General features: G+C 49.5%; 3 protein-coding genes and 1 long non-coding RNA gene across 7 annotated transcripts; 2 read left to right on the top strand and 2 right to left on the bottom strand.

Annotated features, from left to right (window-relative positions):
• Window positions 1-20,997: 20,997 nt before the first annotated feature.
• On the bottom strand, window positions 20,998-51,021 carry LOC309682926. The gene is made up of 3 exons (XR_014270169.1): window positions 50,965-51,021; window positions 49,975-50,182; window positions 20,998-21,049 (listed from the first exon to the last, which is right to left on the bottom strand). It is a non-coding gene; the product is annotated as an uncharacterized lncRNA (long non-coding RNA).
• An 18,763-nt stretch (window positions 51,022-69,784) lies between these two features.
• Window positions 69,785-87,898, bottom strand: TXNL1 (thioredoxin like 1). Of its 4 annotated transcripts, none has more exons than XR_014270205.1 (9): window positions 87,681-87,898; window positions 85,315-85,411; window positions 84,049-84,222; window positions 80,443-80,565; window positions 80,002-80,071; window positions 79,201-79,373; window positions 76,307-76,411; window positions 70,447-72,828; window positions 69,785-69,959 (listed from the first exon to the last, which is right to left on the bottom strand). XR_014270205.1 is itself a non-coding variant. In XM_082497679.1 (8 exons), the coding sequence occupies exons 1-8, from the start codon at window positions 87,776-87,778 to the stop codon at window positions 69,930-69,932; spliced, it is 870 nt and encodes a 289-aa protein (XP_082353805.1). In that variant the 5' UTR covers window positions 87,779-87,898; the 3' UTR covers window positions 69,785-69,929. The 4 variants fall into 4 exon arrangements, 2 of the variants coding, with proteins under 2 accessions (XP_082353805.1, XP_082353806.1); XR_014270206.1 differs by lacking the exon at window positions 70,447-72,828 and adding an exon at window positions 74,079-74,132; XM_082497679.1 differs by lacking the exon at window positions 70,447-72,828.
• Window positions 87,899-89,720: 1,822 nt separating this feature from the next.
• WDR7 (WD repeat domain 7) lies at window positions 89,721-219,091 on the top strand. Its single transcript, XM_082496973.1, has 29 exons — window positions 89,721-89,782; window positions 102,002-102,173; window positions 103,302-103,408; window positions 106,582-106,660; window positions 107,194-107,368; window positions 109,344-109,420; window positions 112,529-112,648; window positions 112,832-112,977; window positions 114,039-114,141; window positions 115,174-115,315; window positions 115,850-116,098; window positions 117,632-117,852; window positions 118,590-118,785; window positions 119,940-120,154; window positions 125,944-126,713; window positions 127,297-127,385; window positions 131,122-131,211; window positions 133,154-133,272; window positions 134,184-134,307; window positions 139,607-139,720; window positions 159,201-159,422; window positions 175,405-175,591; window positions 183,960-184,077; window positions 185,015-185,164; window positions 185,830-185,912; window positions 191,174-191,273; window positions 214,179-214,283; window positions 216,358-216,562; window positions 216,733-219,091. Exons 2-28 carry the CDS (start codon window positions 102,015-102,017, stop codon window positions 216,559-216,561), a joined length of 4,464 nt encoding a protein of 1,487 aa, XP_082353099.1. The 5' UTR covers window positions 89,721-89,782; window positions 102,002-102,014; the 3' UTR covers window position 216,562; window positions 216,733-219,091.
• A 52,678-nt stretch (window positions 219,092-271,769) lies between these two features.
• Window positions 271,770-276,178, top strand: ST8SIA3 (ST8 alpha-N-acetyl-neuraminide alpha-2,8-sialyltransferase 3; the record flags this gene model as incomplete). The annotated part of the gene is made up of 4 exons (XM_082497599.1): window positions 271,770-271,948; window positions 272,876-272,998; window positions 275,152-275,709; window positions 275,896-276,178. 4 exons carry the CDS (start codon window positions 271,770-271,772, stop codon window positions 276,176-276,178), a joined length of 1,143 nt encoding a protein of 380 aa, XP_082353725.1.
• Window positions 276,179-285,528: the final 9,350 nt, after the last annotated feature.

Raw genomic sequence — 285,528 nt, forward strand, 5'->3', positions numbered from 1 at the left:
AATGAATGTAATTCTCTGTCTCAGTCTGACTTATGGAAGCAATATTTTAGGATCTTTAGGAAAGCTGTGATAATTGGACACGATTTTGCGTTCCTTGTGTGTGAGCCTGAATGTTTCCTTGCTTTCATGCCTTCTCGTAGCCTCCACCATTACCTATGGCATGCAGGGGGAGATGTGAAGGAAAAGAAATTTTACTTTTGCTATTTCATTTTTAGGCAGAGAACAAGGCTAAAGGGGCAACCCCCACCCCAGGTAATAGCAGGATGTTAGGTGCTATGTGGAGTGATTCACTAACGGGGAAAAATTTGGGGAAGACTGGCATACAGGAGAAATCTTCAGAGTTCCCCAAGGAATTGCAAGCAATTCCAAAGCCTTTATTTGGCCAATAAATATTTGTAGAAGTATTTCGGGTGTGTAAGCACTGTGTTCAGACTTGATGTCCTTAATAACAAAGAGAAACTCCTTTTGCCTGTATTGTTGCTGGAGGAGATCCCGGGCCGCTTCTCCCACATGGTAAGTCACCCCTGAAACGCCATGTTACCTCCTTTTCTTCTTCAGCGTCAAGTCCGTCCCCAGATACTGCCACGAGACATATAAAAAATGAGCCAAACAAAAGTAAAGAGATCACATGCAAACAAAACATCCCAAATAATCCTGATATTTTAGATTAAATAAAGCCAGCTGCTCCCACACACGGCAAGCCAACGAAGCATCGATTTGCTGTCGTTACCTTCACACCAACTGCTGTGCAAAAGCAAAGGCAGAGACGGTACCTGCTCTTAAACTCGCGATCCAAGGTCCTGCTTCCCCGGCCGGCTGTGTATAAGCAGACCCTGCCCTCAGAGGGACGCCCGGAGGCACCAAAAGGCAGCTGTTGGATGGGAGCTCGGTTACAGAACTCCAGCTCACGTGGCGACGGTTCTGGTAAGCGCTGTGGTGAGTTCCACCGCAGTACGGCCATCATGCTTTAGGGCTTGTTTCTTCCTCTAGGAGGAAAGGTCGTCCACTGTACTTGAGCTATAATCACTAACTGAGCCATATTTTAACATCTGAAAACCTTATTTGAAGAACTTGGTGTCAGAATCAAAGCAGGCTTAGGGTGATGGTTTTGAACTAAATATGGAGAGGAAACGGAAAAATACAGGTCGCTCTGTTGACTTCAGCTCTGATTCCTCACACAAAGTAATTCCGCTGAGACGCGTACGATACAGCCCTGGTCTGCTTTCCTTCACCACCTTCTCCTGTTTCTCTGCTGCGTTTTTGCCCCATGTCACAGCTGGGGAAGAGGAGCTCCTGGAGGAGCGAAAGGAGCGGTTAGGTGGCCCGATGCTGAGATGCACGCTGAACTGCACGGGCGCTCTTCTGCTGCCTTGGGACAACACTTCCTAGGTAATTTTTTACTGTGTCAAGGACACCCGACACACAGACAGGCGCGAGGTTTTAGCAGCTGCCAAAGGCCCAGTGTACAAAACGGTAACATTAGTGCACTGGAAGAGACAGGTCATTACTGCGATCTTGGTAACGCTCAGTGTTTGATTCCAAAAAACCACCGGCCAGGAGATGAAGAAATGCTCTTTGAAGGTCTCAGATGTAGCCCACACTGCGTAACACGCGGACGTCTCTCAGATGCGCTGTCGCGTTGGCACCTGGAGACGGCAGGCGGAGAAGCAGGCCGTGCCCGGGCTCGCCGCCTCCTCCAGCGGCTGCTTCTGAGGAGGCGGCCCGGCAGGACCCGCCATCGCCGCTTACGGGTGTTTCAAAGCACATCCACAACTCGCCACTGGCGGAAAAACTGGGGGGCGACTTCTTTGATGGGTGGTTCTCCGCGTCTCGTCTGAGAGGAGGGGAAGGAGGGGAGGGTTGTTTGCAGGTTTTTACTCCCAGGAAACGTTTTGTAGTGTTTCGCGCTTCCCACGAGGCTCAAGGACTTCTCATTTACCTGCTGAAATCGTAGGTTCTCACGAAATACCCGGGGTGCAGAAGCCGGGGCTTTAAGAACAGCGCCTAACATCGTGAGACTTGCAACCAACTTGGAAGAGTTGGAAACGCTTATGCTCTATAAATAAATCCTCCGTAGAGCCCATATGCAGCTACTGTATTTTAAACCTCAGGAGACACAGCGGAGGCAGCCCCGGGAAGCGTGAGCTGCTCATTAGTGCGGGAGCTGAGGGGAATGATAATTTCTGTGTCCTCTCCCCGCCGAGCCGCCCCCAGCCCGCCCCGGCGGGGACCCGGCGCGCAGCAGAGAGCCCCGACACCGCCCCTGGGGAAACGCAACACCTTCTCCCCGCTTCCTGCGTTTAACGTGAAGAAAACACTCCGAAACGCTTTGCAAAGCCAAAGGAGAAAGGTGGGATCCTTTGATCGCTCCCGACATAAGTTGTCCCTTATCCTTATTTGCCCTCAACGGGAATTTTCTTAACAAACATTTTTTCCTCAGAAAATAGCAACTGAATTGCATAACGCAGATGGGAGCATATGAGCGACTAGCGGTGTAAGTCGGCTCCCTTCGGGTCAAAGCATAAATAGCTGTCACTGGAGCTGCAGCAGAGATATCAGCCGGATTCGGAGGCAGTTATCCCCTTGTGGACAAACAACGAGAAGAAAATACGGCAAAAAGGCTGCATAATGCTTTTGTTCTGGTTGAGATGTGGGTAACATCATTCCCATACGTATCTCAAAAACTCTTCTTCCGTTTGGAAGCTGCTTTGAGACCCTTTGGGAGAGACGCCTCCGGAGATACGTACCAGCAAAGATAACCCCGTGTTCCATAAACCGCTCTGAGCTGACCTATAAATTATTATTAGTGAAGAACACATATTCCGCTTCCTCGCGCGTGGGGTTACACTGCACTCTTACTCATAATACAGTGCAACAAATAGAGAAACAAATAATGGGGAAGTTAACGTTGGTCCTTTAAAAGTCAATTTCTGTGTGCATTTAACCATAAAAGCAACATCTGCTCTGCTAAATACAGGTGTTTTATATCCTTGTCATTAATTGGAGGGGACATTATGTCATCATACATCAACAGTTAAAGTTGGTTAAAGTGCCACTTATCTCAGGTGCTATCATTAATCAGATCCCTTTCATCGGGGCGCCCACGCTGCCTCGATTAGTGGCTCCGGTACACCCTCCGAATGTTTTCCTTCTCTTTTTCCTGCTGGGTTTGAATCAACGGCTGGGAAGTCAGACACGCACCACGCTCGTGGAGGGCTGCGCTCCTTACTCGGGCAGAAGCCCCGCCGAACCCCAGTCCTCCCGCATAAGGCTTGCGGGACCAGACCGGGAACTGCCCAGGCGTCGCTTGCCAGCCGGCGGTGCCCTGCCGCGGCGTCCAGCAGCCCGAGACCCCGACTGGCCCCACCTTCGCGCCCCCCCGGCTGCCTCCCGCGAAGCCTCTGCTGCCCCGGCACGTGCCGCTGCGGGTCGGCGGGGGAACGCGGGGCTGCGCCGCCCTCCACCAGCAGCCTGGCGCTGGAGACGCCGGGGCGGCGGCAGCGGGGCGGTGGGGGCAGCAGCAGCGGCGCCGCCTGCATCCCCTCCCTCCCGCCCGCGGGCAGCAGCACGGCTGGCGCTGCGCAAAGCAGGGGGAGAATTATAGCCCGGCCCTCTACCCGTGGCATCTTCGATGGTCACGAGAAGCGCATGTGGCAAACAGCCCATTAGCAAGCCTTAACTGCCAGAGAATTGTAAGTAAAACAAATTGAGTGTGACATAAAAAAAGTAAAGTATCGAATGGATTTTCTTCCCGAGAATTACACGAAGTCAAGTATCTTATTAAGTTCAAGAGAATTACATTTTACATGCTTCAGCAAGAGACATGTACCCTTTAGAAAATAATAATGAACTGCCTTTTTTTTTTTTTTGCGTTCATTTACATACCTTTGATAAATTACTGTAACCAGATTAGGGAGATAAAATAACTAGTCTATTAATTACAATGATTATTATTTAACAGAAAATGGGATTCCGGGCAACGTGTATGGTAAAAGGAAAGCTTAGCAATGCATTATATGGATGTGGTATTTTATCTTAAAGAGTAAGATAAGTGTCCGGCTCTTTCTGCAATCTAAAGAATATGTTCATTACCTGTGCAAGATTTATAAGTATAATTGAGTGTAATATTTTAAAACTATTTGCCTTATTTCGTCGTACATGGAGGACGAGGCAGAGCTGCTTCTTTAATTAAACTGTGTAAATTCCTTCATGAAGTTATCTAACAAGGCTTCCATTTGTAAGGAAATTACTTTTTTATTTTAAAAGTTTGTGAGATGATATAATTGCAGTCCTGCCTGAATGTCGGCGGGTGTCTGCCAGTGTAGTTATCTACGTGTGCCTGTTCATTTTAGGTGTCTTAAGTAAATCCCGTTACATCTAATGCGTGTGTGTGTGTACATACACCCATATTAAATCCATAGATACATATATACGCACACGTACACATGCATGTACTAACTGCCCAGCACCGCCAGAGGTGCGGGCTGGGCTCCGCCTTGGTCCTGGCCCACGCGAGCCCACACCTCGCTTGTGGGCTGTCCCGGTAGTCCCGCACAGGCACGGCGCCAGCGAGCCTAAAGGCATGGCCATGGATAGCGTCAGTCCCTCGTTAGCCGGCCGGCACGAGGAGCGCTCTGGCGTCCGTGAGCTGCACGTACCTCCTTCCTCCCGCTCCAAAACCACAGCTGCACCCAGAAAACTTAAAAAAAGGAATTACTGACTTAATTGAAAAAAAAGGAGGTAAGAGGCTCTTGTCCCAAATTAGGGGAATGCAGTTTTTCTTCTTACTTAAAGAGGTTCTCAGGACAGAAGTTTTGGAGGCAGCTTCCCTTCCGCATCGCTTACCTGCTCCCAGCGCCAGTGCAGCCGGCTGGGCTGGGGCTGGCCACACCGGTCCCTGCCCGCTCCGGCCACCTCGCCTGCCGCCGCACCGGTCCCTGCCCGCTCCGGCCACCTCGCCTGCCGCCGCACCGGTCCCTGCCCGCTCCGGCCACCTCGCCTGCCGCCGCACGGGGCTGCCGGCTCTCCCGCTCGCAGGAGCTCACGGGGCGTGAAATGCACCGGTTTGCCTCTCCCTTACCGGGGTGTAAAGGAGAAGCCGCTCACCTGAGGTGAATACAAAGCTGGTTCAGAGATGACAGTGCCCCCCCCAAGTACACAAACCATGCCAAAAGCTGCTTCTGAGCAGCATCTCTCAGCAGGTAACACACACCTTTAGTAGGGTACACTTATTTAAGTGAACTTCCTAAAATAAGATTTTTTTTTTTTTTTTTTCAAGCAAAAAGGAAAAAAATAGAATAAGGAGGAGGCAGAAGCACTACTCCCCGAGTGGAGCCAGACCCCACTGCCCTTCGGTGGGTGAACATCGGGACCCCCGTGGGGCACAGCCATGGCCGGGGGGTGGGAAGGGTCCCATTCCCCCCCCGCCCCCCATCAGCCAGCACCGTACCTGCCAGTTCGAAAGGAGATGAAAGGTAAAAGCTAACATCTGCGACCGCACAGGCAGCGGTGGCAGGGGAGGCCAAATGCTAAGTAGAGCAAGAGACGTGTCTGGCAGAGCCACCTAGGCATGAAACGCCCCCCCCGCGCTGCCCCGGCGGCCGTGCCCACTCCCTCCCGCGGCCACCCGGCCTGCGGCTCGGCCCCACGGCGGCCACGGGGCTGCCCCAGGGCTGGAGGGACGCACCGCTCCGGTCCCCGCGCCGGGGCCGTGGGCTCCGCACGCCCACGGCAAAACTTGGGCTTTTACATTTTCCCTTCTCCTGCTTTGCGCGGGTCTCTCCCCGTCTCATCTGACGCCGGAGCTATTGCCACCTTTCCCGGAGACGGTCTCGTGTCTCACATCTTCTGTTCACACTCGCAGCATCTATCATCTGCAGCCTTCCTGCCATAACTTCTTTTGGCATATGTCAGGTCACCATTTATTTCTACATTTCTTTTTTTTTTTTTTTAAACAGAACATCCCACATGCTGCGCTCGGTACCGCTGATTTATAAACCCCCTGCACCCTCTCTGGAGCTATTTTTCTAAGCAGGTCAGGAAGCAGAGCTGGAGCTACCCCTGCCCCTCCGCAGCCGAACAGGGGCTGCTTTCCCCGGCCCCTGGGTGAGCTGACATGCAGTTGTTCTTCGCTTATCTGTCACATCTGGTTTTATTCACACATCTGGCAAAAGGCAGCCATTACATATATTTTCCAGTTCTCCTAAGTGTTTCTGCCTTGCATCCAGACGGAGGAGGGGTGAGGTCACGCAGGAACATCGCTCTGACAGCTCCTTGATGGCTCTATGCCCGGAGGTGCCGGTCTCAGGCATGCTCCTCTTCGGGGTGCTCCTATACTTAAGGAAATAAATCATAATTGTTACTAATTAACTCTCTGGCATCTTTGCCCTACAGCCTGCGCTGGCACGCCGCAGCCAGGCACAGCGACCAGAGCGCGGTGATGCCGCCAGCACCGCAACACCTCCACCTCCGGATGGCAGAGCCGGCACCGCTCGCTGCCCCCCGCCATGGGGCTGGTCCTCACCAGTGATGCCGGGGCACGCCGAGCCCCCAGCCCGGCTGCTCCGAGGCGCGATGGCGGTTTGGAGGGCCACCAGGAGCCCTGGAGCAGGAGCCCATCTCCTCCCAGGCTGGCAGCCCCAGCTCTGCCCTTAAAAGCTCTGGGGGCGGCTGGAGAGAGTCAGGTTTGCAGGCTAATAACAACCACCTGTCAGGTCTTATTACTCAGATATTTCACACCAGAGATTCGTTATATTAAAGGGCACTGAAATTACTTATGTCAGGTAACTGAATTATAATTAAATGCTATGTAGATTATTAAAATACTCTTATGGCAATGGGGAAACATAAATGATAACGCAAGACAGCCCCATTACGGAATGAGCTTACTAGCAGAGTTTCGCTTTGATTTGTCGTTAACCGGGATAACGACCCTCTCTCCAGCACCCGCCTCCTCTCCCTCTGCCCTCTGTCCACGCTCCGGCCGGGCACTCGCCGCCGCCGGCTCTGGCAGGCAGCAGCCACAAACATCACAGCGCCGCACAGCTTCCACCAGCAAGCCCGGAACTCGGCGTCTCTCCCGGGTGTCACACAGCCACGCCAACCCCGCCGGGCGAGCCTTACGTGCAGCCACGGGGAGCAGCGCCCACCCCGAGCCCCGCGGCGCCGCAGCACCAGCAACCGGGAGGGCGCTGCGAGAAGGGAAGGGAGATGGCAGGATGGGGCTTCTGTTGCTCGCCTTTTAGCCCGGGAAAATCCCACATTTTGTTATATGTTCTTATCTGAAGAAACACAGAAATGGTGTACACGGACCAAATCAGCTATGGGTCTGCAGAATTATTTTCCCTTTCTTAATCATTCTACATACGTGGAGGAGACAGTCATGACGATAAACTGTAAAACCATACGATCAACAGCAGAATAGTCCCTAAGCCAGCTAGGATTTAATAAGGACGAGTTTAATACGTGTAATAGGGTTCTGCAGTATCTGTCCTGAACCCCTACAATACTGCACCCTCAGACCAAATTGGGGAGCCCCGGCCTCTCGCAGGGCCCCCGGCCCCCGGGTGCGTGACCGTGTCCCCGCTGCCTCCCCCATTGCTGCCCCGTGGCCGAGTTCCCACGGGAGGGAGGGGAAGAGCCCCACGGCACCGCGGGTCACCTGCGACAAAACCGGCTGTCATCCGTTCTGGCTGCCCACGTCCCCGACAGCGGGTCCTTCTCCTCCCGGCGGGCGCCGGCTGAACACCAGCCGCGGCCTTCGGGATGGGCGAAACCCGGGGTTTGCGCGGGGAGATCGGGCTCCGGAGCGGGGCTTGGACGTCTCCAGCTGACGCTTGCCTGGCTCCCCGGTCTCGGGCCTGGCCTAGTTTTCTTTCCCCCTAACAAACACGTATTTTACAAGCAACTTACACCCCCAGAAATTTCTTCAAGGAATTGCTAATCGGCAAGATGCGACAAGAAATAAAAAAGTAGCGGTGGTTAATAATAAACCAGTGCGGAAAGAACAGATTGCACTCGATATTACTGTCTTCCCCTAGATCTGGGGGTTTGGTGGGGGCTCTTTTGGGTTTGTCGGTGGTGTTTTTAGCTGATAGTTCTCAGCTGGGACTATACATGCATCTGTGCGTGCAGCTATTTTCCTGCTTGTCCGTGCACCCGTTGGGATGCTTTATCAGAAAACAGAGACACTTTCCACTGCACAGTGCGCGCCCACATCACGTCCTGGAAAGAAACTTGGTTGGGACCCTGCATGTACGTTACGGTGAGTTTCTCCATTAGGAGAGTTACACCGGGACAGACAAACTTTGGGAGCTGCTGCTTGTTCACAACCAGGTTAGAGCAGCCGCGGGAGAACCACGCGGCAGCTCCCTTTCCACCCTGTTTTCCTGCCGGCCTCTGCGCCGGCCGCTCACCCCACGGCCGCACCACAACAGCGGAAAAGAGGACTTGGAAATTCCCTGCGAAACTGTGGTGTGCCTACAGCAGATCCACTTCGGCACATGAAACAGGACTTGTCTCTGATCTTCACTGGTTATCCAACACTCCCAGCTGGATCTACTCAGGGGAGCAGGGCGGGCGGCGGGGACATGCCACCGATGCCCGGGGACGGAGCACGGGCACCTGCGCGGGAGCTGCCAGGCGGCAGCAATACACCTCCTCTCCTCCCCTTTCCGAGGAGGTTCGCGCCGAGCAGCAGGCAGGAGCGGGAGGTTGGGCAGCCGGGGCGGCAGCGGCGCTCCCCGCGTGCCCCCTCGCCTCAGCCACCCTCTGGGATCTCCATCCCACAGGGACAGACAAAACCGCCAGTTCCAGCATTCCCGGGGAGGCGGCAGTGGGGTTCTCCTCACGGGCACGTGATGTAGAAACAGGCAGGTACCGGCCATCATCCGCATTTGGAAATAAATAGCCGGGAAATTCCTTCCTGCTGGCTCCGTAGGGTGGAAATATAGAGTGAAACTGTTGGGCGAGGAGCATGCATATGTGTGCGTCTGTGTGTTAGTTTATATAACACTTTAACTAACAAGCTATGATCTTCTCCAGAACAGTAGATAAAATGGCAAATGAAATATAGGGCAATAATTCTGACACTAAGGCGAAGTTGCCGGTTTTAATATATGCCTCTCTGCAAGCAGATAGGCCATAACATGACAATAATGAAATATAAATGACCTACATAAAAAAAAGATAAAATCAGGTAATTACTGAAGCGTCAGTTCTTTACAAAATAATTGGTAATGACCTTTGATAAAGAAATCACTTTTGTGATATTGCTGACAGTACAATTTTCAACTCTGAGGAAACATAGCAGCTGGCTCTAAATCAGGGCCGGCGCTGCCGGGGCTCACCGCCGCCGCCGCCGCCGCGGGAGAAACGTGCTCCTCTTGGCGGTGCCGAGGGGGCGGCTGGGCGCCGGGGGGTGGCGGGACAAACCCGTTTTGCAGGCACTGTCCTGGCGAATGGAGCTGTTGGAGCGGGGCCAGAGGAGGCCCCGGAGATGCTGGGAGGGCTGGAGCCCCTCTGCTGGGAGGGCAGGCGGGGAGAGGTGGGGGGGGTCAGCCTGGAGAAGAGAAGGCTCCGGGGAGACCTTATTGTGGCCTTTCAGTCCCTAAAGGGGCTCCAGGAGAGCTGGGGAGGGACTCCGGATCAGGGAGGGGAGCCATGGGATGAGGGGAATGGCTTCAAACTGGAAGAGGGGAGATTTAGATGAGATCTCAGGAAGAAATTTTTCTCTCTGAGGGCGGTGAGCCCCTGGCGCAGGGTGCCCCGAGAAGCTGTGGCTGCCCCATCCCTGGAGGGGTTCAAGGCCGGGTTGGACGGGGCTGGGAGCAACCTGGGCTGGGGGGAGGTGTCCCTGCCCAGGGCAGGGGGTGGGAAGTGGATGGTCTTCAACGTCCCTTCCATCCCAAACCATTCTGTGATTCTATGAATGCAGTGGTACCCAACCCCATCAGGTCCTGCAGCTTGTGGGTAGAGCCTGGAGCTGATGCTCAGCACCCTGTGCTGCTGCAGGGGTGGTGGGATGATGGGAGCGTGGCAGTGTCCCACCGAGGACCCAGAGGTGCCACCCCCTCCAACCGGAGCCACCTGCTGTGGTGTTGACATTAGCCCCCTTAGAGCAGGAGCTGGACCGGGGACCTCCGGCTGTCCCTTGCGACCTACATAACATCACTGCTTCCAGGACAAAGCCGGGCCAGCTCGAACCCCTCTGTCCCCACTGCCAGGGGATGCCCTAAGCCGGCCCTGCCCTCCCAAGGACCAGGTCAAGGCGTGAGATGGCATTTGCCGCTTCTCCTCTGCCCTCCTGTGCCGAGGGCCAGTGTGCGGCGCGACCCGTTTGCCCGCAGGAGCTCCTGCGCGACCCCCGGCTCGCTGCCGGCAGGCTGGAGGACGAGCGTCAGATGGAAATGACTTTTGATTGCTTCCAATCTGGCTGAGATTGCAAACAAAAGGCTGCAAATGTCACATCCGATCTCTCCCAGCGGACGCTCCCCCTGGAAAAACTTCCGAGAAGTCCAAGCGAGGGAAGGAGAAGATGGCAGGAGTGTCTCAGAGGAGCGCGTAACATGGAGCAGTGACAGTGACCTGCCGCAGTCAACCCTCTCGTAAGTGCACCATCGCGGTTGCAGAGCTGTTCCTCCGGCTTTCGGGTTTTCTGCTGATCGTGTCAACCGGAAATTAGGTGAATGACTGATGTTTTTAAGAGGATTCAATACGCCTCCACCTCACTGAGAAGGAAGAGTCAGTATGAGCCACGGAGGTGCCACGGTTCCTTTCGTAATCGGCGGTGTCAAAGCAATGGCACACCACGAGCGCAGCCTGGGGCGACCATCAGCGGCGGGGGGCAGGGGCAGTGAAGAGAGCCGGCGGTCCGCGCGTCCCTGCGGGGCTGGCTCCGTCTGCCCGTGGGCTCCCGCGGCCCTCCCGCCTGCTCCGCGCCTTCCCGGCTGCTTGGGGTTGGAGCAGGCAGCCGGCGCAGCGCGGGGACCACATCCAGCGCGGGAGGCGGGATGTACAGCAGTACAGCAGTACAATGTACACGTACATCAGAAAAATGCTGCTCAAACCGTTCTGATCCCACGAGCAAACCCATGTGGATATTTATCATTTGCCCAGATTGGGAAACCAACCGAAAGTGACGTTGCGAAGATGCACGGACCGGTTTGCACTGAGGGTCTCTTAACTTGTTTCGCCCACCCTGCGCCTCCTGCGAGGACACGTGGGGGCCCGGGGGCACAGAGCTCTGGTCCCCACTCCGGGGACAAAGCCAGCCAGCACGGGGGGTTGTCTTTCAGGCTGGATGTGTTCGATGACAAGGAGGAGAGGGAGGATCACCCACCCGGGTCTGCGCGGCCCCAAAAGCCTTCTGCGGTTTGCCCAGCGTGCCCAGGGGGCTCCGGTGCTCGGGGGGGTAAGGGGACCAGGCTGGGGTGCTGTGGCTCCCGCTCCCCGCCGGGATTCCCAGCAGCGAGGGTTTACGAAATGCAAAGGTGCCACAAGGTCTAATGACAGCTGCTGACCAAATAGGTGCGACAAGATCAGCAGACTTCCTGAGACGTGGCAGAGCACAAAAAAAAAAAAAAGAAAAAAAAAATAATAGCCCAAACTCTACTGAAGCCATATTCACAGCCACCAAATCTCTCAGCTTTATGTGACAAACCTCGCAGCACACCCACTCCCCTTCCCTTCCCCCACCCCAAGGAGAAAAAAAAAAAGATCTTCACACTTTTTTCTAATACCAGCTGGTTCATTTATATTGCAGAAGTTTCACGAGACAGTTACTGACAGTGATATACTAAACACAGGTTAAACCCGCCATGATCTGCCTCTGTGTGCGCAGCGAGGAAATTAGAACATTTGCATAAAACGATAAGAATGGCACCCGCTTCCTAATGCGACCGCGGAGACCACGTTTGTGGGCCACCCGGCCAGGGGCCACCAGCCCCCCGCAGAGGCGGAAGGGGTTCCTCCCCCGGCGCTGAGCTCCGCCTTTCCAGCAATTTTGCTTCTGAAAACGTAGGGACGTTTCCCGACGTACGGAGCGGCCCCCGGGCTGCGCCCGGGACAGCCCAGACCCCCGGGTCCCCGGGTGCCCCGGGAAAAAATGAATGTTTTTTTTTCATTTTTAAAGGCTGTTTCACAATATCACCGTTCTTCTCAGAGTTTTCTAAAAGCTGTGATGTATGAAGACGTGGGCAACGGGGCCTGTAACGATTTGATTAGAGCAATCTGTAATAATATAGCCCGCGATACCAACAGCATACAAGCATAATCCCGCCAAATGGGTGGCTGCGACTCCTTTCAAACTCCCCGAAGCCCCATTCCACCCTAAAACCTTCCTCCAGTGAGAAAGAATGAGGATGGCAAGTGCCGGCGCCAATAAACGGAGACACGCCAGGAGGAGCCGCGCTGGGAAGGGGCAGCAGAAGCCCAGGCTGGTGCCCGGGCAGCGGCTCCCGGCCCCCCCGTGCGCTGACCGTGGCAGCCCGGGGACCCCCGAAGGGCTCTTCCGCCCCTCAGAGCCTTAACCGGACGCCCGGTGTACCACCTGCAGCCAGACGGGCCCAATTTTGTGACAGCCGCGGGCATTTTGGCACCTTATCCCCGCACTCTCCGTCCACACCAATGACTCCTGCAGACGTCTCTGCCGGCCCGTGGGGCTGCCGGGGGCCCGCAGCCGCCTGCCAGCGGCCTGGGGGGGTCCAGCCTTCCCTCGCCATTTCCGCCCCCACCCGGAGTTCAGCCTCTAACACCCAGGCAAGCGCAGCCCACGGATGACCGCGACGAGGGGCAGTTTAGGGAAAAGGCAATCCCGTCTGCGGCACCGCAGCGAAGGGGGCGCGCAGGGCAGGGTGGCACCGCGCGTGACCCCCCCGCGGGGCCCTGGGCAGAGACCGACGGCTTCGGTGGGGAAAAAAAAATAAATCTGATGCCAAAAAAAATTGGGGAAAAAAGATCTCTTTCTTTCTGGGGAGGGAAGGCATAAGCTGCCTTTCGGCCCTGCAGCTCCGGTGGCTGCGGAGGGCCCCCGCCGGGAGCGTACCGTGCCTCCTCCGTGTCCGCAGCCCGCGGCTTCCACACCAAGGGGTGAAAAAGTTCCAGGAAAATCAGGTTTGCAGATGTGTGCTCTTCGTTTGTACTCGGAGATGCTCCCGGTTCTCCGCTTACATGCCGTCTACAGGTTAAAGAGAGGGAATGCTTAGCCGTTCCAGCAGGCTTTTTTCTTTTAACGACCCGTGTTTATTAATTCACAAGCTTTACATACGGACCCGTTCCGTATTGCCGCAATTTGCATGTTAATATAGAAGTGGGTATAGCTTGTGCGCGGCTGCAGCTGGCGCGGGGGGTGTGAGTACCGAAATGGCACTCTGCGGCTCGGCGGGGCTCTGTCACAGAGCAGCTCCGGCTTTTGTCGGCGCTGGAAACCGCGGCGCGGCGACGTGGGCACGGGCACCGGCCGGGGAGGCTCTGGTGAAGACGAGCGTCATCGGCAGAGAGCCCTCTTCATCACGTTTCAAATGGCTTTCCCCTAAGCGCCGGCAAGCCTGCCCACCCCTCGCAAACCCAGCTGGTTAGCGCTACGTGCTAATTGCTTTTGCACACACGCCTGCCGGTGCCGGGGTAGGACCTGCCACCGCCTTCGCCCCGCGCGGCGCCGGGCGCCTTCCCCCGGGCTGGCACTGAGCCCCGCTCCGCGCCTCGGGCACCGCCGCCCGCACACCGGCAGTCAGGGCTGACGGCTCCTCCGGCACCAACGGGGTCCCGAGAGGGGCTGCGGGCGGCTGCGGTGGGCACTGCACCCGGGGCTGCCGGGTCCCGCAGCACGGCGAGGGCTGCCGGGGCGCTGCGGCTGCGCGGCCGTCGTCTCAGACGCTGCCTTTTCGCCCGGCAAAAGGAGAAGAGCAGCTGCGTCCTGCACCGGCAGAGAATTGGCAAACTGGCGACACACAAAAGTACACATTGACAAAATACCCCTTTTTTCGCACGGTCTCAGGATTTGGTATTTTAATGATTTGGGAACACTCTGGAGTAGCACTTCTGAAAACACACACCACCTCCAATCACCTCCAGGGGTGGTGCGTCAATCACCTCCAAACAATCCACCACCAGAGGTATTAAACGTTCCTGCCCATTTTCGCCATCTAAAGAAATAACTTCTAATACTTCTCCAATTCCGGGCATGTTTTGAAGCCTCAGGTGCTTGTATTCCACCTCCTACCCCCAGCTCTGCCTGGAAATTAGGAAGCTCATGAACTTTGTGATCCTCCGCTTTGAGCGCAGCCGCCTCGTTCCCCAAGACAGCGAAGAGGAGGCAGGATGGTTCACGGTTCCTTTTCAAAGGGGGGGAAAAGGAAAAGAAAAACAGGTGCTTTAAGATTTTCAAGGTGCAAACTAAATTACAAGATGCCCAGGAGTGTGCAATAGCATTTCATTGTTTGAGTTTGGAATAAAAGACAGATAATTAGGAAATTGGGAGTCTATTAATTTTCCAAATTTACTCATGCAAGAAGCACTGAGCTATGGTGATATTTGCTTACCTCGTCATTATGCAAAAATATATTAGCTAATTATTTTGACTAATGCAATTAAGATATGCATATTTAGCATAAACTATACAATAGAAATGTTACAGTCAGCAATTGCCGGGTTGCACTCATGGGCAGCAGAGAGGCAAAAGTCTCAGCACACTCTCTGATGGTAAACCATAATATTGCTCCTATTCTGCCCCAACTGTTATTATTAGTTCTGTTGCAGTAATTAATTTACTTTACAGCATGACTAGGTGGCACAGTTAGCAGCGGTATTAATTTTTGTTATGAGCCACCTGAAGATGTCAGCTTTTGAGCAGCAGAGACTGTGCCTTTAATTGCCTAAATCAGTGGCAGCGCAGTAACTCTTCTTGTCTCCAATTAGCGCACTCGTAGCTCCTTTCTTGGCCTTTCTTTGGTCTGAGGCCACCTCTGTACCGACACCGGGCTGCGTGGCCGTGCGTGTCCTCCCCTGCCCGTCTCCTACAGATGTAGGACTTGTCACTGGCCCCGCCGTCCCCAGGCGCTGCCACCCAGGCGCTGGCGCTGAGGAGGGACGGTGGTGCCGCTGCCGGCATGGGTCACAGCCCCGTTTGCTCCGCCGTGGTCCGGAGGAACCGCGGGAGGCTTTGCCACGGCACGGCTCGTTCCCTCCTTCCCCACTGCGCAGGTTTGTAACGCGGGGAGGGAAACTGCTTGGGATGCTCCGCGTTGCATCCCGGCTTCCCCTGGAGAAAGGCCTTGTGCCGGGGACGTGTTCCTTTTGGGGAGAGATGTGCAATTCCAACCCTCCACTCACCTCTCCCCACCCCGTAACAAAACCCTACCAGGAGCTGAAAATGGAAGCATTTCAGGCAAAGCTGAAAAATGTAGTGTTTTGTTACTGTCATACGTTGCCCGTGATAAGACCTCTTCTAGTGCGCGGGCAACACGCTAGCAGAGGTGGGGACCGCCGGTAGCCCCTGGTTTTGTTGGTTCCCGACATCCCTCTGCTGCCTGCGCCCCCTGCCCGGGGCTCAGCCCTTCGCTCGGGGTCTCTGCCCGCTCCTGCCCTCCCTCGGGCTCCCCGTTCCTCGCCGCATCGGGCGGGCGGCAGAGCTGGACCCACAGCCCCCCCAGACCAGCCCCGCACACCCCTTTTGCTGCAGCTCGGCGGGCAAAGGCGGGAACAGGCAGGATTGGAACGCATCGGCTATTCAGGTCCCAGCAAGGAGTGCCAGCTTCCCGCTCACAGAACCCCCAGTCTCCCACCCCAACCAGTTTCCCAGGGCGGTGCCATATGCCGAGCAGTGGGTAAGAGAGCCCCAGGCTGCGCGCGGGGGGCCGGGAGGGCGAGGGCGCGCGGGCGGCCCGGGCAATGAAAGGGCTCCTCTTACACACATCGCGCGATGCGTAAGTCGCTTTTGGAGGACGGGAGGGAGCAGAGCCTGGGGGAGGTACCCCTTTGCGGCTGAGGTTTCCTCTCCCTCTTCCAGCTCCGCCGACCTCGCCAGAGACTGGAGCAGAAGTCCGGGGGGGTACCCGGTACGTTTGAGTGGTCCAGATGGGATCAGTGCAACTCGGGAGCGAGTCTCAGCAGTGCTTTCACTTAGAGGCGCCCCAAACGCCCAAGGCACTGGGGAAGAGCCACGCTAGGTCGGAGAGAAGGACGAGGGATGAGCGAAGAGCACGAGCCTTGTAGGGGATCTCTGCAGGTTTGGGCGCCTTCCCCCAGCTGCATCCCCAGCTTTGCTCAGCACTGGCTGTGCTTCCAGGGGAGTCATTTTGGCTAATTTTGCACCAACCATGTGGACTGTCAAATGGCTTCTGCTGTATTTTGTTGCCCTTTCAAATATTTCTCAAAGAGTAGGCTGTACCATCTGGTGGACAATCTGCCTGTGTGTGCAACAGCAATATACCTAGCGCAGCGCCGGCGGGCCCCCGGCACCCAGCGGCAGCCGTGCGGGCAGGCGGTGGCCCCGCAGCTCCCGGGGCTGCTCCGCGCCGGGGCGAGGAACGGTCCCGCACCCAGAGCCGGGCTGGGCTCTCATCCCCCCCCGAGCAGGTCCTGCTCAGGGCACTGAGCGCTGCCCCCCGCAGCCCTCCGTTCCGGCCCGTGGGCGCTGCCGAGGGACAGCCCTCTCCGCAGGGTAAGGGAGTTCAAACTGGCAGAGGGGAGATTTAGAGGAGATATTGGGAAGAAATTCTTCCCTGTGCGGGCGGTGAGCCCCCGGCGCAGGGTGCCCCGAGAAGCTGTGGCTGCCCCATCCCTGGAGGGGTTCAAGGCCGGGTTGGACGGGGCTGGGAGCGACCTGGGCTGGGGGGAGGTGGCCCTGCCCAGGGCAGGGGGTGGAACGAGATGGTTTTTAAGGTCCCTCCCACCCCAAACCATTCTATGATTCTATGAAACCATCCTGGGCACGGGGCTGCTGCAGCCTTCAGATATTCAGTAGGTTCCTCCTTCCTCAGCGTGCGTACGAAAGACAGAGGCGGGGTTCCCCTAGTTGAGGACTACTCTTCTGCAGCCACATCATCAAGTTTTAAACTTCTTTCCTTTCCTTTTTATTGATTTATTTTTACATATTGCACATTCCCAGTTACTGCTGACTCCGCACACTGCTCCCTTTTCGCAGCACGCGCTGACAGAAGTTGCCAGACAGGTTAGAGAAGGCGGATTATACATTGCTGACGGTATATATAAATCCTCATTTATATATTACCACAGAAAGAACAGGATGGTCTTAGGAAAATCACTCCTTGTGGAAGATAATTCCTTGTGGACTGGTCTGCATTTTGTTATCAAAAGTGAAAGGCTCAAAGATCCGAAGTGGAAACCAATAATATCAACATTCATCTCGGAATACACATATCAGCTAGGCGTGCAGGATGACAATGTTAAAGTAATCACCTTAATCTTCTCCCTCTGTGTATCACACTCCCACACAACTGCATAATGTAGATGTCTGTATATAACGCCCGCAATACCCGTAACACCCATACACAGGTTAGTTAGAAGCCACCAAGGAATAACAAAGGTAGCAGGTAAAGATTAAGTCTCCTCGCTGAGTTGCTTTTAAACGGCGCTGTCCTCCGAAGGCTCTGCCCTTTCATGTCCCAGAGTTTGTTCTTTCTCCGAGAGACTCAAATGCATCGATGGCACAATAGGTTTAGTTTAAGTTTTACTGCCTGGGTACGAGTTGAACACACATGATGGCTCTGTAAGAGCATTCTGCGGGTCTATTTATTTCTCTTGCGTGCTCTAGGAGTTTTCAAAACCACAAGATGTGCAATTTGGGGAATATGGAATACTGGGACAATCTTTCTTAGCTAGACGGTAAGGAATTAGGCACTAGAGGCGGCGTTTCCACTGCAGCAGTAGGGAACTCAGCTCTGAAACTGGAGGGCGCAATTACTAGTTGTAAGAGCCGTAACGGCCCAGCGGCTGCAGGGGTTTGCCCCTGCCGGGTCCCCTGGGGAGGAGGTGTCCCGCTGCCACCGGAGCCGGCAGGGCACGGTGGCCGTGTCGGGGCAGCGGCACGGGGCGACGCGGGCGTTGGGGCGCAGCCTGCTGGGGCACCAGCCCTAAGGACAGTCAGATTTTAGTCCTATGGGGATTTACAGAAGTTTAGCGCCATGGTGATATAAAAATTCTCGAAACTAAAGAGTTTTCTTTAGTAATATCGGGGTATGTTCCGGTGAGCCCAGAGACGCCGATGCGGTGACGGGAGCTGCCCTGGGACGAACGCAGAGCTGTTGCACAAACCTTCGAGGACGACTGCACTTCTCTTTCTACGTAGAAAAAACTAAGCCTTGTTCGCCCTTGAAGTATCTTTCGGTACCACATGTCCACATTAATTGGTCAACAGACCCACAAAGTCGCCTGCTGCCGATAACCTCCCTGGTGCTGGCTCCTCCCCGCAGCCCCGCCGGGCCAGGGGGACCCGGCAGAGCCCCGGCACCGAGCACGGCGACACGCGGGCTGCAGCACAGCCCCAGCCGCAGCCGGGCAGCATCACGCCTCCACAGGCAACGATTTTATCCCACCCCCCCAGTAATTTGTCTTTATTCCTTATTATTTTATGTACGCTTAATATGTATGATCTTAACAGCTTTGGGGGCCAGGTTATTTTAGCAATTGCTGGTATGCAAATCCCATTAGGTTCACCAGGAGTTCTGCCACACATCTGACAAGGCTATCTGGCAGCAACTCGCACTCCTGCTCGCGCTCCTATAAGAGCTCTCTGCTCCCCTGGAAGCCGGAGTGAAACTTAATAGGGAATTACACAACATGAATACACACTAAGGAGAGACCGGACTTTTAAAATCATACTGGCATCCAAAGGCCGTTAATCTTCTTAGGTAATGATGAAAAATGCAGCGGAGCTGATGATGTAACTCACCAAGGGGAACAAGGAGCTCTAGTGAATGGATGGCTTGAGTAAAACTTCTGCTGTTCTTCTGTTTATCCCATTCTCCACTTAATTACCGCTCCCAAATATTTTTTGAAACACGCCCCTGTAAACAGCCTTTTCGGTGGTGAAAAGAGAAAAGCAGCTCACACCAGCCGGCAGGGAATGCCTTTTCCTTCCCTTTTTTTTTGATTTAATTAATTCCACAAGGAGAGGGGAGGAGAAGGAAACCTTGGGACCACTGAGACGGGGCAGCAGGTGGATTGTGTCAAATCGCACCGGCCGCAGGAGTGCTATTAGGAGATCCCGGCGCTGCTGCGGCTGGAGGAGGGACCGGCGTTTCCCGCGGGGGCTGGCGGGTCTCCGGCGCAGGTCGGCACCCGGCGGGCCCACAGCGGCAGCAGCCCGCCCCTGCCCCCTCGCCACCCCTCCCCGGGACCCGTCACCTCGGTGGTGCTAATGTTCACTTTCCTCAGTTTGCCCACAGAACCTCCGGAGAAACCTCCGGCTCCTTGAGGACAAACCCACAATTTTCCATTGTTTTTTAATTATTTGTGTGTGTGTGTAAATTCCCACGCATAGACAGGGGGGCGAGGTCCCTGCGAGAGCTCGCTTTCCATACTGCTCTATATGCTGTACTAAACTCGCCCCCGGCGCACGCCGGCTCGCGGCCTGGCACGGCCGGGCTGGGGGCCACGGGCCACGGGCCAGTGCCAGCCTCCGGGCTTCGGCTGGGCCCCTCCAGGGCCCAGCTCCCTGCGGGGCCCAGCTCGGGCAGGGCAGGAGCCCATCTCCGGAACAACTCCCCTTCTGCCGCAGGGAAAGCCGAGGAGGCGGCTGGAGGAGGCCTGGGGCGCCCTGGCCGGTCCCTCGGGAGGCGGAGGGGAGCGGAGCCCCCCAGGCCGGGCAGGGCCCCCTGTTCCCAGCCCCCGCGAGGAGGAGCGCACAGTGCTCCTCATGAGAGCGGCGCTGGTTTCACAGACCCCCGGAGCCCCCTCACCGACCGCAGTCTCCTCCCTACTTTCCGAGCAGAACCGTGTAAGCACAAGCACGCAGAAGGAGCTGCCGGGACCATCCCCGCCACGGCTCTCTACGACTATTTTATTTCTTTGCCGCAATGGAGCGCGGATGCACCAGAGGGCAATTTCCCGCTGGCGTTGTAGCGGAGCAGCGGCCGCGGCTGGAGGCTTCGTGCATGACGGTGGCGCGGCCAGGCCCGATGGGCACAGGGGGCTGCCCCCGCTGGAAGGCGCCCGCGCGCCCTGGGCAGCCCCCGCCGGCGAGTCCCTCCCGCCCCTGGCGCTTGCACACCGCAAGTCACGCCGAGAAATATTTATTGTAAAGAGAATGGGCTCCGTAATTAAAACTTTCTGCTATTAGGGAGTTTATGATCTCATGATGCGATAGGAAGCGGAGTTTATGGTCACTGAATCAGTACTCGATTCGGAGAGTGCAATTAACAAATCACAGAAACAGTGTATCAAAGTGCGTCGTTAGAGCCGGAGTTGCCCTCCTCTAATGAAATGCTAGCTTTGGTAGTATAATTATTAAGATCACCATTTCACTATTATAGTAATAACTGTAGATAATTGCACAATATTATCTTTCACAGAATCATCTTCTCAGCATAAATTAAAAGGTTCAAAATGTAATTCACAGGGCAAAACCCTCCCAGGAAATCCATGGGGAAGATCAGAAATAAACGGCAGAAGTGATGACTTGCCTTGAATGCGGCAAAGACATGTGGCTTCATCATGTGTTGCTTTCATAAGGTGGTATCTCTGCCTAATTGGCCTACAGGGACAGAGCGGTACTAGGGAAGAATAAATTGTTTGGCTGCGTGACCAGAGGTACGGAGAGTCCAATAGAGTTAAATCGTGGTTACAAACAAAAGTAACGGTTACATGACATCTCTGGATCTATTTTTAATTAACTACCAATAAAGCTGTGCAGTAATTATCGGTCGCCCTCAGTCCCTACCATCCATGACGTAGAGCTGTTGTTGTTATTACTGTTGGTGCCGTCCTTATTCCATCTTCTACCGAGGATTTCAAGGAGAACGCAGACGCTGGTCGGGACCTCGTGTCAACGAAGGCTTTACTGAGCTGGGGATGCTGCAGCTTTCCTCAGTACCTGCATGGCAAAAATATAGCAAAAACCAAAAAGGCGTTACGTCTTTGCACGTGCACAGAAAAAAAAAAATCCACTCTTATGAACTTTGAGAACTTTTCTACTAAAACCTGAGCTGCCGGCAGACTTCAGGGATGGGATTTAGCAGCCTACAGCATCCCGGCTCATCTCATCCCAAAGCAGACATCAAACCACGGCAGATAAAATGTGCCTCAGAAGTACTTATTTCTTCTCCACTGATTCGAAATCAAGCTTAGATGCCTACCGCATTCGTAGATAGCGAAAGCGAGGGGAAATGCCTCCCGTCCTGGTTGCCTAAGGGATTAAGCAGGTTCCTTGGGGACTGCGCTCGAACGTGCTCCAACCGCGTCTCTGGCCAAAGCTGGGCCAGGAACGCCCTTCTCCTGGGCCTGGGCGCAAGCCCCTCTATTTCCATGCGGTATTGTTTATTGCATGTGTAAAGAAAACACCGTTCGTCGCCTCTGCTGCATGAAATACCGCAGGCTGCACAGGGGGGAGGGAGAGGGGGGCTCAGCGCCTCAACTGCTGCGGTTAAACGCAACCGCAGCCAGCGGGCCGTCCGCCTCTCCTGCCCTGCCCAAACGTCCATTCCCGAGCCGAGCTCTACCCATTAAAATGGACTTGAACTTAAAAAAAAAAAACTGTATTAGAAAGATTTATTAGCACTGAAATTGCATTCTTGCCTGGAACAGGGAATTCTTTCGATACAGGATAATTACTTTCTGTCTAAAACCTGGAAATTCAGAAAGCCTTTCAAAATGCCTTAGCGTTGTCCAAATAATAAGTTAATTGAGATGTTAACAAATGTGACTTCCTGAAAAAGTGGGACAAAACAAGCAACACGCAAGGTTGGATCTGTAGCAAATGTTAAAAGGGGTCGTTCTTTACCCTCCTGTAACTTCTTCCCCATAAAAAGTAAAACTTCAATGTTTTTGGCCTTCAACCTGCAAAAATAGGAGCCCGTGCGTCGAGGAACAGCATGTGACAATGGCGAAGGAGCCATAGGTGCCGCATCCTTTACAGCACGGGCTGTCATTTGCTGCTAATAATTATGCTGCAAACAGATTTAGCTGCACCCATCTTACAAACGGGAAAACCGAAAACAGCTACATCTGCTTGGCAGCTGTGTCAGCCTGAGATAGGCACAGAAATCCCAGTTTCCACATTTATTTTTAGCCAGATGAGATAGAATCGATACGAGAAGCCCAGTGAAATAAATACGAGAAAAAGGCCGTGGCTCCGACGGTGAGGAATGCAAAGTGTACTGTGCCGAAGATCGTCTCTGTGCAATATTAACGATTATGGATGACGGGGAAAAATATTAAGCACGGAAAGAAAAGAAAAAGAAAACTTCAGATGTGCCTCACTGGGGAACTCGAAAGGACACAGCTTCAAGTAACGATTATTTTTATTTAGGAAAACATTATACAAGGGACTCTTTCCAAGGAAAGCAATCTGGGTTGTGTCTGGGCTGAGTACACAATGTCATCCTGTTGCAAAAAAAGCAAACATCGTACCAGGATGTATAAACACGAGAGTCATGTGTAAGACACATGAAGTAATCCTCCGCTCCAGGCAGCGCTGGGAAGGTCTCGGCGGGAGAAGTGCCTCTGGTCGGGGCAGAGCCCCTGGAGGAAGCCGGGACCAGCTGGAGGCAGCCCAGGGGGACCAGCGGGAACCACCAGAGGCCGAAAAAAAATGACCCGAGAGGAAAGTTCGAAAGAGTTGGGCTTCTTTAGTCTGGGGAAGAGACGGGTGAAGGAAGGCGTGCAAAACCTCCTCAAGTATACGCTGGAGGCTGCTGCAGAGAGGAAGGTGCTGGGCTCCTCCCGCTGCCCACCAAACACAGGTCGTGTCCGTACCGGCCGCCCTGCCCTCGCCAGGGAACGCCTCCGACCCGGGGCCCCCAGCACCGGTCCCCCATCCGCCTCTGCTCCCGGCTCCAGCGGAAACCCCCGTGCCGAGCTGCGCTCCCGGGAGCTGCCGCCGTGGCGCGCGTCCGCGTGGCATTTCCTCCGGGGCCCGGGGCAGGGATAGCCCATGCGGCACTGGGGTAGGAAATGGCGCTGGTCAGGGGGGCATCACCCCTTTCGTTCATCCCAAGGGAGGAAGGGGAACTGCTGCGGATACAAGAACGTGTCTGCTCAGCGGTTGCCTACGCTCTTGTCCCGTCTGCAGTCATCTCTGCGCGGTTTGCAGGAAGACCCTTCAGACCCTTTGAGCTGTATCACTCCTACCACCGCCGAGCGAAAATTAGAGATACTGCAAACTAATCAAATGGATCTCGTATCCAAAAAAGAAGCAGCACAGTTTCCTGTTATTTTTCCCTTTTTCTTTTATCCCCACGACAGAGCACCGGCGTCAGCAGAGCATATTGGGCTGAAGTTCAGCGTGGAGGCGGCTAATCTCTCCTTCGTGCTTCTGCACTTGTAAAAAACCGCGCAAGCGAGCAGAAACGCAGCGCCTTTCAGATATCCTGTGAAAGGTTGTATCCCAGGACGGTTGCCCCTTGGGGAGGAAGAAATTTGTGACCTTGTTTAGCTGAGCAAGCACATCAGCTGCCGGAGCAGAGACGCTGTAAGCATTTCCAGCCCAGCTGGAAGGGAGGTCACGTTGCAGGCGGGCTACCTGCCGCGCCGGGGGCTCGCCACGCGCGCCGCGCGGCCGCCTGCGAGAGCCGCAGAGGCCGGGGCGAGCCGAAGGGAGGCAAGGCACTTAGGGGACTTCACAACAGAGCGAGGAGAGCCGCGCACAGCCACTCGCAAAGCTGGGAAATATGGTGCACGGGCAATAGTCCTGCTTTATCTCGAAGCCAACGGTGCCAGCGGCACCCTACAACCGCCCGCGGGCAGGAACGTCACGCGCCCCGGCGCCGGGAGAGGACTCGGCGTGACAAAGGGGTGAGCGGGCAAGATCCGCTCTGCTGCGAGCAAAAAGTTCACCTCGCCGAAAGGACGCAGCAAGGAGAGTCGGGGTTTTGCGAGACCGCTTTTCATTAGGGTCTACATCGCAATTTTTGCCTAATTAGCCTCCAATAATTAATGCTGTGAGTGTAACAGAGACGTAATCAGACAAAATGCTGGTAAATAAACCCCATGGAAGCCATACATCTTTTGATAGTAATGATTATGTTCTTTTTTATTATTAAGGATCCCATTAGAAAGAATTTATGATTTTTCCCCTTTGTGAGAGAAATAATAAACATTACATTGGATGCTCTTATTTTTGGTATTGAGCAGCCGAGTATATGTAATTAGCTACAGTTAAAAAGAAATTTTGCCTGAATGGCTTTTGGGGAACATTACATCCAAATTACAGCCCTGTAGATTTTTTCATGTGAAAATACACTATCAATAAATAACTCAAATGCAGTTTCTCTGAAAAAAACATTTAGAACACGAGGAAAGCTAGCAGGAAAGGAAAATGAGGGTGCTCAGGACCTGAAAACGCACCGGAGAGAGGACTGCACCGGTGGTCGGTACCAGCGTGAGTGCCTCCTGCTCGCTTTTCCAGGGGATTTCTTTGCTTCCCGGGAATTTACCCGTGCCCAGCAGCACCCCGCTGAGGTGCGCTCTGCCGTGGGATCATCTGTTGGACCTTCTCCCCGGCTGCAGCCGGCTCCTCTCCCAGCGGCGTCGGGCTGGATGCTCGCAAACACGCTGAACTGTCTCCACCGCGGTGAAGCCCCAGTCCAAGACAACTCCTTCAGGCCGAAGAAGTCGGATGTGCAGCTTTGTCCCAGTCAGAAGCACGTCGACGCCGCAAAACGCCGAAGGGCCTGACTAGGTGCAAGAGATGCAGCGCTTCATCCTGCGGGTTTCACAGGGACGCAGCAAGCAGATACTGGGTTCGCTAATGGCTCTCTTGGATGTTTGAGCCCAGCTCAGCATCTGGCAATAAGGTGTCACACAACGCAGCAGCCAGCGAGGGAGGAAATGCAATGGGAACAGCTAAAAGTGCCGAATGTTTGTCCTTTGCTTTTCGCTGCAGAGGAAGCCCCGGGGTGCTGATAGCATCCTGCAGAACGACGCGTTAACCCCGGCGTGTTGCGTGCTTCCCTCTCTCCCACCGCAGCTTGGGAGGGACAACTTGTGCTGTGGCAATTTATGGAAAAAAAATCCCCCCTGGGGTATGAGAGAGGCCATCAAAAATTCCTCCCCAGGGTATAAAGGATGCCCCTACAGCTGGAGGGACTCTGGTCAACTGGGAGGAAGGCAGACGGGACAGGGGGAGGGAGGCCATGAGGACGAGGAAGGCGCTGGGAGGTCTTCCACGCCTGGAGGCTGCCAGTGCTCGGCGCATCTGTTCTAACGAAACTAAGAGAGAAGGGTGGGATTTGTCCCCAGCGATGTATCAGAGGTGAGAACAGGAAGCGAGACGGGGCGATAATTCGGAAAGCAAGGATGCTCAGAGCTGAGAGGCAGGCATGCGGCTCTGTGGAAGCTGAACCGGGACGCCCATTCAGCCGGTACAATCAAAGTGCGCCCACCTGCGCAGTTCAGAGGCGAGCTCAGGGACCACGACGTCCCAAGCGCAACCAGAGCTCACACCGTTACGGGGTCTGCGGCTCAGCAGCTGCATTTCAAACGCGGCAGTCACCAGGCTGCTTTGTGAGCACGAGAAATCGCACGGCGACGCGCCGCAGCCAGAGAAATCTCCAGCCAGCTTCAGCCAAGGGGCTCCTGCCTTCTGGACAAGCTCCAGGGCGGGAGAGGACAGGGACTGCTCCCACGGCGAGGCGAGTGCCTGGCTGAACCGGCAGGCACGCGGGAATAGTCACATCGAGGAACTCTCCACGGATAAAAACCAGAAGTGGTTCAAAACTCCCGTCCTGTCAGTAATGGGAAACAGGAAGAAGGAACAACTTTGTGATAACGGTGACCTCTCTCAGAGCAAGAAGAGCTGCATTCCCAGGGTGGAGAGGCGATGTTCCAGCAGATGGCAAAGCCAGTGACTTCTGGGCATTTCCAGATACCACGAAACAACCAATCTAACGCCGCACCGTGCCTTCCCCGAAGAGGGCAGAGCCTACACCGTTCCTGCGTCTTGTCTCAGGGGGATGTTGGGAGACGTTCCTTCATGCCATAGAGCATCTAACTGACACACACACCATGAGAAGGCCAGCAGCAGTGGGCAGCCAGCGGCACAGCTCTGGAGCTTCCGTGAGAGAGCAAAAGAGAGAGCGTGAGCCCTATCGAATGGCCGGAGACTGGCAGAGGCTGCGACCCAACCCGTGATAGCCGATGGTGGAAGAACTGAGCATCAGGCAACAGCTGATGAGAAGTTTCTCTGTGCATGGCGTATCGGGAAAATATTGAACGGAAGCATTTTGCAGCTCTAAGGTGGGTTTTACAACGAAGCTGACATCCGAGACCAACCTTGGAGCGAGTACCCTCACCAGAGCCAGCTGGAGCCAGCCTTCAGGGCTGTGCTCAGCCTGGGCCAGCGCTGGCGCTTGACCCCCGGTCTGCAGCACTCGCTGGGAGCACATCAGGCAGAGAAGGAAGAAGTCAGGACCGCAGACTCCGCGCCTCCTCCACCAGGCTGCCTCTGTGACACAGAGTTGGTATTTCGCAAGCACGTTGTCAACCGTTCCAGCTTTGTCCAGATATAAATAGCAGATTTTAATGGGACAGGGGCGGTTTCCCCCCCGCAGGAGCGTGCTCTTCCAGCTCAAGGGGCACCTTCGTTCCTTCCACGGGTGCCATTTCTGCAGCTGCACTCGGAAGTGCGTCTGGTGGAGAGGCATAACAAGAGGCAGTCATTTTAGGATCATTCACGTGCTGGGAAATTTTGTTTCAGTAGACGTTTAATGCAAATTGCAGTCAGTACCCGCACCGAAGCCTTTGCTCGTTGAGAGTTGATAAATTTAAATGGCGCTTGCCTCAAGTGAAAAGATCTGAGTTTTATACTGTAGTATTCGCTGTGGAGCTTAAAAACAATGCGTGCACAACTTACAGTTAATGTATGAATTCATTTTTTACTTTCAAAAAACACAGACACTTTTTAAAGTGATGTGCAGCCATGAATTTGGCAGCGCGCTTAATTCCGTATACAGTAAGGATGTAGCAGGGAGCCTTTTCCGTTTTGAATCAAATGGAATTTGCGATTTGCATGCACCTTTTGAGTCAAAATCAAACATTTGCCCTGGATTGGCCCTAGTTTAATTAAAATGATGAGAATGTGTGATATGCTTTTGGTCTAAGGCAAAAAGGATGCACAGCACTGAAATTTGGAACAAACATAAAAAAATTGAGAAATGCATGGTTGGAAGTGATAAGAAATGCCAAGACTACGTATTACATGGGATCACGGGATGAAAATAGAAAATATCCTAAAAAAATTCTGGCGTACTGTGAAACTGTTGTCGGAAGGTTTGGATAGGATTACATGCTTTATGGATAATGTCCCTGTAACTAGCACTGTCGAGGTTTGTAATCTTTTCCGTGGTCTTCCTGTAGCGCTGGTGGGGATGCTCATCGGCGCCAGCAGATTTTCCCCTCTCGGTTTGGTGTAACGGATGGGGATGGCGATTTTGTCTTGGACTTGGGCGGGAAGGACTGGTGAGTATCTTAACATTCGCATCGGTATATTTGTGTATACATATCCGTTTCTTTATGTGGCAGGGGGCATGTCTCTCCTAAATGCAAGTTTGAGAAAACAGTCGCTCATTTCTAGTGAGTGTCATCCGCTTAGGTAAACAGGGGTTCTCTCTCCGTTATTCCTATCACTTACTACGCCTTTGTGCAGTGCAGGAGTCAGGAACTTCGGGTATCAATCTTTCAAGACGTTGGTAAACCGGCTTTTGAAAACCTTTAAGCATGAACTTCCCTTGGGCCTTTCAAACCGCAGTGCCCAGAACTGAGGGCCACGGGCATGTCCCCCCACCCCAGCCTGCGGTGGCTCGCCCGCGAGGAGGAGGCGCGCGTTGTGAATCGCTCCGCAGAGCCCCATTTCAGTGTGTGAATTAGAGGACGAATCCCACTTCCCGATCGTCGCTTTCCTATAACTACGTCTGCTCCATCCAGCCCACCTGCACTTGCTTTCCACTGTCCCATCATCTCGAGCCACCACTCAGGCTGAAGATAACCAAAAGCAGGAAGTGGGGGGGGTGCAATGTTTTAAGAACACATTTTCCCCCCAAAACGTTATTTAAAAAATGTAATTTCAAAAGGCTGTTAAAAAGAGATGATAGAAATAGATTTTGTTTTCACAGGGAAAAATTGCCAGTTGAACCGCTGAGTTATTTACAGTCTCCGAGCTTTTCACTTTTAAGTTGCTCGTTTGATACCAATAAAGAAAAGAACAAAGGAGGACTTCATCTGACCTAATTTTAGCCACCCCAAAGCTGGTCTCTGGCTTAGCCTGGTCACTTGGGCTGCTTTTGCAGCCATCAGAAAGACCTGGCTCCTCCACAGGACGTTTCACCCCGCCTGCCCCGGACACGTACCGCGGTCGCGTGCGCCGGCGGTGCCTCCGGCGGGGGTGGGAGACGAGGCGACGCTCCCTCCGCCGCGCGCCGGCTGCCGTGCCCAGGCACGAGCTGCCCCGCAGCGCTGACTTCGCCGCAGTAGCTCTTCAGCTGCTCACCTGAACACGAAAGAAAGCAAAGTGAAGATACTATAATGCTGATATTGGTTTAAGGGGTCGTTTTGATAACCGCCGATGAAATTTAGTGTCGGCTGCATGCAGCAATTTCATATGACAAAATTCCTTCCCGTATTCATTTTCCCCTTTTATGAAGAAACCCACATTGGGTCTCCATCAGCCCATCCCATTTCCTACAGTACCATGAGAGCCGACTTTATTTTAATTTGTAAATACTTTGATGTCTGTGGACTTGGCTCTTGTACAGTCCTAAACTACCAGCAGGAGGTAATAGTTTCCAGGACTTAACTTTACTTGATTTCCCACTATTCTTCAGGCTCCCTGACTTGCATTCATCTTAAGGGGGAACTATTCATTTCCAAGCTGCATCTTCTTCTGCTACGGGGATGCTGCTATTCCAGGAGTCACGCAAGGCTCCGCTCTTGCAAACCAACCCCTACATATGGTTTGAGAAGAATGGGTGGAAACGGGAATAGAAGGGGCCAAGCAGCAAGACTCCAGATGATTTGGGAAGGGGAGCGAAGCAAGGAGAGAGATGCAGTGCCTAAGCACCGGGCTTGGAGAAAATGGTGAGGGTTTGTCCGCTGTCGCTCAGCCTCCCCCTCGTGCAGCATCTGACTGGAGAGGACGGTGTAAGGAAACTTCCATTTTCCCCCTACATCTCCAGCAATGTTTCCAGGGGACCCGTCTTCTCACCCTAAAAGCCACATAACGCACTGAAGTTAAATCTGAGCAACCAGCTAACGAGGTTAAACCCTGCGTGAGGACAGAGCCCAGCTCAGCCCTGGCTCGCCACATACAGCAAAATGCCCGGGAACTAGAGGAACACGAGGAATCGGTGACCGAGAGGTGTTCCTGCCCCCCGCGGGCATCTTCAACCGGGGCAGGAGGGAAACTGGGCAAAGCAGCTCTGTGCGTGAGCGCCTTGGGCCCCAAAACAGTGAGTTCGGTGCCCCCCACGGGTATCAAGCACCCTTTTAAACCCATAAAAATATCAGCCGGCGTTGCTGTCGTCCTGCCGTGCACAGGCCTCGCAGCTTTGAGGGCGGTCAGGAGTGTCCCTGTCCCTTGAGGAGAGGTCGACCAGGCGTCCGAGGGTGCCCAGGGCAAAAGCAGCCTTAAGGTAGGCGCAGCTTATTGCCACGGGCCAGATGGAGGGAGAGACGCATAAACATCCCACCTTGGGGAAAGATGCCTTCTGCGGCCTCCAGGCTACTCAGCGTACCCTGAAGGACTGCGCTCTCTGCACAGAGGAGAGGCAACCCCAGGACTTAATGCGATTTTAGAAGAGATGTCGCACTCCCCCTCCCTCACACTCTTTTGGTTTGGTGCCCAGAACATCTGGTCACCCTATAGCCTTTTTTTTTTTTTTAAATCCAATAGATACATTTTCTCAGCACATTGCCGCCTGCCAACAGATGAGCTGCAACTGCTGGCACCGGGGCGCCAGCGAGACGTGAGCGTGCACGGCGTCCCGGCAGGCAGCCCCCTCCCACGCCGCGCCGGGGGCTCCGCCGCTCCCGGCCCCACACCGACGCACGCCCCAAGTAAACGTACCCTCTGGCGCAGGGCGCGCTGGTTTCCACTGCAAACGCGAGAGTCCGCCCCAGCTGAAGGACAGGGGGTGCGCTCTGCTTTGAGAATGGGCTTTGGGGTTGGGGTCTGGGGGAGACGCAGCAGCCGGGCTGGGAGGGGACGGGGACGGGGCTGGCAGCTGCCGCCGCTGAAACGGGTGTGCAGCCCCGGGCTGCTTTAGGTCTGAAATTGTCATTATTACATTTCTTATACAAACAGAAATGTATTTCCAAGACTTCTACCGTGAGCCGTTTGGAAGTAAGGAACCCTTCTCCTCTCCCAGCAGCGGTGGGACCTCAGCCTGTGCCGGTGAGGGCGATAATAACCCATCGTGGCCCCTGCCCGCATCTAGAGCTCTGCAGAAGCAGAAGTGTCTCCCACCCGCTGCTCGGATCGGGCCAGCGTGGCCCCAGGTGGCACAAGCACCCACCCCCTGCCCGTGCCGGGGAGCGTCGCTTCGCAAGGTGACGTCCCCAGGGGACGAAAACCGCCCGCGAGACCCAACCACGAGCAGCTCAGGGTGGGAACGAATGCTGGCAGTGGCCTCGCTGGGACACACACGCAGGGGGTGCGCAGAAGCCCTCCGGGGTGGGAGGGCACCGGGGACCCTCAGGACCTCCAGCAGAGCCCGCGGGGACTCCGGAGGACCACCGTGAAGTGGCAAATGTCTGCTGAGGACCAGGCTGAGCCCAGGGCCCATGAGCGAGGGGCCTCGGGGTGCCCGCGGCAGCTCTGGAGACCCTCTGCGCTGGCTGCCAGTGATGGGGGGGCACGGGGACACCCCAAAGCCGTTCCCTTTCCTGCGCGTATCACACATGCTGTGCACCTCACAGCACTTTGGGGAAGAAATTCGTGACGTGAGAGGTTTCTCCAGGCAGGGCAGCCAGGTCCAGCCTTGCCGCTAAGCGTCTGCCGGCTGGAGGGGTGCGGGGCGCGCTGCCCTGCTGCCTTATTAACAGGTAAGAGCCCAGAGCTCACCACTGGCTCAGTCTGGGGCTCCTCTGGCACCTGCCGCCACAAAAGCCTCACTGCACGCAGTCAGATGGCTTCGGCACGCGCTACGGCAACCTGACTTTTTCTCTCTCTTGTGTATTCCCCTACAAATTCATTTAAAATGTTGCTATAATGTCAAAAGAGACCCTTAGGATCACCAGATTTCCGAGGTCTAACTTAGAAAAAAAAAAAAAAAAAAAAAAAGCCCAAGGACCTCAGCAAGACGCGTTAGAGCCCAGAATAAATAAACCAGCTCTCTGGCACAGCACCACCCCCCTTCTGCCATCCACTCTGGGGTGCGCGCACCCAGCCAGGAGCACCCCGGTGCCCTCCGCCAGGCCGGGGAGAACGGGGGACCGAGCGCCGCCGTGGCCACCCCCGGGGAGCATCACCCCCGGGGGAACCCCGGGGCAAGGACCGGCCGTGCTGTGCGGGAACAGCCGTCCTGGACCGGTGTCCTGCAAAAAAGCTCAGACCCCGTCCCCTGCCACGGCCTCCGCGCTCCTTCCCCACTCGTTTCTGCCTTGGTTTGGGTTGATATAGCACTTGTTTTTTGGGAAGAGGAAAGAAGGAGGTGAAGCACGGCCCCGTGGATGGCGGGGGTCGCTGTGCGATGGGGCTTCCAGCCCGGGTCGCATCCTGCTGCCCAGCGCGGGGTGCGGGCGCCGCGCGGCCCCGGGTCCCCGCGGGGAAGGAGAGGTGCCGGTTCGCTGAGCGGCACGGGGAAAAGCACAGCTGAGCGCGGCGCTGTTTGGGTTAGCAATCCGCTAATATTAGTATCAATCATAACATTTAAAAAAGTGTAACAAAATAAGCGAGTGTTTTTTTCAAAACCTTACCTCAGTCATGACATAAGTATTTCAAGATGTTCACCAAAGTATTACAAATCACAGTGTGGGCTATCAATCTGTCAATGAATAGCACAAGCTTTGGTATTTTCGAGTGATATTTGAAATCCTAACCCCATAAGAAAATTAAGTCAGGCAATAACATCCTGTTTTCCGCGGAGAGCGTTCAGCTTCCCCAGCAGTGGGAAAAGGCTGCCGTAGCTGCGCTCCTCATTCCTTAGCAAGGCATGTAATGCAAAGCACCGAGCATTAAGCCCTTCTGTTTTACACTGCACACTGATTTGGAAGCAAATATTTTTCCAACAACATCACCAAATTGAAAGCATTTTGCAAATCTGAAACCTTCTCACAATATTGTTTTGGGAAAGGAAAAAAAAACAACCAACCAACAAAAAAACCCTGCCTGAGCGAGCGTGGAGCTGTCAGTGACAGAAGCCACCGCTGACACCTGAGCGGGGAAGCGCTAACCCCCCGTGTCACACAGCCCTGCCCCCCCCGCCGCCCCGCGGGGATCCGCGCCCCCCGGCCTGGCTGCAGGGGAGCCCGGCTTTTTTGGGGGTGAAATCTGGAAAAAAAAAAAAACAAAACGCGTCTCCCACACGGTGGCACTCTCCCGTCTGCTTTTCCCCTCGCGAAGGGCTGGAACTGTGGCGCAGCGCAGCGGCTTCTCCGTCTCCCTCCCGGCAGGAGCGATGCCCTGGCACCGCCGCTGTGCCCGCTACTCCCCTTTCACCATTTTACGGTTTTAGTAGAATATTTTACTGAATGGGCGTAGAGTGTTACAAATGCAAAAGTGAAAGCCGGAGGCAAAGCCGTTGCTGAAAATAGACTACAGAAATACAAAATTTGGGGGCACGATCGTGTTGTGACCATGTGATGCACGGTCAACACAAGCAGAAGGGTGGTGGAGCACCGGCAGAGGCTGCCCAGGGCACTGGTGGAGTCGCCACCCCTGGAGGCGTTTAAAAGCCGGGCAGAGGTGGTGCTGAGGGACGTGGGCTAGCGGTGGTGTTGGCAGTGTTGGGTTCATGGTTGGGCTCAGTGATCTTAAGGGCCTTTTCCAACCGAAACCATCCTGGGGCTCAATGATCTTAAGGGTCTTTTCCAACCAACACCATTCTGTGATTCGACGATGTCACTGCACAGATACAACGCCTGTGCCGGTGGTGCCCCCCGAGCACCCCTCCCGAAATGGGCACCCGGCCGCGGGTCCCGCCTGGCCGGGCAGGGGTGGCCAAGGGACCGCCAGGGGCTCTGCGGGAGAAGTCTTCGCCTCTTTGCTCTCCGCCTGGGGTGGGCACGGGCTGCGAGGCCGCGTCGTGCCATGGGCGGCGGGAGACGTTGCCTTTCAGCAGACAAAGGGAAGGAGAAGCAAAAAGCACCGCAGCAAGCAGCGATTCCGCCTTGCCAAACCAGCCAGGCAGACTGGTTCTTTTTTTAGATGTTTTGCGACTGAAGGAACTTCCAAGAAAAGAAAGAAGGAAGAAAAAAAAAAAAAAATTCCAACATTGTGATTGGGATTAGCAGTCAGTGACAACCGTTTAAGGGCCGGGGGTGTAGCCCCAAAGGGTTGCGAGAGGCTGGGGGCAGGGATTAAATCTAAACCTAGACGATTCACGATAAGTAATAAAAATTATTTAAAAAAAAGAGAAAAGCGTAAAATTGCAGACAGGCAGAGCAGGACGGGCCAAGCAGCAGGAAGGGGGCCCGCCCGACGCCGAGCCCGTGTGCCCAACTCCTGCCACGCGCGATCTGCCAACAACCGGGTTGCCCCGGGGCTGGGTCCCAAAGGCGTACCTGGGGGGGCTGCCGCTCGCCCCCCCGGCGCCAGGGGAGGGGAGCATTGGCCCTCCGAGACGGGAATGAAATATATGACAGATGGTTTTAAAAAAAAGCAATTATCAAAGGGGAAGATTTTGGAACATATCCTTTGAAATAAAAATTTGTTTAGCATTTTTAGCAGCTGAAATAATTTTCAGAACATCTGATGAGAGATTTAAGTGCTTCATTTCCTCCTCTCACTCGCCAAGCCATCCGTTTGAAGATTGTCTGTGGCACATCTCGTTCTCTGTTTTATTGCTATTGGTATTTTTCATTGGATAATGGTAGAATTAGAGATCAATGGGAGAGAGGTATGATCCACAATATTCCCGTCCGTTTGAATGTGCGGGTGCTTTTGAAATGCTCCGTGGCTTTGCAGAAGAAGATGGAAGGAACGTATTCTGTGATTCTTTAAATACAACTACATGAAAGTATGTCTTATTACATCTTTCCTTTCTTCCCCGCTTTTCTCTGTTCTTCTGTTCTTCCTCAACAGAAGAAAAAAAAAAAAAAGAAAGGAAAGGGAATTAGCCGTCTACCTTGTCTGTTATCCATAGGAAGTGCCAGATCACTGGCAAAATTAATAAGATCACGTACCTGAAGGTGCGAATGTACCCTTATATCATAGGCTGCAGACAGCAGCCCAGCAATGCAATGTATCTTCTCTTTGAGCTCTAAGATGTGATCTTCATTTAAAGGCAAGAGAAGAAAAACTGCCACTTCGTTATCCAAACGTTAAGGACAGATCACAGTTAAAAATTTGCGATTTCTTTCTAGCTCGAGTGTGGTAATTTCCAGTTTCAAAATTTCCAGCCCTTTTCTTGACGGGCTCCTGTAGGAGCCAGAGCCACGCTGGTCCTGCCGCCTTGCCAGCCGGCACTTCCCCCACTGGATGTGAATCCACACTGAATTCACCAGCACTGCCGGACGCTGCCCCTCAAGATGATGAGCAGCCGGAGATGAGCGCAATAAGCATTTCTGTGTTCGGAAGATGCTTCCTAAGAAGAGCGAGGATTTTGTACGGAATGCTTGCTAGTTCTTAAGGGCGAAGGTAAAGAGAAGTGAGGCTGTACGCTGCACGTGCCCAAGGCTGATTTTCAGCGTTTTCAGAAACTCAGGACTAATTGCTCAAGTGTCCTGATGGTTGATAACCGCTCCAAAATGTTTCAGCCGGCACGAGGAACTTGGATCGTAAAGAGCGAGTTGGAGGATGGCCTCGAAGAGTTTCCATCAAAGCAGAACTTGAGTCATGGAGAGGTCTTCCAGCCTACCCACAAAACCCGGCCGCAGGCAAGGCTCAGCTTAGCCGCTACAACTTCTGCACTCAGAGCACAAGTAACATTCACCCTAAAATCGTCACTAAGAACAACCATGCAGCCGCGGCAGGCGCTCCTCCCTACATTCACATTCAGTCTCTCTGCAAAGAAAAGCACCAAAATTCAAGACGAGGCCCCAGCGGCTGTGGATTTTCCTCCCGTCGACGGTGGCCACCTTCCCCAGGGCAGCCCCTGAGCCCCCGCACGGCGGGTGCTGCCCCTCGGGGCAGCCTGGAGGTGGTGTCGGCCGCGGGCCCCCGGGCTCCGAGGGCAGATGGCTGCGGCGGGGGCGGCCCGTGCGGGCAGAGCGCAGCCCGCTCCTCCCGGGCGCTCAGCCTCCCCGGCGGGGGTCTGCGGGAAACGTCTGGAGGGGCTTCGCGTTCGATGGGATGAGTCTCGGAAAAGAGGATAACAAGGCCCCGTGAACGAGATTAAAGAAGTTCGCCGCTTCTGGTGCGAATTTGGAGGAGAAATGCACTCTAATCTTCCACCGACGGGGAGATTCAAGGCCTTTAAGTCTCTTAAGCCGTGTTCGTTAGGGCTCAGCCGCGAACCTCCCTCCAGCGCTGCGGCTCCTGCCCGCGGAGGGGGCGAGGGGAGGGGGGGACAGCGGGGGGTCGGTGCCAGGGGACCCCTGCCAGGGCTGGGGCGTCCCGCAGGACAGCCCCCAGGAGGGTACCGGGATGCTCCGGCTTCTCGCCGCTCCCATCCTCGCCACCGCCTCCACGGCACAGCGACCACAGGCGGTGCCCAGGAAATGACCGCCTAAGAAAGGTAAGGCCGAAGGCACGGAACCACAGTCCCTGGGGCTCCCGGGGGAACCGAGTGGTCCGACGTGGCCGGCTGCAAAAGCTTCTCTTTTTGCGGGAAGAAGAAGGATAAGTCGCCTTACAGCTGAACACAACTGATGAGAGACCAAGAATATGCATTTTGAATTTTCAGTGTGGGTAGATCTAGGTTGAAGGAATTTTTTTTTTTTAAATTGTTATTTTTTGCAGCATAGAGCTGCGTAGAAAAAATCCCAAATGTCGGCGGGTGCGTCTAAGCACTGAGGAAATCAAAGCAGAATCCCAGAGGATCACAAACTCGCAGTTTTGGGGGGCTTTTGTGAGCAGTACTGCACGGGAACCAGGCAGGCTGGGTGAGACGGCGCGCGGGGTCTCCCGGGGTTTGCTCTGGGGGGTGCAGAGGTGCTGCCGGTGGCTGCGGCCGCCCTCGCCACGAGGAATCTGTCATGCTGCTCGTGCTGACCCTCCGGAGGAAATCGCACCGAGAGCTCCTGGCTCCCGGCTACAGCACATGTGATAGGAATTCATCCCCCCCCCCCCCCGGCATGAGAAAAACAGTTTTTTCCTGCGATCCTGCCGCATCCCCGGGCGGGGGGAAGGGGCCGAGCGGCGGGGCAGGATGCGGGGGAGCCCGCAGGAAGCCGGTTCCCGGGCTGGCGGCCGGCGCGGGGAAACGTGCGAGAGGAGCGAAGCAAGTGCTTTCAGGGGAAAAGGGAGGAAACGCCGCGCTGGAGCCGGAGGGACGGTTTAGCAATCGCTGAAACGCAGCCATGGGGAGCGGGGGCTGTGGGATGGGTTCGGTTCTCCTGCTCCCGAAGAAAGGTGCTCATTTTCCCCGGGCGGACGTGTCTTGGGGCTTTGCGAGGGCTTGGGGTCAGCACAGCGACAAACAGGCACGCGGCAGGAAGGGGCTGCTGCAAAAAAAGGGATTTTTGGTTTTTTTTCCCCTGATTTCAGTTAGCTGAGAGTCAGCGCCAGGGTCGCGAGGAGCTGTACGGCGCAGAAGAAGCCGGTGCACTGGCTTTGCTTAAAGGACTCGCTCGGTCTTGCCGCCGGGGCCCCCCGGAGCAGGACCCAGCAGGCACGGGGCAGTCCCGGCCGCAGAGCGTGACACCGTCCGCGCGTGCCCGCACGCCGCATCCGACCCAGGCGAGCGAGCCAGCCCCGTGCTTGGGACCACATCGGCCCCAGGAAAAACTTCCCACAGTCTCGGGGCGAGGTCCTAGGTCTGGGACTTCGCTTTTTTAAATTCTGTTAGGACTCTGATGTAGGCAAATCTGTGGTTCCCTAGGACTGAGATAAACTAAAATAAACACGATTTAATCAAGGAGATTCAGTCATGAAAGATGAGCGCGAAGGGGGGTCGTGTTTGGGAGTACACTAAATCTTTATGGATTTTGCTGCGCAGCTACAGGGGGACCAAAACACTCAGAGATGTGAATCACTCCAGGGGCATGAGGTTCTCATTTAAAGTTTTCATGCCTGTCGTCTTTCCCTTTAAATTTTTTATTTTATTTATTTTTTGTCTGCAATAAAGACTGGAGTGACTGTCTTCATCTATTTCAATCATAGATTTTTCTGATTAGACCCCCAAGGAAAATGAAAAATGCATTGGGCATCTAAGTGTGACTCGCGTTTCCTTAACCAGAGCGCTGCAGATGTGCGCGTCGGGCAGACCCTCCGTACGGAACCAGGCTGGCCTGGAAAAACGCCTCTGCCATCTGGCTAAGGAGGCTGCCCATCCTTTTACAGGACCTTCCTGGGAAGTTTCAAGGTTCAGGACCCGGTTTTGTTTTACCTGACATTCCCGGTGAGTTGGAGTAGGAGAGTGCATTTGGTGAGCGGAGCAGCAGCAGCCGCAGGCACTACGCTTGGGAAAGAAGGAGCTTGGCACCGCGCCTGTGCCGGGGCTGGCCGAGGGCCCTCGGGGGGCCGGCGGGCGCGAGGGGCTGCACCCGCCCCTCCCCAGCACCCAGCTGTAGCCGGGGCTCCTTTCCTTCCTTCGGCGGCTTTCCGTCCTCCAGAACCTGCCAGACGGTGCGCATCACTCAAAGACCCCCCCCGGTTCTCACCCGGCTGCAGGGGACGCAGTGGGGCCACAGCTCCTAAATGAGCTTTTAAGCTCTTTTTTTAATACTCGGTACCGATTTCTTCACTATTTTCTTGGCATATTTCTTATTTGTAGCTATCGGGGAGGTATCTGTTTCTCAGCCAGGGCAACGCCAGTCCTTTCAAGAAGCCCTCACCCTCAAAAGCCCGTGGTGCCGGCGCAGCCGGCGCTGACACAGGGCAGTGCCGCCAGGCTCAGAGGGGCTGCTCATGGCGCCCTGCTGCAGGAAGCATTCCCAGGCTCGGGCTCAATATGACAGTCGAATATTGAAGATAGAATAATATAAGATATTATTAAAAAAGCAAAAAGTATGCCTTTAATGGCAGTGGAGGACTATCTCCTGGAAACGGTGGCAGACACCCCATGATAGGTGGCACAGGGCTGGGCACACGCCTCCGACTCGAGCGGCAAGGGACATTAACCGCCCCCTTTTCATAGAACGGGTTTGCAGAGGTTTACTGGTTTCTGATGTCTGTCTTGTCCACAACGCTCAGAGCTTTGAATTAAAAATGGAAATGCTGTTAAGCAGAGAAGTAGCACAGTTGCGCGTTAGTTTGTTTGTTGGTAGGAGAGAATCTGTAAAATTTCCTTCGTTGCTGCGTGGCGCAGGACAGCACGTGCCTCTGCCCGGGGTTTGAAGGGACTTCATGTGCCATTGAGACGGAGGGACGGGAGGCCCAGTGCTCTCCCAGGCAAACGGCGTGTGTTGGACCCTCTTGCTGGAAATGCTCAGGGGCCGGGCTGGGCTACGGCCACCCCGGCGCAGCCCTTCTGGCCCGGCCAGCCCGTAACGCACGGTTTAAAGCTGCCGGAGGAATTAACGCACTCCCCTTGCCGGGAGCTCGCAGAAAGCCCCCCGTATCGCCGCGGTCCCACCAACACCCCTCGAACCACGCGGCGAGCATCGAGGCGGGACGGGGTGGGCTCCCCCTCTCGAGAGGTCTTACCCCCATTTCGTGTGTCCGGCGGGGTGACGCACGCGACCCCCCTGCCACGAGGCACTGCCAGGTTTGCTGGCGGTGGAACAGGCATCCCCACACCGCTTTGCCAAGAGCTTCCCGCTGGGGCACGGCTGCCCTCCGGCACCGCAGTGGGGGACCGTACCGGCAGGATCAGGCAGCAGTGACTGTCTCCGCCATTGCCGTCTCCCAGCGCCAGACCTGGTCTGCTGGTCCCGCAGCCTCCCCAGGGACAGCCGGCGCAGTCCCGGTGGGAAGCGGCCAGCGTCTCCAGCCAGGACAACGTCGGCCTGACGGAGCCAACCGTGCCCAGAGAACAGGCGCAAAACCCAAGCCCGCGTAAGAGGAACCATCAGGCTGAAAATTGGGGCACCTGGTGCGAAAGCGGACAGGCACTGCCCGGCGTGGGCGTCCCTCTCCGCAAATAGTACATTATGCTAAAAATTAAAAGAGTCTACGAAGAAAACTCATCGAGTTGAGCCAATACCAGCGATTCAGGATAAGTGAGTCCAAGGAGATGAAGCATGTTTAATGTAATTACACATCCACTTCTTGTGATGTACGAGCACGCGAAGCATTACTAATCCCCAAACAGATACCTGCAGGGAGGACGATCAGGAACAGCTGTTTGGACAACAAGAAATGAACCACACGAACTCCCGGTTCCGCAGGCTTTCCGCAGAGACGCTCGGGAGTCAGAGCTTGTCCAGTAACTGCGAGATTTACACGGAATTAAACAGTGCTCCGTAAGAAAGTACATTAGTTTCTTATATAAATCGCACTGCCAACTCATTTATTATTGTAATAACCTTCAGCATTTCCATTATTGGAGAGGACTTCTCCTGAAATGAAAAATGACTTTCCTAACTCACCGCATGGAGCTCGCCGTCATACCCGGTTTGCCTCCCTATTTCAGATGGCACGGAAGAAGACATAAAGCCTTACGCCCAAAGAGCGCTATTGATTGCAGACTAATGCGTTGTGTGAGTTTATTGTGTACTTGGGAGTTAATAAATAAGAGAGAGAATAATGCAAAGAGTATCTCTCCTCTTGGCTGGCCCAAGAAAGCTCCTACCTGGTGGCTGCTGAGGACAGCTAAGCCGCCAGCACCATCGTTTACGTGTAGCCCGTTTAATTACAAGAACCTATAAGCTCTTTACCATCACATTACAGTGCTTTAATAACCTATATTTTATTTACAGCTAGTTTCTGAGTTGATTACACTCATTATCAAGCATTCACTTAAGTGAATGATTAGAATGATGGAAGTTGTGCGTTTTGGGGGCTGGCAGCGTGCTAACCGGGCGGGAGCAGCCCGCCAGGCGCGGGAAGGCGGGACGGGAGGGCTGGACGCGCTGACTGCTGCGGGGGCTTCTCACAGCCCCGAGGGAAACCCCTCTGTCGTTAAGGGCTGCCCACAAATGAGGGGGGCCGTCCATCAGCGCGCTCTGAAGGCGTGGGTCAAGGTACCGTCCCGTGCCCCAGGACCTGACCCTTGGGGTGGCCGCCCGCGCTTCCCAGGAGGGAAAGAGAAGCAGAGGGAAGTATCTGCGCCCGTCTGCCAACCCAGCTGTCAGGGCCCTGGGGACTGAGGCCGGCGGCACTGCGCTCCGAGCGTCACACACAGTCTCACCCAAACGTGTGGCAGGTTCTTTCACGACTATGTATGACACACCTCCCAGGAGCCCGTTTCCGAAGGCGCAGCCGCGTGCAGGAGAGGCGCAGGCGACGCAGAGCGGTTTCTCTCCTGCACCGAGCGCAATGCAACGCGAGGCTGTGCCCTGCCGCCCGGGTCTACCTCTCTGACGCTTCTGGACGCGTGCATCGGGCTGGCTTTGTATCCACGGTTGGGAAACGGAAGTCTGAAGTCCTCAGACGATGAGGGCGTAACCGTTCAATCATTTCTGGCATTATTAACGTGGGTTCGGAGCATATGAACCGCAGACACTAAGTGGGTGGCGCTCTGAGACACGGATGTATCGGGTTTGGCACATACTCCTCCGGGATACTCTTGCCGCAGCACACGCGTCTCTGCGGCTAGGAGGATTTGCTGTAGGGGACCTTCAATGCCTGGACCTGTTCAAAATGCAGGAGTTGACCACCAGCTTGAAAAAAAGCCGTTATTATAACCGTTTTGCATTCTCATGACAGGAACGTGTTCCTCCACTGCAGCCAGCTGGCCGTGACCCAGCCCCGCCGCGCGCCGAAGCTCGTGAAGCGACCGAGCCCCCAAGCGGGGGGATGCCCAGGGCGGGTACGGGCACCCCGGGCACCGCTCCGCCGAGCGTACGGCCCTCCGTCACTGTCACCTCCACCTGACGCCGCATTCCGGCGCTGCTAACAAAAGCGCACCCGTACCTGAGCCCAATTCTGCCCGAAGCCTGCGCAGACGGGCAGCAGCATTTTTTCCACCATTACTGCCGGCGCACGCTGTAAGCGGTAGATATAGGTCAGGGAACCATTAGACCGGATAGAAATCAGAATTGCGATTGGTTTTCAAGACAGATCTGATCAGTTCAGATAAAAACAAAATCTAGCCATGTTTGTATAAACAACTCAGACGTAATTATTTTTAAACTATTGGCCAACGTACACCATGCCATGTGTGTCCTGCTTTCAGGAATTAATGTCTTTTACTCATAAGCCACCTACTGCTGTTTACTTTATTAATGACATTCTGGTCATCTCTCCTGAGGGCAGTAAATGAAAGCTAAATTTGGCTCACTGTCTTCATTTCAATGATTTAGTCTATCAGGCACTGACTTTTTATAAAGCTGCACTAAACGCGGACAAATATAAAGAGAATTATTGTTTGCTGCTAATGAGCAATCATGTGGCAACAGCTCTGTTTTGCTGCAGAAATGAAGAGAATTTTCCATTGTTCTTTCCCAAAGACAGCGCTGGTGTTATACGTGTCTGATGGCTCTTAGTCACGACCTCCGGTAACCACCGCAGAGAGCAGCCGTCACCCCACACATGTTGCAAAACACCCAGAACCACCCATCGAGATGTTTTGGGGAGGCTGGATAGCTTCACTGCGAGCAAAAATGAAGGAGTCTTCCTAAAAGAAAACATATTGACATCGGCTAAACAGGTCGCTGCTACACTAGACGTGATAATACGTTTCTTAAGCTATGCATTTTCTCCGGTCCTTTAGATGTTCGATAACGCGTGGACCACCCAAGTTAATTTAATGCAAATGTAATTTAACAGATTCCTCGTGTACATCTTCGAAACGTCCCCTGCTTCCTGCAATGCATCCAGCTAAAGAGGAACAGGAATTTATGCTAGCTCGAGACTTTAAAGACAGGGCAAAGCAGAAACCTATTATATACCCACACCCCCGCATCCTAAGGGTGAGATGTTGGATCCTCCTTCCCACCACTGCTGCACGAGCATCCCTGCCCGGGGACAGCGATGCGGCTCCAGGGTGGGAGGGTGACAGGGACCCACACGGGTCCCCCCAACGAGAGACGAACAGTCGGGGCGGCGAGAAAAGGCAGCACGGGTACCACCTTCCATCAGCATCGCCCATCGGGAAGCATCAGGCAAATGACAAGCAACTTTTTTGCTTTCCGCAGTGGGAACCAACTCGACTCACCAGACCAAACGTTTACAGCTCAAATAATGATTCCCATTAAAGAAACGACAGCCCCGCCTTACAAGGCGTAGCGTAGCAAGGAAGGCATTTATAGTATGGGAAACTAATTGGTTTAGGAATCAAATTTGAAAAATGCAACATCTTCATACAGCAGTGGGAGTGCAAACACTCCTATTTTAATGAGCCTCCTCTAAAGGAGGCTAATGTGTAATATTTCTCTGTATGAGTTTGCATTAGAAATCTGCTGAGATGGGAATACTCATTACCTGCTACTGTCTGAGCTTTGCACAAAAATACTGCCTTCTCCCGAGTAACCCGACGTGATTAGCAATGGCTTGGGGACGGCACCGTGTCATCGAGGCCTCAAACAACCGTCGGGATATGATACGCAGGTGTGCGGCGCAATTTTTGCGAAGACGGGACGACTTCTCAGAAACTACGCGCGCTGAATATTAAACGAATCTGGGAAACTCGTAGTCCTGATGCCTCAGATCAGCCCCATCTCTTCCACTTGCTTTTCTAATGACTCTCATTTATACCGTTGCAAACCCATTTTCCTCGTTATTCCTCTGTAATTCCGGAGTACGTGCGCCAGCTTCGCTAGGGCTGAGAAACTCCCGCGCACGGGCGAGGGGCGGCTGTGCTGCCCACCACCGGGCTCGTGGCCCCGCGCGCCGGTGGCCGGCCGAGCCTTCGGCTGCAGCGGGGAAGGGAGCCGGGGCTGGGTGCTGCGGGTCGCCGTGCCTGCAAGAGGCGGGACGGAACATGCCTTTACATGTGAGAATAGATGTCTTTAGGGACCGCGCCTACGGGTTATTCGCTCTTATCCTCCCCTGTAGAAACCCCCGTGAAGGCAGTTTAGACGGAGCGATGCCGACCTTAGAAAAGCAGAGCTGTAACGCTCAACCAACGAGACCCTCGCAGCCGTAGCCCGGCGACAGCATCCACGGCGCCACCGGCGCTTGCGGCACCCGGTGGGGTCGGCGCCCCCGCGCCTCGCCACGCGCTGGCACCCCCTCGGCCGGCTGCCGGCCCGGCGTCAGCCCGGAGAAGGGGTTCCCCCTCCGCCTGCTTTTGCGTGGGGCTGCCGGGCCATTCCAGGAGCGGCGCTTGCCGGTGTCAGAGGCACCGCTGGGAAACGACCAAACCCTTTCTGCACCCAACAGCTCTTTTCAAGTCGCTGAATTTTTGAATTTCATTTCTGAAAAGTAACCCTTCCACAACCAAACACGGCCACCCGCTGCGTGCCGGCAAAACGGTTTAAGGCTGAGGAGATGAGCACAAAGAGTCCGCTGTAATTGAGACGTTCATTGCACGCAGAAAACACCGTATAAAAGGAAGTTTTAATATTTCTGCTGGCCCCTTACCTGGGAGTTCGTTGACAAGTATTGCAACGAGAAACACGAGCCCCTGCCCTTCTGAAGCAGTAGACCAAAGCGGTGTGAAATGAGGAGAACCCCAGCCAGGCATGGCACGCGGGTCCGCAGGCGCCACGGCTCTGCCCTCGGCCACCCCGGGACACCCCCGACCCCCATGGCTCCCCCCGCCGGGGCCGGCGCCGTGCTGCACCCGCAGCCCTTCGTGCACAAAGCAAAGGAAAGGGAACGTGACACCCCACTTCACACGGACCACAGATCCACCGAGAAGCAAAAGGCGCAGGGATTTTGCCGGCAGGAGAGTGTATGAGGCTGGACCAGGTTGGTTGTTTCTAGTGGGGTGGTTTTTCTTTTATAATTTGGTTTTATACGAGGATGAACGCCGGCGTCCATCCCAACACCCGAGCAGACCAGAAGAGCCGCACAACGCAGCGCCCGCTCCACGGGGCTGCGGCTCCTCCTGCGGCAGAAAAGGCGATGTCTGTGCCAACAGGGCTTTATATACATTAATACTCCTTGTTATTTAAGATTAAAATCCCTTTCGTGGTGATGGTATACATTTCCGCAAGTAAAGCTAAAGAACTTTTTCCTCACCTTATCTTCAAAAGCTGTAGCCAGAACTGTTACCGAATATGCTACTATGCTTATTAGAGTTGTTGTTTGTTTGCATTTAGCTAAAATAAATTTGAAGAAAGGCTTGCCAGATGCTTTTTTAAAAACAGTGGTAGAAAAAAAACCCCACTCGAGCATGGGTGTTTTGGAAAGAATTTTGTTTGCGTGTCTTTATTTACTTCCATTTCCAGCTTGCTTTTACCAATGTTGAAAACCTCAGAGAAATCCGACTTGGCTGGGGCTCCTTCCCCAACAAGCGACACCGAGCGGAGCGGTACGTAACACCGCGGGCTTTACGGGTCACCGTGAGAGCTATTTATAAACCACAATAAACAGCGCATTTATAAGGAATGCTTGAGCTGGGAAAGCATGGGCTTGCACCCCTGCAGGCCCCCACCGTGGCAATGGCACCAGGGTCTTCACTAGCCAGCGCTGCTGGAAGGTGGCCTGGCTCCTTTCAGCCACATCTAGAGCTGGGAACCGAGGGGCACCTGCCTGCCCGCTCCCACTGGCCCCCCAGCTTCTGCTCCTTGGACCACTGGTGGTCCACAGACAACAGCATGGCAACCTGCCTTGAAGGCTTGAACCACCCAGAGCGGACGTTAGGAAGACTTTCTTTACTGAGAGGGTGGTTAAACCCTGGAAAAGGCTTCTTGGAGAGGTGGTCAATGCCCCCCCTGTTTGCGAGGCATTTGGGCAATGCCCTTAATAACATGCTTTAACTTTCGGTGAGCCCTGAAGTGGTCGGGCAGTTGGACTAGACGATCCTTGTAGGTCCCTTCCAGCCGGAATTATTCTGTTCTACTCTATTCCTGTTGGTGGCCGTGTCCACAAAAGGCAAGGGAGCATCTGCCAGAAGCCTCAGCAAGAGCTGATAGTGGCTGTGGTGCCCACACGGCCGCTTGTTTCAGCGGCTGCTGCTTCTTCCTCTCCTTCTCTGATCAGGGAGATGGGGGAGGCGGCAGGAGCTTCATCTCCTGAACAAAGTGAGGACATCCGTCCCTCTTGGGCGACCAGGCAGCCTCGCAGATGCAGGGCTTAGAAGAGCGATTGGAAAGGTCAGGAGCATACATTAAACCTGCCTCCTGGCCGCCTCGACATATGCTGGTGGGTCTTCTGTGGCTGGTAACCTCGGGCAAAACTGACCTGGCAGCCGGGACCTGCCGCGTCCCCTCGACTCGTCCCCCACCTGCCTGCGGAGCGATGCCGAGAGGGAAACTGGAGCGTCAGCTTTGTCGGGCAAAGGCAAAAACTGGCATTTTCCTGAGTGGGTGTTGGGAAAAGAGATGGGAAAGAACAGCGACAGACAGGACAGTCAGTCCTGACTGACGGTGACGGTTGATTGTTTGATAGTACCCAGACACGATGCTGCCTATGAGACTTATCAAACTGCTAGGTCGGCACATAAGCACCTAAAGGAAGAGACTAAATCGAGTTATCGCTTGATAGAGACGGTTCTGACGGGAGAAGCGCGAGCAGCGCCACGTTGCAGTCCAGCAGTGGCAGGCAGGGCAGCGCCTGCAGACGTGGGGACCCCCGCCGGCCCCGCGCAGCCTGCCCCCTTGGGAGAGGATTTATTTTTTAAGGATTGTCATCTTGGTGGTTGAGCCTCTGTGGCTCAGCCCCACAAGTGCTGCTGCCCATCCCCGAGCACGTGTCCTCCCACGCTCAGGAGGGCACCATGCCCTGCCGCTGCCCACACTGCCCCCCCCCCCCCCAAAAAAAAAAGAACCGGCAGCCAGAGGAGGGGGCAGAGACCCCTCTGGGACACCCCAGTTCTGCCTCGCGGCGGAGCCAGCGGTGGCACTTACCAGCAGAGAAAGCCCATGTCACACAACTGCCACCACCGTGAAGGGAGAAGCAAAACTATAATGCCCATCAAGAATGGCAGCCTGGGGCGGGGGGGGACAGGAAGGCAGCTCTGAAATGGAAAAATATTCATTTAACAAGAAATAAGAGCTCTAGATGCTGCTGCCAGCTATAATTGTGCAGCCTCGCTGAACTCACCGAGGTTGCAAGGGTTAAGGGAGAGCAGAATTTGGCCAGTGGCTGAAATAGATAAGCCATATGTCTGCGCTCTCCTGAATGTGGAACAGAAATAATTATGTGATATTCCCGCTGATAATAAACCTACTATATTATCACCAGAAATTAGTTTTTCACAATATTTATGTTTTCAATAAAACACGTTGCAAGAAAATTGATATTACGCTGAAGTTTTTGTTTCATAAGGCAAATGCAAATAAATCGCCATCGCCAACGTTCCCGGGCTTTGGGGACGGCTGAACCGGGCGGCGTGGTGAGCTCTCTGCGGACGTTCCTGCGTCAGGTCGGAGCCAGATGGTGGGAGAGAAGGGCTCCAGGGAGGGGGATTGTCCCCCGAAAGGTGGCCGTGGCCAGCACTGCCTGATCCCGCAGAGCCCAGCGGGGCCGGGAGGGGAGCGGTGGGTGGGTGGGTGCCCGGGTTTCGGCAGAGCAGGGGCCACCCAGAGCCCGCACCCGGCCCCTGCGTGCCGCTCAGGCCGGCACCGCGCGGCGGCTCTTTGTGCGCCACCACCAGCTATACGTGTTTACATTCCTTCTGCTTAATATTTCTGTAATCTTCTCTGGCATCATACACTAGTAATTTTTCTCCTCCTACTTCACACTTTTGATAAGCCTTCTGGTCCCGCAGCAGATGCATTGTGAATCTTCTCCTTCTAAGTATCTTGCATATGTTTCATTAAAAGTGTTTGTTTCTTTGATCAGCTTGAAGTTCTGACGTGAAAAAAAAACAGTAAAAAAAAAATAACTTTTGGACTTTGCTTGGCAGCACCCGGCCCCGCGATGAATAGTGGCGTCTCGGTACAGGCAGTCACTGGGGGTCCTAATGTCAGTCATTTACTCTTTGCCAATGGCTGTGCCTGTCCTCCCGGCGACGGCTACAATGTGCACTGGCACCCAAAGATAGAAAACGGGCTTTTCATCCGCTACACTGTGCGACTGCACATGAAAGAACATGGTGGGAGGTGCCAAATGGGAGCAGCAGCAAGCGGGCTATATTTCACCCGCCGTTGCTTAGCGATGGGGAGCGCGGGCAGGCTGGCATCGCCCGCCGCGGGGGCACCAGCTCCCGCGCTCCCACCGCGGCGGGCCAGCCCCAGGCACGGGGACAGGGTGGCCACGGTGGCCTGGTGCCTGCGGGGCCTCAAGGAGCTCCAGGGTAGGCGTGAAGGACTGGGACGGTCAGGTTGCATCTGACGTGGGAAGAGATGCGAGAGCAGCACGCACCCAGCCGTGATCGGGAGGGCGCAGCTTGCAGAGGGCAGCCCTGGTCCCGCATCACCACCGCCACTGCCACCACCAATGCCACCACAACCACCACCGCCACTGTTTCCGAGCGCCGGTGCAGGACCCGGGCAGAGCCCAGAAGTCAGCCCATCCCTTTTGGGTTTTGGGCTGTTCCCATCCCCGCTGGGTTCTGGGCTGCGCTGGCAGGCGCCCACCCCGCAGCACTTTATCCGAGCCCCTCGCAGGTACGACGCCAAAGCCCTCACTGCCCGCCCTGCAGTGTGCCACCGTCCCTGGGCTGCACCGCGCTCCGGCAGAGCCGCAGCGAGCAAGGGACGCACGAGTAGCCAGCAAGGGCCCTCTCCTGCCGCGGGTCTGGGGGCTCGCAGGGAGGCAGCCCCATGCCAAGGGGGACGGGGGCTCGCCGGCCCCGCTGCACGCTGCAGCAGAGCATCGCTGCCAGCGCTCCCGGGAGCGGCCACATGGCCCTCGCCCGCTGCCAGCATCCGCGCCGGTGTTGTGGGTGCTCATCTTGGCACCACCATCCCGGCACGGGAAAGGCTGCCGGCACGGCGGTGGTGCTGGAGGATGGGGCAGCACGGCCCCCCAGGGCACGGCGGGGACACCCACAGACCCTCTCCCCATCCCCTCCTGCAGCTTTTTGGGGACTCCTGCCCTGTCCCCTGGCTGTGCCAGCAGCCAGGCTGGGGGTGTCGCGCGGGACAGGGTCGGCAGTGCCGGGGCCACCCTCTCCCCCCATGGAGGGGCACAGAAACTCACCCCCCCAGCAGGTTTCCAAATGCACCGTGGAGCCACCACCTGGGGCTTCACACCTCCGCGCCCCAGCAGGAAACGGGAGCAATAATTACAATAATAACAGCAACAACAATAACAATAATATTTTCTTTCATGCTTGTACCTAACTAGACTAACGAGCGTGGCGCATGCAGGTGCAACAGCCACACTGCTATTAGCCTTAATATCCCTGCCTGCTACTCGCCCCACGTGATTTATTTATTGCCGTTTGTATTGCCATCCCTTTCGCAGGGCGCAGACGTAAGTCATTTCCAACATAAACTAACTGTAAAAATCAGCTCTTCCAATTATTGCTAAAAAAGGCTGCAATTTAAAGGTAGAAAAGGGTGAGCATCTTTTTTTTTTTTTTCTCCCCGCCTCGCTGGCAGCGACCAGTGTCTCCCATAGTTTCAGCCAGGAGGAGACAAAACCCTTTCACCAGCCTCCCCCCCGCAGCGGGAGGCCAGATGATCCCACGGCTTTCTGCGAGGATGCTGTCCAGCTAACGCACCCGGAGAACATCTCCCCAGAATACCCCCGGCGTGTGCTGCGGGGAGAGCGCGGCGGAGCAGGGGCTCGGGCGGCCGGGGCGACGCAGGCGCGGGCAGCGCGAGCGCCCGGGGCTTCAACTCCGCTCCAGACACCCCGCGCAGCGCCAGCAAAATTCCTGCCTGGATTAATAGCACCGTGCACGTATTTTTATTGAATCGCTCTTGACACAGCTGCCATTCATAAAATACCTAAGCCTGTACTTTTATTCCTCTTGGAAAATGTATTTAGTTACGATTCCTACCACTGTGTGGATGTTAAAAATAACATAGTACCCCGCAAGCCCTAACACATATGGTATTTTAACTTCCACTAAATCAAGTAAGAGTATCCTGGACTATCTGATTCCGCGCCCCTTTATAAAAGCAGTATTGCGCTGCATTTCAGGGGGCATTAGCCCCGGCTGAGGCGGTGGCCCAGCCGCAGAGCCGGGGCTGGCGACGGGCAGCTTTGGGTGGGAACGCGTGTTTTTCCCAACTTAAATCTGGAACTGCGCCTGGCAAAGCCCTGCCCTGCACCCGGTCCCTACCAAACCAGCCGGCCACGATTTTTGGCAGGCGTTGTGCCCAGCCATGACGCACCACAGCTCTCTTTGGGGCGGAGCGGGGTCTCCGCTCCCCTCCCCAGGGGGGCAGCCCCGCCAGCGGCCGGCACCGCGGCCACCGCGTACGTCGCGCCAGTCCCACCTTTGGCTTCCAGGCGGCAGGGAGTTCGGAGGAGGGAGCTCTGTCCTTGGCAGTCCATCACCGCGGCGCTGGCGGGGAGGAACAGATGCTGCTCGCGGCTCACGCTGTCCTGGAGGTTGCTGAACAATTTGGGCGTGATGGATGCGGCGCTCTGAGCTGATTTCCAGCTCCGGCGGGGTCTGCCCCATCCCCTTCCCGGCTCCACCATCTATTGGAAATAACCATTTTCCCATAAGGAAAAATAACCCAGTATTAAAAGTAACCCATATGTACTTACAATATTAAGACCCAATGCCATACTCAAGCTTAAATTTAATTAACTGCAATTATTTGCGCAGAAGTCAACTATTCTGTTCCCGCCCCTGACCGTGCGATGTGTTCAGGCAGTGAGACGTCCCCTGCCTGTAGCTGCCCCGTTTGCCCCCGGGACGGGGTGTTAACGAAGCGCCGTGCCCGTGCTGCCCCGCGCGCAACAAAAACGGCCCAATGGCCGAGAAGGGGCCAGAACAATTTGTTCTACCCGCTCCCTGGTAATAAATAAGTTCTATCTATTTTTGCGACTGTTCAAATGCCTTTGAAATCCAACTGTTCCTGTTCAAGGTGAACCGACTTACGATATATACAATTTGTCACCCTATAGCACTCAAACCTGTTAAGCGTGATTCCTCCTCCTGCCCATTTTCCTGCCAGATTGGTGCGGGGACACAGAAAGAGGGAAATAAAAGCGGATAAAAGTCTAACTTGAGTTTGCTTGTACAATATATGCGTACATATATTCTCCCGGAGCAGGAGAAGCAGAGGGAAAGTGCGGGCACCCACGTTAAAACATATAACCCCCCAGCTTAAAAAGGCAGGATAGCGCAGTGTGTCCCACACCGCCTGGCTCGGATGGAGTCCTCCCCGTCACTGAAAGTCACCGTGCCCCCAACTGTTCAGAAGTTTCACGTTCAATTTTTCTGATGTCTTTCATGAAAAATGATATTTCCTTACCCATCACGGACGCTATTTTCCCCGGCAGGTATGCTGTCGAACATGTTGCATTCACAACATGACACAAAGCCTAAAAATCACAGAGAGACTAATTACTGGAGGAAAATTACACCAAAAGACCAATTTCCGCGTGATGGAGATGACAGCCCGGCGCCCGGCCTCCCCCCCCCAGCCGGTTTGGGCAGCTCGCCGGCGAGACGCCGTCACCCCCCGCGGTCCCTGTGCCGCCGCTGCCCCCCACCACCGTTCCCCTTGGGGCAGGGGGGGCACAGCGGCGTGGCCCCCGCGCCACCACGCACTTTGCACGTTCTTGTGTAGCGACGCGGGTAAATTAATGCCGCAACAGTTACAAATACGGTCAAATAGCCCGGCAACTGTAAGGCTTCAAATACAAGCAAAACCGCCGCAAAGATGTGTTGGATGGAGGCTGAGGTATGGTTGATGAATTAGTTCCTATTTACCCAGATTATGTATAATAAATGTAATGTATATCATTTATATCTATATAGTTCTAATTTAGTTGGAATCGGAAAATAATGCAACATGAATTCACATAAAATCCATTTTGTACGGGAAAATTAAAATGGTAGAGCATATTGTTTTATATGAAATATTGAGCTGCGCAATCGTATTTGTTATATGCTTTAAGCAGACTTCAGTTGGAAAAACATATTTGTTCCCTTTGGAGCTTCTTTATAAGTGTATAAAAGCTTTCATTTCATATGGTCATAAACGGGTGGAATTTCACAAAAATGCCATCAACATTTTTCTCCCTTTTCCCATCAACATTATAATGTGATAAACAGGGACTCAGAAACGCGCACCACCTCCAGCCTTGTTTCTTCTGCGTTAAGCTACTCAGGGAGCTACTCTCGCTCCGTGATACAAAATAAGAGAGAGGTCCCAACAAGGACCTTCGCCCTTCTTAACCAGATCTTCTCAGGGGGTTTTTAGCTACCTAAATTTAAGCAAACACATCTTCCCGTCCTTTACACCTACTATTCCACTGCTTCACTCCACGAGACGACTGTTGGCCGTGACACCCCTGCGGAAGACCCTGTGCCCCTCGCAAGCCTCAGCAGATGCTTCTGAGGGCAACAACTGCCCTGGCCGTATGGAGGAGCTGCTGGTCACCACCCGCCGCCTCGTGCTGCGGGGGCACCACCAGACACCAGAAAGAGCCCACCGAGCTCTGGAAAATTTCAGGAGAATCATAGAATGGTTTAGGTTGGAAGGGACCTTGAAGATCATCGAGTTCCAGCCCCCTGCCCCGGGCAGGGACACCTCCCACCAGCCCAGGTTGCTCCAAGCTCCCGTATCTGAGACAAGGAATGACTTTCGGTACAGTGTAAAAAAATACTGGAAGGAGAGAGGTAAAGCAAACTGCAGACCAAAACACCACCAAACCCTAACGAGACCCAGCAACTAGGCTTCTCCATCACACACACTCCCAGTCAGCCCTTGGTCTGCCTCTGCCCGGTGCGCTTTTCTCAGGTCTCGGAGGTACCTGCGCCCCTCCGCTCATCACTGGGGCACCGCGGGGTCCCCGGGCACCCAGGACAATGCCGTCCCTGCCCCCGGGGTGTGAGAGGCACCAGGGGGAGAGGAGGAAACCACTGGCTTCTGCCAGACTTTCACGTAGTCTGGGTGACGTGGCGTTTAAGGGGGGGGAGGGGGGCTGGTGTCACTGTTACAGCTTGCGCCGTGTGCCAAGCTGCCAGGATGCTGCCAAAGACAACGGAGCCTTTAAGATGTCTATTACAGCCCCTGGTGCTCTGAGATGCAGAAGAACTAGCCTTGTGCAGAGGTGGAAAGCTAATCGTGCAATTCTTATGTAAAATACGCAAGCTTATTTTCAGGGAACAATGCACGGCCTTAAAATGACGTCTCGATTTCTTCCCATCCTGCAGTACGCCGGAGATGTCTCACTCTTCCAGCTCTCCAGGGCTAGAGCTGGCTTTTTCCACCACTGAAAACCAGAGCCAGGAGAACTTGTCAGAGGAAGAGGAAAAAAAAAAAAAAAAAAATTCTTAGATCAAATAAATATTTAAGCAACCTGCCTATCCGTGTGCAGCGCATCCGGCTGATCCGAACGCGGGCACGCGCACATCACGCACGTAAGAAAGGCAAACTTGAAAAAGTCGTTCCATACAAAAAAAAAAAAAGCATTAAAACAGCTGAAGTGTTGGACACCGAAACAGCGCCGAGTTCGGAGGCGCCACGGCCGAGGTCCCCCCTGCGGCAGCGCGGGCGCTGTGGCTGCTGCGGGAAGAGGCGCGAGGGCTGTTCTGCGTTAATTAGCCAGCGCCCCCGTTGGCGGAGGGACCCACGTGCCGTTCACCACGCTTGACTCCTCGTGTCCAGGCTGTGAAGGAACCCCGGCCACCGCAACAGCCCCCACGCTCACAGCCCGGATTTGTTCTGCTGAGCCCACACTGGAGCCACTGGAGTGAACCCTTCTGCTGGGTCGTGGCCTCCGCCAGGACACCACCACACACCCCCTCCATCCCTTCGCACCTCTCCCAGGGCACTGGCTCCCAACGCGCTCCCAACACGCGTTTGCTCCTCTCCGCCCTCCGGGCTGCTGCTGGAGACACTGGTAGTGCCTTCCCCGAGGTAGGGTTGGGAGGACACAGGGTAGCGCCACGTTCACGTTTTCAAGCCCTTGAGGAGCAGCGTCAGACAGGTCGATAGCTCCCTAACGCTGTCTGGTGGGGTGATGTAACGTACATCTCACTGCGGAAATATGTGCCGAACCTGCCCTGGGAGCTCTCGGAGAATGTGTATTCCCAAGCCATCGCTCGTTATTTTAGACTAAATAACATATCACCTGATTGCGAAGAGCGTAGTGTAGCACAAGGCACCGGCTAGAGTCGCAGTCAACCGAAATGATATATGAAATGTGTTTCACCGGGAGTTGTAATACAGATTACTTACAGTTGCAAGCAAGGTCCAGCTCTTCAGAAAAATGGACTGATAAAATACATATTTTAGACCCCCAAATAGATCTTGCCAGCTCTCCAAGTAGTCCACAAATTAACCCCGCAATTATGAATCCCCCCTTTTCTTTGATTTAGCACCATCCCCTTCAGGAAAAAGCTTCCCCAGGTTAAAGCACTTCAGAACATATTCCACATATGTGCTCACACGTAATTATTTTTTGCTCTCTCCAGTCCCTCCTTCATCCGCTCAAGTTCTCCTCACCTCTCCAGGTTAAGTGCTTTCCCCTGTCAAACATCCCTTTGAAATCCACTTCACCTGAAACGCCACCAGCTTTCAGCCAAGTAATAAGGGAAGGGCCGGAGGGGGAGCACCGGTGCAGCGCACCCAGGCCAGGCTCGGCGGGTAAGGTGCCGTGGGTGGCCCGGCCATGCCACCAGCCGGCGCGGTCCTGCACCCAAGTCAACCAAGGTCTGCAGAGAGACCTCGCAGCCGTGCAGAGCAAACCCCGCTGCGAGCAGGGACAGGAGAGGGGGGGTGGAGTCCCACGTTGGGACATCGGTGGCCACGGTCCACTCAACCCCTTCAGGACCTGTCCCATCAGCACATCTTGGCAGGCTGCGGTGCCACCAAGGGGTACCCAGCGACTAGGGCAGATGGTCGAGGAAGGGTAAATAGAGCAAACCCACTAGTTTTCTATTAAGAAAATTAACAAAATTCACAGGCATTAATTTTAAAAACAGTTACTAGCTGCTTTCACGTTAAAAGTCAGCTACTCGGTTAAAAACCCTACACTATTCCTCTGCTACACCGTCTCCTCCTCTCGCTATAAGCCAGTTGTAAGAAGTTTTCTCTTGTTCCTTCTGTAGCTGCCACTGCTCACGATTCTGCAAGGAGAGAACAACCCTTATCGTTTCTTGATAGTGTAAAGACCGAATATAACCAAGAATTACTTCCACCTGCCTCGTAAGTGAAGCAGTGCCAAAATAGCCATAATTGCAATACCCTCCACCAAAGCGTATTTCTTTTCTGAATAGAGCAGGACGAACACTTCCCATTAAAACTTCAATTTGTCAATTGCAAACCATCCTCTTCCAAAACCACTTGGTTTTGTTTTCTCTCGCAGATAAGTTTTTAGTCTCCGGGTTTCCTTATGGTTAAAGTCACACGTCCCTTCCCAGCCCTAGGACAGAAACTCTTTGTCCATCAGTGGGACTGTCTCGCTTCCGTTTATGGACCTTTTCTGGCTCCAGACGCAGCCCAGAGACATTCGACTTTTGTCATCATCAATTTTGCACCTAAGAGCGAACTGCTCTTAAGGCAGAAGAGCCCAGCGGGCGAGGTGGGCCGGGGCGGAGGGGCGGGCTGGACAACCAGGCACGCGGTTGGGTCGACCCTGCGTGCGTTTGGCTATCTAAACTGCCCTTTTCGCAGGGCACAGGGCCTGTCCGAGTTTCGGTGACCTGAGCAATGGGCAGACGATCCTGCCATGCCTGCGCTTACCGTGATACCTAGATCACCGTACAGGACTTTGGACTCACCAAGGTATAAACCACAAAAAATGAAAGAGCAAGAGATTAAAAACGTGGGAATGAACAAATTAATATTTCCTGAGAGTTCACTTCAGAAAAAAAAAAAAAAAAAAAGGCATTTTGCCAGTGAACGGTGTACTTGTAATCTCTCGGTTTCACTGCCTGAGCCCGCGGTGGGGAGAGGCAGTGGTCTCGGTGAGTAAAATACACGTTACAAAGGTTAGAAAAAGTCACCGAGCAATTCTGATTGTCTGGGTTTTTGTCAAGATGCTGAAAGTTGAAAATTTCCCCCAGTGTTAATAATACGGTATTAGTTACACATGACTGCTTTACTGGAGTTAAACCAACACGACTCTTGCTCGCTCCGACCCGGATTTCTCCGGCGGCCGGCTATTTCAGAAAACAACAGCCCCCATAATTCGCAATACGGGTCAGTACTTGGCACGGCAGGAGCCTTAAGGCAGACCAAGCGCTATTTTGAACTCGGAGCCTTTGCAAAACATACCACAGGAATATCTGCTCCGAGGGGAAAATTTGGGAAATCGTGGGACTGGGTAATTCCAAAATCCTAAAGAGTTCCCACTTGAAAACAAACCGCGTCCGGCTGTCCGGCTGCTATCTTAATGCGCAGACACTCCTCTATAAACCCACACAGCTCAGATGGGTCCGGATCATTCGTTTTGATGATTTGGGGGTTCACGAGTGAAAAATCTACTGCTGAGAGTTTCCAAGAAAACCGGACTCTCGCAAGCAAAGGGCTTTCCCGAGGCAGGGCGGGCAGGGCCGGCGGCGCTCGGCACGCGGCCAGCAGCGGGTCCCCTCGCTTTGCAGGACGAGGCAGGCGGGTTTCCCTGGCAGCCCCCACCATGACACCTACCCCTCTGCAAAGCCAGGGCTGCCGGGCAAGTTCGCATCAGGTTATCGTCGCCACGGGAACCGAAGAAACTCAGTCTCCCTCGGCACCAGGCGCTAAACATTTCCCACGTTCTGTGTTTGGCTACACCGGTGCATTTGACGAGAAAGGCCCAGTAGATTTAACGAAAGAAATTAGAAACACCTCCAGCAGAAATGAGCTTTAACTTCAGCATTTTCATGCTCTTCAGCAGACACAGCACTATTATTTTCATGAGCACCAGCAAGCTCCGTGGCTAATACTCACGGAAGATGGAAGAGCTGCTGGAAGGTCTTCCCCATCCTTCCACGCGCTGCGGCAGCGTTCGCATAGCGAGCGGTCCTTGGGCTGAGGCGCCGCGCCGGCACCTCCCCTGGCTCTACCCCCGCTGCCATCGCGCCAGGCAGAGCTCTTCTCCCTTCCTCCGTGCGGTGGCCCGGGTCCCGCCTGGGAGAGCTGGCGGGGGCTCACCGCGGCAGGCAGCGCAGCCCCCAGCCGCTCGCTCGCTCTCCCCAGCGGGACGGGGGAGGACCAGACAGGCAACAGCGTGAAGACCGGTGGGTTGAGGTAAAGGCCGTTTAACGGGTAAAGCACCAGCTGCGCGTGCACGCAAAGCAACAGGAGGGATTCCTTCTCTCCTTCCCATCGCAGGCAGGCGTTCGGCCCCCCCAGGACAGCAGGGCTCCGTCACGCCTGGCGGTGACTGGGGAAGACGAAGGCCATCGCTCCCAATGTCCCCTCCCTCCTCCTCCCCCAGCCGTTACTGGTGCGCGTGATGCCCTGTGGTCTGGGATACCCCTCACTCAGCGGGGCCGGCTGTCCCGGCTGGGCCCCCCCCAGCCCGTCGCTGGTGGGGCAGGGTGAGGAGCAGAGAAGACCCTGACACTGTGCAAGCGCTGCGCAGCAAAAGTTAACGCACCCCCGTGTTATCAGCACTGCTCTGGGCACAGACCCGAACACAGCACCACACCAGCTGGAGAACACCCTCTGTCCCAGCCCAAGCCAGCGCAACCGCAGGCGAAATCACACGCAGGGTGTCCTCTGCTCTTTCAGGAACGGCACTACCAAAACCAGCCACTCCTCCGAGGAATACGGGCTCAACGGCACACGGATCGCCCCGCCGTGGTGCGGATAGGCAGCCCCGCGCCAGTTCAGCCCAGGTGATGCCACCTCGCCTACACAGAAACAGGGTCGGGAGCTGTACTCTGAACGACTCTGGAGCTCCGCTTCACCCAGCCCGGGATTTGGGAGCATGTACGGACAAGAAGCGGGAGCTTTGACGCTCAGAAGTCATCCGTTTCCGCCCCTTTCACCATATACCAGCGTTCGCATCCGGCACAACTTTAAAAACACATTTGCTCATCATTAGCCCTGCTATTCCGCGTGGAATCCCATAAATTACAGCTGCTGCTAGAAAATTAAGATGTATATAGGGAAATCACTCACAAACCCTGTATCTGTTGCATCTGGAAGTTCTGGAGTGTTGATTAGTTAAATACATAATTATGAGATAGCCTTAAAGGCAAAAACTGTGAGCAGTGACTTTTGCTAAGGAGTCTCCTGTTGGTCTTATCATACAAAATATAAAATGCTGCGAGTCTAAATAAGAAATTTATCTGGAAGAAAAAAGTTGAAAGACTTGTGCTGAAGATACGACTTCTTCAGAACATTTCTTCACAAGTTAGATAATAATTAAATACAAATTAATTACTCCCACAAAGCATGTCATGTAGGCAAAAGCCTGTGTTTCTGAGGAACGTTAGCATCTTGTTCCGCAATTGCACAGCTTGCGAGCATCCAGTTCCGTTTCTCTTTTCGTACTATTGCTTCTAGACTCTATGCATTCACGCCGATTTCAACAGAAGCCATCCACTTCCACACGTAACGCGTCACTCGTGCAGATAACACGTTGGCACGAGCCACACCGAGAGGGACCGAAAACCGGCCATGCTGTAGGAGCAGCGAGGGGCGCCCCGGAGCGCCAGCGGCGCGACGGAACCCGAGGGAAGCCCGGCCCAGGGAGGGAGCCCCGCCGAGGGCAGCCGGACCACGGGCCAGCCTGACCTTACCTCCTACACACTCCCCTGGGCACGAACCCGAACCCGCAATAGCAGTTGTTTTCAATCTTTCCTAATTTTTTTAAATAGAAACCATAGTGGCAAGGCAGATTTTCTCTTCTTGCCGAGAGCACCGGCGGAGCGGGGCTCAGGGACCTTCAGAGCACCCAGCCAAGACTCACCCAACGCCTGGACGCAGGGTGGGGGGCATCCAGATCATTAAGTGCATCCAGAAAAGTGACATTTTTGCCTTCAGAGAAATCCCTCCGTGACAAAATGTGGCTTTGTGTTGCATCAGGCAAATCCAAATGCTAAAAATATTTGTGTCGTGGAAACTCCCAAATATCTCAGTTTGAAAATATCAACATGACCTTATGGAAATGAAACATTTTGACCATTATACGTTATTTTAGACAGTAGAAAATGCAACCCTAAAATCAATTGGAAAGGTAATTTTCCATTTTGTTTGTGATTCCTTTCAAAATTCTTCCACTGAAAATATTGTACTTTTCATAACATTCCCATAAACATTTTCAGTTTCATCAAAAGTATATTTTCCAATGAAAAATTGTTCAATTTTTTTTTTTCTGCCAGCTTTAACTGCTCTGACTTGTTGAAAAAAGCTCTGGGAATTTCTTGGGGATAATTGTTTTAACCATTCAGCCTCACAGCTCATTATCATGAGTTCTTTATCTGGAGGAAAATCTCTGCTAACATGAGGAGTCACTGGCAACTCTCAGGTGCTTTGTGCCTCTGAAAAAAATCAAGCTGTTTGATTGAATTTCTGAACGTAGCTTTTTTTCCCCCCCCCTCTACCTCCTGTACTGCGAGCAGAATTATATTAAATTACATCATATGATAATTTATAGTTTATGTGTGATATTGGAAGTGCTGATTGAATATCTGAAGTATGACATTTGAAATCACAATGAAATAAAGATACTTCATTCCAGAGCAATAAAGGACTACCGTACCCCGACGTATTTACCGCCTCCAACGGAGGAGTCGGGTATGTCCCAGGTAACTGTCTACCGGCGCAACCCACAGCCCCTGAGAATGACAAGACAGAAGCACATTTGAATACAAAGCGCGACCGTGTCTCGCCCTCCGCAAACCGCCTCTGCCTCTACCTCCCCGCAGGCACCGGGGGGGACGCGGCCGCTCTCCAGCCTCCGGCAACAGCCCTCCGCTCAGCCCGCACCTCCCGCCCACAGCATTCACCGTGCCGCAGAGGAGCACGTCTCCGTCGCATCAAGAGCTGTAAAGAGTAGACAGAAGCAGGAGATTCTTGCCAAAAAAATTGAAAGTCGTTGCAAAATGCTTATTCATTTAACTGAAAGATTCACAAAATAGAAGTAGTTTCCCATCTGTATTTTTTTTTTTTCTTTCAGGGAAACCTGATTGTTTCAGCTTTTTCAAACCAACAGCTTTTTAAGACATATTTAGTTATAATTCCCTCCCAACCTCCCCCCCAAAAGAAAAAGTAAACATTCAAATTAAGTGCTACAGAGCTCATAGAGGAACACTTTGATAGCTTTAAATGCTTTTTTTTTCCTTCAGTTTGTCAATTCATAGGAAGTCTGGGCAGCTTTTGCCCCAATTTGGACTAACAGCATCGTTGCAACCTAGAAACTGTGGTGGGACCAGAGTGTGCTAAAGAAGTTGAGGGCTGAGAGCTGCAGAGAGAGCGGCGCTGAAGGCGCTGGCAGGAAGACACCAGCACCGCGTGGAGAGGAGGGACGACACGTGCACAGCAATGGGGTTCCCCAGCTGACGCGGGGCGGTGATGTCCCCCATCCCCGGGGCGCGAGGGGGGCTGAGCCCGGCCGTCCCGCGTCCCCTGCCGCTCCCTGCCCCCCACGGGGCCGGCCGGGCAGCGGACGTGAAGCTTCGGTGGGCAAGGGCACGCTCCTGCAGCGCTTGACATGCACGCGGATGCGAAGAATTCGATGAAGTGCTAGATTAGGGCTTTAAAATAATTGTGATAAATGATAGCATCTGCACGCGCTAATTTCCCTCAAGATGTGTTAGATTAATTTTATGAAATTAACATCCAGAATAGCAAACGTTAGCCATTTGCGTGACCAATGCCTTGAATGCATTTGAGCTCGCGCATTTTGACTGCCGGGAACAGCCCAGGCTCGGGGGGAACCCAGGGAGGGAGCTGAGGGTTACGTGGGTAACGCGATGACTTGGGCAGTTCAGCGCCTGGTGGAGCTGAACCAAGCATCTAACCAGGACATTATCCCGGTGCATCGGCACAGCCCGCTCGCACGCCAGGCTGCTCGCGCCGCAGGGTGAGGGACCCCGCTCGCGCCGCAGGGTGAGGGATCCTTTAATCCCATCTGAGCGACTCACAGCTGCGGACGGAGCCCACCGGGACCTGACCCGGGCTCTTCAACACCGTGTCTATTACTTATTCCCACGCAGGACACAGCTGAAGGGGACGGTTTGCTACCAATGCACTTTCCTTTTGACAGACTGCAGGGAACAGAAGGGGATTTTTACTGTCCAGAGAGGTGTGAAGCGCTGCAGTCCCCTGCCCCTCCTCCTTCCCAAGATCTGGGACTGAATCTCCAGTGCCACCAAGTTGACACGGGTGTTTGAATACACCCCGTCTTCTCATCTGGTTCGACGAGCTTCATCACAAGGAACGAGATGTCTGTGAGATACGAGCATCTGGAGGAAGAAAGCTGAGCTGAAACTCAGCCCAGAGGAAATGGAAGTTGGAAGAAATATGGTAACACTTCGCAGAGCAAGCCAAGACCACGACTCTCTCCTCTGCTGAGGGAATCCGCACTCCCACTGCCAAAACCTGGTTACGGCAGGCAGCCTACTCTGCTGGTGGAGCTGGACTGTCAAGAAACTAGGAGATGATCCATGTCCTGACCCCATCTCTTCCAGACCTACCCACCCCAGCAACCCACGCAACATCTACGGGATGAACTCCGGCCGGTCCTTCTACCTGAAGATCGAACCCAGCAGACCGTGGCTGAACGGCGAGCGCAAGGGCAGCACAGCAGGTGTGGTAACTTCATCACGGAGGGGACCAAGGCCTCTCCTGCTGTCCCGCTTCTGGGCCCCACCGCATCCTTTTAGACCCCTCCGAGCGAGGAGGCTTTTTAACACAGGGAGACCCCCGGGACCGGGACAAGGAGGGGCTGCAGAGCAGCCACCGTCAGGGCTTCCCCTTGGGCCCACGGGGAAACGCAGCGCCTTGAGCAAGGGATAAAAAAGGGGGTTCTACAGAGAATGCAAAACGGACCCTGCTACTCTTTGAAGCGCAGCTGTACCGATGTGTTTTGGCACTCGGGTTCAACCCGGCATCACCAGGAGGTCACCCGCACAGCCCGAACGGCCGCTGGCTCTGCAGGTGGGTCAGCACGACGTTATGCCCCACAGCAAACCTCCTCACCACCATTGCCACCCAAGGCTTCCAGAACCAAGGGCACAGAAAACTTAGAGGAAAGGAAAAGAGAGAAAAACGAGAACAGACACATTCGCCCGCCAAGACAAAAGATACACAATGGCCTCAACTACGTACTGCAGACGTACCTACACCTGGAGAGGGGCAGGAGAGGAATCCCAAAACCAGACCGCAGGGGCAGTTTTGCACTACCCGGGCGGATAGGCGGAGGATGCCGGGAGGAGGGAAAGCTGCAGGTTATAGGATTAATCTTCAGCTTTTGGGACGCTTGTGAGTTTTCTAACAGAATACGTATTTTGTTGAAGCACCTACGACTGTGGCTACACGTGGACAAGGACAGGAGCTGCACAGTCAGAATTTGGAGCACCCTGACCAGAGGGGCAGAAGGACGAAGGTTTCGCAGGAGCAGCAGCCTGAGTGCATCGGAGCAGCCTCCTCTGTCTGGTTTTTTAAAAGCACCTGCGCAGGTCGCCGCAGCAGAGCCCATGCGCTGCGCTGCGGGAGGCACACGAGTGCAGCATCAGTCACGCGCGGCTGCAGAGTTGAGTATTTGGTGGCCCTCTACAGCCCCAACTCCTCACATCGAGTCACCTTTAACATCTGCCCACGGCCCAAAGAGAAAACCCTCAGAAACAGAAGCTTGTTCTACCTTGCGAGACAGGGCCAAATACAGCAGTGCACGTATGGGGTTTCCCACCATTACCTATTGTTTAATCAACCGACTGCCTTCCAGGGAGTACCTCTAACTCCGTTTCTGAATGCTGGGAGCAGCCATACCGCAACAGAGAGTTTTGCTGCTTGGCCAAGGCGAGGAACAACTTTCCCTTCTCCGATGCAGTGACAAAGCTGACACCAGCAGCATCCCTCCGATGGCCTCAGGCACCCCGGCACGCAGCGCTGGGGGTGGGCAGGTGCTGGTGGGAGCGCGGGGAGACTTCCCCACCCCGCCAGGGGTACCAGAGCACAGGGCGAGTTAGGTACCCGCTGTCAGAGGGCAGAGCCCACCGAGCACGGGGGCAGTGAGCCGGAGACCCCGCTGTGCAGGCGGTCACCCTTCGGAGGACCGTGCCAGGATTAAGCCGTCAGTCTGACGGGGGCCTGTTCAACCCAGAGATGCCAGCGGGGAAACAAAAGCCGACGGGCAGGCTGGAGGGGATGGGCAGAGAGCTGCTCTGCACGGCTACCTGTGCAGGTACGGCAACAAAAAGGAAGTTATTCCCCCCCACACCTCTCACCAGAAGTCCTGCAGCAGCAGCCGGGTTTGGGGCAATCCATCTACGCGCAGATTCACAGCGGTCTGAACTAGGAAAAACAATTAGAGGATCTGTGAGAGCGCCTAGTGGAGATACATAGTTCAGATACCTCTGAAATTTAGGTGGATTAACTTAAAACAACACTGATGCGCAAAACCATACAAGTTAAATTTTTAACCAGGTACATACGACTTCCTCTCCTTTTCATGTCTCCGCACAGACAGGAAATTTCCAGGTCAAATGAAGCTGCTATGGCACGGCCGAACGGAAACACCGGGGTAACAGAGCCAGGACTATTCAACACCCGCCCGCTGAGAGCAGCCCTCAGGGCGCTGCAGTTTTGAGGACTTCCACAGATTTACCTGCGTCTCCCACTGTTTCCAGCCCTGGGCAGAACGCAGGCCCTGCGGAAAGCATCTCCGCCGCCTCCCCCTCCTAACCCAGGTCCTTGCTCTGTCGCAACGGCAGCGGCAGTGGCAGCCCCTTCTGCCCACTCAGAGTACCCGCAACCTTCAAAACGAAAAATAACATTTTCCCAGTGCAGAGGGACGGTGGCGACACCACCGGCTCAGTGCTGGCGTGTGCCATCCATCCCATCCCCGGCAGCGGCGAGAGCCCGGTGCACGATTACGAGCAGGGCAATTGCATCTCCGCACTGGTTTCAATTAAAGGCTTTTTCGCATGTGACACACCAAGGGAAAAACAACACTTAGAGTTAGAACTAAGGTACTCCTGGAGACAAATATGATTAATGGGGTAATCTCGTAGATTACAATAGTTAGAGGCAGTTCCTGCCATTTCCCACTCTCCAAGGACTGGTTCCGCTCACATCCAACACAGACAGCTGCAGATTCCTCAGCACCATCGCTATCCAATGTAGCACTACGTTTGACTCAGGACTCCTGTACTGTGCATCCTCTACAACCACGCACCGGCTCTTACAAATTCAATCTTAAATAGCGCAGTTTTTGACTGGGGGAACTTTTGCAGAGCTAGTTGTGTACATGCTCGTCTTTGCATAAATATACACGCGCACACAGCCACGGCAGATAATACCCCGCAGTTACTCACGTCCTGATCAAACAATGACCACGTCCTATCGCTAAGCCCACTGGCACTGGGAAGAGACGTACGCGATGGGGAAGAGCAGCGACGGCTCCTGACTTCCACCTGCCTCCCCGCTCCAGCTGCGAACACGCGGCGGGAGGCACGGCCGGCACCTCGGGGCAGGTTGCTTCGGCTGTACGAGTCGCCGTGACGGGAAGGATTAATTGCAATAGCTTCTGTTGGGTTAAAACTCAGCTTTCTACCAAATTAAATACGGCCAAACCCCACGGATACCAAATTCAGGTTATTCTTATCCGGCCCTTCACATTCTGCAGCACTCTGAAAATTAATGACAAGAGACAGAGCACGTTTTATCAGGGAAAAAAAATCACTTTGGCAAATATCTGGCTGACCACCAATTACAGATTCCGGCATACGAATAGAAGATTAACATCTCCAGTAAGGTGACCAGCAGGAACAATCTCTCCGCACCCACTGGCACGGCCGTTACCGGCGCTGGGCTTCAGCGAGGGGCAGCGTGCCGGGGGGCAGCCCCGCACCCGCTTCAGCGGTTTGTTTCCGACCCGCTCGCCGCAACTCCGGCGGCATCGCCCACGCGCCGGTGCTTTTTGGGATGGTTTGGGGGCTTTTTTTTTTTTTTTTTGTTAAAGCATTCGCATCCAGCCACGGGAGGCGGTGGGAAAGGAAAGGAAAGGACAAAACCAGTGCGAAACGCAACCCAACGCAGGAGACAAACCGCACAGCAAATTTCACACCCGCGAGGCCCCACAGCGCAAACACGGCGGGGCGGGGCGGGGCGGGGCGGGGCCGCGCGCTCCCGGGGGCCACAACTCACTGAACCTGGACGCCGGACAAGCCCGAGGGCACGCGCCGTGCCGCGCGTACACTTCAATCTGACAACCGGGTGCTCGTTTTGAACTTTTTTTTTTTTTTTTTTTTTTCGTAATTTTATCATCTCGCAAAAACTACTTACTACGGTTCGTCCCCCGCCCGCGGCCGCCGCACACGCAGCTCCTTCCGCGGGGCGCGCTCACCCCCGCGCCCTCCGCCGGGCCGGCAGCGCCCCCTGCTGGCGGCAGCGCCCAGCGGCGCCTCTGTCGGCGGCACGGCCCGCGGGGCGCGGCGGCACCCGGAGGGCCCCGGACAGGCCGGAGAGGTGGGCCTGCGCGAACCTCGAAGTTGACCAAGGCCAAGTGCAGGGCCCTGCACGGGGGTCGGGGCAATCCCCAGCACAACTCCAGGCGGGGCGCGGAACGGCCGGAGAGCAGCCCTGAGGAGAAGGACTCGGGGTGTTGGTGGGCGAGAAGCTCACCATGAGCCAACAGTGTGCGCTGGAGCCCAGAAAGCCCCCCGCACCCCGGGCTATGTCCCCCGCAGCGTGGCCAGCAGGGCGAGGGGGGCACTGTGCCCCTCTGCTGCGCTCTGCTCTGGGGAGACCCCCCCGCAGTGCTGCCTCCGGCTCGGGGGGTGCCCACAGCAGAAGGCCACGGAGCTGTTGGAGCGGGGCCAGAGGAGGGCGACAAAGATGCTGGGAGGGCTGGAGCCCCTCTGCTGGGAGGACAGGCTGGGAGAGGTGGGGGGGTCAGCCTGGGGAAGAGAAGGCTCTGGGGGGACCTCAGAGCCCCTTCCAGTGCCTAAAGGGGCTCCAGGAGAGCTGGGGGGCGGACTCTGGATCAGGGAGGGGAGCCGTGGGACGAGGGGGAACGGTTTGACACTGACAGAGGGGAGATTTAAATATTAGGAAGAAATTCTTTCCTGTGAGGGTGCTGAGCCCCTGGCGCAGGGTGCCCCGAGAAGCTGTGGCTGCCCCATCCCTGGAGGTGTTGAAGGCCAGGTTGGACGGGGCTGGGAGCGACCTGGACTGGGGGGAGGTGACCACTACTGAGGTTGGACTAGATGGCCTACAAGTTCCCTTCCAACCCAAACTGTTCTATGATTCTATATATTTCACCACTTTGCACTTAAGGTGCCTGGTGGCTGCTGTGCATGTGGTTTGGGTATTGTGAACAACAAGGCTTGAGCAGAGGTGCCGACAGCAGGGCCAGGACCAGCAGGTACCGCACCGCAGGGGCAGGTGGGTGAGCAGGACACCAAGGCACAAGGCTACCAGCAAAGTTGCCCACAACTGCTGTAAAGAAGCAAAGGTGCCGTTTGCTTCTTTGTGTGGAATAATCTGTTCCTTCAAACAGATTTCCAAGAATGAAAAAAAAAAACTCTTAATGTTTAAATAAGGTCAGCCATTATAAGAAAGCTGTAGCCACTTAAACTTAGAAAAACAGTATACACCCAGAATTATGCATGAACAAATAAGATGTCAATTAAGCCAGCCACAGACATTAGATAGCTGCGTTCAAGCAACATTCCATCAACACATAAATTAAAACAGTGCTCTGATGCATTATCTGTGCACCCTCACTAGGTTTGTCTCAGTAATACCCTGCATCTCAATGAAGAAAAACCAAGAAGTGAAAAACTTTCAAAATTCTGCCAATATTCAAGGCCAATTAAGTAGAGGTTGCTTTGACATCAGTCCTGAGGCAAAAAAACAAAAAAAAAAAACACAAAAAAAAAAAAACAAACCACAGCCAAAAAAACCCTGAAAACAACAGAAGTTTGAAGATTACCAAAAGATAAAAAAGAGGCAGGAGTACCGTCAATGCCAGTCAACACAGCCTTATGAAAAATACCACCTTATCACGCAAACTAATTTGTCAAGCCTGGGGTCAGCCCTGATGGCAGCAGCATCCAGGGAACAAAAGGCAGCACAAGAAAAGCGCCCCCCGTTTTAAGAGGACGTGTCACATTAGCTCTCCTGTTGCCTACAAAACCTCACAGCGTCTCCAACCAACCGAGGTGACGAGAGAAGTAGGAAATGTGGTATTTGGAAGGAATTAGGCAGATTAAAGATGAACCCCCTTGACCACAAGCACTTTTTCCGTCTTTAGCTTCTAACCATCACTACTTCTTATACTTTCTCCGTTCATTTAGAAGCCAAATGATATTTAGAGGTTCATCTTCTAATACCTCAAACTCTTATCAGAAATAAAAACATTGAGGACTATAAACATGAAAATAACTAGCTTCCCTAGTGCTGTATTTGCTCTCTCTAGCACTCATTAGGTCAAGTCCAGCCGCCCTCTGGTAATACATTTATTAATCTCAATGCATAAGTAACATAAAGGATGAAGACAAGACAAGCCTGCACCCAGGGCTCCCGGTGCCCAGTACCTGCTAGAACTCAAATTTCCCAGCTCAGCCTTTTCAGTGCACCCACGGAGGAACAGATTACATGGCGATACTCTAATTAAGGCATCACACTGCAGATTAATTCTGTTGCGCAGTCCCCAACCTGATACCCTGTCCAACATGCTCAGGCCTGGGGAACCTCATGATGAAAGAGCCTTTTGGCACGTAAAGCCAGCAAGCAAACCTCACGACCAGCTCGCCAACCCCGACAGACACCAGAGAACGTTCTATTCCCTAAGCTGCCAGTTCAACTGGACATCATTAAAATACCTGTGCACCCACCGCTTCTCAGCACCCTTTCAGTATTTCACCAAAAGTTCAACAGCTCGACCTTTGCTAGCCACAAGGCAGCCAGGGGAGGGACGGTGAAGGTGCCAAGGGGACAGGAGCACTCTCAAAGCTGGGCCGGACCGTCCTTCTGCATCAAACCACCCCAGTGATTTTGCACACACAAGGCTCAGTGAGACTTCTGAACACCACAACAGCTTCTTTACCCACCTGTCCCAAACAAACACCGGCCTTAGCATGCATAAAAAGTAGCAAACCGAGCAGAGAACCGATTTAACCCAACGACAGTGAACGCTCGTCATCTGCAGCTTGGACCAGCAACACATTTCAGCTACCACAGCCTCTGCATCACTGCAACACCAGCAGCACTATGGCCCGTTTAGGCCTCCTGCTCAGTTACGGCACAGATCCACTTCTCAGCGTGACTTTCCCCATCAAGAACAAGATTCAAAAGCCCCGGGCCAAGCAGCTGCATTGCAAGTACACATCCCGCGGGACACACCTGCGCCCGGGACCACCACCGCAGGTAATGCCGCTTCAGAGACAGCACAACATCGTAACTTCGGGTTGGTGATTTTTAGCTCCTCATGCATAATTCTACCCTGTTTTCCATGAAGTGAAACATGTGACGGTTACCTCTAAACATTTATTGAGATCTATGTACACAGTATCATTATGGAAGGTATGCATCATGCAACCAAGGAAATCACAGAAGAGTCTCATAAACAATATAAATTTGACTGATCTTTTACAAAGATGAGAATCACCAGGTTATCAAATCTCTCAGGTATAAATATTATGAGGTAAGCAATACTTAAGATGAGGCACTTAAACAATAACCCAAAAGGTAATTAGTGTACAAAATTATAAACAGGGACAGTTATTCATATTGCCCTCAATTATATTTAAAAATGATTTATATTCTATATACAGTGTGTTACATGCCTTACACCCCCCACTCCAGCAAAACATGAAGCATGAAAGAAATTAAGTTGTCATCATCACGGCACGCCACTGATTGTGACACAGGCAGAGGAGCATCCCAGGGTCCACAGTCATACAGGGACAAAAACAACCATCGCTTTTCTAGGTAATTCCCAGTTTTCTGTTTGGAGAAAACATCTATGTGAACAGAAAGTTAACTCAGTATTAACACACACGTCAGCCACGCCAGGAAAGAACCACACTACCGCGTTCAAGGAACGAATGCCAATTAGGACAGGATTTAAGCCTTAGTGGGATTTACAGTAATTAGAAATGTAACAAATTTAACTTTACAAAGAAATTAATTATGCCAATTAAAACACTTAGCAAGTTTTACTGGGAATTTATGCAGTATTATATGTATATGGTGCTGATCAAGGCCCGATTTATTAAGATTACTTAGGGCAGACTTCCAAGAAAATTCAAAGTAGTATAGGAATTCCAGCTAAGATGTAAATTTTGTATTTGCAATAAACATTTCCTTATCGAGATCCAAAGAGAGGAAAAACACTCAATAAAAGAAATAGGGAATTTCTGCTCAGGTGGGTACACAAACATCGGAATCCCCCTAACTGCACAGCCCCCTAGAGCCTGCCTGGGAAACAAGGTCATTATTTGCTAATAATATTTAAAACACCAAACACTTTCAAAAGACTCAAGAATTCTCAGTGCCGAACCGCTTGCATCAGCATGCCGTTTGTGACAAATCCACAAGTTAACCCGATGGTAACTTAAAATACAATTCCTCCTCCCGTGCTTTTTGAGGTGAGGAGGGAAATGGAAGTTTCCACAACAGGTGAAGTTATTCCTATCTGAGAAATATCTGTATTTTGTCCAACAAATGATCTTAAGTTCACTCAGTCTTAAAACAAAATAGCTCGGATTTTGTTTTTAGATGGCTTCTGAAGGCCATCTATGTTTTACTTGTATTTGACATTTCAAACCCTGAAGAAATACAAGCTACATTATGTTTTCTGTTTCTAAAGACAAGCCAGTCGAGTTTTGAAGTTTAAACAGAACGTGGGAAGAGCCACAGTTACTGGAATAACAAAATTAAACTTGGCAAAAGTAATGAATTTTATTTACAAATACATGTACGAGGATTACAACAGAAACACGCTAGGGAAACTCCATCTCAACAAAAGCAATGATTTATTGGTAATGGCATTAAATGAAACAGATTGACAGTCTCTGGTTATGGTCAAGCAATTATCCAGGAGTTGTAGATAAAAGTGAAGATCTGTGATTGCGATAAGGCCTTCCAGTGTCTTTTGCGTCCTAGTGGCTCTCTCCTTTTTTGCCAACTACCTGATAAGAGAAAAACACAGAAATAACTTTTACCCCAAAGAAGTCCTGCCAAGTATTTTTTAGAATAAATCTCAAAATAAACAAGTGCAACTGAATTTTCAACTAAATTGATGCATTTTGGCATGCAATATTGTAGCACTTGCAGAAGCCGTGAATCCCTCTAAATGGCTAAGAGGGCTGCAAGACACACAAGAAATCTTATCTTTAGTATTCATACAGACAGCAAAGCGTCAGTCTCATTTTGAGTTAGAAGACAGTAACCGCAACAGAACAGACCACACTTAAAAATGTATGTGTTATATACACCAAGCACTCAACCTTAATCCACTATATAACATATTATAGTGGGAAGAGAACCACTAGGTGCTCAAATATAAGTTTGTTCATTTCCCTTGGCATCCTTGCCATGTACCTCCTCACTGACAACATCTCCCTTATAATACAGCTCAAACCTATAAAGAAATCCTGATTTTCAGTTATTCCTTACCAAGTCTCCTTCCAATCTCCACTTCTGCAAACTCCACCTGGAATCAGAGTCAGCTTAGTGCTTCCCTTTTCAGGAAAGATCACCACTGCCACCAGACTTTGGCGAGTTGATTTGCCAGCCAACAGCGAGTGCAACTCCAGCACTCTAGACACTGCTATGCAGGTTTAAAGTTAGCGTAGCTCACTGCAGAAGGGTATCCAGTCCCCTTCGTTAAGATAACTGAGCACAAAATCCTGAGAGTAGAGAACGATGCGATTTTAGTCACTTTTCTGAAAAGATTCAAACATAATCCTAGTGCCCTTACAGGCCCTTGAAAAAAAAATATCTGTTTATAAGCCAAACCAAAATAAAATAAGTCTTAAAGTTTAAGGCTTCAGGAGGGACCTTGGGCGTGGTACTGATACCCAATTGATTCCCATCTAACTTGAGCGCAGCACTTACAGCTCTGGCAAGGTGTAGCCAGAACTCACATGAACAGAGATTTGACGATTACGCTAACGGAGCACAGAATTTCCCATTACTAATCATAATAATGCTGAAAACAAAGGAGTAAAACCTTTCTTGTATTTTAACCAATTGACTGCTACAGCAAATGGATTAATTACCTCTGCAGGCAAGTGACAATATACCACACAAGATTCATACAGTCAATCGTGAAATATAGAACTATGGGGGAAAATAAACAAAAAAAAAACCAAACGCCCACAGCCCTGAATTAGGGAAGGCTCATGGACCCACTGGAAGTACTCTTTTCTTCCCGATCCTTCCTCTTTTTGCATTTCTTATCAAACTTCAAGAGGGAGAATTTTTCACTATCCAGCTGCTTTTGGTCAGCTGAGTTATCACCATCAGAAAGTAATTGAGATCTACTGATGAAAAAGACTTTTAAAGACCATTTTCACCTCCAAGGAACCCCTGACCAGGAGCATTTCACCAAGCTGTAAATTCAACCTAATGCTTAAGGTCAGGAAAATCCCAATCCGACAATGTGAAGAAAGAAAAAAAAAATAATCAGAAACCCAATCACTTGCATTAAGTTCCAATTAATCAAGTTAAAAAAAAAATAGTTAAATGTGTCAAGAAGCAATATTTATTCTTTGTGTGTTTCCAAAGCACCAAATTGTGTTCACACACACATTAAGAGGAAAAAAAAAAAACAAAAAAAAACACAGTTAAAAGATTAAAGATTAGATGTTAGCAAGTGGGGATCAATAATGAAATATTGCTATACCAGTCTGAGGCAGAAATTGACAACTCGCCCATGTGTATTATCTGTGAAAATCAATCACACTGATATGGATATTTTGTCATCACAGGGTCAAAGAAACCCGTTTTCTGACCATCCCACTCCACCTTCCCAAAAGGAAAGGGGCTATTTAAACTTAAACCAAACAAATGTCATTATTCTTTTCTTGGAAGTAGACCCATTTTCCTTCCTTTTACAGAAACAACTGCCATCTAGTGCATTCTAAGGTAGTGGTTATGCCCTGTAGTTCCCACACAAAAGGTGACAGTTTTGGAGCAAGCTTTTTTCCAATCGTTTTGCTTTTTCCCCAAGCATCAGTCCAGAGCCTGACAGTCACAACACCACAACCGACTCTATGGTTCATTACTAAGAGCAGGACTGGAAACACTATTACTGAACCTTCTGGAACACCGTTGGGTTTATTTGGGGGGGTTCCTTTTCTTTTTTTTAAAGGGGTCAAGCAAGTAAAATTAGTAGGATACTGCTGGAGAACCCTAATAAGGCCACATATGTACAAACACTCACCAACTCCTTACTGTGTCTTCCCTGAGCAGGTGCCCAGTGCCACAATAGAGTAGTATTTTACTCTAGACAATAGACAATAGAGTAGTATTTTGCAGCCCATTCTGGCTTGCCTACTACATACTGAAGGGACACAACAAAGAACACTAAGCTCCACTAAGGTATTAAAAAAAAAGTCAGGTGTTGGTAGAGCATTTCACAAGTTGCATCTCAAACAGCTTTACAAAATTCAATACAGGCTGAAAAATTAGTTACAGAAAATATTGTGTAAAAGTACTGTATGGTATGCCTTAAAAATGTAAAGTTCAGGGTAACAGTGCGACAGCACTTTGGTAAGACTGAAAGCTAAAGAGAAGTGTTTAAGGTAAGATTTGGAGTGGGGAGTGGAGGGGAAAGATGAGTTGATGAGTCAGAAGGTAGAGAAGGCTTTTCCTGATGGTAGAAGGTGCAGAGAAGGTGCCTCTTGCATCAGTGCTGAGATTGTGGAAAGGGTGAAAGAGATGCTAGATGAGCAGAGGGAGCAAGGGAGGGAGTAGTGCAAGACCACTTCAATCTTATTATATTACTTTTTAATTTCTTCTGCCTTTTTAGTTCTTTAGAAATGGGATGTTAAGCTGAAAAACAAACAAACAAAATGTTACAAGAAAAAAAAGCAGCAGCATGTAGTGCAAATAAGCAGTTCTGAGTAGAAAGCAAGCCTTCATTCAGGAGGGGACAGAAAAAATATCCCACAACCTGTCGCTATTCATCTATGCCCCAACCTCAAAACTGAGCAGCAGTATCTTTTTTCATTAATACCAGAAATAAACAAGAACTATAGGGGGCATCAACAGTTCCACGTCCTTCCACAAACAAAAGCCCATTTACAAGTTCACAGGATTCACCAGAACCTACCTAATACTAAGCTTTCAGTTGGCTGTAAGAAACCCAGAACTTGCACCTTTATTCTCCACTTTTAGCCATCTGCCCAACAAAGTAGTCCCACTACAAAATGTCTTCGTGCATTGGAAGCAAATCTCAAATACAGTCTATGGTAGTAGCTCGCATGATCAGTTATACCTTAAGTCAGACCTTGTGTGGCCGAGAAACATTTCTGTCCCCCTCCTTCAGTCACTCTGAAGACTTCCCTCCTCCCCAGATGTTGAAAATAAAGTTGTGCAAGGAGCAGGATACACACAACGTATTAAAACAAGTTTGAAAGCAGCTTTTATAAACTACTCACTCAACCCAGCAATACCAACTACATGCAACAGAATGAAAGAAATTTTTTACAGGGAGACCAGTCAATCACTGGAACAACCTCTGCAGGGACATGGCAGAGTCCCCATTGCTGGAGGTTTTGAAGATGCGACTGGACAAGGTGCTAGATGTTCTCATCTAGGCTCCCTTTCCCATGGCAGGTTGGACCAGGCGATCTTTGGAGATCCCTTCCAACCTGGGCTGTTCTGTGATTCTATGTATGTCCAAACTACCTTGAGGCTAAAATCACTAATGAAGGACTGATTTACCTACACCTGCTTGGTACTTCAGTTATTTTTCAGCATAGGTAAATTTTAGCTTTGCTTTTGATGCGATCAATCATAAAAAAGCAACTGGAGTCACATTCATGTCCACTTCTTAATTCAAGCCCTTCAAATAAGATATTTAACAGATTCTTACAAACACTTCTCAAATGCTCAGGGGAAAAAAAAGCATTCCCCCATCTTGTTAATCATATCGCCATACTATTTCTATCATAATTAGAAGAGAACACAGTAGAGACAGACTGAGATGAGGGAGTGAGACAGATAAAAGCAGCAAGTAGTGTGGGTAACTACTCAAGGAGATGAAAAGAAAAACAAGGTTTCCCAGTTAATCTACAAACCTAAATATAATTAATGCCCAACGCTATATTAAGGTTTCATAATTGACAGGATCACTGGAAGAGAGGAAACAAAAGTTAAAATTCTTAAGAGCACTGCAACTCTGCCAGACTACACATCCCATTTGTTATGATGAAATATTTTAACAGCCTAATATTAAAACTACATGTTCAGGAAGCAAAGCAGGAATATTACATATAGCATTGATGAGTATCTGAATTGAGACAGGATTAGCCACTTCATAACCCAGTAATGCCTGCTCTTCTATTTAATGCCGTTCTGACCACTTCCTTAACATCTTGACATTACCAGTACCGTGCTAACACCAGGGGACTGATTGGTGTACACGTGTAGGTTTGTGTCACCTCCCCTTCCATTCAAATGGATGTCATGAGACACAAAGGCACACTCCTTGATGGTGTCAAGACATTCACTTGCAAACTTTTAGGAAACCAAAATTGTTAATTGACAACTGGTATTCACCAGGCCATACAGCAGCTTCCAAGCATCCACACTGCATCTAGAACAGAGATCTGTAAATCCCCTCTCACTACAGTAGAGGGCCAAGCTGCCTGGAGACCCATGGTATTTTTAATGCCTTTGTAGGGCTGTGTGAGGGCAGGTGTGAATTAAAAACCCCACTCCCCACACAAACACTAACTGGAGCTCAAGATTGCTACAGCAGGCAGTTTCAGGCTAAGGCAGTACTTCAGTACTGTGTCCACCAAACTAACATTTTGTCCATGCAACTGTAAAATACATGTTGTGCAGGCTCAACACCAGTCTCAAACCCATTTAACATTCTACAAAAAAAAAAACACACAAAAACCTGAAATGCTTTACTAAGTGCACCTCAATCAGGATTATCAATTTAAAAAAAAAAAATCACTACTTTAACAATCAGAACATCAGGTTTAAAGAGTGCGCCTGTTGAAAAGAAACTTTCAGTACTTTTGAAAGCAAAACTAATTTACAGAGTTTACAGAGAACTGGAAGCGAGACGGAGATCAAATACCGAGTCAGAGTCCCATACCACTCACAATACCAGAAAGTACTGCAGATTAATGATATTAAAGTAGTAATTGCGCAACTCATTGCAAGGGATGCCCTAATACTGTAAGTACTGACAGAAAAGCTGTATAAACCAAGAAATGTAAGCAGATTGTAAATCGATTAACGTATTTCTAGTTTTGGGAGAATTGGAAAAGCTGTATTAGGAAAGTCTCAGATTGATATCCAGTTAATTTTAGTACATTAGAAAAACTTCAATAACTTCAAGTTTCATTGAAAGGCAGCAAAACCTGTTAAACTTCTATTTATTAACTTAATTATTACCCATAAAGATATTGAGTTTTACATGTAGAAGTTAAGATCAAGTTTTGACGTTAAAAATTCCAAGTACGTGACATGTTGCGAGTGTTAGTGGTTTTAACCTTCTGAAGTTACAGGTAATTTGTGTAATACATTCTGTAGTGCTTTTCATATTACTGGTCACCTACACAGTAGTTTGTAGGCAGGTGTCGCAGCTCTATTGGCCCTTTTACAAAGGCTACTAACTTTTAAAGCAGTTTATTTTAAAAAGACTTACTACGTTTTGAAAACGTAAGTAGCCTCACAGTTTCAACCCTTTCAAACCCATTTCACATTCTCAAAAAAAAAAAAAAAAATCAATCAAGAATTGAGTGTGCCTTACTGTTCTGCATTAGAGTGTCTAAAGTCATACTGTAACAAGTTGTTTGCTTCTCCATTTCCTCTTTGTAAAGCAGATATGTTTAATATAAGACACATCGTGACCAAATATTTTTCAGATCTCAAGCTTAATGTTGCCCAGTGAATAAAATCCTTCAAAACAGAAGCCAATCACAAGGAGTCTGTGTAACTTGTACACGCAATTGCTTCTCTACTTCCTGAACACCATCAGAAAGCAAGTTTCAAAATCAAGACTAAATCTCACAGCTGACAAAAACCCAACATTGCCTATAGTGTACATAACTTGGCAGTACTTCAGGTTTTCATATATACATTCTTACCAGTTATTTTCACAAAGTTGATGAACAAAAACTCGTAAGCAAGACCAAAGATCTGCAAAATAAAGCTACACATTTTCCTTTGGATGCCAAAAGTACCTTAAGTTGTGGAACTGCAGTAATAACCAAGTGTATTTGTTCCATCAACCCATTTTTGAGTTGGTTTAAAACATTCAAAAGTGCTTTTAAGAAAGAGGACTCACTCGCTTGAAGTCATTCATATTTGTTGCTTGGACTGGAGTTCCAATAAATGTGAAGTATGTAATTCTTGTTGTCTCTTCATCACCATGATTGGATTGAACAAACAACTAAAAAAACCCAAACATAAGAGTTAAGGTTAACAGTCCATCCCTGAATTAACACATAAAACATCAGGCACCCAAGATTTTTGAACTAACCAAATTAACACTTTTTCCAATTAAATAATGATTAAATAGAATGCTGTTATTTTCCTGGTAGTTTGTTAAAAACCCCCAAAGCTTGGATTTTCCCAGCTTCTACTTCTGAACCGAGATCACATTTAGCAAGCAAAACAGGATCTAAGAAGTCAAAATTCACTATTCACTGGAATCTGACTTGAAGTTAAATACCAGTTTAACCATGCTTGCTGAAGCTTATAAGACTATTCATGTGTAGTTTACTACTGCAGCTTGCATAATTATGCGTCTTACAGCATGAATACCAGATCTATGAAGTTATTTTAGGGCTTCAAACAAATATCAAACTTGTAAAATATAAACTACAGAATTATTGCTGGAACCACTACACTTTGTAAAGTGGACAAATGAAAGAACAACTTTTTGCATTAAGTAGTATTAGTAAGGAACTTGAAGTCAGAAGAACAATTAAGTGTTTGTGGGTCTTTCCACACTTTATTGTGAGCATGAAGACAGGAGGAATGAGAAGGAAAGCAAGTAAGCAGTGGCATCAGGAGCAGAGGAAAAAATAGGAGAGGGAGGACAACAGGTGGACAAGGGACAAGACGCATCACACCCTTTCCACGAGCCATAGCCAGTATCTATGAAGACGCCCTTTCTGCCTCAGAAATTGCCTGTGCCACAGACCACCAAATGCTGCAGGGTACGCATCATTATAAGCTTGCCTTATACTTAATTTTTTTACAACACCACCAGATGCTTGCAAGTGTGTAATAAGCAAGACGGATTGCCAATCTAAACCAGTACAGACATTCACCTCTCCGAGCAGCTTCACTGTAGTTGGAAGACCATGTATTTTCCAATACAAAGATGTATGGAAAGCGAGGGTTGAAATGCTGAGAAAAATACTCTTCAGACAAACAGAAACAGAAGAACATGTCAAGAACCAACTTTTGTCAAACAGAGGTGAACTGCAATGCGTTCAGAGATTCTGGCTCGGTAATGATACGAAAAGTTCAACAAGTACAGGGAAAAACAAATGCCACTGAAGTAGCAGTAATGAAGAGAAGCACACAAGAAAAGGGGAAAACCAGCATTAGATATCAATTGTATGGATTAGAAACTACAAGGGATAGAATTACAAATTAAAAAAACAGGTAAGTTAACTAACAAACCTAGCAGGAATAGATATATGTGAAGTATAAACTTGCTAATACTGACATGGAAATGTTCGATATGTATTTCTGATTATACATGGCAGAAAAGCAGAGCAATTTGTGTATATGTCAACTATGCCTCCTCCAGTTCATTAGAAACCACATGGAAGATTTTTATCCATAGGAGACTGTAAGCAAGCAGAACTTCGTCACCCACCCACTGAAAAGCCAGGTGGTGGACAAGACAACTGGCCATCTCATTTTTAGGAGATCTTAGAGAATCCAGGTTTAGCTAGGAAACTAGGGGAATGCTACTGCAGCACCCACGTGCAAAGAGCGCCAACAAATGGTACATCTGTTTGATCACCTTATCACTTGTCTGGTGTTTGCACATCATCCTGCCTAAAGCTGACACAGGGTTTTATTAAAGAACAAATACGTAACTCATACTTGTCAGCACAGCTTTGTGGAATATAGGCCTATGTGACCGATCTCCATTTCATTTGAGGAAGGATGAAGTTGGTTCATCCAACAGTAACTCCATAAAAATAACAGACATAAAAAGGAGTCACTTTAGGTTCGCCTGCCGTTATATTTAAAATAATTGTGAGTAAAACATCACTAAACATGAAAGTAGCAAACTGATCTAAAATGCAGCCCACAAATAGTAATTTAGAAATTTACCAGAAACCTTTTTACAGAAGAAAAAGTGTGATTACGAGATTGAGGGTGGATCAATGTTTTGGAGTTACATGTAACTCAATCTGACAATTTCTGTGGCCAGCCCCCTAAAATATAGTTTAATTCAATCAACTATAAGTCCATACATTTGCAAATGCGTAATTCAGGCCACGAAAAGCATTTCCACAGAAAAGAATTCCAGGGTCATACTGGAAAGGCAGTTCTACACAGTACTGCAGGAAACAAGGCTAGCACAGTACTAGGATGATGGCAAACATAAAGCAAGTCCAGCATCAATTTAGTCACCACACACATTGCACTAGAACCTGTATTTTTAAAATGGGAGAGGAGCGCACCTGCGCTTAAGAGTCAGAAACCCGATGTGAAATCTGTGGAAAGTCTCTCACAGGAAGAGAATGAGAGAGCTCATTAAAACACAAAGGTGCTTTGATTACAGCATTTAAGAACGCTCACAGAGAGCAGGTACTGAGTTTAAAGATGTCAAAAGTACTACAATTGATTCTCAAAGAAATCTGTCATTTCTGCAATCAGATTACTGAGAAACTGGATTTCTTGTCCCTTCAACTCTTCAAATTAAGACAAGATGCCTTTCAAGAAGGTATGTTAGTAAAAACGCAAGGTGTGTTAAACAGCACACCAGCTCATGAAGAGATGAAAGTGAACCTTATGTCAGAAGAGGCATTGCATGCACCTGGCCTCGTCTCACCTTAGATTCCCAAAATACTTTTAGCATAAACACAGAGTTATGCAATCAGCAGAGAGAAACTAAAAATATTTGCAATTAAATCAAACATGCACACTGCTTTAAAAGCCTATGAAGTTTTGAGCCTGCACAGCCCTCAGAACAGAAGCTTTACTTACAGTTACACTGTTAACATTCTGAAACTTTACATAGCGAAGCTGGACAATACCATCTTCTTTAATATCATCTGGTGTCAGCTCCAGGGCTTGAGTTGGTTCGCTTCTTTCTGCTTCTTCAAAATCCATAGATCGAGGAAGGTTGATAAAGATTTTTATGTACTTCGGACCTTGCCCTGTGTTAAAATATAGAAGTGGTATTGCCTTGTTTAAATATATTTTCAAAACACTGCTTGAGAAGCCCTCGCTTACCACTGTCTCTAGATCCCAGTCAAGGAAGGCATGAGCTTCTACAGTTCTAGTAGCTTCTCTGCCAATCCTACATCACCACCCTGCATACTGAAGGACATCCAAAGCTGCACTACTCAGCTACATGTCAGGGACAGAATTCCGCAAAAAAAAAAAATCTAACAAAAAGTCTAAAAATAGTAGTTTTGCTGTGTCATAACACCTGAACATTTTATGTCATTTTATAATGTAAACTGAGTTACTGTAAAAACTAAGCTATGCCTTTCCATAGCTCGCACATTCATTCTTGAATTCAATATAACTTTCTCTTTGCAGCATATCAAACTGTCGTAAATACTTACAGTTGCGTCACACCAAATACCCATGCACGAGGTCAGTGAAAAATGAATGAAATCATCTGTTATGAAACTCATTTACAAGAAATCTACTAAAGCTGCTGTGGGATTCTCAGAAGGTAAAAGGTTCCAGGGACAACAGTGCCATTTTTAGAAAATTCAGCTAAACATGGGCAAAGTTTTGGTTTCAAAGATATGATTAAACAGGTGCATCACTCACCATTATCTGGCCCCTGAAGTTTCATAGAATAAAGCTTGACAGGTTGACTAAAAGCTACAGTAATAAGCAGCTGTAGAGAAAAAAGTTGCTGTTAAATAGTTTTCTTCATTCTTAAAAGCAAACATAGCACAATAATTAAATAGAAGTAAATCTGAGCTTTAAAATAAAATTAAGTACTTACCTTCACTATATTCCTGTCACTTTAAAACATCAGCAAATGCTACTCTGCTTGGAATTTTTTCAATATATAAAGGGGTGTGAAACTGGAAATGCTATGACAACCTTTGTATACTAATTTTACATACATCCTACTACCATTTCCCACTCTTACTTATGCTACCATAAAAATATAAAAAAGGCAAGTTCTTAAAAAAAAAAAATAAATAAATGCTTGCAGACCAGACCATCACTGAAAATATCTCACTTAAATATCTACTGTACCTGCTCGTCACAGTCTGATTCCAAGTATGTAGAGTCTTTACGTAAACAATTATCAAATCCGTGCTCATCACTCTCATTAAGACATTCACAGCCAGCCTTATTGATAAATGGCATTAAATCCATCTGAAAGTAAAAGCAAGAGCATTGCTGAGTGCATGATAAGTGCACCATGAACTCATCTGGGATTAGTAAGCATTGGAATGAATGAAATTCTTCATTCAACAGATTAAAAGAACAAGACACACAGAAAACCTCAGAGGTTTATATCAAAAGACATTATAAACAAAAACTACGAATACTACAGTACTCAGATGCGTCCTGTTCATAACCGAACGACATTCTTCCTCTCCATGCAAAATCCCACACCCCTGGAACATGGGCTTGTCATTCTGAGAATAAGAAATTGGGCACAAGGAGAATTTTCATATATACTTTTGATAAACAAGACTACAGCACCACAACAAGTCACACCACAACATCGACAAATTGACATTAGGCTGGAGATATTACTAACGGGGTGGGGGGGGGAAGAGACAAACAGAAACAAGCCTCCCCAAAAATATACTATATATTGCAGAACAAATTAGAAGACCACCACTATAGTTCTTACCAGGCTTTCTATGCAAAGCTAGTCTTATTTCACTTCTTTTGCTCAACTCTTTTCTAAAGGGTCCAGCTAAAAGCTTTAACATATACACATTCTCAGGCTAAAGCAGACCACTATCCATGGTCCAAGCCTCAACCATTTAAAAAGTGGTATTACTGCAGAGGCAAAATAATCTGTATCAACTTCCAGACAATCTGAATTATTTGCCTTCAACTAAAGTGAACCAAGTCCAACGGAAGCACAGTAAGCCAGGCTAAAAATCGAGTATTTCCTATCTTACAGCCTGAAGACACAGTATCAACATCTCACACAGTAACAGTACAAATTTGAGATCAGTGTACAGTCATAGAACAGTCCAGACAAAAAACTAAATGAACTTTTAGGATGACAACCCAAAATACCCCTTTTAAAAGGCATATATTAGGTCCCAAACAATAATATACCACTCCTGGGGGAAAAGAAAAAAAAAAAAAAAAAAACACACACACACACCACACTAGCTCAAAAATTACTGCATACTACAACTCCAGCTACAGTTTCATGGTACAAACAGAATCCAAAACCAAGCTGCTGAGAGAATACAACCCACTTCCCCTATCCCGCTTCCCTTAGCTCTTGCAACTAGGTTATTCTGGGCAAAAAAATACTTATTCCCCTCCCAACATGCAAACGAAGGCTTAGCTTGCAACTCACACTCAGTAGAGATATAAGGTAAGAAAAGAGAAGGAATGCACAGCTGTGCAAGAGGATGAGGATGCTTTCCTGGAGCCGACAGTGGTCCAGTCTGGGTCAAGCATATCCTAAAATAGCATTTCAGCCTACCACTTACAGGTCAAATGGAATCTCTGCTTGGCTCACACAGCCCTGAGCATACTCAGGATGTGATTTGTAGCAATAAAACACCACCTCCTACAAGATTAACTTTTAATAGAAGATGGTGCATTCATCTCAAAACCAATCCAACTGAGCAGACCTGCACTTGCTACCTGAATGACTTTCACTGTGTTTAGGGCTCCAAAGCTAAAAAGCTGAACCTTTGTCTTTTGTTATTCCCATAATTGCACAAAGGATCTCACAATAATTATAAATGGGAGGACTCAAATATAAAGTGAAGTGTTACACATGCCATGGAACAGCTAGCAAGTAGCTGAACTGCTAGAAATTCAAGCGACCTGCGCCCCTGCAATTTATTTAAATGAGAAATATTCAGCTGGATTCGCACCCTGCTTACATTTGCCTGATAGGATATGGCTACCTACGAAGTTAAAATACTTAGGCTACCTACGAAGTTAAAATACTTAACCTCCAAAAAACCTGGCTGTGCATTTAATAACGTAATTTTGGGTTCTATAGATACTCAACACAGCTAAGTTAAACATATTAGATTTGCTAATGCAAAGTAACATGCGCACTATAGCAACTAGCTAAGCACTGAACTGTGACATACGATTTAGGGGAAACATAATACACCACATAACTGTGTTTATACTTTGGGTAGAACAATAGACAATCTCATTTAAGGAGTAATATTACACCAAGGATTGCTTGGAGAATACCACCTGAGAGGACAGCTCTAGGAAAGTGTTTTGTCACATTAGAGTTCTCATTTACATGTGTTTGTTAGTACAGCTGTCAGACAGGCTTATGATTCGTAACGCACAATTGCCTTGAGGTAACATGAAAACATGCAGAACATGGTGAAAATAATTTCCTGAGCACCAATATTTCCAAGCGGATTGCTCCCTTATTGAAATTTTGGCCAAAAATTCAAGTATCCCTGCAAAGTTTTGATTTACCTAGAAGACGTGGGCAAATCATGCAATGATAAAGAGAAAAAAAAAAAAAATCTGTTCATGAATATGATTTCTAAATTCTTTGAAAAAGTTTTAAAATCAAATTTTAGTTATGAGAGATTTTGATGCAAGTTTTAAAAGCCATTCAGTCTGCAAACATATATTTAGAAGTGATTGCTTTTCTTTTTTACAAATTACTAAAAAGTTACAAGTTATTTACTTAGATTATTTGTGAATGCCTGATTAGCGATTAATGCAGTGATATGCAGTATCCCTACTGAAGCAAAATGATACACATTAAGCATTAAATTGAAAGCAAATTCACAGTCAGCAAGTAATTCTTGTATGCCGCTCAGACCAGGCACATCATCTTTTCCAGTTATTCCTGTGACATTTTTTACTTTACCTATTTTTATATCCTCACCATTCTTTCACAGCAAGAAGCAATCTAAAGAAAACACTTTGTAGTACCATCCACTTTTGTAAACATTAGGAATTAGGTAAAAGAAAGATAAATGATTCTCATGATATATTAACAATACCAAAATACCCTCTGAAAAGCATCCGATTTTCAGGGCAAGCTGCTATAGAGGAAGATGGAGCTGAACTATTATGAAGGTTAATTCCTTTGGCAACAGAATCTCTCCCTCTCTCTCTTTTTTTTTATTTTTTTTTAAAAAGAGATGAAATAAAGAGGATTAAAGAAATGGTAGGGAGCAAGCAAAAAAAAAAAAAAAAAAGGAAAAGCTAAATGAACCTACCACTACAAAAATAAAAGAGGATTTCTTAAGGAAAACCAGAGCAACTTTTCAATGTTTTTGACAGCCATGTCTGACAATGTGTTTTCCCATGGACATTTTTACACTAAAAAGCATTTTGGGGAGACAGATTGGGACGTCTGAGAAGAGGAAAGAAGCAGAATAAGCAGCTGCAGCAAGAAGTTCATCATAAAACATGAAATTCATTATTTTCATGACTAAGGGCTATGTGTGGAGATTTTTCTTAAAACATTTTACAATTCCGAAACTATCCTTACTAAATATGTACATGTTAACCCAGACAAGAGATCCTCTCAAAGCCACAGGAACTTGCAGTTTTGACTTAAGTAGTATTATTTGACTTAGGGTATGTTTAAAATGCAAGGTATATTTTTTTAAATTTTCAAGTTATGCAAACAAAACAAACAAAACATCTTGAGATGCATACATATCCTTTTGGGATATCTGTATCTTCACTGTTTCCAGGATCGTTCTCCAGGTGCTGTTTAATTTTCTCTTCTAAACCTACAGCATCTGCTCCTTGATATTGGTCAATTCGCACTTTGTTTCGGAAAAACAGAAACGTTGGTGTTGCTGATATATTATTGGTAGCAGCTGTTCCCTAGAATGCATAAATTAGTTACAAGTGTTACCTAACAGAGTATTACCAATATAAGACAGAAACATTAGCTTGCTTCACCTAGATAAGAATGCACACACAAGATATTAAGCTACATCACAAACAATATTTGTTATTTTATAAACAGCTTTAACTCAGACAATTCTAAATTCATTTAAATTCTTCAGATCCTCCTAAACCTTTACACATTTGGGCATTCTGTGAATGGACTTCACATTGTCAGTAGATTTGTTGGTAGACCATAAAAATCCTATCACTCACTTGCTTTTAAGAGTGGAGGACAGCTTAATTTAATGCTTTTATTTTACAAGCTTTCTTTACACCTGCAGTCCTTCCTCTCCCAAGCCACATTCATGAGCACCCAGGAATTGCAGCCTGCTGCTGTGAAAGGTGAATTCCATTTGATTTCTACCTGTACTCATACCTGTTATGCACCCATAGTAGTTTTCCCCAAAACTTTCCATAATTTACTGCGATTTGCAAACATTGTTACCACTTTTATATTCCTCTCTCTCCATTATAATTTGTAGTAATTCAAGACACTTCCTTTCAACATACCATTGTTAATTTTTGTTAACGACTCTTAAGTCAATCAATAGCTCATCTGCAACACTGTTGTCTGTTAAAAACAGCTGAGTAGTACTTGAGAGGAATCTCGTCCCACTAATCATACCAGTTTATTGCATTTTTCATTTTGCTCAATAATTATGCCAATATTTGCTTGGAAAGACTTACTCTTTTTTATTCATACTGGTGCTATGTTCTACCTTCAACAGTATTATCTAAAAAGTACAGGCAGCCGGAACTGTTAAACTGTCTGTACACTGCTTAAATAAAGGACATCACAACTGCAAGAATACTTTTTGAAATAAAAGTGTTGTTTGTTTACATCTTCGTGCATATCCTAATCTTGAGAATTTCACGATACAGCTATTTGTAATTCACTCAACATGTGACTAGCCACAGGATACTACTCTTAGTACACTCTCTGAACAGTTTTTCTTCAAGTTTCCCATTCATTACATTATCTGCTCTTTTTCTTTACAATTGAATATATATGTTTTGAATACCAACCTGGCACTGATGTACATCTACTTCCAAAAAAGTTGCCTGGGGATATTTGTTACTCAGAGCATTGAAAGCTGGAGCTATCCTTAAACAAGGGCCACATCTGTGAAAACAAAGAACAGTTTAACTTAATCTTTTTTTGAAAAATGTCTGCCCCAAATAGAATTAGCACATTTATCTTCTTACTGATATCCTTGGTACACGTAAAAATAACCTTCCTACCTGGCTGACAGATGGCAAGCAATCCTGGTGATACAATTAAGAATGACATTTGGAAACACATTATGAAGTGTTAATTCCCACTTCCTCAGACAGCTTCAATGTCACATGATTAGCTTCACCTATTAATTAATAGTAACTTCATATTTTCATCTAATGGGTTTAGCTCCTGCATCTTTTACCGCAAGCCAAAGTCCTGCTAACCAAAGTGACATAAGGGAGAGCAAAGAGTTGCCTGCTCTTCCTTAAACAGCAAAGAATACTTTTAACAGAAAATTAGTACTAGCACTCCACGTTACCGCCTGTGTAAAAACAGTATCTGTGGTAAAATCTCTGCATGCGACTTTAAATACTTAACTGTAATAATGTATCAAACCTTTAGCAGGAATCATAAAATTCTTCCTATGTTAAATCTCACTACAACTGTAACCAATTACTACCATACTCATTCGATCCTGGTAGTACAGACCTGACTTCTGCTGACATAACTGTATCACCTTGACTGAAAATATCTATTTGTTTATTATTATACCTTTGCTGGCATATATGAAGTGTACAGACAGAACCATTCCTGCAAAGGAATATTCTCACAACTCATCATACTGTGAAAGAAGCAATTTAAAAGCAAAACAGGAAAAAAACCCAATGGAAATTCCCTCCAACAGCAAATCCACACAGGCCGTATCTAAACCGGAAAGCTCTGTCAACATGTATAGCTGTAAAACAGCACAGACGAGATCCGCTCCACCTTTCCTAGTCTCTCAACAGCGAGGGCATGGATCCATAGCAGCGTAGCAAGGCAAACTCACAGATATTTATATGCTAAGACATCAAGCCATTAATCTAAACGGAACCTAACACATTGGGTTGTCTGTGACCACAACATTTTCCTGGGCACAGGTGTACGCAGTATTACTGAGCTCACCAACACCTCTACAGTCATGGCTCAAGCCGACTTACCTAAAAAACCAAAACAACCCCGTAACTAAGAAGCAGCACTCGGACATCAGACACCTGTATATCTATGCTTTTTTCAGTACCGCTCAGGAGCGCAGCTAGCGATTCTTGTGGCCTCTACTACCCAAACACAACACCTTCCACCGGCTCTTTCACCACATCAGCCCTGAATTCTTTCAAGCCCCCAACAGCTACTGGGAGTGGAATGGTTCAACCGTACACATAAATAAGAGGAGGAAAGATGAGGAAAAAGTATAGGCAGTAAAACCTAGGACTTCAACAATACTGAGGTGCACTCTGAAGCCCAGGACCCCCAAGACTATCGCTATTCTCCCTAATTCCACAGATTACTGTGGATAACTGAATTGTCAAGATTTCCTTTGGTCATCCAGATTACACCACAGCTGTGTTTCAAATATCTGCTGAGTCAGGGAAAAAGAACATCTGCTTGTCCTGAACAAGAAGGATGATGACCCAGCTTAGTTTTATGAAGGTGGAAGATGTTTTTAACAGAAAGCAAGCAAGATGCAGGTGCTCATGCCCTCTGTTAACAGTGGCTGCCTGACCTGCAAGCGGATTTGAGGGCAGTGCCTGATCTCCTCAGAGCACCTGCAGAGTGACAGGTCCCAGGGGCAGGGGAAGTCGGCTCAGCTGCAAAAAAAAGGTGATTTTTAACACCAGAAATAGGAAATACCATTCTGATGCTGTGAGTATATCCATACCCTACAGATAAGGAGTGTCGCTAACGCTCAAAAAAAAAACCCAGTTAATTCGCAACTCTTACCCGCAGCAGCTGGCCAGTGCCCAAAATGAGACAGCATTTTGCCACCTAACTGCACTTCTCAAGTTCGAAGCCTAACCTCACAAAATAAATAAATAAATAAAAACGCTAACAGCCCCCCCCCCCCCCCTTCGAGTCTCCCAGCGGTTCTCTCGGTTCTGCCCGGGAATCTCCTCAGCCCCAACCGGGGGGGGCGGGAGCGGCAAGGCCGGCTGATGGGGCGGCGAAGAGACGCCTCCCGGTGGGTCAGGCCCGGCTCCCGCTCTCCGCCGCCTCAGCGAGAACGAGGCCGAGATGGCGGGCAGGGGCGGCGCGGGGAGCGCCCCGGGGCGGCGGCCGCCGCCCCGGGGCGCTCCCCGCGCCGCCCCTGCCCAACGTGAAGGGAACCGGGAGGCCCTATCCCGCCCTCACTCACCCCCGCATGGTGAACTTCACCACAGCCAGGCGGGAGCCGGCAGCGCTGAGCTCAGGCTGGAACTCAGTGTCGTTGGCGATCACCTTCACGCCCACCATCCTCACCGGGCGGCGGGGCCCGCGCTGAGGATGAGAAGAAGGAGGAAGAGGAGGGGCGGCGGCAGCGGTAACGGCGGCAGAGCCGGCCCGGTATCTGCAGCGTCACGGCGGGAAGGTGGCGCCCGGCATGCACCGCAAGGCGCAGGCGCGCCCGCTGCAGGAGCGGACATCTTGAGGGCGGAGCGAGGTGGGGCGTGGTGAGCGGGCGCCGCCATTTTGGGAGAGGGCAGCGGGCGGAAGGGTGGGGCCACCGCCCCTTCGTCAGCCATTTTAGTTAGGGGCACGCGAGGGGAATTGTGGGATGTGCGCCATCTTGGTCTGGCGCAGTAGGGCTAATAAGGAGGATGAGGACAAGAAGGAGAAGAGCAGCTGAAACTCGGTCGGCAGGAGAAGGGGTGGGAAGTGTGGCTGGGAGCAGCTGTGGAGTGTAGTAAGGGGTTGGGTGCCATTCCCCTCCTCAGGAACAGGGAGGAGAACCTGCCGTTGGCCTTCCTGTTCATGCTACTGCTTTGGCCGGAACTGGTTCTAGAAATGTAGGAATTAAAAATGAGCCATGTCTTATTCTGCAGGTTTTCTGTTAACAAGGGTTGAAACAGAGGAGACTCAATCTCATAGCTCTGCTGTAATTTTTGAGGGTGAGTGGAGCAGCACTGACAAAGGTTAGCTGCTGAAGCTGCCTCTCAGACTGCTAGTGCCAGATGTATGAAATTAGCAAAACAATTCACTTGGCTGTCAAAATACCAGCCCCTTGGCAGGCATGCTCTGAAGCTCGTTAAGGTGTCTTGCATGCTATAGCAATGTAGAACTGAGGAGCTGCTGCTGCTGGAAGGTACCTGGGAGACTGCTGGTGCCCAGGCAGTTCCCAGCATCTCCACAGATGGAGATTTGGAGACCTCTCTGGGAGACCTGGCCTAGGCTTTGACCACCCTCAAGGTAAAGAAGGTCCCCCTGAGCCTTCTCATTAGTGGGTACATTGGTGACATAGATAGTAAATAAGTACAAAAGGAAAGTGTTTAACACTTTTATTAGCACCTTATTTTAAGAAAATGCTTTTTGTAACTTAAAAAATATGCTTGAGCAGCTAGTTTAAAACAGTTTCTCTGAGAGCAAGAAACAAAAATAGCTACCTCTGTTGCAATATAATGCTCCATGTCTTCGACCTACATTGGCTTCAGGAATTTATTATTATAGGACAAGTGGAGAACCTCCATTCTCCCAGCTGAAAGCAATTAACACGCTAACTAGGCTGCTGTTCCAGGCAGGCAGCTGTTTTTCTTGGATGACTGAGTATCCATACATGCTGGCTGTATGGAATTCCTCTATGCAGGTATATTGATTTATCTCAGTATTACTTTAATAATCAAAAAATATACCAACATAATAAAGTTTATCTGTACTTTTATATTCCACGAGTGAACTGAAATCACTTACTAATGCAACAGCAATAAAAATTTGGAGTTGCTTTGTCTTTTGGGAACTGCTGGTATAGAACATACCTGACACCAGGTCCCCAAGTAGGTAATGTGTTATTTGCCAACATACAGTAAAGCAGGTTGTGAACCGATTTCGCTATTTTAATTACTTCTGGCCAAGAGAAAACGTTCTCTCTGCACAAATAACTTTCCCTTTCTGTCCTTAACAGCTGTGCTGTGTTGATGTTAACGAGCTGACCGGAAGAAAGGAGTCCACCACCGAACTACCGTTGGCATCAGCACCTTCGGTGAGCTGTGAGTAGCTATAACCCCTCATTCCCACGACACTTCCCTTTTGCAGTCAGAAATTAGATTTTTTTTAGGGTTTTTTTCCCCTTCGGGAGCGCCTGTGTCCGCCCGGTTTCCATGGCGACGCTGGTTGCCGCCGCCTGCCGTCAGTCACGACGGCCGGGGGCTTTGCGACAGCGGTGGTAAGGAGTCACGGCAGCCGGCCGTGTGTCAGCTGGTCGCCGCACCGGGCGAGGGAGCGCGGCGCCCGGGCACCCTCCCCACCGCCCCGGCGGGGACAAAGGTGAGTGGCCGCCGGTTGCCGGTAACCTTCTCCCCGCCGCCGGTCACGGCGGACGGGGGCCGCCATGTTGTGCGGGAGGGGGCGGCGGCGGCACCTGCCTGGGGGCGATGGCAGCGGCCCGCAGCCCCGGCCCTGCCCGCCGCAGCCGCACCGGCGGCTCCCCTGCGGCAGGGGGCTGGGGTGGCTTCGCCTGCCTGGGCGGTGCTGGCTACCGGCGCTCCGCCGCACGGCTTGCGGGGCTCGGGCTTGTCCTTTTAATAAGTTTCAGCCCAAAATGCACCAACCGTCCTCCTGGGCTTGCGCTTTTTCGTAATGCCTCGGATGTGTCACAGGAGTCAGTAGTAAGCGGCCGATTATTAATGGGATGGAGAGCTCTTTATCTGGTAACGGGAAGTTATCCGAGGAGTGACTCTTCGTACAGAAATAATCCTTTGTGGGAACTCGATTTTCTCTTAATGCCAAATTTTCATTATGTCGTGGCCTCTCTAATCTATTTCCTTTTTTCTGTGCCAGCCATGATATTATTGGCAGCTGGGGATATGATTTAGAGTTTACTTTGCAACTGCTTTGGGTAACTGTCCTTCATGTGATCATGACAGTTTTAAACAGGAAAAATATATGCGGATTCAATGTGTCATCAAAGTGAGTGCCAGAAAAACCTGCAAATGGCTTTCCAAGGCATCTGTTAAGGATAATGAAGGATTTAGTAGTCCCAGATTATTATTTCCTCTTCTTTCTTGTTTTATAACCTTCTGCATATACAGGGAGTGGGTTTTTTTTGTTGAGGGTATCATGATAATCGGTCTTACCTTTGTATACTTTCAAATCGGCCTTTTGCAGTCATTCCCTTAGCTGGGGCAGGCAATAATCTTTCATTGGATTGTTGCTGTTATTGCCAACTAAAAGGTTAAGGAAGAGCTTGTGTCTTAACTCGTTACTTCTCAATTTCTATTTTGCATTTGTTGAATTTAATTTTGACCTTCAGTTTATTGGGGAGGTTTGACAGTAGCATTTACGATCTTTTTATTTAGATTACTGTAATACCTAATGGCCAATTCAAGACATAGTGCCCTGTGTCAAGTATTGTCTCAGGGTGCCTGAAATACAGATATACAATGTAGCACTGCAGTTTGGAGATAGCTATTACGTATAAATTGACTTGTGGGAACATAGAGGTATTGGCTGCACAATGTTATGGGAAAGCTCCCAATTTGGGGCAAAAGCAGAGAAGGCTTGAGGTGATGAATTTTGAATCAACAGAGTACATGGAGATAAAAGAAGCCAGGTGCCCATAATCTTTTAATCCTTGATCAGCATAATGAGAAGGCCAGTCTGGTTTGCTAGTCATTATTACCTGGATTGAAATCACCTTTTCATTTCACATAAATTTCCACGTAGCCTAACGGTTTTAACCAGGTTCACTAGTAGTTTAGTTCCCTCCTGCAGATATGCTTAGTTCTGTTTTAATGAGTAGGGTTAGCAAGAGCAGTGTGAATATTCATAGTAGTAAAATTAAGTGCTGTGTTTATGAAAGCGGGGCCTTTGAGAAGTCCATGCACCTCGTGGTTGTGCAGGGATACGCCAGTTCTCATTGATAGCTCTTGGGGGCTTTTCTGTGTGTATTGAAACATGTAAAATTGAGTATTAAAATGAATGTAGTTGCCAGTTTAACTCCCCAGCTGCTGTGCCATTTTGTGTGTGTATTTGTGTGTGCATGCATGCATGCGTGCCTGTGTGCATGGGGGTAGCACTAAAACTGCTGGTTTACCTATCTTTTTGCTAAGCTAGTTTCTTGACTTTGCTGTCATCATGAGCAAATTGTTTCTTGATTGTACAGCTAACAAAATTGTGTTCTTCACCTGTTTCCTCATAATACTCTCTTAGTGAAAAAATACATTTTAAATACTTTTTATAAGTAGTTTTTAGTATAGTGTTGCAATAATCTTTTTGTAGCTGCAAATCAGAAAGGTGTGTTGTTAACTGGATAAAGTATGAAGGTATAGTTATTGTTTGCTAAGTTTTGTATTCAGTGCTTATCAGATGCAAGCTGAAATGATAATGATTTGCTACATGTGTCAAAGTGTAAGACCTGACCTGATAAATTGTTTTATAGTGTCTTGCATACTGCAGATATGGTCCAAAATTTCTTTTTGCTAGAAAAATAATAAAAAAATCAGGGATTTATTTGCTGAAAAAGAAATACCTTTTTAAAAGCTTTCTCGGACTTCTCAGTTGGCATGGATTTCCAACGGGCAAGTTGTGCGTAACCAACTGATAGCCTCCCACGATGAGATGACTGACTTGGTGGAGGAGGGAGAGCAGCGAGTGGTGTTTATCTTGACTGCAGTAAGGCTTTGACACCGATTCCCATAAGATCTTTACAGACAAGCTGATGATGTGTGGGTCTGGATAAGTTGACAGTGAAGTGGACTGAAAACCCACGGAATGGTGAGGCTCAAAGGGCTGCTGCTGGCAGCATGAAGACCAGCTGGAGGGTAGCTGAGCACTGGAAGAGGTTGCACAGGGTGAGGTTGGGGAGTCTTCATCCTTGGAGATACCCAGAACTCAACCAGACGCTGTCCTGGCTTTCACAGGGGGTTGGAGGGTGTGATCTCCCGAGGTGCCTGCCTACCTGAGCTGTTGAGTCATTCAAACTCATTTTGTTATATTAACGATAGCTTAAGAAAGCAAAAATATTTTGCATTTGATCGCTCTGTAGTGAGTCTAAACTAATTCCGAAAGACTGAAAACTGCTGACAGACCTTCAGAAACAAGCGGACTTAATTGACATAGCAAACTTTACTCACCATTTGTATTAAAGAACAAAATTATTTGTTTATTCGCAATCTATTTAAAGAAAGGTGTGATTATATAAATGTGTGGGTTCTGATAGTGAAAGATTTCTGCAACTCTGGGTAAAGTACTTAATTTTCTTTTCCCTAGCTCATTAATCCTTTTTCTCCATCCCCAAGTGTTAAATGGAAAAGATCATTTGTAATTAAATTTAAAATCATCAGATTTTTATAAAATGCATTGGATTATTCAAATGGAAGCCACGATGTAACAGAAATGAGCCTTTACCATAAATGTATGATTGTCTTTATGTAAATGGTTTAGGAGGTGTGTTACAATGCTTAACTAATGTCTTTGTGAATGAAAGATTCTGCATGTGTGAAAAATATTAGGCATAAAAATTGCTGTTGGCTTGAAAATATGCAATCCACTTAGAAGGTTTGTCCTGATGTCATGGATGGCAGCCATCTCTGTACTTACTGGTAGCAAATCTGAATAATAATGCAATTTTAATTCTGCTGAAAATACAGAAAAATGGCATTAACATGTGGTAAACATTGATAGGGAAAGGAATGCTTTATTCTTAACCTTTCTGAGTAGCTTTGAACATAAGCACAGTTACGTTTATTTAAAAGCAGATGTTCATTTGGCAGTCTTTACTGGTTCATTTTGGAGCTGTTACATACTGAGAGCATAACGATAAGAAACAGACAATTCATAGATGTATTTTTTGGGGGGAGATGCTTTTAGTGGCCACATATATCCAAAGATTAATTCTTTATGCATGTGCTTTAATTGAACTAAGTGTTTGGAAAGAGCTCTCTTTGGCTTTTGCTGTGCTCTGTTAAGGTAAAGGTGTATTTACTTATCTTTTTACTTCCTTCCCCGAAGAATTGTTCCTTTCTCTTGGCTTGCCTCAAATGCTTCCTGTGCACCTGGTTTACCTAGATCCATCTCCCCTGGGAGACAGGCTCCCACGCAGCATGGGGCTCGTTGAGCTCCGTCTGGGCAGTGTCATGCCACAGTGCCGTAATGGGACATGAAAGTGCTGAAGTATTGCACGCACCTGGCTGGTGTATGCATGTCTCTGTTTGGGAGGCACCACTGTGACTTGCTCCAGACCGGAGCAATCCATAGCACTTAGGCATGCAGTGCTTCCGAAAGCACCCAGGTAACTGTGAATTCCAGTGAGGACACACGTAGCAGATCAGCAGCGTGCTTAAGTGTTCATGTACATAGACTAAACCCAAATCAGGTTTCTTTGTGGTGACGGAACTGAAATTACTGTCCTGGTTTTGTAGTTCTGGCAGTGTTACTGGTGTTCTAAAGTCGTGTGTGCGAACTGTTAGAGCTCAGTGCTGTAATAAAGTGAAAAATTTGTGTGCTCCTGCCTGTCTGTGCTTTGAAAGTCATAGAGTCATGGAATTGTCTAGGTTGGAAGGGACCTTGAAGATCATCAAGTCCAACCATCAACCTAACGTTGCCAAACCCACCACTAAACCATGTCCCTCAGCACCCCATCTGCCTGTGTTTTTAATACCTCCAGGGATGGTGACTCCAACAGTTCCCTGGGCAGCCTGTTCCAGTGCTTGACAACCCTTCTGGTGAAGAACTTTTTCCTAATATCCAATTTAAACCTACCCTGGTGTAACTTGAGGCCATTTCGTCTTGTCCTAAAGGTCATCAGCAGATCAAACGAGTTTGGTAGTGCGTGTGGTTGAAGGACTTCATCTGAAGGACAACAGTAATTGTACCTTCTGATTATCTCTGCAGGAGATATCCCCAATCCCATGTACCGTTCTCCTCTCCTATAACTTTGTTTCTACTTGTGCAGTCTGCAACATCATTATCCCTGCTTTTTTTTAAACCTTTCCTCATATGTCTATGCCCTGAAATATGACAGCAAGGAAATCTACATACGCATGAGATGCTGTACTGGCTGCAACTGTTTTTCCGTCCCTGCACACAGGGCATGGAAGTACTACCAGCTGGAGGATTATATCCACTTGCTAGTGACAGGCGCAAAAGGAAACTGGTTTCATTGTCCCAGGGCAATGCAGAGGGGAAAGTCACTCTCACTAGCTGCTGGGCTTCCTACGGTAAATTGGTTTTGTTAAGGTGCTTTTTCTGGCTGTAAAAATTCTAATTGTGGATGCTGTTGCAGGGTAAATAACTTGAGGCTTACAAGGTTTAATGAGGTCTTGAGACTTCCCATCATGAGTGAAAGTTGTGGGAAAACTTGAGGAAATTGCAAATAAGATATTCCTGTTTCAGGAACGGTTTGTATACAGGTGGAGAAAGGCTTGCGGGCTTTTTTGCCTGTCTTGCTGTCACTTGGAGAGATAAAAGCATGTACAAAAACTGGATGGACAGGAATGCTAATAATTTTCTAAAATACTGGAATTAGTTTCCAAGTGTGAGTTGTGGTGGAAAGTAATAACCCCTATGATAAAGGCTTTGAATCCTGCTGTGGTTTTTATGCGGAATCTTTTTGTTTAGGTGTTATTCTGATTTGCTGTATATTAGGTTTAATTTGTAGGACAGATGAGGCAGAGGACCAGAAAAATTAGATGACTCAACCTTTAATCTGTTACAGAAACAACTGTTATAAAGCTCTCTGACCGTGCATCTGACCTTTGTCTTTACACCCGTGGCTGTCCTACCTGCTCAGTCCCCTGATTATATTGACCAGTGACCTACTGTTAACTTTAAAATTTTCTGTGCATCTGCCTTGGAACTTCATCATCAGACTTTGATTTAAAGTTACTGTTATGTTTTGTGATTGTGGTTTGGTTCAATAAGTTAGCTGTGAATAGTTTACTGTAGCTTACTAGTCCTGGAAGTGATAGTTAGCACTTAGAGGACTGTGGCATGATAAAGATGTTTATGTGAGTCTTTTCATTCAGTTTCTAATACATTGTACTTAGTAAAGCTATTAAACTGGTTTCTTGAAATAGAAATTTATTCCAGATGATATTTGCCTAAATACCAGCCTTAAGCAGGACAATTGAAAGATTTACTTAACTGTTCTACCAGACTAGCATATTATTTTTATTTTTTTTTGGATTATCTGCTAATCTAAAAAATTGTTCTCTATTTCAATGTGAAGAACATAATTGAGATGTTGGTGTATATAACTCTAACTGGATTATATTTTGATGATGCAGTGGACCTAGTAACAAAAGCATGAAAAAGGCTGACGTACTGAGTGCCATTTTTGCCTTGGTTTATGGGGAAAACAAAAATGCGTAGGACCAGCCAGTGTGTAATGTGGCTGTGACACTGCTCTCTATGGTTGGAAGGTCATGGTGATGGGGGGACATTCCCGATGGCAGCGGAAGGTCCTGCATGCGACCTGGCACACAGGCTGGGGGAAGGCCAAGAAGAGGAGCTGGGTGTCCTGGTAGGTAAGCAGCTGTGTCTGCCTTTGGCCGTGGAGCTGCCCGCTGGGCTGCCCGAGCAAGACTGTAGCCCGCAGGTTAAGAAGAGGAGTGGAAGGATTCTGAGGCTGCACTGCTGTATCGTGTGTGCTCTGGAGCTTCCTGGTGCAAGGAGACGTTGAATGTCGTCAGAGGGATGCAGTGGAGGGCTATCGAGGTGGTTCAGTGTTTGTCTGCAATTAGGGGAAGATACAGTAGCAGAGAAATGGACATCTAACATACTTTAGGTTGAATGAAAAAAAAACACATCTTTGTTTTATATTTTTGTAGTGATTGTGTCCGGTGAAAGATGCCCCACTACTCTGGAGTACTCGGGCACATCCTCAGAGAGGTGGGGACTTACGGGTACAAGTAAGAATTACCTACCATAGGTGACGAGCAGAAGAGCTGGCTTTAGTTAGAGGAATATGAGACTGCGTGGGTTTGGGATACTAACTGGCATCTACCAGGGTTGTGCGAAGGGACTGAAGAAGAGAGGCTTTGGGACTCCAGAGGCACGAGTGGCAGTAGCTTCCTAAGGCAGTGCAAGTGCTGGTGATGCGGTGTTTCACATCGCAGCTCTCGCCTTAGGAAAAGCTAATATGAGCGAGAGAAGAGATCCTTTGTTGTGGGGCAGAGAATGAAAAAGAGAGCCTCCATTTCTGCCCAGTCTTTTCCCACATCCCTGCATCTCTGTATTTAGTGTCTCTTTGAGAGAGGTAATTTGAAAGCGAAGCAAAATAAATAGAAGTATGCTTTTGTACGTATACACCACCACCCCCCCATCCACGCAATAACACAGTCTCATTCTTTTATTGCCTGTTTGGGGAAGGAAACTGGGGGTCTGGCACTTGTGAAGTTTTTGTCTTATCACTTCCACAATCCCAATGAAGACAGAGGGGTATTAATTGGAAAGAGTTCTACTCGGTTTGATGACTTCATTTTCCAGTTCAAAGTTCCAGTTCCCTCTTCTGCAAAAATAGTTTATTCTAGAGAGGTATAAATAACTGTGGGATTAATATATATTAATATGTGGGATATAAATAATAAGCGTGGGATTTCATTTGTAATGATTCAGTGCATGCTTTTTGACTCTTTGTCAATGGTACAGTGTTTATTTGCTGCTGTAGTTTGTCATCACTGATGTAAAAAAAAAATATTGATTGTTTACAGACAATAAGTGAGTTTTGCTTTTTGCAGGGGCTGTATTTGGTGTTAGCCAGTGATAGAGAAGGGCTGTTCTTTGTAGACCGAATTCTTCAGCTGTTAAAATGAGCTTGTGGTGCTTTCTGAAAATGAAGTTTTTAATGAAGGCATTGCGGTACCATAATAAAAAACTAGAAGGAAAGAGGTAGATTTTCTTTTTGCTCTCTCTCCCAACAGTTGATATGAAATAATTCTAAGAATTCTGTTTCTCTTGGATAGAAGCTGTGAAATGTGACTATCTGTAGGTCTTTAGAAAGTATTTTGCTGTTAATGTTTTCAGTGCTTTCTCTCACTTCTGCATGGAAATATGAAATAGATTAGGTTACTTGTATTTGCTAGTACTCTTGTATGTTGTAATATACTTTGCATTTGTTTTGAAAATTCAATTTAAGTGGATATTTATAGTGCTGTCAATTTTAAAGTTTTTATAAGTAGTTTGGGTGGAAGAACATTAAACTGACTGCTACATTTTGAGAAACACTTTTGTGCCCTGGTAGGAGAGCTTCGGTGTTTGTCCAAAATTGCAGCCGTTAGCATCGCTGAAAGCAGTGAGGTGACATGGAAACGCTGTGACTTGGTCCCTGACCTGTGAGCAATAGCAAATGAAGGCAATGAGAGGAGATTTTCATGTTGCTTGCCAGCGTTTTTACTCCTAGGTTTTTAAGCTCTGAAATTGTTGGTGGATTGCTATATTATCTGTTAAAACTTTAATTTGTAGATTACACTGCTGATCAAACAGCATTTACAGTCCGGACCCCCCCTTGGAGGAAGTGGGGTCAAACAGGTACTTTGGAGCTCGCCGCTAGCTGGCGTGGTGGCGGTGTGCGTCCCCGGCGGGGGCTGCACTTGTGGCATCTTTGGGGTTCATTCGGGCAGTTTTGCATGTGTGGTCACCAGCAGGAGCTTCTTGCAGGTCGCAAGGGAAGAACACTTTGTAAAGAATGTTGTACCCTGGTTGGTACTCAGGCGCTTTAATATATGTAAAGGAAAGAAATTTCCATCTCTCCCCGCCTCTCACAGTGTGTCTTTCATTTTATCTCACTACAAAAAGCGGGTGATGAAAGAGTGAAATGGGTATTTTTGTTAGGTTTTGTGAATAACTTTTTTGTTTGATTGCATTTTTTATTACATCTAGACATTTTGGTTTTCACTGTATTTTTATGACTAGTTCACTATAAATCAAGTATTTTTAGAATTGTAGCTCTTTAGTAAGGTCTCTGTATTCTTTAAACTTTTGTAACTTTGCAGTTGTGTATTGTGATCATCCAGACAGAACAATTGATCTGCCATTGCATAACAACTAACACTGCATTTACGGGCATGTTTTACACATACTAATTCCACGGGAGCTTGTAGTCTGTTGCGGTAGACTAAATGTTTGATTGTTGGTCTTTATTTATACTTGTTCATTAAATAATCTTAATAAAATAAATAGTTGTTAATGAAGATAGTCCAAATGGATGCAAGATATGAGTTGGGATAAAATGACAGTTAATAGGAAGTGATACTACTGTTTTGCTGATATAGATTTTGTGAAAAGCCATAACGCGTCTCTTAACTTTTCCGAAGTTTGAGGGGCCCTGTGAGCTGCTTTGGTCTGTAATACTTAGCTATGCATTATTCTGCCCTCGCTGCCTTCCCTTCCCCCATTTTTCCATGTCCATTACCATGTTCGATTTCTCTGCCTGCAGAGGTTGTTTGCTCTGGGAGCATAAGCAGTATTTGTCAAAATTAATAAAAAAGTACTTTCTTGAAGAAATCACATTGTGATTTTTATATAGATGAGAGATGACATTAATTTACGTTGAACTCTGTAGAATCATTGAGGTCAGGCGTATAGTAAAAAACAGCATTTTGAAATAGAAGGTATTTTTGATGCAGAAAGCACTTATTTAAGTGTGGGAGTCGCTACTGGGAACGGCCAGGGTAACGTAAGATCAAAAAGTCAAGTTTGTGGCTGGTGCGAGCAAGTTTTCTGTGCTGCCTCTGCTTATATGGAATCTGAGTTAGTGTCCAAGGCAAGGACTAAGGCTTGCGTGATAGTTTTGGGTGGAAGTTAAGATTATAGAATGAAATTCCGACAGAAATGCATAGCTGGTGCCTGTGCTTGCGTTGGGATGGTGGGCAGGGGGGAGCGTGGTGGCGTGGCGCTGGGCAGCGCTGGCGGTGGGGCAGCGGCGCTCCTCTCGTCTCCTGCTTGGTTCCCCTTCGCCATCGCTGGTAGCTGACCACAGCATCACGGGGATGCAGAGGGGAACTGTGCCTATCGCAGGGGAAACTGGAGCTGTAGCAAGCCTGGCTTACAGTCAGGATGACCTTTAGTTGTGGTTTGGGTTTTTTTCTTTTGTCGTAATTCAGAATTTTTTCCCCTCTCTTGAAATGCTCTAATGGCTTACATATCTGTGAACAAATGCAAATATTGCTGGATCACGCAACCTGGAAGAGTATGTGTGTACCTATAGAAAGACAGGAAATTATGCATTTTTAAAAAAATATTTCTTGAGTGAATCCTGCCTGTGTTTGGTGTGTTTAAACTTCTCTAAATCAGAAATTCTGCTCTGGTTGGAGCTGTAGGAAGTACAGAACATAAACCTCTACGAGATAGTACGTAGGGAGCATTTCTTTTATTTATTTAGCACAACCATTTTGCCCGCTCTTTTATCACAAAATGCTCCAAGCAGTAACTTCCCATAACTCAAACTTGAGAGAACTGACAATCCATTGCCACGCTCAGCATAAGCAAACTGGGATTCAAGGTTCCTATGTTATAAAAGCACTGAAGTGGTTGGCAAACTCAGAATGTTGCTAACAAAAACAGTGGTTTGTTTTGGTGTTTAAATCTTGTGCTAATCCTCCTAACTGTTTTTTATTACCACAACTTCAGTTTCTACGATGTTTTCTTTCTGTCTGAAGTTATGACTTAAACATGTTTTTTGTTCTATACTTCCCAGTCACCCAGAACACTTTGGCTTGCTGACAGATAATTTCTTGGTGTTGTTTGTGTCAACGTATTTTATATGATACTAAATGTTGCTACGAAGATAGTGTTGCATCTATTTTTGTTGGATAGAGGCCAGAATCTAGTTCATATGGCAAAACATGGTGATCCAAACTACCTTCAGCTACTAAATAAGCCTATCTAGTGCTACTGTAGCTCCTCAGCAGGCTTCTGTTAGACTAGCTGGCTGGTCAATTATTGCTTTTTATTTCAATACAAATTGACTTTTAAAAGAAATAAAAGAAAAATTTAAAAAAAGGAGGGGGGGGGGAAGGTGTTTTAGGTCCACAGATGAACTTCCCAAAGCTTGTCAAATCTGCTGGGTCAGCAAGTTTGCCTGAAGTCATACTGCAGTGCCACTGAGTTTTAGTTGCAGGGCTTTTTTCTTGTCTTGGGTTTCAGCGGCGTAGCAGAGCTCACCCAAGAGGATGCTCACTGCCCGTCCTCACGCTGTGCCGCACTTCCCTCGTGGGAGCTGGGGTCCGTGGGAGGAAAGCCCACCGCAGCTTGAAGCTGGCTGGGGCACAGGGTCTTGTGGGACCTGGGCACTTGTCACAAAATCTTCAGCATCCAAATGGTTGGGTTGCATGAGACCCTCAGCATTTATGCAGAATAAGTAAAAAATGCAACCTGTATTGAATAAAAGGTGATGCTGTGGATCCTGCAGGGGCCTGGGGCCCTTCAGCTCTGGGTTGGGGTCCAGCCTGCTGCTGGAGCAGTGGGGAAATGAGGGAGTGTAAGAAGCAGACTGCACTTGCTGTGTTTATTCCGTTCGTAGTTTTCTTTGGTTCTAAATAGGGCTGATAATGCTAGAGAGAATTTTTTCCCCTCAAACCCCATCTTTTGACATTGCGTGTTCCGATTGCTTTTCCATCACCCTGCGTACATGCTCTCGCTTGGCCATGGCCCTGCGAGAAAGGAATCTTGAGCCACTGACATTAGAGAGGTGATACTTTGGAAACTTGGGCTTAGAAACCAGAAACGGAAAAGTCCAAAACTAACATGTATTTTTAATTAGGCTATTTCTGTTTCTAATTACCTTTTGTTTGTTTAGTTAGCCTCTCTAGCTGCATGTGTGAGGTGGAATGAACTATCGGAGTAAGAGTATGAATTAAGGAATGGCATTAACCTTGAAAATTATTTCTACCACTCATTTCCCCTAATGCAGGATACTATGTATTCCAACATAAATACCCATTTGAAAAAGCTATGTCAGCGTGACACTGGTCTAACAAAACAGTAGGTTTGAAAAGTGCATAGGCATCTGTAGAAATCTCCAGAGCCTATTTTTTGACTAAAAGTTGTTGCATTTGCAAATGGGGATGAACTCTACTGTTGGGCATATCGTAGCTGCCGCAGCCCTGGGACTTAAAGCATTTGCTACTTAAATTATTGTGAAAGGAATGATTTTGGTAAAAGTACCTGTGGGCGTAGGGAAATGCTTTTCGGTAAAAGTGTCTGTACATGTAGGGAAATGCTCCTTTGAAAAGTGTCTTTTGCAAAATGTGTAAGAAATCGAAGTTGTGAAGTTACAATACTACCACAGTTCACTGTATTTTTCAAGTGACTGTTAATGTTATTTAACCCATATATGAAAATAATGCATTCATTGATGAGAAGTGATAGTACACTGTGTTATATTTGAAGAATGGCATATATAGTGACTGTGTTTCTTTTGTATAAAATGTATTTGAAGTCACTTCAGACTACTATTTTAAGTTTTTCTGAGGATAAGAACATTCTAAGGGTGGGAATGGCGTACCTGCTGAGACATAATATTTCTTATCTTGATTAATTTGACAGGCGTGAAAGCAAAATGGCAGGAAACAGCCTTGTTCTGCCCATCGTGCTGTGGGGCCGCAAAGCCCCCACGCACTGCATATCCACCCTGCTGCTCATGGATGACGCATCGATGATCGTCACGGGGTGCCACGATGGACAAATATGTCTCTGGGACCTTTCTGTGGATTTAGAGGTAAGGCTAAAGTTGGTATAATCTTGATTGTGTTTAAAGGGCGTATTGTTGTTGCCAGTGTGATTTTATTCTTGAGTATTACAATATCCATTCTGGTCTGCAGTTCTTTCTGTGCCCTGTTCACTTGTCCTTTCTTCCCCCGCTCATGAGACCTGGATAGACATTTAGGAAGAGACAGTTTTGCTCTTGAACTTTGCTGCTGCTCCTGCAGTCATTTTTTGGAGTAATTACTACTTCTTTTCAGGAGCTGTTCTAAACTAGTTGTTACTTTCAAGTTTAGCTGATGATATTACTTCGTGAAAATGGATTCCAATCATCAGAGGACTGTAGTTAGAGAACTTTTTAAGGTTATTATTTTATTCGACTGTTTTTTTTTCCATGAAAACCGAAAGAGGAAAAAAGCTAGTAGCAGAGATGAAGGTTGATGATTAATTGTTTTGTGCCAGTGGCTGCCCTAGAGTTGAAATCAGAAATGTCTATTTTGAATATAATCTTGTAGTTTGCCTTGGTACAAAGGGCTTTAAACTCTTGGAATAGAATAGCAAGACAATCATTTCCTGTAAAAAAAGCAGCATGCTTCCGGAAAAGTTCATACCTAAAAATCTCAATGTCTGTGAGTTACCTGCATAAATTATGTTCATGTCTGGTATATTTAAAAAGAAAAAGTGACTAGTTATTTCTAGAAAGGACAAATAAAGGGCAGTTTTATTTTTTTACCTTTATATAAAGCCCATGCGTAAATTAAACTTATTTATGAATATATCAGGTTGTCATCTATACTTGATTGGGGGAGAACTGTTGTTGCAGTAGTACAAATTTTTTCGTTCAAGTTGGGCCAAATTCAGCGTGTGATTTAAAATTATTGATAGCATGAGTTTGCAAAATGCAATTTTGCATTACAGTATTAGCTAGAAACCCTTTTTTTCTCCCCATATACTATAGCAGCATTCTGTGCAAACTCTTGCCAATTATCTATCTGCTGCTGTGCTAATTAAATGTGTGTGTGTATATATATTAACACAAATATATTGATATAATACATAAAATGGAAATCTGGAATATGTATATTCTGGTTAAGTAATAGTGCCTATGTTATTTTTACTTCACATTTTATTTCCCTGATTCTAGATTAATCCCAGAGCTCTGTTGTTTGGTCATACAGCCTCAATTACTTGTTTATCAAAGGCCTCTGCTTCCAGTGAAAAGCAGTATATAGTGAGTGCATCAGAAAGCGGGTGAGTTTCCTCAGGATTTATTAATATGCAGATCTGTTAAATAATGGAAAGTGAGGGTAGAGGAGAGATCAGGTTGTTTACATGCACCATATTTTTTTTACTTAATCTTATGTCTATAAATATTCCAAATGATGGGACTCCTCCACTGTAGAACCTGAGTGTGATGGGAATTTTGGATTGGTGGCCTGAAAGGAGCGTAGGGAAGTGCCCGAGGTGCTGGAGCGCTTCCTCCGGTGCTTGTTGTGCTCTGGGAGTCAGTGGCAGCACGCTGCACAGTTGTGTGTAGAGCAGCATGTGGAGCACTGGATGTGATCTCGGTTCGGATGAGCAATGAGACGTGTGACAGTGTTCCCTTCAGTCATGGCACTTCTGTGCTCTCTGTCATCTCTTCGCTTCTGCGAGTTTGGATCTACCATCAACTGAACTGACATATTTTGCTGCTTTTCCTCTGCTCATCCAAGATGTGTTTCTTGAGCAAGCTTGAGATGTGTTTCAAGCAAGCTTGAGCTGTAGTGTAGCTTCTTGGCGGGAAGTTGTGCCTAATACATGTTTTAAAACTTTGAAACCTGTCACACAATTTATCTATCTGTTGCAGTTTTTGATTTCTATCCTTAAGAAAAAACACATCAGCAAATACATATTATTTTTTAAGAGGTTTTCTTTACTGATGAGAGTAGCTGTTCGGGGGGTGAAAGGGGGAAGGATTTCTCATGCCATTGACATTAACGGGGATTGCGGTCAGGTAATTTAAAGGGGGGGGAAAAAGTCATACTCTGCACCTTTTAAATAAAAAATACTTTGTACACTCATGTTTTGGCCTAAATTTTGGGCTAATTATTGAAAAGATACATAATTTGATAAATTACAGGTCAAAGCTTTGGGGCCAACTTGTTTTGTCATTGATAACTCAGATGCATTATTTCCTTATTCCTCCTTATCCTCCCCCTTCTCCTTCCCATCCTCTGCCTCAGACTGAGTACAGGATCTTTAGTAACTGACTGTCCTCTACTGGGGGAGCACTTCCAGCTGGCTAAAAAACTTGTTCTGCTGCGGTTTCATGCTGTAGCTTTTGCCATCTGAACTGTGTTCCCCTCCCGCTACGGAGAGGGTTTCCTTGTGCCCCTGGGCGGTAGTGGCCGTCACAGCCAGTGCCGCCAGGCTGGCAGCACAGCTAGGGCAGGGGGGAGAGCACACAGCTCAAACAGCCCTGCCCAGATGGGTAGCCCCTGCCGAGATGCCTTCCAGAACTTTCTCAAGAGCTCTCAAGCCAGGCAAGAGACTTAACCAAAGCTGGCCATGAGGCCAGGCCAGCCCCCTCCAGCAGGCAGGATGCATTCCCCATGTCCTTCCATCTACACCCCTACCCTGCTGGCTCCGTGAAAACAAGCCCTCATTGCTGGCAAGCAGCTTCTAGGAAACGCACCATGGTTGTCATCTTCTCATAGAGTCATTCTGGAAGGCAGGAGCTTTTTTTCCCCAAACAGGAGCCTAGTTTTGCCTCGGGGAGTTGGAGTAACTACTCTTGTTATCAGGAGTCTAGAATAGCTTTTGAGTTTCTAAGTAGAGATGCCAGCAGTTTGCTTACACAGAAATCGTCTTCCTCCATGGACTTCCATTGAACAAGATGGGTTGCCCTTCACTTCTCTCCGATGGCAAGCCATCTCATCATACGTCTGATTTTTAGCATCTCTCTACATATTGGGGTACAGTATAGGCTTAAAATGGTCTATGTCTCTTTGTAGAGACTTATTCTGGAATAAAAGTTCCTTTGGAAAGAAGTTGTAATTACACATTATTATATTCCTTCTTAAACTAGTGGAGACTCTGAACACTCTTAGATTTAATGTGGTTTTAAAGTAGGACTTGCCTTTTCAAAGTTTGCTTTGAAAAGCTAGTGTTTCCCACTCAGTTATCTTTCACCGGGCAAAATATATGACCTGGAAGTATTCGCAAAGGTATTCCTTCCCGGAGCATCAGTCTGTTCTCAAGAGTTGCTTTTTCATTCACCTGCAGAACCTACTGTTTGAATGGCAGATTTTTCTGTTATGCAAAACAAGCTTAAAAAAAGGAAAAAGAAGCTTGTGAGTCTGGGTTGGTAGCTTTTTTTTGCTGGTTTGTTGGTTGTTTTTTTTTTGTTGTTTGGTTATTTGCTTTGTCTTTAAAAGGCTGTTTACCAAAAGGTGGACCTCCAGGCTGAGGCTGATCTGATCAACTCTGGTCGAGGAAGAAATTCCTTAACCTCTGCCTATATAAATGTAGCTGGCCAGGTATAGGTTATGTAGCCAAATAAAATAAAGGTTTCTATCTGGAAAAGGCAGGGAACTATATGACTGAATAACCTTTTAGCATCGAAGTTGAGAGTAGAATGCGTCAAAACTTCGTATTTCCACTTTGCATTGATTTCAGTACTAAGTAATCTTTTCCTTTGGATTTAGAACCAAAATATGTTTTTATTGTGAAATTATATATCTGATATAAAAGGGAAAAAAAGGTGAGAAGCAGCTGACAGATTCTATTCTGATGAAATTTTAATATAAAATTTTAAAAGTATTCTTTTTAAATACTGTAAATAGAGGGAATGGCTGCTAATTTGAATGAATTCATGGTGGTAACTGTGATCTTTGCTCATAAAGCAAGTCAGAAAAGTATCAGTGCTAGTACTATTTATAACTTGTTCAGTGCTTTCAGTTTGGTCTTAGAAGGTGAGGCTTCCACCTCTGGAGAGCCTGGCCTGGAGAGGAACCCGCGGGGTTCCTGCTGCCCGGCACGGTTCTGCCTTCTGGTGTGCTGCTGCCCTCCCCGCAGCCATGGGGGAGCCAGGCTCGGCTTCGGGCCACTTATGGGGTGCGGCAGAAGTATAGAATGACTTGAAACATTTGTGAGAGAAGTGAGAAATTCTCAGTGACATACTTGTGTTTACTTACTACTGATTGTTTCTGATGAACCTTGGCATTTCACTTCTTCCCTCTCTGTAGGGAAGAATGGGTTGGGTAGATTCAGATAGAAAGACTAGAAATTCAAGTTGATTTTGATTTTCCTTTTTCTAAGTACAACTCACTTAGTCACTAACACATGGTTCAGATGGTTAAGTTTCTCCCGACGTAAATGATTCTTAAACCCTTGTAAGATTGAAGTATTTTCCACGTAGTTTTAATCTGCCTTTTATATTTTAGGGAGATGTGTCTGTGGGACGTGAATGATGGGAGATGCATAGAGTTTACTAAACTAGCCTGTACACACACCGGCATACAGGTTAGTGCTTTGTCTGTGTTTCACAGGTCCCATTCTATAGTGCAAAGCATGAATAACTATAGATCAGTTATCAAAGCCAGGCTGGTTTGTTTCTTTTTAAGCTTAATAATGACAATATATGCATACTGCAGTGTCTCGTGATTTATACTGTATCATTAAATGTTGGAAATATGTGCCATGCTTCAGCATTTGGAAAAAAAAAAAAGTATCATAATTAATGAGAGAGAGTGGAAAGAAAGGAGAACGTTTTTGGAGGAGTACTGCTGTAGGAGGTGGGAGGGTGAGGATGGTGTTAGCAGGGAGGGCTGGGCAGGCTCTGCCAGCTGGGGGAGTGGGGTGTATGGCATGGGGGCTGCCTGGGGAAGGTAACGGGAGAAGGGGGACCTCTGCAAAAACCTCCCCTCAGCAGTGCAGACTAGTAATTTTTAAACATACAGGCATTAGAATATACTTACGAAAATACAGTTTTGATGAAAAATGATCATTGTCTCACATGGAGTATTACCTTCTCTATTTTGTTACTATCCATTTAGTTCTATCAGTTTACAGTTGGGACTCAGCGTGAAGGGAGACTGTTGTGCCATGGACATTATCCAGAAATTCTTGTTGTGGATGCTACCAGCCTTGAAGTTCTTTATTCTTTGTTATCGAAGATATCTCCTGACTGGATCAGCTCCATGACTATCATTCGATCCAATAGAACACAAGGTAATTACTTTTGTTACTTTTGTTAGGGCTTTGCCTCCCTGTAAGAGAAATGCTATTTTCAACTTTTTCAAGAACCTTGGGAGGAACAAGAACATTGCCTCTTGTGATCTTGGGCAACACCCAGCAAGCACTAACTGTTCCAAAAAACAGAGTGTATATAGTTGTTCCTAGTCCCTGAAAAAGGGGCTGGGTTAATATCTGTGCAGTATTGTTCCATCAAATGGGAGTGCTGGCTCTGGCTAAAATGTAACTGCGTTCTCATGAACAGAACCTAAAATCTTGCCAAATCGCTCTGTGTGTGCTCGGCAGGCTCCAGGCTCACCTAGTAAATAGATTCTCTTCTGTCATCTTGAGCGTGTGCTTGTGCTGAAACCTGAAGGACAAGGAACCTTCCCACAGGAAGAGTGATTTAGGTTTTTATGTTGAATAAAAGCACATTCCATTAGGGTGATAACCTGTTTTCTCTTTGAGAACTGAGAAAGGGTTCTGGAGAGCACTCTGACAGCGAGAGCTGGGAAACCAGCACAAGACTGGAGGAAGAGGTGCAAGCACACTAAATGCTAAGGCTGTCATCTGCGTTACTAATGTGCCACGTAGTATATATCGAGATCATTTGGCAAGCTATACATTGTAACTTTTGACAAGATATATGTGTATCGTGAGTATTTCTTGTGATTAGTAGCTTGGTAAAAAGCACTGTCATAACATTTTCAAAGCTATTATTGCAGGGAAAGTGTTTAAAGAATGTGCTGATTGAAGTACACAATAGGGTTAAAAACCCTGAAAGCTGTAGAGGGAGGAAGATCTAAAAGTGATGACAGCCAGTTTAGTGGAGAGAGATGTGAGTAGGCTCATGTTTGGGGCTGGATTAGTTGACACGGTTTGAAGTGATCCCTGTCCACACGTGTGTTGCTGTGCTGGTGTGTGTTGCTGTGCTAGGCTTTGCGTCCTGCCAGCTGAGAAGTGTCTCCCTCAGGGTTTCCTCTTGTGGACACTGTAATTCTCGGAGGTTTGGGGAACACTGAGGAAGAAGATCCTGACAAAAGGAGAGACTTTTATCTTGAGTTAGGGCTGACAGCAGTTGTAAATGGAGTGCTCCCGAAGTCCTGGAGTTGGAAAGCTCAAATGCTATCCCCACAACATCAAAATTGCTGGAATAACTGGAAGTAAAATCTGGTATTAAGTATTTCCTGATACTGCATTGAATTTTATTTCTTTTTTGTAATTGTTTTTATGTGAGCACCCTGGTCTAGTGGGAGGTGTCCCTGCCCATGGCAGGAGGGTTGGAACTCGATGAACGTTAAGTTCCCTTCCAAGCCAAACCATTCCATGATTCTGTAGTGAAATCTAGAAAGATTTTGGTCCCCTGGGATTTTGGTCTTACACCAGACTGCTCTGGTAGAAACAGAACTGTCTAGAAAGGTTGACTGGCACTTGAGATGCTTTATTTTTTGTGAAGGTAATGACTTTAACGGAGTAATTTTGCAGAGGTGCCCTTTGGGAACCCGCAGGTGCAAGGTGCTGGGGCAGCTGTACAACTTGTGGGTGTTTCGTGTTACACCCCGGTGTCCTCACAGGCTGCTGCAGGCAGGCAGCTGGGCATGAGCAGGACACCTCTGCCGGGGAGAGCAACCCCTTGCCTTTGGGGACAACGATGGGACAGCCCACGATGTCTAATAGCAGTACTAGCAACAACCATGCCTTCCCTTCCCCCCATTTAATTTGAGGTCTATTATTAAAGAGAGACGGGAATGAGACTATAAACACAAACCTATGCTTGTGCATGTGCCTATGTGCTTCTGGAATACTACTTTGCAAATAAACATTTGATTTTGAAGCAAACACTTCAGGAATGTTTTGATAAACTTTTAATGTTGAGGTACTCTCAGTATATTTTTGTACTCGGATATGCACAAGTGTGCAACAAAATGAAGACGTCCTTGTGCTTATCAGCCTAATGTTTGTTTTTCCCCAGAGGACACTGTTGTAGCAGTTTCGGTGACTGGCATCCTGAAAGTATGGATAATAACCTCTGAAGTTAGTCGGATGCAGGTAAACAAAGGCTTCTGAATTAATGATATTTCCTGTTGTGATGAAGGGAGAACTTCTATTAATGCTCTTTCCTGTTCTATCAGCTACCTAATGATATTAGTTTTTTCCTCTTTGCCATCTGAAAATCAACTTCCTTGATTTTGTTTTACTGATTTTTCAAGTTACCAGCAGAACTCCTAATCTTTCTCACATTTTGACTCGGAGGACTTCATTTAAATTAAGAGTAGGATGATCTCCCAATTTCTACAAATCTTTTCTTTGTTTTTTACTTGTATTGTGTAATGATTTGTACTAATATACAAATATTCATGTTAATATACAAATATTGTTCTTTTAATTTTTTCCCCTTTAAAAGTCCTTTTCTTTAGTTAAGTCATCTTGTACTACATTTCACAGGAGTTTTGAGTTCCAAAGGGAATTTAATAACAAAGATTCTTACGGTAATGTTTAACCTTCCAAACTGATATGAACACTGTACTGCATCCATAACTTCATTCAGTACAAGCAAAACTTTTATATGCATGAGCTTGCAGTATAAGTACTCATTAGTGGAAAGAGATGATGCTAACAGTTGCGTGTTTATTCTGTATAGTACAGGTAGAAGAAGTAAGGCAGAGTTAAAGCTTGCCCTGTACTGTATAGGAATTGTGTGCCTTAATATGGTGGTGACGTTGTAGAAGTGACTTAATCTTAAAAAAATAAAGTAAAGTATTGCGATAAAGTTCTCCAGCTGCATTTCTTATGCTCCTAAATATATCTGTACTTATTTTTTACATTTTTTCATTATAGTTTTATTACATCATACTATATTACTATTATTATTAAATGTAGTGTTTTCTTTGAGAAAGATAAGGAGTGTGACGTGGTGATGCCTGAAGGGCTTGCTGAGCAGGGAATACAGTTTTTAGGAATATTCATTATTAGGGATTATCTCCAGCTCTTTGTCATTTGGCAGTTCCTGCCTTCCTGCGTGAATAAATGAATAAAAGTCTTAAAGGGGATTTGCTACACGTCTCATAGACCTCTGGCAAATTAGCTATTCACAGAAACCTCTTGTAAAAGATACACCTTACTATAGATGGAAAAACAACCTTATGATATATAAATGAATTCTTTTTTTTATGAAGTTATTTGTTTCCAGAATATTTATAATGCAAAAGCAACACAGTTTGCACTAGCCTGGGAGACCACTATAATGGATTCCTTGCTTTTGACCCCATCAGGGGACAGAGGTGGTATTCATGTTTTTTTGTTTCATAGTTTCAAATTTGATTTAAGTATGTTTACGGTAAGAGCGTTTTCTGGAAACCCTTGTCATGCAGCTGGTTGTGTTTTAGGTATTCTCACATTTAGCAGTCACACCTTAGGCGGCAGCTGTGAGCAGTGAGGAGTATTGGCTATTAAGAAAGTACAGAACACAAAGACATAACTAAAGAGGCGCTTATCACAGTCCAGTGTTTGGGATATGGGGAACCTTGAAAGGAGGAAAAGTGAGCTGAATGTGCTTAGTTTCAGCTGGCTATCTGGATGCGAGGTAATTCATCGACAGTGACCATACTAAATAGGCACTGCTAATCCCTGCATCTGGGGAATTTGTTGGACTTAAGTGACAAAAGAGGATACCACATGCTCTTGCAGATCATCTTCTGAGGAATAATAGAATAAGAACTAAGGAAAAAACACACACTCGTAGTAGAAGTTGGCCATCTGGCATCTTATGAAACAGCATAGTCCTGTTTCCATCCCACAGTCTCTGTCATGTTCCTAAGTTCAATTTGAACAAGAAGAAAAATCAGCTGGGTATTTGCTTGTTAGCTGAGTTCCACGTGTGTGTTGCTCTCTGTAGAGACTGTTTCAGACGCTGGTTGCTGTCACAGTGTCTGAGTGCTTAGATGGTTTCTGTGTGGGACAGAATGCTTACTGCCCATCTTAAGATGAGGAAATAATATTTCAGAAAAATAGCGTCTTGCCACAGAGGTCTGTAACAGAGTAAGGAGTTGTGATCTAGGACATCCGAGTCCCCGCATCTGCCTTAATTGCCTGGCTGTCCTGCTGTTCTCTGCCCTGTCTCGATAAATAAGTTTGTTTTCTCTGAAGGTGAGGAGCCCTGGGAAAACAGTTACAGCGAGGAGCATCGCAGACAGGTCTTTCTGTGAGTCTCCTGTTCATCCCTGCAGCAGGGGTCTGCAGCCTTCTCTTCTTTCAGCCGGGTTTTTGTAACTGTAAGCCAAACTTTTCAGACTACGAATGCACGGCTGTCCCTCCTTCTGTGCAGGTGTCCAAGTCGGAGTGAAGCTGGGCAGTCAGGCAGAGTGGGGATTGGCTTGGGAGCTAGTTCGTGGGTGTTCTGGGTCTGGGCAGGTGAGCAGCGACCACCCTCAGTACAACCGCAAGAGAAAGTTTTGCTTAGAGGTGGGCCCAGATTAATCAAGGTCCCACACTGATGTGATAGAGCAGTCTGGTACTCGGACTCCGCAGAGGGTGTTAGGCCAAATGGTCAAGATCCTGCACTAGACTGAATCTCAGAAGAACATAGTCAGTGGTGACTGGAGCTTAACCTTGGGCTGAGGGCAGTCTGCAGCTGAGACCGCTGAGACGTGATCATGGTAGTGGGCATGAGGAGGGGAACAACGGGCTGGTGTATTCAGCAGTTCAGCTCTCCAGCTCGGCTGGCGTGCTGGTCAGTACTGCGCCCGATTATGGCTATATACATACACTGTTTAAATGGAAGTGATAACCTCCTGTTGGTGTCATTTTTGTCAGTCTCTACAAGCTAATTTCTTACCTATCACTTCTTCAGTTCTGCTTTCCTGCACATTTTCTACTCACGTACTTGTGACAGAGTTTGCAGACTTGACTATCACAGGAAAATTGGTATTCAAGATACAATATACCCACAGGAGTGTCAAAATAAAACTCAAGTGTTTATTTCAGTTAAAATTTACAGAAACATTGACGAGCTCATGACTTGAGCAAATTTAAAACCATCAGAAATGCCTTTTTTGAAGATGATGTTATTACAGAAGGTAATATGGCTCTTTCATTTCAGATTTGTAATTTTAAATAAAACGCAGCTAACTTAAGGTTGTGTTTTTTGTTTGTTTTTAGGATACAACACCAGTATTTGAAGAGGAGTCAAAACCTATTTATTGTCAGAACTGTCAAAGCATTTCTTTCTGTGCGTTTACGCAGCGGTCGCTGTTGGTGGTATGCTCCAAATACTGGAGGGTAAGGCGAGCTAGCTGGGCAGCACCTGCCTGCTTCCCGCTCTTTAATTAATGTCCCAGTAAGACATGATCAGGATGCTCTAAGTCCTTTTAATGTGGCTATAGTGAAACTGAAATTAGCTGCTGTCTGGGCATTTTAATCTGTTATCGGTTAATGACAACAGACTCTTCTGTTTCTTTTCAGGTTTTTGATGCTGGAGATTATTCCCTCTTATGTTCAGTCCCTAGTGAAAACGATCAGACCTGGACTGGTGGCGACTTTGTGTCAGCTGATAAAGTGATTGTATGGACGGAAGATGGACAAAGTTTCATATATAAATTGCCAGCCAGGTAATCAATGGTTAAATACTCCATGTATTTTTTTGAGATAAAAATATGAGCAACTTTGAAGAAATATTGAGTATCTTCTGGCTTTTATAATGTTACAAAATCATATGGATATTGCAGAAGCTAGTATTCCATGAGCATATTTTAAAGTGTGTCCCCTAAACGCATAGTGTTGAAGCAACGCTCAGAAATTTAGATTGCTTCACTATTTTCTGATATTAAACTAACTCTTTTTCAGTTCCTAGTGGAGCTGTGTGATGGGAAGAGGTGCCTTTTGCTGTTGAACCAGTGTCAGAAATTAAAACAAAATATAATTTAAATTTCCTTAACCGGGTCCAAATAAGGAAGAAATAAGATTTTACTATATGGAGTAGAATGTAAATGATGATTGTATTATTGTAGCAGAGTACTCTTTCAGTCCATTAAGGGAAGCCATGAACAGCTGAGTTTGCATGTCAATATGAAAATATAAAGTTAATTTAAAATAAGATATTAAAGAGGTTAACTAAATGTAGAACAACAAAAGTAAAATAAAAAAACTATTCTAGTTTTCTTCTGGCATTTTCATGACATGTAAACGTCTCTGTTCTGGGTAGAGATAGTTTCACCTTGGACATCCCTGAATATTCTCACATAAATCAGGCAAGGACGCCTTTCTCACCCTCTTATGCCATCAGAGCATGAGGGTGTGAGCAGATTTCTCTGGTGATCTGTCGGAGGAATCCTTGGGTTTGGTGTGTTTTGGTCCCGAGTCAGAGACCAGATGTGTTGAAGTCCAAAGCAGATCTAGCGCCAGGCTTCCTTTGTTCTTTTTTCCTTCAGTTCCGAATGTGGGGGGGGGAACTGAGCTGGACACGTTTGGAGCAGCTATTAATTGATGAAGCATACCTTGTACATTAAAATTAGGCTAATGAGCTGCTATATGCTGTATTAACAATTGAAAAAGATAACGTTTAAGGGCTTGGGGTCTGGTTTTGGTTAGTATTATTTAGTTAGCTAGTGATGTAGTAATAGCTTTCTAGTAATATAAAGCTTTTTGTTTCTTTCTTTGTTCTTAAACCCAGCTGTCTGCCAGCTAGCGATTCATTTCGCAGAGACGTGGGGAAAGCAGTAGAGAATTTAATCCCACCTTTATTGTACAGTGTGTTGGATAGAGCAGATAAACAGGTAAAATCTTTGGGGTTTCTTTTACGGACTGCATTTCTCTTTTAGAAAGTTGAAACACACATACATCATGACCAGTTCTTCTCTTTCAAAGTAGACCTGTAGGATTTCTTCTTTTCCTGAAGAAGGTAGACAGCTGCAATTTCCCTGCTGTTTGCTTTGGTTCTTGTTGGCTTTCAAATAAGTGCAGAGGTTAGTCTGGTCAAATGAATCTTCAGTATCTTATACTCACAGTTTATCACTCATCAGTGCCTGGAGAATTAGAAGTCAAGTTGTGATGTGCATGACGATTAGGCAATAACTGAGCAAGAGCTTCTAGAATTTGAAAGCTTAAATCCTTGCAAAGTAAAGAAAATCCAATTTTGTAGGCAAAAGTCCTCTTTGGGCTATACTTTATTTTATATGGCTCTGTGAACTACATCTGCTATAAATTAATGTGTCTAAGACTGCTGAACGATGTATCTAGTACTTATACCTATAATACAAGGTATAAGTAACTGTCTGATTTACAAATGCTGTAATTACAAGACTATCATAGGAATCCTTTTTTATTATCTTAACCTTCTAATCTGTTGCCATATTTGGACACTGAAACATTTCTGTATTTGATTTTTTTTTTTTTCTGTGTGTTGTCAATGAATATTAAAACTCCCTTCCTTCTGTTGTGGACCTTGTTCCTTACTGAGTAGTGTATCTTCGGCTCACCATTGTAGTTAGAATGTTAACAATTTTAGAATGCGCGCACACATATATAAAATATTCTAAATAATGAGAACAAAACCATATATATATAAAAAAAAAATCTTTTTTCCTCTCCCCTAAACCTGTGGTTTGTTTTTGTAACTAAGCCACAACTTCTGCTGATTCTTACTGCTATGTTTATTCTTTCTCCTGTAAGAAAGATAAAGCATAAAGTAGCTAGTTTTTGTCCTGCTTTTAAAAGCTACAGTGGATTATGTAGGAAAAGTAAATTTTGTGGTTAGTGCGTGGTTTGCATGTGTTCTGAAGTTGTTTGTTTTTTTTTTTTTTTAACAGCTACTAATATGTCCACCAGTTACTCGATTTTTCTATGGACATAGGGAGTTTTCCTATAAATTGTTAATCCAAGGAGACTCTTCAGGGAGACTGTGTATTTGGAGCGTGCCTGATACTCTTGAACAACAAGACAGTGCAAAAGGTATACCTAATTAACAGTCTGGTTGCCAAGTTTTTTAATAGGCATCTCTATTTTTTTGTGTGTGTTTTGTCGCAGGATATAAAGCACTACTGCTTTTCCTACCAATCCTTGAAGCTGTTTTGTTTTTTTAATTGTTAGCTTCTTGTACAAGTTACAGTAACTTATTTTTTTCCTACATGATCGAAGTCTTAATTTACTAATAATATTTTTCAGGTATTAAGTTTTAACTGCTATTTCCCAAATCCTAGCTGTGGTCATTGCTCTCTGCCTGTGTAACTTCATCTTGTAGCTTCAATCACATACTTTTCCAGTTGTCTCTTATGTTGTTTCCTTGTTATGTAGTCAGTAAATTAATCTCCAGTATGTACCTTTTACTTTGTTCAAAGTGTTGTAACATGGTGTGGTTAAACTTTGAGATCTTCTCAGGAAAGCATTACTAATTTCTATTCTTGATTATTTTTTTTTTTTTAATCCTCCTCTGGCCTCACCCTTTTTTTTTTTTTTTTTTTTTTTTTTTTTTTTCTTTTTAAACAGGACTGCCAACAACAACTTCAATATCCCTCCAGGAAGCTTTTGATAAACTTACTCCTCACCCTGCTGGGATTATAGACCAACTGAGCTTAATACCAAACATCAATGAACCACTTAAAGTTACAGCCAGTGTGTATATCCCGGCACATGGGCGTTTGGTCTGTGGCCGTGAAGACGGAAGCATTGTGATTGTGCCGGCAACACAGACTGCTATAGTTCAGCTGCTGCAGGGAGAGCACATGCTTAGAAGAGGTATGCAAAGAAACTTCTGCAAAGCACGGCTGGATTACAGCCTGCGCCTCTCACTCACAAGATAGGTTTAAGAAACAATTTCACAAAGCGAGCTTTAAGTCACTCTGCAGGTAGAAATCATGTAACTGTTTACTTAACAATTCTGATGTTCTATTATGTAGTGAGAAACCTAAGTAAAATTAACTGTCACCAGCTGGCATCAATTTGGGGGGGGTCCCCTCACTGGCAAGCCTTGGATGTTTCTCCTGGGATTTTGAGATGCAGGAGCAAAGATGTGGTGGGGGACATCTCCTGTCCCTCTTCCAGAGAGGTTGTGGGCACTGCGTTCAGCTGGGGTATCAGTGTGCCTCTGAAGATCTTGGAAAATAACATGTCTAACAGAGCTCCTCTCTGGGTATTGTGTAGTTAGTTGAGTGTTGTATATTGGCCTGCTGTTGTATATTTTGGTTCCAGATAATGTTAATTTAATGCTTTTGTGATCATGGTTTCAGAACAAATATTTGGGGTTTGATTCTTACAAATGCTGACAAATAAGAAAGACATGTAAATATTTTTGTGTAAATATAGGTATGAGATTGTCAGTTTTATACAAGGCTGTTGGTTGTACTGTTTCCTTTATATAACTGATTTACTTTATGTGTAACTTTATACAAAAATGATTTTTTTTCTTAATGTGAAGTTGGATTGCCTCAAAGTTGCCACATTATTCCACAAATAAGCATTGGTGATTCATAAGCTCATAAAAATACAGAAGTGCCTGGTGTATTCTACATAAGGTATGCTGCACTTGCTAGAAAGTATAACCACAGAGAGGAAAAAAGTTCAGCTATGTCTTGCAGGTGTTGCATGGAGTACTTGATTCTGGTATTTAACTTACTGGGCCCATTTTGTCAAACTCGCCATCTAAAAAGACAGTTTTTCAAGCATCTTTTGCAATAGTTAAAAAGCTAAACTGAGAATGATTTAACTAATGTATTTGATCTCAGTGAAGAGAAGACTCAACGTTCTTGCTGTGAGGTCACAAAAATGATTTTCCTTTTTAAATTTAAACTTGATGTCATTAACCTATTCTGCACAAGCAGCAGATATGCATGCTGCTGTTGTGGCCGGTGCAGAGTAAGATTATGCATTTTTCCTGCTGCTGGTCCTTTTGGTTATAACCTTGCATAAATTAATGTTTGACTGGGAAGGGAATTTATTTTTTTGCATCTTGGTGGCCTTTTTATTTTATTCTTTTCTGGGCTATTTTTAGGGGGGAGAAAACTATTTTAAGACAGTTGAATTACTTTAAAGTGAGATTATATGGCAAGACAACAGGAATTATTTAGCCCATGTCATGTATTTAAAAAAAAAAAAATTAAGAGGGGACTGATTCTATAAGAACTTCTGTCAAATTTCAGTATGTAATTTTTTTTATCAAGAACAGTGTTTTGGGTTGTGAAATGTTCTATTGAATTATATTTTCTCTCTCCTCTTTTTTTTTTTTTTTTTTTTTTTTTCCCCTCCCCTTTCACCCCTCTCCCAATTTCTCAGGTTGGCCACCTCACCGGACTCTCCGAGGCCATCGAAACAAAATTACGTGTTTACTGTATCCTCATCAAGTTTCTGCTCGTTATGATCAGCGGTATTTGATCTCAGGTGGTGTGGATTTCTCAGTCATCATATGGGATATATTTTCTGGAGAGATGAAGCATATCTTCTGTGTACACGGTGGAGAAATTACACAGCTTCTAGTTCCACCTGAAAACTGTAGTGTAAGTTTTACATAACATATCTGATAAGCTGTCTCACGTGTCCCATAAATGGTGCAGCTCCTCAAATCCTGCTGGAGAACGTGCACATAATGGGAAACACTGAAGGTTTAGCACTGACCCGATGAATAACTCTTGCAGGCACCTAGAGAGTTTAATTTTTCTATTAATCTTGGGTTTGTTCATGTCATGTTTTAGCTATGTAAAGGATTAAAAATAGTGGGAAAACTGGATGTTAAAACCTAGCTAGCTAAGGCTAATGCTTTGCCTTTTATGGTATAGAGCATTAACAGTGGAAGAGGAGTTCCATGGCACAGAGCAGGCTTTCCCCGGAAGGTGTGTGTGAATGTGAGAGGCAGGCGTTCCCCACCAGGTAGCCTACAGGTTTCAAAGGCAGTTTTGTCTTTCGTAACTTAGATGAGTGGGTAGAATCTAACGAAGAAAATGACATGGGTTGACTTGAAAAAACATGGTCTCTCTTTTTGTCTCAACAAAATGGGTTCTGATACCTGTTTGCTCTTTGTGATGTGCAAGAGATGGAATTCAAGAGAACTTCTGCAAGTGAGATTCTGTTTCTAGTGACCTCAGTGAGGTTCAGCTGTGGACTTACGTGCCTGGTTTTCATTTATAAAATAGGTTGTTGATCACCATGCTTGGTCCAGTGAAGAAGAGATTATTAAATACAAACTGTCTGCATTACAATTAAGATTCTTTCTTTTTTTTTTTTTTCCTTTTATTAGGCAAGAGTCCAGCACTGCGTTTGCTCTGTTGCCAGTGATCACTCCGTAGGTCTTCTGAGTCTGCGGGAGAAAAAATGCATCATGCTGGCGTCCCGGCACCTTTTCCCTATTCAAGTAATAAAGTGGAGGCCTTCTGATGACTATCTAGTGGTGGGATGTTCAGATGGCTCCGTGTATGTCTGGCAAATGGATACTGGTAAGGTTAACTTCAAAGAAGTTGATTAAACAGTTTTTTTAATAGATATATGTATGTATTTGGTTATAGTTCTGTATAACTTGCATCTGAGAGAAGACTTAAATTTTTTTGCACATTTACATTTAGAAATTTAGCACTCCACATATACCCAAAACTTGTAGATTATGTAAGCTTTTGTTAAATACATAGTTTGGTATTTGGAAAAACGCATTTAGTTTTGGAGTTGTATAGCTTGCTGTGGCTATCTGCACCCTCCGTGTTTTGCTGGTTGTCTTTATAGACACTAGTCACGATGTTGGCTGCATGTGTAGCATCCTCTCAGTTTATTAGTGCCCGTGCTCCCTCAGCAATTGTCTTGAAAGCTTGGTGTAAAAGTGCAGCACCTTGAATCTACAATACTTTCTTCATCTGCAGAATGAAGAAAGTGTTTGGTCTTTTGTATTGTTTGTTTTGTTGGTTGGTGTGGTGGTTGTTGTTGTGTGTTTTTTTTTTTAAAAAAAGGGACTAATGCTTAGTTTAGAAAAACTAAAAATGAGCCTTAACAGAATGAGCAATGAGGCATGAAATAAAAACAGCTTATTTGTAGAAATTTTTGTGATATCTGAAAGGGAGAAAGTGAGGACAAAAGGCATCTAAATATATTCAGTATGTAACTACCTCTCAACTTCTTAACTCGCTTAAGAGAAAAACCACAAACCTGCAACAATGCCTGAATATTATTATGATCTTATTGTGAAACCTAGATGAGAATTGTTTTTTATTGAAGCTCTAGGAAGCAAAGAGGAACTTGAGATCCATCGTGGAAAATTTAGTCTACACAGGTAGTTGGGTGGGAGACTGAAAGCTGCCTTCCACTAAAAACGTGGAGCAACTGCAGCCATCACACTCTGGTCAGTACAGAATCATACTGTGGGCTTTTTAAAGTTGTCTTGATTTTTGTTAATGTGTTTTCCTTACACACTTCAAATTCATGGAGATTTAGGAAAATCCCATCCCTTTAGGAATTTTAGTTCTAAAAATAGCTGTTAACACAAGGGAAACTTTTATGCGTTGCATCCTGTGGTGTAAATTATTTTCACCCATAGTTTTACTTGTGATGTTTTGGACATTCTGAGTTGTTTCTGCTGAAACTCATGCTCTTCAAATATTTGCAGGTGCGCTGGACAGGTGTGTGATGGGAATAACGGCAGTGGAGATCCTGAATGCCTGTGACGAGGCAGTCCCAGCGGCTGTGGATTCCCTGAGCCATCCCGCCGTCAACCTGAAGCAGGCCATGACAAGGCGGAGCCTGGCTGCTCTGAAAAACGTGGCGCATCAGAAACTGCAGACTCTGGCCACTAACCTGCTTGCTTCTGAAGCCTCTGACAAGGTAAGCTGTCTTTCAGTTTGTCGGTTTTTAATGCAGTACCCGAAACCTTTATTTCCATAAATAATTGAAGAAAATATGGGAAGAAAATAATATATCTTTATACAACAACAAAGGCTTATCCAACTCTCTGAAACTGACAGAAAGACCTAAACTAGCTTTACCTGGCCTTGGGTCAGTCCTAGGGGTTCACTTTCCTTGAACAAATAGCAGCATCCTTCTTCACCGTCATTGTGCAATTTCCAATGCAGGTGGTGTTAAGTAGAGTTACATTTCACTTAGGTTTTTTCTATTTTGTGCTCTCAGTGGTAGTGGCTTTCTTGCTGGAGTCCAGTGCTCTTACACTTCCTCTTCACTCTCTATACTCTGTACTGCTTTCGCTGTCATCTTCTCTAGGTTCAGTAAGAACAGAGGTTATGCACCAAATAAACTTCTCTTTCTAGATGGGTAGTAATATAGAATCATAGGGTTGGAAGGGACCTCTGGAGATCATCTACAACCCCCAACCCCCCTGCCAGAGCAGGGACACCTTAGAGCAGGTTGCACAAGAACGCATCCAGGCGGGTTTTGAATGTCTCCAGAGATGGAGACTCCACCACCTCCCTGGTAATATATTATATATTACTCCCTGGAGTAATATATTTTTAATATCAACCAACAGAATCCCTTCCGCATATCTCTGGATGCTGTTCCCCAGTTTAGGTTACTGTTCATGATGCCACCTCCCACTTCGTTGTGCATTCTACTGGGGTTTTTTTGAGGTTGAGTTTATGTAAAATCTGGATTTAGCAGCGTTTGGTAGAATCTGGAATATTTGCGCAATTCTATATGTTCTGTTAATTTGAAGTATTGATGGGTATACAAGGAGCCAGGCTGTGATCCAGGTTCGTCATAAGCAGGTCTGGCCCTTTTTGTTTTGTGCTAACTTTGAAGAATGGAACCAGCATTGATCTGTTTTTTTCCCCTTTTTCCCCCCCATATTGAACATGTGCAAGAATGTATGAAACATCTTGCTAAAGGTGGAGCTAGAGGTTCATTTTTTTTTTTATTTTGGTAATTATTGCTGTGTGACAGTTCAGAGAAAGTATTACTGAAGTATATGTGCAAATAGATATAAACGGACCCAAAGTAACTTAAATTCTGGAAACTATGGTTTGAGAAATCTTTCAAGTGTTTAATGCTGGAAGGTATTAACGGGCTTAGTTGATTCCTACGTATTTCAGCGCTTGATGTTTAAGGGCTTTTTAAATCGTGTTTTATGATTTAAGTGATGAATTCAAATGGAACTGTCTGTAGTAACTTGTTAAAAGCATTCAATAACTGTTCCTGAGCGCTGTGTGTGTATGTATAGAGAGAGCGCATCAGCCACACCATGTTTACCTGTGCTCGTTTAGACACAAAACTTCACAATTTATGTGGATGTTACTGAGTACCACAACAGGCTGCTTGCCAATCCAAGCAATGAGTAAATGCTCGTATTAAGATCTCTGGTAAGCAAACCTCTCTGATATTGTCATCGTGGTCAGAGTTGTTCAGATATTAGAGCAGTAGTGGGACGGTGAGCCTGCACGTTAGTCTCTGGAGTCAGAGGGTGATCTTTCTCCATTCTGGTGGTTATTGCACAAGCTGGAAGCACCTTAAATATCTGGAGATGAGGGGAAGTTCCTTTTTAACAACTAATGAGTTCTTTTTCCAAATTAATTATCTCACAATAAGAAATAAGTTGGGTTTCAAATTGTATAAAGAGTAATTTTTACATTTCAGCATTAATTTTATTCTGAAGAGCAGATAGAGTACAATATAGCACGTATCCTAAGAAAAGCTAGTACAGTGTAAAAAAAACTTTAAGGAACTTCGTGTGGAGGACAGAACCGTACAAGAATCTGTCCTGAATATTCTGTGAATTTTAATGTGCTTAATTACTATTCGGTCTAATGGATTTGGACTGCCCATTTTGAAAAGTAACAGGCAGCTAGCAGTGTCACGTTGCAGAGATGGAACAAAAAAGCAAACAGTAAATTTTAGAAGTAGGCTTAGCCATCGACAGTGGTTTAGCTGGTGGGCTCAATAGCACGTCAGTGCGGATCACCAGCGGAGAGCTTGAAGGAAGAGCTCTCCCTTGGGCTCTGCATCATCCGTTTTTGGTTTGGCCGAATATAGAGAAGTCCTGAACTTGTGAGGGTTTTATGAACTTTGTCACTGGAAGAATATGGCCCTTGACTTTTACACTTTTATCTTTCTGCTGAAGATTAATAGACAGAGGTGCAAAATTCTCTTGAAGGAAACTAGGGAAGAATATCCTTAGAGTCACGTATTGGAGAAATATGTAAGAGGCTTTGCGTGCGCTGAGCAACGTGCTGCAGTGCATGGCGCTTGGAGGGCGGCCACCCTTGGCGATGCTGTGACCGCCGGGCTGGCGATGCCAGTCCTCTGCCGCTCATCGTGACTTGTTCCCTAATAAAGGGCTGTCAGAGCAGGCAGGTATGAAATCCGCGGAGTCTGTCAGTGCCGCTGAGGAGCGGGACGCTCTGCGCCCTTGCGTGGAGGCCTGGCCGGCAGAGAGCAGCAGAGCCCTGCGCCAGTGCCGCCTGCGCTTCTCCTCCAGCGCCCCTGCTCCCTTTGGGGAGCAAATCTCACTTGGAGAGAGCCTTCCTTGGAACAACACCATCCTCTTCCTGCAAATACCCGTGTGTCCTGCTGCTCCTGCTGCACCCCTCAGTATGAATGTTGCACGTGTACGTGTTTTATGTGCGGGTTCCTCACAGCTAACGAAGGTATTGCTGCCTACAAAGGCATGATACATCACTCAGCAAAAGGTGTTCTGTACCACCAGTCAATGGTGATTAATAGCTAAAATATTTTAGTTATATTGTTGCTTTTAACTTTATCATTGTGACCATTACCAGAGACTAGTTAACAAAAAGTTACCTATGTTACATTCTGAGAAAATAACTAATTTTTTTTCTAATAAATAAGGAATATATCAGTAAATCAGTGCATTGCAGAACATAATTTGCAGCTATTATTTTGTGATGTTTAATTATTTCTATTCTGGTTTCAGTGGTCCATTATTTGCTTCTCATGGCAAATTTATTTAATAAGCACAGTTTATTTCTTCTGAGTTGAGCACGGGAAGAGGAGGAGCAGAGTTTTTGGCTATCTGCTCTAGCGCTGATTGCGCTTGGCTTTGGCTGTTTGTCTGGCACGGTGAGCTAGCCTGCACTGCAGCTCCTCCGGGAAATCTAAGAACAGGCAGTGAGAAGGATGGTCTCTCTTTAATTTTCCTTCATATTCCTTGTGACCAAATGTGAATTTTCCTTCTGGTAGTACCTTGACTGGGTTACATAAGTGAAATGTATTTTAATTTGAGGAGAGACAGAAATAAATTATTTGATTCCAGTGGAATAGCAGGTGGTATTGCAGATTTTGCAGGTCTGCATGTTGTTTTTGGAGAGGCTTCTTGATATATTTTGAAGATTGCACTGTCCGTGTGCTTTTTGGTAGCTGGCTTGCTTGTTTGTTACAAAACGAGTGCATTGGAATAATGCAAAATATTTATGTGTATTTGTCGAGTCGTCCCCTGAAAGCAAGCAAGAACTAGTGAGTGCAGTCAGCAAACCGATAATTGTTCTTACTCTTCTCCAGTTCACCACCGTACAGTGAAACATAGGTGGGTATTCACTCTGAGTAAGCAAAACAGTAGCAGCCTTCGCTTAAGAGTCTGCAAATGAAATAAGGTGTTAGTGTGGTAGAAAAGTGAAGATTACGATATCAGATAAGACTAAGATAGTGGCTTGCTTTAGATAAATACGCTTTCTGCGTGTTATGTTTAGGCAGGATGAAAGGAGTTGTTTTGTCCCCGGGCTCCTGCTGTGGCACAGCCGAGGTGAGAGGGTTCGCCGGAGTTACTGCGAAGAAGCTGTGGCTGGATCATCAGCTGCTCGTGACGGCGGGTCGAGGTACCGCAGCCCTTTTTGAACAGATAGGTTTCCAAATATAAAGTTAGTGTAAAACTTTGGAGAGGTCAGTTTTTCCCCAGAAAATTTTTTTACGGTCAAAAGCAATCTTACACTCTTCAGGGGTGCATGGTGACAGGGAGAGAAAAGAAATGGGACGTATGCATGTCCAGTTTTCCAATTATGTTAAGTAGAATATACGTTTGTTTCTGTGATTCATAGTGATAAATGTATTTGTTAGTGTTCAGAAGTAGAATGAAAAGGGTTGAAAATGCAAGATAATAGGTGTTGGTAGAAATCATGTCGGTTTACAGCTCAGCAGATTTCAGTGGTGACCGCTCCCGTGGCCCCCGGGTATTGAAGGCTTTGTAAGATGTGCACGTTGCTTCATGTCCATGAACAAAGGAAGCAATATATCAGGATGTGTACAGGATAGGGTAAAAACCTATTACAAATTAGTGTATATATACAGAATGGTGACATTTTTGCATGATATGCAGAGTGTGTGTTAGTTATTTGCATAGTCTGTATATATTTATAGTGTACGTGTGTATACCTATGCATACCTATTTGTAAATGTATATATACAGTGTATATATAAAAACTGCAAGCCTTGTTCATCTCTAAATAACTATCCTGCTCTAAAATGTGCTTTTGTGGTTTAAAAAAAGACCACAGAGAATGGAAAATTTTAGACACTACCAAACATAGAGTTTATTTTAACATTAAGGCTGTTGAGTTATAGATGAAAAAACACATAGGAGCCTTGACTGTATTGCTTTTATGGGTGATATCTTAAGAATTTATGGGTTAATTCTAATTTCAGTAAAGGTTGGTGTTTTCTGAAGAAACCGTTCAACCTATACCAGTTGTGGATAAAATACCATTTTTCCCGCAGCCATTCTTAGGCTGGTGTAGGGTGATGGGTTTTGTGTGTTCCCTTAGACTTAGCTGTCAGTTGAGCACAGGGTTGGACTAATCCAAGCATCAGGAATGTTCTTCGGCACTGAACCGAGACACTGCTTCCCCTCTGGCTCTCTCTTCCCCTGACTTTGTCATTGCCTGCATCAAACCTGAGTATGTGATGTTTATGTCTTTCAAGCTGTTAATTGAATTGTAAAAGAGGAGAAACAATATTTTACTTACATTTGAACAGGGTTTATTTCTGTTAAAACATTCTTTTCCATTTGTTTGAGGAAACTAAGTACTTGGACTATAGTTTTGTGTTGGTTGTGGAGAGAATAAAGTTCCCACAATACTTTAAAAACATGTTAATATTATTTTGTCCAGTTTCCTGACTTCCCCCCCCCCCCTTTGGGAGGAAGGGAAGGAGGAAGAAGGTGGACTTGTAGTGGAGTGAACAAGTGACACACTAATTGCATATCTAGACAAATTTATTAGTAGCTTGTTTTCCAGTGGCATAAGCTGGTGCCATACTTCCATATCCAAATGTGAAATATTTAATGTGTGTTAAGCTTAATAACAAAATAATGAAATTTTATTGTTCCTTGGTGCATAACTGCTATCTTTCAGAATTCACAAGAAAGAAATGTGAACTTCTGTCTTTTTAGAGAGCTCTATTTATCTGATAAACTCCTGTACGTGAAACTTCTGTATTTTAGGGGTGTAACGCTTGATCACAAGTCTGACACTCCTGACATTGTGAAAAATGCTGTAAAATTCTTCACTGATGTTTTCATAATGTTTATCATAACATGTTTTATACCTGTGTGAGTTTTCAAACTTCAAGCTTCCTTAATTTGTGAATTAACTTTGTGAAAAGTGTTAAGAAAGGAGTCCCAACTGAAATTTCAATTTTTTTTTTCTTTTTTCCAGGGGAATTTACCTAAATATTCACACAACTCCCTGATGGTTCAAGCTATAAAGACTAACTTAACAGATCCGGATATACACGTGCTGTTCTTCGATGTGGAAGCCCTGATTATTCAGCTGCTGACCGAGGAGGCCGCCAGACCCAACACTGCGCTCATTTCTCCTGAGAATTTACAGAAAGCCTCTGGCGGGTCTGACAAAGGAGGCTCCTTTTTGACTGGTAAACGAGCAGCCGTCCTCTTCCAGCAGGTCAAGGAAACAATCAAAGAGAATATAAAAGAGCATCTTCTTGATGATGAAGATGAGGATGAAGAATCGCTAAGACAGAGAAGAGAAGACGGTGACCCAGAATACCGCTCTAGCAAATCTAAACCATTAACTTTATTAGAATATAATCTAACCATGGATACAGCAAAGCTCTTTATGTCCTGTCTTCATGCCTGGGGCCTGAATTCTGTTCTAGATGAGCTTTGCCTTGATCGTCTTGGGATGCTTAAGCCACACTGTTCAGTGTCCTTTGGCCTCCTGTCTAGAGGTGGCCACATGTCTCTGATGCTTCCTGGCTATAATCAGCCTGTAGGCAAACCGCCGTATGATAGCGTGGAGTTCGGAAGGAAGATGTCCATTACAGAAGGACTGGGAAGGGGGACGTACGGCGTGTCACGTGCCGTCACCACTCAGCATCTCCTGTCTGTTATCTCCCTGGCCAACACGCTGATGAGTATGACCAATGCAACTTTCATTGGAGACCACATGAAGAAAGGTCCGACCAGGTACGGCAAATATCCCCTTGAACTTGGGATAACTTTCTTTCAGAGTCTCTAATTCAATGCAGCATTTTATTTTGTTAAATTTTCCTGTGGGTTTTGATGTATCAAATGGCTATGAAAACCTTTGGTACCTAGATGGAACGGAGTGTATTTCTCCTTTCTTGAACGTAGTATGTTTTTATGCCAACATAACTATATTGCTTTGAATGGAGTTAGGTAACTTACAACGCTAATAGAACAGGGAATTGCGTTAACATATGCACCAGTAGGTCTGAGAGGCTATTTTTGTCCTCCTTTTTAGTGCTTATTGATTTTTAAAGAGTTTTTATAATGAATAAGCCAAATTCTAAATAAATCAAAATGTACAAATGTTTTATCACCAAAAAGTAAGTTTACCTAGGAATTGTGAATGAGAGACTTTTTTTTTTTTCTCCTGTCAAACCAACTGTTTTTAACAGTGTTGCTTTTCAAACTTTGTTTAGTCACAGTATCTTTTGCAAATAATCTTTCTTTTGTTTTTCCCTTTTTTCTTTTTTTTATCTCCCCTTATCCTCCTCCTCCCCCTTCATGTACATTTTGTGTTTAGGCCACCTAGGCCAGGCACTCCGGAGATGTCAAAAGTGAAGGCACCCCCCTCAATTTCGAGTCATGCAGCCCAAGGACAAATTAAACAAGGTAAAAATCACTTGCTTTGGAACAATTTGATATGTCATTTCAGCTCTTGATGCTGAAGTGATTACCTTACGATCAAGTGATAAAATATTGCTGGCTTCTACGTGGGAGTAAAGAGTAGTATAATATTCTGTATTAAAACTTTAATGACCAAGACCTGTCTAAGAATCAATATAAGATGCAGATACTGTCATGAAGTTATTCCCTGACAATGGATTTCTTGCATATTTATGTGCTCCCAAATATTCTGGTGTTGAGGTGATAGTAATAGGTTTAAAGTCTGTAACTAAGGGCTATACGGACTAATGCAAAAATGATTATGTATGTTACAAACTAAAGCATAAAGGTAAACACATCTAAGTAGTATGTATACACTCGCTCTCCTTTTGATGGAGGAGGAAATTTATTTTATTTTAACAGTAGTTCTACTGCTGCTGCTATTTTCATCCCTTGCAGTTACGACAGGTGGCAGTGGGTGACACTGAAGGATCCTTTAACAGTCTGCAGTGTATCTTTCAGGAGTATAATGGTTAAGTACAAGGTGTAGAACATGGGATGTAAGAGAAGGATGTGCACAAGATGAGACATGAATTTTGTGCTGGAGTAGAGTGGAGCAGGGACTAGAGCTTCCTCCAGGTGGTAGGAGCCCATGGGAGCAGTCCTGCTGGGACTGGGGAGATGGAAGAGGAAGAGGAGGCACCCCCCTGCTCGCTCTCTAAATTAGAGCTGCTCTTTGATGGGGCAAGTGGGCTGCTACTCTTAACGCCAAAAGTAAAGTCAGTGTAAACCATAGAATCATAGAATGGTTTGGGTTGGAAGGGACCTTGAAGACCATCTAGTTCCAACCCCCCTGCCCTGGGCAGGGACACCTCCCCCCCAGCCCAGGTTGCTCAAAGCCCCATCCAGCCTGGCCTTGAACACCTCCAGGGATGGAAACCACCATGATGTGGCCAGTTCTGACTTAAGCTCAAAACTAAGGAGCCAGGGAACTGTTGGGAAGGGCATGGGGCGACTCCTGGGAAGGCAGCAGTGCAGGCTGGTGGGGAGCAAAGGCAGCATTGGGTGCCTGCGGTGCCCAAAGGAGGAGTGGCGGTACCTACCTGCTGGGTAACGGGAATGACATCTGCGTGGGACCATTGGAAGGTTTTTAATGGCTTGAGGAGAACGTACATGTGTAACCTTTGTCATACATGTTTTGCTGTATGGTAAAACGAAGAGGGAAGGTGTACACATCATTGCTCTTTTTACACTTATGTGGGATTTTTGTAGCTGTGAGCCCAGCTGCGTGCCTATACTGTAGATCAGAAGAGGAAAGGCTTTTCTTTTTCTTTTCTATAATGTGTTTGGGGTTTTTTTTTTCAATTAATGTATAAAGCAGATATGCTTCAGGACTTATTTGAAATTTCCTTTGAAAATTGCAATTATCTTTTATTTTTATCTTTTAACTACTAAAACTTTGTCTCTTCAAGCTATACTAATACAGAGAAATTTGCAATTTGTAAAATGATTGCATTTTGCGGAATACAAATACTTTCACTGTGGTATTTACAATGTATAATCTTTAAAGATGTACATTAAAGTTATGCGTATGCCTTTAAACATATCTTTAAACTATGGAACTGCTCTTGTATTAGAGAGCTTGTAAGCACAACAGGGGACTTATGCATCAACTCTGCGATTTTCTTCACCCCTACAAAAAAGGGAGATGTTTATATCTGAGGAGGAAACTTGCCCATCAGCAACATTTGTGTGTATTCTTTTCCTAAATATAAATATTAATTTACCGTGATCTTTGGTTGCAAAGGGAAAATCAGTTTCGGGAGTGGTATGTGTCAAGTTTTTTTTGTGATCAAGGGTGCTCCGTAAACAGAGAAGTAGCAGTCAGTATCAAAAAACTGAAATAAAAAAAAATAAATCAGAGCTCTTGTCCCAGCATGTGGGGCTGTTTTGCTTTTGGTTTTCTGTTTTCCTTTGTTTTTTGCAGCCATTTACTCTTCCTTCTTGAAAGATAATTATTTCAAAGGTCAGGATTTCTCAGAGATGGTGCCTACATGGCAAATTCAATGTGAGAAATTCATCACAGAGAGAGTCTGTGTCTGTGTTTTGTTTTTAAAGATGTAGTTCCATTATGCTTTTTCTTTCCCGAATGACAACTATGTAATTTTTCTTTGAAATAGCTTTGCTAATGTTGAGGGTAGCCGTACTTCAGTTACCCCAGTGGAAATATTTATAACTTTGTGAGAAACAATTGATAAAAATGAAATTCTATGTTCGGTGAAAAATACTTCTAGTCTGAAACTGTGATCTTTTTCAATGTCTGGTGGTATGTCTCGCGCACTTCTAGTGATGTTGTTCCTAAAAATCAATTAGAGATCCAATATATGCATTTTGACGTGCTTGGTGTCCATCAATTTGAGCTGTTTGTGGTGAGAGGAGCACAGCCCAGTGCTGCTCGGGCGCTGGGCCAGCTGCTCCCGCTGCAGCGACTGCTGCAATTGCTGACCTGGGGAGAGAGCTGCCCACCACAGCAGGAGAGGCAAAAAAGAAACTGCAGAGTTAAACTTGAGTTCTGGTATGGGGTGGGTTTGTGTTTTTACAAACGCTTTTTTGTAAAATAAATAGCTTTTTTTTTATACATCTACTGAAAGTAGGTTTTGCTGTCCTGAAGTGCTTTACGCCGGTCGCCCTGTCACTGTACACGTGCCATGGAGATGCAGTTGTGTGGAAAGTGTGGAAAAAGTAGTTTTGATGCAGATGTCCCACAGGGACAAAAGAAGTTCACCGCATGAAAAGCAAACAGACCATTCAGAAGACAATGCTTAATCGGTTCGGGAGCTTGAACCCATTGTTGTTCTGCAACGGAATAAAAGAGGGGGATTAATTTGAAGATGCTTGTGCATGACATATGGTAATTTCTCTATAGGAAGGAAGTGTCAGATAGTGACCTCTAAATCCCCGCGTTGACCTTGGGTTGTAGCATGTGTATGCCATAAGGTCTGCACATCTTTTCATGTGATAATATTAAGTCATGAAGCATTAGTGGAAGTATAATGTTTAGAACTGCTTTTAAACTACATTTGCACTGAGAAATGCTGCAGTTTACGAAATAAATGTGAGGTATACTGCTTTGAGTAACGGGCTGGAACTGCGCTTGCCCGTAGTGTGCTTTGGATGCTTCTGCTGTAGAGTCTTAGTCCTTTCTTTGGTATAGGTTTAAAATTATTTGAATGGGGATATGTGTAAAATGAACCTGTGTTAAAACTAGCCATTAGCAACACATTCTGTGGCATTTTAGAGTGACAGATGGGGCAGCCCAGCTTTAAAAGGGGTTATTTCTGGGGTAATTAATGAGTAGTGCAAATTCCAGGTCTGTCTAAATATAGGAAAAGCACAAGAAGAAGCAGCAAAACTCCTGTTTTTAAAATTCATAGTCAACTGTGCTGTCAAACCAAATCGAGCTATAAAGGTACATTATTAATGGCTTTACTTACAGGTACTTTTGTCTCTTCAAAACGTGCAAGTTTGTGTTAGCGTATCTGTGTTCCTCTGCAGTTGCATGTCTTCCTCTCACTGGCATTGCACTTCTCGTAAAGCCTAGAGTTTTTTTTAAGTTTAATATTATCACAATTTCCTCCAATTTTGTTTTTCATTCTTCAGTGATACTAATCTGTTTTTCAGAAGCTGCTCTCCTCACTTTCCTATTTTTTTTCTCTTTCTTTCTTCTTCTTTCCTCTGCAAGTTGCTCCTGCTGTTTCTTCTAGCGCTGAAGCTGGTCACTCTGGCTCTGACACTGCTCCTGCTTTACATACCTGTTTCTTAGTCAATGAAGGTATTCTTTCCTCACTTTTCTATTTGTCTTTTACTTTTGACTAGTGTCCCTTATCATTGTTACGACTTTAATTTGATCTATGTAGGAATTTTTCTTTGCACGAAAGGGAGGCCCTGCGGGGGTTTTGTACACGTCGCCATTAACGGTGGTAGAGGGTGAGCAGATGCAGTTTGCGTGTCTCGGACTGTCTGTAAAGTCAGTTCTCAACTGACCTATCAAAAGTGACGTTTCACATCTTGTTTGGGTTTGCTGTCGTCTTTTGACGAAAAATCTGAGCCCCGTGTAAGCAGGGAGAGGGCCCGTGCCTTTCCCCGCGGGGAGTGCGTGCGGAGACAGGCTGTGCGTCCCAGCCCGCGCCCGCGGGTGCCGCTCCTCGGGACGGGGGCCCTGCGGCAGACCCGCTGGCACAAGCGCGGGATGGGTCTTCCTCCTGAGGGGAGAGAGCACCAGTGCTCTGTACGCCACGTTACAAACTGGAAGACTGAAAACTTAACGCTCCTTTTAAAATGAAACAAACAAGATCAGTTACTTGGCCCTTAAATTTTATTTTTGGTGCTTACGAAAGTGTAGTGTTTATTTAAACTACTTGAGTTTTCTGTTGGGGATGATTTTTTTCAATAAATGCTAATCTACGTTATGAAGAATGTTTTCTGCCAAAAAGATGGGCACAAACAAACAAAACCCCTTTGTATCCCTGTCAGCAAGTAGCTTTACATCAGAATTTTTATGTTGTATTACTAAGCTATAAATTCTTGCTTTCATGCATTTCAAGCAGTAGAAATGCACTCTCTTAAATTGGAAATTTCTCGTTTTAATCCACTTTTCTTTAAGGAAAATTGACATAATGATTTATTTTCTTGTAGCACCATGAAGAGCTTTATTAGTTAAAATATTTGGATTTTTATGCTCAGTATTGCTGACAATCTAAAAACGTGGATCTATATGCTCACCTGAAGTGTTTCTGCAGTTTCTCAAGTCAATGTAGAGCATACTACTGGAAGTATTCATTTGCGTAGAGTATTTTACAAGCATTTTTACAAGCCGTGTCGTTTGCGCTTGATACGCTTATCTTTACTGGTTTTAACTACCCAATATGGCAGGTTTGTGGTGTGAATGCACACAAGGTAAGCGTGCTGCAGGAAGATTTAGAGGGAAAGATAAGGGTAGCAGACAAACACGCCTCCTACGTATTTACATACCTTTTAAAAGGGGAGAGAAAATTTCATGTAATCCTTCCAGTGGCAATTCGTATGCAAAGTTTTCTGTAATTGAATTGTATCACACTTGCATGTAGGGCATTAAATATCACAATAAGTGATGCTAATTATGGTTTGAACAGGGCTTCTAAATCTTGAACTCAGAACCATGGCTTGTGCTTTTGCAAAAAATTGGCCATAATGCTTTAAGGACTTTTTTGTATTTAGCATATACTTAGAGTATATATTTAAGCTTAAAATGCAAGCACGTGGCTAGACACCGAAATCTTTCGGAGAGGGACTGGGGAGGAAGAGGGATTTTTGTGTTTCATCGGGACTGATTTGAGGCTGTCTTCTACTGATGGCGCGTTTGACCCGTGCGTGTGTGGCAGAGCTCTGACCAGCTCCTTCACCGCGCGCGATCTGTGCCTGGACGAGCTCGTTCCCGTCCCACGCTGAAGGCACGGGCACTGTACAGCCTGCCCCGAGGGCAGCTGGAATCAGCGCAGACGGGGTGCAGCCCGTGGCGCGGGGAGCCCCGCGTGCCCACGGCAGAACAAACAGTTCTTTGTTCTGCTGCAAAATTGGTTCTTTTTTCTTTTCTCTCCCTCTTTGTCCTGCCTTCTCCTGAAGATCTACTGTGTAGCAGGCCAGTGGCCAATGTAAATGTGCTCGATAGCATTTTCAACTGAAAATTGCTTTGGTGTTTATGATGTTTATCTTCCTGCTGTGGTGTGTTTTCACAGGGTGGAGCCAGCTCGCCGCTATGCACTGCGTGATGCTCCCCGACCTGCTGGGACTGGATAAATTCAGACCTCCTCTTCTGGAGATGCTGGCTCGCAGGTGGCAGGATCGATGCTTGGAGGTGACTTCAGTAGTAGTTTTGTACTGCTCGGGTTTGGGGGGTTTATGTTGTCTCTTACTGATCACATTTTCCCTTAACATAGGGGGGGGAAAAAATCATTTTTTTCCAACACATGTTCCTGCACTTTGTATTTCAGATTTAGTAAGTTAATTTTCCTGTTAACCTGTCAAAATGTTGAAAAAGTTGTCATGTCTAAATATGTGTATATATATATATTTTTTTTTTTACGTTCTGGATGCTGCACTTTAAAAAAAAAAAAAAATTGGATTAAAAACTTCCATGATTCCATTAAGAACCTTATTAAGATTAAAAAAACCTACCCTGTATTTTTCAAGAGACTGCTGAGTTGCTGTATTTCTTGGAGCATGTATAGAGTAGCCAGTAAATGGTTTGTCACCCAATTGTTTGATAAATGACTAGTGGGCCTTAAGACTACACCTGTGCTGTTCTGGCAAAAATAAAAAAACAAGTGTTGAGTGTGCAGCTTTCCAAGTGGGAGAGTAGTAAGAGAGCTGGGTTGTGGACTATAGGTCCTTAGCGGTCCTGGAACGTCATTGGCAATATGGTTTTGGGTACCTGTTCACCTGTTCTTTTGCTAGATAGGATATACTGTGAGATGGTTTCCTGGGAGGGTAATTACTTTGAAACTCATTAAAAATTGTAAGGAACAGAAGGGCTGCACGTTGTTGCGGTGTCCTGTTGAGAGTTGTCACAGCTGGGGCATGTCCTCTTCAGGGTTATTTTGCTCCTGTGCTGGAGGTGGAGAGGGGTGGGAAAAAATGGAGGTCTTCTAAAAGCTTGGTTTAGTTTTCTGTAGAATTTTTTTCTTTTGTTCTTGCTAAGTTATATTGAAAGCATACCGGTAGATATTTGATGTTTGAGTTTGTATGACATTCCTGTTGGCTGTACAGGTAAGAGAAGCTGCCCAGGCCTTGCTGCTAGCAGAACTGAGAAGAATCGAGCAGGCAGGTCGGAAAGAAACCATTGATGCATGGGCTCCTTATTTACCACAGTACATTGACAGTGTTATATCACGTAAGTAATGCTGTGTTAAACCTCAAAATGACTTGGTTGCGAGATAAAAGAAAAAAAGGCATTTTGTACACAGATTTACGAGCAGCACTACGATCTAGGGGAAAATTCTGGGGGGAAAATAATCTAGGGTTATATAGAAAAGTTTCTTGAAATTTTCAAAGTAATTTCACAATCATGAAATCACTTAGGCTCATTAATGTTGGGTAGGTAAATCAAACACTCCAGTACGTATCACTGGGACTGGAGTGTGTTCCGCAGAAGCTATCCCTGCCGTTGAGGGGCTAGGCTGGAGGCGAGAGGGAGGTTTCAGGGTGGCAACCTGCTATGGAAAGGTACTGGTGGTGAAACACTGGTGTTCCTTTTCAAGGAATGTATAATTAGATTATGGAAATTCTTATAAAGAGATCCTTTGGCATCCCAGGAGTATAAAAGGATTCTGAGAAGAGCTAATGCCGCGTGTTGCAGTATACCTCCGTCAGAGTCTGTTAAGCGTTTGATGCAACACCCGCACAGTTGGGCGTTCAAAGCCGTTGCTTGCCAAGCGCTGCAAGGAGATACTGGGTAAAGATTATTCTCCAAATAAGTTAACTAGCTACTCACTGCTATTTAATATGTTGTATTTTTCTCCAAAATAGCTATTTTGATCTTACTGGTTGTTATTAAAGCAGAGGTTGTACAGACTCTACGAGTATGTTCTTTGAAGCCCTGTCAGTGTCAGGAGATACCCCATTCAATTACCCAGCTGGAAACTTCCCTTATAGAATAATGTCCAAAAGCATCTGCCTTATGGAACAAACCAGTAAAAATGTCTATTTTCATGAATAAGAATGTTTGCTTTTCAGTTGTAGGTGTTCATCTTTGTTAAAATGAGATTCTTTTTCCACTGAAGACTGTAGTTTCTGTTCAGAGAAAGATCTCTATTAAATACCAATTGATTTTTGAGAGAAGTGTGATAATCTTATTAAATCTAAATTGAATGCATAAATTACATGGAACATGGTACTTTAAAGTGATGTTGAGAATTTGTTGGTAAGTCTAAGCTGCTGTTAATTACAGCCTTTAGCCATGTAGCGTTTGCCTTATTACGGGGATGTTGTAGCCCCGTTCGATGTGCAGCCAAGCAGTGAGCAATACGTGAAAGTACGTTCTATATACGTGCCAAAGAGCCTTGATTCAGCTTGGTAGTTGTGCCAGGCTGTATATTAGGATGTATTTTTTGATTGATCTTCTCCAGAGGTTGGTTATAGTCAGTTTGTAGAATACAGCTGTAGTTGCCCCTTACTCTCAGGAATAGCTGCTATAGCAACTGTTGATGGTTACTAATTTCTTTTCTCTGGAGTGATGCTGACTGACCTTGTTGGGTGCAAGGTTATGGACGTAATTGTGTTTGCAAAGTGTACATAAACCACTCTGCCATGCCTGCTTTAGCCAGCTGACTGTTTCCAAAAAAGGAACTTATTTTTAAGATACTGGAAAACAACTGGTAATTCATTTTAGTGCCAATAGCTTGCGGTTTCTGGTACTCCTCACTACTTAATTACTTTTGGAAGTTTTAGAGTAGAGAATTAAGGTTACAGAGTTTGTGGTTCTCCTGAATGACAGGACTGAGAAGGCATTTAATAGTGCTATTGTCTGTATGAATGTACACAAAGATGCTGATGATCTTCTGAAGAAGAACAGTAATTATGTATCAGAAAGGCGAAACAAAATAAGGAGCTACAAATCTTACGGTTGTGGGTAAAGAGAAAATATACATTAGTTATGTTGGAAGACATGACTAAAAAATTACATTTTTTTTTTTTTAAAGTTCTGGGGAGGAATTGAGAGGGATAAGAATTCTTTAGGATGGCCAAAATAGATGCAATGGACTTCTGGAAAATACAGTTTTATGCCAGGAAGGTAAGGAGAAGTGTGAAAGATAAAGAAATACTGCTTTGATTCCTTCATCCTCCTCTTCTCCTAATTTTGCCTCTTGATATATGGGCATAAATTATTATCAACATATTTTTGTGTCCAGCATATGGTACTACTCTGCAATAGGCTGTACATGCATGACATAGAAACAGGGCTTCTCTTGCACGTTAACAGGTTTTGTTTTAATTAAAAGCAGTGGTAATCAGTAATAGAAGCTCATTGCTGATAAAAGATACTTTGTCATATGCCTTTAATTGGCTCAAATGAATGGAGTGTGTGGTAGCAGCAAAGAGAGATGAAATTTTTTCCCCGTTTGTGTGTTCGGGGCTCAGACGCGCAGCAGGAGTTCTGGGACACGACCTCACTGGTACAGACCAGGCGACTGGCATGTCTCCCAGCCCTCTCATTAAAGGCCTTCAGCAGACTTAAAGACATGCACAGGCTTATCTTTTAATAATCTTTTAACTGATGCGAGAGAGGTGATTGTCCCGCCGTGGACGGTGGGGCGGAGGAGCAGGGAGAGAGCCGAGCAGACCTTATTGTGTGTTGTGTGTGTGTGTGCCAGCACACCGCGCTCGCCCTGCGGGACCGCCTCGAAGGGGCGCCCTGCGCTCGGCCGCGAGCTGCCTCCTGCAGCACGTGCTTCGCAGGTCAGGTGTTTGCACGCGTTGGGCTTCGATTCACGCCTTCTGCCGGGGGGACAATAAATCTTGGTTTTATTCGGGCCTTCAAATCCAAAATTGGCGTGTCGGCTGGTTGACCCCGCATCAAATGGGAATGGATGTATAAGTGATGCCGGGAATTAAGCCTGCAAGAGATGCTGCAGGTGTTGGTATTTTTCAGGCTCCCGCAGGGAGGAAAACAGTTAAGCTCTCAAAGCTTCATCTTGTATCTACTAAGATTACGTCATGCGACTGTAAATATTTGCCGTGGCCTTGTCTGCTCCTCGTTTTCCCAGCACGCAATTGTCTCTGAAATGCTGCGTAGTCCGTGGGGCGTTTGCCGCGAGGATGTGCTTCCAGGGGAAGTTCAAAAAGGGAAAAATGCTGCTGCCTTTTTCTACCTGCTTATTTTTAAGAGCAAGGGCGATCTCCAGCAGCAAACGGGTCCTGCAGATGAAAGCAGCTGTGGGTGGTGGGTCTGTCTGCCAAGCCCCGGAGGGACAGATGTGTTTATAAATATGCAACGTTACTGCAGATAAAAAAATGGCCACTATGGCTTTAATGGCAAGCAAAAGGTTATCTTGGCCCGGCCTTTGTAAGGCAGGATGGGGATGGAGCCGCAGCCAGGCAGGGCGCAGGGCGGCTGGGAGCTGCCCGGATCGATGGGGGCGGTGTGCGGGGAATTAATGGGAGGCGGCGGGCTGCTGCTGACGGGCTGCGGGCAGTGCCCCCGCTCGCTGCCCAGAGCTGCTCTCCGGACAGTCCGCTCAGAAATTAGGGACAGGCACTTCTTGCTTCCCACGTTGCTAAAATCCAGTTAATTCAGGTAAATGTTTGTATGCGACTGCTGTTTCTTTTGAAGTGACAATCTTAAAATGTGGCAGCACAAAATTAAAGAAATTTTAAGCGGATGTCCTTAAATTTTGTATCTCTAAACTGCTTCAAATACTAATCCATGTTATCACTGGAACACAAAATAAATATGAAAAGTCTGTAATAATGAATATGCCGTTGTCGGTTTTTATGCATGTATTTCTGGTGGACATGTTTCTGTTGGAAAATATGATTTAAAGCCAGATAAATTGAGTAAAACTTGAAAACTCCCATTTAAATTGATGGAAGTTTAATTATTGAGCAAGGATAGTTTGATTTGGACCCCAAAGACTTTGCTATTTATGTATGTGATCAGATCCTCTTACTCGTGCAAGGTTTAACTTAAAGGAGCACAAAGAAGTACGGCAAATAATTTTGTGCTGTGACGTTTTAATATAGTAAATGAATGGGTTTAGATGCTGCAGTAAATATTAAATTGTAATAATGACGTGAGTTTGTAATACAAGTATATCTTAAGTTTCCAATATTTTCTAATATGTCAACTGGCTTATTTCTAATACATTCAGGGATTTATGATTTTTTTCACTTCTAAAATGTGTTTCTAAGACACTTTTGGTGAATTATGTGTAGAACACTTGTGTCCAGAATACATGTTCCTCCTTACTGGATTTCATTGAGAGGAAATGAGAATTTATTGCCTGACATATTTGCGTGATGGCTATTTTCTTCACCTTTTGGCTTTATCCATTTGGTGTTTTGGGGGGAATGTTTAATCGTTTTGACTAAGTGCATTTTTACTTAACTTTTATTTTAATTGTATAAAATTGTAATAAACGCTTCTAATTTTGTATACACTGTACTTAGAATTGACTCATGCAAAGGCACTTCCTTCTGTTGCATCATACCTTGTATCGCTTGGCTCTGTAGAAAGATGTAGCATATCTAACACGGAAAATCAGCCTTTTTTCAGCAGCTCGGGGCTGGAAAGCAGGGAAAGAAGTGAGGGAGTAAGTAAATAAACCAAAGGCTTTGAATTTTGGCCCAGCCTAAACCCACCATTTAGGGACTGCTAGACCCTTGGCCTCTACCGACTTGGGAAAATACTCCCTCGGAGACGAAAGCTCGTCTTGATCGGCAACGCAGTGATCTTTGATAGCACGGTCTGGCACAGAGGAAGGAAGCCTTACCAGGGCATCCCTTTGGTCTGCTATTCAGCTTTCCGAAAGGTTTTGGGGAACGCTATTTGCGAGGCTGTTCTTTCACCCTTAGCAAAACTCTTCTTCTGATAACGCCTTGATTGAATTGTGGTGAGGCTCATACAGGGAATAAGTAAAGATTATAACTGGGCAGACTATAAAGTGGCGAATTAAAACTTTAACCACGTGGTGTTCTGTGGCACAGTTTGGTGCTCCTTATGTAGTTTCTAATAGCAGCTAACATGCATCCCAACTCAAATGGCATGGAACGAGTCAGCTGAATTCATATACTCCAAAGATAACCTGGAAAAACTGCGCTTTTTTTGGTGAGAGAGGTGAAGTGTTGAGAGGAGATGTAAGAGGAGTTCTGCTGGGACTCTATTTTGTTGCTAAGTTAGTGTGTAATATACATACCTAATAATTATAATGATGCTAGAAGATGGCAGAAAAAGAAGAAAATACAAAAGAGATATTTACAGTGAGGGAAAGATTTGTAAAGGACAGCTTTGTGAAAAGTCTGTGGACAGTGTGAAGGGAAACCAGAACACAGTTGCTCTTTGCTTTATCTATGTTTCATAGAGTTACACTGTATGATTCAGAATATCAAAAGATACTTTGCCCCCCCACCCCCCGATCTAAGGATGTTACCTACCAAAATCACTGACTTTGTGGGTGTTCGGTTGTTTCTTTCAGCTGGAGTGACCACAGAAGCCATTCAAACTGGTACTGCAAGCCCAGACACACTGGGAACAGAAGCAAAGGTCCAGGAAGAAGAGCATGATCTGGTTGATGATGACATTGCGGCAGGTGAGCATTAATATAATGAATATGTTATTTTTTCACATAGTAGGTGCCATGCAGAGGAGATGGAGCATATTTTGCCAAATAACATTTTTCGCATGAAAATGAAATGTTAAAGCTGCTTTATGAAGAAGTGTGTGTTATTAGAAATGAAGTTATTTGAAAGTAGAAAAGAGCTGTAAACAAAAACTATAGACCTGCTCAACTGTAACTACCCTAATATTATTGTGTTGGTTCTGACTCATCTGTATTTTAATATAGGAGGTGGTTTGATTTTTTTCAGTCTGCCTGCAACCAACATGTTTAGCTTGTAGTTCTGGAAGAATAAAGGCTTTATATGAGCCTTTAGAGTTATCCCTTAAATTATTTACCTTGGTGAAAGATCTGATGCAAGGGTGCTACCATCAGTCTGCTTGATTGAGTTGAGGGTTTTTGGAACGCATAAGCGCTGCTGGTTTGTTGCATGTAGAATTCAAGTGTATTTCATTTCCACAGTACTCGTACAGCTTTTTACCGTTGCTCTTGGTTTTTGTAGCCTGGCAGGTAAAGTCAAGAGCTCTGGTCCGTCAAGGCATGCTCTGAAGTGGCAGAACAAACAAAAATATGCATGTAATTATAAGCAGTTATCTTCTGATTCTTTTTTCGTACTTATTTATGCAGTGTCATAAGGAAAATACCTATATGCTCAATATCAATATCCTTGGAATTTGAATGACTATTGTATGTCTTCTAGCATAGCATACTGAAGATGATGGAGCGTGAAAGCTGCCTTATTTTTGGCTGAGCTTTCTATTATTTTTGTGAAAGTCTAAAAGAAAACTATTAATTTCTATTGACCTGAAGACAGTTAGTGTGACAGATGTAGTTTTGGGTCAAGTCTCTGGTTGGAGGTGCCTGAGACAGGGTTACTGCTGGTTGAAGAACAGCCTGGCGGGAGCAGGGAGCATTGACACGGGTTGGGGGTAAAAGGCTAACTGGTAACAAGCACGAGAGAGGCAGGAGCTGGGAATGCCTTTAGCTAAAGACGATGCGGGACTTGTCAAGAAACAAAAATGAATAGATGATGGACCCTTGGGGAAAAATAAAAATAAATTAATGCATGGGCTGGGCATACCCTGAAACACGTGTTACCCCAGCGTATACATCAGATCAGGGTTTCCTTCAGGAACAGACCGTCTCCTTCACTGTTAGTCTTTCCGGTTCTTTTTCTGGAAGCTTTAGCAATAGCAGCATTACAAACAGTGGTGTGCTGTATCTGGGACAGCTTTCTGCCCCTTCGATGTCACGTGTTCTTTTCACGGGAAAGGCATGGAAGATGGGGTGCTTTCGTGGCGTAATTTTCAAATGATCTGTGTGGTTTTGCTGTGTGCTAGACTGAGTTTTGAGGTTTGCAGAAAGCTGTCTGCTGTGTTGCTAGAGTCTGACGGTAGTAGCAATTCTATTTACAGAGAAAGTGTTTCTGTTATTAAAAGCAGTTGAGCTTTAAACAAAGATCCTGAGTAAAAATGAAATCTTGGTCCACAGTTGAATACAGTTAGTTTTGTGTTGGTAGAATACACGCAAAAAAAAAAAAAAAAAACCAAAACATTTTTGAGACTATTTAAACTTAACCCTACCTTAAAAAAAAAAAAAAGATGCAGCTTCTTCCTGTAGTGGTCCTACTAAGGCTAATATTTATTGATTGCACAATGTAATGCTGGTGTGCAGTGGTCAACAGGATTTTTTTCAGTTCAAATTGAGATTCACCAAATGCTTTCATTTATCCAAATTTTTTAAAAGGATCACTTTCACATCAGTCCTTTTAGAGATTAAAGCATTTTAGCTTAGCTAGCTGGAAAGCACTGAAGCCTGTTGCTGAAAAATATTTCAGTAATACACTACAGTGCCTCTTAAGTGTTTCAGAACACACAGGCAGGAGTTCTTTAGAAAATTAGTCTATCTTCAAATGCGCTGAAAATACATGCAAGAATAGTCTTCCCATGTAGAAGTAGTAGTATTTATTGCATCTTTAATGCCTGAAGGGCTTTTCTGGATAACTAAAAGTAGAGTAAATATTTAGCTTAAATAATTCACATGTGGACAACAGCATTTTTTCCTAGTTGGGCCTAAAATCTACTGGCTTCAGTGGTCAAAATTTCGTAATTCATCATGTTGGTAAATAGGCTTTTCCAATTTTTTTTTATACTTTTGTAATTTGTAATCTATTTAGGATCCATGATAGCATCTAAGTTTTATTTTAGATATCCAAATATGTTTTTCCAATAATTAAAAGAGCAAGATAATTTAAGAAGAAAAAAAAAAAAAACAGAACACCAAGATAGTACTGTTACATATTTGGAAATACGACTGTCTTTATGTTTTAACCCAAGTGCAGCAGCATCTGTAGGGGTAGTAGAACAAGGACATGAGTGAGCATGTAAGAGGGATAAATGGTCAAATGTCCTGGAGGCTGTGAAAAAGGCAGCGCTGTAGTGCATCGCTACCTCTGGTGACAGATTTATTTACTTAAAAGAAAAGGGTAGAACAGCATAAATAGACTATCTTTAAAAGTACACTGATTTTACTGTGTGGGGCAGTTTGGGAGTTTGGGAAGTGAAGAACCACAATGAAATAACTTTTAGGTTGCCTGTGTTTGCCTCTGAGCTGTGCAACATTACCTTAGTAACGGCAATAAGTAACATATTGGGGTGCAATATGATAACGTATATTCTGAATATTGTAGGGATTGCTCATATACCTCATCAACAGAAATTTCTAGCAAGTTGAGAATTCCTTTAGTTCTAATTAATTCCCAGGGTAACTGTAGACACTTCCAGATTTGTGCAGATGTCCTGCGGCTGCCAGTGGGTATTGCTCGTTGTAACACGACTGCCAGGTTTCGGTTAAGACCTTCTTGCTGATGGTGCCACATACAATGAAAGATGACTCTTGCCATGAAGAGCTGCTTATAATCTCTGTTCCACTTAGATAATACCACCAACCTCTTCAGCATTGCATAATGGGGAATTTTTCCATGGCAATCCCATTTTGTAAGAATGACCTTATTGGCGGTAGTGTTGAGAAAGACGCTTGTAAAGCACAAATCCATTCCTGGTTCTAATTAAACACAATTTTTTAAAAAAAATGTTTTTCCCCCTTCTGTGAACCCTGAATGTTATGTACAGCCACCTGGGCTAAAAAGACTATAGAAGTATAGAGTGCCTCAGGTTTGTAGATATAAAGTTTTCAAAAATACACCTCTGTGTGTGTTAAATCTTCCCCGGAACCCAAGCTGCGTGTTCAGCCAAACCGCTGCGGTGCTGTGGGGAAAGTGGAGGGACGTGTTGGGAGTCACCGGGCCGTGTCTTTTGCCGTCGTTTGAAGCGGTGGTGCCCTGTACGTGGGGGGGAGGTGGAAGTGGCCACAAGCACCGAGTTGTAGAGGGTTTAGTCGTTCTGGGCTATTTGGGGGAGTTTTACGTAAGACACACTGCTCTTGGGGAGAGAGGGTTAAACGTCCTTGGAATGTCGGTCTGACCTTAGCGAACAGGTTTCGTGCCCCCTGATTAGTTTGATTACAGAATCTGTTGTCTGCTATTAAACAGGAAACAGTGTATGGTTTTTCTATGCTTTGTTTTTAATAGCTATATGAAAATAAAATGTCAGTGGGTGGGAAATTGAAGGCACGGTCAGGGGGCACACTGCCCCGGGGAGCAGAAGCGGCACTGACGCCTCGCTTTGCCTGTCTTGCTGGGGAAATAACACTCCAACAGGCGGCCTGACAGGTAACAAAGGTAAATATGCTGTTATTGCACCAGCTATTCTGGTTTGGTATTTCTCTAAAAGCAAAGGGTAACAGGCACAATTTTCTACTTGAGCCAACGTAAATATTTATCACTTTAGGAAACACTGTGATACAGCATAGTCAATTGCTGCATCAGGATAGTGGGGAATTGAGTTGAAATGCAATTTATTCTTAAGGATCTGTCATTCCAAAAGGCTGGGAGATAGGGGACGCTGACTGTCTAGCTGCAGACATAAGGTGTACTGTTCGTCTCCTGCCTGCTGCCTTGACACGTTAGTGCACAGAACGGGGAGAAATAGCGGTCAGCCTTCTCCTCGTCCTGGGTGATCCCTTGCACACAGAGAGAAAGAGCTGTTTGGAAATGCCTTGTGGCAGGGTAAGGTGGTAAACAGATGCTTTAAAAATACCCGTTGTTTAGCTGGGTAACCCCGAGGAGCCTCAGTCAGCAGACTCTTGCGACTGACTTGTGCATTGCACAGACGCTGTTACTTCTGATATAAGAGTTCCATCAGTTATAGTAGTGCATGTACGAAGGTTTATATGGAAAATAAAATCTAGGAGTGCTACTGACAAATGCTCGTCCACTTGAAAATTTCACCCTTTAAATCCCTTCTGTCAATATTCACGAATCTATTTTTGTGCATAATGAGTAGTATTTTTTTAAGCAATAACTATCCTTTAACTGGCAAAGTCAGAAGCAAGAAATATTGCTGGATTAACCCATGCTCTAAACATAAAAATAGCTCTTTAATCAATGACAATATTTGTCTGTGTTTAAAGATTCAGTGGTGCAGGGGTAGGGATTGTGTTTCTCGTGACTGGTGTTTTATCTTCCTGCACCGTCCCCGCTGTAGAAGTGCAGCAGTACATGCAATGCATTTGCAGACATTTTAATTTCCAGCATTTTCTCACATTTTGAGCAATTCTTATTTTTCCTGCACTGTTTAGACTTTCTGATTATGGTACCATCTAACTGTTTGAAGTAGTTTTAAATTAGTTCCTAGGTGAGGTATTATTTTTCTCTGGGTTCTTATAATTTTTTACTCGAAGGCTTACACTGCAACAGAATTCCAACCAACTGCAAACTGGAAGCTGTGGACAGTCATGTGTTAAGTCAGATGCTATGCTTTTTTTTTTTTTTCTTTTGTTAAAAATTTAATAACATATTGAGCTTCTGGACTACTTTGGCGGTTTCTGTTCATTCTCTTTCTTACTGCTGGAGCTGGACTTCTTTTAAGCCGGAGCGACAGGTGCCGATGCCCATTGCGTCCCTCCCGTTACCCGCCAGACTTCCACTGAAAATTTGGGGTAGGGTGGAGGTGCACAATAAACGAAACCATCTGCCAGCCCCAGCAGACAGGCCAGCGGCCCACTGTTCGGCACAATGAGGGTGCCAAAAGAGTCAGTCTCCGGACAAAGTTCCTGCTGGGTTTCTTTTGAGTAGGTTAGAAGGAACCTGAGCACCTTCCCCACACCCTGTCACATACGTTTTTGTATCTGCAAAGCCCACCATCGAGAGATCAAAGACGCTTTTACTTTGTATTTAATCACACATTGGAAAACCGTCTACCATATCACGCGCTGACTATTGTGGAAAACACCAGAAAAGTGAGGGTTTATGTCTAAAGCAAACTTCATCCCTTTCAGATGCTAATTAAGAAACCAGAGAAAATGCGCACTGACTCATCTCTGTTGCTTGGTCTTCTCTGTTACAGTTAAAAATGGAATGTGAATTCACAGACACAGGCTATTTCACGTGTAAAAGTTAATTTTTAATGGAGTTTTTGTGTCTACTAACAGGTATGCTAAAGCATCTTGAGAAATGTGTCTAATTGATAATTGTATATCAAGTTAATAGAGAATCTGGGTTCCTACAATTTGCGATTAGCTGTCTACAAGGAAGCATGAATTTTTTTTTATTTTTTTTTTTAAGGAAACCTAATGCATGTAAAAACACAGGGGTTTTCAATGAAGCTGCACGTATTTGAAAATATATGGGCATCTGCCAGTCAAGCAGATGTCGCCCCGTAGAGGCTATTGAGCTGCGCTCCCTGGGAGGGGTTACGGGTTTGACATCTGTCGGAATGGCATCTGTCAGCGTTGGGGGACCGCTACGTGGGTTCATTAAGGAAGTACTAATTCAAGAGAGCGGGTCTGTTTGCGGGGCTGGCGGGGTGATCTCTAATTAACGGCGAAGCACAGAGCCAGGCAGTCGTGGTGCGGAGAGCTGTGGGCTGTGCTGAGCGCTGTGGCGCCCGGCGCGGGGTCCGTCCTGGGCAGGAGGAGGGGGGGCAAGGGCGGCCGCGGAGCTGGGTACAACCTGGCTGCCAGCCTCTGTAATGTTTGTACTGACTTACAAATAACTGGCACTTCTGAAATGACTGTAGACTTTAAAAAAAAAAAAAAAAAAAAAAAAATTAAAAGTGCTTTGGCTGCGAAAGCCAACAAACTTGAATACAAATTTCAAAATTATTTCCTTAAAAGGCAGTATGTGTAGGTTTGCAGTTGCAGCTGGCACTGCAGCATTGTCCTCCGTGGGAAGAAGCAGCAGCAGTCTTCCTTCAGCCTGTGAGCCCGCGGCGCGGTGAGTGGCGACCCGTGGGACCTGGAGCCGCACGCCAGCCCTGGGGCGCTCAGCAGCATTCGCCTGCCAGCCCACGGGGGCCACTGCGCACGGGCAGCGCAGGGCTTTGGTTGCCGTTCCCCGTGTGCTGCGGGGCACAGCCCGGCCGCTAGAACCCGGCTGAGCTGCAGCGGCCGGAGCGGGGACCTGTCGCTGTGCTAGTGAAGTTTGGCAGTGCTAGGTGATCATCAAGGTCCCCTCCAACCGGAACCATTCTACGATTCTCTCTACGCCTGGGCGTTTACACTGTGGTGTACGAATTTAGAGGCCACAACTTATATCGCAGAAGCCGAGTAACTTTGCACATTTTAAAATATTTACTTCTATCCCATGTTTCAGTGAACTCTTAAGTATAGTAGCTGAAAGCCAGTCACGCGCAGTGCGGCTTTGGATAGACTGTCTTCAATATTGATTTCTTTAGTGTAGCAATGAGAAGCAGTTTTTACCATGCATTCATCTACAAATTCTTGCTTTTGTAGTTGAAAACAGAAATTTTTTCATTTAGTTTTGTATACTTTCTGATATTTATACTTATTTGATGGTATACAGCTTAATACTAAACTTTGCATACGTGTCTTGAGGTAGTGTCTGTCCTCACATCATCCTATTTTGTGTGTGGAAGTGGGAAGTCAGCATCAGTGTGTGCATTATACATCAGCACTTTGTGAAAATCAATCTGGGGCTCTTGTCTCATTCTTTTGTTGTTTTGGAGGCAGATGTCCCAGTCCAGCGCCACGCGGTCTCCCTTTGTGCCACACTTGCTCTGAAAAATCCTGTTAACTTAGGAAAAGTTAGTTCTCTTTTGAAAAGAGAGAGGAAAAATGGTTATTTATATACCTTAGTGGTATTCTTCTGGCTACTCACCTTCTCTCAGTGATGCTTCAGCATAATGTTGTCTTTAACTTGAGCAAAGATTTTTGAACAATTCTTACAGACAAAAGATTATTTAGAGTAATCTCTTCAGGTGTAGAAGTGGAGTTTTAAAGAGGTGTAGGTTACGATAGCAATGTATTAAACCGTGTTTTTTTTCTAGTATTCTTAGGAGTCCTCATTTTTTTGGTTTGGTTTTCTTTCTCTTCTGTTGTGTTCCATTTTCAGTTAGCATTGCAACTGTGAACAACATTGTGAATCTCTTGATTTTTCTTTTTTTTTTTTCGGTTAATAATAGTGTAATGATGTTAAATATGCTTCCATCTGCACAGCGTTTTCTTTGGCCAAGGCATGTGAGCGTATAGACAGCTCCTGTTTCCCTCGTTGCTGGGCGGTGTGTTTGGGACACGGCGAGGCCACCAGCCTTGCTACAGTTCTCGGCCAGCTTCTCTACAGCAGTTGGCTTGCCAAAAAAAAAAAAAAGCTATATTGTCATGTTTTTCTGACATTTGAAGAATGTCGACAAACAGTTGCAAAGACTCTCCCTTTCCCTTAGTCCACCTCAGTAAGTTGGAGCTGGATGGCACTTGGTAAATGTAAGAGTGCTGGCCAGGGGTGTTGGCTTTGATCATGGACCAAGCGCATTAAGAAGCTGTTCTGCTGTTCATGTGCGTAATATCTACACTTTAGTTTGGGGGGGGGGGGGGGGGTATTTATATAAACAGAGTGTTTTAAGAAACCAACTGGACCCTTTCCATGCTTAACTGTATTTTAAGCATAGTCTTAGTCGCAGCAAAGTTAGAGGATGTTATTCTTAGGATTAGTTAGTGCTCTTAATACATTTTAAAAATGGTAGTGCCTTAGTTTGCGTTACATTTTTGCTAGGGAGATTGGTGAAAAGAACTTTTAAGTTCTGAAGACCCATTCCTGGGTCTGATGGTGTTTCATTCTAAACAAAAGTATTTTTCATGAAGACAGAGGTCTGGTATGAAATTTATAGTGGTTTTTTGCAACACGTTTTAATAGCAGCTGGTTTTATAGCATTTTTCTGTACCACCTTCTGGATAGTCAGGTTTCCAAGCTAGCAGGTTCAAAACATTAGTTATCTACAAAGTATATAAAAAAAACAAACAAACAAACAAAAAAAACAACCTGATGGAAGTTTAAAATAATATTGTATTGGAAACGGCTTGTTTTCACATTCCAGCTGTAGTTTTTTGGATGGCTGTAACTATTTAGAAATAAAATATAATGCGAACATACCGAGCTGTGTTAAAAGACTAATTTCAGTAATACTTTTTTTTATGCAAAAGCTTTAATGTTACCTACTTAGGCAAGAGAGAAGATGATTAAAGCTCATACATTTCATTCTTTTACCAGTCTCTGCACTTTGATAAATAAATAGATCATCTAAGATTCAATAGGCCAATTGCAGCATATAATAGCTATTCAGAGGCAATTAAACTGCCTTTTTTCATGCCGGCATGTGAGCGTGCCCTTTCACAACCTTCAACTTGATTTGCGGTGATTCAAAATTAACTTAAAAGTCTTGTTTGCTGACAGCTTAAAGCTTAATTGACTGAAAGCCAAATAGAGTGTGTTCTGTATTCAGCGCCAGAGCCCTGGATAAAGCCGTGTGTGCCGAGAGCCGGCGCGGGTCCCTCTGCCTGTAGCGGGGTGGGAGCCGCTCCGCGGGGTCCTGCGTCGCCCCGGGCTCCCCGGCCGCAGCCGAGGGTCTTTGGCATCCGCAGGGTCAGCGCGGTTCCGGCAGTGCCCGGGGGCCCCCTCCCTCCTTGCTCTCGCGCAAACCTGCCCCTGCCTCTCTAAGGGATGCTCGGCTTTCCGGGTTCTGTTGTGTTAGGTGGTGGTGAATCAGAAACCGAGAAGTCGGTCCGGTTGGTTTTACTGTTTGATTAAAATGATCTCACGGAAAGGTAAAGGCTACTATAGTTTGAATAAAATTATTATGACTGTTAAAGAATATTGGTCTAAAGACTTTCTATATTGCTAAACAAGCAAAAAATAAATATAAAATATGCGTTTTGCAATATTAGTAGAATTCCTCTCCGTCCGTGGGTGCAGGGGGAGGTGTGAGCTGTGTGTGTCCCTGTAGCGTGGCAGGGGGACATGCCGGGCGCGTGGGGGCTGTGGCACAGGGCTGCGAGGCACCTCCCGCCACGTGCCTTCGGGGGAAAATCCCTGATGGACTGTAACCCCCACCTCAGTCTAAATCCTCTTTGTCACACTGCTGAAAGCTTTCCTTCTTCCCCAGATATGTCTATATAGAAGCCTCCGGTGATTTTCTTGGTGGGTTACAGAACGTTCTTATGGATGTTAAATAATTTCAAATGAAATAATGTCTTTAAGTAGCGGGAATGTATTTTAATCTGTCAAAATCAGGAAGGTCTTAATAGCAAAATACGATGCTATGATCTGATAGATAGGTGAGGAAAATAGAACAGCACCTCACAGGTTTTCTCCTGTAAATTCTTAAAGTTCTGTTCACGTGCAAGTCGAATTTTAATATGTAAAAGTCAAAGAACTTGGGTTCTGATGTTGCTCTATTTCTTATCGATTTCTTGGCAAATCATAGCTATCTAATTTCTTCTGCCTTCCTATTGATTTCCAATAGGAGCAACGTCTTTTCATAAAGCATCAGAAAAGTTGCCATTCAGTTTCAAAATTACTACAATGTAAAATAGTTTTACTCTTAACGTTCCTTTCAATAAAATAACGATCATGCTTCGGAACGGGGAGTCCAGATCTGGGCCGCTTCTATTGACGTCTTACCTATGCCTAGAGAGATCTGAAACTCAACAGCAAGTTTCTTTGATTGTCTCTTATTAATAGCTCATTAAATTTCTTTGGAAAAATGTATCTTCTGTTTACATTTATCTGGCTTTAGCTATGTGCAAACAAGTTGCTTCTAGTAGAGAGGTTAATCGTGCAGGCTTTTGCTATTCCCTAATATTTGGTTTCCCTGATGAAACTGCAAATTATGTATCGCTTAACAGCAGAGTTGTTTAAACGCTCGGAGTTGTCGTACATTTAGAAAGCCGGAAGAGAGGCATCGCTGTCGTTGTCCTAAGGCTGCTGGGCTCACGGAGAAAACGTGCTTTTCTGCGTAGCGTAAGTACGTTCTGCAGCCACTGTGCTCATCTGCTGCGGTTTACGGGCGTTTTCTCTTCTGCTGTGCCCTCCCTTTTACGAGGGAGTATTTCACTGTGCTGCAGCTCAGGGAACGCAAAATGGGTGAGGATGCGGCTTCCTCGCGGGCTGCGCGCCGGGGGATGCTCACGGACAAAATGGATTCTCGGCTCTGCCGCCGGGGAAGGAGCGGGCGCGTTTTTCATTCGTGCTGGTTTTAAAGCGCGGAGGTAATGCCCCAAAACTTCCCTTATTAGAAGTGACAGTAAAGTGATTCCAATCAAATTTTGGAAAGGCATGATGCGCATTTGGAATGCTGTTAGTTCCGACTCATTTGTGTAGAGGGTATTGAAGAGAAATGCAGATTTCTGGAAATGACAGCACAAAAGTGAGAGCAGCTGAGAAATGAAGCGGGCAGGTCCGGGGACGGTAATTCCTTCCCGAACGGATGTCCGGGCTTTTGGGACGTGGTACGAAACAACCAAATGTCGCTGTGGTAAAATTCTCAAGTTCTTAAATATTTGGGGCTACGTGGCTTAGAACAGAATGAAATGAGGTGAGGAGGATAGCTGCTTAGCCGAGCCGATGGTGGAACCGCGCGCGTACTGAGGAGAGCTCATTTGTGCGCTTTTTGAGAGCAAACACGCGTTTTCAGCACAGAGGTCACAAAGCATCGGGGGGGGGGGGGGGGGGGGAAGAACATTTGTTGCTAAGAGAAAACAGGTTGATCTCTATGCCTGTATATTCCAAAAATGAAATTCACTATTGCTTTACTTCAGGTAGTCAGTAACTATTACTTTTGTTTGTTTTTTTTTTTTGTTAGTATGTTACAGAGGGACAGTGACTGACAAGAGCAGCCTCAATATTTGCAGTTCCGCAGGTGAAACGGGTTTGCTGCTAGTTTCATGTAGCCTCGTTATAAAGTAATAATTGGCATGCACGTCAATGTTTCCTACTGCAAAAAATAGTTGCAGTGAGGCCAGATAAGAATCTATAAATGCATGGAAGTAATTAATATATGTCACCCATCACTAGCTTTAATCGGACCGCGTGAAGCAGCCTGGGATTTAGGCAGTGCTCTGCGGCTTTCCGCGGGATGGAATGTCTTCGGTAAATCCGGAGTGCGTGGCTAAACACGAACGGAGCCAGACTACGCCTTTGTCTTTTGGTTTGCTGTGAGATGAACACCTACGGTAACGGCTCCTGCCTGGGGTGAGCGTGGGGTGTGCGGCAGGCTGGGTGGCGTGTGGGCGGTGGGTGTGGGTGCGCTGGACCGCGGCAGCCCGCTGGCCACGAGCGGCCGAGAGCATCCCCGGGCGCTGATGAGCCCGGGGGGCTGCAGTGTGCCCGGCGCTTACCCGACACCTTTGGGCTTCAGCTTTTTAGGAAGAATGAATGATGGCTAATGATTATTTAATGACAGATCTCTGGGCTGAAAGGCACTTAGCGCTCGGTGTGTACTGCAAAGCCTATTTCTCAGAGCTTCCGACAGGTTTATTTGGTCTCACCTTGAGCAGAGCAGTGCTGTATTGATTTCATCGGGGTGGATTTAAGCACACTATTGGCTTAAAATAGCACCACCTATGCAGAAGAAAATCAGTGGCTTAACCCTTAAGGCTGCCAGTAGCTACTGTGTAATGCTTTGATTGGAGGCTAAGGGATTCCCGACAGGTTTCATTACCCTCAAAACTACTCTTTTTAATTAACAAATGCATTGCCATTTTTCAGTAGCGCGTGTTTCGGTGTACTGCGTGGATAACCTATGGGGATTGCCACGTGGGCTCTGACCTCCCGGTGTCTGACCTGGGTCGGGGGGGTCAGAGCCTTTGATTTCAGACAGGGTCTTAAATGAAAGATTTAACAAAGATGAACTTTTTTTTTTTTCCTCCCAATGTTTGTAAATCTCTTGGTGGCTGCAACAGTCTTTTCTAAAAATAATGCTCTATACTGGCCTAATAAATATTATTATTCACCAGGAGAAGTTTTATAATTCTCCTCTCTCTGCTGCAGCCGGCTGCCTGCCTGAAACCATATCACTGACATCACACAGGGAATTTATTGTCAAAAGTAAAGCAGAAAATGTCCTGCTTTTGATAATACAAAGCTACGTGACACGGTTATTTAATAATTAAACTTGTCTGTTGTAAGATGCCCTATGAAATATTAGAAAAATAAAGTTTAGACAGTTCCAGCTTTTACAGTAGTAACAATGCTCCGTTATTTCAAATACTTTGCTGTAGGCAGGAAAGGGAAAAAACAAGCCAGGCATTATCGAAGAAATCAGCGCAGTGTGCCAGTAGGGAGGGGGCCTTTGCAGCGGGGGAAAAAAAGGCAAAGCAAACCAACCAAACAAAAAACCCGACACCCAGACCCCAGCTTTTGTTTTGATTCCAGAGCAATTCTTTTGCCCATCCTTACCTAAATGTATTTTCAAGCGGTGTTATCAAGTCCTCTTTCGCTATCTAAACATACACAGATCTCATCTGAAAACACACGTACCTTAGCAATAAGAATAATAAAAACATGCAAGAAATTTTCATAAAATGTTGTGGCTTCTTCTGATGTGGCTCTTTTTCCTAGCTAATAGTTTGAAAGCAGATACCTTTATAAAACACAGCAAAAGATTTAATTTAGAAATACTAATTGTTACGACACCAAAATACCTGTATTTCTTCTCTTCTTGATTGCCCAATTTTGTTTGAACAGTGTGCATTTGAACTGTATGGAGATAATGGTGTAGTGTAAGTTGTTTTTAATCTCTCATAGTTCTGCTCTCAAGTATAGGAATACTAAAGAGATTAATTACAAAATGCGGTATGTCCTAATGAGCAAGCTAGAGTTTGAAGTCTCCGTTTGATTCTCTCGCTCATACGGGCTTCCTGGAACAGCCCAATGTGAAGTACTGTGAAACCAGCAAAGATGAAAGTGATAAAAATGGTTAATAAGGGTAGAAGATAAAGGTTAGATTTCGGAGTTAGCAGTCCCAGGTGAGGTCTCTCTAACTTGCCACTGTGTTGCCAGATTTCTGTGTTGTGCTCAGCTGCCACTTATAGACTGTTGTGGTGGCAGTCAAGTCAGAGATTTTTATTTTTTTTTTAATATGGGGAGAAAATAAAAATAGATTTCACAAAATATGTGAGCTTTCTGCCTGTGCTCATGTAAAACTCATAAATAACTGAAGACGCTGGAACTGCTCTGGTTTATAAGGGGTGAGGGTCACAACTTCAGGAACGTGTCAGTTTTCCATATTTGCAGGTATTTTTTCACTATCAATGAACAAAAGACTGAAAATAGGAGTAAGTTGCTCCAAAGAAAAAGTCTTCTATATTTGCCTTTTTCTTGTAAGCGGCAGGAGGATGAGCCCATAAGCTAAATCTTAACTTTGACCTGTGCTTGGCAGCCCACGGTGGCGTATCTCACCCGGGGGGGGAGGGTCCTTTCGCCATTTTTCTTCATGCCTTATTTTATAGGAAGAGTTCTTTCCGTGGTATTTGTGCGATCTTGAGTCCAAGCGTTGTGTGTGGAGACTGAGGAAATGAGGCAGGAGGTTGTGAGCAGGTACGGTGGTGGGGAAGGGCTGACGGGGCTTCCTGGGAGAGGTGTTGGCCCTTCCGGCAGAAGCTTCCGCTTGCTTCCCCGCGGGAAGGAGTCCGAGAGCGGGTCGCCTTCCACGTGGTTTCATTTGGCCTTCTCTTGGACCAAATTCTCTCACCTGTATTGCATCTACACTCAGATAATAGGAACAAAACTTAAGGCAATGGAACTGGAATCACCAGAAGTGTATTTAACGAAGAGCACTTGTCTTGAAGACCCGTGTCCACAATCCACCTGCCTTTGGGGGGTCTTGGGCTGTGGTTGGGTTTTGGTGCTGCTGTGATGGGAAGGTGCTTAATTTTCTTACAAACCGAGGTGGTTATTCCAAACTGGTGAGATAAGAGACTGTATGGAGTCGGTCAGTATTTTTATAGCCGTAGAGCGCGAGCGAGCTGCAAGGAGCCCCAGGGGGTGTGATGGGGCTGAGCCCGCTCAGCATCCTGCGGGCGCTGCTGCGCGCCCGACCCGGAGCATCGTCTCTGCCCCGTTCCCGGCTGTGCCTGCGGAGGACCCTGCTCCGCAGGGCCAGCGGAGGGAGCTGTGGATATAGGAATGGCCACACTTCCCCAGCAATCAAAATGCTTTTAATAATGTGAGGTTAGTAATGAGTAACCGCAGTTTTCGTAAGGTTAAAGAAAATAGATGGTTTCCTGTCTTTCTGCGTTTTCCTCGTGGTCGCTTTCTGGTATTGTTACTTCTTTATATTGTTTTTCAGTTCTGATTAGTTGTGAGCTCCCTGGCTTTTAAAGCTTTCAGGAGGTGCTGAAATTACTGTAATTATTCTTCTGTATATAATCTTGCAAACTAGAAGTGTATGCAGACCCGTCGCATGGCTTTGACTGGTTGAAGAATCCCCAGGGACTGAAGGTAAGGGTGAGCGTCTCTCAGGCGCGTTTAGTGCGTAGTTTTCAGAAAGGTTTGTGCCGTGTCCTGTCTACGTCACAAGCAGAGCATTAGGTACATTTATTTACTGTAAGAAAATAGTAGAATTGACATGAAGAAATATTTTAAATTATTGCTAGCCAAGACGAACGTAGGCAAAATTGCGGTTCCCCCCCGTAGCTCTTGCAGGCTCTGGGATAATGTCCCGTCCAGCACAGAGAGGCGACCGCAGCTGCAGGTGTGGAGAGAGTCAGTGGCTGTGGGCAATGAGTTCTGCCTCTACCCCGTTCTGGGGTGTGTTTGCGTCCTCCCTGGCATCTCGTGGGAGGACTGCGAGGATTCTCTGAATTTAAGTAGCTGTATGTTTTTTCAGGCCTGAAAGAGAGAAAAAAGAAGGACGGACAGAAATCCTTACCCCAGCCGCCCCAGGCACAAACCTCCCCTTCGTAAATAAATGGAAAACTCCTCAAAGAGTTGCAGAGAGAGGGACTGGGCAGGCTGGAGGGAAAAGCGACGATGCTTTTGACGGAGTTCAGTTGGCAAGATTTCATCTGTAGGCAGTGAATTCTGACGGGGTGCGTTTTGGTGCTGGGAAATACGAACTGGGACAAAACTCGAGAGGGCTTTGGTTGTCGGTTTTCATTGTACCCTTAACATACCAGGTGGGGATGCAAGGTCTCAGTTCTCTGCCACGTCTGATTCAAAGTACATTTGTGGTCTTGAGCAGATTATTTTATTCATTTCAAATTTGTACATTTTCAAAATACTGTATAATTTACTGGTCTTACTGCTGCCAAGAGCCCGCAGCCCCTCGCTGGGGCATACCTGGCACTGCGCTGTATTTGCGCTCCGATGAGGATTCTCTCGGCTGTCGGAGTGTGTGGCAATCGAAACGGGGCTACAGCAACATCCTTCCCAGATTGTCTCACTTGAAAGAATTTTATGCACATTAAAAGCTGTGACTAAATCTTGGTGACTACATTTAACTTCGTGGACGTGGCTGCAGCGCCGTCGTTAGTTGTGTTGGGTTGTTGCTGGCCGCGCTGTGGCCGGGTGGCTCCCCGATGGAGCGGGGCTGGGGCACGGTCTTGGTGGAGCGGGGCTGCCGTGCTGGGAACCACCACAGCAACCCGACAAGTGCAGACGGTGGGTTCGATAGCAATGAATGGCTCTGGCCCCTGCCTCTGCCAGGCTTCCGTGCCCGGTACGGTAGGGGAGCACCCGCGGCGCGTGCCTGCTAGCGGGTGCGACGTACCTGGGAGCAGTCCGTCGCTCGTAAAACCCCCTTCAGCCTTAATTCAAATCCATTGATTCCTATTCCAGTTAAACCTGGAGAACTTAATTTGTCTTTTAATCCTTTTATTGTAAGCTAGGATAAAATTAATTTTACCCAAGAACTGTGCAAAGCCAATTAACGTGATCTTTAGAGTTATTTAGTAAAGTGCTTCAAACTGTTAAATTTATCCTGACCTCATGGCTGCACTCTCTGACTGCTTTTTAAATGAAGTAATCGATACCTCACAGCCTTTTAAACAATTTAAACTTCTGAAATATTTTACCTATATTTTAAACACTTCATAAATATGCTTGGTGCTATCTGTAAAGCCGTCTCCTCCAAGCGGTTGCGGATGGTGAATTCTCTAAAACTGAGCTATTTTGCCATATTTAATATGGTCGTTCTGTCTAAAGAAAGCCCAGCTGGGTAAATGCCCGACGCGATAGGTTTCTCTCTCGGGGTGTGGATCTGGCAGTGTGTTATTTTTGCAACTAAAATGCAGAACGTTTTTGTCCTTTGGCCAGTGTAGCTTCTGTTTTCCACATAGAGCTATTTGAGGTTATTAATTTTCTTACTGTGATAGGGTGATCAACCGTCCTGTCAAGAAAATGGATCTCTGTGTCACCCTTTAGCATGATTAAACGGAGGCACGTCGTGGTGAGAAAATACCAAATTTTCATGAGACAAATGAAACTGTAGAAAGGACTACTTTTATAGACGTTATTTCATTTTAAAATCTCCCAAATGGCTGTCAGTTTATTTGTAGGAAATCACTACAATTAATTGTGTGGGTCCGTTGGTAATTAAATAAAATAAAAAAGTATAGGCAAAAATATTTAAGGGTTTTTTTTTTACCCTGCTCATCATGAGGTTTTGGGGAGAAATGTTGCTGGGGGGGGAGGGTTGGGATTTTGTTGTTTGGGGGATTTGTGGTTTTGTGGGTTAATTTTTAGTTTCGCAGGTTTATTTTTTTGCAGTGGAAAATCCTACGGTGCAGCAGCGAGCAGCGTAAAGACTGTCGTACACCAGATTGCTAACGAAACGCTCTACGAATATTTCCCACCCCGGTCTGCTTGGAATTTATTGTTTGGTTAACAAAGAGTTGTCTCCTGGAGATGTGGGCGCTGGAGCGGCGGCGGGGTCAGCGGGAGGAATGAGCTCAGCGGCGAGTCTGCGCCCAGCGCTGCGCGCCCGGGAGCGTTCCCGCCGCCGGCAACACGTCGCGGCTGCCGCGCTCTGCCGAGGGATGGCAGCAGCACAGGCTGGGAGGGAGCTCGGGGATGCCCGCTGGTGCGGGATTTGCTGGTTTAAGTTACAACCTGAAAGTTGCGGTGAGCCGAGATGCTCCGCAATCTGTCCTGCGGGATGTGATGAAGGGTTAACTTCATATTGCGGGAATCGAAGGGACGGCGAGCGGGGGGGGGGGGGGACCGAGTGCCCCCGCCACTTTAATTTCCTACTGGAAGCAGCACATGTGTTCGCTCTTCCTTTCCGCCTGGCCGGGAGCTGGCGCGGGCCGGGGTCACGCCTCGCCTATTGATCCGCATCCCGCCGGCCCCAGCGCCAGCATCTGCGCCGCTGCCCGCTCCCGCGCCTGCTGCAGCGCATTAGAATAGAAATCCATAACGGAGCTGTGCTCAGCCAAGCAGGGGAAGAAACTAAATTAAATGGGATAAAACAATCTCGGATCGGGAGTTGGTGCCAATTCGTCTTGATGGAAGCTGTCGCGGCGGGGCGGGAGCGGGGCGCTGGGGCGGGTGCGCGCGGCCGTCCTGCGGGCCCTGCGCTGGCCGGGGCAGCGGCGCCGCGGGGTGCCACGTGCAGGGGGACCCTACGCAGAAGTTAATGAGAATCGGGGGTCTGCTGGTGGCCGGAGTGGGATAAGCGATTGCCAAACAATTAAAACGGTTACGTTTTTCGCTTTGTCTGTTACAGCCCTTTTCATCCTTCTTCCTCTGAAGGCAGTTCCTATTGATTTTTTTTTTTTTTTCTTTCTCTTTTTTTCTCCCCTACCACTGTGAAGCTCTGTGCTGTTGTTCTCTCCCCTTTGGCTGGCACGCCGCTGCCGCAGCGTGGTTGCCCACCTGAGGCTGGGCTGCCGTGGGCTCTACAGTGTGGTGGGCTTTCTTGGAGCCGCCGCCGCGTTTCCTATGGAGCCGCCGCCGCGTTTCCTATGGAGCCGCCGCCGCGTTTCCTATGGAGCCGCCGCCGCGTTTCCTATGGAGCTGCCTGACTGTCATTAGCGGAGAGAGACATACAGTGCCGCCCGCTAATTCACCCTTCGTTAATCCGCAGGCCCGATAAGTCTCATTCAGTGCCAGGTGGTGCCTTCCAACTTCTCGGCAAAGGTTTAAGAGCAGCGCGCTGGAAGGAGGATTAAGGCTTCATTATTTTTGTAGAGTATATGGTAGGGCATTGCCTGTCGCGCTGGGAATTAGTGCTAGAGGTGAAAGGGAACTGTACTTGTCAGAGTAAATGAATACAGTATTTTCATTCCAGGCAATTTCTTCTAATGTTTTCTTTCTTTACTCCAAAAAAAAAAAAAATTAAATAAATAAAAAAAACCAAACAAACACTTGATCTGCTTAGTGAAATTACAATTCCCTGGGGCTGTATTAGACTAATGATGTACATTTCATTTTATTTAAAATTCATAATGCAGTGAGGTTTTTTTTCGCTGTTCTTGAGAAAGTTTGTTAAAATACAGTGTGTAACATTTTAGTGGAGAGAAAAAAAAACAACCCACAACTAGTTGGTTTAATGGCGTAGACTGTTAGCTACAATTTGGTAAGAATCTGAACGTGATGATGGATCCTAAAACAAAAAGAAGCTGTTATATAATACAAATAAGTTATCCTAAAAATATTTAAAAAAAAAAAAAATTGTGACTTGTCACACAAATTTAAAATTGCCAAGAAGCAAACCAATAATCATCTTTCACAAAATATAGACAAACACAGAATTCCACGGATCTTTTATCAACTGAACAAATAAAGCTGTGAAATTAGACAGTTTTCTGGTGGCTCTTTTTTCTGCGAGACCTTGACGCTTTTTGGAGGGCGGGTTTCACTGAAGACAGACCTTGCGGTAGGCAGTATTTAGATTTTTCTCATGCCGTGTAGGTTTTGAGAAGTAAAATGGAATCATCTCCGGTAGCTGAAAATCCTGGTAAGGGCAGTGTCACTCCTGAAGACGTGATTTAAGTTACATGGAAACCTCTTTTATTTTCTCTGGGAAACACGATGTTGCTTGGAGTGTTAAAGACCAACCCTGCTTTTGCTTTTTCTCGTATTTCTTACTTTTAACTTTAGGTTGTCTGTCTGCTCTCCCACAAATGAAGAAAATATCCACGTCGTATGAAGAGAGGCGGAAGCAAGCCACCGCCATCGTCCTGCTGGGCGTCATCGGGGCAGAGTTCGGAGCTGAAATCGAACCTCCAAAACTTCTCACTCGACCACGTAGTTCCAGTCAAATTCCCGAGGGATTTGGATTGACTAGCGGTGGATCGAATTATTCCTTGGCGAGGCACACGTGTGAGTAACGCAGGATACCGTTTCCCCTCACGCTGGGGTTTGGGGCAGGGAGGGAGGGGGTAATTTGTCTCAACCAGCCCGGCGCGCTCTGCCGTCAGCCAGTTCTGCTGGAATTCTGACATCCTTTATCCTCCTCCCGGTTAAACCAAAACACTTGCGTTTAAGACTGTGTTTACGTAATGTTCTTTCATTTCTTATCCTGAGAACATCCCTTGGGTTAGTAGAGAAAGAGGAGGAGAGCATCAGCGCTCATCCTGCCTCCTCCTTTGGCTAATGGCCATTTGCAGCCCTCGGGAGGTCTTGCTTTTGGGGGAGTCCTTCCCCCTGTGAGTGTGTGAGCGCTGGTGAGTTCACTCACCTCACACAGACATTTTGGGCTGTGGATCAGTAGGCTGTAGAACAACATACAGGGTGATGAGGAGTATACGTAGGGGAAAGCGTGTGAGGTGTCTGATGTAAAAAGGCAGTTGAATTTAATGGACAAGGGTGGAATTCAAGGTGTGCTGTAGAAAACGTTACGTTCTGGTGCTATATTAAAATCAGTACTGTAGTGTTGATGTAATTATCTTTAGTATGGACAGTAAAAGCGGTCTTACCGAAGGTGGCTACGTATCTATGCAGTGACTATTTGTTGTTAATAGTGCAAAATCTACTAGAAGCAAATGCAGTGACAGCGCCCTGGTTTGTACAATTCTTTTGGCCGGGTTCCTGAGCTTGCTGCTCTTTGTTTGGCTTATGTGGAGTCTGGCAGAAGTCCCCTTTGTCATCTCTGTGAGATCTCTCTGAAGCGCTACAGACTCATTGCCAGTATTCCTTAAAAAACCATACACTGTCTGGTTAGCCGTAAAATAATTGCACAGCAGTGGGTTTCTCTTCCCGCGCTGGCCCGGCCTTCGCCTGACGCCTGAGCGCCTTTGAGGAAAAGCGAAAACAGCAAAGAATTGAAAGCCAGCGTATTGTCTCAGCTCAAAGCTATTACTGGGGAGGAGTGGTAGTGATGATACAAGAGGGGGACTGTCCTTCCGTCCGGGGTGCCAGTTGCGTGAGCTGGACACGCTTCTTCTGAAGCATCCCAAAGTTCAGCGCATCAAACGGGCGAATGCTTGGGAGGCGCTGACTGTCCCGGAGCGGCGCTCTGTCCCTGCGGCACAAGAAGTCTGGGAGGCCTTGTCCGCCACGGCACGACCGAGGACATGCTTGGCCTTGGTCTCACGTCTTGTGGTCCTGCTTGCTTGTCCTGGAGAGTGGTCTCGCTCCCAAAGACTTCTGGATAGAAAAGGTGCAAAAAAACCTCATTCTTTTTTTTTTCCTAATCGTTTTTTACTCCAACTCATTTTTCTATAAAATATGCAGATAATGAGTTTCATCATGATGATAAAACTTATATTTTTGTTTTAATGAAGTGCAGGGAAAGTCCTGCCTTTTTAGTTACGCAGTAATGCAATACTCTAACAATGATACCCAAGCACAGCTTTATTACTGCACTGGTAGATGAAACTGTTCTGTCAGGCCTTTGCAAGCCCAAATGAAAAGTCTCCCAATTCTCTGCTTCCTCCTCTTTTGCAGTTTCTTGCACATATATGGAACTCTGCTTTACATACTTGTTTGGTTTTTGTCATTTTTTTAAACTGGGGTTATTGGGGGGTTATTTTGCGTCTTTATTTGTTTTCTCATGTTCTGCGTTATTGCCCATTTTCGGTTACCAAGCTATTTGTCTCTTCAAAGGGTATCAGGGAATGAAAGGGTGGAGAAGACTTTCCCGTGTCTCTGGATGAGCCAGCACGAGGGGTTGTCTGTCCTTAGGTGGGCAAAACAGGTTCTTCCCTGTTTTTCTGTTACAGTGTGAGGCTGATCTTTCCGGGCTGATATTTGGGCACAGAGTCAAAATAAGCTTTGTTTGTCCTTTGGAGTTTCCTAAAAGAAGAGGATGCTGGTGTCTTTATTAGACTCGAAGCGGTGCAGAGTGCTCTCGACATTGCTTGGAAGCTGGTGGAGATGCAGAGAGCAGCTTTGTCTTCTCCAGTCTTCTGGTGGCACGTTCCACAGGCGAAGCTGATTTTTATGCTTCACTTCCAAAAGGCTGTGGAGCCTAATGTTGCCTAATCTGCCATGGAAATGAAGTCACATAATTTCCGTCAACAGCGCCTTGTCCTTGCCCTTCTCACAGCTGTATAGGTCTGGGAGCCCGTAGTTGGTGGCGTCCCTTCGTCAGGACCGTGGCAGAGAACTTAGGCCCATCTTTGGTCCTCACAAGTTCTTTCCTCTGGTGTCTTTGTTTATCTGTTTGCATGTTATTTTCATTACGTTAGGCTTAGAGTTACAAACTCCTGCTTCCACCACCTGTTAATCATCATCTCGGAAACACCGCGCAGCGCTCTGGCTGAGTGATAGATCGAAATTCAGGCTTTCATGGAGATGAAGCCGGCCGCGTTAAACGCTGAAGAGTTAGATCAAGGCTGTAGAGTAATATTTGAAATAGATCAAGAGCCAGGGGAAGATCAGAAATCAAGACTAGTTGGAGGAAAAAAATGCAGGAGATATCAACCAAAAGCATAACCCAGTTGACGGCATTACCAGAAAACTTGATCTTCTTCATCACGTTCTACATCCAGCTCCCCCTTACTACAAGAGTTTGATGTAAGTCAGTATTGCTGTCTTGCTGAGGGCCACCTTGGTGACAGCCGTCCCAGAAACCAGTCCTGGCTATTCCTCTCCCCCCCTTCAGTCTAAGGCATCATCCCTTTTTCGTTGTCATATTTCGTTATCGTTTACTGAAACTATATGCTGTGAGTTATCCAGAGGAATGGGAGAAATCGCACATAGCCTAAAGCCACAATATTTTCCATTTCATAATAAGTTATCCACACTAATTACTTCTTCATTTACATTATTAATGTACACAGTTTTTGCTGTATAAATTGTGCACATTGTGATTTACTGTATTTAAGAAAACAATAATCGTGGTGAAGCCTTTTGAGAGGGTGGAATTCTCTAGAAATCCACATGGTGACCTTGCCTGACACCTTGCATTAATCTCTGTTGACCTTACAAATAGTTCATGAGATATTTAATTATAAAATGCCACCCAAAGAATTTCTCATTACAGATGCACCACATCACACTTTAACTGCAGCTAATGCTGTGTTTATAAAGTTAATGGGCTGATAAGTCGGAATGACTGTTCCGTCCTGAATATGAAAATACTTGATTCTGTTGTTAATGCAGTGTATTTTTCAAAGCATCTGCCATCAATATCGTTATTAATGATAAGCGCTTTGCCCTTTAACTCAGTCAGTGTCACCCGCGACGGCGTGTTCACAGCATTGAGTTAGTTATATTGTTTTTGCAGGCTGCATGTACGGACTTCCTTCCAAGGGGAATTTGGGGGTTTCCACGTTCCATAATCCATGGCAGTCACTCCAGTTTTACCAGTTTGGGGAATAATAAGCCGGCCAGCAGTTAGGTTCCCGATGCAGACTCACGATACCATTTTTCATTTTTTACTGATGATGACCTCCTTGCCTGGGGGCAGGAGGGGAGAAGCAAGTGAAATTTCTGGACCGAAATAGAAATAGACATGTCTGCCGAATTGGGTCGGGCTGTAGTGCCGGCTGTTGGGAGGCTTTTGCCGTTACAGAGCCATCGTTGTAAAACGCGGCACCTTTGAGCAGTTACCTTTAGACTTTTCAGCTGTGTCTCTGGAAACCCTCAGCCAAACCGATTAGGTCATTAGGTTAGGATGAAGAAAATATTTGTTTTTCAAAGTAACTACAATTTCAATAACATTGGAAACTTGGCACATCTATGTTTAAATCTAGGATTTGCCATTAAGGACAGAGCTTCTGTGTTCAGCGTGTGTCCGCCGTGTCCTTTTCTGTCCTCTGCCAGGGCTCTGTGTCCGCGCTGGGGAAGAGGGCAGCGCTGCCGGGGTGAGCGGGCTGGGAGAGGGTGAGCGGCGTGTGGGGACAGTCACAGGCCACATCTCCAGTTCTACTGCAGGACCGCTGCTGTACAGAGTCAATGAGATACTAATTTTCCTCTATTTTGAATTTTCATCTTGCATTATTTACTGCCTGATATTCAGGCTTCTCCCCCGGTAGTATCTTCTAAAAGTCTCATCGCCGCAGCCTCTGAATGCCTTTTCTAAGCAATATATTTATCTTCATGATATTTCTGTTGCCGCTGGAGTTGTGACTGTGTATGTTAGAGAGGTTTACCTTTTGAGACACACTGTGGCTTTGTGGTCCATCTTTACGTGTATGTAGGCACACAAGAAGTGAGCGAGCACAGGATCACTTGGGGTGTGCAGTCAGGTATTTCATCTGCTTTGTTAATTTGGGGGTTCCAGCATTACCGAGTTTTGTGTAGTATCCCAAATGTATTTCATCTGAAAATAGAATTTAACACAGGATAAACAGGAGCCTCCTGGTAAACACGGCATTTTCTGCCCCATCACCTCCCTCGAAACCTTTTCTAATGTCTTTTGATCCGTTAGTTCTCTACCGTGAAAATACTCAAGTCGCCACTCCAGCGAGGAGGAGAGCGCTGCAAGGAGGAGGTTCGCTCCCCGCTAACGGTACGCACCCACTGCGGAGCCGATAGGCTGAGCTGGCAGCAGCAATTAATACCGACGAGCCAGCGCTCGGGATCATCGCTTACAGAAGCAATAAATCAGTTGAGCACCTGAACAGCAGCCTTTCAGGGCAAATTAGGCAAACTGGCTCAGTAACTTAATTTGAACACCACCAAAACCACAACAGTGTGATTAAAGCAAATAACTGATTTTATTGTTCATAACGAGCCTGCTAGCAGCACGGGCCGTTTTCTTGGCTGTATCAGTTATGGAGAAGGCTACTCAGATTTGCGTGGATCGTGTGGTTCGAGACATTATTCTCCTTATTTGGATGTGTACGTTTCAGGATGCTGTGAAATTCAGTGGACTAGGAAGTCTGAAGTGTGCTTTTCTTGCTTGATTTGCTGTGATTAGATCGGGCTCGAGCAGAATTTTATCCCTGAAGGGAAAAAAAAAAAAAAAAAGGAAAAATGGTGGTTTATGAAAATCTATATCTTAGCCTCAGAGATAATATTTAGAAAAAATAGTCAATCTGTATGGCAGAAAACAGTCAATCTTTGTGGCAGATATTATGCCCTAATTTAAATCTGGTGTTTGGCTTTAGTGACAAAACCAAATCTTAAAAATTATATTCACCTTTTTGCCCAAGTCCTGTAGGGGATGAGTGATTTGGATTATGTATTTTTAATCAGAGATATTTTTTTTGCATGTTTTGGCTATTGTAATGGGCTGTGTCTCAGCAAACATAGATCTCTCTTCTTTGTGTTTGGACTATGAGGAAGCCTCAGCACCAAACAAGTCCCCGTCAATTGTGTTCTCTACCGCTTCATCCCCTCTGTAGGTGAAGGCTCAGCTTGGAGACTGATACACCGTTTGGGGGTAACAAAAATTCAAGATACTGTATTTTTCCCTCCCACTTCAGCTTTCCAGAGTCCTGCAGGCTGCTCGGACGAGCCCCGGGTCATTCTGCAGGAGGGTGTCACACCATGTGTCTTGGTGATGGCCATCCGTAACTGCATTTGTGTCCATGGACCTTTTCTCTACGTGCTTTCTGTTTCCAAACGTTTGAGCACAGGCTCTCGTATGAAATACTGGGCAAAACACGAACGCTTCCACCAGGGAACACTCACCTTTCCATCTAGTGCGAAGGAAACCAAACCAGCCTGGCTTTTCCGGGCAGCAGCCCCGCAGGACCCAGTGTGCCGCTGCCTGCGAGCGGACGGGGCACAGCTTCGTTAGCCGGGGCCGGGAGAGGCTAAACCCACCTTGGGGAGGTTGGGAAGGTGCCCGGGGGAGAGCTGAGCCTGCGCGGGGCTGGGGCAGCCGCTCTGCCCACGCGCGACGGTCGGAGAGGAGGCGCGGGCTGGCGGGTTGAACAACACCGAGGTTGGACACTCGGAGGGTTAAAGCTCAGCCTTCCACGCTGCTCCCGCTCCTCCCTGTGTCTGGTCCCACAGTGGGTTCCCACGATGCTTCATAGCCCCTCCTGGAGCCGGGGAGAGATGCGCGAGAGCTGAACACAGCCGAAAACCTGACAGCATTTGAGAGGTGTATCATTCCTGATTTGAGCTCTTATGACTTCAGGCTTACAGCCGCGTGTTTTAATGTCCTGAGGGAAATGTATGTACAGGAAGCGGCTGTAGTTCAAGAGGAGAATACCGAGTAAATGTAATATCGGGCTAGCGGGATGTTCCATGATTAATTTGAATGGTTTTTATTACCACATGTTTGCAAGTGTATACGCGTTTGGGCTCCTTGGAAACAGCATTTATGTAAAGATCGCAGTCCAGTGGCGAGCCTTGCTGCGTGCTGAGCAGATCTGCCGGGGCTGCTCAACGTGCCACCCCGCGGCGGGAGCAGGCGGCACCCGCTCCGTCGCCCGGGCTCGCCTCCCCTGCCTGGCCCGGCAGGACTGTCTGTATCAACAGTCCTTGCCCACGAGTGTCTGAATATTTAAAAGCAGTTTCTCTACTATAAACTTTTGCATTTAGAAAAATATATGTTCGGGGTTTTGTTTATACAGCTGTTTTGCTTATTTTTTATTAAGATGCTTGTTGTCGTCAGAGAAGCAGAAGAGATGCTGCCAGTACTACGTGTGTCTGGAGGAAGGTGTAGCTTCAGCTCCAGGCACAGGTCACGAAGAGCCGAAAGCAGGGGTGCTTACCTGTTTGCTGTGCTGCACCGGTTTTATACTTTGCAGCCGTGGTTCGTAATTGTGATAGATGTTTTCTGGCTGCAGCACGTTGTGATCGGGCGTATTGTCTGAGATTAATTCTTTCCTTCCTGATGTGGGTGGTGAAAGGCCCTCTCTATTGGAATCTGATTACAATTTCCATTTGGCACAAAGAGGCAAGCGGTTGGGAGGCCGATGAAATGCGCTGAGCGCCACTGACGGCACAACAACCAATAACAGCCTTCAGTAAGAGAGATCATGCCCAGAGTCCAGATTATCCTTCCGTGTTGGTCACACAGGTGTTCTAGCTGGGATAGCTGTGTTAAAGGGAAAAGAGGAGGTCTTTCCCTGAAGAAAATCTCAAAAAATTGTGGTTTTATTTTGCTGTGTTTTATATAGCTGATACCTGCTCTCTGCGTTACATTTAGGTGTTCAACACAGCAGGTGAGGTGTATTTAAATGTTACAGAGGGCTTCACCAGCAAGCAATAGCGTGCTTGAGCATTTGGTTACATTGTCTACACGCAGTCTTACCAGCATAAAATAGGTATTCTTTATATGTCAAATGGGAAGACTGAAGCTACATACGCTTTTTGCTGTTCAGTGTCTGTATCTAAGAAAATAGTGGCCAAACGTTGTCAATCAATAGTTTGCATATTTAAAAAGAACACTTCGGAATAACTTCTTTATGAACTGCTGCTTCATAAGCTGTGACAAGTCAATAAATCAGCCTGTGCTTGCCGTTGTAATGAGTGAGATGGAGAGAAACTCCAACTAATTTAATTCATCATCCCAATTAACGTTATTCCTTCATTAGGGTTGCAGGTGCCAAGCCGAGCATCCTTACCTTAAAATAGGAGAGGAATCAGAGTTGTACTGTCTTACAGATGTGTGCAATAAGAATAATTGCAAACCCAGGAAAATACTTGTGAGGTATTACACTTACTCATTTTAGGAAGGAGAAACGTGGAGAAAATGTACCAAAATAATTGACTTAATATTGCTTTTGAGACAACTGGCAGGGATTTGGATTTACAAAGGATGAGTTGATCAATGCTTAGTATTACAATTATTGAAAATGATTTCTCTTAACTGTTTTGGAGTTTCTCTTGACCTTTTTTTTTAATTAATAGTCTTTGCCGGGAGCTTTTGCTTTCGTTGGGAAGAAGGTGGAATCTGCTGAGTAAGAAATGTGTGAAAATCGTAGTCGTCGCTGTGTTGCCCTTGTTCTGCAGAGAAGTACCAGCGCATGTCGCAACAGCAGTCAGGCGGGAGGGCTCTGATCCCAAGGCACGCTCCTGCTGCCGGAGCCACGCCAGCGCCGGGAACACCGTCACTTCGGGGTGCTGCCGGGTTTCCCCTCTCGCTCCGCTGTCTCTTCCCCCAGGCTCACTCCTTTAGTAGCTGCTATATCCATGGCTTGCGGCGATAGGATCGGATGAGCGGTCCTTCCTCTATTCCAACATGGCACCTTCCGTCTTCACATGTATGTGAGTGTATATGTGTGACTATAAATCTTGAAGTGTTTTATTTTACATACACTGTATCAGTGTTACTTCCAGCTTTTCATCATGTATGTGCTCTCTCCTTACAGACAGCAGACTTGCGTCATTGTGCATCTGGCTGTACTTAGTGCTTCTAGTAAAAAAAAAAAAAAAAAAAAAAAAAAAAAAAAACACTAGATCACCTAGTTCAACCTTTTGTGGGAAAGGGAGCCTAGATGGGGCTACAGAATCACAGCATCCCAGGTTGGAAGGGCACTCAAGGCTCATCTGATCCAACCTTTCTTGGCAAAAGCCTGGACTAGACAAGATGGCCCAGTACCCTGTCCAGCTCAATCTTAGAAGTGTCTAATGATGGGGAATCCACCACTTCCCTGGGGAGATTATTCCAACGGCTGATTGTTCTCATTGTGAAAAATTTTCCTCTTGTGTCCAATCGGAATATCCCCAGAAGCAACTTGTACCCATCACCCTTTGTCTTTTTCATGTGACTCCTCTTAAAAAGGGAGTCTCCATCTTCTTTTTAGCCACCCTCTAAATACTGGAACATGGTGATAAGGTCTCCCCTAAGCCTTCTTTTCTCAAGGATGGACAAACCCAGTTCTCTCAGCCTTTCCTCATCCGGCAGGCTTCCCAGTCCTTGGATCATCTTGGTGGCCCTTCTCTGGACCCTCTCCAGCCTGGCCACAGCTTTTTTGTGTAGTGGGGACCAAAACTGAACACAGTATTCCAGATGTGGCCTGACAAGCGCCGAGTAGAGTGGGATAATGGCTTCTTTATCTCTGTTGTTGATGCCCAGTGGGATGCAGCCCAGCATCCCACTGGTTTTCTTTGCTGCAGCAGCACACTGCTCGCTCATATTGAGCTGCTTGTCTGAGAGGACGCCCAGGTCCCTTTCCACAGAGCTGCTCCTCAGCCAGGCCGATCCCAGCCTCTGCTGCACTCCTGGGTTATGTTTTCCCAGGTGCAAGACCTTACACTTCTTGTTGAACTTCATAAGGTTCTTGTTAGCCCACTCTTCCAGCCTATCCAGGTCTTCCTGAAGAATGGCTCTCCCTTCTGAAGTGTCTACTTGCCCACTCAGTTTGGTGTCATCAGCAAACTTTGTCAGGATACGCTTGATCCCATCATCCAGATCACTTATGAAGATACTAAATAGCGTTGAGCACAGTATTGATCCCTGGAGGACCCTGCTTGTGACCCTATCTAACGCCCTGTCCAATCGCATCTTGAAAACCTCCAGCAATGGGGGCTCCACCGTGTCCCTGGGGAGGCTGTGCCACTGTATGATTGTTCTCATTGGAAAAAAACTTCTTTCTTATGTCAATATGAATTCTCTCACAGTGCAGCTTTGTACCTGTTGCCCCTTGTCTTCTCCCTGTGCCTCCTTGTGAAGAGAGCGTCTCTGTCCTCTTTGTAGCTGCCCTTTAAGTACTCGGCCACTGTGGTGAGGTCCACCTGAGCCTTCTCTTCTCCAGGGAGAAGAGACCCAACTCCTTCAGTCAGTCCTTCAGCTAGTCCTTGTGGTCCCCGCAGCATAAAGACGATGGCATATTGTCTCGGAGTACAATTTCAACCTGCCGAACACGGGTAGCTGCTGCCCGGGAAGCAATCCATCAGCACTGGCGCTGGGCTGACACCATAGTAACCTCGTTTGGAGAGCTCCGTGTTGGAAAGCTAATCACTCCTGGTGTGGTTATCTTCTGTTGCTGTAGTTACCAGTTTAGCATAAGAGATGCTATTGCCAGCACCTTTGTTCCAAGCTATGGCTTGAAGGGGTCGTAATTCAAAATGTGTAGCAAGAGCCAAAAAGGAAAGGAGCCGGTTTTTGCCCGCGTCCTGCCCTTTGATTTCATCTTCAAAACCACTCAAGTGCACGCAAACGTAACCCCTTGCTCTGGCAGTGCCCAGTCACTCCGGTTTTACTTTCTCCAAAGATAAATCTAGTTGAATCAATGACCGGGTTCCCCCGTAAAGAGCCTGCTGCCGATGACATCAGCTGCACCACGGACCCGGCTGTAGGTGTGCTGCCGAAACGGAGGGGACAGGCGCCTGTGGGCTGACAGAGCCTGGGGAGAAAGGAGCAACCTCGGATAGCTGGACTGCCACATATCGCTCACGGGGCTCTGCAGTAGTTGAGAATGACATACGTGGTGGTGGTGGTGTGGGCACAGTTATGTATCGGACAGCGGTGGGGTGGGATCCCTGACTCCGCGGAGTTGTCCCGTTGGCTTGACTTCTTTGGTTGGTGTTGCGCATCTTCCACTGCCGTGAAGGTCATGGGTTGTCCACACTGCTCAGGAAAATTCGTTACAATTATGTGTAATAGGAGAAAACTTCTAAGATTAACATATAGTTTGGTCAGCGCTGTGATGGAAAAAACCAGCCACTTCCTATGAAACGATGATCATTTTTATGGAAATAGCTTTATTTAGAAAACATTATATAATATAGATTAAAATAAATAGCGTGGTTTAATGGAATTATGCAATTAACAGGAATGAAAATACAAAGTTTAATGCACAGTTATGACCCCAGTCATATTGGCTTTCTCCTTCCTGCTAGATTATAAACAAATTTTGGATTAAAATAATGAGAGTTTACTCTTTCTATAGCACTGTAATATAATTTCATAGTTAGAGGAAGAATGCATTTAAGACAGCATAGTTGAGTTCTCTCCATAAATTGAAACAAGTCTGATCTAAAACTCATTTACTGTCTTGGAACAGAATTGATCTTGCTTTCACATTTGATTCCCCCTCCGCAGGTTTAGAGAGGAAGAAAAATGGCATTGTTAGGTCGGTTTAGCTAGACCAGAGTTGGAGAGGAAAGCCTGGGAAACCAGCTATTAGAAGCATTTTCTCCTTTTTCCTTTGTTTCCCTTTCTAATGAATTATGCAAAATCTTACAGAATTTTAAAATGACTTGGGGGCAGCGTTCGTCTGGCCCCGCTTAGGAACGTTCTTTGCTGTCTGTTCGCTTCAGATGAAAAGCAATATATATATTATGCTGTTGAATAGAGACGCCGGGGATTTACTGCTTCTAGGATTGGTTGTTCTGACCTGTTAAACCTGTTAAATTTCCACAATTTACCTGGATAATTAACACGGGGGAAATGTTCCCCTCAAGATTAAATAACATTTCTGATGTTTTTAAGTCTCCAAAGCAAGCGAGAAGACCTCCTTGCTGATCAGCTATGAGGCAAAAAACCTGTATATTTTTCTTGTCTTGTTAAAACATGAAATCTTAACTGTCCAGTAAAGCACTGAGTTATATATGTGCTGCAGAAGCACATTCGATGAGGAAGCATTTAATTTTCACGACCCTGAGAGGCTGTTCTGAATTCCAGGATGATCTGTGGTGGGAGTGGGGACACTGGTGGGACGCGGCTGATGGTGTCCCCGCGTGGGGTGCTCTGCTCCGCTTACCCTTATAAATGAGAAAAAGGACTTGGAGCAAATCATGAATGTCATTGTAAATGTACATTTTTGCTAATCCCAACTTTTGCTGCTCCTTCAGCCCACAGGAGCCTCAAGCAACAGTGCAGATTTACTGACAAACTAAGCAGGGAGTACCTTTCTCTCGATATTTCGCAAAACTGTTACTTCTTGAGCGTTTGTGGCAGAAGGACGGTCCCTTTGCATCCGAGGAGCGGAGCGGGGGCTCCAGGGGCTGCGTGCGGGGCGGCGCAGCACAACCTGCCCGCAGCAGAGTGTTCGGAATTCATTCTGAGGGTCGCCCAGCAGATGAAGCAGGCGCTCAGGGCGGTGAGCCCCTGGCGCAGGGTGCCCCGAGGAGCTGTGGCTGCCCCATCCCTGGAGGGGTTCAAGGCCGGGTTGGACGGGGCTGGGAGCGACCTGGGCTGGGGGGAGGTGGCCCTGCCCAGGGCAGGGGGGTGGAACTGGATGGTCTTCAACGTCCCTTCCCACCCAACTCATTCTATGAAGTGACCAACCGGCCACGCAGCCCAGTGGCCGCAGGTGGGAAGCGAGCAGCGGTCGTGCCTGCCGTGCAGAGCCACGCGGCTTCCCAAGCCGGCTCTCCGCCGTTCCCAGCCGCTGCGGCAGGACCCCAGCCGTGTCGCTCGCTCCCACCTGCGGGAACCGGGATGATTGCTTTTCAGCCTCTGCCCGTTCCTCCTTCTATACAGGAACAACTCAAACTTAATTCTAAACTGTTTTTCACTTTGAGTGGTGTTACTGTCATGCACAATAACTACTGAATATACTCTTACGACCATACTTTTGAAAAGAAATACAAAACTGCTTATTCACGTCGATGCTGAAATTACCTTAGAGGTTTCAGGCGCTGCATCTGTTGCAAGAGTGGTACTTCAATGACTTGTTCAAGAGGTCACCAGCAAAAAGGAAGTCTCCCCTAGCATAAATTCAGTTGAAAAAATCTAAGTGTCAGTTAAAGGCCAAAAAAAAAGCTGAAAATGAGTTCTGTAAAAATTAGGAAATTTGACTTTGAGTGTGATTGGATAAAAAAAATCTTCTCATCATTATGTCTTTAGAAAAAATTCTTCAAATAATATGAGTAGTTAATTTTTAATTCAGGCCTAAAAATATCCTCTGTCTGAAAGACAAGAGGAGATATGTAATAAAAATTCGCTGCACTAGAAGTAGGAAGGGATTAAGGGATATGGATTTTTAACCCAGCTATCCAAATTTATGTTTCTGTCTTTCTGTGGATGTTTCACACAGGTATATGTTAAATCGGGAAAATACCATCCAGAAAGGGTCATAGTTTGGTTAATTTGCTGTAGAAAACCTCGATGCCCAAGGACAAGGGGAGAGAAGGCAGACTGAAAAAAAATTACACCTGTGGTTCTTCACTTTTTTTTTTTATTATTTTTTACATAGAATCAGAAAAAGATGCAAAGCAAGTGAAATCATATTCTCAGAGTCCATCATTTTTATTTAGTTGGAACTTGATCTCGTGGCAAATTATGAGAATGGGAATCAGAGTTATCAGTGTCTCGTTCATGCTGGTGCTATTGATTTTTCTGGGCAAATTATTTAATTTTTTTTAATCTATTGGCAAAATGGGGATAACAATGCTGACTGATGTAATATGGTTAAAGCTCTTGAGATTCAGCAAGGAAAGACATTTTGGAAACCCAAGGAGCTACATGCATTGAAAATAACTGATAAGCTTTAGTATTCGTGTCATATTTTCATTAATAAAAATGACATTTTAAACTTAGTGTTCAAGTGAACACGTGGAAGAGTAGGCAGGTTTTTCACAGGCCGCTGTTGGCTGGAGGGGATGTAGCTTTTTGGGGGTGTCGGTGCTGTCGCGTGGAGTGTTTTCCCTGAGGGCATATCGACATAGTTTCGGAGGACTGGCAGGTTTGCTCTCGCTCTCCTAACTGTTGAAAGGACTTCAGTGCTTGTGTCTGAAATTGAATCCTTCTCTACCAGTTAAGCAAAATCCAGTCTGGTTTTGGTGCTCCTGGTGACTCCCTTGTACTGACCAGGTGGTCACTTCTGTCCAGGGACAAAATCGCCGCCCTCTGCGCGCTGGGTTACCTCCTGGACTGCTTCTTTTCATTTCCAAACCCTTGGGGCGTACGTGTACCGCTGCAGAATAAAGCACCTGCAACACAATTATATTTTAATAGAAATTTATGTGGCAATGTCATTTCCTGAGCTACATTTCTGCGAAGTTACTGCTTGAAGTAATTCTGTCTAGTAAGTCGCACCCTAATTTTTAACGAAAGGAGCTTTGGTTGGTTTGTTTCTTAATGACTTTTTCTAACAGCAGGTACACGTAAGTCATCAAAACTTTGGTTTTGCTAGGGCAGATTTTTTATCTTTTGCTTAGAGTCTGGTGTTATCTAGATTTCCAGCAAGCAAGACATCCCTCCCTCCCGCCTGTAGTGATTCCGGTGTGGATTGGCTGGACGAGCCCTTCCGAGAGCAGGAGGAGGGGTGCGCCAAAGTGGGGTCTCAAGCTGCAGTTGGGTTTGGGGAGATCTGTTCTGTCCCGTCACCGCATTGGCCCAAACTTTTGCTGAGACGCCTTTGGCGGGTTGTTCTCTTGCCCGTTTGACATTTGTGGGAGCGTGGGTTCAGGAGAGGGTGCGGTGTGAGAGCCGCTGTGATGGGACCTGCCCTGGGTGCGCGGGGGATCCGCGTCGGGTACCGGGGATCCGCGTCAGCTCCTGCGTTGCCCAGCGGGCTGGAGGGTCCACAGCAAAGGATCTGCGCAGCCCAAGTCGGCACAGCTTTTCCGGGGCTAATTACCTCTTTACTGCGCTGACTCTAATGTGACATGTTTATTGCCTTAACTAACAACTCATTAGCTTAGTTGATGTTTTTGTCAATATTAATTCGTTCATTTAAGCCAAGTCAAAGCTTAAACAAAGATGTCCAGGCTGAGAAACGGGCAGCAGAATGACTTTTGTTTAGTTCATCTTTTCCCTCGGCTGAGTTGCCACAAGGCAGGTGTCGGCAGGAGCGATGCTGGGAGGATTCCCGTGGAAAAGGTGGGCATATTTCATTGCAGGAATGTTGGGCAGTCATGCTTTTTAATAAGGTTCTTGTATTTGAGGCATAAAATTCACACGAAGTAGAGCTTCCTGGCCTGCTATGCACCGCAAGAAGAAACTTTCGGTTGGTTTGTTACACGCCTATACGGGGTTAGTGCGAAGGGACTGGGAAAGCCTGTCTGTTGTTGGCTTTTCGGAGTGAAAGATGACAGGCAGTTTAGCTCATAAACAACATGAGCAGCTCATAGCGGACAGTTCTGAAAACTAAAGAAAAACCTGGTAAAATCAGTAGGTTGTCTTTATCATAACAGCAAGCTAAATGAACCTTATTAAGAGGTAACAAATAATTATGTAGATATAATGATAAACTATCTTTATCTGGGGGCGTTGCTTGTTTTAGCCCTCCTTTGTATTTCTATATATGTAATTTTTTCTATTAAAAAAAAAAAAATAGTAATTTACTGAGGTGCGACACCGGAATGGTGAAAATTATACATGTCCTTGTGAGTTTTCAGGCAGCTCTTCCCAACACAGAGCTTATTTGCGGGCCCCACCGCAGGGAGGTCTCTGCTCAGGTGGGTACGGTGGTATTGTTCTTTAAACGCTCATGTGCGCTCAAGTGTTTCCGTAGCAGAAGACCCCGGCACGGTTCTGGAGGTGCTGAGATCCAGGAGCAACGTGCTCACAAACAATCGAGCCGCCAGCACTGCCGCTGAGAATGCTTTAAAATTCCCGTGGCGAGGAGACTGGTGGGGTTGGGGCACTGCTAATGGGGGGCAAACTCCTGATCCATCCTCTGCCTGTGCATCCCACAGCGGCCTCCCTGCCTCCTGCTGTTGGCTGAGCTGGCAGTGGTGGGGAGCGCGGGTACCGCGGTGCTGAGACGGTCTGTGCTGCCCTCCCCGGCCTCTCGGGGGGGGGGGGGGGGGGATAGCGTCCGCGTTTGAGGCCTGCTGGGGGTTCCCATCCCAGATTCTGTAGGAAATCCACGGCATGTCTCTGGGCATCACGTACCCTGCAGTTAATTAACATAACTGATACCCACAGACCCATGGCTTCCCCCTTCCCGCTGGCTTTGGGAAACCCTGCAGCGCTAAGCTGCTGTGCTTTCGTGGTGGGAAAAAAGCCTTAAACGCGGTGACTTACGAACAGGTTTCCATACTACGTGTTAGGAAACAGCAAGGCAAAACCGATTTGCAGGTGTCTGACCGTCCTGTTGTGTCCCTCTCCGCACGGCAGGTAAGGCGCTGACGTTCCTGCTGCTGCAGCCGCCCAGCCCCAAGCTGCCCGCGCACAGCACCATCCGCAGGACCGCCATTGACCTCATCGGCCGCGGCTTCACCGTCTGGGAGCCCTACATGGACGTCTCCGCCGTGCTGATGGGCCTCCTGGAGCTCTGCGCTGACGCCGAGAAGCAGCTTGCCAAGTAGGTCGCTCATTTATTCACTAAAAAACCCCTGGCGTCATTCCCGACCTGCGGGTTTGCCGCAGTCAGCTCCAATCCTGCGGGCTGCGGTGGTGGCGCCGAGGTGGGACAAGGAACAACTCTTTGTTTCAAGTTTTGGGCTTGAACCGGTACCGTCAAAATTACCATTACGAGCCTGCTTTAGTCTGGCTCGGCTTGGGTCTCGGGCGGCTCCGGTGGGTGACTGCGGGAAGGAGAGGGCTTAACCGCGGCGGGAGAGGTGCGGCCATGTGTGTGCAGTGGCGCTGGTGCCCTGGGCACCCGAGTCACCCCGTCTACACTGGCAGGGCATTGCGTTGCCTGGGTCATGTTGCTCGCAGCTTTGAGAGAAGAAGCTAGTTAAGTATTTTTATATCTAAAATCTGCCTGTCTGTCTCTAACATAATATTTTTTTACCTTTTCTTAACTGTAAAAATAGTATTTTTTGGAAAGTGTGTCTGCATACATGGATTTTTGTTCCCTGGTTTCACAAGCCATCCTGTCAGGATGGGAATTATTTCAGAAAGTACATTTTGGAAAAGGTAGTTATTTTATCAATAGCGTCGCTATTAATAGCATGAAGGTAACTTGTAGATTTAAGGAAAGAAATCATAAACTCAATAGACCGCAGCCTGTCTCTAGGGTCAGAGAACAACTTATTAAAACGTCCTAAATCAAGATTTATATGGAATGCTGTCTCGTACCTCTGTTCTAACCTCCTTGAAATGAAATCTTCTTTCCATTAGGTATTTGTAATTGGGGCTGGGGGGGGGCAGATTTCATAAGGAAGTCTGACACTTTGACATAAAACACACAGCAAAAGTCTAGTATGTTTATATAATATAGTTACAAAAATGTAAAATATTCATACTTTTGTGCGTGGAACTCTAAGTGCATATTTGTTCCATTTCTAAAAAATTACTATAATTGTACAACTTCTCGTTATGCGTACACAGGTACCTATACAAGTTGTTACATATATTATCAATCACGCCATCAAATAATTACAGCTAAATAAGTCAGTTAGATGACTTGTGTAATAAAGGTAGCGTCTTGCCTTTTTTTAATGTGGCTTGTGCTAAGATAATGGATTCTTGAATACTAGTATTTGGGATTTATTTAATGTGTGCGACTTCGCAGGACATGAGCAGCATTTTTGTTGAGTATCTATGACTTTTATGACCTGAGGTTTAAATGTAATAAACTTCAGCTGGCCCTGATTCGCACATGAATAGTCTTTACTCACAGCATTAATCTGATTAATGACAGCAGGACTCTTTGCACAGGAAAGAGTTTTGCAATGTAGTCCTTATTTTTATTATTGTTTGTTATAAAATTGATCATTTCGGCTGAAGTTTATTCTAAATCTCTATCTGAACGCTTTTTTCTGAATTTAGTTTTCATTAAAAAAAGCAAACCGCTTAAACGTGCAAAAGGAGAGGCTCTGATGTCTGTGTAGAAATAAAGAGAAAATTAAAAAGTCACTAAGAAGCAGCCACGGTAGGCTGGTTATACGAAGTAAAGTGATGATACTATACTGTATGTAATTGGCTTGGAAAGCTATTTCAGGCTTCCTGCTTTTAACAGAAAACCTTGAAAAGTGTAAGCGGGAATACATTAGCGCCCCTGAGACAAAATTTTCATTCGTTGGTCCCATGCAAGAGCCGGGTGCCTAAGTATTGCCCAGTCAGGCCGCAGGGAATGCGTAGCTGCTGCCCGAGGTGAAGGACTGCCTGCAGCAAATCCAAATCTCACGTTTAGTTGGTTGTCCGTATGAATTAATACCCTAATATTAACGTTCTGCAGACATCCACATTTGTTTAGTGCTTTCTAAATAATACTTTAATTACTGGTGTTCCTTAAGTGTTGATTTGTAAACAGTTCAGTAACTGATAGACCGCTTATTAATGGGGAAACAATTTAATTCCTCAAGGAAGACGGCAGACTGGGCTGGGGTATTTTCTTTGCGAGGTTTTTGCTTGGGAGGGGGAGATCTAATGTCTGACATTGCCGAGGTCATCATAATTGATTATTTAGGCGTTAATTTTACCGAGTTTCTTCTCCTAAAATGCAGAGGTTCGTTTTTCGGCAGGTAGGATTTTGCTGGATGGCATTGCTGATGTCTCTCGAGCTTCCTGCGTGTACCCGCAGGCGTGTGGGAGAGGAGAGGGAAATGTCGGCTGTACTGCAAAACTATTGTGAAACTGTGTTTTTTAGCTGCAGGAGAGGGCTTGCTTAGCTTACAGATGATCTTGGTTACAGCATTGCAGTAATAATGTTACTTCAGGTATTAGAAAAGTAAAAATTCCTTAAACAATTAGCCAGTTTTCTGGTTTATTCTAAGTCTATTGTTTGCTAAATCACAGTAAACACTGCTCTTTTCTGTCTTACTGGCTGAAACTGTAGAATACCCTTCTAATTAGAAATTAGTCAGGTGTTTAAACTATGTTTTTTTTAGCGGCTTTTCCATTTTGGTCAAGAATTTCTTTTGCCTGTAGCAATACCGTTTAACGCTGTGAGCACTTCTATGCACCCGTAGTAGCATTTAACGTTAGAATTCGGTTTCAAATCGTACAGTTCTGAAAACCGCACTGTTATGAATGAATTTTACTTTGCAAATGTTTGTCTATAAGCACACGCATTTTAAATGCTACACGCAATAAGGAACTGACCGGGGTTGTCTTAATACCACGTGTGCATTTTGTCATCCCTCTGTGGAGGGGTTAATGTTTCTGACTTTCTTTTGCGTTATACCAAGGCAGATATTACGCATTCTGTAGCAGTTTTAATTTACTCAGGATTTAAAGACTGAATGGTTACTGTGTGTTGGGTGGTGTTAGCGGATAACTACGTATGAACGGGATTAATATTGTTATTTGTCTGAACTTCAGTTATTTCCTGTAGTGTGACAAAAGAAACCAAAACGTTTTGCCTTCGCAGAGCCCTATTGTATGGAAATACGGACTTGGAGAAGGCAGGCGAACGCGGTGCTTCAGAAAGTCATTTCCATCCTGCGATTACACCCGTAGCTGTCATAAAGATTAGTATGGCGCTCTGTCCGCAGAGCACTGAATAAATGAATGTATCAGCATGTAGCCTTGAGGAGCCCGATGCAATTTTCATCATGATAAATTGCATAATAAGCGAGAAAGTGTTTGCTTATTAATCCATAACAAGGTTTAGATTGAAAATGGCCTGTTACATTCATGACAGATCCAGTACCGACTGCAGACAGCCGAAGATGGAAAGAAACAGAGCAGCAATGTGTGCAGGGGGTTAAGTGTGCATCTCGCCCTCCCGGTGCCCTGCTGCGCTGCCCCTTTTTGTGCCTGATTTACCGTGTACACAATAACAGCGCACAGCTGCCTGGCTTCTCTCCCTGATGTTAAGAACGTTTTATGAAAGAGCTTTTATGTCAAGCTTCTGCTTTAAAAAAAGAAAAAAAAATCACTTCGCATTTATTGACACCCCCCCAAAAAAAAAATAGCAATGTTTTTCTTTTTTCCCTTCTGAATCGAATAAATATCGGAGCTGTTATCCAAAACTCTGGTATTTATAACCCCTCCGCTCTCCCGGTTCATCCCGGTCCCCAAAGGTTACCCTGCGCTAGCCTGCCACGCCGAATGAAACCGCTTAGTTGTGAGCATTAAGAGTATTTTCCTAGCCTTTATTAGGCTTTGATTTCTTGGCACAGGTGACAGTAGGGACCACTGCTGTCCGCTATTTTTGCTCTTTGAATTACAAGCTCCAGTTTGATAGCGATTATGATATAATGTACCCAAATTAGCAAATTGCATTCTAATTGATCCATATGTTTATATATATGTGTGTGTACTAAAATAATTAGGCTAAATCTCTTTAGTTTTGATTGTGTTTAGTAGAAAACTTCACTATACTTTTACATTCTTACCGATTCCATCCGCGGAGCCGTAGGATATATAGCAGGGCCACCCCTCGCTTGCAAGTACAGTGGGATGTTTTCAGACCGTTGCCTAAACAGTTGCTGAAGTGGAGGTGTGTAAAGGAGAACTGTGAGCTGTGTACTTGTTCCTAAAGGGGATGCGGCATGCTGCAGCCGCAGAACGTGTCCGTGTCGCTTCTGGTTTAGACCTTTGATGGCCGGAGCCAAGCCGCAGCAGGGGAGGGGAGCGCTCCCTCGGCACCCGCAGCCTCGGGGGAAGAGGGGTACCAGGCTCGCCGGCCCCGGGCTGCGGAGGCAGTTTGGTCCCTCCCGTTGGTGCAGCCGTGGCTTCGAGGCTGCGCGTACCAACAGGAGTGGGGTGGAGGTCTGTTGATGGAGAGGTTTGTGTTAAGTGTGACGGGATAAACCCATCTTCCCTCTTTCCCTCCCTCTGACCTCAGAGCATCCATGTGCCGTCCCCGACCAGAGGGGAGAGAAGGGGCTGTGAAGGCCCATGGTGTGGAGCAGCGCCTTGCCCTGAAAGGCGAGATGGCCCCGTCTCCGCCGCCTTCCGCACATCCCGGTGCCGTCACGGCCTTGGTGGGGTCCCTCTCGCAGCTCCCTGCGACCAGCTGGGCCAGTGCCTCCTTCCCTCTTCGAGTCCACTTAGCAAGGAGCCACTAACCTCAATCATTATCTTCTATGCTGAAATTTCCCATTCTTAGTCCCGCAAAGTTTTCATCTGGCATTGCTTTATGGAAGTCAAGAAACGTAGCGACCTGATTGCTACACTTTCTGTTCATTGTCATCGAAACCTTCTCCATCTGCCTTTTTCCGAGGTTTCTGCTTTTTTTCAAGAATCATCTTCCTTATCTTTGTAGGTAGTGGAGTACATAAACATTACTCTGAAGTTGTGATAACTTGTGCTAAACATAGAAGCAAGTTATCTATTAAAAAAGTCTATATTTCATTGAAAACATTATTCAAATAGCATATTAGTTGCCCGAAGACTCAAGATGTTCAGATTACTGGCGTGGGGGAGGCTGGATTTGGGACAAGGGAGCGCGTGGTTCCCTGATGAAGCAGGGTAGCGGCTGCTGGGAATCGGCCTTCCAGAAATGAGCTGAAAGGCACAAATCAAAAGCACTGATACAGCAACAAATCCAAGGGGTTTACCGTCATTTGCAGGCAGCCTGGCGTCTCTGGCGTTACAGGCGTGCGTTACAGCACACGCCGCATCCATTTGGTCTGTGCGGTGCGTACAGAAACAACTCCTCTCGTCTCCGCTTGCGGTGCAGCGGGGCAGGATGAGGACGGGAGGGACAAGGGCTGCTGCCGACTCGCGCTGGGCCCACCGAACTCCTACACCTCGTCGGGACGAGAGCAGAAGCCTGGGTGTGGACGGTTCCCTCCGCACGTTCGCTTTGCGTCCGCCTCGGGTTTGTTGTGGCCCTGGTGCAGCGTGCCCACCCCGTCCTGTCCCGCGGGGCCGACCCCTGAGCGGGGGGGCACAGGCTGTCCCAAGCGCCCTGGGAGGAGAAGGACTGCTGGCAGGAGCACAGAGCCTTTTTCTCTAAAAAAAGTCCTGGGGGTTTGATGGCTTTCGGGGGATAATGAGCTCCTCGAAGGCCTGACTTTGACACCTCCTCCTCCCTGACCATCGCCTTTGTCGGTGACATCCAGACAGGAATTTTTAAGTTATATTCAAATATGGTTTTACGAGCACAAGGCCAATGGGGACATCTGTATTGTTGCAGAGGCTTTATTGGTTCTCAAATTCAGTGGTCTCAATGCATACAATGTTGGTGAGGAATGGGAAAGAAAATTATAATACCTTCAGTATTTCTGTGAATTCGGGTCTGTGAAACGGTGATCGATCCATACCTCATCTTGTTGTTGCTCTGGAAAAATAGTTAATTTGGCAGAGAATGCTTTAACCACCCTGAAGTTCTTTGTTGCAAAGCATTCAGGTTGTGAGCTTTCACGTTGTTAAATCAGATATTGCATCTAGAATTCTTTTTAAAGACATTTAAAAAAGAAATCAAGAGAGGGTGTTGTCCTTTAGAGACACCCCCCCCTCTCAAAAACTAGAAAAATTAAAGAAATAAGGAATGTAAGCGTTCAGTTACCGCATGCTACCTAAATCCTCTACAAAGTCATAAATAGACTTTGGGATAAGCCAGTTGGGTTTGTAAACTCTGTTCCTCTCTGTCAAGAAACTTCAGTAGAAGAGCGCCGGGGAGGAGGAGCCGGTTCAAACGGTGCCCGAGAGGAGATCCTCCCTCGCGCTGCGCGTGGGGAAGTGCCACCTCACGCTCATTCTCTCTCACTCGCACTTGTGCATGTGGTCTCTTGTTGAAGTGCTGGGGGGAAAACCCCACCTTTTGTGCTTTCCATCCTGACTCTCAAAATGTGGATTTCCTCCCGTCTCGCCTCCAAATAACGGCCTTGTAAAGTCTGGGGTAGGAAATGGCAGAATCACTTCTCTTGGAGATGAATAATTTTCCTGGTTTAGCCCCAAAGAAGAGAAGCTCTCAAATGTTAATGTCACAAGGTGAATAGACAGATTAAGCCAAATACTTTTGGAGTCTGAACCAGCGAACCCATGCTTTTGCTTGCCGTTTTGAGTCCTGCGGGGTTGGACTTCCATGGGCTTTGTGGCACGGCGTGATGGCAACACGGACGCTGTCTGCTCAGGGGGGCTCCCTCTGTGCGCCTCTGAAACCGCGACTGCCGCCTCTGCTCGTATGCAGAAAAGCACTTCATTTCTCAGAGAGAGAGTACACCTATATATGTTTCTTACAGGTTAATAACTTTAGTGTTACTTAATCTCTTGGTAAAATAGCAAAGAGAAAGGACAGCTGAGGAGGGGTTTCGGTGGGTTCTCAAACATCATCGTTCTTGACTTAGCAAAATCCCTGAGGAATTGCAGCATATTCAAATGGTGGAGTGATAGCAGGAATGAGCAAAAGAAGCTATCTTGCTTTTGTTTTGTCTTTTCTTTATTTAAAAACAAAACAAACAAACAAAAAAAACAAACAAACAAAAAAAAAACCCGCAGGCAATTTCTAGGGCTCCTGCTTGGTAGAAGTGTGGTCACAGAAGCAGGATTGCTCAGACCGCGCGTTATGGGAATAGCGCGTTATGGGAATAGCGCGTTATGGGAATAGCGCGTTATGGGAATAGCGCGTTATGGGAATAGCGCGTTATGGGAATAGCGCGTTATGGGAATAGCGCGTTATGGGAATAGCGGCAAAATGCCCTCTCCGGGGCGACCTGCGAGCCTGCCGGGCACGGGAACCGCGCTTACGTGTGCCCTGCCACTGCGCGGTCTTCCCTAGTGTGTCCCCCTCACTGCCTCAGTGCCTTTCCATCCTGTGGAATTCTCTACTCTTGCGTTGAGGCACGGGTCAGGCAGAGCTTTACGTATCAGCTTGGTTTAATAAAGACAGGAGGTCGTTACCTGGAGAGGTACCTGTGCCCCCGGGCTGGGAACGCTTCGGGTGGCCCCTGGGCGGGAGCAGGAAGGGTTTGCGGAACTGCTGGGTGATGTACCGCTAGCCTGGCAAAGCGGGGCTCTGCTGGGGCATATACAACAGCGGCAGTTAAAATAGTACAGTTTTAAGAAAGGATGCTTTCAGACAAAACTTAGTCTGTGTGTTGTCTTTGTCAGGTAGATGTGCTCTCAGGTACCAAATTCCAGATTTTATTTTTTGCTTAATGTACTTACTGGGTACTCCACTACCTCATTGTTTCTTGCATTTGTCTTGTCAGAGCAAAACAAAAGCATCGTGTATGGAGAATGTAGATGCCAGTTAATCCCTTACTGTTACTCAAAGAATTGCAGTTAAACCCTCAGTGTTAGAAATGCTGAAGAGCTTTGGAATAGCGCGGTAATTAGAAAGCATAAGGTACGGGGCGGGCTGTCATCTCGTCGTGCTGCTGCAGCTGACTCGGGCAGTAACGAAAATCAAAACAAATAGATGTGGTGGGTTTAATTCTTCAAGAAGCTTCTTGCTTTTCTCTGCTATAACCAGTGCTTAGCTGAATTAAGGAGAATTACTATGAACAGGGTATTTTTCAGCCTGCGTTTAGAACGTTGCAAAAGAACAAACCATAAATTCTTGGGCAGACGTTCTGTGTTTGCCTCATCCTCCGTTGGGTGATATGTATTCAGCACATACAGATAATTTGTTAACAAGGCCTTTTTAACACTTTGGACAGATGCGCGTACTGTTTTCAATCTTCATGGTTAATTATTCGATTTTGTATTTGATGATAGAACACCCTGAGTCCTAATCACTGCTCATTGTTGGGAGTCCATTATATTCTAACTGTTTGAGTGCTCCCGTTGACCTTGAACTGACATTATAAGCTGTTTCTAATCTTTTCACTCTATATTTCTAATGCTCCTTTTCTTTCTCCTCTCTTTGTCTGGTGCCCATTTAGCATCACAATGGGGCTGCCCCTGAGCCCGGCCGCCGACTCTGCCCGCTCGGCGCGGCACGCGCTCTCCCTCATCGCCACCGCCAGACCACCCGCCTTCATCACCACCATCGCCAAGGAGGTGAGCAGGGCCCGGCCCCGCCGGCTTCTCCTCCGAGCTTGGGGGCTCCAGGCTCACCAGCACTAGAGGATCGAATGTGCCTCCCTCCCCAAAAGGGGAAACGGCGAGTGTTGATATCTGCATGCCTGCGGGTATCCGAATCACCCGTCATGTACGACCGGAGCGATATTTCACTGAGTGCGATGAGTTGTGTTGGCCTTCAGTTGTTTCCCGGTTTTCTAAACTTCCAGTAGCGGTGTGTAAAATCCTGCTTTTTTTACACGACGTAGGCGTGAGCCCATTCAGTATGAATTTCGACGGAGCGGAGAGGTAGCCGCGGGGTGCGGAGGGCGAGGAGGAAGGGGCAGTGCAGAGAGGTCGGTGAGGGCTGGGCAGGGCCTGCCTGCAAGCCAGCCCCGCTACGGCCGGCAGCTTTGGCTGAGCTCGAGCCATACGGCAGCTTTGGCTGAGCTCGAGCCATACGGCAGCTTTGGCTGAGCTCGAGCCATACGGCAGCTTTGGCTGAGCTCGAGCCATACGGCAGCTTTGGCTGAGCTCGAGCCATAGGGTGGCCCATGTTCAGTGGCTGGCCAAAAAAGCCTCTTATGAAAGCTGTCTAACGCCAAAAGATAGATGTTCAAGTATGTGAAAATCACAGAATCGCTTAGGTAGGAAGGGACCGACCCAGGCATTTGCTTATCTTGCCCTTTAGTCTTACGAGACTAAGAATTACTTAAAACAGGTAAGCCCTTGTTTAAAAACTACATGAAGGATAACCATTAGTGGCTCTACTGATTATGAGTAGCTGAGTGCTGGAAATCACCCCTGGGTCTCAAAGGAAAGCCAGACATTCTGCCTAGTATGGGCTTTCTTAATGGAACACGTGCATCGAAGTGTAGGCACAGATGGAGAATATTTAGAAGTCGGCATTTCCGCGTGTAACCCTGCTCTTTGGTAGGTGCACAGACACACTGCCCTCGCAGCCAACACGCAGTCTCAGCAGAATATTCACACCACCACTCTTGCCCGGGCGAAAGGAGAGATCTTGAGGGTCATTGAGATACTTATTGAGAAGATGCCTACGGACGTTGTGGACCTTCTGGTGGAGGTAAGGCTGTTCTGCCCTATCTGCTGTGGGTTCCATGCGAGAGGGAATAATGTGTTGGCCTGGAGTGGAATCGTAGATTTTTTTTCTTCATGGACCATAAACCTTTTTGTGTGGGAGGAGGGTTTGTTTTATACCACCCAGCTAATAATTTGAACCTTAAAAGGTTAAATTGCATTAAATTGCATGGTTGGGGGAAAAAAACCAAGCAAGGGGATTTGCTGGAGGTACGGTGTGTTTGTAGCACTGATACTTGGACGCACTGGGGGACCACATGGGGTTTTTATCTGTCGCATTTGTTGGTGCTGATGAATATTGTTGAAGAATGGGACGGATGACAGAACGGATTTGTAACTTTGATACTGATGGCCAGAGGCCTTTTGCAAACCAGAGCTGTTTCTAGAGCTCAAATAGCTTATGTTTGCCAGTGGTTTGCTGTTTTCTAACTGTTTACGGGTACTCTGAATGGTTCCAGTTGTCAGTACCATTGCTCTCGTAAACTCTATTATATGCAAGACAGTCCTTGTTTGTTTCATCCCCATTGAATTTTAAAGTTAGATATCAAAAACGCAGTCAGGCACGGAAATTCTCTGGTTTTGCATGTTAGAACTTTTATCATGAAACATAAAATACGGTGTGTCAAATGATTTTTAACTTTTGTTTCCAAGGTTATGGACATCATCATGTATTGCCTCGAAGGATCTTTAGTTAAGAAGAAGGGTCTTCAGGAATGCTTTCCAGCCATCTGCAGGTGAGCTCTTCCTCTGAGAATACGGTGAAGAAAATCGTAGGGTCACCAGTAGGATATATTTCTTTAAGAGTGGAACAGTCTTTTATGTGATGTTTGCCCCTTAAAATAGCAACCGTGAAGAGTGTTTTTAGCTCATCCATAAGCTTTTGTAGACTTTTAGGTCTCTGCCACATCTGACAGAGATGTGGACTGGAAAAGAAAAGCATTAACAACTCCCTGAAGTTTGGGTATTTGAAAAGCCAAAAAAGAAGGAAATGCTGTGTAATCTCATGAAAAACTCTGTCCTGCTCCCCCTCCGTATCTCCTACCTGCTCCCCTGGAACAGCCACACAAGCTGAGCAGCTTCTTTCAAAGGATTTATCAATATCTTTGCTGTCACAATAATGGGAGCCGTGTACTTGAGTCACAGGTTAGATTCCAACGCGCACAACCTACCCGAGTCAATTAGTTGCCACCATTAAAGCGACTGGGGAAAAAGGCAGATGGTGACAGCAGGAAACAAGGATGCGGTTTGGGGGACGTGGTGGTGTTCCCAGACATGCCATGCAAGGGGCTTGCATTGCAGTGGCTTGCAAAAGGGCCTCGTGGCCAGCTGCTGCCCATCGGTACGCTCAGCCCGAGCCATGAGCAGCCAGGATGAGGTCCCAGTGAGGCTCCCGGTGTGCCGAGGAGCCAGGGCTTGTCAAAGCAGGAGCACTTCACTGGCGTTTCAAGATCTCTGGTCAGCACCACAGTCCTTCAGCAAAGCACGCTCTCACACCGGGAGTTGAGCCAAATAGCAAATAAACCTTTTATTCAGAGAAAGCCCAAGGCTGCCTCTGTTTTGTTCTCCGAAACGTGCTCTGATGGAGAGCGCAGCTGGCAGTAGGGCATGGTTAGCAGAGGAGACATCTCCTGACCGGGCACTTCCAGGTCCTTCTGAGCTGTTTGCACAGGTGTGCAGCAGCGCCATCCCATGGGAATGGTTAGCAAAACGGAGATGATAAGGAATGGAAAGTACCAAATGCCTTCCTGGAATAGAGCCTTGCTTTGTCTGCCCTTTGCCTGTCGCCCAGGCGTCCTCCACGGCAGCCGGTTGGGCTCCAGAGTTGTCGTCGTAGGCAGCCTTCAGCGGGAGGTCAGCGGCGTCAGTCGGCTTGGGCTTGGGCTTGGGCTAGTTCTGCTTTCTACTTCACTCTTAAAATGCGACTTTTACATTGTACAATGTGATTTATAAAACAAGAACATTTACAGTATCTTTAGACTATGATAAATATCCCAGTTATACTCTTAAACTGGTACAACCAATAAATTATAATAATCATCTGTCGACCATTACATTTTAATTTAATAATCTATTAAAATATTGAATAGTTTCAAGAAAAGAACAATTATCGTCTTGACAGGTAGGATACTGCTAGAGGTAATCTTCCTTCTTCCTGGTACTTTAAAAGGCTTACCTTAAAATATAAATGCAAGGGTAAGTGGGAATTAGGGTAAAAAATCTCACTACTCCTGTTGTAGTTTTATAGTGCTACGTTATCTTAAGATTTTGTTAAATTACTAGTAATATTTCCTATTCTACATAGTTATAGCCATTGTAAAAATGATACAGCACCCCACTGATGGGATCATTCAGCCCAGTGGAAATTTTCCATCAGGTTTTAGCAAATGGCTGAGTCTCTGGAGAGATTCCAAGTGGGAGCACTTGGACAGAATCCTGTCGTTAATTCTTTCAGTATCGCAGCGCTCATTCCGCTGTGCTGCGTTCCGCGCACCCCTGTGGTGGCGGAACCAGCCAGGTGTCTCGGTGCTCGGGGTGCAGGCTCTTCCTCCTCGGGGGCGTTACAGAAGGACCGTACTCACGGCTATCATGGCAAACGGCTGTCGGCGCCTCTGCCCTCTCTCGGAAGCGCCGTTCCCGTTTCAGCCGAACATTAAACCCAGGGCTGGGAGCAGCGGTGTGCTGGGTTAAAGTACCTGATTATCATTCCTCTCGGGTTTTCGGGTTTCTTTTTACTGCTGTACAAATGTAGCAGTCATGCCGCTAATTGCTGTGAGCGTGACCCAATCCTGATGGGTGGCGCTGAGGCAAATCCATCGTGGTGGGTATTTTGAATATCGTATCTTACAGCGTGTGATTTTGGTGTCTATTTGTTTTTCCCATAAGTGTTATTGTTTATAGAGGATCGTAATACCTTTTGGCATGCTCTGTGCAAGCCCATTTCTTATCAAAGTAAGCCCTGAAGTACAATGCAGTGAATATGAAATATTTCTGAGTTCCTTTAAAATTGCGAAGGATAATACTGAAAGCAGCAAAATTCTGTGTGACCTGAGCATTTTCCACATTCAGCAGTTGCGTCACAGCCGAGTGGTCCCTGATGGGCTCTGCTCGCTCAGGTCGTGCATTTCGGTCAGGCTGCTGAGTTAAAGCGGTCCGTGCAACGGTATAGTCTCACGCGGGAGGAGAGGTTAAATTTAAAATACCAAGTGATTTTTATGTGGTTTTTAAACAGCTGGTGGGCCTTCGCCGAGCCTCCTTCCGTGGGGAGGATCAGGGGGCGCCAGCGAGAGCGGGCACACGGGGGGTTCTCCGCAGGGCAGGAGCGGGGCAGCGCGCGGAGCCGCGGCTCCATTCGCATCCCGACTGTGGATATGGACGCACCGACTTGCAGAACCAAATTCATAGCGTAGTCTAAATATATGCTGGCGCATCATTCTCTGCTGAACTCTACCACGCAGGCGTTTAGGCAGGGGTGCAAAGGATTAAAATATTTCAATCTGCGCGTAGTTGTAGCAATGCTAAGCTAACTAAAAGATAAAGAATGAGGCTAAAGAGCTGACAACAGAGTGTCAGTTTAAGGAGTAATCTTTTTTAGGAAATCAAGCTCCAAAACATCCATTTCCTTAAAGCTTTTTTTTTTTTCCCCAAACCCTCTGTTGTTATGTAGTCTGATGGATTCTTCTTTTCGAAGGAAAATACTGACTCAGCGCTCTGTCTAAATGGGCATTTAAATGCCGTAAGGAGAGAAATGCTGTTTGCTTACATATAATAGCGTGTGATCCTCTCTTTCGAAATCTATTGGAGGAGACAAGTGGACTGTGCCCATTCGGTAGTGTAACACAATTAATGGGGATATAAAACATTTTATATAGAAACTTTCCGTTGTAGTCCATTTTACTTGTAATGATCAAGCGGTGTGGCTGGTTTTGTAAGTTTACGTATAAATCCTGCGTTTGCTGCTTATATAAAATAGGCTTAAAAATAGCCCCCTCCCTGTTCACCCGAGGCAGTGCTTTCATTGTGCAGGTGTTTGCGGTTTGACATGAAATGGGGAAACACGTGAATGCTCTCTCATCGCGGTCCCGTGCCACCCTCCCCCGTGTGCCGGGCTCTGGGCCCCGCGGGTACCCGTTTGCCCACAGCATTATCCCTTTTCTCTTCTCTTCTTTTTGCTCATGACCAGCTCCCGCCTCTCCTGCTCCCTAGCTGTTTATCAACGGCCTTTGATTTTTTTTTTTTCCCTAAGCGCTTCTTTTTTGTCTTCTTAATAATAAATGAGACACTATTACTATTATTCAATAATAAATAAATAAGTTGTGTGGCCTCCACTCACCAAAGGGATATGAAAAGCAAATTGATGGCTGCAAAAGAGAGCAACAGGGATGGTAGGTGGCCTGGAAAAATTTCCATAGCTCTAGGAAAGGGAGCGTTAAAAAGCTGGCCATCATCCTGCTTGCACGCTTTGGGACGGGAGGGCTCCGAGCTGGCACGGCGCGCGGCAGTGGGGGGTGGCACGTTGATGGCTTGTGGGCTTTCATGAAGGTCTTTGCGATAGTGGTTGGCTGGGTCAGGCGGAGTAAGAGTTAGATCGGGAAAGAATTGGCGTAGCCTAAGCGGGTTTTGTCTTTGTCTCGTCCTCTGGAGTGGGAGTTGCCAGCAGAGCCGTCGGGTCTTTCACGCTCGGCGCCTTGCCTGGGGTCTTGCTTGAAGTCATCCGCGTCCCTCTGCTGCAGCACCTTCTCCTGCGCCGGCGCGGCGGGCGAGCACAGTCCCGGGCACCCGGCTGGCTGCTGGGGGCGGGGAAGGGCACGGGAAGGTATCGAAGGGCAAGTGAGGATAGTTCATGGAAGGGATGCGAGAGAGCGAAAGTGAAAGCAGGGAGGGATGGTGGGCACGGCAGACGTCCCTGGGGACGGATGGTCAGGGGTGCAGAAGTGCGTCTGAGCTACTTAGTCGTGCCCTTTCTCCTGCACAACAACTAGCGATTTTCTTTCCTTTTTTTTTTTTCCCCCCTTTTTTCCCGTAACGCAGTGTTTCCTGCTGTTTCCCTTCCCGCCTGCCAGCCTGCACTGCGCAACCCAGCGCATCTGCCTGCCTGCCTGCGAGCAGTTGCTATGGCACTCTGGGAATGCCGGAGAGCACCGACATAGATCATTGGGAGATTTGTTGGTTGAAGCCATAAATATGGTCAGCAACGTATTTTTATAGACTGATTCTAGAAATCTCTGGCAGGCGTTGTTATAGTCAAATTCAACTGTAAAATTAAAATGCAATCGGAAACGCAGTCAGCATTTTTTCACACATCTGCTCTCCCTTTTAGAAGAAAGGCACAATATTCCCAGAGGTTTGAATTTGAAATAAGGATTTTGACTCTCTTGTGTTTCAAGGTGTAGAAATTCTTTGAATTTTGCAGTTGTTTGAATTCGGATCAATGCCTGACTGTTAAGGACTATTGCATGCTTCTCTGTTCCTTTTCACCTGAAGGACGTTGTTAGATTAGAGAGCGTGTGATAAATTTTCCTTTTTTTTCCCTAACGCCAAACAGCAATTTATGAGTTTGCATACTTTTCCCTGTGCTGTCTCTCATTCCTTCTCATTTGATTTGCAAGGAGAAGTGCTTTGAAATCATTCAGGGTGTTAAGATTGTCTTGTTTAACCGTTTGACGTCCGGCATTATTGTGTGTTCTGCTGTAAACAAGATGTGCACGTGGACATTCACGGCCCTGGCCATTGTCACAGAGATTGTTCCCAAACTCAGTGGAAGTGTTCGACGTTGTAATAGAAATAAATAAATCTGATCTGATTCTGCAGTAATGTATCAAACATCAGTTGGCTTTGTTTGCTGAATGCCGAGTATGAAAACTGGCAGCTGATGGATTTTTAAATCAAATCTCTGTTCTAGCACTAATGTTAATTACCCAATGGCATTGCAAATTAATTTTAACATCATGCAGGCAGGTCAGATCTCACCTGTTACTTGTTGTAATGTTCAATTCAGGTTCTACATGGTCAGCTATTACGAGCGGAGTCACAGAATAGCAGTGGGAGCTCGCCATGGTTCAGTGGCCCTCTACGACATCCGGACCGGGAAATGTCAGGTAAATAAATCATTGTGACTTCCTCCCCATAAAGTGTGGAAGTTATTGAAAGGAAAGAGCAGCGAGCTCTGCATCGGTTGACATGCTGAGCTGCTGGAACATTATGGATAATGCTGAGGGGATCAATAGTTTAATGAAGGACTCAAAGTATATAGAGCCCTCCTGTCTTCATCCACGGGAACTGAATGGGGGCCACAGATGGGTTAATAATGGAAGCCTAAAGTTAGGTGATACCCCTGCTCTGAAACAGATGAAAAATCTGAGTTTTAAAAGTTAGGGTTTATAGCAGTGTATCTGCTTATCTACTATAGAAGTCACAGACAAAATCCCCTGAGGTGGGGATTTTTCCCTAAAACTCCTCTCTAAATAATGCCCTTATGCTGATGTTTGAGGTATTTACACTTTGCTGATGTTAAATGAGATACGTATTTTCTTACCAGTGACCTAGGAGAGGATATACTTACAGGTAATGTTGAAACAAGTTCTTGGATTTAAAAATGTTTAAATGACAAAGTATTTGCCTTATCTTATCAGAAAAGTTCACTGGTAATGTTCTTTGTTATTCCTTGTACTGTGTGATCAGCTATTAGTTCTCATTGAATTTCAATAGTCTTTATGTAAAGCTTGGATAAAATACCCGTAGTTTGAATCTGCCTTATTCCATTGTGTGTGTATGTAAATATATTTTTTGGTTTTGTTGTTTCTGAAAGCTGTTATCTTTAGTCCTTACAAAATGTGCATAGATTTCTTCCTGCTTGATCTGCAGTGTCACTCGGTGCTTTGTGGGCAGAACCACACGCTTAGGTATACATGGCTGGTTCATTGTCTCTTCTGAAATTCTGGCATTTATTTCCCAAATCTAGTAACTGACAAGACTGTGTGTTCGGGTAATTGTTGTTTAGACAGCCGTCCTACGGAAGCAAAGCTGGCCAGGGTTATTGTATAAATAGCTATATAATGTTGGCAAATAGGAAATGCGGACTGCTCTAACTTGTTTTAGCTTAAGTCGTTTGGATCACGATTTATTAACCATAAAATGGGTCCACAAGAGCTGCTGTATATGGCTCTATCCGATGCCACTGAGCATCTTTGCCGTCCTAGCCAAGATGAGCGCCGTGCTGCAGAGCTGTGCGTATCCCTCTTTCCAAATACATCTCCCCGATGGTCCGTGCGAGGAGCCTGCGTGGGTTGCAGGACTTTTCCCCACCTACTCAGCAGCCAGTAGAACATCTCCCGCTGGAGAGGCCCTGACCGCAGCCCCAGTAGCTAATTCCTGACGCTGTTGGAGAGGGAGAGGTGAAGAGCACAGCTGTATGCTTCCTTACATCTGTTTTCAGAGCGCAAGGAGAGTTGTGACTAACCCCATCCTTCCCTCTGCTGCGCTCTGGGGAGACCCCCCCCACAGCGCTGCCTCCAGCCCTGGAGCCCCCAACAGCAGAAGGCCATGGAGCTGTTGGAGCGGGGCCAGAGGAGGCCCCGGAGCTGCTGGGAGGGCTGGAGCCCCTCTGCTGGGAGGACAGGCTGGGAGAGGTGGGGCGGTCAGCCTGGAGAAGAGAAGGCTCCGGGGAGGGCTCAGATCCCCTTCCAGTGCCTAAAGGGGCTCCAGGAGAGCTGGGGAGGGACTTTTTCCAAGGGCATGGAGTGATAGAGGTGATTTGGGCATGTCTGGCCTTGCCGAGTGAGTTCCAGGTGGCTCTGGAACGTGTCTTCTTGCACAACCTGGTGATCCGCAGCGGTTCTGCGAGGCCCAGAGGTGCTGGTAGGCAAGACAGCGAAGGGTGTTCCAGCTCCCGTGCCGCTAGGGCTAATCCCTCCCTCTGGCTTGGCTTGCCCTTGGTTTGGCAGGCATGCGAAAATACCCCATTTTTCTCTTCTGTACTTTTTCGTTTGGTTCTTTTGAAAGGGATTCCGTGTAATGCCCACCGGCGGTTGGAAGGGGGTTGTGCATGGCTGACGTTCGCCAGACTCCCCTCCGGAGCGCTCCTCCGCGGCAGGCGGAGCCTGGGGCTGCCCCAGCTGACGCCAGACCCCGCCAGTGAATTGGCCGACTGATTCGCTCGGTTAATTTGATGTCTTGGTGGATAGTCACACTTGTTTTCTTACTCTCTTAACAAGCTTCCCCATAGATCGTGGAAAGCGGAGATGGGGGTGACTGAAGGGACTTTCAGGATAATTAGGCAGGGTCCTTTGTAGATTTTATTATTATTCATGAGAGAAAAATTTGATGAGTGCCATATATATGATTATTAGGGGGCAACGCCATCTATTGGATACAGGTTTCTCGTTCCAATCTGATCTCTTTCAAGTTATTCCTCACAGTTGCAGATTTCGGGCTGCTCAGAAGACGCGGAGTAACTTCAGGATTGTGTAGGTGAAAAAGTTCTGAAATTGGAAAAAAGCTCAAATTTTTAATCTGCCTTTTTTACAAAAGCTAAAGCCTTTCAAAATGTTTATCAAAGTATTTTAATTGCCTTGGTACATTTAAATCGAGCGTTCCTGAGGACGCTTGCCCGGGGGTGGCCGTGACCTGGAGCGAGAGCGGGCTGAGCGGTGGCCGGCGCCGGAGCCCTCGGCCAGTTTCACTCCTGCTCTCCTCTTGGGACCTTTCTGCTTTCCGCACTAATCGCCGCTTCATTTGTGCCTAGAAAAATGCTTGTCTAACGCAGACGCAGTGCTGTGCTCGCTCTCTTTCTTTCTGTTTCTAATGTTTCTTGGACAATGTTACCAGAAACACGCTATCAAAAAATTGCTGGGTCGTTCACTATTTAAAAAAAAAAATTATTCTTTGAATCTTTTCCTGAAGCCATAAACATAATTTTGCATTTAGTAAATATGTTAGTGTTTTGACAGTAAAAGTTTGAACTACATATGAAAGTTTCATGAATTGCCCCATCACAACTTGCGTGTAAGCCGGTTTTAATCCCAGAATCCCAAACTGGTGAGGGCTGGAAGGGCCCTCTGGAGCCCCCCCAGTGCCACCCCCCGCCAGAGCAGGGGCACCTCCAGCAGTGGCACAGGACACCTCCAGGCGGGTTTGGAATGGCTCCAGAGGGGGAGACTCCCCCCCTCTCTGGGCAGCTGTGCCAGTGCTCTGCCGCCCGCACAGGAGAGAAGTCCCTCCTCAGGTTGAGATGGAACTGCCCATGGTCACGTTTGTGCCCGTTCCCTCTTGTCCTGTCACTGGGCACCACTGAAAAAAGCCTGTTCCCATCCCCCCGGCACCCGCCCTTTGGGGATTTAGAAGCGTTGATGAGATCGCCCCTCGGTCTTCTCTTCTCCAGACTAAAAAGCACCACGGCCCTCAGCCTTTCCTCAGCAGAAAGATGCTCCGGTCCCCTCATCATCTTTGTCGCCCTTTGCTGGACCCTCTCCAGCAGTTCCCTGTCCTTCTTGACCCGGGGAGTCCAGAACTGGACACAATATTCCAGATGTGGCCTCACCACATCTGGAGGCCTCCCTCAACCTGTTGACGGCGCTCTTCTTGATGCAAGCTGAAGAACGCAAGCTCGGGTGAGCTGAGGGAGCCTTGTTTGCAGGGGGGTGTCCGATCCATGTCCCGTGACGGTGGGAGCAGGACCCGGGGCAGGCGGGCTGGTGGCCCTGGGGCTAGCCCACTGTTCCTGCAAGGCCTGCGGCTGGCTCGGTGCGGGGAGTCCCTCGCCCGTGTCCCTCACCTTGTGCCGAGATCTTTGCTCCCAAGGCCCGTGGGCGCTGCGTGGGGCCGGAGCAGGCGGGCAGCGGGGTCAGAGCCATGACGAGGTGCCACCCCGCTGCGCCGGACCCGCCTCGCCCTGGGGACGCCTGGAGAAAATAGCAGAAATCCTCATAAAAGGAAGAGATTTCTTTGTTTGCGGCTGCTTTTGATTTGGGGATGTTTGCGTTGAATAATTCATGAAAATATAATCTGGTAACTTACCGCCGTGCATACTGACATAGTTATGGTGATGGAAGTAAAGCTTAAAATGTTGGGGTTTCGTGTCTCGCTGCCCTGCTAAAAAAAATAATCCCTTTTAAATTCGGTTGATGGCAAGATCTGAGCAGCGTGGGGCTTTGTGTTGCTGAAATTGTGTCACAGATTGAACATAGATCATCGTTTGTAGAGGATTTTGTAGTAATTATCAGCAGTGGAGCAAAGTGCTGGCCTAAATACGCACTCCGAATGTGGTTACCTTATTTTTACGCTACAGGTGAAATAGGGCGCTAATGAGCAGAGTTTTATCATCTGCTTGAAGACAAAAGGAAAAAGGGAGGCATTTTAACTGTAATAATAGGGAACACAACCATTTTGTATGTTTGGGGTTTTTTTTCTTCCAGCACGTTTTTATTTTGTTTCAAAGGAAGGTGGTTGTAGGTACCCAGTGAGAAATTGCACCTAATGATTAATCGAGTGATGGATGTCAAGGATCACCTTTTTTAACAAATAATAAATCAACGTTTATATACGATAGGTGTTTTCCAGTAAAGTCTACAATATTAGTATCACTTATTTAACAAGGTGTCAATTATTAATACTACCGGTAAAACGTTGCCTCAAAGCCAAAGTTATCTGCGTTTCAGTATTTTGCTTTTGGTGTGCGTTGTTGCTGTTGTACAGATGTGCCTATTAACCTGGGAGTTCTTCCCAATATTTTTAAAAGCTAGTTTATTGATTATAATATTTAAAATTCTAAAACTGTTCTGCTCTAATCTTACTTTCAAGCAAATGTCTTATTTCAGGGGTTTTTGGATTTTTAGTTTGTTTTTAAAACATTAAATCGGAATGAAAACTGCAGCCCTTTCGTATTACATCATGAGAATCCCAAATATGTATCTTCTTTTTTTTTTTTACCTGAATTTTTTTACTATAATTCAACCTAGAGATCAGGTTCTTTCTCTTTTTCTCTTTTCTATTAAATTATTTATTAAATATTTTCCAAGCGTTGCTGGCTATTCCCAGTGCCCAGCGTCCGGCAGCAGCGGAGCTGGAATTCATCTGGGTTCCCGGGCGCTTTCCCGCGGCGGCAGCGGTGCGCGGTGGGGAGCGGGGCCGGGCAGCCTCCGTCCTTCCCATGGCGCTATTGATTTGCCCTTCAGCTGTTTGCAGCGCGCAGAACCCAGGGCCTTGTTGTTGATTATCTGCACAATGTCTCGGGGAAGAGTATTGACCCATTGCCGCGCACTGCCTATGGCTCTTGATTTTTCACACCGTCTCCATGACGCTCACAATAAAACATACTCTCTTACTGCCGCGCGGCTCCGGAAGCCGCCGATCCGCCCCTGGAAGAGCTGCCGCCGTGCTGGAGAGCGTTTTGTTCGAGGGGACGCGGCGCTGGAGCGGGCTGGGGGCGTGCGGGCGCGGGGCAGGGGCTCGGGTGGTCGGGCTGCGGTACCGCGGGTGGGCGGGAAGGCTCAGGCGAGGCTCCGGCGGCACGGCCGGGGGAGCGTTTGAACCATCAAAAGAATTCGTGAGGGCTTCAAGCGGAAAAAAGCAAAAACCCAAAAAAAAAAAAAAATCCCCAACAAAAAAAAAAAACAAACAAACAAAACAAACCAACAAAAAAAAAAAAACCCAAACCAAAATAGCTGTTATGAAAAATGAGATGATATAAAATGTCAAGATCGATTTAAAACTTTAAATGCTTTGATAATAAGTTCCAAAATAATTATGACAAACAAATATCAAACAGCTGCTTTGGTTTTAGCTAGTTAAGTTACCACCTTCTCTCAAATTCTTTAAATTAGAATTTGCTGTTAAATAGCCGTGTCTTGGAGGAGATGATGGGGAGGAGGGCTTTCCAATAGGGTCGTCTTTTACACTGACATTATTTTACCCGGTGCTTTAGATTATTACTATGAACTGCCGCTTTGGGGGGGATTTCTTTGTTCTTTCCATAAATAGAACTGTTCTGCAATAAGCAATCTTCTAGGATTCAGCAGCACTAGGAACTCTGTTCTGAAGCTTAAATTCGAACTCCTTAAAATACTGCCTACACTCTGGCGGACTTTCATACAATATTTGCTGTTGAATCCCTTTAGCGTTCTCTGCTGCTGGAGGAGTAGTGGGTTTGTGACCAGGATATTTTCAAACCCTTCGAGAGCGCGGTACGCCGAGCGAGACGCTGGGAGGTAAAGGCCGCGCTGGAGGGTTTCCCGCCCGGCGGCGTGTGGAGCAGCGCGCCCAGGGATGCTGAGCCCCCTCCGCACCTGGGCAGGACCCACCTTCCCCGCAGGGGCAGATTTTTTTTTTTCTCTTTTTTAATCGCGCCTGGTGCCACATCCATCAGGGTGACACCGGCGGTCTCCAGAGCGACATTTGGCAGTTCAGCGTGTATTCATCACAGGTGATGTCTCTCTCAGGAAAGCAAAATTGTAAATGGAGGGAGGCGATGAGTGGCAGCTCCCGGGGGGAAGGGGAGGGAGGGAAGCGAGAAAGGGTCTCTGCCATCATCAGGTCTGACCTCCGGCGTGGGGCAGGGCGCCCAAATCCACCATCACTGGGCAAGGGGCGTCTCCGGAACAGCGGCTCATCTTGATCTTAAGTTTTCCAGTAATGGAACATCTGCTAGAACCATCATAATTAGTTTCAGTAGTTAATAATTTTCATTATGAAAGCTATATTTTGGTTCTAGTTTGACTTTGCTTAATTTCAACTTCTGACCAGTAGGTCCTATGTTACATACAACTGTTAATTTGCGTAGGAAACTGTTAATTTACTTTCTGCAGCCGAGTGCCCTAGGCGTGGTCAGAGTGCCACCATCGTACTTGATAAACCAAAGAGTGAGGCTCCTCAGGATGCTCCCAAGGATCGTGCTCTTCGGGTTTTTCCTCCCCAGCCCCAAACCCCCTTGGTGTTCTCCTGGAGCTCCACCAGCAGCAGCTTTTGCACGGCTTTTGGGTTAGGACAGGCCCTTGTGGGACCCCAGGAGAAATGCACCAAGTCAGCAGTTTTTCTGTTTACAGCCGCATTCCAAACCACATCGATTAACCGATATTTAATCCGTCCAACAGCCAACCTGTTCATTATGCATCCTTTTCCTTTCCCACGGCAATGTGTAAGACTGCACCAAATACCTCTCAGGAGCCGCATGAGTTCTGAGTTCTCTCATCAGAGCCAGGCGTCTCAGTACGCTAGCCTGATACCACCTCTTTTCTATAAAACTACGTTGGTGACAATGTTTAGATTATGTTTATATAAACGCTTCATTAGCATCAAGTTCCTATGACCCATACCTTTCTTGGGGGGGGCTGCATCAGGTAGGGAAGCTTTTAATTATTCGGGTCTTTCTCTTTGCTCTTTAAGGTCCAACTTTGGTGTAACCAACGCCATGAGCTCGCTTCCTTCCCCTGGAACACCCGCGTTTTCTAACGACTGGTGGGAGTCCGTGTTAACGAGCTGTGAGCTCTTGGGCTGCTTCGCTCAAAGCTCCTACATGTGGCTATGATTATCAGTGCATGTTTTACTTGAGAATTTTTTTTTTTTATTTGGAAAAGCAAATGATTCTGTTGCAATTTATTCTTTTGTCTGAAGAGAAAATTGAGCAGTTTTAAGGCAGGTTCTGGAAGTATCTCGTAGTGGGTTTGAGTAGGTCTTTAATCTTGCATCTTGGTTCTGGTTTTGCCAGGAAATAGACTTTAATTATCATTTTAGTCTTCTGGTGTCTTCATGTGCCTCTTAGAGGTTGCGACTGAGACCTTGAAATGGGCTAAATGGTATAACAGGGATTCGGTGTAGGAAAGGGACCACAGATTCGGTGTTTTGACGATAACTTGCTGAATTGAAAGGCAAATACATTCTGAACTGGTGGTTGGTTTTACATCCGTTGTCATGGCCTGATAAGCCTGAGGAGTTAATGCCCAAGAGGTAAAAATATTAATTTTTTTTTAATTTTTTTTCCTGAGGCCAGGTGACTGGGTTTGGGCTGAGCTGCGATTCCGTGGAGGCAGACAGGGCGGCCGCCCGCCTTGCAGCTGAGGCGGACAAGAACTTCCCGCGGCCGCGGGGCTGCAGGGCCTCCGTGGTCAGAAGAATTCCCTGGGGAGCAGCCGCTGGGACTCGCTCCCGCCTACGGCAGCAGGGGGGCTGGCGTGTCCCATGGGGCGCGCTGGGGGGGACTGGGGGTTGGTGACCAGTTTCTCAGCGATAGCGCCGAAAGGTATTGCAGACCCCTTGGAATTTGTTGAAGCTTTATGAAGGCTTTCCAGCTGTCTAATCCAACCGCCGGGCGGGTTTTGTGTGACTGCTCAGCCTGACCAGCAGGGATCTGCCACCGCCGCCTTCAGCGCTGAGAAAGCTGGTCGGGGGGGGGGGGGGGGTGGGCTGGCGTCCTGTGGCGTCTTTTAAGGTAGTGAATATAAACACAGCCACGACTTTGTGCCTACACGTGGTTTGGCTGATGCCCTCTCTGTTTCCATGCTCTACGGAAACACTGCTCCAGCCCAGGAAATTAGAAATTTACATTCTTTGCAAAATTCCCTTTCTGCTTGTTCGTGTCACTTTTGACAAATTTCCTCCAATTTCTATTTCTAGAGAAACCGATGGATAACTGAAGGGAGAATGCATGGCTGAATCACCGCTCCGTTCTTCGCAGCGCGGTTGTAGTCAGGCTGCAGATTACTCCCGCTATGCTCAAAAATGAAAACCCGGTACAAAATGTTTACAGCCCCATTCTGTGCCTTGATTCTATTTTGAAAAGAAATTACCATAAGAAAAGGGCTGAATGAGAACAAGAGCTTTCGCAGAAGGGCTGCTACGCGATGCGCCTCATGCGTGTATGTTTTTATACTTTCTTTTTGCTTCCTTTATCTGTGCGATCTCATCTGGCTTTTATTCCGGACAGCAGAAAGCTGCCGACATTTCGATAGACAAATGCTCGCGGGCGCTGTCTCTCTCGTTCCTGTTGGTGGTTGTGCACGGGGTTGTCGGTTTGGGGCTGAGCTTTCACTGGCCCGCGCGTGGGTCTGCCTTCCGCCTGCGTGTAAACCCCCCGCGGAGGTCTGCGGTGGCTGTGCGCGGGCTGGCGGGCGCAGTGCCGGGGGGGTGTCTGATGGCACGAAGGTGCTCTCCGCGCCAGCCCAGCCATTCCCGCGGCGTTTTAAACGCGTGCAGAGCTGCCTTTAGCTGGGTCAGAGTTATCAAGTATTGCAAAGGTTAAGCTTTATCAGCTGCACAAAAAAAGGTTGAGGTTTCATCAAAAACTTCCATCCTCGCAACCTGTCGACCACAATTTGATGATGATTATTGATTATTTCACAGCCTTTCACTCACTCTGGCACTGCGGCCAGCCTTGATATACAGATAGGGCTGCAGTCCGGCTAAAATAAGACTCCATCTTGATAATGGACTGAGATGAGATACTGTTATTTGATAAAGATAATTGATGTTTCACAGTGAATTGGAAAACAGTTCTGAGTGCAGCGCGTCTGTGGCTGCTCCATCTGCAAATGTGGCCTTTGTTTACCCAAGCTGGCGGAAGACACGCCGTTAAACCGCTGGCCGCCCTGCGCCGCGCTGAGCGCACCGTGTCAGCACGGCCGGCAATTTGTAACCAAAAAGAAACCGCTTCCGCTGAGAAGCCTGATTTGTAATTTTGCAGTCGCAATGAAGCTTCTCTCCAACGTGTATGTAGCTTAGCGTGCTTCTGCTGAGACGCCCTGCAGAGCTGCTTTCTTCGCTTGGGAGGTACTTGATAATTTATTTCAGGTGAGCTGGTGCCCTAAAATCCTTCTTTTTTTTTTTTCCTTTTATATATCCGTACATGGCATTTAAATTAGGCAAAATGCTACTTGAAAAAGTTGAAATTTGTCAAGGGCAAATAAGGCACAGTGTGGGTCTAGATTTCTTGGCTCTCCTGAAGTTTTAGCTCGTTAATTTAGAACGCAACGCATGCTTACGGGCTCCCATCGACGCCTTTGTTGCCTACACATGTGCAGCCCCCGGTTTTGAATTGATTAAGGTATCACTCATTGCAAGTTCTCTTCGCCCAAGTTCTTTCAGTCCTATTATAACCTTTGTAACCCTCAATTAAGCAATAGGAGATGGCAGGGAGTGGGGTTATCATGAGCTAATGACACCCCAAGTGTGCTGCGTGGCGCAAGGTTCATCTGCGTGCTGCTAATCCTCCGGGGGAGTGATTATCTCATGATAAACGTGCCACATTGCAGCTCGGTGATGCCGCCGCAGTGTGCTCCTGCTGCTGCCGGCGTGCCTGAGCTACGCTTCCCATTCCAAACGTCATTTTTTTCCCATTGATTTTACAAACTGACAGTTTTGAGGTTTTCTGAAGTGACTTACATACCGTGCGAAGTCATGACCCAGGAGACACGCCGCTTTATTTTTTTTATTATTATTATTTTTAAAGAAATATAATTATTAAGAATGCGCTCACCAAAAAAGATGCATAGTCATCTTTGCTAGGCTGGAAGCCGTCTCAGCAGGTTGAATGCAACTAAGGGTTCATGTTACATTTAAAACAAATAATATTTTGCATGAGATTGTGAATTATCACCAACATGCAATTTAAATTCCTTTCTTTAGAGGTGCATTAATACAGAAAAAGAATGATAGTCTGCTACTTCTTTCCAAATCGAAGACTAAATCAGTGTTATCAGACTGTAGACCTATTTCAGGTAACTAGATTTTAGGATATATGATTGTTATTGGCCTTGGAGTGGTGGGAAAATGTTAATGTCTGAAAGTTGCTTAGTAATACTTTGCTCATCGGAGTCTCTAGCACTATTTTATAGCCAAAACAGATTTAGTGTTTATTATTCATTGATTATAATCGTGACAATCCCTAAGTGTCCTTTTTGGGGGGGCTCATCCTCGTTGTGCCGGTAAGCAGCGGGCGTTTCATGAGGCTGTGTAGGGTGTGTGCCCAGAGGATGCGGGAGGTGCGGCGGGAGCCTCGCCAGGAGCTCTTGGCTGGCTGTGCGGGAAGCCGCAAACTTGGGCTTGGTGGCATTATCTCTATTCCAAGTTATGGCAGGGAAATTCTTGCTGGGTAACAGAGTCCGGGCCAAAATCCCCCAATTAATCCATCCGTACAAGCTAACCGATAATTTTTCTTTTCCTTTAGAAATGTCTTTGGGTATATAATGAGAGACTGGCCCTGACAGAGTCACTAATCAAAGACTTTGGTTAAAGCCCGAGAGCTGCGGCTGTTGGGCTCCGCACCTTCGGGGCTGAAGCCTTTTTCCAAAAATGCATCTTCTCTTCTTCCCACCGAGAGGGCTCCAACTGCACAGGTCCATCAGTTTCATGGGGAAATACCAGTCTGCCTCCAGTACTGTTCTCATTTTTAGGGGATTTCTGGCTGTTGGCTTCAGCCTGGGCATTCTGCGGCTGCGCGAGCGTTCCTCTTGGCTGGTGGCTCCAGTGCTGGAAGCGTGGAGAATTCCCACTGCAGCCAGAAACTCTTCACCAGCATTGAGCTGTAGGTGACACAGGGTTGTATATGCGGCTGTGTATTTTGATGCGTAATTTATGAAAACTTTGTCTCCTGTAAAGAAACCTGCTGAAGCCCCTGTCACTGCCGTTACTGGTATGGCCACCTGTACACCCAGGGCTTCCCAGGGTCCGGCCACCAGCTGGGAGTTGTGGCCGGGTCCGTGTTCCCTGCGAGTGGAGAACGGCTTGGTGAAGGGCACAGAGAGAAGCACACAGCATAGTCAAGAAAACCGTAAAGTATTCTTTTTTTCACTGATTAAATGTTGGTTTTCATCATAAATATGTAGAACTGCGTTTCGTCGGGGTAGTTGTAACTGATTCTGAAGCGCGCGGTGCTGTGTCCGCCTGCTGCGCGCCTCTAGCGGGGTGCGGGGGGGCTCGGCGGGAGGAGAGAAGGTTGGGTCATCGCAGCAGTCTCTCCTTCTGGAGACGTTCTCCTCTGACCGCTCCCTTGGCTGGCGCTCGCCGCCCCCGGGGGGGTGTCCCTGGGGAGGGGGTGCCGGGCTGGGGGACCCCCGGCCCCCACCGTGGCAGCGCTGCCGGGAGCATCGCTCTGCTTCGCCTCTGCGGTGACGCGGAGATCAGCTTTTGTACAGGAAAACTCCGTCATTTCCACCAGAAGATTAAAGACAGGTCTGAGTTTTGGTTTGGTTTGTTTCAAAGCAAAAGATGCTTTTAAACGTTGGCTAGGATCAATACTGCTTGGTCCGGGGCACTTTATTTGGGCCAGAGCCGAATTAAAATCAGCGCTTCGGCACACAAAGCAGTAATTGAATTGCGCATGGGATTATTTTATTGCAGTACCGAGATGCCTTTGCAAATTTTTATTCTTATGTAAGGCAGAAAATGATTTCATGTTCTGTTTGGAGTGATTAGTTGCTGATGTCAGGTGGCTTAAGTTTGATTGCCGAATAAAAGGCACTGGTCTCAGATACTGCGTTTTAAAGGCAGGAAAAGAAGGATAGCTATCCTGCAATCTTGAAGCCGTAAGGGCATTTACTGACGCTGCCGCGCTGACAAGTTCAGATGAGGCAGGAAAACTTGTTAGTAGAAACACGCGTCCTCAAATTACAGATAAGAGATAATTACTGAGTATAACCTTTTCATTTTATAGGCCAAACTCCTTTCCTCTCTGGAGACGGGAAGGGGAGCCGCTGGGCTGCAGAGCGCATGCCGGCGTGCCATCCTCCGGGCACCGAGCGCGTGTGCACGTGCGTTTAGGGCAGTGTCCTTCTCTAAAACTGCCCGGTGGTGCAGCGGGCCGGGGTACCGGCAGCGCTTCGCTTCGGCGTGGGTTAGGATCTGGCTCCCATAAGCAGCAGCAAAGCTCACAAGGGAAATCCATAGGAACGCAATACAGGGCAGTAACGACGCGGCGCCGGCATGTGGGGCAGGAACCGGAGGGGACGTGCTTTGCTGCACCGGGACTTATCCATACTAATATTTTCATGTCCCCATTGGTACGGACGCAAGCTGTGCTCCTTGGTTCTATTTGCATTATGTTTGCAGCGCGAGACAGCCTCCCGGCAGGAGGAGGGCGGCGTGTGTGGGGCAGACCCCTTTTCCCTATCGGCCGCGGTAGCTTTACCCCGAGCTGATTTTTCTAAACGCGTCCAATGATACAGTTGAGGGATTTTATTCATTTTTACTGTAACAAGAAATGGTCTTATGCTGTCAGCAGCAAATCCCAGCTACATCAGGGATGCAGCAGCAAAGCAGCCGCTTTTTTCAAGTTTCTCAAATGTCTTTTAAACCCAGTGTTTAATTATGCCCAGTTGGTTAGCTGCTGGTAATTTAGCAGCATATTTTATGAGAGCAAGCTCTGCTGATGTGCTTCTACACGGGAGGCTGGGGGGGATTTAGCCAAGGTGCGAATTTACAGCACACTAACTCCTCCGCATTAACTCTCCACTTGGATGTTGTTGATCTGCACCAAATCTGCCTCTGTGCATGGCAGATAAATGTGCTTTGCACACATAAATGCACGCATTAAGCTACAAGCAACAGATGCGACCGGAGAGTGCTCGCGTGCAGCCCGGCGAGCGCGCTATAAATTCATCCTGTAACTGCGCTCCGCCTCGCCGGCCCCGGTGGGCAAAGCGGCGAGGCCTCGGGAACCACAGAATTTGCTTTTCAGGTCGTGCCTGATCAGCAGCGCCGGTTTGCTAAAACGCAGTTTTTTTCCTCTCTCTGTACTTTTTCCTAGTCGATTTGGAGAGGTTTAAAGGCGCTTGCCTGTTCTGCCTTCGCCCTTGGGGGCGGGACGGCGGGGGTGCGCCCCGCCAGGACGGAGAGCCCAAGCGCAGGAGTCGGGACTGCTCTGGCATAATCGAAGTTAGTAAAAATTAAATAAAAAATAGACTCAATGGCAGCTTGCTATGTAACTCTTATGCCTTAGCCGACAGTGTAATCCAGTCCGCTAAGGGTTTCCTTCTTTCTGAAGCGGTACGATTCGGCACACGCCAGTCAAATAGACCAGGAGAGGTTATTAGACGCGCTGCCCGCCTGGGAGGCCGCCGGCCCCGCTGGGTTCCAGCTCTGTTGCAGCCTGTGGCAGTGGTGTCCCTGCGAGCAGCGACAGATTTTAGACGGAGCTCTGTAAAGGAAATTGCGTTTCCATGTATCTAAAATTATATCTAATTGAGCTGTTGCTTCCTATTCAGGCACTGTTCCCCACACAAAGTGACCCTGACTCTTCTGTTTCCCCCTCTGTAAAAAGGGTTTTTCTTCAGGCGCCGCTAAAGCAGTTTCGGGAGTTGGGGGGGACCCATCCAGCTGGGGAGGACAATAAGGATTTTACTGGTCTTTTACTTTGTTCTTGCAACTTTTGTAGGAAATAATTTCTCAGCAATGCTATTTTTGTTGAAGAGGGAATCCCTGGATTCCCCCCCGCGGATCTGGCAGCGTTTCGCCCGGTGAGTTGTTGTCGGTCACCTCTGTGTGTAAGAGCTGTCGTCCTAAAGGACTGTCGCTTCCTTTAAAGAACAGCTGAGACAAGAGCATCTGCAAATACCTTTTAAAAACAAAGTGTAAGTCTAATGTTAACTCTCAACTTGTAACTTGCGAAATTGCATTTGATTTATATGCCATATTTTAAGTAGAAATGGAGCACCAATATGCATTAAATGGTGACGGTCGAGTCTGGGTTTCTCCCTGTAGGGAGGTGGGTGGCACAGTGTGCTGGGGGAGCACGTGGGGGTCTAGCCAGTGTTCCCAGTTAGGTAAGGTGGGTCTCGAAAGAAGCATACATTAGTCAAATAATTTTTTTTAAAAAAGTGAAGAAGCTGCTCTGTTTTTCAAATGCAACGACCTTGCATCGCCAAGTGTAAACCGTCGTACGCAAACTGCTTGTAAGGAAGATATAAACTTGTAAGAAAATGTTCTCCAAAAATTTTGAAATCGAGGACTGGGATTTCCGAGTTGATGCTTGTGACCCTTGGACGAGGATGCGAGCGGTCACTGTGGAAAGAACCGGCAGCAGCAGGGGGGAGTTCTGCAGCAGGTGACCGTTTGCCCCAGAACCGCAAAAGATCTGGGAATAGGGCTGGTGCTGATGGGAAAATTGGAGTGAGAAGCGGGGAAAATCAGAAGGCTGGCTTCAAAACTGACAGCGGAGTTGCTTTCCCAGCGTCCGCAGGGCAGAAGACACTTCTAGAAGGATAATTAAGTCCCCAAACCCCACCGTCCTGGTGGGAAGCACTGATCTCGTTAGCTTTTCCTCCGCCGTCAGAGTTGCCGAACGCTTTTCTTTAAAGTCTCGGGTCACTTGGGAATTACGGATTCGTGTGTTTTGCAAGTGCATTAAAGGCTCTGAAGTCAGAGGTTAAAAATACTCCGGTGCTCCAAATATGACTGTGACATTGTTCTAACTAGTTTTCTTTAAAACTTGGGTGAGTAAAGCTGGAGCTGCCAGGGCAGAGCTGCATCTCACAGAACTGTTTGAGGCTGAGCGCTTCTGGCTGTGCCAGAAATCCCATCGCTCTCACGGTTTCAGCTGTGCTGACACCGCTTAGAAGGAATGCTAGCCGAAGGGTACCGCAGCAAAATGCGCTTCGGCTGGAAAGAGTGGGAGACTCGCGGGAACACTGTGCCTGGCTGCGGGTCTCCCGGCTGCCGCTTGAATAGGAGGGGAGAAAAACGGGGGCTGCTGCTGCCACCACATCTAGCTCGTGGCCGGAGGAGTTTCGGAGGTTGGAAATGCTTTGTGCTCCGGCCGCTACGTGCTCCCATTATCAACTGTCAAGTAGAAGCCGGCATACGTGGGCAGGTGAAAAGCAGATTTTTGATCAGTTTAACTCTTGTTATGAAGCAGTATTTCCCTAACAATAAGTACACAGGGAGAGGGGGTGTTCCATGTATTTTCGTCTCCTGTTAACTCATCGTAGGGCAGAATTTCATTCTTGGTCTACTTAGGATTTTTAATAACTTTTTCTTTCAATAGGGATTGATCATTTTTTTTTTTTTTTTTTTTTTTTTTAATGAAAATTACAAGTTTTGAAGTCCAGTATCCGTAAGAGAGCACCTTCTGGTGCTGTGAGCCATACGGGGTTATTGAGGTCACCATTTATTTCTTTACCCAATTTTCTTATGTTAAAAAAAAAAAGACTCTGTTCTGGGAACTCGGTTGTTTCAGTTCAGTTCACAGATAAGAGTTGTATCAAACTTATGTGTTTGCCAGGAAAATAACGCCACCTATCCTATCTGCTCCTGAAATCTGTTTTAACCATACTTATTTTCACTCTCACTTTTTAAAATGGCAAATCGTGTGGGCAGGATCCGTTGTCGCGCTCTGTCCGTGCCCGTGGTGGTGTGCTCTCCCGTGGCTGAGCGGCGGCGCTGGCTGGGGGGTGCTCGGAGCCCTGCGCCGCCGCCGCGGGAGTGGGACGGCTGCGGGGACAGCGCTGCTGCGTGTTCTGTGCCAGGGTCGGGGTACCGGTGGCCTCCACGGGCTTCCTTCCTCATGCCGAAGGTATGAAAAAGAGTAAGTCTTCTTGCCTTTGGGTAGTCGCTAATTGAACTCGCTTTGTTGCCTTTAGAATCAGAGACCCCTTAGAAAGTTCCTCGTGCTCCGTCCGACCAGCGTGCTCCTACCCGTGCCCCCTCCTTGCGGCGCTCTGCTGGGATGCAGCCTCGCGTCAGCCTTCCACCACGCTGCTTGGCTTGATCTCCCTTACGCCGCTTTAATTTTGCCTTTCTAACGATTTACACAGCTCTTCCCATTAAGGATACGATTTGCATGTTGATAGTTGGTTAGATGGAGTCCGTGTAATAAATGGTAAGTCTGGTCCGGGTTGGGATTTTTTGGAGAGCGTTCAATGTCTCTTCTCCCTGTAAAGTGCTCTCTGCCGCTGGGATATCGCCCAAACTCCATCACTGCTGCTGAACGTCGGCCTTGAGGGATTTGTGGTTCAAGATCTAAAGCTTTGTAGGGCTTCCCAGCAGCGAGCGTGTGCGGATCCAGAGACCCGCTGTTTGTCCAGAATGAACTCTTGGCTAGATTCTTATCTATATTTTGTACTTTTTTTTTTTTTTTTTTACACAAACTGGTTGCAGTTGTTATTATACCCCTTTTAATAGTGATTTAAATTAATTTTTATATACCTCACCAAATACTATTTAAAAATATGGAAAAAATATTAAGCACTTTCTTCTTCCGTTTTGATTGGTAGGAATATCCTAATCATACTCAGAATTCATATTTTAAATTATTTTCTTAGAAGTTAAAGCATAAAGCTTAGCCTATGAGCTGTTGAAACTTCTTTTAAAACAGTAATTGTCGAGGAGGTATGGACCTCAACAGCAGTACCAGGTTGTCTAGCACGTACTCGGGCAGCTATTCTGAGGTTACATTACAGTGTGATGAACCTTTAAAGAAAGTACGGTGGCATTAGTTTCACAGAGGAAGAGGTCACTGCTGATATTGTGGAGAGACAGGTTTAGATGTTGGGGGGGCAATTAATCGCCCTGCGGACTTCGGTGGTCCGCGTGAACATCTTGACCTGGCAGGTCCGCTCCTGAAGCGCACGCGTGCGGGTGGGCACGCTCCCGCAGATCCACGCGCACACGTTTACTCCAGCGCTGGTTTGGGGGAAGAGAAGGTCAGTTCTGGGCTCTCCTGCACAGCGTCAGGAAGTGGTTCGGGGCGGGAGCCGTAGATTTGGGGACGGTTTTGAACCATCCCGTAGCACTCGGGCGGCTGCAGCTGCCGGCTCGTCTTTTCTGGATGAAGTTTGGTGGAGAAAGAAGCCGCCTCATTTTCTGGCTGTCATTTGCCCAGGAAGGAAGAGCAAATTGTAATGAGGGACTTGCAGCAGGAGCACCCCTAACACCCGAGAGGCTGATGCGGACTGACAGCCCGCCTGCCGCTCCAGTCAGAAATGTGTTTTTATACGCGGCCGTTCAGGGGCACTTTCCGCTCCCGTTGAATGCCGCCTGTCCCACCGCGCACGGCACATGCGAACCCTGAGTAATCGTAATGCCTGATGCTAAACTGTGCTACTGTAAGGTTAAAAATGAAGTTATACATTTTATTAAGTTAAAAAATGTAATACGTGCGCTTTGACTTTATCTTGATACGATTGAGAAGCCACTCGAAGGCCAGGAAGACAATTAATGTAAAGATGCAAATATACTCTTTTTTTCTCAGTACAGTCCTGAAATTTTTACTGCGATTGTTAGTATTCCTGGAACTAACGTAGAAATTAAATTATTAAAGGTACTGAAACTGTTTTAAGTTAATAGTATTTTAGATATTTCCGCTAAATTGCTTGGAAAGCAGAGATTTCTTTTTTAAAGCGCTCATAAAAAACTCTGAGGAATCTTGAAAGAATTTACTTGTGGTATGAAAAACGAGATCGTATTTCGGGTGTCTTTTCAGGTGAAGCCGTTCAGTTCTGTATAACATTGTTTTTACAAAAGCCCAAGGCTGAGGATGCCCTGCCCCTGCCTGTCCCCTCGCCGTGGCCGGGGGACGCCTGGCCCGGGCGCGCGTGGTCGCGCCGGCCGGCCCCTGCAGACCCAGCGCTGTAGGGCCCAGAAGCCTCCGGCCCGCGAGTGGGAGAGGCACAGCTGTACGGCTGCTGCTGGGAGCGAAAGGTCAGGAAGGGAATGGCAAACGGGGGCTCCGGCCCTCTGCTGAGAACCCCCAGTACCCCCTCCATCGTAGGTACCAATCCCGAGCGCATATATTGTGAAATAAGTAAACTTGTCACACGGAAGTGTGATGTGAAGAACCAGGTAGCGAAAGAAGACAGATGCGCAGGAGCCCAGGAAGGAGTGCTGCTGCAAACAGAGATAAGATTCACGGGCTCCGAAGGAAAAAGAAAAATGGGTCCTGGGCACAGTACATCGCGGCCTGACGAAGGTGCTGTTAATCTCCCTGTGCCTGAAGTGAGAGCAGCCGAGCAGGCACCGCGGGGGATTGTCGTAACCTTTGCGGCAGCCGTCATAAGCGTTTATTTTTATACATTCACTTCATAGGTCTGCCATTTTTATCGTTATCTCAAAGGCTGATATTTATTCCTCTGCATAGTTTGGGCTCTCTATGCGTTCTGCAGGGGTTTTTGCACCCTATGTTAGCGTTAAAATCCAACTTGTAATTTTTAACTGGGGAAAAAAAAGGCAAACTTTTGTTTGCGTGATGTGGAATCACTCGGTGCACACCACTGCCGGGGGACCTGAGAGAGGTATATGCATGTCAGTACAGCACTACTAACCTCATTTTTCTCTGTGGCTCATTTCTAAGAATGACTGATCTGTCAGACCTAGCTCGATTTGCTAAGATCTGTTCTAAAAGTGCATTATTTTTATTTGGTTGGGGGGGGGAGTAGAGGGAGAGTTACTTTTTTTGGTAGTTCCATCAACACCAGTGATTTTCAATTTAACATTTCAGTCGTTCATGTCTCTTATTAAGCTTTGCCTCTAGCATAATGAGCTTTAGATTTGTGATTTACTTATGTTCCTGTATAAAGTCGCATTGGTGCCCGCTTTGGAGAGCGCTTCCAGGCGGCGGCTGTGGCAGGCTGTGGCTGCTCATGTGCCCGTGCGCTCCCGGCCGGCGGCTCCCCACTGCGCCGCGCACGAGTCACAGAATCGCCGCCTCCTTCATTCTCCGATAGCCGTTCCTCACCCAGCAATGGTTTGTATCCCACGCAAAAGCTGGAGCTGATATTTTCCTACTGCTCCGCGCTGAAAGCGGGCACGTGGTTTTAAGGGTGTTGTGGCAATCCGCTGCGCTGGCGCGTCTCTCCCGCGTGGGTACTGGAAGGGCAGCGCTGCTGGGGATGCCGTAGGCGTGCTGCTTCCCACCAAGGGAATTTTTCATCTCACTTCAGTTAAGGTACCCCTAGAGACTGGGGATATAAATATCTAATAATAAAGGTGGTAAAGTATTAGTATGTCTCTCTAGCAGTACCTAAGTTGCTTTATCAATTTAAAGTATGCATTTCAGCATATTTATGAAAATAAAATTGCTGTGGTGATACAGTGATTATTTTTTATGTCACCTTTAACAGAATATTGCAGTTCAATGTGGAGTTTACCAAATATTGGACTTAGAATTAGGTTGTCATAGCTTCAGTATATCATGTGTTACAGGACGGCGACGGTGGCAGGTGCAGAAGTCAAATAGTCTCCCAGGAGCATCCTCCCATTAAAAACCAATTGCTCGGGCAGAGGGAAGCTGCACACAGCTGCACTTTGTCCCACCGTCTCTGCTGTACACAATTAAGACTGTTGCCAAAGCAGTGTCACGCAGATCTCTGCATACTTTTCGCTGTGGGTGAATGCCACTGCCTCGCAGCTGAGAAACTGCCATCCCCGGGAGCCAGCGCGTGCTGCGCGTTCGCTGGTGACACGTTTGTGCTGTAACCCCTTAGCGCAGCCCTCAGCGCCGCGGCAAGCCGCTGCCAGCCCGGGCACAAAGGTGTGGGTGCAAGCAGAATGTTTTGAAGGAGCAGCGGGTATTTTTCTTACGCTTACTCATCCGCCTCGGAAAGACGGGAGGAGCATTGCAAAGCACGTGTTTAGATAGCGCACTAAAAAATAAATCTTGGCTTGAAAGGATTAGCATCAATTAGGGAAGCACTTCCTTTAAATAACAAAGCAGATTAATTCCCTTAAGGATTGTACTTATTGGAACACATTTTCAGTAGTAAAAAGAGCAACAAGTGTGCTAGTACTATTGATTTTCTACCTTTGTATTACCAAAACATATTTTATTGACAAGTATTACTTGCTTGTTAAGTGCTAAAGAGTTTGATGGGTCTAAACATCGGATCGTCTAATTAATTGCCCTTTCAAGCTTCCATCCCAGGCTGCGGTGATTACATTAAAGAGAGAGGTTTGGGGTTCTGCTGGAGTTCCCTCGCCTTTCACATGATAAACAAGAAACGAATATATTAATGGGTTCTTAATATGTAAGACTAATTTTAGATGCAGTGTACCAATATATGTAGGTCTTCATCTTTTAACATCCCAGGAGTACAGGAGCACTACTTCTATTTTTGCAGCCTAATTTTATGCAGTGAATATTGCAAACTCTTTTTTTCCACACGGTTAAGCTCTGCCGGCTTCACTTTGGCCCAGAGCCTCTTAATGCAGAAAGAGCGGCTATTACGTATTTTCAAAGAAATACTTTGTGGGCTTCCTGTGCCAGTGCCGGTGCCCGTCCTGGGGCCGCATCCCTGGGGACCGCGCTTCCCCGCGGGATGGAGATGCGCTTGGCCTGACGGCTGCGGGAGAGGCTCCCGGGGCTGCGCCGGTGGGCTGTAGGGTGGGGGGGCAGGCGAGCCATCGGGGTTTGCCCGGTGTAAGATCTCCAAAGTGTTAGAGAACGCGAGACAAACGGGTCTCAGTCTTGTGTAAAGCATCCGCGTATGGTGCGGTGGTTAAACTGTAACCTCGCGTAACCAGTAAATGAAATCTTAACGGTGACTCTGGCCATGGGATAAGTGAGTCATTTTTCACAGTGTTTCTGGCGTATGTGCTTACATTGTTGGCTATTGTGAAAAGCGGGTATTTACCGCCGGTGAGAGCACAGCTGGCAGCGCGGCGTGTCAGGCGCAGGAGGTGCGATCGCTGAGTTCCACAAGCGAGCGGCGGCACAGCCGAGGTGGGCCCGGCACTGTGCGGCAGGGTGTGCTGCAGGGGGTGAGGGTAGCGGGGAATGTAACGTTAAATATCGTCAAAGATCGTCTGGAGGTGGGAGTCCATTACTTGGCCTTGGAAAATTTTTTTGCTAGCAAAAGATGTGCCTGGCGAACGTGCGGTGCTCTTCTGTGCCTCGAGGATGCACCGCCCTGAGGAGCACGTGGGTCAAACTATAGTTCAAGCTGTAATCAGAGAAAATACTGGGAACCCTCCAGTTGTGTTATTTCTGGTAAAAAACCAAACAAACAAACAAACAAAAAAACAAACAAAAAAACCCCAAACAAACCAACCAACCTTAGGCTTCATCTACAATCTAAGGTTTGAACTTCTGATTACGTTTATTATGGCAGTAGTCCAAAGGGTGTTAGTTGCACGCTCGTGGCTGAACCAGGCTTGGGCGTCAGGCGCTCCCTTGCTGGGTGGGCAGGCGCAGCGCCGCGGGGCGGCTCTGCCGCCTTTGTTTGCCAGGGCACTGCCGCTCCCTGTGCCTGCCGGGCGTTCTGGGTAGCGACACGTACCCGGGTCCTTGGTGCCGTGATGGAAATGTATTTCGGTGCTTTGCTGGAGCAGAGAGGACCGTTTCAGTGAAAGGGTTGTGTGGGCACGCAGAGGTGCGGCTGTAAAGGGCGAGCGCGTAGGGCTGCGGGGGGATGGGATTCTGCAGTCCATCCTCTGCCTCTTGGGGAGGCTTTTGCAAAAATGGGATTACGCTCCTGTGCCGTTGGAATGGAGTTTGTGCTGCCTGGCCAGCTGCGGGCTCCCAGACATCCAGTTTACAGCCGCCTTTGCGGGGTGTAAGTATCAGATTCTTTTAAAAATTCCCGTTAAAGGCTCATTTATGTTCATATACCTGACAAATTACTTTGGTTTAAAAACTGGATTTGGCAGGGAACGTGTTCATGCGATGATTTAATTCCGTTTTATTGGCTAAGCAGCTATTAGAACGCTTAAAAGAAATCGTCGTGGTATCTAATACTGAGCGCGTGTGCTTAAATCCCACCTGATGAGACGTTCAGTGGTGTGCTTTCATATTTCGGGTTGTCCAGAGGCATTTTAGTGCCCTGAGGAAAGGGCACTCTCTGTGCTGAGCGCATGTCCCCGTGTGTGACACAGCCGGAGTTACGCTTCGTGCCGTTCCTTCAGGGGCGCGGGAGCAGCACGTGCCCCCATCCCGTCCTCCCCAACCGTCGGGAACCAGCCCTGCAAAAGGGCTTTGCTCCTCTAGAAGTTTACATACTCGTGCATTTGTGTTCACTTAAAAGTCTGTTCAGCATCATTGTGGTGATGGATAATGAATCTTCTACGTTCCTGTTCTCTCCCCCTCCTGCCAGACTATCCACGGCCATAAAGGACCGATAACGGCAGTGGCTTTCGCCCCCGACGGCCGGTACCTCGCCACCTACTCCAATTCCGACAGCCACCTCTGCTTCTGGCAGGTAAGGGTGCCTCACCGTCCGTCTGTCTGCACACACAACGTTAATGAGCTCGTGTTTGGGACTTTGGTTTAACGTAGTTCAGCAGTAAACATAAGGAAATAGTGACAGTGTTATCCACAGAAGTTAGGGCGGGAGCTGAAACCTCAACACAGGGTTTTGTCATTCACCGATCAGTTCCGACAGAGAACGAGCTTTGTGAACATTGCTCCTTCTCATGGTTTTTTGAAGCCTGATGTAAAACTGAGGACAAACACTGGCTGCCGGAACCGCGGTGCCTGTGCCCCTCTGCCCAGCTCTGCCCCAGGCCCCCGTGTGCTGGGCTGTGCCGCGCCGCGGTGTCCTCCCCTTCCCTGGTCGTACTGAGAGCAGGAAAGCTGAGATACCAGTGGGATAAAGAGGGTCTGAAACAGAAAGAGAAACGGAGAAACGGGCTGCTGTTTTGGGAATCGTCTAGAGGTTTATTTTCTTTAACATATGAGCAGTCTTGTCTTTGTAATCTCGAGTGGGTAGGAATACTTCTGGCAGTTGTAGGCTGCTGCCTGCGTTCCCCAAGCAGGACTTTTCTCCTTCCTTCAAATGGCTTTAGACTTAAAAAATTGTTATTTGGAAGCAACTGGTCTGATCAAGCAACGTGCGTTATCAAAATCATTGAGTCTTACAGTAATGAGACAATGACACAGAACTCGATGTGCCCGTAAGTACCAGTTACGCTCTTTAACACACTTCCCCAGTTTTCTGTGCCGTTCAGTAGTTCTACGGGTGCCTTAAAAAAAATACTAAATTATTATCCATCACTATATTGTGTGCTTTCTGATCTTCATCCATCAGTTACGTTTATTCAATTTTAAGTGCTCGGGGAAGATCTGGAAAGCAATCAGACCAGATCTTTTAGAATTGGCAGGGGAAAAAAAAGCCAAGCACAAGTTAAATCGTCGTCTGCCACGCTCCTCCAGGTGCATAAATGTGCACGTTAAAGTGGCTTTTACACAAAGAGTTAAATATACCTACACATTTAGTTTTAAAATGTGACCTCGTGCACTAGTGATTTTTCCCTTCTGTGTTCTATTTGGCACTATTATTAATGCAGGAAAATCAGTAACATTAGTCATCTTAAAAGGGTTATTACTCAAGATGATTTAAATTGTGAAAATGTCAGTGGTGCTTGCATGCTCCCTGCTAGAGATGCCGTGATTTACACTCTCTGACACCGCTCTGCTGCCGAGAAGAGCCAGGAAAAAGTAATGGCTTGTACTTTGTACTGATCAGAATTCAGGACGTGGCATCAGCAATAACACGCCTTAAATGTCCCAGGGTTTGCCAAGGTTTCATGGGGCACGTCTCAGGGATGCAGCCGGCCGCCGGCTGATGGAAATCCTGGGGTTGCGATGCGTGAGGATGGAAAGGTTTTCGAGAGTGAAGCAGCGTTTCAGAAAGCGTAGGATTTTGTGTGTCTCGGTGGGTTAGATCAGAGAGTCTCGTACTTAAAACCGTGGAGCTAGACAAGGTGCATGAGCAATAATTGGCCTGCTTTCCGAGGAGCGTAACTCAACAGATGGCGCCTGAATGGCCTCTTCATCCACCAGACAATGCAAAAGCTCTCGCTCTTGGGTTTTTCTGTTTGTACCTATCACGACGGCTGCTCTTTATTCTGCAGATCTTCGGTTCTAGTGGGTTTTTTATTTTAGTTTGATATTCTAGCATAAATATAATCTTACATTTCACTTTTTTCCTTACATTCCAAATGCGTACGCTTATGCTTAGCGTGCCTTTATAAATTGCCTGCGAAGAGCACGGGAAGATATGCCCGCCAAACCCATCGGGTCTTCCATCGCGCACCGTTGGGTGTCGTGGCCATAAAACACTACCCACAGCACCCAGTGCACTGCTGCCCTTCCGTTAACCGGCGTTGCTTGGTCCGACGCTGACACAACTTTAACGTAGCCCGGTTTGAGGCAGCGCTGGTCCCGGGGATGGCGGGTGCTGAAGTCTGGGAGGAGGTGCGGGCGCGTGTGGCGGGGGGGACGCTCCCCAGCAGCCCTCGGGCAGGGTGGCTCACCCGCGGGTGTCTCCGCAGATGAACACCTCTCTCCTGGGGAGCATCGGCATGCTGAACTCCGCGCCCCAGCTCCGCTGCATCAAAACCTACCAGGTGCCCCCCGTGCAGCCCGCCTCGCCGGGCTCCCACAACGCCCTCAGGCTGGCGCGGCTCATCTGGACCTCCAACCGAAACGTCATCCTCATGGCTCACGACGGCAAGGAGCATCGCTTTATGGTCTAGGGTAAATCCCCCACGCTAGAAACCCATTTCAGTTTCAAAGTTCCGTGTAATTCTCCCTCTCCCTGCCCCCTCCTCGCAGCCGTGCCCACGCCGGCGCGCGCAGAGGGCCGGTGGGCTCCTGCCCGGCTCTGCGGGGCGCCCGCGCTGACACCGGCTGGTTTTTCCTTGCAGCGGGGAGGCGGCAGGCGGCGGCGCTGGGGAACGTGCTCCTGGCGTGGTGCAGCGGAAGCGGGGGATCGGTAACACTGCGATGGCTCTCCTCGGCCAGACCCGCGGCGGCGGGGAGCCCGGCGGGCTCTGCAGGCGGGCTGGACCCGGCCCCCTCCTCGCGGGATGCTGAGCGTGCGCAGCAGCCCTCATTAAACACGGTTGTCCTTTGGAGGCTCTGGCGGATTCGCGGTGTTTGCCAAAAAGGCTCGTGTTGACATGGACTTTCTCCTTGTGACCACTGAACGATGGCGGGTGGCGCGTGGTAGCGCTGCGCGCTGGGGGTCTTAGTGAGGGCTCGCTGCCGCGGGCTGGGGAGGGATCGAGCTGCGGGGGGATGGCCTGTGTTCTGATCCGCAGGGGAAGTTTCCTCGTACCGAGTCTCGGTTTTCAAGTGAGTGGGAAGTGCTGCCGTGCCCGGTCACTGTTGGCTGTAGTCTGGAAGAAAGAGTAATAGTCCACATGTAAATAAAAAAAAAAATTCTCTTGAAGATGGAATAGCAAACTTGAAAAACGGAGTATTTATATATAAAGGTGTTTTTTGCTACCAATGCAGGTATTTATTTAAAAAAAAAAAAAAAAAAGACAAAAAGCTTTTTCTTGCAAAAGCCGCTCCCATTTGTGCCGGGCCGTGCGGGGCAGCACAGCCCGCCCTGCCGCCCTGCGCCCCTGCGCTGCTCTCACTGCCGCCCCTCCCGCGGCGGCTCCACCGGGGCCCGGAGGGGAAGGACACCGGCCCCGGGGGGAGGCGGCACAAACGGCATCGGTGGGGAGCAATTGTGGCAGGAAAAGTGATGACGAGCGGGTAGAAGGTAAGTTATTTGAATGGACAGATTGAAACATTTTCTTCAGTAGGAATATTCCTGTGTAACATCAGCTGTGACTGTGTTTCCCTCTTCTTACATATCTAATTTTGTGAAATATTTAATAGTGTGAAAGTATGCTGGTTTATGCTCACAGTAAAGAAAAAAAAAATCTATAAAATACTATTTTATTTAAACATATTGATGTATATGTTTGTATAGCTTTTTCTTTGCCGTTTTTGTCTGAAAAGCTCGCAGAAGTAAGAAAGCCGTCTTTACATAATAAAGTATAAAAATGGTACTTAGAGAATCTCCCCTTCCCCAAAAAGGAATAAATGAATTTTAAAAGTGGCTTCTAAATGTAAAAAGCATTGATTTATTTTTTTTTTTTAGGTGGTCTGTGTAGTATACTGTACATGGAAGTGAGATTTACAGTCCACAAGCTACATATCTGTTTGCTGTTTAACAATAATTTAAAAAACTACTGAGAAGCAAGAAATTAAGACCATTAGGAATGTTTAACACAAACTGCCGTGAAGTTTAATCTTTTCTCTGGCGGGAATGTAGTGTATAGTGGAGAACTCTGTAGTAGAATAATATCAGGGTCTTTTCTAAGTGAACTACTGCAACATGCATGTATATTGTGTTTATACAGATATGTATGTAACCTCGGAGATTAAACATAAAATAAATTTTAAAAAAATCTCAAAAAGAGGAGAGGTACCCGAGGCTTTCCATCCGTAGAACCAAATGCTGTCATGTGCAGCGTGGGCTTACGAGGAGAGCGCGGTGGTGCCCTGTAAGTGTTGTCCCAGCGGTGTGGCAGCACCCTGTGCCTGAGGGTACCGGGGACATCCCGTATATACCTGTGTTTACTCTGAAAACCGCCTGCGGCCCCGTGGGAATGTGGACCGTGCCCCTGCAGTGATTTCCTTTGTGGTATAGTGCACAAACATCTTGAATTATATATACATTGAAATGTTTGTTTTAAGCTGGAAGCGTAATGGGTTTCCTCAGATGCGGAGGAGAGCTGGTGATTTTCCTCCCAGTCCCGAGAAGGGGTTCCCGCAGCCGGGGCCGGAGCGCCAGTAAGTAGCGAGAGATTGGTTTGCTGGGGAGTCGCTGGCCCCGGCGCGGCTCGGGCCGGTCCAGGGCCGGCGGGTCCCCGGCTGAGATCCCGTCCCCGGTCCGATCCAGCCCTCGGCTGCGGGGACTCCTGAGCCCGTCCCGAGCTGCTGCCCGGCCCCGCTCGCTCAGCGCTGCGGCGACACGTGTGTTGTCATCCCCCCGTGTGCTTTTAGTGCTCTGTTGATTTGTGAGTACCGTGTTCGGACTTGTCCTTGTAAACGTAGAGACGTATGTGGCTTCGTTGGCAGTTTACAAGCAAAAGATGACATGATGAGACACCTCTATGAAAATGTTGTGATGATGGAAGTCGCCGCGTATGGTGAATGGTTCGAGTGTGCTTCTCCGGCAACTTCTTAACAAATCCCCTCCCCGACCTCTCTATGTATTGAACTTCCCGGTGTAAATATGCTTGTGAAATAAAACGGAATTGTACTGAAGAGTCTTGGTGTCGTGGCATCAGCCTGGTGGGGTGTAAATGATCGGCTGCTGCTGATTTGGGGGCCCTTAGTCTGAGGTCTTTTCACTAGATAGAAACTTTCTTCTTCTCATTTGAAAATGGGCGCGAATGAGAGCAGAGCGAGTCCCCATCTGAGCAGGCGGGGGGGGGCACGGTGAAGGGACTTCAGCCCATGTTAGAAATGGCGAAGGTGGGGGGGTGCTGAGGATAAAGTTCTCTTAACTCCCAAAACAACGTATCCGAACCAAACACGGGGATATTCCTCCGGAAGGTGCCCAGCACTGACGGGCGCCAGGCCACGCTCTGTCCTCCTCCTCTGGCTCGCCTCCCCCCAGAGCAAGGACTGGGAATAAATCAAACGCTGAGGTTTTCCAGAGGCGCAGGATAGGGTTGCTAAACGTATTTTGGGTTGGAATTTGCGAGATACCTTATTTTTAAAGTGGGGGCTGCGTGTGGCTGCAGAGGCAGCCCAGCGCCGGGGGCTTGCGGAGGGGCCGGGGGCGGCCGCCGCTGTGTCAGACACAACCTCATCGGCCTCCAGAGGGAGAAAGCCCCAAAGGCGCGGTGCGAATCCTGGGTTTGCGAGGTGCGGGAGTGCCTTACAACAGCGGTGTTCCCCTATAGGCAGAGCGGGGCGGGCGGCGGGCAGGACGCAGCCAGCGCCGGGCGAAGCCTCACCTCTCCCCTCTCGGCTGGCGGGCAGCGCTGAGCCTGGAAAAATCAATACTCGGGAGCCAGGAGGGAAATATTTCCAACCTCTAACTAGAGAATGTATTTTGACAAGGCCAAGATAATCCAAGCTGCACAGGAGAAAGAGAAAAGAAGACTCATTTTTAAAGCTTGACACTTCAAGGTGTTTTTGTGCGATGGTTTAGAGAGAGCATCGATACGTACAAATACCAAAGGTCAAAAAGAAAAGCCAGAAGAATTTCAAAAATTAGATGCGCTGGTTTTGCTGTTTACTTCGCAAAATATAAAGCGTTTGAGTTGTGTAGAGCTGTGGTCGAATGTGGCGAGCTCAGTGTTCCCTGCCGTCTCCTCCTTTAGTCGAAATGAGAATATACGAAAGCCTCGATTATACCTTAAGCAATTTACCTATGAAAAGTATGTGCCTATTTCCTGCTATACATCTGCGTTCAAGGACGTTAATTGGTTTTGATTCGGCATGATTGCATTTTGATGCAAAAAGATCAATAGTTTTTTCATTTATGTGGCATCATTTTTTGATAATTGAATATCTGGCTGTGTGCTTGGGTACGACACGGAGTGCTCCGAAGCCCTTCGGGGCCCTTCTTCCACTCGGCGACCGCGGTGTCCCTGGCACTGAGCACCTGCCATTTCCGCGGGATGAGTTCGGGCTGTCGGTGCTGCCCGTGCTGCCGGCGTCCCTGCAGCATTCCCGCGTTCCTGTGGCGCTGCCGGCGTTCCTGCGGTGCGGTGCGTTGTGGGGGCCATGGTGAGCCACGGGGCGCTCAGGTGGTCCCCAGCCCGGCGCTGCCCTTGTGGCACCGACCCGGTCCCGGCTGCGAGCCCGGCAGGGCGCGGGCAAGCGCAGCGGTGGAGGAGGTTGCCCTCCTTGGCGTAAGGCTGGGCATGGCCTTCCCCGTCACAAAAGCACGGCTTTGGCCAGGAGGTGTAAAGTCACATCAAGGCTAATTTTGTGCGGGGAGCGCGTTGCAGAGTAGCGTGTGTGATCAGGACGTTGCACTGGATTCATTTAATGCTGCTCTGAGTAACAAAACTGCCCTGAAGTGTCGCATGAAGCCCAGCAGCGTCTGGCATAACCTTGGGAGGAGGAGGAGGGACGTCATGCCCGCCCCGCGGCTGGAACCATGAAGGACCGACCGGGACGTTCATGGCAGCAGGGAGGAGTGTGCGGCCAAAGGTAAGGAGGGGCAGAATCGGCCCTGTTGGGCACCGCAGCCGGAGGAGGTGTAGCATCGGGGATGGGTTGGGACATTGTTAGGGATGGCGCGGCCGGACCGGCCTTCAGAAGGTGTGCGGGGGCCAGAGGGAGAGAGGGATGGACGGATGGACGGACAGACGGCTCCTGGCACAGAGGAGCAGAGGCAGAGGAAGGGGCAGATGAGATCAAATGGGAAGGTGCTCCCTTCCCCGGCTTGAAAGAGCATGCATTAAGGCTGAGGGAAAGGAGCCAACCTGAGAGAAGGTGATGGAGATACGGAGCGATGGACTTGTGCATTATTCATTGCGTATGCGCGATTGTCTCCCAACTGTCACACAATATTCTGCCTGAACTGATGCAATGGAGATTGGCTGTCTGCTAATTGGCATTATTGGGAGTAAGATACTGGAAATGAGAGATCATTTGAGATTTATAGGAAAAAAAAATCTAGAAAAATTATATTGGGCACTTCAAATCTGCTGCTCACAGTTGTATAAAGCATGAGGGAGAGCTCCCCCGCGTTCCCGCGTCACGGCTCCTCGGCCGGGGGCTGGCGGGGGCCGCGCTGGGCCGCGAAGGGGCTCTGCCGGCGCCGTGCCCGTGCCTCTGGCCCAGAGGAGCCGCGTCCTGTCGGCAGCTCTGCCGACCGCAGCAGGAGCCGGGTCGCGTGGGAAGCGTGTGTGTGTTTGGCGGATGTCTTCCTCAAAGTATGTCAGTCGTGCCTAAACCCAAAGCAGTTTGAAAACGCAGAGCACTGAGGTCAGTGCAAACTCCATCAAATGTATTGATCAAAGATTTTTTCCGAAGAGCGTAATGTTGCAGTCGTGCGCGGTGTGTGTCTTGCCGACCATCAGCACTCCGTGCAGCTGACTCAGAAATCCACCCTCGCACATCGCGCTCCCCCCCGCCTGGCGGGGAGGGCGGCTGCGACCGCTCCTGCTGCCCGGCGGAATTCCCCGCACGTGCTTTGCAGGTTCCCGGCACGGGCTCACCGTGGGATGCGAGGTCCACCCTGCGCTCCCATTCCCCCCCCGCCGGGCAGACTCCCGCTTCGAGCAGCGCCACCCCCCTGTCCCGGGAGCAAGGCGGCCCTCCCCACGGAGCGGGACACGGCCGCGGAACCCGCCGGCGCTCGGGACGCTCCTCGCTCCCGGACGTGTCCCTTCAGGTGCAGGCGGGGAAAGTGCTCAGAATATGAACTCTTTGCGAGGGGGCTGGATTCGGTTTCAAATAGTCATTTTTGTAGCCAAAGTACTCTCTCACCTTGACGAGTCGTATGCAAGGCAAGAAGCGTAACTGGAAGACTTTAACAGGCTTAGCAGTAGCTTACGTATGTAAAAGCAGAAATTGGAGAGGACCCAAAGGCGTTTTGTTCTCTGGATGCTGCAGGAATGTCCACCAGCAGCCAATGCGCAGAAGAACCCAAAGTGGAATATAGCTTCTGAACGTCACCTCGCAAGCTCCAGAAGCTCGGCGAGTTACTCCTCCCTGTGGAGAAGCGAGTTCCCGGCTGGCTGCGGCCCTCATGTCTCTCCGTCCCGCGCCAATGCCGGGGGGGCACGAGCAGGGAAAAGGTTCCTCTTCCTCCCTGTTCCCTCTCCTGGAGAGGCAGCAAAGGTGACGGCAGCTTTGCCCTCTTGGGAACGTGGGAGGTTTGGGGATCTCGGGGAGCACAGGACAAAGCGAGCAGGGCTGTCGCAGGTATCCAGCCCCCAGTGCAGCTCAAGGGTCTGCAAAACTGTGCCTTGGTGGGACCCGTGGGACGTCGGCTCTGTAGGAAACTGAAGAGCATCCCGGTGTGTGAGTCAAACCCCTCGGACGGTCCGTCCTGTGTCTTTGCGCAGGGGTGGGAGGAGAGCGCATCGCATGACGTCTTTGCCACTGTGGTCTGGTGCCCCCGTCCCCGGCCGTAGCGCGCGGTGAGGGAAGGCAGAAGGTCCCGGGTGCCCGGCGCGGGGCAGGGACAGCGCTCCACGGGGCTTCCAGGGACCCGAGGAGAAAGGAAAACAGGGGTTGCTGCTGTTCTCCCAGCAAGCGCTCCGCACCGCGCCCGGCTTTTAGCAAACACCGAAACTTTTCCAGCGATAATACTTTTGCCCGAACAAAAAAATATCAGTAAAAATCTGCATCAGAGCCTTCAGTGTGATAAATTGACACTTGATGGCAATAGTTGCCTGGAGTGCTCTTTGAACAGGAGGGCTCCTGGGGAACTTCCCTCTATCTCTGATGTCTGAAAATTAAAAATTAATCCTGTATGAAAAATTAAAAGGTGAAACTTTCTGCTGCAGCAGCATAGCTTTTTGAATGTTGATTCTGTTTTTAAAATGAAGGCTGAATGACATCTACGGGAAGATCGCTGTTGGTTGTTACATTTAGAATATATGATTTTAATTGATTTTTGTAAATTGGAAACCTATTTGCGAAGGACTGGAGTAGCTTAAAATGGGGGGGGTTATGTGTGGGTGTAGAGATTTATTTACTGAAGTAACTTTAAACAGGCATTTACTCACTCCTGTAGAGCTACTCCCAATTTAAAATACAGTAAAAGAAAACCGATGGTTTTGTCATAAATATGATGATGGAGTCTTCACATCTTGCAAGTTTAAACTTGATTTAAAAAAAAAAAAAAAGGCAAACCAGCACTTTCTGACACCAAGGAGTGCCTCCTGCCCCGCGCTGCTCAGGCACGGGTCCTCGCGCGCTGTGTTGGCAGTGTCACCGCTCAGTGCCACCCTCTGGTGACCGGTGCCGTGGGAAAGCCAGGGGGTCCCGGTGCCTCGGTAGGGCGCTGACTGCCAGCGCACCCGAGGTCCCCTTCGAGAACCCACTTGGGACCCGACGCGATGTTATGGCATTTACATCTTCGATAACTCAGAGATTTCTGACTTTATTTTTTCTGTTACTCTCCAACAGACCCTGATCTTCACCTTGGTGTAGGAGCCGGCTCGAGGAGGAGGAAGGCAAGAGGCAGGGGGACGGGGGGCGGGATGAACCCCGAGAGCCGACCTCTGTGTGAGCGGGAACCGAGCACTCGGAGAAGGACGGCAAAGCGCGTGTGGCGGAGCGGGAGCCCTCGGAGCGGCACCAGACGCTGCGGGGCCAAACCCAAATCCCAGTGCGATCTGCCGAGCCGCCCGGAGCCGTCTCCCCGGGCCGGAGGAGCCGTGTTTTCAAACCTGGGTAATGGGTTTTTTATGAGAGCGGACCGCTGGGCCTCCTGTTCGCTCTGCCAAAAAAACTCAGGGCCAGGCAAAGCCATCTCAGCAAACCGTCGCTTCTCTGGAAAAGGCGGTTCGGCGCAGCCGGGTTATTCGGCAGCCCAGGTGACGCTGGCAAAGGGCGCTCACCACCCACACCGAAGGCAGAGGCACCCCCGGGGGTGCCGGAGGGGGGGGTGTTGTGTCCCCGGGCTGGGGAGGGGGCGCGATGCTCTGGGCTGAGGCTGGTGCTGGGAGACGGAAGCCCTCAGCCTCCTCCTAATTTGGGGGGACGCCTGGGCTGCAGGTCCCATGCAGCAAGGTGGGAATGGAGCTGAGCGGGCACTCACGCCTTCCCTGCGGCTGGAACATCGTCAGGAGGAGAGGCAGAGGTGCCCTCTCGAGGAAGCCCTCTCGCCCAGCGCTCGCTCTGAGATACAAGGCGGTTTGTCCTCGTCCCCCCCAGGGGCAGTGGGGGTCCGAGCCTGGGTTTCACGTTCAGGTGAGCTTTCTGGCCGGCACGCGGCGGTGAAGGAAGGGAGGGGGGGAAGGAGGTGGCCGCGGGGGAGCTGAAGCCCCAGCGCAGGCTGCCCTGGCAGGCGGTGCTCTCTCCATCCCTGGAGATGCTCCAAACCCGACGGGACATGGCCCCGGGTGGCCGCCTGTGCCTTCTGCGGGGGCCACGCTGGGCGGCCCCGGGCGCTGGGTTCTGGGGCGGGTGGCTCCGGGGCGGCAGGGACTGGGGAAAGGGTCCCTGGTGGCGCCCGGGGAGCCGGGATGGGCAAGGCAAAGGCAAACTGTAGGAGGGGACGAGACGGCTTTTGGGCAAGGACGTGCTCTGCTCTCGGGTGATTGCCTGGGGACGGCGACTGGAGAGAAGCCCTCGCTCGTGTGCCGTGCGTGTGTAAACGTGCGGTGGCTGCACACCGTGAGAGCGGGCAGGCGAAGGCAGCGAGAGGGACAGAGCTCCGCGTGAGCCCGGGCAGTGTCCGGCACGGAGGGGCGAGCTGCAGCGTGGATCTCAAGGTGACGGTCACCTCTGACCTCCCCCAGGTCCTTTGCCACCGGTCATCCATCTTGCGGCCGCTCTCCAGCAGCCCCTTCTCTGCTCCTGCGGCCCGCGAGCCTCCACCATCGATCTCATTGATTAAAATCTGCATCTGCCCCGGAGTGAAGGAAACCATCGGCGTGCCCAGGGACTTCAGGCCGGGCTTTTCTTTCCCCTCCTGGTGTGTTTGTCAAGAACAGGTCCGTTTTCTGCCCAGAGGCTGCATCCGAAGAAAATCCGTTCGGGGGTGTGAAAGATGTGGTACGTCGGGGGGGCTCCGTGACTCCGGGGGCTGAGGAGAGGCACAGCAGCCAGTGGTGCCCTCCCCAAAAGCTGCTCAGTGGCCCCGCTGGAGCGAGGGTCTGCCCGAGGGCTGCGGGGGGGGTCTTACACCCCAAACCCCCCATTCCTGACTCTTCCCAGCACACGCTGACATGCAGCCGTGCGGGTGCCCAGGGCTGCGCCCTTCTCTGCCGGGGCGCAGGCAGAGGTGGGAGGTCGCCCCCGAGCAGCGGCGCGCTCTGCCCCTCCGGCCTCGTGGCAGCCGGCGGCCCGAGAATCGCTGGATAAATCCCTGCCAGGGACCTGGCCGCGGCAAACCAGCCAGGCTGGGACGGACGGACCCCCTCCTGCGCTGGGGGTCATTCAGAAGGAGGTGGGAAGCAGAGCTGAAGGAGCATCGCTGGAGGTGCAGCACCATCCGCCTTCCGCAGTGCAAACGCCTGTCTGTTTAACGTCAGGGACCTGGGAAACAAAGCTGGACGTACGGCGGCAAGTGGAGAGGGTGCACGAGCACGTGAGAGTCCCCTGGGCTGGTGCTGCAACGGGGACTGGGGGCGGAGGGTGAGACGGGCACAGTGGGGGGGACGGGGGCAACATCGGGGTCAGCAGGGTGGAAGGTGCTGAGGCTGAGCCCGAGGTGGGTGCATCTCCCTGGGGCTGGGGTGCAGCGTCTCCCTGGGGCTGGGGTGCACCGCCCCGCGTGCTGCAGAGCGGCAGCCTCAGTGTCTCTGTTACCTCTTCCATCCAAACAGCTTTCCTTCCTCCATGGCTCTTTTCTCCAGGAGGAGCAGTGCCGGCAGCCGTGGCGTGGTCCCATGCAGAATGCCAGCGGTGTCAGCAGCGGGCAGGGAGGAGCAGCAGGCAGGAGCCATCTGCCCGTGCACGGTCACACGCGTGCCCGTGAGCGTGTGCGACACTGGAACAGCATCCTTTAATCACGGTTATTCTAAAGAATGAAGCAGAGCAGAGATTAAAAGCTAACCTGACACGAAACCAATCAAAGTTATCAGCAAACCATTAAATTGCTTCCAGAAATAAAACTCCGCTCGTCTCGGCAGGGAGAGAGGTGAGATGGAGGTGTCTCCCCGCTCCTGCCGTTCCCAGCCCATCCCTGCCTCGGTGGCCGGGGATGGCTCCCACCTCCCGCCGGCGCCTGCCGGACCAGCCCTGGCTGCAGGCTATGGAGGTGGTGTTTTTGGCAGGGTCTCCGTGCGGTTTGCCTCCTCGCGGGCAGTGTCCCCGGCTCCCCGGGAACTGCTGCGGAACCCCTTGGGAAGCGATTTTCCCCGGGTAGCGCTTGAGCCTCAGTGGCCCCGGTGCTGCGTGGCACCACCCGATGCTCGGCACCGCACGGCTCACCGGGCTCTCCCGGGATTTTAGCGCTGCCGGCTCTGCCAAGCCTGGCCACTGTGGGATGGGGACCGGTGCAGTGTCCCTGCTGGGCTTCGCTCCCAGCCTTCGCATGCCGGGCTTGCCGGTGCGCTGCTGCCGGCGTAACCACACTGCTCCTGGGGAAATCCTCCAGCGGAGCTGCCGGAGGGGTCTGTCCACAGAGCCGCTGCTTCTGCTTGTCCACTCTGGCGCGGCCGGGGCTGGTCTCATCCCGGCGGAACACGGTCCCACCGCAGCCAGGACGGACGCAGGGAGAGGAGGCAGCGGAAGCACCGGGGTCTCGGTCTGCCGTGGCCACTGCCACGCTCGGCATTCCTGCGAGACCCTCCGCCAGCCCCATTGATCCTTCCTGGGATGTCAGGTGGCGTGCAGATGGGAACACGGGCCTATTGATTTTTGCTAGCTTGCTAAAAACTGAAAGGGCGGAGCAAACACCCTTAAAAAGCCGACATTAAAGCACTGGTTCTGGAGCGGTCATTCCCCAACAGGGGTTTGTTTTAAAGGCAACACAATATGCGCATCCGTGTCTTCCGCGTAACACCGAACGGCATTTATTTCACAGGCGAGATCATCTGCTGAGCTGCCGGGAATGGGGACAAGCAAACGAAAGGCAGAGCCCAAACCCCGACTCAGTCTTTGGGAAGCTGCGCCAGAGAAAGGGGTTCAGCCACCTCTAAAGGGGCAGCGGCCCCGGCCCCGCGCGGGGTCTGTAATCGGGGGGGGGAGCAGCAAGATGAGTTCCCATCAAGTGCACTGGCTTGGAAAATGGGGAAAGTTTAGGGTCAGGCGCACGCGTTCCCGGGGGAACGCTTGCCATGGGAAATGGGAAGCGGAGCGAGCGCCGGCCAACGCCGCCGTGATTACTTGTTTCAGTGTCAATTTTCTGTACCTTCCCGTTCACTGAAGACATCCGCCTGCTCGTGAAGTGTTGCAGAGCTCCGGCTGCGGGAGGGAGAGTCTTCCCTTCCACGAGCCAAGCGTTAATTAGCAAAGCCTGCACGACCCTCGCCGTGGTTAACGTACGTATGCCGCTCCATGGTTAATGGGAGCACATCGCGCCAGCCGCGGATAAATCAAATGAAAACATCGCTCGGTGTTCTCATTTTCCTCACTTGTATCCCAGCGTAGTTTTTTGCGCAGAAGAGATACTTTGACTATGTAGAGCAATTCATCTTCACGTATAAGCCCGCAGGTAAGGCTAATATCAACTCCCTAATGGCCTGCTGTCTCACAAATGATATAGGGTATTTGGAAGGAGCATAAATGGGACTCGTGAACTTGGAACCACAAGCCGCCTATCAGGGACGGCTTATTTATTCCATCCGCAGTGACTGGTAATTATTCTGTTTGGGAGGGAGCGGTGGCTGCGGCTCCGTACCTGCCTGTCCCCCCTCCGGCAGCCCTTCCCTGCCCCAACCCTGACCGTCCCCGGGGCACGGGACGGGCACGGGCCAGGCTCTCCCGGCGGCTCTGCAAGAGATCCCCTTCCCCGTCACTTCAGGTGGATGCTCTGCTATCAAGAGGATGCTGGAAAAATTGTATGGGAGAACAAATTTGCCTTCTCTTGTTATTTTCAAAGAGATTAGCCTAAAATTTGAGTGATTTTTCCAGATTTATGTGGGGGTGGGGAGGGTGGGTGGTTCCAGAGCTTTTACAATCCTTCATCAAAGTCTCTCTTTGCACAATGACAAACAATAAGGCGCTCTGGCTGGATGAGCAGAGGGCGGGCAAAGGCCACGCGGGGAACGCACCGCAGCCCCCGCTCAGGTGCGTCGGGGCTGGTTTTGCACAAGGTGGTGTCAGCTTTGAGTCGTGGGGGTGAGGGGGAGCACCAGTCATCAGAGCTGATGTCCGTAACACAGCTGGTAACGCGCGGCGAGCGAGGGGTGCGCAGCGCCAAAGGCTCAGCTCCCAAATCCTGCCCTTGCTCCGTCCGTGTCCCGTGCCCCACGGCCGAAGAGCCGCGCCGCAGCCCTGCGCGAGCCCTGGCTGTGCCGGCGGCGGGCGCGGGGGCACCAGCGCTGCCGGTCGCTCGCTGCCGTGTTATACTTTTGAGAGCCCACCTTGCGAGGCAGCCGACAGCAAAGCTGTCCTGGGCAACGCTTCCCGGGATTTACGGAAGGACTGTTTACAACAGAGCGGTCCCTCGTTCAGCTGCGTCCCGCGGGAGGCAGCGTGGGATGCCGCAGGTCATGGTTCTCAGGTCAGAGGTCCGAGTCACGCGGGATTAAAAGAGATTAAATATCTCCTTCTCCAAAACTGGAGGTTTGGATAATTAATTGCTCCCTAAACATGAAAGCTTTAAACGATTGCCCTCCATATATGCCATATTCACTCTCCTGCCCTCATTATTTGTCTCTGCAGGGGAAAATGCATGCAGATGTTGAAAATTATTTCTCATTTTGTAAAACACGGTCAGCATGACTCAGAACAGGGGCCATCTCTAAAAAGTTAAGGTTTTGCTAGTTGTGCTTACTTGGTTTTCCAGGTAAATCAATACTATGGTTAAAATTAAGAATTCCAACAAATCGTGTCCAAACTGCTTGGAACTGCCGCTGCAGAGCAGTGCCCTGTGACAGACAGGTGCCAGTGGAGGGACGGCCACCCCTTTCTGCCTTAAGTACCCAAACCCGCCACCTCCCCAGCATCGCCGCCTTGACCCTAACAGTCCTCTTCCCACAGGGAAAGAAGAAAAAGATCCCCCCCGAAGGAGCATCAGTGCTGAAGGCTGAGCTCTCGGCGATGATGACATCCCCGGGGTTGGGGATGCTGTGCGCTGCTGCGAAGGTGTGCTGCAAAACAATCGCTGTCTGCAAAAACATCCAAAGGTAAACGCGATGCAGAATGGCTCAAATTTACTGAGCCTCCTTCCTAGAACTCGCAAAGAAATCCAATGGTTTGACAAGAGATGGATTTTTGTCTCCCCACCCCCTTTATGGGTTTCCCTCTTTGGGTTTCCTGATGGAGCTGGAGAGGGCGATGGAGCTGGAGAGGGCGATGGGGATGGAGAGGGCGATGGAGCGGGGCAGGGCGATGGAGCCGGTCAGCCCGGGTGCCCAGTCAGCCCCTGGGATCCCCCATGGCTTCTCCTCCGATCATCTCGTGCAACTCCACTAAGGATTTAAACACACGTTGAAATTAATCTGCTGGATAAAACCTTTTCTTCGTAGTCTTTCATTAATCACCCGTCCTCCCCATGTTTCCTTGTAGGAAAATAGATTTTTTAAACCTGTCAGATGTGGTTTTGTGGGATTCATTTTGTGCCTTTTCTGTCTGTTCTTTTGCGCTGCCAGGAGGGAGGGAGACAATTAACTGATGTTTTAAAAATGCAGAGCACTCATTACTGTACTTAGCTAATAGATGTGAATTATGTAACTATTGGATGTGCTTAGGGTATTAAATATAGATTTTTATTTTGGGATATTAGGTTTCCCAGCAAGGCAGGCTGAAAATTCAGTTCCCAGTCGTACATAAAATAGGTAGCTGCAAAATCTGGGCCCAAATTTGGGGGGAAAAAAAGAGAACAACCAGCATTGTTGAGAGGGACTGCTCTGCCGAACGCGGGGGGCTTTCGCCGTCTGACAAGTGCCTTCGTTAGACAGTTTCCAGACCAAAGTTTGTCACTTGCAGCTAAACGCCCCAATTCAGTGCTCGCGATTTGTCCGCTCTTCTTTCTGGGTTAATCTAAATCCTGGTGGGCTTAAACTGCCCCCACCAAATGCCGTCTGCGCCGCTCGGCGGGGCCCCGGGGCTTCGGCAGGCACGGCGGCGGCAGGGGCACTTGTCCCCAGGGCCACCTTCCAAGGGGGCCACGGGGCCGCTGCCAGCCACGCGTCCGGCCCTGCGCCTGGGAGGGGGCGAGGGCAGAGCCTGGAGGGGCTGTGGGGACGTGGCACCGAGGGGCGGCTGTCCCGGGATGGTGTCAGGCGGCTGTAATCTGTGGGGAGCGTGAGGCCATCCCCTGAATAAGCTGCCGGTGGACGTGCCGTGGGGGACCGAGTGGCTGCCCGCGGGCGCGGAGGGGGGGACACGGTGGCTCGCAGAGGCAGCGGCAGGGTTGCCCCCTGGGCTGGGTCTCACCCACCTTGCTGCAGGCCGGGTTCCGGTTTGGGTACCGGGCGTTTTACAGCTCCTTGTGAACCTAGACATTGGTATTCCTGCGAAGTAAAGCTGAATTTGCATTTTCTAGAGGAAAAAGAAGCGCAGCTTTTGGGGCAAGACAAGGCTCTGGGGCTCTGGGTGAGCTTTGCTGCTTTCCTGCGTCCCTCGCAGGGCAGCCTGCGGGGTGCGCGCCCTCGGGGAGCGGGGGCAGCTCTGCGGTGGGCCTGGGAGGTGCCTCAGCGCCCGAGACAGAGGTAACGAACCAAGAGCGCACCGACGGCGGCGGCAGGGGTGGGCCCGAGGGAACACACGCCATCCCAGCGGCGTGAAAACGTGCGCCTTCTGCGATGTGAGAGCTGGCTGAAGAGGCTGAAAATACCGCGCAAACGAGGATCCGCACCCGCTCTGCCGCCCTGGACACGCGGGGCTCGACCCGGGCCAGGTCCGCTGCCCTGCCGTGCTCCCGGGTCCGCTGCCGTGCTGTGCTCCCGGGCACGCCGCCCCCGCCGGCGGGGGCACAGCCTCCAGCCCTCCCACTCCGTGCTGCTGTTTGGTTCCTGTTGTGGTTCTGCTAATTAGCGCTTTTGAACACGTCCATGGAAAATCTGTAATTTGCGGTGGGGTAGCCACAAATCTGAGTTGGGATTAATTTAAATCAAAGGAAGTGCTCGGCGTGCGGGCGTGGGCGGAGGGTTGGTTGTCCTTCAGCATCTCTGCTCATGGCCATAGCACCCCGGAGGGCGGCAGGATGGAAACCACAGGCTGGAGAATCCCCGTGTGTTGTGAACCACCGCGGAGATGTCAGAGCAGTGTGTGAGGTGACATAGCTGAGACAAAATCCGAGCCCCAGCCGTCCTGTGGAGGGTGTGGGGCAGAAGAAGTACAGAGACTGGAAGTACCACTGGAGGGATGGAGCAGGCAGCGGGCAACAGGGGCTTCCAAGGACCCCAGGTCCACAGTGGTCAAATGGGACCGGGAGTTAAAGCCAAACCAAACCAAACCTGGCTGGGAGAAAAAAAGCAGCTAGAGATCCAAAAGAGCTGGAAAAAATACAAGGCTTGGGATCAGAGGTGAGAAAGAGCAAGGCAGAGGTTGGCACGCAGAGTGACAGCCAGGCTGAGTCAGGAGAGCGTGCCACGGGAGGAGGATGCAGGGAGCGCTTTGTGGAGGTCTCTGAGCATCCTGCGACAGAAACAATGGCGTTACAGCAGGGTTAGCCAGGAGGATTTGCGGCAGCAGACAACCCGGGGTTTCCTACCGGAGGGGAAGGGATCATGCATTCATTTCAACTGGGACGCAGGCGCACAAGCCCACGTGTTGGTGGGAGCAGCAGCGTCGTCAGGAAGGGAAAAGCCATAGGTAGCGGAGGGTAAAGAGAGAGCTCTCACCTCGTGGTGCTGATTCCAGGTAAAGGAGAAACTGAACGCATTCAAGGTGAAAAATAAGAAACTTCCCGTTTCGGAATAAAAATCAGCATGAGAGCCAAGGGAAAAGCACCTGCTGCAAAGAAAGTCAAAACCTCTGCTGGAGGGGCTCTCTTTGGGGCAGAATAATCACGGAGGAACAGCGGGGCGGCGGGGAAGCCCGCAGCAGGGCGGGAGCTGAGCCGAGGCCCCGTGGGCAACCGCTGCCCTGGGCCGGAGGCTGCGGGAGGGCCGGTGCGCCGAGCGTCAGGAGGAGCGCAGCGGGACGTGCCGGGGTGTCTGTCGGGCCGCACCACCGCTGCCAGGGGACAGAGCAGTCCCTTCCCTCAGCTGCATCCCGAGGAGAGTGCAGGAGCGGTGTCAGGAGGAGGGTCCCCAAGGCTCACAGGGAAATGCGGTCTGTGCTGGTGCTCCGGTCTCATATCATGACCTGCCAGTGCCACCGCTGCCACACAGGACTGCTGTAACGTCGTCGTGTCCTGCCTTGCTCCTTGCAGCCCCTGTTGGCCGCGGGTTTGGGGGGGGTGTGCCCCCCCCCCCCCAGCTGAGCTGCTTTTATTCATTTTTTAAAATGGTGCATGAGGTAGAATCAAGATTTATGTATTTTTACCACCCTGCGGGAAGGGTAGGTGGTGTGGAACATCCCCCAGGCTCGGCTACCACACGGGGAAGGCGTTAAAAAAAAAAATGAGTGTTTTAACCTAATTATCGTACTTCTGGCACAGCTCTATTAACTACTGTGCAGTATTGCCTGCTGACTGCTTTAGGTGGGAGAGGCAGTCCGAATCCTGGGCAGGAGCAGTCGGAGGGCAGGAGCAGGCAAAATTTGCCAGATAATCAGGGATTAGGAACTGTTTGTTTGGCTTTACTGACCACAGTGATGCAGCCTGGGATGACGTTCTGAGTGGGGGTTCAGAGATAGGAACCAGAAGGGCAGAGGAGTCAGGACCCCTTTTGGGATCTGACCTGGTCTAACTAAGGAAAACGCAGAAGTTTCTAACACGATCTCAGATTTTAAAATGAGGCAAATTAGAAAACGTAGCTCTTGAATTGTAAATTAGCAAAATGGAGCATGCATGAGTTTCGATGCATCTGCCCTACAGCTATATTTAGGGTGTTGGATGTAGGGCAGCTAACTGTGCTCATCGCTCCCTTATGCGCTTCCCAGCAGGAGGACTATCGGGCTTTGCAGGAGCAGGGGATGTGCACGTGGGTGGCACGGGGGTCCTGTCCCCCTGGGAGCGCCAGGAGAGGGCAGGTTTTGTGCCCAGGGCTTCAGCCCTCCCCAGGAGCCGCATGGAACCCACCGGCACTCCTGCCCGGGGGGCACTGCCGCTGTGGCCCAGGGTGAGGGGGACGGGCGTCTCGCCAGCTTTTGGCCAGCAGACAGCAAGGTCAGCCCTGGGCGGGTGGGGGGGCACCGCCGGGTCTACCCCAGCCCTGCTTCGAGCGGGCGGTTGGGCTGGAGACCTCCAGAAATCCCTGCCAACCTGAATTATTGATGAATCCATTATTTCAGGCCTGCAGCGAGACTGTGCCTCTCAGCAGTTCTGCTTTGGCCACGGCCGGGGGCTGGGGGCGGCCGGCTCCTCCGCTCAGCAGTTTTTCCAGGTGGGCACCTCCCGTTCCCTGGGGCAGGGGGTGGTCCCCGGCGGGGATGCAGATGGGGCCGCAGCCTGCACCGGGGCACAGCGGGGCTTTGGGGTGCCACGGGGGGCTGAACGGCAGCTCTCGGGTGCACCAAGGGGTTCCTCCCCCGGTGTTCCCACACCGCGGTGGCACCCAAGATGTGCGCGGTGCCCCGGGAGAGCGGCTGGCGGCACGGACCCCGCTCGACCCATCTAGCTTAGATGCTCCCAGAGATGTCAGATTAAATACTGCATCTTCTGAGGCGCTCCTGTAAACCGTACCAAGAGGCCAGCCAGCGCGGGCCACGGCTCGCGGGAAGCCCCAGCGATACGCCGCTGTGCCGCGGGTGCCTATAACGGAGCGGGGCTGCTCTGCAGACCGGGGAGCGTAGAGGGTGTAAAACCATCCCACTGGCATTGCTGGCGCTGAAGGATAAACTGCTCTGCGCGGTGACGCCTGTGTTACAGTGTCAATTGGCGGAGGGGTTTTGGCGGTGAATTGTACGGTGGAGAAAGCACCGTGATTCAAAAGCTGTCACCAAGAGGAACCTCTGCTGGGTATAAACAGTGCACAAGTCATCCGCTTTAATAGGATGCAAACAACGTTGTCATGTACCAGATGAGACAGGTCGCAAGTCAAGCTGTCATATTCTAGGACAATTGAATTGATTTGTGTTTGCTATCTTGGTTTGTTTCTAAATGGTTTGCATGGAAAAATACGAGGACACAGAAGCTCCCGCAGCCAGTAGCGCAGCGGGGCTCCGCGCTCCCGCTGGAACCGGGGCAGAGGCGATGGGCCTCTTCATCGCATTTAAATTTAGCATTTGGCCAATGCTAAAATGCGCTGGGAGAGAAACTGGTGCACAGAATTAATCCGGAGGCACCTGCCCTGCTCTCCGTTCTCCGAAGAATAAATGTAATTTGTGGCTTTGTTTCACAGACTGTAACGGCCGGGAGGAGGAGAGGACGTGCCGCAGGTGAAGCAGGCGTCCGGTGAGCGCCGAGGAGACCCCCAGTGCAAGTAAAAGCGTGGCTTAGGGGCTCCTGGGGACAGCTCACTGGCACGTGTCATTTGTTTCCCACGTTTTTGAGATAAAGCCCTGAAGCCCTCAGCCTGAGGTCCCCGCGTGAGAATAGCAGGGGCACGTCTGAAAGCCAGAAGTGCTTTCCAAAAGCAGCTGTGCACTTCAACGCAGCAGCAAACACCACCACAGCCCGTAGCAGATCGGCTGCGGTTTGCGCAGCCGCTTGTCACTGCGTCACTGGGAAGCGTGGGAGGGGACAGGAGAGGGTGAGAGCCGAGGGATGCTCCTGGGGCAGGCGTGCGGGGAGCAGGGGGCGCGTGAAGGATGCCGGGAGGGTGTCGGGGTGAATAAGGAGCCCAAAGGTGTGTGGTCTTTTGAACTGAGCTGGCTTTGTGTCTGCTTTTCCCACCTTTGCGTGGTCCTTCTGAGAGGGGACAACCCGCAGCAGGATTTGCCCCACGCCGGCCTTGCAGAGCGGCACTGCCACCGCTCGGGCACCGGCACCCCCCCACCTCCCCAGCTTTGGCAGATATGTTGGACTGTACCGGGCTTGTACAGCAAAGTCCAGGATTTTGGCTAACTTCTGAATTTCCTGGCTTTCAAATGTTAGAAAAGCTACTTTTTGCCTGATAAATGTTTAAATGTCCACGCGTGATGCTATGGCTTCGCAACTTCAGCCGTGTTTTAACTATGCACCGGACTATGCCGCTCTGCAGCCTTACCTTACGCTCTGTTTTCTATTTATAATGTATTTTCCGCCCTAGGTAAAGATGTTCTGCAAAAACCTGACGGCAGGCAATGCCACCTGAGCACCCTCTCCTGCTGGAGGCGCGCTGGTCAGGCTGGGATGGCCGCGTCTGGCCGTGTCCCCCTCCAGCTCTCTGGAGCTTCCCACCCGGGGCCAGGGGGTCCTGGGCCCCTCGGTCCAGAGGATGAGCCGGGGAAGGGCCCCGAGGCCGCTCCGGGAGAGGAGTAGCTGATCGCTGTGCTCGTTTTCAGCAGAGAGAAATCTATACGTGAGCGGTGACATTTTTAGGGCACGCTATTTTTGCCTTATGAGTGGGCTGGAAAAATCAGAGTGGCTTTCAAGAAATGAAAGCACCTTATTTATTCTGAGAAAATGGCTCTTGCTGATTAACCTCAAGCTTTTCCACAATGTCTCTCATGACATAAGACTTAATCCCACGAGATCTAAGGTTAAAAGGACAGGTTTAGGGGGGTAAGTTTGAAGATGCTGTGGTAGAGAGCCGAAATGGGTTTTACAGCTGAAAACCTCTTGCAGCTGCTGAATGTGGCGATGTATTGTGATGCTATAAAATGGTTACCCTGAAGAATAACCACCCCAAAGCTGAAGTTCGGTAGCTCTTCATCAGCAAAGAGCAATGCGACACAATAGCACGAGAAGTTATAAAAATATATTCTCCAATGGAAACTGACTGGGGATTTAGATGGACAACTGGAAATGGACAAAGGGGCAAAAGGCAGAAAATAAATTACCCCAAACTTCTTCTTATACTTCATTTGCTCCGGAGTTTGCAAAATTTCTCATGTGCATTGATTTTTTTATGCATGAAATTCCACGAAATTTATGACGATTCTGGGAAGTGAGAAATGGCATGGATGGCCCATCTCTGGGGGCGTATATACGGCGAGGGGAATTCAGCTCTTCCAGCCTTCTCGCGACGCAGAGACGTACAAACCGTGGTGTGGAGAGGCTCCCAGACTTTCTTTTTCTTTTTTCTTTTCTTTTTTTTTTTTTCAGTGGGGATAATAATAACAGTGTCAAGGACACCGTTCAAGTTGATGCCTGGAGAGCTATTCAGTATAGACCTATTTACGGCCATTATAAAATGCCTGTGGATAGTTCAACGACCGATTTTCAAGAGTCTTTTTCTACCTTTTGAAGGATCAGGAAAATCTATCAAACTGGAGAAATTAAGCTATTTTTCTTCAGGGGAAGAGAAACAGAGTAGGGAGCTTCTCACATTAAAATGCTGCCGTAGATTCCCGATGAATGAAAAATTGGTCTGCATAATAATGAGCCGGGAGATGGATTTTTAAACGGCTTAAACCCACTCTTCACAGCTGCTGCGGCAGCGTGGGGGATTTGGGGCAGCCTGCCTGGGTTTTGCTCTAGGAAGTTGAAAGATGGCCCTGCTGCGGGTGGCTGCCAGCGGATTTCTCCGCTCCCGCTGCCGGTGGGAGCGGGCAGGCAGCGGGCAGGGAGCGGGGGCGGGCAGCGCGTGGGGGATGCGGGCAGGCGCAGGCTGGGCTTCAAACGAGCATCAAACATTGAGCGCGGCGTGACCGGGGGCTGTCCTTCACATCGCGCAGGGTGAAGGGCGGCTTCTGCCGCGGAGGATTCCTCTCGGCTTTGGTGGCGGTTGAGCCGTTATCCCCGCTGACGAGCTGCCAGCGCGCTCCCCGTATGCAAAGCCGCTCGGAGTGGAGCCCACCTCGCGTGTCCTTGCCGCCCTGCCTGCCTTGCAGCTCTTCTCTGGCTCCCCACGGCTCCTCGCCTGTGCTGCCAGCCGCTAACATGCGTCGCTTGAAAATATCATAGGAAGTAGTTTGCTTTAGGAAAATGTGGAGTTTGAGCAATGAGTGTTAATTGCTTGCATGATAAAAGGCGATCAATATGCTAAACAAACAACTCTCTGCACTCAAATGGGCTCCCGTCAGGATTTTGTTATCAAATACTTGCCCTCCTGCCATCCCGAAGCCATAAATGGAAGCCCATTTTCTTTTCCAATGCCTTAAGTTGCGTTTAATTGAGTGGGAAAGGCATTTATTTCTTCCCCTTAAAAGATACCGAGTCCCTCCTGCCCGTAACCACAGCACCAGCCGCGCCACGGACCAGCCTCCCACCGGGGCATCCGCCTGGCGCGGGGCTTCGCCTGACCGAGCTCGGGACGCGTCCTTGCCTGTGTGCACGGCGCGGGCGCCTTCCGCTCTGTGGCTGTGGCACACAGGCTTCCAGCCGGCGGGCAAGGATGGTCACAGAGCCCCCAGTCAGTAATTGCCTGCATCTTTACTGGGCGCAGCCGCCTTTGTCGTGCTCGGCGATTCTCCGCCGTCTGTTTTGCTGCTTGAGCCGAGTGGGGCCAGGGGGGACGGCGGGGCATGTCCCTGCCTGCCAGGGAGGCTGTGCAGGGGCTGCTGTGGCATCTACTGCCCCTGTGATGCTGCGGTACCCGAGCCCTGGCGATGCTGCGGTACCGGCTGCCCTCCTGCCCCGCGCAGCTGGTGTGCTGCTCCGCGTTGGAGGACCCCGGGCAGGGTCCGGCCCGGCTGCCCGCACCCCGGGCGCTGACCGCACTGTGCCGAGGGGACGAGCACGTCACAGCGAAGGTGCTATGTGCAGGCCAGGTTTGACCACAGGCTTAGAACAGCAATACCAGTTGTTACCCGCTTTCATTTTTACAACACACCGGGCATCGTTCACGTTTCTTCTTTTGCAGAAAATCTGCGATTTCACTTTCAGTTTTCAGGACCCGTTTGCAAGATCCCATTGCCATTTCTCCTTCTCTTCCCAGCCTAACCCTGCATAGCAGGTTTCCCTTTTTTTGTGCTCCATGAGAGGTAGCAATCGATTGTGTCTCTTACAAATCAACAGTATGTACGATGTGAATATTAATAAATAATGACGTTTGGATGAAGGGGATTTGGATCTGCCACATGCTCTTTGGGTAAAATTCTTTTCTTTAAACATTAGCCTTTGCATGTGCCACTTCTGCATTTTATTTTCTGCTGCGGAGGATATTGCTTCCCGTTAGACTGTGTCCAGGAAACATTTTCAAGGCATTCCTGTGGGACGATAAGTTGGACGGTGAATTTCCACAACTGACATTATGCTATAAGTGCTCCAGGACATGCAGCCTGATCTTCGTTTGCTTGCTGTGCTCAGCCATGGCCCCGGCCCTCGGCCGCCGAGCTGCTGGGCCAGTCCTCTGCCTAACGCCAAGGCGGAGGAGAGCATCTGTGCCCGGGGCCGCCCTGCGGGGTGATGCTTCGCTAGAGCGGCTTGGCTTTACATCACGGCAAGCACGTGCTTGCACCAGTGTGGGTCACGGGAACGCCGGGTCGCTCTGCCGGGGCGTACGCGGTTGCCCAAATGGTGGCAGGGGCAGCGGCTGGGGTGACCGTCCCCCGCTGGGGTGTGGGCCGCGGGAAGAGGTGTCTGCGGGAAGGTGCTGCCCGTGTCCTGCCCCGCGCCGCTGCCCAGACCGGGTACCAGAGGGATGGGATGGGATGGGCTGCGTCTTGCAGGTGGGCAGGACTGTGGGCTTCACCGGGCTTGTCCAGCCTACGAAAGGTGGACGGGGAAGGGCTGGCTCTCCCGGGTCCCTGCAGAGCCAGTCTGGGCGCAGGAGCGTTCCCAGTCCCACCAGCATCCCGCCCAGCAGGGTCCTGCCGCAGCACAGGGCTGCCGGGGCGGCTGTCCCAGCCTGAGAGCTCTCGCCAAGGTCACAGAAAGGCTTTTAGCTCCTGGCAAGGTAAGGTTATCTTTTCTTTACTGTAATTTCTGTCCCTGTTTGCACAGCCTCCGGATGCATTTACTCCAGGAGAAACTCAAAGCGAAGTGACCGGCACGGCTCGGCTGGGTACCCTCGGGAAGGATGAGGCACGGTGCAGACACTTCTGGCTCATCTTGACCTGTAAAGGAAGGGAAAACCCTTTGCTCTTGGAGTCAGGTAACAAACTGCCGTCGTCCCCAGCTGCCTGCCGGGTGCAATGCCGCAGCAGCCAGGGCAGACCTGCCTCCTCCTTCGCATGCAGCGATGGATGCACCCCGTCCCACCCCGCCCACCCCAGGAGCAGGTCTCAAAGCCCTTTGTGGAGTTACCTCTGTCCAACAGCTGGAGAAACCGAGGCACAGGGCAGAGCTCTGGCTTTCCTGGGGGCAAGGGGGGGCTGAAAAATCCCCGGTGCCTCGCAGCCGGCCCCTCTGCGGCGCGGCAGGAGCCACGGCCGCCCCGCGGCTGCCGGCAGCATGCTCTGCCGGGCGAGGGATGCTGTGGGGCCGGGGCTGCGCTGGGGGGAGCGGTTTGGGGACCCCCCCAAGGCAGCGCTGCTGCGAGGAGCCTTCGCCGCCCGCAGCCCGGTGGCGGTCCCCAGCCCGGTGGCGGTCCCCGCGGGGCAGCAGCTGGCCGCTCCCGTGGGAAAGGCGCGCTGGCGTGCGGCCGCCCTCGGCTGCCGTCCCCTTTTCTGCCTCCCTCCCCGTCGCATGACTTTGTTCTTTGTTAAAAGACACACAGTTGAGGAGATGCAGCCGCTCTTTGTGCCAGCAATTTGAATTTGACCCTTTCCAACACCAAAAATCAATACTCCCGTGGAGAAGCAGTGGGTGCTATTTTTCTAAACCCTGTTTACAGCAGTACAGTCCTTTAAGGCAGATGTTATCTGCTCCAGAGTCCGCTGCATACTTTACCAAATTTTACAAAGCATTTTCTGAGCACATAATGACAGTATTATCTTTGTCCACCTGCTGAGAATAGCAGTGGGCTTACAATAAATATCTGCTTCCAAGACGTACAAGTAAGAGTCCATCTTATCTGTCCAGATGGGGGAAAAAAAGCCCCTAATTTACATCCCAGAAAGCACTGGGGTGTGACAAAGGTCATCGGCTGACACTGTACCCTCAACTGGGATGAAAAATATATGAGCCAGGACTGCATTGTTTGAAGGGGAGATAACCAACGCCAACCGCTCCTGCCGTCTCTTCTGCTCTTCCACCCGGCGCTGCCGCCCCCGAGTGCCGCCCGGCGCAGCCTCCCATGACACCCCCTGGCTGGCGAGGGGTAGGGACGTGTCCCCACGGGAGCGCCAGCCTCGCTCAGCACGTGTCCCCAAGGCTGCCCCAGTCCTGCCTGGCACTGCCTGCCCCCCTCCTGCACCCGCGGGCGCCGCGCCGCCAGGGGCATTCTTGGTCTTCACGCTGAAAGCCGCCTGGTGCTTTAGCAGTGCTGCTTCGCTGACATCCCAGGCGGTTTGGGTTTCAGGGTGGCAATGCCAACAGGAGCGAGGGAGCGCAGACCTCCGGCAGTGCCACCCTTGCACTTGGTTTAGCAGAAAATCACAAGTGCGAAGGGCTCGACCAAACCAGTGATCCCCAGGGCGCAGCTGGGCTGTAAGCACTCGCCTTTATTCCTCCGCTTGATTTCTTACCACGTGCCGTGTTTGCACAGGTCCTTCCCCGTGAGGCTCCTGGGATACGTCGACGTGTCAGCGATGGCAGAGCAGGGAGCAGGTCCACGTTCGTGGGTGCTAGGTGAGCTGTTGGGACCTACACCGCGCTTAGCTGGCCAAAGGGTGGACCGCCCCACGGACCTGTCCCTCCTCAGGGCAGCGCCAACAAGGTACGTTTTGAACCATGCATTTCCATTTTTGGGGGGGGATAAGCCCTCTTCAGACCTGCCCAGCGTATGTGCCACCTCCCGTGGAGCACATGGGACCTTGCTCCTCCTAGCTGGGGTGCTCCCTCCATTTCCTCCATTTCCAGGAAATTTTCTGGGCTTTACCAAACACCCCGCGATTAGCTACTTAATGAGCTAATGAGGCAACTCTGGCCGGCTTCCCCCGTGTCTGAAAGCCCGGCAGCATCCTCCTTTCTCCGGAGGCAGACCCCCCCCCGTTCTGCTTCCCAGCGCCAGACCGAGCAAAACCGCCCCTGGCGAGTCCCCGGAGGCAGCAGCCCATTACGGCGCTGCCAGGTTCCTGGAATTAGTCGTTAGATTAAGAAATGCGGCCCCGGAATTAGCAAAGGCGCGTGCGATGCTGAGGCGGGGCCGCTCGGCAGCGCGAGGGCTCCCGCGGGGCCCCGAGGAGCTGAGTGAGCTGCCGCGTGCCGTGCGGCAGAGCCGGGGCCGCCGGGGTGGCTGGCGGGTGCTCTGCCCCGAGGGGGCCACGGAGGGTCCCGGCCGCTGGGCTGTCGCTGCGGGAACACGTCCGGCCACCCCATTAAAAATGACAAAAGGACGAGGAAAAATGAGCAGGGAGTCGGGGGGGGATATACGATCATTAACAAAACTCCTAATACAGTGGGAGAAATGTCAATACGAATGCTGAACTAATGGGCCAGGCTCCTCAAAAATTTTATTATCTCTGAAGGCTTAAATAATGCATTGCATTCAGATCGCTGATGTTCCTCCTGACATTAATCTTTGATCCTCCAATTCAGCTCAAGGAAAGTGGTAAATCAGAGATACTGACCCTTGTCTACACATTTTGCAGGTAGTAATTGATCAAAGATTTATTTATCAGCCAAGCCATGATTGATTTATAGGAGTTTTGCTTGATCGAGTTAATTACAAACAGTAAGTTAGCGTCCCGGCTGCACGGGAAGCCCAGCAGCCAGGTCCTGCTGCCGCTGGTGGGGGGGCGATAACGCCGGCGAAGCGATAAGATGCTGTCCTGCGTCGGGTTCACCCTGTGGTGTGGGATCAGTTACCTGCGGCAGATAGAATAGTTATGACCATCAATAATCAACCTGACGTGGAGGCAGAGGACTCGGCAAAGCCAGAGTTAAAGCTTTACTTCCTTGGGATGGGCTAGGTCAGGACTTCATTTTTCACACAACAGAAGGAGAAGGTTAAGTGGTGACTTATTCATGATGCTACAAAAGGGGAAAACACCTCGGTCAGTCTATTCTACTCTACAAGCAAAATTAGTCCGCAGTAGCCCTTGACTGTGAAAAGACGTGGAAAAGCACCTTCTTGCTCTCGCATGAGCTTCTCAGCACAACTTTCCAGCAGAGTCAGCACTTCAGGGAAGCGCCCACCCCTGTCCGGAGCATTTCAGCCCATAGCGCGGCTGGCATGGGATGTCCCTTTGGTCAGTTGGGGTCAGCTGTGCCGGCTGTGCCCCCTCCCAACCTTGCGTGCCCCCCTCCCCAGCCGACCGGCTGGCGGGGCGGTGCACGGAGCAGAAAAGCCCTTGAGTGCTTAGCGACAACCAAACCACGACTGCGCTATCAGGCTGTTTCTCATCCCAAATGCAAACCGTAGCACTACACCAGCTGCTAGGGAGAAAGTTAACTCCATCCCAGCTGAAACCAGGACGCATCCCTTACAGCAGTAACTGCCGGTCCGCTCAACTGGAAAAAAATCTGTGTGCGTTAGATTTTCTCTGCCCTTGGGGACCGCGGCTGGCCGGGATGGCAGGGATGCCCCACCGGGACCGGGGCACCATGCCGAGAGCTGCCAGCAGCGGCGAGGAGGATGGACCCTCGGCGGACGCCCCGGGCCGGCTCCCTTCGCCGGGAAGGGGAAGCAGGAGGCGGAAGGAAAGGAGCCACCCTGTTTCTGAGCCAACGCGCATCTGAAAAATTAATTTGGGGCTGGGATTTTCATGATCTTGCGGGAGCTGGGCACTTAACCCAAGTGAAACGCTGGCGGCTTTGACATCTGAAAGCTCTTTTAAAGATCCTAGTCTTAATTGTTCAGGGTTTTTTTCCTACCTCCCAGCTGTAGTTCAGGCTTCCAGCCTTTTCCAAACAAGTTTATCCGTCCTTAATTACCGCTAAGAAAGTGACCCCGTGCGAGCCCTGCTGCCGCTCTCCTCTTGGCTGACAGACAACTGCCAGCCAGGCAAGAGCTACTAATTAGTAATTGATAAATATAAGTGTGCTGTCTTCCCTGAGCAGAGTCCCGCCTGACGACAGTAATTAATTGTCCATTGATCCCCCCAGGTTGACGGCAGGTCTGCCGAGGTGCTCCTCAGCCGCTGCGGCTCGAGGTGAGGGCTGCCGGCGGGGGCAGGGGGGGCCCGTGGTGCCCGGCCGTGCCGCAGGAGCAGGGACACCGGCCCTGCCTGCCCTGCCTGCCCTGCCTGCCCTGCCTGTGGCATTGGCTGGCAGATGGCTTTAACCAGAAGAGCGTGGGCCGGGTGAGGACAGCAAGGAGCAGCCCGGGGGGAGGCCGGCGGGAGACCCCCCCACCCCAGAGCCAACCCTGCATCCCCCTGCGAAACAGTGATGCCACAGCTCGGTGGTGACACGGTTCATCGCAAAATCCGGGTGTCGTGTCAGAGCTTAAACCGAGCACTTACTTTAATTCTTCACCTTTCTTCCAGCCCTTCATCGTTGCATGTATTAAAGCAACCAATAATTAAAACCATGCAAAAAATGAGTAGAGCTACTGGAAAGGATGAAAAAGGCCCGGGGCTTGGAGGCGTCTGTGCAGAGTGTGCTTTGTCCGCGTGAGCGGTCCCGGCGTCCCCTCGCCCCTTCCCAGGCTCGGGACCCGCGGTGGTGTTACGTGAGCAGGAGGGAGGAAAGCGCCTGTGCGAAGAGGAGCTATTCTGGCGCCTGCTGCAGGCGAGGAGCATCTGCCTTCAGCAAGAACAAAAATGAGGACTAAAAAGCTGACCCGAAAATAGACTTGTGTTTCATCATGACCCAAACACAATTTTTCCAAGAGGAAAAACAACCAAACCACTTTTTTAAAAAAAAAAAAAAAAAAAAACAAAAAACCAACAGCTTAACTAGATCTTTAAATTACATCTCCCAAGGCAAATACTTGAAAGTCAAGTGTCAGTCCAAAGGTTTCTTGAGGCTCATTATCACCCTGTAAACTCCCTTCGAGAGGGATCATTTCCTGCCCAGCCCCGGGTTTGTCATGGGAAAGCTGACCCAGCCCAGCAGGAGCAGCCGTGCAACGGGCGCGCTCCCGTTGGGAAACTGTCCCGGCATGTGGCTGCTGGGGACACTGCCGGGCTCGGTGACAGCACAGCCGGGTGGCGACACCGCAGGGTGCACGGCCCTTCACCTTCCGCCCCGGCCCAGCACCCCCTCGCCCCAACCGCAGCACCGAGGTGCCTCGTCTCAGCTTGGGACCACCCGAAATGTACCCCCGGCCGCCCTCGAGAGCAGCACGTGCGCGGCCGCCACGCCTGGGTCCGTCCGTCCCCTCCTGCAGATCTCCAGGGATGATGCTCTCTCAGGTTTTAATTAATTGTCTTTCTATTTTTTTTTCCCCCGTTTGGGTCAGGCTCCCCGGCACCGATCTGCTTGATAGCACCCCGGGGAGCCTTTTGTTCTGAATAGGTGAAAAATTGTACCCACAAAAAGAGTTCCCCCTCCGATCAATTCCCTCTAACAACTTTATTGATTAGCTGCAGTAACATTTTTCATTTATTAATTATGAAGAAGATGTTCCAGTGATTTCTTAAAGTTAACTGTTGTGCTTTTCCCCCTCCCTCAGCGCTCCCAGCTCGGCCGGGGCGGCTGCGGAGCCGCAGGAGAGCTCTGCCCGCGCACACCCCAGCGCTGCGGGGACAGACGCCTCTCCTCCACACCAACCCGCTCGGCAGGACCTCAGCTGGCTCATCCCCGGAGAGCAACAGCGGCTTCGGTGCTCTTCTCCGCCTGGTACAAGTTATCCCGTTCCTCCTCTTTGGGAGAGCAGCCGGCAGCAGCTCCCAGCCCTGAGCGGGGTGTCCCCGCCGTGGGGCCACTGCTTGCCCCGGGACAGCACAGGGCAACCCTGCCCCTGCCCCTGCCCCTCCGCTGCCCCTCACAGCACCGGCAGGACCCCCCCGGTGTGGTTTGGGCAGCGCTGCCCAGCTCCGTGCCCAGCACCCAGCCCAGGTCCCGGCCCCTCCAGCCCCCCACGTGCCCCCCACGCTTCCCGGCTGCCATCATCGCTGCTACGCTCTTCTGGGGGGTTACTGGTTTGGGAATCCTAGGCCAGGGTGTGATGAAAGGTAGCATCAGAAGGTGAGTTCCACCCTGGAGCGTGCCCGGCAGAGAGAGCGGCTGGCACCATTCCAGAGATAAATTCGGACTACAGAGGGGTGACACGCTTTGGCCAGCGTCACGCCGGAGGTCCGAGGCAGAGCTACAGATTAAAGCCGCTGCCTCACGTCTGCCAGCCTAATGATTTAATTACCACACCGGCGCTGGTCAACCGTGGGAGACCGATTTCGTCTCCACGCTTTGAGGGTTTCCACTGGATGAACACAGAGGGGAAGAAACTCATCTCGATAAAACCCCGCAGCCCGCTGGGTGCCGGGGAGAGCCACCCCTGGGCCCCCTGCAGCCCGCACGCCTCTCCCCGCCACGGCTGCGCCCGCCCGGGCCACAGCAGCTCACCACCACCAAAGCACTGCGCACCCCTGAGTTTCAAATCCCGCCTGCTCTCCCCCGGACAATCCCGTTCCCCCCGGGACGCACGTCCCCATCGCAGCCGGACGCTGTCCAACCGCACCTTGCAGCCCATCAGCACAGGGCCATGATGTTTTTCCCTGTTATCCCCACCCCAAACTTTTTAATATGTGTCACACAGGTCATGCTTGAGGCAGGATCCCAGAGCTGACGTACCACAGCCGGCCGCGGCTCGGCGGTGTCCCCGCAGCGGTCCCTTCGGCCCAGGTCCTCCGCACGCCGGACGAGCGGGATGTCTCCAACGCTTTTGCTGGTGGGAGTTACCGGCATCAGAGGTGCCAAATCCCAGCGCCGAGGTGGGGAAGTCGTTTACGCACAGGGAAGAGAGGCTGCGGTGGTTTAAACGCCCCGAAGGAGGGATCCTCCCCGTCCTTCATCAAGCACGGTGCCTGGCCCCAGCCCAGCGAGGGGCTGCTCCCGCCTCCGCTCCGGCCTGGGGAACGCGCTGGCCCCCGCAACCCCAGCATCACCGGGGCTCGAGGGCATTCCTAAACCACGCTCGCACCGTAAATTGAGAGGAGAAGTCAATGGAGGGCAAGGAAGCCCTAGAGCAAGCTGGAAGGAGGAGTAAGGAAGGGAAAAGAAGGTCAGAAAGAGGGCAATTAAGGAAATGCAGCAAAGAGATATTATACAAGAGAGGATTAGAAATGTACAATTGGTGTCGGTACCTGGGAACATAAATCACACGGGGTTGGAAGGAGATCACACAGTGCTGAAGGAAACCTAAGGGTGATAGTGGACTGATTATGAGTTTGAAATATGGCATGTTGGCAAAAAATCTGCGATGATTTATCTCCTGTCACCGGCTATCCCGGGAAGGTGGCAGGCCTTTCCCATATAGCTCTTCCGAGACTGAAACTCCAGCACTGAATTGATTTCTGAGTCTACCCGTCTGCGCTCAGCTGAAGTCGGTAACAAATAACACAGGGAAGAGAAGGAAAAATTAGGAAATCAAAAAGGAGATTACAGCCGCGGGAAAATAAATGCATCAGGCGCTCCCCCAGCACAAGGGATGGAGGACAAACAGATTTGGGCACCGGTTTGTCATTTACGCCCCTATAAACAAACATAACCCAGGTGATTGTCCAAAATGAGCCTTTGACGTGATACCACGGGTACAGAAAGGGTTAATAACTCCGTTTTGCAGTTCTACCCAAAGCCACTAGTGATTACCAGTCCGCGGGAAACTCCAAGGTAAAAATCTCTGCTTTTTGCAAATACCTATATCTAAAAGTAAAAACAGAACACCGCTTTAAGTAAGAGTGATAGGAAGGACAGAAGATGAATTAGATACCCGGATTAAAATACGGAGGGCTGTATGAACACGCGCTATGCAGCAGTTGCAAATCTGAGGCGGCAGCAGCAGCAGAAACTGGCGCTGCCTGCAGCTCGCCGGCAGGGTGCGGGGGCCGAAGCCGGGAGCCAGGGCCGGGCTGCACGGGGAGCCAGCGAGGGGGACCCCGAAAGGGCTATGAGATGCTGCAGTGACAGTGGGAGGCAAATCGGGAGCCTGAGAAAAGCTTCAGAAGGAGCTGCGGGCAAGAAGCATAAACCAAAGATGCGCAGTGGCAGGAATAAAGCTGAGAGTGGGGAAAATGGAGAAGATGATCAATACCTGGAGACCAGAAACAAAGAGAGAACCGTGAACAATTTTTATTCCTGAGCTCTGCAACCGTGGGCCTGAACCGCAAACCTGATTCCTCTTAGAGAAAGGGTAGGCATAGTCAAAAGATGAAGCAGATCTAAAGGAGGCCATTGACCGCGACGTCTCTCCAGGGCATTTAGTGCTCCCGAACTGCTCACGCTGCCAACCTGGGTGGAGGTCCTGACACAACAGGCATGTGCCCTGGTCCCAAAACAGCGACCAGCTGATGGCCGCTGCTGCTGCTGCCCTAGAACCTCCTCGAGCGCAGGCGAGGTCAGGCGTCCCGCAGCCAGCTGTGACCACCGTGTCCGCCCAACCCTGCCCACGAGGCACAGCACAACGGCGGTACCGCACCGCGGCGTACCGGGAAGTACAGCGCTGAACTGATCCCATCGGATGGACGCAAAGGCAACAGCGTATATATTTTCATACCACAATATACAGAGCTCAGGTCAAAGAGGCAGTGCCGAGGGATGGTGGTTGTGGCTTGCATGTGGTTCATCACCGTTAGCCTGTGGGTCCGTGAGGCCCTGAGCAGCACCAAAGAAAGTGGACGGGGAACAACCATTCTCCGTCTTTTCCGCAGTAAAAACGAGACAAGCAGGGGAGAGCTGAGACCAGGAGGAGATGCGTCATCACACACCATATAATTACAGCACAAACTTGTTTCCAGCTGCTGGGGCTCTTGATCAGACCCCACGCTGGCAGCAGGCTCCAGACCTCCAGTTATGGGATCCCACAGCCTGGCTGGGACACATGCGCTGGTGCTTAGCCATCCTCGCCATTAGGAAAATTCCTGACATTTCCCAGAAAATTAACCTAAATCTTCCCTGCACTTCATTAGCAGCAATGCAGCACCTCAGTTGCCGTGCTGTCCTACTTCCCCACGGGCTCCATCTGGGTGACAAGGAGCTCAAGGGACCAGCTCGGTCAGCATCACCGAGAGCCTCGTTGGCACGGGCAGGATTAGAGCCGGGGAGTCCCAGGCGTCACGGTCTCCTCCTGAACCAGCCTAAGCACAGCACTCCTGCTGCAAAACAGATGGTAAGGAAAAATGATTGGAGGAGATTAATAATAACACTGATAGAAAACTAGATCGAAGGGATCAGGACATAACAGAGGGGCTGAACAATAATTTGATGCCTCCGCGGTAAATGAAGAGGACAGATGCTTGCTTAAATTTGGGGATTAGATTTTGTAGACTAAAGAAGATAATAAATGAAATGATTACAGTATTAAAACATTGGTCCTCCAGTGGACAAGCACTTTAGAAAGACCCCTGTCATTACGAGCCGGGCATGAAGGGACAGGTCCTTGGGAAAGGCAGGGTTGAGTTTTAGGGCACCACCGGCCAAGTGAGGTGGCGGTGCCGATGCCTCCAGCCTGTTGGTGTCCCCCTCTGCTCCCGCTGCCTGCGGGTTTGGTACGGGCGTTTGACAGAAAAGCTCCTTGAGACGTGACGGTGGCGGAGCCACCCCTGACCCCTCTCTTCTGCCTCCTCCCGGGGTCCCAAAACGCACCCGACAATGTGTGCTGTGCCTCGGGGAATCTGGGTGCTCCGAGGTGGAGCATCCCGGCGCGGGGAGGATGCTCATGCCCGGGGCTGCAGGCAGGCAAGGACAACGGCCGCTGAATGCTGCCGCCTTCGTGGCTTTGAAGCGAGTCGGGTTGTGGGAATGGTTTGGGCTGAGCGTGTAAAACTCTGGGCTGAGTTCTGCAGCTGTTTATTTAGTGGCTTATTTGAATCCTCGTGCAAGTGGTAAAATAATAAATAAGAGATGTGAGAGAGGCACTTTAGTCCAGTGCAAACTCACTCTTCAAGGCTTCCCTGGGGCACAGGAAGAGGATCCTCTGCCACGATATTTGAGGACAGTTTAGCACAACATGCTGCTTTTCTTCTTTTGATCTGGCTCTTGCACTATTTGGGCTTTGGTCTTTCTTAAAAGTCACATCATTTTGGTGGGACAGCCTAGGTATATGATTGTAAGGCAGAGACAGGAGCACCTTACCGGAGTCACCGAAAGGGGGAGGACGCGTGGAGACCCCAAGGCTGCACGGGCAGGAGCAGGCGATGGCACTGGATCCGTCGCAGCCCCGTGGGCGGGCTCAGCCCGGCTTCGGGCAGGCTCCGGGGCTCCCCCGGACCCCCCGCTCCCCGCAGACCCATCCTCCCGCGAACGCACAGGGCACTTTACACTCAGAGAGGTGCCCTAAAGAAATAGGTGCTTTGGGGTTTTTTTGTTTCTTTCGTTGTTTTTCCCTGCTTTTGTCACAAGCTTTGGGTGAGGAGGTGGCCCAAGTGGCATCACTTGTCATCAGAGCCAGACCCAAGGTGGGAACCCAGCCCCAGAGCTTTGCAGCTCGCTTTAGGGATGCTCGGGCGGCGGTGGAGGTCCGGGGAGGCTCCCGCGGGCTTGGTGATGCTTGCCGTGCTTAGGAAGATTGGCGCTGCCCCGAGATCCGGAGGGATGACTGCTTAATCCCTCTCTTGTTCTCCTTTTGGCTCTCTGCTCATTGTTAGTCTAATTGGTACATCGAGGTTTATGATAAAGATCAAGCCCACCGGGTAATGGCAAGTCCTGTGGCTGCCTGGGGTTCATTTGCTGCAGTTCCTGTGTTTATTATTGCTAGAATTAAATAGTTTCCCATGGAGAAATGGCTAATGATGTCACTAAAATATGAGGAGGGAGGAGGCAATTACAGCCGCTCCTGACCTAGCTGTTCTGGCTCAGGCAAACAAAACAGCCCCCTTCGCCGCCTGCGGTGCGAGAGGCTGCGGCGGTGGGAGGCTCCCGGTGAGCCCGAGGAGGCAGGAGGAGGAGAGGGACGTGCTTTACGAGGGGAGAGTCTCCTCTTCGCGCACAAATATCTAAAAACTATTAATTTCGGGCAGCAGCTAGGAAGAAATACATGAAAGGGAAATTGATTTCTATTTAAATGGTATGTTTTCGTCACCTTTTTTCAGAGCATGAACATTCATCTTTGAGTACCTGTGCTAATTGATTTCAAATGCAATTCAACACAATCACTGTAGAATAATAAATCTAGGGGCGAAGAAGTAAAAGGCGGGGTGTCGGTGCAGCGCGGCGCAGCGGGAGGATGCGGCTGGGGAGAGGGGCAAGTGGCAGCCCCCGGCCCCCGCAGCCCCTGCAGAACTGGGTCCCCACGCCGACAGCCCCGCGGAGGTGCGGGTCCCCACTCCGACAGCCCCGCAGGCGCGGGCCCCAACGCCGACAGCCCCGCGGAGGTGCGGGCCCCCACGCCGACAGCCCCGTGGAGGTGCGGGCCCCCACGCCGACAGCCCCGCAGGCGCAGGCGGTGGCTCCATCAGCCTGTCTTAAAGACAAAAGGTACACAGCCAGCCTGCAAAAGGTGGGTTCAATCCCATTAGAGGAGTCATTCGGGGATCAGGGAGGTTTACGGATAATACGAAGGGTCCTGTTAATCCACGTAAGCTCTCGGAGGGAGAGGAGATTAAGAGGGAGATGGGGCACAGAGCTAAAATCGGGCCGTGGAGCCCGAGCGGGCCAGGCAGTGCGCGGGCTGCGGGCTGGGGAGAGCCGAGCGTCTCTGGCGAGGCAAGGCTGCGAGCCCCGGGGCTGTCCAGCCTGGATGTGTTCCTGTCCAACCCGCTGTGGGTGCCCCTGCTCCGGCAGGGGGTCGGACTGGGTGAGCTCCAGAGTCCCTTCCAGCCCCGGCCAGGCTGGGATGCCGTGAGCATCCCTGGGCACCGCAGCCGCCCAGCCGGGCCGCACTCCCCAGCCCACCCCCGGCACGGGGCCAGCGCGGCGGGCGCGGGACAGGAGGCATTCCTGGGGCTGGGGGAGAGCCTGGCTCTGAGGGGCGGCGGAGGGGACCGGCAGGTGACAGGGAGGGCTGAACCGCTGCCAGCTCCTGGAAGCGGTCTCTCTTTCATTAAGGGTTTTGTGTCCAGCACACGCTCCTGTGCCACGTCACGCCGGGATGTAAATCGCCACGACGCACGGTGCTGCCAAACGGAGAAAGTTAAAAGAAGCCCCTTGAGCAGGCACAGCGTGAGCCGCTCCTCTCAGGAGCACTGTTAGTCCTCGCAAGCACCCGAATTCAATTTATTGCCGGGGATATTGGCTGCAGCGTCTCCCCGCGCAGGAGAAAAAGTAAATAAAATTTCCTTCGGGCACATTGATCTTCACCACCGGCCGCCCGGTGGTTAGAGAGGAGGTAAGAAAGGAAAGGAGGGGGCCAGCCTGGGGGTGATGCCGGGGTGGGGGGCTCTGCCCACCCAGCGCCCGACCGGCCGGAGGAACAGCAGGAAGAGAGCCCAGGAGCTGGAAGGGAAACAGCAAGACCTGGAGACGAAAGCGAGCCGGACGTGCCACTAAACGCTGATGATGTGCCCCAGCGAGGGCTCCCGGCGGGGTGCGGGGTGCCAGGCACGGCCCCGGGGACCGGCAGCCGCTGCGGCGCAAACGCACAAGTCTCCTGCGACGGCGGGGCGACTCGCACCCGTGCGCCTCGGCGCCGACTGCCGCACAGGGCACCGCAGAGGAGACGGCTCCGGGGAGCAACGGCTCTGAAAAACATCTAGCTTTTAGGTGTTTATCCTCAAATAAATAATGGAACATGATACCCAAAAAGCCGCTGTGGAAAAATGGGCTAATGGAAGCCCTGGCTAAATGCGAACGCGGTGGGTGAGGAGGAGGCGAGCTGCTCCTATCTCAGCATGCGGCACTTGTAGGCAGATATTGCAGTGCTATAGCCTGTTGTGGTACTTACGTCTCAAAGGCATGTTGAGAAATTGGGGAGGGAACAGAAAATAGCCATAAAAATTACTTGCAAGCCAAAAATACACTGCACGGAAACCAGCTGAAAGAGCCTGCCATGCTGAACTCGTCAAGAAAAGAGTGAAAGATGCGCTGGTTACAGAATATGGGAAGTTCTGCGGGAAAAAACGGTGGAAGAGCAAGACATCTTTAACCCCAGGCCAGCTCCACGAGGAAAGGGGGCCCCAGATTACAGCCATGGGGACAAACTACCCAAGGTAGTAGATTTGGTGTCTTCTGCCAGGCTGGACGCCCTTCCCCACGGGGAAGGCACAAGCTATTGGGCGTGACGGGAGATTAATGAGTGAAATTCAAAGACTTCCCATAAATGAACAGTCTATGAACTTCAATACGGCATTGTAGTATAAAGGCTCAATAGCAATATTCATATTGAGTTATCTCCCGATTTATGGTGCATAAGATTGACTGGTTTGACTCTCATTTGATCTGAGTCATTTCATGTATCCTTGGGAGCAGACATACATAGGAACTGCCCAAAACTGAGATTATGCTGCGAATTATCTGTTCTTTTGCACTCTCCGCCACTGGGATGGAGCTGTGAGGTTTTGCCCACGTAACGGCTGGACCATTTTGAAGCAGTATTGTGCGGGCATCATCTTTTCCAAACATACTCGGCTCGTTCGCTCCCCTGCGTCCCGGCTAGCAGCGAGGAGTCACGGCGGGCACGGCGAGAGGGAGCCCCGGGCTGCGCGGAGCCGCGGCGGCAGGAGGAGGACGGTGCTTCCAGGAACAAGGAAGCGCTGTGAGCCAGCACAAAGCTCGGGGAGAGCATTCCTCCCTCTCTGCCTTCCGCTGCCTCCTTCTCTCCAGATGAAGGACCCGTAACCTTGCCAGGGAAAGGGTTCGAGCTTAAAAAAAGGAAAGCTCACCCCGATCACGGCTGCTACAATTAAACCAGAAACAGTCGGAATGCTTATATTGATGCAGCTGGGATGACAAGCAAAACACAACCGGCAAAATAATGGCCAGTGGACAGTCGGAGACCATGGAAAACCTATTGATTGCAACAGGGTCTCTTTTCTGTACAGCAGAGCCATCTCAGAAGGGCTGAGCTTCGGGTAATTTCTAGCAAACAATGTGCTGCGCACCGTTATTTGTGGATGCTGGAAATCGAACCGGAGCGTCCGGGTCCCGCTCGTACACGCTTATTTAAGAGCAGACTCTGGTAACAAGGAGCTGGTCGGCGGCGTGCTCCTCGCGTGCACAAACACTTCTGCTTTATTTGCCGTCAAAGGCGGGAGGGGGGGGGGGGGGGGGGCGCATTCGGGGGTAAGCAGAGACCCCCTGGAGCTGTGGCCGTGCCCCGGGGCTCGGGGGCGGCCAGGGGAGCCCCGGCAGAGGGCTTGAGACAAGGGGGGGGTGAAACAGAGGGAGCGACGTGTTACCTTAAACGCTGGACTTTGGGGTAAAGAGGGGAGAGAAATGAACACGGGGTCCCGGCTGTGGGGCGGTGCACGGGACGGACCCGGGAATTACCTGGGAATCGGGGGAGCGAGGAAGGGTTTGCCTGCTCCCGGCAAGGCGCAGCCCCGCGGCACGGCCCCACGCCGGCCAAGGGGCCCTGGGGACAACCTGGTGAGGGCTTCGCACCGCAAGTCAGCGGGGAGGAGGCCGGCGCAAATGTACGGCAACAAAAAGGAGAGGCGCTAAAACACAGAGTGAAAGCAGAAAAAGCCCAGATCGGGAATCCAGACCGCTATACGTTCCCTGTGTCAACAGAGCAAAAAGTCTCCAAAGTTTTGCTGTTAATTTGTATACTTTACTGCGGATGCGGTGGAAAGTACAAAAGAACCAAAACACAGCCTCCTGGTGAGTGTATAAAACTGACGCGCTTATATAAAATGGTTACACATTGGCTTATAAATTGTCAAGCAAAAACTCCAGGGTGATCCGTGCGCCGTCAACCGGGTTCTGTGTTTTCTGGAAAATTAGTGATCAGTTCAAGCTGATACGCAATTAGCTGCGTATTTTTTAGGACGTTGTGACAGCAAGATCTAAGCTCCCGCCACCCTGCAGGGATGGCAGCATCGTCCCCAGGCGGGGACCTCCCGGTGGGCCGGCCAGCGGGGGCCGGAGAGCACGGCACAAGGAGAGCCGTGGCTTTCGGTGCAGCCGGCAGCCGTGCCCCGACGCTGGGGAGGAGACTGCCCTGCGGCTGCCCTGTGCTGGTTCAGAGGGATGATATATCAGCGAGGTTGGATTTGGGACCGTTATATACGAGCGGTTGTCTAACGGGTCTCTGTAGTTACAGCCGGTAGCCGGTGCCTTGAGAAAAGGAATAAAAGCAACAAATCAACCTTGAAACAAAATTAAAACCGGCGTGCTTCGCTGCCCGGCGAGGGCGGGGGCTCGGCTGCGTTTGCCCACGGCGGGGAGATGGGATGTCGGGGTCCCGCCGCCACTGCCGCAGCCCCGGGGGACAGCAGCACCATCCCCTAGGTCTGTGTGGCAATCTCTGCCCCGTAAACCCCTCGTCAAAGCCTAAGGGAAATGAAGGCACTGAGGCAGGGAGGCGTGAGGAAGGGCTGGTGGGAAGGGGCAGGTCGGGCACACTGCCGCTGCCGTGGGACGGCCAGGGACAGCGGTTCCTCACTGCCACCCTCCCCGGGACCCGCACGCCAGCGTGCTGAAAACAGATGTGTGCGTTTGTATCACTTACTCCAGCCGCCGATAATTCCCGCCAAAGGAATTTGTAGGCAGAAAGCGTCCGTCCCTGTGAGAAAGGCTGTCGGAAGCACCGCTAGCCCCCGGCCACGAGTGCTAGCCCCACCGCCGGCCCCAGCGTGCCGCAGGCAGCCTGGCCGGCCGGGCACCCCCCGGCGCACAGGGCGGGCTGCGCACCCGCTGCCTGCGCCGCACGGGTAACAAAGAGATTTCACCGCCAGTTCAGAGGTTGTGAATTTGATAAACTGTCTCATATTTTTAAATGAAAAAATGATGCTTCATCTTTCTAATGACAGAAAACTTGGAGACGGTTTACAGTAATATATGCCTTTTTTAATACATGGCTCGCAATCTCAGGCCAGCGGCTGTATGAAGAATGGAGTAGCAGGCAAAAGGTTAATAGAGCATTGGTCCTTTTTTAATTGAAAAAATGACTGAGGGACCATGTAGCAGACCGAGCAGTAATATTATTACAGGCTGTAAGTACTGTTCCAGAGACTTACTGTTCATCTGGGAGCAGAGTAATGAGCACCGGGCTGTGCCTCCTGCCGCGGCAGGAATGCGGGCTCGCTCTCCAGCAGGTTGACAGCCAGCTTGCCTTTGAAAAGGGACGTTATTTCCTAAGTGTTTGCCGCCCGTTGCTAACTTTGCGCGTGGCACGGTCCTGCAGACGGAAGTATGCCGAATCACTGGCAAAATTGATTCCTCCAAATCTCGCCTGGGCAGCATCGCAGCCGGTCTGCACGGGCAGAGAGGGGGCTCGGGGCCGGGCCGGGCTTTGTGTTTACGGGTAAGAGGATGTTACGTGGGGCCTTCTCACCTAGCGCGTTTGGCAACGCTCTCCTGGGTGTAATTTCCGGTAAACTACAGCAATTGGCATCGCCTGTGGACTGGGCACTGCCCACGGTCGCTGTCACAGGTCCACCACAGTGCCGCAGCATCCCTGCGCTGCCACGGGGCTCCGGCCACCCGCCCTCCCCGGCCGTGCTCCGGGGGGCTCGGCACACGCAGACCCCCCTGCAGCTCTGCCAGGGCTCCCCGAGCAGCTCTTGACTGCTCTTAAAGGTGGCCCCAAGATTTTACGTGCAAATTCACCCCGCCGGGTAAATAAACGCACGCCGTATTGAGTGATGCGAAGGGAGAGCCCCCGCGGCCCCCCCGCAGCCCTGCGCCTCGTGGGGTTCAGCTCCGCCGCCCCGCGGCCCCGGCCGAGGGAAGGGGCTTGGTTTGCGCAGACAAAGTGGAATCGCTCCGCTTTTCTGCTATAAAACAATTACGAAGCTTTTGTACACCAGTCTTATCAGGGTTGATGCGTCTCGTAGAGCGGGATAAAACTGACCGGGGTTTGGCCGGTAAAGCAGCCGGCGCGCTGCAGGCACCCATCCCGAGCCCGGTCCCGCAGGAGAGGGTGTCTGCGCGCGGGTGAAGCGCGGTCCCTCCCGCAGCTCCCGCGCCTCCCGGGACAGGCGCCCAGCTCGGCGTCCGGCGGCACAGCCCCAGCGCCGTGCCCCCACGCCAGGCTGGCCATGCACCTCTAGGCGACATGTGCCTATAGGCCACCCCGCATGGGCTGTACCTGTGCTGGACGAGGCCACCTCCGTGCTTAAACTGGAGGTTCCTCCTCCAGCTGTTGGGTGTGAAACCCCAGGGAAAATCTGCGTGCGCCAACAGAAGATAAGTAGCGCAGGTGACAGCACGGGGAAAGCCCTGCGACAGCCTGCGGCGATGGGCCTTGGGGCTGCCACTGCCCTGAGATCCCCTGGGCGAAAGGTGCTCAAACAATAAATGAAAGATGAAACTTGTATAAATTACAGCAGTAAACTATAATGTGAAGAAATGCTGAGCGTAGTGTCCCGCTTAGGCTACGAAGGGGAGGAGCGGGGCTGGGGGCCATTGGCCGCTGAGCCCCCCGAAGCCGCGGGTGTTGCTGACGGCATCAAAACCAGAGGCGCTGGGGAGGACGGAGGAGCGGAGGCAGCGGTAGGGGACAGGGGTTCCTTTCACAATACATGGATGCTGCAGGAAGCCGGAGAGTCGGGGTCTGGGCAGGGACCGGGGGCTGGGGCGCCCCCATCCCCGCAGCCCCGTGGCAAGGGAGCACGGTGGAGCCGGAGGCTGGAGAAACTATGTGGCAGTGACGGAGGGGTTTGGTGCTGCACGGGAGGTGGCTAAGTGGGTAGATGGCCCCCAGGACTAATTGCAGCAGGGAGGCTTCAGCGGCTGCGCCGTGGTGCCGGTAGCGGGGTGTGCGGCCCTCCGCTCTGCCCCGACATCCCGGGGATGTGCTCTCACCCCCAGTGCCACCTTCTCCAGAGGTCAGCAAGAGGGATAAACCAACAAACAGGGATGAACGCCCAACAAACAGGGATGAATGCCTGACAGCCTGCCAGGGGAGAGAGGAAGAGGAGGAGGAAGCTCTCCTGGAGAACCTGACAGAGAAGGGAAAACCACTTTTCAGCCTGCAGGGAAGAAGGGAGTCCTGTCCCTTGGCAATGGTTGGCACCGGACTGGCCGGAGCAAGAGATGGGTAACCCATGGGAGGAGGGTTATTCGGGAGCTGGGGTAGTACCCGGCTCGAACCAGAGCAGCTCCCGGAGCAGCGGCTGCAGCAGGGAGCCCCAGCGCTGCGGACAGGGCTAATTGATGAGGAATTGCCGTCACTGTATCACGCGGAGGAGTTGAACTCTGGGCTGGCTGGGAAGCCAGGCTGTTAAACAGGTTGCGGCGGCACTTTGGGCTGGGGAGGATTTATGCGCCGGAGGAGCAGCTCTATCCGTCATCTGTGAAAAGCCTCATTTACAGAGAGACACCGTGAGGAAAGGCAATCAGCTTGAAACCTGCTAAGCTGGGAATTTATAACTGCTCTGCAAGGGAGGGCTCGTCCCTCCCTTCAGCAGGAGCCGCAGAAGCGGCGCTGGGAGACAGCCCCGGGAGCCACGGGGACCCCTCGGGGACTCGCTCCCACCAGGGGCTCCCCTGTCCCCCCACAGCTCCCCTCGAAGATTCTCGAAGTCCGGACAGTGAAAATGGCAATGGATTTCCTAACCAGCCTCTGCTGGGAGACGGCCGTCTGTGGAACTAGCCGGGACCACCTCCGTCCTGTCTCCGGTGGGCAAAAGGGAATTCTCATGGGAACAAAAAAAAAAAAAAAGGAGGGAAAAGTGCATTTGGAGGCGCTGCCCCGGACCTGGTGGTGCCGCCCGGGCTGTTGCCTCTTCTGCTGGAGAAGGACGCAGGCGGCGGTGGTGGTGGTTGGAGAAGTCTCGCTGCAGCCCAGCTCGGACACCTCGTCCTTCTTCCCGGTGGGCACGTGGACCCCAGGGCCCCCCCAGCGAGGTGCAGCGCCTGCGAGGAGCCGCCGCGCTGCCGGGAGCACCGAAGCTGGGCTGCCAGCCTGCCGGGGTGCCCACCCACGGTCTGCGCCCGCCGCCCGCATCAGGGGGACATCTGCACCCGCCGGGGGAAACCCGCCGGCTCCTGCGGCACCGCCTGGCCTGCGCACAGTGGGGTGTCCCACCCTGTCCCCGGCTCAGCGGAGCAAAAAGGATGTGTTTGACTGGGGATATCTATAGGAACCGCTGCTGGCAGAGCGGTCGGGCTGGCAGGGCACGAGGCAGAGGTGGCGAGTGCCCTCCCCGGGCTCCCCGTGGCCCTTCTCGCTCCCCTCCCCAGCCTGGGGCTGAACGGCGTGAGAGAGACTTGGCGTGGGCTTGCAGTGGCCCCCTGCTGTGCTCGGTGGCTCTGTGCCCCCGGAACAAGTGCTTACAAAACCCCGTCCCTGTCCCCTCGATGCTAGGGTGACAGCCTGGCCACCGGCACTGATGCTTCGGGGGAGAGGCAGGGGAGCGGGAACCGTCAGCCCACTGCCCCGGACAACCCCGTGTGGATTTTGCATTTCTTACCATTTGTGAATATTTGCTGGCAGTGCTTTATTAAGGTTGCACAGGCACCTGCGTTAGCAGAGCCCACGCTCATCCCACGCTCGGGTCCTCCCGTGATGGACCTCCGTATAAACCCCCGACTGAAGGATGGATAGCTAACACCGTCATTTGCGCTGCATTTTTCTCCCCCGTGGAGGATGAGCTCCAGTTACTCCCATCCATCTCATTCTTTCAAGTCATCTTCATTCTGCAATTTCCCCTCACCCCGAAAAGAGTAAAAAATCGATCCATTTCTTTCCAATTTCAGACGGGGAGAGGGAAGGAGCCCGGGGAGAGGCAGAGGACGCCTTTCGCCGCTCTCGGCACATGCCTGCCCGTGTGCCTCACCACGCAGCGCGTGCGGCTGGCCGCGGCATTGATCCCTGCCCGGAAAGCGCAGCAGGCTGCGCTCGCACCCTGACCTCCCGCTCACCCTGCCAGAGCCAAAAATACACAGCTTCAAGTCTCTGACAGACAAAAAACCCGCTGTTTCTCCACTCCAGAAGGCGAAGGCTGTCCCAGCCAGGACAGCAGCTCGCGAGCTTGAGTGTGCCATGGGGCTGCCACCAACCCAGCCCACGGCCGGAGCTGCTCCGCCTTTTCCGTCTTCCCGTCACTTCTGCATTTCAGTGACATTCCCGCATCATATTTACACGCGCATAGAATCATAGAACGGTTTGGGCTGGAAGGGGCCGTAAGGATCATCCAGTCCCACCCCCTGCCCTGGGCAGGGCCACCTCCCCCCAGCCCCGGCTGCTCTGGCATAGCGCGGGGGACACTTCTTAGAGAGTTCACAAAATAAAAGTCAAATACGCGTCAGCGTAACGTTCTAAAGGCAAATGTCTTTGCCGTAGCGTGGTTACTCTTACACTAAATTTATGCTATAATATGTCACTATTGTAGCCTGTGCCACATCTGACAACAAATATGATTTCAGGTGTCATGCAGCAGGCGTTTAATTATTGGAGACATGGCCTTAATGGTATTTGTGTCACAGGAGTGAACGGTACAGATGTGTCTTGACTCACGGAGACTGAAATGCTTGCTTCAAAACTACCTCTCCTGATAACAGGTAATTTTACAAAAATGGTTAAATGAATCAGATTCAAACAAGGTCTGTTTTTTCCATCTGATCAATAGATCCGAAAGAAACAATGCCAAATATCATGAGTTACTGTGCGGCACTGGTGACTGTCAGGACAATGGGAATAGCAAAGACAAATACACACCTTTTCCTTGGTTATTACTTTAAGCCTTTTATTATCATTATTATGGGTGATTAAAAATCCCATTAATCAGATGCTAAACAGATTAAACTCTATGAATTAATTTTCTGGAAATAACTAAGACAAACATTCTGTGCAGAGCTCGTTTAATGAAATAGAAGCTGTTTATCTGCAAAATTAGGGCTTGCGCGTATCTGAGCTTCAGCTGGAAAAATCCGCTACCGTGTGGGCACGGCGGGCACAGGCTGGAGACGCCACCTATTTTTTACCCATTCTAAGTAAAAGAAAGATCTTGCTCTAAGTAATTTATGATTCATTACACAAAGAGCTCATTAGCTAGGGCTAGAAAATAAAATTACCGTCATTTAAGAAATAATTCCTTGATTTAGTGTTTAAGAAAAGGAGGCTGCGGGACAGAGGAAGCGTGTGCCACCCGACGGGGACCGCGGGCTCTGCCGGGGGTCTGTCGGTGGGGGCCCGGCACGGCACAGCACCCGGGGGCCCGGCACAGCCGTGCCTCTTCCAGCGCTGCGGCCCTGACGAGGCTGAGCATCCCGTGTGCAGCAGGACAGCACCAGGTCCCCTCCGCGGAGGAGCCGCGGGTCTCACCGGCATCCCGCCGAGCATCGACTCCACTCGCCAAGACCTGAGCTGGCACCGCATGCCATGCAGCGGGTGAGGGATGGCGTCCTCCAGGTACACGGGACCCCATCCAGTTTTGGAGATGAGGGCTCGGGTCTAAAGGCGTTGCCTCGGGACTAACGGCAGCTGAGGCAGCGCCGGCCTTGGCTCCAAAGTCCCCCTAACCAGGAGCCTTGCAATGGCTCGCCAACGCTCAAACCCTAAGCGCCTACCTTATTTCACCTTTGCACTTACCCGTGCTATAAAACTACCATAAATAATTTGTTAAAAGTCATGGATAATAATAGGTAACTTTTTAATGGCACAGACACGTCTCTATCTGGTTGAAGTTTGGCCTGTTATTCATAAATGTAAACAAAAAGGTCAGGAACAATCACAGCAGCCGCCCAGGAGCCCACGGACGCACCTATTGCCTCATCAAAGACCAGCGCGGTGCCTCCGGTGCCGGCAAGTTGAAAATGCCCTCGCTCTACAGCGCCCGGACGGCCCCGGCGCAACGGCCACCCGGGGCACCACGGCTGCCTCCGAGCTGCTGCCCGGCGGGACCACCAGCACCGGCGGGACTTGGCAGAGGAAGGCTCTAAGACAAGGTTTGTTTAACAGTTTCGGTATTGTGTTTTCACTATCGTGAATAAAGGCTGACGCATTTTCAACATGACTGTATATCGCATAGGTCCTCCTCGTGCACCTGCTCTGGGTCCAACCAACCTTGTGCATGGTACTGCAGTGGGGGCAAAGGATGATGACCCTGAAGGAGCACGCTTCCTCCGGTGGATGTCTTCTGGTGCACCGGCAAAACATCGACCTGGGGAACTCCAGGTTGGGGCCGGCTTCAGAAGCTGAGATTTACATAGAAGGCAACATGTTTTTCTCTCGACTTGAAGTGCATAAGGCAGCAGAGGAGTACAGGTTTCATCAGATTAAATGGTCCAACGGTCTCGACCCAGCCCCTGAAGCCCACGACATAACAGTGGGGAGATTTTAAGTGGATCTGAGGATTTCCTTGATGGTGTATCTACATCTGCACTCCTGTGTTAGTCACATCCTCAACCTTGTCTCTGTAAGCAGGATCCAAAAGGGAGCCAAGATTCCTGTGATACCGTTTTTACCTACCAACAATTAACCAAGAAGATGGTCCTTATCGGTTTTGCCATTAATGACAATGATACAGGAAATGAGCATTAATTGATTTTTCACCAATATCTTGCCCTCCCACAATTACGGAGCTGCCTTCGAGTGTAAAATATTGGAGCCAACGTGATAAAAAAGTTTCACCGATGGTGAAATAACGCCCAGGCCAAGTGATTAAGCAGCGTGGCAGTGACATGGTTTGCCTGTATAGATTAGGTACGCACGGGACGCACGAAGCCCCTGCGTGAGCCCGTGTGAAAAGATCGGCAGAGCGAGGGAGGGGACCCCCGCGGTCCCCGTGCTGCCCATAGCCCCCGTGCTGCCGCGATGCCCTTCTCTGCAGGTAGAAGCGTTCACTGCTGGAGCCGGCGGGATGCGGGCGCTGCACCCACAGCCACGGTAGAGGGGACAGGAGCCCCCCCTGCCCCGCTGCCGCAGCCCTGCCTTTGCCACAGCCCCCCCAGGGCACCCGCCCCCCCCAGGGCTCGTTCGCTGCTGCTCTATACCATGCACAAGCGTGTTTGCACGCCGGGTGCTGTCTGCCATGCGACCAGACTAATGTCTTCCTCCTGAAATTATCTGACTACTCACTGCTGTTATCCCCATCCCTGGTGTGACGAACAATCCCGATCTCAAAGGCATTTCTCTGGTTCCTAAGCAATGCTTTTGTGTTAAAAAGAAAGCACCGAAGGAGCTTTTAAATCCAGTATCCAACCCTTAAAGCATCATCAGACACAAGTGGACCTTCTGTTTGCATTCATTTATAGCCTTCTCTAGAAATTGCCTATTGAATTACTATTTCTTGTGCCTGTTTAAATAAATAGGCGTATTTGTTATTGCTGTTGAAAGTTCCATGTTTGGCCTTTTAAGTCATTTGATTAGGAAGTAGAGAGAATATTTTAGCAGCAAAGAAGGCACTGACAATCAGCAGTAGTAGGAATAATCCAATTTTCTTTGCAAAGAAGGGCAAGGGTCCTCCTAGGAGGTCAAAGCTCCCTTAGCGCAATTAGAACTTTCATTAATGAAATTGGTTGAGCCTCCACCAGCAGAGGCAGCGTATTTGTCCCTGCCCAGCAGAGATCTAGGAGGGGAGAGACGAGCTCCCTGTGCCGTGGGGCGGTGGGCTCTTCTGGCCGGCACAGCCGCGACAGAGCTGTGCAGACCCCCCACTCCCCCCCAAATGCAGCCGGACTCCCCCAGCCCCCATGGTGGCCGTTTACTCTAGACATGCGTCTTTAGGGCTCTTCATTTAACGTCAAGAGCGAAATTGGCCTTCTTCAGCAGCTTGGTGACGTGCGGCACGACTCTCGGCATGTCGTGCTGTTCAGACATGCTGTCTGCAATTAATATTGCATAACGGCCTCCTGATTCCTAAATTATGTATTTCTTCTTCTCAGCATCATGTGTTTTTTACAGGGTTAATTATTTTCCATCATTCCGCTTCTAGCAACAGTCGTCTTAATTAAGGGGGCCAAGTTCCGCTCTTATTGCTGTGTGGTGGATCCTAATGAAATCAGTGGTGCCGCACGGTGCAAATAGGAGAGAGATGGTGGCCATCCACGTAAAAATAAAATGTTCCCTCTCTTCTTGATTAATGCATAAAATTAAACTGAGGCATAATCTCCAACTTCTGACTAAATGTCACTGAGTAAATCGCTGCACAGATATATCCCCCTCGGTGTGGCTTTTCCATGGGCAGTTCAAATCCTGCCGGTTCCCCTCCAGCTGCCGGACCCACCTGAACCGGGATGCTCAGATGAAACCCTGCCGCTGTGGGAGCCACCAGCAGCTCCTCCATCGCGCCGGCCGGTGCTGGGCCTTGTGGCTTTGCTTTTGGGGATTAAAACCGACTGCAGAAGTTCGCAGTGAGACGCTCAGGTCACCACCACCTCTCCTTCCTCCCTGCCCCCCCGAGCTGTCGGACGCTCAGCCCCTGGAGCTGGGCACCCTCTGTCCCTCCTCGCCTCTGGGCAGGACCGTGCTGGGGGTCACCGGGCCCCCGCTCCTGCCCGGGGGGCTGCCGGCGGGCACCATCCCAGCCCTGTGTGCCCTTTGCTTTAACAGCAGGAGTCAAACAGCCGGGGCAAAAAAATGGGTTTAAAGCCGCCGAGAGCATCCGTGCCTGCCAGGGTCCCCCCGGGCTCAGCACAAGGGGTGGCCGCCGGTCCCTCCTTCCCCTGCCCCGAGCAGCCCTCCGCCGCTGGCAGCAAAAGGGCTTATCTCGAACTATTCCTCCCTTTTGCTCGCATTTCCTGACAGCCGCCTATTAAAGCAGACCCAGGCAGCCGTGCAGCCGAGGCCCCAATAAGTGGATCCGCATGCAATATTCATGGATCGCTTCAGAATAGTTACAGATCCATCACACTTGGCAGCAGGACGGCGCGCGCCCCTAATGCGGGGCTTGAGCACCTTCTTGAACCAGAGCCCTGAGGATGACCACACAGCTCGGCCTGGAGAGCGGCCGAACGGGCGGCGATGCCCGCGGTGGCTGAGCGGTGCCGGCGGGACACCAGCGGCCCGGAGTCTCCCCTGGCGGTGCCGACGAGGCCGGAGTCCCGTCTGGGATGTTTCCCGTAAGTAAAGGCAAAGGGCTCTGGGAGGGGACGAGGGCCCTCAGACAGTGTCATCAGCCCACCTCGCCTGTGTCCCCACCAATACCAAATTCGGCACAAGAGCACCGGGGTGCCCCGCGCTGTCCCCACCGGCAACGTGGCTCTTTCCCATCAAAGCCCCCTGCCCGCTCTGCAGCCCTCCGCCCGCCTCCATCGCAGCCCCCGGGGAAAGCCCTTTGGAGACCCGGGCTGTGGGGCATCCCCAACCCGCCCCGCGAAACCACTGCTCCTGCACCCGCCTGAAGCCGTCAGACAAACACCCACAGCGATGGAAACCAAGGCAGCCCGGCCGGGGCTTAATTCCCTCGCCCTGGGAAAGGGTTGTTTACCAGCTTCTTATATGTCTGGCAAGCACCACACTGCAGCTCCAAAACCGAGCTCATCCCCCGGGATTAATTTTTACACAATCATTCCGCAGTCTATGATAATCACTCCATAAAAAAATGAAGAGATTTGGGATTTTTTTCAATGCAGAGGATTAGGTCTAAATACCCGTAATCTGCAGGAAGCTCAGCTGCATGCACACCACTAATCGCTCCCTGACTTCCCAGCTTTGGCCCTTTCATTAGTATTTTCCATAGTAGGGCTGTTTGTCCTTGGTGAGGTCAGGCCGGCGCAGACAGTCGGACACGTCCCGAGGGCCACGGCCACGTGCCAGCCCACGGGGGTTTGCATGGGGGGCAGAGGACAACATCCGCAGTGGCAGCTCGGGTGAGCGGCAGTGCTGTGCATCCCTGCAGTGACCTGCATCCCTGCAGTGCCGTGCATCCCTGCAGTGCCATGCATCACCGCAGTACCCTGCATCCCTGCAGTGACCTGCATCCCTGCAGTGCCATGCATCCCTGCAGTGCCATGCATCACCGCAGTATCCTGCATCCCTGCAGTGCCCTGCATCCCTGCAGTGCTGTGCATCGAGCAGCGGAGCGGGGCTGGGGACACGGCTGTGCTCACTGCCTCTTGCTGCGCTCCAGAGAGGAGCCGCTGGCGTGGGACCGCTCGTGCCCTTCGCTCTGGGGTCTTTCTGGTGTGTTTTGGGAGGGAGGTGCAGTAATGAGCATGGGAAACTCCTAATGCAGTGCCACCAACCAGCTGGTGGGATCTTTTTAAAATGCAGTAAACTATTAAAAGAGATGACTCGCTTATACCCTGAAGCATTTAGTGAATTCCTGGTGGTTTAACTAGGTGAAGCGTGAATAACAATCTGGGAGCTGGCGATTTCCCCAGACCCTGGACCATCGTCTCCGTGTTGCCCTGAGTCCCCGGGGACCTCCTGCGCCGCCCAGCATTCCTCCCTGCCGTAAAGCCGGAGGTGGGGATGAAGGGATGGAGCCCACCGCGCTGGTGCCAACGCCTGCAGCCTTCCTCTTCCCTCTCACCTGCCGGGCTTGCGGAGCCCCGCTTAACTAACCCGTGTCCTGCGTTTATAGCGGCAGGGAGCGGAGGAGGTGACTGCAGGCACACCGCTCCCTCCCGTCGGCACCCCAGGGTGATTCCTGGGTTTTGATGTTGTTTCCCGCTGGGGCTTGGGGCTCAACTCCCGCACGTTCCCCGTGGGGCGCAAGAAATGCGTGGGGCCAGCCCGTGCCTGGGGGTCAGGGGGACAGGCAAGGGGCTCCTGGGGCTGCCGGAAAAGTGAGGCCTCAAAGGCTGAAAGAAAATACTGCACGTAGTAAAGTCAGAAAGAGATGCGTGCCCTTTATGTCCAGCAAGCGTTTTTGCAAATATAATTAAAATAACTACATATCTGGGACTGGTCTGACCGCAGGTCTGAGGATGCAGTGCCAGATTTTTAAAACAAAATAGCTTAAGCATTTAGAACAGGACTCGAGCCGACTTTGGGTACTTATGTTCAAAATAATTGTCCCAGGAAGCCCAGTTCAGCAGCCACCCGGGCTGAAAGCACTTAGGCACACTCGGGCAGGCGTTCAACAAAGCATTTAGCTGCCCCGGCGCTGCATCAGCAGAAACCCCGGGGCCTTCGTTCAGGGGAGTGACTCAGGGAAACCGCGGGGGCTTGGTGCTGAGATGGCCGGGGTCCCGCCAGGGTCCCCCCCTGAGTCCCACCAGGGTCCCCCCTGCGTCCGCTCTGGGTCCGGTCCAGCTCTCGGTCTTACGGCCACTAAACAGCAATTTTTGCAGGCATCCTCTCCGCCGTCACGGCCATGGTGGGTGCGATGTCCCTGCCAGGCACAGGCGGCAAAGCCGGTGGGATGCCCACCCCATTTTGGGTAGTGCTGCTATGTCCTCCTGCCACGACAGCCCCAGGCCGGGCTCTGGCTGTCCCCCCCAGAGCCAGGACCAAGCCCCGAGCACCCACCGCGGTGCCATCCCCTGTGCCGCGCCGTTTGCCACCGGCTCCTGCCTCTCTCGGCTGCTGCAGCTGCGTTAAGACCCGGGGAGCGGGTGGTTCGTTAGCGGGGCGGCGTGACGGGAGCCGCAGGTGGCTCTCTCCTCACCGCCTTCCCCAGGGAACGCGTTTTCCGTGCAAGCGGAGACGCTGCGAGCCAGCAGCCTTGGCTGCCAAACGCGGCTGAGGAGGGAGAACGCTCCTGCTCATAAATTCATAGATCTTCACACTCCAGCAAGCTGACAAGCACCTGGTTTTAAAGAGATTTTAAAACTATTTTGGGTGCAGTCAGTCAGGCCGAGACCCCCTTATGCTTGGAAACCCTAAACACCAGCTTCAAAGGAGGGAAGGAAACGGCGAAGGCAGCCTGGAAAAGGTTGATTTCAGTGGGGGCAAATCTTCAAAGCACAACTTTCCTGTAACGTTAAAAAGATCGTGTCCCATTACCATGAATAAGTCAAAAAGTGGGAGCCTTTTCCTAAGCGCACACCCGACCCAACGGGTGTTTCCTCCGTCGGGCTTGAAAGCGAATCGATGCTCCTGGTTTCTTTTATGTGATGTGCTGCGTTCCTCCTCCGCTCAAACGCCGCCTCTCCTCTGCTCGGGCTGGTTGAACCTTTGTCTCTGATTCAAACACGTTTCTTCTCTTCTTCAGTCTTTTCTAGCGGCAGTAAAAATCCCACCAGATGCGTCTGCTGGATGGTGCTTACGTACGGGCAACGGGCTGATGGCCGGTGAGGGCCCCCGGGCCGGTCCTCCCGCCCTGCCCAGCACCCACCGCTCCCTGCCAGCTGCCCCGGACACCCTGCTAACGCCGCTCGCGGTCCCGCCAGACCCTCTGCATCTCCCAAGCCCTGCTCTCCGCTCCCACCGCAGGCTCCACGTCTGCCTACAGCAAGCGGCCCCGGCAGCCCCGGCGCGGTGCCGGCGGTGCCGGGATGGCCGCAGGAGGTCTGCGCCCTGCCAGCCCCGCGGGCTGCTCTCCTCCTTCGGGCGCGGGCAGGGAAGTGGTGGCCAGGTCGTGTTTTGCCACAGCAGATTTGATTTTTTCATGACTTGAAAGAGGTCTGGAGGAATAGTGCACCCAGCGCTGGCCGGGCAGGCACCGGCCGCGGGGAGATCCAGCACCTCCTGCGTCAGAGCTGTTGGAAAGAGAGCTCACCCCTCACTGCGAGTCGCCCTGGGCTGGTGGTGACAGCTCCGTTCAGCCCGGGTGCTGGCCGGGGCAGGGTGTCCGTCGAGCCCCCGGGGAGCGGGGTCCGTCGCCCACGCTGGGGCACTGCAGCCGCAGGTCTCATACAGTCCTCCCAGGAGAGCCTCAAATCTAATCTAAACAGTAATTCCTACAAATTTCCTACTGTGTGCCACTGCTGTATTTTGTAGCAAACATGCTCGCTTAAGGACAGGTATTTATCACCAGCCAAGGAGGCGGCGTAACCCGTGTGCCGGGGCTTTCGCCGCTCTTGCGGGGGCGGTGGGGAGCAGCCGGTGACGTGAAGGCAGGGGACACGTCCCCCCCGCCCCTTGTCTTCAGTGCAGCTTGCAAAGCACCCTGTGAATAGGGAAAATGCTGGCTTACCAACCCACCGCCTCCTTCAAAGCCTCACACAAAAAATAAGCCGCCTAATTGAGGAGAACTGCTCCCAGGACGCGGGGCAGGGAGCTCTCTACCTGGGCCTCCCCACTCCTCTCGCCCGCAGCCTCCGGCGAGCCGAGCTTCTGTGTCAATTACAGGAAAATCAATGAAGATACTGTTCAGGACTCCTTTTCACCATTCAGCGCGGATGATATCCTTCACTTTCTAGCACTGATTCATTTACTTTCAGCCTCTCCAGGGGCTCCTGACATATTGCTATCTCTGAAGAATCTGAAGCAAGAACTGCCTTTGTTTCTACTGCAACTTGTTGGCGTGCGCAGGCTCCGGGGACGGTGCTGCCGGGGCTGGGGCTCACAACGGGGTCAAAAGGAGAGCGGCTGTGGCACACAGCAGGGTTTTTAAACATCTCTTGCCAAAGCACCTTTCCAACGTCCTCTCAGACCTCATTTGCACAGAGATTGGGCAGGATAGGGGCCAAAATGGGTCCAAAATGGGTGCAAAACCCATGGCGTGCCATTGACCTCCTTCCTCCAGCTCCGCGCTGTTCTGGCTGAGCTGTCCCCAACAGCAGTGACACTGGAGCTGCTCCTGCTGTGCTGCCATTGCCAACGCATCCCTCTCGAGCATCAAAGCCCTGCCTGGGCAGTGTCTCCTGACGGCGTTCATCTGCCCCTGCTGCCAGGGGCTTTACCTGCGCCCCCAGGACCGTGGTGGCCTTCCCGCGCTGCCCACCCGCTCGTGATAAACAGCCTCTGATCCACTCACAGCCTGTGCCCAACCACCGGGTGACACATTCGGAGTGCTCTGGGACATCACAGAGCCAGCCGCAGAAGGGGGAAAGCCCCCCTTGTCCAGCAGCCCGTTGGCAATACTCTGCTCTCGCTCATTAACTTTCACGGAGGCACTTGGGAGCTTTGTACGAAGCCCCGCGGCTGGGAGTTCTTCTGCCTGAGGAGTGCTAGAAAGGTGGAAAGGTATATGACACGAGGGATGTACAGTCCTACCCTGGGGTTTGTACCCAGCCCCAGGACGCATGGTCAGACACTACACAAGACTATGGTAAGTATTACAGAAATGATTTCCAAAATATCTAAAGGCGAAAAGTTGTGGATGGTATGCCCAGGGACACCTGGGTGGACATGTCGAAGCTGGGGACACCAGGCCCTGGGTGGACGACAACAGAAACCATGTGAAGAGTCATGTAAAAAACCTGTATCTCCTATATCAAAACAGCATTGTTTCCTACATTCCCATCCTTTTCTCTCTCCACCAAAGCCCAAGGCATCCCACAGGACTGGGATGTAGACCTCCGGGCCGTACTCAGGCCGAACTCCCACTGAAGGCTGAAGAACCACGCTGTGACGTAAAACCCAACCCGGCAAGGTCCTCATGTTCCTCCTCTTCAAAGAGATCTTCATGCATGGAGCGCTTGTAGGATATAGCCCAGAGCAAGGATGGTGCTACAAAGACAGTATTTATTATTTATAAGGCACTTGTATGAACTCAGGGCTCAGAGGCAGAGCTGTCTGCGGGGGTGAGCTTTGTAAGGCAAAAAAAGGGAGCTTGAAGGAACACTGAAAGTATTGCAGCGTGCAGCAGCCGTGTTCGTAAGAGCCGTCCCTCACGTTACAGAAGCCGGGCTCTCCTGGACTTCACGTGAAATTTGCTGTGTGATTTATGGGGCGGTTTAATTACCAGTAGGGTTCTTTTAGGTGATAGTGTGCCCCCAACGCCAGGCTTTTAAAGCACAAGGGGTCTTCTGCGCCAGCATCGGGTTTTTTTGCCTGGCCCAGGTGCAGGCTGTGGTGTAGGTTCCCGCAGTGCCGTACATGCCATACGGTGATCTACAGTGTCACAAGGAAATGCCACGGCCCCGCAGCCCTGTGCTGGGGAGCAGGGGGACATTGTGCACCACCCCGGCACTGGTCCCCCAGCAAAGGCAGAGGGTCCCGAGCAGCCCGGGCTCCCCACAATTCAGCCAGCAGCGCGGCTTGCAGCCATGCTCAGACCCCACACGCACCCACGGGGCTCAGGGGGTCGCTGTGGCACTGGGCCTGTTGGGGGGTGACTGCAGCTGCCAGCCTGGGCCACCCCAGCCTTTTTTGGGGGGTGACTGCAGGACCCCCCAAGGCGGTGAGAAGGGCACCCTGGGCACCCCAGGGTTGTCAGGGGTACCCCGGGGATGTTGGGGGGGGCACACTTGGGATGACAGGTTGTGTACCCTGTGCTGCTGGGGGTGACACCCCCGGGCTGTCACGGAGGAAGCCTGGGGCTGTTGAGGGGCACGCTGGGGCTGTCGGGGGGGTACTGGGGCTGTTGGGGGGCACGCTGCCATGGGGGGGGGGGGGGGGGGGGGCACACCGAGGATGTTGAGGGGTACCAGGGCTGTTGGGGGGTCATGCTGTGGCTGTCGGGGGGCACACCGGGACTGTTGGGGAGTACCGGGAATGTTGGGGGGTACCAGGGCCGTTGGGGGACACACTGCGGCTGTCGGGGGGGGCACACCGGGGCTGTCGGGGGGGGGGGGTTGCGGGGCTGTTGGGGTGGCACCGGGGCTGCGTGCGCGGGCCGGGGCTGCCGGGGGGGGGGTTGGCACGCCGGGGGGGGGGGGGGGGGGCACGGCGGCGCTGCCGGGGCCGGGACGGCGGGGCGGCCGCTCCCGGCTGCCATTTCATCGCGCCGCCGCTCCGTCCCTCCATTTTCTCTCCGGCTGCCGGCGGTGCCGGCCCGGTCCCCGCCGCCGGTCCCGCGCCCGCCGCCCCCTCCATGTAGCCCCGCGGCAGCCCCCCCCCCCTCGCCGCCCCCCCGCCCCCGCCCAGCCGCGGGGCCGCCTCCCGGCATGAGGAGCTGCAAGATGGTGCGGGTGGCCAGCGTGCTGGGGCTGGTGATGCTGAGCATCGCGCTGCTCATCCTCTCCCTCATCAGCTACGTCTCGCTCAAGAAGGACAACATCTTCGGCGCTCCCCGCGCCGCCGGCCCGGGGGGGCCCCGCATGTACATGTTCCACGCGGGATTCAGGTGAGGGCGCGGCGCGGCCCGGAGCGGCCCGGGGACGGGGGCCGCCATCCCATCCCTTCCCTCCCCACCCCATCCCGTCTCCATCCCACCCCACCCCACCCCATCCCATCTCCATCCCACCCCCGCCGGCCCCCGCTGCCGCCCGCGCTGTTCCCGGGGAGAGCCCCGGCTGGGCGGGTGGGCCCGGGAGGGCCCCGCGGCCACGGCCCTCGCCCGCAACGGGGATGCGGCTCCCCCCGCGCCCAGCCCCGGACGTGCCCCGCACCTCCCGAGGCCTGCGGGGAGCGGGAGGGCCCCCCGGGGGACCACGGTGCCGGAGGGGGGGGGGGGGGGGGGGGGGGGGGGGGGGGGGGGGGGGGAGGGCGGGCGTGGGAACCGCAATGCCCCGGGGGTGCTGAAAGGTGGGGAACAGCTTGACACCACCCTGCCCGTCACGGTACGGCCCGGTGCAGCCCGGTAAAGCCCGGCACGGCACGGCCCGGTACGGCCCGGTATATGCCGGTACATCCCGGTGCAGCCTGGCACAGCCTGGTACAGCCCGGTGGAGCCCAGTACAACACGGCGCAGCTCGGTAGAGCTTGGTGGAGCCCGGTGCAGCCCGGTGGAGCCCGGTACATCCCGGCAGAGCACGGCACATCCCGGCAGAGCCCGGTACATCCCGGCACATCCCGGCACATCCCGGCACATCCCGGCAGAGCCCGGTACATCCCGGCACATGCCGGCGCAGCGCGGCGCGTCCGGCGCTGTCCGCGGTGCTGAAGCCGGCCGACAGTGGGGGCGGGTAGGACACGGCCAGTAACGAGCGGCGGGTCTGTCTGTGTCTGTGTGTCTGCGTGGGTCTGCGTGTGTGTGGCTCTGTGTGCCTGCGTGGGTCCGTGTCTGTGTGTGTGTGTGTGTCTGCATGGGTCTGTGTGTGCTCGTTTCCAGGTCGCAGTTCGCGCTGAAGTTCCTGGACCCCTCGTTCGTCCCCATCACGAACTCCCTGAGCCAGGAGCTGCAGGAGAAGCCCTCCAGGTGGGCCTTCAACCGGACGGCCTTCGCACACCAGAGGTGAGCGTGTGGCCAGGCGTTGCGTCCCCGTCTCCCCTTCTCACCCTCCCGGAGGTGTCCCCTGCCACCCAGGATTTAAGAAAATACAATCAGGGACTGCTAAATACTCTAAGCTCTGAGTAATTTGCCAGGGGTGAGAGACAAAGGCATCCCCAGGTGGTTACAGCTATCTTGGAAGAATTGATTATTTCAGAGCAGGACACCAGGCTGCAACACGCATTATTTTACCAAACAGAACGTGACCCAGTTTCCCGGGGTGCAAGTGAAATTGTCATTACTTCAAGATAAATGGCTGGGTTTTTAAAACTTGAAACAAATCAGACCGTAACAGCCATGAAACGCCGTGTTCATGGAGGCCAACGCACGCCCAGCTAAACTTCCCAGCTAACGGCAGTTCTGAGCAAGTGCCGTGCTGCTCTGCCTTCCAGCACTGCTCCGGCTGAGGGGGTGGGCAGAGCCAGGGGTTCGCATGGAGCCTCCGAGCCCCGATCCACTGGAGACGCTCTCTTTAAGCATTGCCTTCTGCCTGCTGTTCGCAGGTTGCACTGACTTCCCTGCTGCTTGGCAATGGAAAGGGTTTCTCAGTTCCTTCAGCTTCCTCAGGGCTGCTCCATACTTAATGGGAAGTAAAAGATGCTTTCAGTTTTATGACTGTGATGTGAACTTGGTGATGTCTGTCCAGCCTCATTTATTGACTTTACTGAGTTTTATATACATATATATGTCAGTAAATATATACTTTATACACTTTATATATATATATACTTACTGATATATATTAAAAAAAATGTAAAAGAAAAACGTTTAGCCTTTTAAGATAGCTGCTACCATCGTGGACTGTAATTTTGTCCTGACAAATGCCTGCTGGTTTAGAGACTTGGCTCACACATCCCACCTGAGGAGCAGGAGCCCAGGCCCAGCTGGCAGAGTCGGGATGGGCTGCTGCACCCCTGGGTGCTGGCGGGCAGGGCTTGGGCTTCTCTCCTCCCTTTTGGTCACTGCCCGGTCACAGGTCAGCACTGCGGGGCAAGTAATGGCCTTCTAGTGCCGACGAACACTGCCCGCCCCTAAGGACCTGTGGGCCACCAAGAGGAGATAGCACTTTGCCTGCCCCATCCTTTCCCAGGGACCTCCCAGGCTGGCGTGACAGTGGCCTCTCCTCAGTAGTGCTTCATTCCTGGCACCACCAGCCCACCCTTCATAAGTCTATCTCTGTGCCACCCCACTGGTGATTCTAGCTAATGCCTCAGGATCTGCCTTTGCTCTTGTCCGTTAGCCATAACAGATAATTAGGACACCCAGTGGGACTCCATTAATGCTTAGACATTGGAGGACGCGAGCTGGAAGAAAGGTTGTTTGTTTTCCATAAACATGAGCAAATAAAGTGGTACTGGTTTTCTAGTATTATGCCCTGCCAGGGAAATTCCTGAGCAGGGCTGGTTTTGTTTGGTTTGTAAGTATCTCTAATAACCCTTGTAAAAATGCCAGCGTGCTTGCCTGAATAAGACATTAAGGAATTATGTTTACATAAATGGAGACAGTGACAGTCACTTGTTTTTCTGATTCAAAGCTTCTTAATGAGAACACAAAAAATATACGTATTTAAAAATCAGCTGCTGTTAATTCAGCTGAATATCCTGGGCTGCTTGGGTTTGCTTCACATACCTCCCAGCAAACATGGTACCCACCATCACCAACGATCCGCGGGCCGGTCCCAAGAGCAAGGTGCATGCGGCGAGCCCCAGCAGCGGATTTACCCACCAGGTCTGTGGGACCGCACAAGCAGACCTGTGCCGCCCACCACCCCGCGGCAAGGGGGCTGTGGGAGGGCTGTGCAGTTAGCTGTGCGCCACGGACTTACGCAGGGAATCCCATACTTGAATCCTGACACTGTTCCCAGAGACACGGACACATCCTTAGCTGGCATCAGTCGGGAGCACCCAGTAAAGCCAAGCAGAGCTCTAGGTGAGCAGCCAGCTCCATATTCCATCTATTTATATTAATTAAAAGCCATTGCACCATGTTGCTCAGGAAGCTCCCTTACTACATTAAAAAAAAAAAATAATAAGTCTAGCCGGAAGGAAAACCTCTTCACTGCAGAAAGAGGGGAAACATAACTCCATGTTTTCTTTTCTTTTTCTGTTTTATTTTAGGCAAGAAATCCTTCAGCACGTCGACGTAATAAAAAATTTTTCTTTGACCAAGAATAGTGTTCGGATTGGACAGCTGATGCATTATGATTATTCCAGCCATAAGTATGTTTTCTCCATTAGCAATAACTTCAGATCGCTGCTTCCCGACGTCTCGCCGATCCTGAACAAGCATTACAACATTTGCGCCGTGGTTGGAAACAGTGGGATCCTGACCGGGAGTCAGTGCGGGCAAGAAATAGATAAATCTGATTTTGTTTTTCGCTGCAATTTTGCTCCAACTGAGGCTTTCCAAAAAGATGTTGGAAGGAAAACCAACCTTACAACCTTCAACCCCAGCATCCTGGAAAAGTATTACAACAACCTTTTGACCATTCAGGATCGCAACAACTTCTTTTTAAGTTTGAAAAAGCTCGATGGGGCCATTCTTTGGATCCCCGCTTTTTTCTTCCACACGTCAGCAACAGTCACGAGAACGCTGGTTGACTTCTTTGTTGAGCACAGAGGGCAACTAAAGGTCCAGTTGGCTTGGCCAGGAAATATAATGCAGCACGTTAACAGGTGCGTATTTTTGCTTTGCTTTCAATGTGTCAAAATACCTCTCTCTGTATACAAATACGACTGTATTTATTTTTCAATTCATGCTGATCTGGGCACTGTCTAGCCAGTCAGAACCCGATACTGCTTACAGCAAACCTGTGGCATTACTCGCACCCCAAACTAAGATGCCTTTTTTTTTTTTCGCAGGTACTGGAAGAATAAACACTTGTCACCCAAGCGGCTGAGCACAGGTATTCTCATGTACACCCTTGCTTCTGCCATATGTGAAGAGATCCACTTGTACGGATTCTGGCCCTTTGGGTTCGACCCCAACACGAGGGAGGACCTCCCGTACCACTACTATGATAAGAAGGGAACAAAGTTCACGACCAAGTGGCAGGAGTCCCACCAGCTGCCTGCAGAGTTCCAGCTGCTCTACAGGATGCACGGTGAAGGACTGGCCAAACTCACCTTGTCGCATTGTGCCTAAGAACCTAAATCTTGAAGTGCCAAATGATTGTCTAAAAAGTGCCCAAAACAGAATTAAACATCCTTCAGATATAATTCTAAAAAAAAAAAAAAACCAAACCCCACCCTAAAATATTTTCCATAATATGAAGATGCTTTTTAGTCACCCTTGTCACTGCTCATCGAAGGGTTTAAGCATATTTAGCAGTGCAGAAGCATTTATCAAATTCTGTGGATGCTACTCATGCAGCAGCACAGTTGAAATATTTTGCATTTATAGATAGGCTACTAAGTATGTTTTAAGGTATTTTCATATTTTAGCATTCCACTAAATGCCCTGAATTTCTTAATTTTATTGTCCCTTCCCGATTAGAATTAGAAATGCTAATTTTAAAAGGTTTTGCTTCTCTTGTATATGTTGCTATCAATAGCTCTGCATACACGTATTGCTGTGGCCGATTGAGAGAGCCACTCTGAATTCCAGTTCATTGTCACGTGCAAGTTCTTCAGTGTGGATCCTGATTTCCACCACTTGCATATTTTCGTATCTACTGAATTTTACATTTTTTTAAAGAATAACGTGAAGAAGAAGGTCACAATATGGCTCGTACCTTAGCTAGGTGTTTATATTGCTCTCAGAAGACTTCAGCGTTTTAATTCAGTTTGGGGCAAATCCTAGTCCAAATTAGCCAGGCTGAAACGTGGTCATTCTCATCCGTGTGATACTATTTGGTCTTTTCATTTTAAAGTTAAACCACCACCATAAATGGAATTAGGTTTCTCTGGAGATGTGTTGGGTGAGAAGAGCCCCAAACCCCAGCGTGGCCGCACCTCTGCGCCTGCTCCTGCACCCCCGACGATGGGGGGGCCTTCGGGAGGGCGATCCCCCAAGCGGGGAGAACAGGGGCTGCCGCCCGTCCCTTTGCACCCACAGAGCCCGCCGGCGCTCCCCGTTCCCCGCTCCCGGTGTGCATGGCCCCCCGCGGGCTGCACCCCACAGCGCTGTGGGGAAGGAGCGGGCCAGGCGCCGCGGCCGCCCCGGTGCGCTCTGCCGGGCGGCACCTCCGCGGTGACTCCCCTTGCCGAGCTGCCAGAGCAGCCGCTCGCTGCGTTCCATATGTCCCACCCAAAGCGCCGTCCATCCCGCGGTGGCGACGGGGGGTATCGCCCAGCAGTGCCGGGTCTGTAGGGCGACCGCCTTCATTAGCCCAGTTAACGGTGACGGGGAGACGGGGTGGCCAGCGAGGCTCTGGTGGCCGGGGTGGTCCCGCGGAGGGGCAGGGTGCCCAGCCTGCCCTGCGCCCGGGCACTGCCTCCGCAGCGCGGCTGGCTGGGCAGGGACCGTGGCTGCCGGGCACCGGGATTTGTAAAAATGGCTTTTAAAGGGAAGTGAGCGTGGCAGGAGCGCAGGGAAGAGGAAAAACAGTTACCAGATTTACCCCATTCACATCGCTAAACCCACGGTCAGACAACTAAACGAGTGCCCCCGTTTTCCGGTCGCCAACAGCCGTCCGAGGCAGTCGCAGGAAGACACGGCTGCCTCGGTGCCGCTGAAAACCGGGCTGTTTGTGGAGAGGACAAACCTTAGGGTCACTTAGGGTTTGACAATGTTGGCCGTAATGACTCAGGATAAAGGAGCCTGTAAAATAGCTGGGTTTCTTACTACAATAGGTACGCTTAACAAGTATTTTAACGTTTTTCTACTATTCTGTATGACACTGAGAACTGACTACACGCTGAAAGAAGATGCACAATCCAACCTAAAATCATACTTTAAAATGGCACGTTTAAATTTTTCTCAGCCTCTTTACCTACAAGCAGACGTAGGAGGTGAGGACAGAGATCTCGAGTACAACACCAAACCTGAGCGTCCCGGAGCATCTCCTGGTGCCCTCCTCTGCGGCACCGCAGCTCCGGGAGCCCCCGGAGCCGTGCTGTCCCTCTCCCCCGCGCCCCAACTGGAGGAGGAGCTGGCGGCTTCCTTCCCCATTTGAATTATCCCACATTTTCTGGCTTTTGCTTTTTCAAAGGCTGTTGAGGGCCGGGGCGCACTGCAGAGGGACTCGGGTCTCCCCCGTGCCGCAGCGCACGCAGACCCGCTCCCGCAGGGAACCGCGGCGCTTCCCGCCCAGCCGCCAAGCCTGGCTCAGCGTTCCCGGGCTCCGGCGCTCCGTGCTGTCGTGTCAGTCCCACGCTCATCACCGCTCCTACAGCAGAGTACGACCTCTAGCAACTGTTATTATGAAGACATAGTTGTGCAGTGATGGTGGTGTCTTACGCCATATGGTGCCATATGAGTTGTTCTTGATATTACCACCTACTCTTTGTGTCGTCGTCGCGCGGAGGGCCCGGGCCAGGGAGCAGCTCGGCCAAGAGCGCAAGGACAGGCTGTCCCCAGCGCTGGCAGCCACCCGCGGCCCCGGGGGAAGGACCGAGTGCCCCCGACCCCTGCGGGGGCGAGGGCTGCGGGATCGCGCCCGCTGGACACCGGGGCGCTGTGGGGCCGGGAGCAGGCGGGCAGCGCCGACCCACACCTGCGGGAACCCTTCTCTAAGCGCTGGAGCACACGGGTTGTTTTTGCCCAAAAACAGACAAAGAGAAATGGCACAGGGAAGGAGGAGTTCCGCACTAGTTGTTAATGAAGTAGCATGATTAATCGTTTCGGGTATCGCCGCCTGTCGAGCTGCGCAGCAGGTGCACGTTCGCTCAGGCGGGCGCATCGCTCTGCAGGTCGCGGAGGTGCGCGGCGAAGGTGCGCCCAGCGGCCAGGAGCCGCCTCGGCAAAGAGCCCGCGGGGGGACAAGGGTCACCCCGAACCCTGAGTGGCGCCTCTTGGCTTGTGGTTAATGTGGGTATTTTAATTTAGAGGCATTTTATCAATTTCATGCAGGGAGCGACCATTTTTAATGAGCGAATTAAAGAAATGTGAACGATTATATCGGCATGGAAGTGGAGGCCAGTGTGCTCCGTACAGTTTTCGGCTGCTGGCTCCCCATGGGACACTGCACTGGCAGATCCTGCCTGGCTGCCGCACAGCGTTTACACCACGTAACTGCTTTAAATTAGATGTAGTCGCAAGTGAACACTCATTAGCCTGAACAAACGTATTTCCACCTGCGCACCTCGTGTGCCCGTTTCGCAGTGGGGGTGCTGAGCCCGGGGCGCGATGGTTGGTCGCGCGTCTCCCCCCGCGGCCCCTCCGCCAGCGGCAGCGGGACGGCCGGCGGGGCAGGGGCACCGGCGAGGGCAGTGGGAAGAGATAAACCTACCGCGTAACTGCACCGCCAGGCGGGGATGGGAAGGTCTCCGGAGGCAAACTGGCCGCGGGCGCGCTGTGAGAGGTGCTGGGAAGCCATACGGGATGGGCCACCTGCTGTCACCCAACCCTGTCCCCAGCGTCCCCAGACAGCGCTGGTGGCAGAAGGGGTTTCCCCGCGCGGAAGGCGCTGCGAGGGCTTGCGTGGCTGCAGCACCTGAGCGGCACGGCTTGTGTGGAGCTGGTGCTGCCTCTCCCCGGGAGCCCCTGCATGCCCGAGGGCCTCGGGCGGTTGTTGCTGAGTAGGACACATCTTCTCCCCGCTCAAGCTACTGCTTTGGAGCACCCGGGAGAGAAGATAAAATGTGAAAATTACGGGCTGAAACCAAAACCTTAAATGTCCCCAGGGTATCACAGAATCACAGAATGGTTTGGGATGGAAGGGACGTTGAAGACCGTCCACTTCCCACCCCCTGCCCTGGGCAGGGACACCTCCCCCCAGCCCAGGTTGCTCCCAGCCCCGTCCAACCCGGCCTTGAACCCCTCCAGGGATGGGGCAGCCACAGCTTCTCCGGGTAGTTTTTTAATTTTTCATAATTTATTTTTGAAAATTTGAATTACCTTCCCAATCACAATAAACTTGGGGAAATTGCCCGCAGCTGGAACTTCTGCTCTCCCCACAGCTCGCACCCCCCACCTGTTTCCCACGGCTGTGCTCGGGGGGGGTCCGCGACACCCCACTGCGCCCCCAGATTGTGGGGAGGGTGGTGACAGAAAGGTGTTTTAATGCGCAGTACCTTAATTCTATCTTGCTTAATTTGAGCAAAGGGAGTGTCTCTCAGGTTCACCCCACTTGCGGCGAGGTCCCGTTGTGACCGAAGGCAGCAGACCCCGCTGGGGGGTCTCTGGGGGACTCCCAGTGCTCTGCAGCCCCCCCGTCGGTCCCGGGAATGGCTCTGGCAGCAGAGATGGAACTTTCCAGAGGCACAAAGAGGCACCGAGTGCAGAGAAGGAAGCACAAAAACAACTGCAAATATTCGGAAATGGGAATACAGAAAAATTATTGACAGAGCGCCATATTATATCATTGATTTTTAAGCAAAACTCCCCATTGATTTTTCAGAACCGCATTGAACATTTCAGAATCATTGATTTTAATGGGGAGTTCTGCCCCAAAATCAATGGCGCAATACAGCCCAAAGTAAATTGCTTCTTAGTATCAATATTTTTTGTCTGAGCTCTTGCAATGTGGAGAACCATCTTAAAACGTGCATCTTTTGTTTTCGCCGGTTTTCCTAGATGCTCTTTGAATTCTGCGTTTGTAGAGAGGCCGGAGGGGAAGGGCGGCTTGCGCCGACCGGTGGGACCAGCGGCAGCCCCGGGTGGGCTCTGCGGCCCCCGGCAGGGAAAGACCCCCTGGTGCCGGGGGTCAGACCGGGCTCTTTCCCCACCCCCCGTTTTCAGGCTGGTTTTTGGGTCGGACCTGGCGTCAGGGGCACGGCACGTCCCAGAGCGGCAAAGTGGGGTCAACCCCGGCGTCTGCCCGGACAGGTCTGGGCTCGGCGCCCTTTTCTCACCACGCCGGGCGCAGGACCAAGGTAATTCTGGTTTTGCAGAAAATCGGGTGTCCCTTTGGGCTGGAGGAGGGCAGTGCTGGAGGTGCCGGCTGCCGCCCTCGTCGGGCACCACCATGGCCAGACTCTTCCTTCCCGTCTCTTTGGCCCCAAAAAAATCTTCCTGTCTCTGTCGACCTAAACGAGTTCCTGATGGTTCGGGCACAAGGCTCACTATCATTACCGACTGTCTGGACAAGCCAACGCAGCTAAACGAACGTATGCGTAATGCGACGTGATCAATATTTGTACGTACAGAACATTTTAGTCTACAAAATCGGGAGAAGCGCTTCTGACCGGCTCCCAGGGAAGGGGCCGGCGGGATGGGGAGCCAGGACAGCATCCTGCGCCCTGCGGCCGCCGGCGGCGAGCGGTGGCCGTGTCCCGCTCCATCCCCTGCGCCGAGGGCTGCGTGCTGCGGAGCCCGTCAGCGGGGGCTCGCGGCGGGCGCTGCCGGGGGGGTCAGGCCACCGGCAGGGGACGCAAAGAGGGGGTGTACATAAGGGTGGAAATACATGTGTTACCTTCTTTTATACATCTTGGGTTTGTATTTTTGTTGCTTGCATCTTTTCAGTGAATGGTAGCAAGATACATTAAAACAAAGTCATTTTTGGGTACCGGTTTTAATTGTGGAGTATACCAAAAAGCAAGCGTTTGTGAAATATAACTAACTGTGAATGGAGGTTGCAAAAACAGATCGTTTAGAAAAAAGCAGGTTTTCTGTAAATGAATGTGTCTTTATTCTAATGGCTACACAGTTCAATGCCTGATGGAGTTGTTTTCAATAAAAAAAAAGAAAAGATAAATATTTTAAAAAAAAAGAAAAAAAAAATGCCATAATTGTAATAAAGGATTCATTATTTAACGGCCATACTAAAAGCATTATTTATTTTTAAATGGCTGATGTCCATAAAGGGCCAGGGCACAGTCTCAGGTGAACGGCAAAGCCGCACAGGGCGTGAAATACGTTGCAAGCGAAGCACGTGTTCAGCCTTGCTGCCACGGAGAGCCTCTGCGGCGGCATCGGCAGGACCGGGATGGGGCCGGCAGGCTGACGTGTTCCCTACCAGCTGTGGCCCTGTGGTGCCTGTCGACACGCGGGCACGCTGGCGAGCGAGGCCCTGGCTCTTCTCGTGGCGGAGTACCGCATCCTCGTCGTGAGCATCGTTTGTGGAGAACAACGCGACGATTCCTTCGGGATCTCTCAGCAATGTGATTCTTTGGTGTGAATGTGCCTGCAACATTGACGCGTGCCAAAACACAATATTGAATGCATTGTTTTTAAATAAAATGTTTTATTGTGCATTGAAAGTCTGTAAAACTCAGCTGTGTCCGCTTCTTCCTTCTTACTACTGGCTGAACTGCCTACTGTCGGTAATAAGGGAGCGCCTGCGCCGGGAGGGCTTCCGCGCTGTGGGCACACTCTGCTGAGCACCAGAGCGTCATTTTAATGAAAAAGCCTCCCATATTTTAAAGGATATGCTGTGTGGTGGGAAACGTGCTCAAACTGTGTGAAAGCACGCCACGGACGCTCCGCCCTAGCAAAATACGAGCACGGCTTCAGGCGGCCCAAGTTTTATTGTAGGTGCTGGGCGAACGGGAGGCCGTGGCGAGAGGGGTGAGGTTTTGGTGCCGGGCCCCGCTGCTGGTTCCTCTCAGGACACCGTGACAGAGGCTCCGCAGTCGACACGGCGTGTGCTTTGCGCAGCCCCATGCCTGGCGTACAGACCCCCACGGGTGGCCCCGGTGCTGCCCGCACCGCGCCCCGACGTCCATGGCCGGGCTGCCTCGCTCGCTGTTTGAGTGCAGCCTGAGAGGCACTGCTGATGGGGTTAAGGACTTTAAGATTTTAAGCGGACCGGTTTAAGGATTTGTACCGCTGCAGAAACCGCTGCCTTATTTTTAAGTTCTCACAGTGGGTATTTCCCCACCGTTAAAAGAGGATATCCAGTAACAGGAACATTTTCCCTGTATCTACAAATTCCTCTTTACTGCCGATTCCGGTGCCTGTGAGAGCAGTGCAGGGGGTTCCCGGCTCCCACCCGTCCCTCTAAGACTTACCAAAGCCCCGGCAGCGGTGGGGCTCCCTGGGAAACATCGGCCAGGCGGGAACTGCGCCGGTTCGCCTTCTAACCGCTCCTGAAGCCTAAACAATTGCCAAATCCACCTACGTTGTCAGCATTTATTGTCTAGCAATGGTTGCTGGGGGATGTTTTGGGGATACCAACCCCCAAAATGATGTAAAAAAATGATAATTTAGTTGCTAACCAGAATATGTAAAAATTCTAAGCTGTTTCCAGCAACTCTCTGTAAAATCATATACACCAAAAGAAGAAATCGGCTGTCATATAATCTCAATTAATGCAGTTCCAGTATTCTACAACGCATGTTATGCTACTTTGTTTGATCTGATTTTAAATATAACGGCTGACTGCCAACGCAGGAGTAACGTCGGGGTAGAACTCGCGTGGATGGGGCTGACTGAGACCTCCCGCCCGCACTGGCCAAAGCCCTGTTTCTCGGCGCATTTCTGCTGTCCGAATGCAGCCGGTATTCAAACCCAGCTCAGGACATCTCTGGCTGGGACAACTTGTTCTTGATGCATTCCGATGAGCAAATTGCTCTGGAGAGGTTTGCCTGGCGGGCACAGCACCAACCGCAAGTCAGCTCCCAAATACCGGCTTTCGCTCCTGCGCACATCAGCCACTCTTGCCACCAAAATGTATTTAAACCCCACACTTCTGTACAAAGTGGAGAGCTCGCTGTCCCGGTACAGCTGTGCGGATGTTTCCAGTGTAGGGCTAATAGTCTGGGCAACCAGTTATTGATCTTTGAAAAATGTTTTAGGAGGTAATATTTAGTGCAATAGAAATGAGAAAGTGTTATCTACGCTACCTGCACGCCTCCCATCCCTAATATCTAATATATCTAATCTATTTATCCTTGAAACGATCACAGGAGAGGGGCAGGTGCCCCGTCCCCATTTGAGAGGCAAGCGTGGGAGGCGAGCAGCCACCTCCTGACCGCAGGGCTCTCCGCTGATGTGGGCCCGTGCCTCGGGTCTCTGCCTGTCCTGCCCACATCGCCAGCACCACCAAACGCCCGCTCGCCACGCGGGGACTGCCGGGAGCCCGCGCCCCCGCTGGGGCCAGCCCTGCCGGGTCCCTCCACGCCAGCGTCACTCTTTCCCAACACTTCCCACAAACCAAACAAGCTGGGGCCCTCCTGCTCCCAAGATAAATATTGCAACCTGGATCCAGTTTTAATCTTTAACCATGGCCCTCGCCAGCCAAGTGTGCCATCAGCCACGCCGGGATGGCCCCGCTGCCCCTCTCGCTGCGGGGGCCGGGGTGCGCCCAGCCGGGACTGTCCCATGAGAGTTGCGGAGCTGAAACCCCCGCGCAGTCAACCATGCGCCTGCTGCCCGTTCCCCGTCCCCCCGCGGCATCTCCTGGCTTCCCACGCTGTGCCACGGGCACTGCGCTCCCCATCCCTGGGAGCCGCTGCCTCTGCCTGGCGAGGACACCTGGGGACAGGGGGCACCGGGGCTGGCGGCTGCTCGGGGAACCCCCAGCGAGAGCAGCCCGGCAAGTGCCACTCCAGCTGGGATTTATTGCCCCATAACCCAATTACTGGTGTAGTGATGGGAGAGGAAAAATCCTTTCCTTCATCTTCCCACTCAGAAATCCGAGGAAGTCTCCCCAGAGCCTCTGCCCCCTGCTGCCGCAGCCGGAGGGTGCCGGCGGTGGAGGCAAACAGCCCGGCCAGGGTTTTGCTTCCCCCAGGTAACCACTGAGCTCTCTTTCCTGTTTGCACTGATAAAGCTGGATTCAGCTTTCTCAGGCATGTTTTACTCCCTAAACCGACCCCTGAAAAACTCAGGGAAAAACGTCCCATATTGTCCAACTTGTCTTTTACTTCTAAATAACTGAAATCCTGCCCAGGAGGAGAAAAATCACAAGGAATGTTGGTTCTGCTTCCCATGAGCAAAACTTAGACCCCGGGCAGCAGATACACCCGGGGCCAATACAGGTTGAATCTCCCCCTGGACCCGTGTCCAGCTGCACTGCCGTCACTGGGAAGACGTCACCGGGGGCTGGAGCTGTCCCCTCTGCCCTCTGCAGAGAAGAAAGGAGTTGCAAGAGCAATTTCAAAATACCAAAAGAAAACACTTGCAATATTTGTTTAAAAGCAGGTGAAAATGATGTGTGCCGTCCCCGGCCAGCTCGTGCCAGCTATTTTAAGGGAAAGCTCACCCGTGCCTGTGCCACGTCCTGCACTAGCGTGAGCAGTGTGTGCGGGGCTGTGAGCGCAGGGGATGAATCCCTGGACGTGTCCTTTTACGGGCGGTTTGGGTCAGCCAGTCCGTTTTGCAGCGCTGAAGGGCTCTTCCCCACGCTCAGCGATGGCTGTGGGTGCTGGAGGAAGCTGCAGAGTCAAACCTCTGGTAAACAAAAGAGGAGAGGAATGAAAATTCAAATACCCAGGGGAGCCACAGCCAAA

Source organism: Vanellus vanellus (genome assembly GCF_965231255.1).
Source record: "Vanellus vanellus genome assembly, chromosome: Z".
In the NCBI taxonomy this organism is placed as follows: Eukaryota; Metazoa; Chordata; class Aves; order Charadriiformes; family Charadriidae; genus Vanellus; species Vanellus vanellus.

What these genes read in the sequence shown, in the direction of transcription:
- TXNL1 (XM_082497679.1), bottom strand. Translation starts at nt 87,778, where the DNA reads ATGGTGGGCGTGAAGGTGATCGCCAACGACACTGAGTTCCAGCCTGAG. An exon ending in CAGATATCCCAAAAGGATAT is followed by an intron (nt 80,566 to 84,048) that starts GTATGCATCTCA and finishes TTTTACTTTCAG; the next exon opens with ATGGATTTAATGCCATTTAT. An exon ending in AGAATGTTAACAGTGTAACT is followed by an intron (nt 76,412 to 79,200) that starts GTAAGTAAAGCT and finishes GGGTTTTTTTAG; the next exon opens with TTGTTTGTTCAATCCAATCA.
- WDR7 (XM_082496973.1), top strand. Translation starts at nt 102,015, where the DNA reads ATGGCAGGAAACAGCCTTGTTCTGCCCATCGTGCTGTGGGGCCGCAAA. An exon ending in ATATATAAATTGCCAGCCAG is followed by an intron (nt 112,978 to 114,038) that starts GTAATCAATGGT and finishes TCTTAAACCCAG; the next exon opens with CTGTCTGCCAGCTAGCGATT. An exon ending in TTGTGGACCTTCTGGTGGAG is followed by an intron (nt 185,165 to 185,829) that starts GTAAGGCTGTTC and finishes TTTGTTTCCAAG; the next exon opens with GTTATGGACATCATCATGTA.